Raw genomic sequence first — 204,012 nt, forward strand, 5'->3', positions numbered from 1 at the left:
CCAGCACCACCTAGCTGCCTCAACAACCTTGAGAGGTAGGTGTTATTGTTATCCCTGTTTTACAGGTGAAGAAACTAAGGCAGAGGATAAGTGACTTGCCCAGAATCACATAGCTAGAGTCTGAGATGAATTTAAATTCAAGTCTTTTCATGTCCAGGCCTAGTGCTCTATCCACAATATGTACCTCTTGTCTCCCTTGGATAGGTTGCAATATCCTTGTATTTTTGGTGCCTAGTCGTGTCTGGCACATAGCAGGCACCCAATAAATGCTTCCTAATTGACTGATGGATGGGTCTGTGGGGATCCAGTCTTCAATGGTGTAAATTTCAACACATCCTCCCTATCACATCCTGAACATTCTGTTCTCAAATCCTTTGGCTCCTTTCCCCATGACTAGTCTTTCCTTGCAAACCCTGGACTAATCCCTATACATCCCTCCTCCTCTGCTCTTATTTGAGTTGTTGAACAGAGCTGGAGGAAGTCCTGCAAACCTATTGACTGAAGCCACTAAGGAAGGATTTTATCTAATCTCCACTGGACCCTCACTACGGTAAGGAAATCCCTTTACTCCTCCCTAATTGATGTTCTATCTTCAGTTCAAGTCAGTACTTCCCCTTTTTCTATCCCCTCCGCTGAGGACTTTGCCTCATACTTTAATGAGAAAATTAAGGTCTTCTCTGGGGGCTTTTTATCATCGACATCTCATAACCTCTTGACATCATCAGTCTATTCTATCCTTGCTGCCTGGTGGAGGTGGTCCTTCTCCTCACCAAGCCAGCCTATATATGCATGATTCAATCTCCTCTTATCTTCTCTAGCAGAATGCCTCATTCTTTCTCTAATCTTCAATCTCTCCCTATCTACTGGTTCCTTCCCCAGTGCAGGCAAACATGCCCAAGTCTCCTTATTCTTTTATTTTTTTAACCCTTCCTTACCTTTTGTCTTAGAATTAATAGTGTGTATTGGTTCCAAGGCAGAAGAGTGGCAAGGGTGAGGCAATGTAACACAACTAGTAAGTGTCTGAGGTCAGATTTGAACTCAGGTCCTCCTCTCTCTAGTCTCTCAATCCACTGAGCCACCTAGTTGCTCCCCAGTCTCCAAAAAACTCTTGGCTATCATCCCTTCAAGCTGTCATTCCATATCTTCTGTCTTTCTCAACCAAACTCTTGGGGAAGACCTCTCTACCCTCACTGCCTCACTTCCTCTCTTCTCAGTCCTTTGCAATTTGGTTTCTAATTTCATAACTCAATTGATTCATTTTTTTTTCTAATTTTTTTTTCTAATTTCATAACTCAAATGCTTTCTCCAAAGTTGTCAGTCAGCTCTTAGTTGTAGAATCTGCATTGGATGGCCTTTTCTCAATCCTCATCCTACTTGATTCTCCCATGCATTTGACACTTTTGTCTTGGATATTCTTTCCTTTCGGACCCCAACCTAGCAGAGTTTTCCCAATACTGCTCTCTCTAGATTCTTCCTCTGCTTGTCTGACTACTTCATCTTAGTCTCTTTTGCCAGGATCATGAGTCATATCGCATCCCTTAAATGTGGGTATCCCCTAATGTTCTGTCCTGGATGCTCTTCCTACATTCTCTCTTAGTGATCTCTTCAGCTTCCATGGGCTTAATTATTGTCAATAGGCTGATGACTCACAGATTTATATGTTATTCAGTTGTTTTAGTCATGTCTTACGCTCTGTGCATTTAGGGGAAAGATACTGGAGCGGTTTGCGATTTCCTTCTCCAGCTCATTTGACAGATGAGGAAACTGAGGCAAACAAAATTAAGTGACCTTGCCCAGAGTCACATAGCTGGTAGGTATTTGAGGCCAGATTTGCCATTTCCTTTTCTAGCTCATTTTATAGATGGGGAAATTGAGGCAAACAGGATTAAATGACCTTGCCCAGGATCACACAGCTAGAAAGTGAGTCAGATTGAACTCAGATCTTCCTGGCTACTTCTCTAACTCTCATGTTCTTAAAATTAAAAGGTTGGACTAGAAGACTTCGGAGGTTCCTTTTAGGTCTATAGCTACGATGCAAGGTCTTTGAAGGCAAGGATCATTTTTGCTTTTTCTTTGGATCCCCAGCACTTAACTCAGTATTTGGCACATAGTAAGAGCTTAATGGAAGCTGGGTAGCTCAGTGGATAGAGAGCCAGGCCTAGACATGGGGAGTCTGGGATTCAAATCTGGCCTCAGACACACTTCCCAGCTGTGTGACCCTGGACAAGTCACTCGACCCCCATTGCCTAACCCTTACCTCTCTTCTGCCTTGGAACCAACACACAGTATTAATTATAAGACAAAAGGTAAGGGTTAAAAAAAAACTAAAATAAAAACAAGGGATAAGGGTTTTTTTTTTAAATGCTTATTGGTTGGTTGGTTAATTCATTGAGCCCCTGATCCTATAAGCCCTTCACAGGCAGGCCCTGATCTACTTTTCTTTTTCTTTTTTTAAAGCCCTTACCAAATTTGTCCAAGAATCAATTCTAAGACAGAAGAGTGTTAGGGGCCAGATAATTGGGGTTAAGTGACTTGCCCAGGATCACCCAGATAGTAAATATTTGAGAGCAGATTTGAGCACAGGTTCTCCTGACTCCTGGCCTGGTGCTCTATCTGCTGCACTATCTAGCTGCCCCACCTACTTTTCCATATTATGCCTTTTCATTTACTCAACTGTCCAGCCATATTGGCCTACTATCCTCTTTGCATTCCTTCTTCACCTCTGCTTCTTAGATACCATTGTTTTCTTCAGGACTGAAGTGCCACATTCTACCTTTCTGGATTCCCCAGTTGGTAATGCTGTCATCCTTCCTAACCCCTCCCTCACCCTTGGTAACTTCCTGTTATCTTTGCATATTTTATGGACATCCTCATGTATGTACACATGGTTTCTCCTGGTTAGGTTGCAAACTCCTTGCATCCTTAGCACCTGGTATAGTGCCTGGCACATAGAAGGCACTTAATAAATACTTTCTGATGGATGGATGGGTGGAGCTGTGATTTGATCAGCATGGATACAATTTTCATTGGCATAGTTTGCATCCCATCCATCCTGAACAACTCTTGTTCACATCCTGCCATAAATCCTCCAAAGGTGTCCGTCTTCCCAGTGTAATAGAATTCTTCCTCTAGCTCTCTTGACATTTCGTGGGGACCAGTGGATTGGTGGCTTGTCCACTGGTTATTCCTCTCCTACTACATGACTCTCTACCTCCTTTCTTTAAATTTTTTTATTATTTTTTTTAAACCCTTACCTTCTGTCTTGGAATCAATACTGTGTATTGGTTCCAAGGCAGAAGAGTGGTAAGGGCTAGGCAATGGGGCTCAAGTGACTTGCCTAGGGTCACACAGCTGGGAAGTGTCTGCAGCCAGATTTGAACCCAGGACCTCTGGTCTCTAGGCCTGGCTCTCCATCCACTGAGCTACCTAGCTGCCCTCCTCTACCTCCTTTCTTAGTGTTATATCAAAGGCATATATCTTTTACATCTCTTTGCTGCCATTTTGTTTTGTTTTTAATCGTCTCATCTATGATCATCTTCTGCAACTGATCAGTCTAATTTCTTAAAAAGTAGGCCTTCATCTTCTATATCCTCATATAACCTGGCATAATGCAGGGCACACACAAGGCATCCAACAAACGTTAGTTGGTGGATTGATAAACTGATTGATCTGGAACCATATTGAGAGACACGGTAAAGCTGGGCCCTGAGTGAGTATGGTCCAGCAGAGTGGGTCAGGAAGGTAAGGGGAGCTAGAGATGGGGGGCTTACCTTGCAGCAGGCACAGTACTTCCAGCAGAGCAGAAGCAGCAGGGCCAAGAGCAGCAGGAGGAAGAGGAACAGGGGGATGAGCCACCAGAAGCTTCCAGGACAGTCTAGGACCAGGGGCAGACACAAAAGTTGTAGGATGGGGAGGGGTGGGAAGGAGAAAATCATAAAACAAAAAAATTATAGAATTTCAGTCTGTCAGGACTGTCAGAAACCTTGGGAATCATCTAGTCTAATTATCTCATTTTACAGATTGGCAAATTGAGGAGTAGAGAGGGAAGTAAGTGACGTGCCCAGGTAGATCAACTATGGGGGCTGAGGGTGGGGCTGCAGCTAGGTGGCTCAATGGGTAGGGTGCCAGGCTTGAAGTCAGGAGGTCTCTGGGTTCAAATACGACCTCAGACACTTCCTAGCTGTGTGATGCTGGGCAAGTCACTTAATCCTAATGGTCTAGCCCCTACTGCTCTTCTGCCTTGGAACCAATACTTAGTATTGATTCTAAGACAGAAAGTAAATGTTTGAAGAAAAAGAGTGAATTGGGGGAATTCTTTGGGGAAGAACAGAAGGAAATCAACTTATTTCTAGGTAACTGGATAAACCTTTCCCCCTAGTCCCACTTGGGACTAAGAGCTCCCCCCTTTCTTTTCTCTTAGCCTCAGCTCTAGGTCATTTCTCTCCATGGACCTGAATGCTACTCACCCTTCTTTTTGTGCACAAGGACGGTGCTATTGGCCCCAATAGCTTCATTCCCTTCCACGGTATAGCTGTACGTGCAGTCATCATCCTCATCACGGAAGGAACAGTATTCCATCACCTCTTCAGCTGTATTCAACACCACATACTATTCATTAGGCAGAGTCCTGAGCTATGTATATGGCTCCTGCCTCTCAGTTCCCTCTCCAAGGATGGGAGCGGGACAAGGTAAGGAAGTGCATGCTATGCCAGAGAGCAAGTGGGGCAACGGTCTAAGTCTAGGGGGAATCTGCCTTGGCTAAGTTTTTCTGAGTGGATGGGAAGGGCAAGTGTGGTCTGAGTCCCTAGACACTGCCCAGTGAGGATATATGCTGGGCATGCTTTGAGAAAGACATTCCACTTTAAGGAGGTCCCAAGGCGCTTTGCTGGGTACCCAGCTTTGCCTAGGGCTACTCTGAGAATTTTCCTAGCCCAGAGGGCAGATCTTGCCCATCCCTGGTATTACTGGCCATTCTCCCCTGTCCTCTCCCAACCTCCCTAGGGTTTGCTCACAGCAAAATTATTATTATTAATTCATATTATTATTATTACCTTTCTTCAGCTCCTCCACCATCTTCACTCTAAAGTTACAGCTATCACACTTCTGTCCCTTCTTCACTCCTGTGCCCCAGGCTTGGCATTGAACACAGGAACGCAGGTCCTCGCATACCCCTAGGGGTACCTGAATGGAGAAGCAGGTAGAGATGGGGCTGGATGGGTGAAGAGGCTCCTTAAACCCCAGAACAACCACCTTCAGGAGAGCCTGTTTGATCCTGTCTTGCCTCCCACCCTCTAGCCCTACTCCTGTGTTCCTTCATTCCCCAGCCCCACTCCTTCCCTCTGCCCAGGCCCACTCTGGACTCACTGCGGAGTAGCTGATCTCACAGGTGGTATCGGTATAGAGGGAGACCTGGTCACAGTGGCACCGTCCACACTCACAGTGGCCTCGCCCATTGCAGATGCCCTGCAGGAAGAGGATCCAGTACCCTGACCCTCACTCAGCACGCAGAGAGTCCTAGTTTATCCAGGAGCCAAGGCTCTTCTGGCAAGAAGACTTCACAAGCCTCTGCCCTCCCAATCTCTCTCCAGAGGGTAGCAGAGATGGCTACAGTTCTCTGGTGTTTTGCCCCAACCTCTAAGAGATTCCCAATACCCATTCCCAAGGAATATCTTCTGCTCATCTGATTGATACAGCCATAATGACTGTGTCCATCCAGTTCCCAGTCCTACCCCATTGCTGTCGATGCAGGTGGCGTTGCTGAGGGGACACTCACAGCTCTTCCCTGTCCAGCCCCTTTCACACACACACTGGCCCATGGAGCAGCGGCCCCTGTCTGTAGGGAGGGTGAAGAAAGGAAAAGAGCTCATACTTCCTGTCCAGTCTGCTGCCCAATGGGGAAAACAAGGGGAGTCGAACCTTGCTAGCTATGGGACAGCTAAGGGTTAAGAAGAACGATTATAAATCTAGCCAGGGATAGACTTGGGGTAAGGGTCATCCATCTATTCATCCAATCCCTTAAATATATCTAGTGATCCAGAGAAAGAACTGTGGGAGTGGACACACAGAAGAAAAAACATTTCCTTGATCACATGGGTTGATGGGGATATGATTGGGGATGTAGACTCTAAACAATCACTCTATTGCAAATATTAATAATATGGAAATAGCTCTTCATCAATGACACATATAAGACCCAGTGGAATTGTTCATTAGCTTCAAGAGTGGAGGAGGAGGGAGAAAAGAATATGAGTCATGTAACCATGAAAAAATCTTCTTAAATAATTAATTAAAATTTAAAAATAAACAAAAAATAAATAAATGTATCTAGGACTGGTATATGTCCAGGCATTTCTCTGCTAAAGTTTATGGGGAAGATACAGAAAATGCTTATGCAGAGGCATAATGACAACAGAGTAACTAAGACTTTTTCTTGGGGCACCACAAGGAAGATGAGGAAGTAAGCTTCTTTCCAGGATGGCTGGTCTACTTCTTATTCATAAATGTCTGGAGACAATCTTCCCCATATCTCATGATCCTTTATACCATTCCCAGAGTTCCAGTGCCTCAATATCCCTTCATTCCTTCAGAGGCAACTTCCTTCTCTAACTCCTGTGAATGCATGGGAGCTTATCACTTACACTCTATATTGCTGAAATGCTGTCTTCCCAAGAGCAGAATGTCTATCTTCTTGGCTGCTACCAAATAGTTTCCCTTATTATTTTTGCCCTAGGTAAAATATCTAGTTGCGCTCATAGTTGTCTGCCTTGAAGAGCTTTCAATCTTGGAAAGAAAGTAAAACTTCTATAAAATAATTATGTGTTAAAATACGTGCAAAAAGAATTCAGAGGCAGCTAGGTGGCTTAGAGGATGGAGAGCCAGGCCTAGAGTTGGGAGGACCTGGGTTCAAATCCGACCTCAGATACTTACTAGCTATGTGACCCTGGGCAAGTCCCTTAACCCTGTAGCTTAGCCTTTGCCTATCTGTCTTAATGCTTTTAGGACAGAAAATAAGGTTGTTTTTGTTGAAAAATAATCTGATTCTGTGCAACAAAGCCACCAAAATGGTCACACTGTCTAACCACGTGATCCCATGGCTGAAGGTGAAGTGGTGGTAGTAGAAATAGTACTTTGTATTTTTGTAACTCTGAAGTGACCATGAAGGCTGCCAGAAAGTGTAATTTTCCCAGCAACCCAAATGGCAGATATGGGTTTACATTTTCACACTCCAAGGAACTCTGATTTTCATTAGTGTGGGTGAACCCTAAACTAACACAGATCCCAGTCTTCTTCATGAGTTTCTGTGAATAGAAAAAAAAGACACCCCAAATGGAAACTTTCCATAATAAAAATCTCTAGACTTCACAAGGTTGTTCCTGGGACAACAGGCATAAAGTCTCTTGCCAAGTCTATACTTAAAAGTCTTTTCTGTTTGGTAGAATTTGTCTGTGTACTGCTGGCACAGGCTTTGAGAACCCAAATGTCACTTCAATACCATAATGAGGCCCCAGAAAAAGAGCAAGTAAAAGAAATAAGGCAAAAGAGGGAAAAATTTATTTGTACAAAGAAGTTTATAGCCATCATATCTACAATAATAACAAATGACTAAAAATAAGGTAAAGTCCAGTGACTGAAGAATATCAAAATACTGAGATATATTGATGTATAAAAAATGACAAATATGAAAAATATACAGCTGTGCAAATTGTCTATGAAATAATGTAAAGGTAACAAAAAGGACCCAAAATGATAATTATGTATTGTAACCTTTAAAACTATATATGTTTATGAATATGACCATGTCATCAGCAAGGGCTGCTGAGGAAGTTTAATTTTCCTATCTGGAAGAAGTCTGAACTATTGAGAGATGAGAATCATGCAGGAGAGGCCCTTAGGGAACTTTGGGTCTCTGTGGAGATATGTGGAGAATATGGATGCTGGCCAGCAGTGGGAGTTGATTGAAAGTGATTGGCAGATGGACTGCTAAACTGACTTTAATTGTGAGAAGTCGGAATTTGGTCTGGCTCACTTATTGGCTTAAGGAGAGTTTGCCTGAGTGTGCTCTTCTGAGCTGCTGGGACCTGATGAATTTATCCCTTCTTTATCTCCTTCCCCTCCTGCCCTGCCTCATTACTGCCTGTGAACTAGCATGGCATTATTTACCCTTTGGGAGTTTCCTTTCTTCCTAATGCCTCTTTTATTTGCAGTTTGTAGCTTTATAATGGATTTAATCTAGATAAAGATAAGCTGACTAGCAGCATTCTGAGTGTGTTAGCTACAAAGGAGTGAGTAATAAGAGGAAACACTGTAGCCAGAGGAGATCCCCCCCCCCCCCCAAATGTTCTATAGAACAAACTACTTTCTCCTCAGTGGATATGGAAGGTAAAGATTTCTTTCCTGGTCTGGGATCTTGAGATTACTGAGTTCTAAGAATTTGGGGCATAACAAGTTCCCTGAACTAGCACAGGGAAAGGCACAAAAGTGAACCCCTGACACCAACTGCCCTGGACTTTAACGATAAATATTTAGAGCCAACATTAAGCTTTTTGGTGGTACCAAGAAGAATTTTATATATGTATTAACACACATGTTAATTTATCATTATGATGACTGGAAGAAGTTATAACAATACCTATTAGCTACTATTGATGTCTGTAAGTAAGTTTATTAAGGCAGAAAGGGGAAAAAAATCTGATGATGAGGTGGATCTTATCACCCTTTTACAAGTACCTTTGATCTTCAGTTTCTTCATTTGCAAAATGATGGGGTTACCTTGGATAACAGCTAAGATCCCTTCCAGCTCTATATCTGTATTCTTAGGGTCCAACTCCCTCTCTACCTTCTTCATCAAATTGCTCTTATAATTATCTGGTCTTCAATTTCTTCCTATCTCCTGATTTCTTCTTCACTGCCTATAAACACTCCCGTTTCCCTTATCCTTAAGAAAATAAAAACACTCAAGTTATCATTATATATCTTCTCCCTTTTAAAGCCAAATTCCTAGAAAAAGTTATCAACACTCCTTGCCTCTACTTCCTCTCTTCTCAATCCTTTGTGATTTAGCTTCTAACCTAATTACTCAGCTGAAATTTCATTCTCCAAAGTGGCCACTGATCTCTCTCTTTTTTGAAAACCCTTACCTTCCATCTTAGAACCAATATTATGTATTGTTTCCAAGGCAGAAGAACAGCAAGAGCTAGGCAGTTGGGGTTAAGTGACTTGCCCAGCATTACACCCCTAGGAAGTATCTGAGGTCAAATTTGAATCTAGGACCTCCATAGACCTGGCTCTCAATCCACTGAACTACCCAGTCTCCCAGTCCTTGATTTTTTAATTGCAAAATCTTATTCTTGACCTCTGGACACTTTTGACCACCTCTCTTCTTCACATTCCTCTGGGTTTTCCTGATACTGCTCTCTTTTGTTTCTCCTACCTTTCTGTTCCAAGGCTCCTTTGCTGAATCATCATGGATAGCACATCCCTTAAATGTAAGTGATTTGCCCAGGGACACACAGCTAGGAAGTATCTGAGGCCAGATTTGAATCCAGGAATTTCCATCTCTAGACCTGGCTCTCAATCCACTGAACCTAGCTGCCCCACATCCCTTAAATGTAGATATCCTCTAAGTCTCTGTCCTAAATCCTCTTCTCTCTGGTTCTTGGTGACTTCTTCATCTCTTTGTGAATTTCATTATTATCATTGCTGTTGATTCCCAGATCTAAATATCTAGTCCTAATCTCTCTCCTGAGCTTAGTCCTATATCACTACATCCCTATTGGACATTTTAAACTATATGTTCCTTGCATCTATAGCTCAACATGCCCCAAACAACTCATTATTTTAAAATTTTTATTTGTTTATCCTCAAAGAAACCCTAGGAGGGAGGTGGTATTATTCTCCCTCATTGTTTTTAACTCTCACCTTCCATCTTAGAATCAATATTTTTTAACACAGAGGAGCAGTAACTTAGGCAAAGGGATTAAAGTGACTTGCCCAGGGTTGCACAACTGGGATGAACTCATTATTTCCCCCCCAAAAAAAACTATACCTCTTCTGAGTTTCTCTATTTTTATTGAGTGCTGTAAGGCAATGGTTATAATTATTTATTAAATATCTACTTTGTGCCAGGCACTTTGCTAAATTCTGGGGATACAAAGAAAGTTAAAACACAGTTTTTATCCCCAAAGAGCTTACAGTTTAATGGGGAGACAACATGTACGCAATTATTTACAAACAAGTAATATAAAGGAGAAAAGTAGATAGTCAATAGAGGTAAGGCACTAGCATTGAGGGGGAACAGAAAAGGCTGAGTTGTGGAAGGTGGGATTTTATCTGGGACTTGAGGGATACCTGGAAGAGTCACTGGATCACAGAATTTGTGGTGTATGATGAGGTATAAGAAGATTGGAAGCAGTTGAGTGAGGAGAGAGGTTTTGAAGAGCTTTAAATGCCAAGGAGATGATTTTATATTTCATTTTGGACATGATAGGAAGCCACTGGAGTTTACTGAATAGAGGACTGACATGGTAAAACTTTTACTTTAGGAGAATTAATTTGATAGCTAGGTGGAAGATGGGCTGGAATGGGGAGAGATTCCAGGCAAGACCAACCCTCAGGCTAGGTATGAGGTGATGGGAACCTGCACCAGGGTGGGAGCAGGGTCAGAGGAGAGAAGGGGGCATATATGAGAGATGTTAGGAAAGTAAATTGACAGACCTTGGCCACAGATTGCCAGTGGTGGCTGAGAAAGTGAAGAGTGGAGGATGATGCTTAGATTTTGAGCTTGGGAGACCTCTACATCAGGGATCCCCAAACTTTTTACACAGGGGGCCAGTTCACTGTCCCTCATACTGTTGGAGGGCCGAACTATAAAAAAAAACAAACTATGAACAAATCTGCATATGGCTGTCTGGGATAGTAGAGGCTGCAGTGCTGCAGGCTGTGATGGGCCTGTCACACCTTGCACAGACCCATCACTGCCACCACTATACCGGGCAGCAGTATACACAGTGCAGAATCCCCTTCCTCAGCTCACCATGCTGGCGTCTTCCATTGTGCAGCCACATAATCCTTTGCATGGCGCCTTGTTCTTGTTCAGTTACTCTCAGAACAAGGCGCCATGCAAAAGATTATGTCACCAGAAGTAGTTCTGTATGTGAGTGATGCCACACTTTGTGGTGCTGTCACACACAGTCCTCCTCTCACTGACCAATGAAAGGTGTCTCTTCCGGAAGTGCAGTGGGGGCTGGATAAATGGCCTTAGGGGGCCACATGTGACCACAGTTTGGGGACCTCTGCTCTACAGTAATAAAGAAAGGGCAACTAGGTAACTCAGTCAATAGAAATCCCGGGTTCAGATTTGACATCACACTTCCTACTTGGGCAAGTCATTTAACCCTCATTGCCTAGCTCTTACTACTCTTTTGCCTTAGCATATTAATTAGAAAGTCATAGAAGGCTTGCCTTGCCAGTGAGGACCCAGTTGAACTTAGGTAACATCAATTTGCAACAGACCCTGTCAGCACAATTTTGTGAATTTCTCCCACAGAACTCAAGTATCTAACCTGTATTTGCAACTTCAGGATCAACCTTCCCACTCTACATATTTCCTTCCACTATACATATTAACTCAGTTGCCAAACTTAGGTGATAGGGATTAAATTAATTTAATTCAATTTAATTCAATGCCAACAAACTCATTTTTAATCTTTCCCTATTTTCTGGTTCCTTCCCTACTGCCTATCAATATGCCCATCTCTCCTCCATCTTCAAAAACCCTCACTTCATCTATCCATCTCCATGAGCTATCATCCCCTATTTATTCTCTTTTTAATTGATTTAATTTAATTAAAAATACTTTTCGCATCTGTCTCTTTTTCTCTGCCTCTCACTATCACTTACCATACTAGTTCAGGTCCTTAGCACCTCATGCCTAGAAGACTGAAATAGCCTCCTCAAATCTCTTTATTACAATAATTCATCCTCAGCACAGCTGCTTTTCCTTAAGTCATGGTCATGACTATGTCAGTCAGTCCTCTACTCAACAAACCCCAATGTCTCCCTTTTGCTGCTTGGACAAAATGGATTCTTCTCTCTTTGACTTTTAAGGTCCTTCGTAACCTATCCTGAACTTTATTTTTCCAGTTTTCTTACATGGTACCCCTTTACACACCCTATGGGTCCTGCCAAACTAGCCTTAGCTATTCTTCACACATAACTCTCCTCCTGTCAAGACAATGAACATTTATTAGGCACTAACAATGTGCCAGGCATTGTGCTAAATACTGGGGATTTAAAGAAAGGCAAAAAAATTATCCTTATTCTCATAGAGTGCCCATTCTAAGAGGGAGACAATATATAAACATCTACACAATATTGTACCTATTGACACACACAAACATACTATGCCTATCCATGCCCCTCATGATGTTAAACTGTAAATTCTTTATTTGAAAATCTTTAATTAATTTAGAATGTTTCCATGGTTACATGATTCATATTCTTCCCCCCCCCCCCTTCCCATAGCCAATGCGCAATTCCATTGGGTTTTACATGTGTCATTGATCAAGATCTATTTCCATATTACTGATACTTGCATTAGGGTGATTGCTTAGATTCTACATCCCCAATCATAAATTGTAAATTCTTTAAGGGCTGAGGCGGCTTCACTTTGGACTTTTGTACCTCTAAATCCTAGCATAATACCTGGCACACAGTAGGAACTTAGTTTGTGGATGTATTATTGATTGAAGGAAGGAATGAAGGGAAGGAGAAAAGTCAAAGAAAGAACAGGAAAGGAAGAAACGTAAATGGATCTGGTTATAGATGGGGGAGTTCAGGACACAGAGATATCCTTTTCTCTCATTCTGATCCCCAACCTCACCTTCAATCCCTACCACTTACCATTGCAGAGGAAGCCTGAGGTTCGAGGACACTGGAAATTGTCATACTCGCAGAACTGTCCATCATAGCGGCTATCTCCGTAGCACACGCAGCGCCCACACTGGCATTCTCCTCGCCCTGAGCAAACCTTGTCATCCCCATCCCGTATGCAAGGCTTGGTGTCACTTGTAGAGCCCGTAGAGCAGTTACAAGTCTTGCCACTCCTGGGAAGGGCCAGGGAAAAGCCAACTTTTGGAGGGGGAATCCCTTTCTGCTCTCTCCCAGTCCCTCCATCCATCTTGCCCCACCTTCCCTCCTGCGTCTGGCACACCTTGGTGCTTCGAGCATTGAGACCTGTTGGAGTGCAGACTCCGCTCTCCCTATCTTCTTTCCATCAAGGACAGGGTGACTCCAGCAACCCGGCTCCCCAGTTGCCCCACTCCCTGATACTCACCAGCCCTCTTTGCACATACAATGCCCACATGTGAAGTTCCCATTGAAGTTGCATTTGGCTGACAGAGGCTCGCTTTGCTGTAACGAGATCGGGGTGTCAGTTAGCCTTTCATGGCCCTTGGTGGCGACCAGCCCTCCCCACCTGGCATTATTTCTCCTGAAGGAACCAAGCCTAGAGCCAGGGTGGCAGCAGGCAGTGTTCACATACCCCATGGGAACAGCGGTCACAGAACCACCCCGGCTCCCGGCTTTTAGCTCCACGGGTCCTTTATCCAGATATCACTCTGGTTTGAAAGCGCTCCCTACCTACCCTCTCACAAAGGCACACGTCGCAGATGATGCCGGCATCGATTTTGAGCCCATCGGAGAAAGAAGGCTTCAGGTGGATTTCACCTGTCTGGTCCTCAAGAGGCAGCTCGCACACATGCTTCCCGTCTATGTGCTCCATGGCCCGCAGCTGTATGTGGTAAGTTCCCTGTAAGAACAGAGCCCCATTAGAAAGGTCTTTTTCCTCAAGAAGTCAGCTGGGACAAGTGCTCTGGAGGCCCTGGGGGCATGTGGACATTTGGGGTTTTTTTCTAGAGAAAAAGGAACCCCAGGATACTCTTTTTAAAAAAATTTTCTTTTTTTTAAAATATATTTTATTTGATCATTTCCAAGCATTATTCATTAAAGACATAAATCATTTTCTTTTCCTCCCCCCTACCCCCCATAGCCGAGGCGTAAATCCATTTTTTTTTTTGAACCCCAGGATACTCTTATCCAACAGCCTGGTCTTCTAACGTTTGTGGAATTCTTTAAGGGCTGAGGCGGCTTCACTTTGGACTTTTGTACCTCTAAATCCTAGCATAATACCTGGCACACAGTAGGAACTTAGTTTGTGGATGTATTATTGATTGAAGGAAGGAATGAAGGGAAGGAGAAAAGTCAAAGAAAGAATAGGAAAGGAAGAAACATAAATGAATCTGGTTGTAGATGGGGGAGTTCAGGACACAGAGATATCCTTTTCTCTCATTCTGATCCCCAGCCTCTCCCTCAGTCCATTGCCACTTACCCTTGCAGAGGAAGCCTGAGGTTTGAGGATCTGGAAATGGTCATACTCTCAGAACTGGAGCCTTCTCCTGTCTAAACTCTGCAGCTCATAGTTCTCTGAAGTTTGGGGGCAGTGGGATAGGAAAGGACTACCTGATCTCTCCTCAGTCCTGGAGGATAATTCTATTCCATTCAGGGCAGAAACCCATGAGGGCCAACTCCTTATCAGGGCCTGAACCTAGACTAAGTTCCTGCCCCAACCCTGTGGCCAGTACATCTCTCACTTGCCAATATAGGGGGCAACTAAGTAGCTCAGTGGATTGAGAGCCAGGCCTAGAGATGGGAGGTCTTGAGTTCAAATCTGACCTCAGACATTCCCCAGCTGTGTGACCCTGGGCAAGTCACTTAACTAACCCCCATTGCCTAGCCCTTACCACTCTCAATCAATACACAGTATTGATTCCAAGTAGGAAGGTAAGGGTTTAAAAAAAAATGGAAACATACCACTTCCCCACGTGTGATGTGGAAAGACCCAGTCTTTGTCTTCATATATCTTTCAGAAGTGATTTCAGTCCGCAGGCCCCGGGGAACATTCAGAGTCCTGATGTCCAAGTTGGATTTGATACGCTGGTGGGGAGATAGAGATATAAGGGACTGGAGGAGGAGAAGGAAGTAGATTCTCATCTAGCCTCTCTAATTAGATCTTCATTGTTGAAGAGCAACATATTCTTTGGCCTCTCTATATTTCAAAGATATCCCTATTTCTTTCAAGGGCAGGGGGACTCTGGTGGTCTGGGCCCCCAGTTGCCTCACTCCCCGGCACTTCCCAGCTCTATTTTGCACATACTGTGCCTATACATTTATCTTTATCAATAAATATTCCTAATCCCCCCAATGGAAACAGTAGACTCCATTGCTGATCACAGATGACGTGTTCCATTGGAGCCACCTACATGATGCCTCTGGTGGGTACTAGAGTCTCCCCTGAGGCAAGAGCGATTTCAGGTAAGAGGTGGGAGATGGCTTTCTTTGAAGACCATCTCCAGTTGTACCCTTGGATTCCCAACTTCACTTCATTAAGCAAGAACAAGGCTAGCCCTGGGGAAGGGTCTTCGCTAAGAGCCAGCCCTTCAAAAAAGGATCATCTCAGCACAGGGACTTTTTCTTGGGGCGGATAGCTCAGAATGAGAGTGGGGGGTGAATGACCCCAACTCTGAGCCCCTGGCCCTTTCTCTAGGCATGCCCTCGTCTCAGCCACAGGTCTACCTCTCGGGGCTCAAAGTTCCAAGTTCCACTCCCAGCCCCAAGCCCCTTACACGAAAGGCTTCTTCAAGTAGTTCCACTATGTTGGCTGAGTCCTCATGCAGCAAGCCCAGTGAGGAGACTGGGAAATATGTATGCAGCTTCTGTTTTAAAAAAGGAGAAAAATGAAAAAAGAAAGATGAAGATGAAAAAGACGCAGAATAGTCTCTGCTGATTGTAAGGAGTTTTAGTGGTTCCGTAATTCAACCCAGTAGAAAAAAGATCTGGAGGTACAGCTAAGAGGCTTGGTAGATTGAGAGCCAGACCTAGAGATGGGAGGTCCTGGGTTCAAATCTGACCTCAGACACTATCTAGCTATTTAACCATAGGCAAGTCACTTAACCCAAATTGCCTAGTCCTTACTGCTCTTCTGCCTTGGAATCAATACTAAGTATCTGAGAGTCTTAGTTGATCAGAAACTTAATATTAGTAGGTTTTTTAAAACTTGGGAGCCCAAGAAGAAGAGGTATATGGTGTCCCTAATAAGGGAGGAAGCCATAATAGTCCCTGAAGTTTTTAGGAATGGTTCACCCCCACACACATACCTCATAGTAGCTATAGGAGTGGTTGGTGACAGCAAAGATGGGAATGATGTTGTATTGGCCCAGCAGGCGTACCAACGTGGGGACCGATGGGTAATCCTGCTGATTATATTGGGTATAGGTGCCTGTGGAGTCCAGGTGGCAATCTTCATTATTACGCTTCATGATGCCTGCCAGCACGTTGGCCCCATCTGCCTCATAATGGAAGGCTGACTCTGTGGAGAATACCAGCAGGTGGGTGCTATCTTTTCGCCAGCCAATGTCCTTCTGGAGAGGGGAAAGAGAAGCATACTTAATTATAGGTGTCCTCTTCAGTCTTCCAGAACAGGAGCATGCCCCCCTTGCTTGCTGCCATGTAAATGTGTCCCAGCATCTCCCACACAGTGGGCAACTTCCATCCTTTAGCATGAACCCTGTATGATACTAGTGTTAGGAGACAGGAGAAGCTCTTATAGCCAGTTATCTAGGTAGATGGTGCAGGGCCTGGAGACAAGAAGTTCTGAATTTCAAATTCAGCCTTAGATACTTACCAGTTGTGTGACCCAGGGTGAGCCACTTAAGTTTGCCTCAGTTTCTTGTACTATAAAGTAGAAATAATCATAGTACCTTCCTCTCAGATAGGTGTGAGGATTAAGTGAGAAAATGCTTGTAAAGGCCTTAGAATCATACCTGGAACATAGTAGGCACTTAATAAATGCTTAACTCTTTCTTTCCTGAGGCAAGATTCAAACTCAAGATCAGGAGCTTTCTTCACTGTGCTTTCTAGTCACAAGAACTAATCGTTTTTCTAACTGTCAAGCTCAGCACAAAATTAATGTGGCTTGATTATAGCTCAGGTTGGGCACTATCTGAGACCATCCCCTGCTCATCACCTCCAGAGATCTTCCTGTTAGTGGAGATTCTTCACTTTTTGTGTGTGATGGACTCCTCTGGCAGCCTATTGATGCCCATCATTCTTAGAATAAAATAAAATATATAGGATTACAAAGGAAGCCAGTTCTGTTAAAATACAGTTATCAGAAAGACCTCCCTGAACTGATATGGAGTGAAATAAGCAGAACCAGGAGAACATTATACATAGAAACTGAAACATTGTGGGACAATCAAATGTGATTGTCTTTGGTACTAAAAGCAATGTGATGATCCAGGACAATTCTGAGAGACTTATGAGAAAGAACCGTGGGAGTAGAAATACAGAAGAAAAACATGATTTATCACTTGTTTATATGGGTATAGGATTTGGGATTTTGGTCTTAAAAGATTGCTTTACTGCAAAAATGAATAATATGGAAATAGGTTTTGAGTGATACCATATGTATAATCCAGTGAAATTACTTGTCGACTCCAGGAGGGGAGAGGGAAGAAGGGAGGGAGACAATAAGAATCATGTAACCATGGAAAAAAATTAAAAGATAAAAGAAAATTTAAAAGAAAAAATAAAATAGTTATCAAAATTCTTCAAGCTCCTGATGGAATGTGGTGCTATAATAAATGACAAGTAGATTGATTTTAGAAAAAATATGGGGGAAGCTATGTAATGCAGTGGATAGAGCTCCAGGTTGGGAGTCAGGAAGATCTGAGTTCAAATTTGAACTCGGACACTTCCTAGCTGTGTGACCCCGGTCAAGTTGCTTAATGCAGATTTCCTGGCCCTTGTTGCTCTTCTGTCTTAGAACTGATACAAGAGAGAAAGTAAGAGTTTTTTTTTTTTTAAGAAAAACATGGAAAGACTTGCATGAAATAATACAGAGTGAAAAAAGCAGAGCCAAGAGAATATTGTATGTAGTAACAACAATATTGTTTGAAGAGTAACAGTGAATGACTTAGCTGTTCTGATCTGAGCAATACAATCATGTAAATCAACTATAAAGGATTAATGAAAAAAAGTTATCAATCTCCAAACAAATAACTGATAGATGGATGGATAAATGGATTATACATGATGTAATACCTTTCCCAATTTTATAATTTCTTTTAAAAAATGTTTTAAATCCTTATCTTCAATCACTTCTGTGTATTAGCTCTGAGGCAAGAAAGAGGTAAGGGCTAGGCAATGGGGACTAAGTGACTTGTCCAGAGTCACACAGATAGGAAGCATCAGGGACAAGATTTGAACCCAGGACCTTTTGTCTCTAGGCCTGCTTCTCAATCCACTAAGCCACCTAGCTGCCCTCATGATTTCCTTCTGATCTTGGCTACATTGGTTTTATTTGTATAAAACCTTTTAATTTAATGCAATCAGATGGTGATGGGATACTGGCTGATTTCAGAAAGAGCTGGAAAGATCTACATGAGCTGATAAAGAGTGAGATAAACAGAATCAGGAGAACATTATATACAGTAACAGCAATATTGTGGAATGATCTTAGCTGCTCTCAGCGATGCAATGATCCAGGACAATTCTGAGGACTTATGACAAAGAATGCTCTCCACCTCCAGACAAAGAACTGTGGGAGTCAGAATATAGATGAAAGCATTCAATTTTTCAGTTGCTGATTTGGGTTTATGGTTTGGGGTTTTGGTTTTATAAGATTATACTCACAAAAATGAATAATACAGAAATGTGTTTTGCACGATAATGCATGTATAACCCAGACTGAATTGCTTGCCAGCTCTAGGAGGGGGGAGACAATATGGATCATATAAATTTGAAAAACTGGTATGGAAATCTGTTATTAAAATAAAATACTAATTTCATGCAACCGAAATTATTTATTTTACATCCCACAGTGCTCCTCATCTCTTATTTATTTGTAAATTCTTCTCTTCTCCTTAAATCTGATAGTTAATATGTTCCATGCTTATCTAATTTATTTATGTTATCTCCCTTTCGGTCTAGATTATATATCCATGATCCTGATATATGGAAGTATGCATTATATGGTTCCTCAAATATGTCTATATCAATGCTGGCCTTCTCTAATGTGGGGTTAGGAGGGAGGGAAGAAGGCAATTAGGAACTCAAAATGTAACCATAAATAAATAAATATACATGACCAATTTTTACAAAATGAAACATTCCAAGTTCACAGAGCCCCTTGAAATCTGGGCACCCCAGGTCTTAGAGACTCCAGGCCCCGGCACAATGATGCTCTGTGGTTTTCGTCTTTCCAAAGAGGCCCAGGGGCTAAAAAGAGGGCCTCTCAGCCACTCAGACGGGAGCAGACCAAAAAGAGATCCTCTGTTCTCCAGAGCCGAAGCCACGGCCCCCTAGCAGAGTGGGGGATGGGGCAGGCATGCACAGGCTGGCAGCCCCCATGCGGAGCTTACCGTGCACACGGCTGTCTGCAAGATGGCATCGAAGCCACCCTCAGGAGCGTCCAGGTTGCCCGAGATTCGTTCCCGCTGCAGCTTGTTCCGGAATTCCTCCACATCTTTTGTTAGGCTGATCACATTCTTGAAGGAGAAGGGTGGGTCACTGTTGGGCCAGGGTTCCTTCAGTCTTGGGGGGAGGAGGACACAAACATCAGGGTGGGGAGGTGTCAGACCCTCATGTCTCCTCCCCATGATTCCTCCCACCATTCCACTAATGACATTCCTCCTTTTTCTCTCCAGTGGGGTCCCCGGGAACTGGGAAGCAGGGTACCAGGCTCCCTCGCCCACTCCTTTTCCGGCACAGTCAGTGGGGCCACTGAAGCTGTCTCAAGATGCCACGGTGATAAGGACCCCCCCTCCCCCCCGAGTATTGATATAGGGTTGGGATATGTTAAGAAGATCTCCAGAACTGCCTGAAAGGAATCACTTCTCCAAGCCGGCATCTTGAGGGAGGGAGCTCACCGTTCACCCCCTCCCTCAACTACCTGGGCTGCCAGCCCATGAACATCCTACTGCTGGCAGACTCTCTTCAGCAGAACCCATATATTTTTTTTTTCTTAAAACCCCCACCTTCCATCTTAGAATCAGTACAGTGTATTGGTTCCAAGGCGGAAGAGTGGTAAGGGCTAGGCAATGGGGGTCAAGTGACTTGCCCAGGGTCACACAGCTGGGAAGTGTCTGAGGCCAGATTTGAACCCTTCATCCACTGAGCCACCCAGCTGCCCCCTGGCAGAACCCATATTGATACATCTCTGTGATGGACTTGATTGTGGGGCGAGATGGGTCTGACTATGAACCATCCACTGGGGGAACCTGTGCTACCTTCTAGGGATCAGTGGGGGGATCAGCGAGAGAGACGGATAGCCCCTCGCCCAATCTTAACCGAACTTGGGCCAACTGGTAACAAAAACTTACTTGTCTGGTCGCATGTCTGTTTGTGGGACGCTGACTTTATCCACAAACTTGCCAAAGCCAATAGTGAAGTCATTCGTGAGACTACTCAAGACCTGGGCTGGGGGATACGGGACAGTGAAGAGGGGGCAGGGAAGCCCCTTGAGCAGAACCCCCTCAAACTGCGGCCGGGCAATGGGCCAGCCCCCCAGACAGTGGGCACCAAGAGGACTCTGGGGACCCGCTCAGGGAGGAGGCTCCCTCCAATGCAAGCCTTTGACGGGGAACATGTGCCTAGGCACTGTCTGCTTTTCCAGAGCTGGGAAAAGGAAACATCTGCATGCACTGCCAGCGGCCTGGCTTCCTGGGGATGCGCGTCCCACCCTGCTTCCAGATGCTCCAACATACCCAGGTTTTGGCCCATCTGCTTGAGGTTAGCCAAATCGTCGGACATGGAATAGGAGAAGTCCATGAGGATATAGAGGTCCACGGGGCTCTCGAGGGGCTCAAACACCTGAAACTCAAAACTCTGCTCCTCGCCGGGCCGTAGAAGCAACTGCATGGCTTGGGGCGATACCTGGCTCTTCTTTAAGGTGGTGTCGATCTCAGCATGCTGCCAAATGGGACGTGCATAGAGAGATATAGGTGTATATTGAGGTAGGAATTTGTAACATTGATGCACACACACACCTATGTGACTATTATATCTCTATAGGCAGCGAGGTGGCTCAATGGACCGACTGCTGGCTGGAGTCAGGAATTCTTATCTTCATGAGTTCAAATCTGGCCTCAGACACTTTCAGCTATGTGATCCTGAGCAAGTCACTTAACCCTGTTTGCCCGAGTTTCCTCGACTGTAAAATGAGCTGGAGAAGGAAATCGCAAACCACTTCAGTAACTTGGTCAAGAAAATGTCAAAGATCAATGACACGTGTAAAACTCAGTGGAATTGTGCGTTGGCTATGGGAGGAGGGGAGAGAAAGAACATGAATCTTATAACCATAAAAAAATATTCTAAATAAATAATTTTTAAAAATTTACAGTAAAAAAAAAATCAAAGAGGGCCATGAAGAGTTGGATGCAACTGGAATGGCTAAATAATGTTACTCCCATTTTATAGATGGGGAAACTAATGTTGAATGTTAAATGACTTGTCACCATAGGTAGAAATATTTAAGGCACAATTTGAACTCAGATCTTTAGACTCTGGCATTCTTACCATCTCTGAAGATATGACTCCTTGCTTATGGCACATGACTTCACTTTTAACAGTCATGCTTCACCCTGACCCCTCTTTCCTGGCTCTCACCTGTGTAATCTGGAAGCTGCTTTCCCTGAACATCATGCTTCCAGCCTCACAGCCCAAGGCCAGCAGCTCCTCTCTAGTGTTGCAGCGACGGTCCTTGAATGTCTAGCCAATACAAGAATGGAAAAAGAGAGAGCATAGTTCTCAGTGCCTCTTGCAGCTCTCACCTATTCCTCTATCCATATACCTAGTCTTGGCTTTCAGTTAATAATCTCCTCTAAGTGGGGGCAGCTGGATGGCTCAGTGGCTTGTAGGTCCTGGGTTCAAATCTGGCCTCAGAGGCTTCCTAGCTGTGTGACCCTGGGCAAGTCACTTAACCCCCATTGCCTAGCCCTTACCACTCTTCTGCCTTGGAACAAATACACAGTATTGATTCTAAGATGGAAGGTAAGGGTTAAAAAAAAATCTCCCCTAAGAGAGATACCATGAATCATGTAACCACAGAAAAATATTTTTAAATAAATAAATAGAAATTTTAAAAAGTCTCCCCTATGAGCTAGAACTAGACCCAGATAACCAAGGCTTTGTATTAGGGCACCTGAGTCCAGAGCAAGGGGGCATACATCCCACGATTCAGGCTTTTTGCAAACCCCAACATCAGATCTCTCACATATGAAGAATGATTATCTTTACTCTCCCCACCCATGACTAGTCTTTGCTCTTCTGTAGTCTAAATTATTGTTTCCCTTTCTTTTTTGGGGGGCCTAGGATACTGGGGCCAGTCTGGGACACTTGAGGAAGATTTCCACTTTCATGAGAATTCACATTTCACAAGATTTCCCAGGAGTGAGGGAAATCACTGCTGTGGCACCTTCTTCCACTGTCTCACTTCACCTAATAACTCCCATCCTTGGGGTTCCTCCTAGCCTAGGAAAAGAGGGGTACCAGGTAGGGCAGACCAGACTCTGGCCCTGGGGCAAATCCACCTGACTGGAGAAGATTGAACTCTGCACCTGAACCACAATGAAGGTGAAGCCTGGATTAATGAGGGAGCCTGGGGCCTTTTTTGGACTGAAGGTGGGCTCTCTACTTGCCCTTGGCTCACCCTACACCCTTTTTGGGAAGCATTTTTGCCCATTGGGATATGTCAGAGCCTCTGTCTCCTCTCCTGGGGGACATACTGGGGGTCTCTTCTCCCACAAGACCTTGTTTGTTAAGGAGATCTCTTCTAGGATCTTCTCTACTACTTCCTCTTCCCTGCTTGTCACGGATACCAGAAATGCTAGTGATGCTTACTTCCTTCATGCAATGCAATGTAGGCTTATAGTCTCTCCTTTTCCCAGATTCTATCCAGGATGCCACAACCCTATAGGGGAAGTATGGATCTGGCCATAGGCTTGTGCAAAGGGACATGGGTGAAAGCTGGGGTCCTGCCACAGATTCGAGAAAGGCACGTCCATCTCTGCAGGCCACCATACTGGGAAGTGGGGAGGTCCTCACCTCATCAGTGCAGTAGGCGCAGTCCTTATCTATACGGATGCACTCAGTACAGCTCTTCACCAGGGTCTTCTTGCAACGATTAGCTGGATGGGGAAAAGAAGTCAAAGACAGGGTTGGGGTCAGGCCTGAGTCCCACTCCTGTGGAAGAAGGGGAGCACGTGGAGCGGTTCATGTTCTGACTGACATCTTACGCTCGATTGCAGGTGTTTGCCGTGTGTTCGTTTCCTGCTCACGTATCGGGGCCTCTAGCTGGTGCTTAGAGATATTTGGGAAGGGGGTAATTATTGTGAACGTGATCCATCCCTTCCCCCTCCTTTCTCTGAACTCCCAGAGCACTTTGCTGCTTCCTGTTCTGCACTTATCACATTGGATCCTCTCTTATCTTTATTTGTAGACGTATCTGTATCTTCTTTACTAGACTTCAAACTTCCTGAGAGGAGGCACTTTGTCTATTCATCTTCCTACTTCTCCTGTGCCTAACTGTATGTAGGAGGCGTTTGAGAAATGTCTGTTGGATGGGTGGAAGAATGAATGAATGAAAAGTGGTTTAATAGCGTGTTGGTGGGCCATCTGGTCAGGGCCATAGGAGTGACACCATTCATGATTAAGGGGAAAAAGGTCCAACCAGGATCCTCTGGGGTGTAGCAGGGAAGGCTCCCCTGACTTGCCTGGGCTTCCTTGGAAGCTGACCCAGAGTACTGCCCAGAACAGCAGACCAGCCCATGCCCCTGGCCAGGGCATCCTCTTCCTCCTGAAAAAAAACAAAAACAAAATCAAAGTATTCATGCCATATGCCTGTGTCATGGGATGGAGAGTGATGCAATCCCTGGGAGTTTTTTGAGGTCCCTGTTTTCAGAGAGATTCATTTCTGGACATGTGGAACTGTTGTCTCCCGTGCCCAGGTATGTTTTTCCTGTTGTGACATATGGGTGTGATCTCTCCTCTGATTCTCTTGAATCAGAACTTGGTCTGGGAGACAGTGGGCGGAGGCTGGAATATCTCAGGGATGAGTACCTTTCTAGTTGGTGGCACACGCAGCGGACCTTAGCCTGTGGACCGCCAGGCTTGTGCTATCTGCTCTTCAATGGGAATGGTAGTGCCAGGAGGGCTTTGCTCAAGGGTTTCCTCATGAGATTCAAGGGCCAGGGCAGAGAGGCAAAGAAGAGAAGGGTATTCTTTGGGCACTATCATGAACTGGATGGTTGGCCTAGCCCAGTGGGGTGAAATCTGGAATTTGCTTCATGTCTATGTGCTGGCCCCCAGGTGGAGAGTGGAAGCCCGAGAAGACCTTAGAAAGACAGACAGACAGAGGGATAGAGAGAGAGAGAGACAGAGAGAAGCCTGATTTTTCCTACTCATCAGCTCTTTGAATTTCATCTGCTTCCAGTGGTCATCCCCACTTGGGCTAGCCCTGTGTGGTAACTCTCACTCTTCCATCTTGAAGATTTACCTAGGGGTAGCCAGGTGGCTCAGTGGATAGAGAGGCAGGTCTGGAAATGGGAGGCCCTGGGTTCAGATATGTGGTTTCAGACACTTCCTAGCTGTGTGACTCTGAGCAAGTCACTTAACCCTATTTGCTAATCCTTTTTGCTTTTCTGCCTTGGAACCAATACATGATATTGATTCTATGACAGAAGGTAAAGGTTTTAAATATATATATTTACCTTAAGACACTCAGGGAACTACTGTTTCCTATTTATTTGCTTAAAATACCATAGGAGGGGGCAGCTGGGTGGCTGAGTAGATTGAGAGTCAGGTCCAGAGATGGGAGGTCCTGGGTTCCAATCTGGCCTCAGATACTTCCTAGCTATGTGACCCTGAGCAAGTCACTTAACCCCATGCCTAGCCCTTACCCCTTTTTTGCCTTAGAACTAATACCCAGTATTGATTCTAAGACAGAAGATAAGGGTTTAAAGAAAAAAAAATACCATAGGAAATTCTTTGTAGAGATGGGGGATTATGAGTATGGAACCCTATGTATACCTTTAGAGTCAACTAATATATTAGTTGGTATTACTAATCTGCTGTCTCCTCATTTCCTTTTTATCCTTTGTTATGAGTAATGGCTTGAAGGGGAGGGTGGGGGGGAGAGATATATTTGGAAACAAAAGTGGTGGAAATTAAAAAAAAAAATTTTTTATTTGAAAAAAGAAGAAAAACAAGAAAAGCAAACCAGGGAAACCCAGGACGATGGGGATCCAGTGGAAAGTTGGTCTCTTTGAGACTGTTTCATATATGAAGAGACCTGGGCATGAGCCACGTAGGCCAGTAGAATTAAAAGGGGAAAAAAATCAGAGATCCATTTTCCCAAAACCCCTCTTCATATCCAGACTATAATCTTTGACCTCAAATCATCCCTTCTATCTCTCTCTTGACCCCTTGGAGGACAGATCTCCCCATACAGTAGAGTTATAGTCCCTGCTGTGTCCGGTATGACAATCATGGAATGAATAGGGCTTGCAAGGTACCCAAGATGGCAAGGCAGGGTTGCCACACTAAGTGTTCTTTACACCAGCAAATAGTTGGCTGTGCTGTTACGACCCCATTTCCCTCAAGTGTTTTTCCTTGAAGTGAAAGAATTCCTAGTGACAGCCCTAGTCTGTGGGGTTGAGGTCTTACATGCATAGGATTTAGGACAGGAAGAATTCAAGGGGAATGTTCCCTTCAACTCCTGCCAGTCCTGAGGTTCCAAAGGTCGAGAAGGCTGCAATGACTATATCGGTATGCTGTCCAATCCAGAGGCAGAGCAAACTCCATGGGGCTGGAGACTAGGAAGCAGAAAGAAACCCTTGCCTAAGGGTGGGAAGGGAGCAAATAGTTATGGAATGGGGTAGTCCCCAAACCAGTCAGGGTGTGGACTCTGGGCTGAAATGGCTTCCTAGAAGACATGAAATTGGTGAAATGCCACACCCATACCCACTCTGACTTACAATGAAACAAGTAAGCAGACTATCCCTGGGGTGGCATTACTCAAGGATCACAGGATGTCAGAGCTGGAAGGGGCCTTAGGGCTCCTCTAATTTGACTTCTTTATCAACAATAATAATGGCCCACACTGAGAAGAGTGCTTTAAAGAGGGGAAAACATTTTATATTTTGAAAAATGGACTCTCAAAATGGTAAAATATTTTGTCCAAAGTCGCCCAGCCAGTCAGTCCCAGAGGCAGGACTTTCGACCCTAAGACCATTTCCCTTATGCCAAACATTTTCACGGTAACCCCTCACGAATGTACTGCTCTTTGTGGTCTAGAGAGCTTTTTCCTGGCCATCATCTCATTTGATCTTCACAACAAACCCTGTGAGGTAGACAAACATGCCTACAGGCAGACATACGTTTTCTTCAGGGGACGCATGTGCTGGCTCTGGATGTATATGTGTTAAGGGCTGAAGTTCCTGAGGTTAGGAAGGGTCCTTAGAAGTGGGCCTCTTTTCTTTCCTTCCTTCCTTCCTTCCTTCCTTCCTTCCTTCCTTCCTTCCTTCCTTCCTTCCTTCCTTCCTTCCTTCCTTCCTTCCTTCCTTCCTTCCTTCCTTCCTTCCTTCCTTCCTTCCTTCCTCCCTCCTTCCCTCCCTCCCTCTCTCTCTCTCTCTCTCTCTCTCTCTTTCTTTCTTTCTCTGACCATCTTAGTATCAATTCTATGACAGAAGAGTACCAACGGCTAAACAATCAGTGTTAAGTGACTTGCCCAGGGTCACACAGCTGGGATGTGTCTGAGGCCAAATTTGAACCCAGGTCCACCAGACTCTAGACCTGGTGCTTTATCCACTGTGCTACCTAACTGCCCCTTGGACAGTTTTTCTTTCTTTTTTTTTTTTAAATGTAACCCCTTATCTTCTATCTTAGAATTTATCACACAGTTAGGAAATGTCTGAGGTCAAATTTGAACCCAGGACCATCTCTAGGCCCGGCTTTCAATCCATTAAGACACCTAGCTGCCCCTGAGGTGGGTCTCTTGATGATTAAATCTGCTCCTACCGTCATTCCTCACTTCTGCCCTCTCCACTGCACCCTCTATGAAAAGTTGTTCTGTAGTGCTCTACCTTAGAGGGGCTGGCTCTCACTTGAGATCAGGTGGGCAGTCTGGTTGTCATCCTCCTATCCCTAGGACTGCTACCCCAGCTGGAAGTCTAAATCTGCCTCTGAGACTCCTCGGCCATGGCGCTCTTGGCTGCGTACACTCAGGAAGTGGGGTTTAACAAAAAAGAATGACTAAGGAGACGGACCTTCCATCTTCCCTCCCTTTTCATTTGTGGAGGTTCTTCATGGACCCCCAGATCCCTCTGTTCTTTATTCTAGGCTATCCAGAGTTCATGGACTGAGGTCAGGTCCTCTATACTACTCTCTAGAACCCTTAGACACCCAACCATTATACCCAGCCCCGCCTAGACATAATAACAACCAAACAGGGCAGAAATGGAGCTGGAAAGAGGAGAAATGGTCCTGGCCCAGAGGGCCTGTGGTGAGGTTCAAATCTGTATGGATCAGGGACAGATGCACCCACATAACCCCCCAGGGCATCCTCTTCACCTCAGAAGGGCCTTTGGGGAGGTGGAAGGTTCCCAGAGTGGTGGGAGTCCATGTTGCTATGGTAATGATCAGAGGGATGCTGAGGGCAGGGGCATTCATCTTGGAAAGCTTCAGGAAGCGGGTGAGTCTGGAGCAGACTTTGAAAAAAGGGGAGGTCTGAGGTTTGGCAGAGTGGAGAAAAGGATCAGGGGACACATACCAACTTTAGGTCAGAACAGGAGTGCCCCTCCAACTGCTACCAACCCTTGGGCTTGTCCCATATAGGGCTAGTTGGGCTGGGTAACTGCTTCTCGGGGTGCTAGTTGGCACAGTGGATAGAGTGTGGTCCATAGAGGGAGTCAGGAAGACCTGAGTTCAAATCTATCCTCAGACACTAGTTGTGTATATGATCCTGGGCAAGTCACTTAACCCTGGTGTGCCTAAGTTTCCTCATCTATAAAATAAGCTGGAGAAGGAAATGGCAAATCATTCTAGTATTTCTGCCAAGAAAACCCCAAAAGGGGGCATGAAAAATAGGAAATGACTGAAACGATTGAACAACAAAAACTGCTTCCCATTCTTTTGTTAACATCCCCTCGGTGTACACACACACACATACCCAAAGGAGAACAGTTCCCAATAGCCATTGCATCCTTAATGTCTAAGCTCTATGTTTCCCTTCTAAATGAGCCAATTACATACACCTCTCCCTCCTTTCCTCTTCACCCCCTCTGGGGAGCAATGTGAGAAAATGGAGAGAAACCTGGAATCAGGAAGACCTGGGTTCAAATTCGACTTTTGATGTTTATTAGCTGTATGCCAATAATTAACCTTTCTAAGACTCAGTTTCATCATCTGTAAAATGGGATTAATAGTGCCCAGAGGACCTGCCTCATGAGGCTGTTGTAAGGGTCATAGAATAAATGCAAATCAAAGCACTTGGCAAACTTGAATCTTCAGTGGAACCAAGCCTTTTCCTCCCAGTTCCCTCCTCACCACCTATCGGCTGAGCTCACAGCCCCCTTGAATGTCCAGGTCGTTTAATTCTAGGATCCCTCCCCTACTCCCCCACTACTTCCTGAGGAAAGCCACTGCTCCCCTGGCAGGCTAGCCTTAAGGTGCCAGGGCCACTAAGGACAGGGCGTTGGCAAATGCCAACCTCCATGGAAGGGGAGGAGAGGGAACAAAAGACCCTGTCACGCACCTCCCAACCCCCAGTGGAGTGGAAAAGCTGTTGGGGAGCTGCTCTACTCTTCTCTGGGGGGGTTGGGATGGGTGGTGGTGGTAATTAACAGAGTAGGCGGCTAATTAAATCCACCCACCCACCTTGCATGCATGCCCGGACTCCTAGGCAAAGTTCCCGCAGGAACTCTTCTGGAAGCAGCTGCTGCCAAACCCCGTTGCCCCCCAGCCTCCCCGGTGCCCCTTCTCACCGCAGCCCTTTCTCCTCCTTCCCTGCCTCAGTGTCCGGCTTCTAAGAGAAGCGGGGCAGAAGTTGGCAGCTTTGACATACCTTTGCTGGGGTCTCGTGCCTTCTGCTCTCCCTCTTCCCTGGCTATTGGGAGCTGTTCTCCTGGGTGTGAGTATGTGTGTGAGAGTGTGCGAGCGTGAGTGTGAAAGAGAGAGAGCGCGAGACACTGTCAGAGAGGGAGGGAGGCAGGGAGGGAGCAAAGAAAGGAGGAAGGGAACAGAGACATGGGGTGGACAGGACAGAGGAGAGGCAGCTTTATCCGGCTCAGGTAGGAGGGCGCTGGTGAGTCACTCCGCACGCATTCCTGGGCAATGCACACCTGTTCAGGCAAGAGCTGGGCTCAACTGTCTCCTCCAGGCTGGCCCCCCTTCCCTCCAGGAAAAGGCTTGGTGTTCCAGCGGGGCATCACCCCGCCCGCCCGCCCGCCCGCCCTGTGGGCACTGGGAGGCAGGCAAGGAGGTGGGAGCAGGACTGCTCAAAGGGGCGGGGGAGTGGAAACAGCTTCTAGCCTCTGCTCCCTCCTGAATAGAGAGGAGGAGGAGGAGGAGGATGGGGAGGAAGAAAGAATGTTTTGCTTTCAGAACAGGAGAGGAGGAGTCAGCCTTCCCCGGCCCTTTCCACCAGTTTGGGGGACTCACGCAGCAGAAGCTTCCCTGGAAAACTCGCCTCTCTCAGCTCAGATACCGGGGCTGCTCTGACTTGCTGCCAACTTTTGAAAAACTCGTTTTCTGCCCGCTGTCCCTCTGGCTCCTCCTCACCGCCCTTGGGGCTCTTTCTTCCTCCCAAGATCCCCAAGGCTGGTGCCCAGGAGAAGGAAACGTCTCTTAAAACGAGGCTCCCCACCTCTCAGCTCTCCGAGTTGTTCAGACCTCACTTTCTGTTGGAGAGGGATGCCCACCACCGTGCTCCTTCCCCATCTTGTCAGTCTGCTAAGGGGACTTCGATTTTTCAAGTCTGGGACAAACTCAGAGAGGTTGGGTTCCTCCATGGAGACCTTGGGCAGTGTAGAAAGTACACTGGAGGAGACAGCTGGGTGGCTCAGTGGATTGAGATCCAGACCCAGAGATGGGAGGTCCTGGGTTCAAATATGACTTCAAATATTGCCTAGCTGTGTGACCCTGAGCAAGTCACTTAACCCCCCATGGTCTAGCCCTTACCACTCTTCTGCATTGGAACCAATACACTGTACTGATTCTAAGGTAAAGTTTTTTGTTTTATTTTATTTTTATTGTCATGCAAAACACACTTCCATAGGGGTCATTGTTGTAAGAGTAAACTCATACATAATCAAAACCCCAAAATAAAAGGAGGTAAAGATTAAAAAAAGAAACATACACTGGAGTAAGAAGGCAAAGCACCTTTCTTCTGAAGCCCTTGGACAGGTCATAATCTTTGACTCAGTTCCTTCATCCATAAAATGGGCCAATACCTACCTCTCTGCACTTTATAATGAACACTTTTATCCCTCTTAGAAATGTTTGTTACAAATAATGGCCAAGATAGACCTTTTAATGACTGATGATTTAGGGAACCTTAGCAATGTGAAAATGTCAAAGATTAAACAGATGAAGGGTACAAATTAAAAAAAAAATTTAAAAAGAACTCTTGGTGGGAAATCAAATGAAATGATGTATCTCTGGGCTGTTGCAACTTGAAGACAATCTTCTAACCCCTTTCCTACTCTCCACATACACTATGAACGGAACAAGATAGATACTAACTTTTGCAAATACTTGGTGATTTCCTGCCTCCATGCCTTTGCTAATGATAATCATCCTTATGCATGCAATACTTCTTGCTTGTTGAACTTCTATTTATTCCTCAAAAGCCAATTCAAATGCTATCTTTCCAAGGAGCTTTTTAATACCACCCCCCACCGGCTTTTTGGAATTGATTTTTCTTCCTTGGACCTTATCTAGCATATTGTACCTGTCTTGAACTTAAATAATAATTTGTTTTATAGTTTTCTGTGCAGGTGTCATCTCCTGTATGGAGCATCCTAAGCTCCATGAGGGCAGAGACTGTCTTTACTAAAAAATGTCTCTCTTCCAGTGCCTGGCACAGTGCTCTGATGTAAAAAATAGACTCGAATACAGGACTACAATCCCCATGAGCCTTTGCTCCACTTCCCCAGAATGCCTTGTAATCTCACCTGGGCCGAGATCGAGAAGATATTTAAGCAAAGGCTTTTGAAGGGCTCGGGCCCTTTTGGGACTTCCGTTTTTGGAGCAGAGGCGTCTCTTCCATGATGTGAGGTTATTTTGTCTAGGCCTCTGGCCTAGGCACATGTTTCTTACTTGTATATTCTTAATCTTTAACCTTTAATAAACCTCTAAAAATATATATATTCCTTGCAGAGAGAAACTAATTTCTACCTGCCTCAGTCTCCCCATCTCCCCTAAATTTTAATCTTTACAGTTGGCGACCACGAAGGGATGAGAACTTCTCAAAAAATTTTTAGCCTAGAGAATTTTTTTTTAAAGCCAAGGTTCTCCGAGATGCTCTTTAGAAAACCATCTTGATCAGCTCCTGCCTGCGGCCCTCTCCAGCTCCTGCTTCTGCTCCTGGCCTCTCACCTGGTGCCTGAGCTGTGCTCCAGCTCCCAGCCCGACCCACCCCGGCAGTCTGTCTCTCACCCATCTGGCTTCCGACCCCAGCCGGCTCATCACCCAGATCCTTGGAGCAGATCGCTCAGGACTCATTGCGACCAGCTGGTAACAGTATTGGCCACGTGGGCGGAGGGGAGAGACCAAAGGGAAAGGAGACCGGGCAATTTTCCCTTAGGCTAAGCCTCCACGTGGCTGGGGGTATTGGCCACAGGGGTATCAGAGAGGGGAAAGACAGAAAAGACTAAAGAGAAGAAACAGATCTTTTCAAACAGAAACTTAATAGCAATGGGCTGTTTAAAAGGATTTTTGACTCTTCTGGCAGTTTCATTGATTTTACCTGCCTGTCTGGGAGCAGACTCAGCCCAAAGATTCAACTTTAACTTTGGGGAGGAAAATGGGTGGCCCAGCGAACTGGAAGCCAGGCCCAGAGACGGGAGGTCTCTAGTTAAAATCTGGCCTCCGATGCTTCCCAGCTATGGGGCCCTGGACGGATCCCTTGAACCCTGTAGCCTAGCCTTTACTACTCTACCTTCGGACAATAGACATTTAAATGGATAATTAAAAACAAACAAACAAACAAAAAAAACCAAGGAACTTTGAAGAGACTAAAGGCTATATTCTAAGGCATTTCAGACTCCAATGGTTTATAAAAATCTCTGTATTCTATTGCATTTTTTGTTTAAGGTTTAACTTTGTGATTTTAAGTTCATATATTACTGGATTCAATATTATTCTGCTTGAACTGAAGGTTGATTGAATTTATTTTGAATGTACTGAATTTTGAAATTCTGTTGTTTTTCCCCTATAACTATTGAACAAATATTGTTGTGAATAAGCCCATATATGAAAAAAACAGCTTTTTTCTATTTTGCTGAGGATAGATGGACTTCAGAACTGGTTATAATTGTATTAACAACCTTTGGAATTTTAATGTGCTAAATACCTCAAATGATTTGATTTTAAGGGTTTTTTAAATATGATTTTGGAATTTTTTTTAACAGTCTGGTTATTTTTGCCTGCCCCTGCCACGAGGTAAGGCCCATTCTAGTAGCTGAAGTGAAATGTATTTTATAACCCCCAACCTTCCCACATGTGAATGGAAGTTGGGCAGTTAATTTCAGGGCATTTGTACCCTTGGGAAAAGCCTCCAAAAGGAGCACCCTTTATTTATACTCTTCAGCTCACTACTTTACTTGCACCAGAATGATATCTAGATTTCTTGATTATGTTCTTAACCCAAGATGAGTTTTACTTTGTTTAAAAAAAAAAAAATATATATATATGTTTATTACCGAGGTTTAAAGATTGCTATGTTTGTAAAAATTGTGACAAATGTCCATCAATTCATAGGTTTTTTTAATGTCATACAGCAACTTATGTGAAATATGAAAGTGTGTTTGTTTGCTATTGTAATTAATTGGGCTATTGAGAATTTTGGGGATTTTGATCAATCACCCACAACACGGGGGAATGTAAAAAAATATCATTATTTAAATTGCAAAGTTTAAATTCTTTTTGAGAAGAATTTTAGGTAAAGAAGATGCTACTTCCCTGAATTCAGAAACTGAACTGTTGGAGAAGCCACCATGAAGAAGCCTCCAGACCACAAGTTGCACAAAATTGAACTTTGGGTGTGGTTGATTGAACATTTATTTGTATGTATACTTTTATGCCAAAGGGGACTGCCCCCTAACGGCTTTTTGTCAATGTGTTCAGAAATTATTGGTTTTATTCTTTTTTCTCTTATCCTCACACTATTGTAATCTTTTAAGTTTATTATGTTTTTATGATCCTTTTGGGGAAAAATTAATTTTTCCACAAATGATCACACGGGGGGATGTAAAAAATAGACTCGAATACAGGACTACAATCCCCACAAGCCTTTGCTCCACTTCCCCAGAATGCCTTGTAATCTCACCTGGGCCGAGATCGAGAAGATATTTAAGCAAAGGCTTTTGAAGGGCTCGGGCCCTTTTGGGACTTCCGTTTTTGGAGCAGAGGCGTCTCTTCCATGATGTGAGGTTATTTTGTCTAGGCCTCTGGCCTAGGCACATGTTTCTTACTTGTATATTCTTAATCTTTAACCTTTAATAAACCTCTAAAAATATATATATTCCTTGCAGAGAGAAACTAATTTCTACCTGCCTCAGTCTCCCCATCTCCCCTAAATTTTAATCTTTACACTACATAGCCTAGGAGCTGAATAATTATTTGCTGCATTACATTGAGTTATTTGAAAACTCTTTGAAAATGTTCAATCACTGTAGAAATCTAAGGCAAGATATAAAGCAGGCTCTAATATTCCACAGAGAGCAGCTATATAGGTGGCACGGTGGATAGAGCACTGGACTTAGACTCAAGAAAACTCATAAATCCAGCCTCAGACACTTACTAGCTGTGTGACCTCAGGCAACTCACTTAACCTTGTTTGCCTCAGTTTCTTCATCTGTCAAATGAGCCAGAGAAGTAAATGGCAAACCACTCCAGTATCTTTGCCAAGAAAACCCCAAATGGGGTCAAAAAGAGCTGGAAATGACTGGACAACCACAACAATATTCTATAGGCTACATTCCATGTCTGGAATGCACTCCTTCCTCATCCCTGCTTCACAGAATCTCCTACTTCTTTTAAAGCTTGACTTAGGAGATACCTCTTATAGGAAGTCTTGCCTGAATGCCCCGTATTAGTAGGTCTCTTCCCCCACCAAAATCTCTTCATGTTGCAGTGGATCAAATGCTGGGTCTAGAAGAAACCTGAGTTCAAATCCAGCCTCAGAAACTTCCTGGCTATGTGACTGTGGGCAATTAACCCCATTTGCTTAGCCCTTACTATTCTTCTGCCTTGGAAATGATATTTAGTATCAATTCTAAGACAGAAGTTAAAGATGAGGAGGAGGAGGAGAAAAGAAGAAGGAGGAGGAAGAGGAGGAGAAGAAGGAAGAATAGGAGTTGGAGGAGGAGGAGGAGGAGGAGATGAAGAAGAAGAAGATGATGATGATGATAGCAATGATGGCCGTATTCTAGATGGAAGGTGATAAGAGCCAGCATGGGATGATGGCTATGTGAATGGAGAGAAGGGAATGTATATGAGAGTTGCTATGAGGGGACAGCTGTGTAGCTCAGTGGATTGAGAGCCAGATGGGAGGTCATAGGTACAAATCTGGGCTCAGATACTTCCTAGCTGTGTGACCCTGGGCAAATCACTTATCCCCCATTGCTTAGCCCTTTCAGCTCTTCTGCCTTAAAAACCAATGCACAGTTTTGACTCTAAGACAGAAAGTAAGGGTTAAAAATAATTTAAAAAAAAGAATTGCTATGAATGTGAAAACAAGATTTGTCAAGTGATTGGATATGTAGGGTAATTGAAAATGAGTAATCAAGGAGGGCATCCTGGTTATTTGCCTGGAATAGCTGGCAGATAAGTGGTACCCTCAACTATAATAGGAAAGTTAGGAAGAATCTTTGATGTTTTTAAAAATAATATTTTATTTTTCTGTTGTACATAAAAACAATTTTTGACATTCATTTTAAAAAAGTTTTGAGTTCCAAATTCTCTTCCTTTTTCTGATCCTCCCTTCCTGCCCTCCCCTCTTCCTGAGGCAGTAAGCAATCTGATATAGATTTTACATGTGTAATCATGTAAAACATTCTTCTATATTAGTCATTTTGTGGAAGAGATCTTAAATGAAAAAAAAAAAAGGAAAAATGAATTATAGTATGTTTCAGTCTACATTCAGATTCCAGTTCCAGGGCAGATGGCATTTTTCATCATGAGCCTCTGGGATTGTCTTAGATCACTGAATTGCCAAGAATAACTAGGTCGTTCACAGTTGTTGATCTGGAAATATTGCTGTCACTGTGTACAGTGTTCTGGTTCTTCTAATCTCACTTTTTCTCACTTCATGTAAATCTTTCCAGATTTTTCTGAAATCATCCTGCTTGTCATTCCTTATAGCACAAAAGTATTCCATAACTATCATGTACTACAATTTGTTCAGCCATTCTCCAATTTAAGATGACTACAAGATATCAAATATGGTTTATTATTGAACCCAAGGAAGCTGCTGTGCACTTGCAACTAGGTGGTACAGGAGATAAAGCTCTATGTCTAGAATCAATAAGATCAGAGTTCAAATCTAGTCTCAGATACATACTAGCTGTATGTAACTTTGGAGAAGTTACTTAAAGTTACTGTAAAAGTAACTTAAAGTTACTATAATTAATTAATTTAGAATATTTTTCCATGGTTATAGGATTCATGTTCTCTCCTTCCCTCTTCCCTCCTCACTCTGGGACCTGAAAAGCAATTCCACTGGGCTATATATGCTAAAGGTTACTGTAAAATGGAATAAAATAGCATCTACCGCACTGGTTGTCATGAGGATCAAATGAACTATTTGTAAAGTGCTTAGCACAGTGCCTGGCACATAGTACGCTTAATAGATGTTTATTTCCTTTCTCTTCCCTCTCTTGGGAGAGTACAAAGGAAAAAGAAAGCTTAGGACAAAGCACAGTTGGGACACCACAGTTAGGAGTTATAACAGCAAGAATGACTGAGCAGTCCTAAATAGGAAGAGAACCAAGAGCAAAGGTACAAAAAATCTGGAGAAGAGACAGTATCGAGGTGTTCAATAGCGTAAAATGAGGCAGAGAGGTCAAGTGGAATGAGGATTGAGATAAGACCTTTAAGTTTGCCAGTTAAGAGATCACTGGTAATTTTGGAGAGAACAGTTTGAGTAGGGATTTGTAAGGGAGTGAGAAAAGAGGAAGTGGAGCTCAAATATATTTAGGTGATTTTCTTTTCTTTGCTAGTGGAAATCCCTTGAATAAATATAGAAATATACCTAAACAAACAGAAGGGGAAAAAAATCTTTAAGTTCTGACTTCAACTCCTCACCTTCAATCTGTTTGTGTGAAGTATGATTGTGAAAAATGGAATCTGCAATTTATAAAGTATATGATTATTCTGAAATAAATTATTAATCATATTAAATAATTTGTATGTTTGCATGTTTTCTTTCCTATTAGAGTATAAGCTCCTTGAGAGCAAAGCTCTTATTTTTACCTTTCTATGATGCTTTAGTACATATAATATATGTACTATATATGTATATTACATGTAACATAGTACATATAATAAATGCTGATTGAGTGGGTTTAAAAAAAAAGTTATTTACATGAGGAACCAAGAGTTGATAACTTTTAATAGACTCTGTCCTATTTCCAGGTACCAGAAACAAGCTTATTACAATGAGATTCAAGAAACAACATTAGCTATTAGGACAGTAATAAAAAGAATGTTATTTTCTTTTTCAGATTCTAATACTATCAAGAGCTCCAAGCACTTTCCATACACATTATTATTTCAGTAATTCACATAGGTGCCTTTTTCAAGTTTAGCAAAAAAAAAAAAAAAGAGGGGAGAGATGGCAGGCATATTAAGATTAAGATAAGGTTTTTTTTTTTTTTTTGAGGATGAGGGAGACATGGGTATGTTTGCAAGCAGCAGAGAAATAGGCAGTAAATAGGGAGAGATAGAAGATGAGAGGGGAATGTAGAATGGAGAAGATGGAAGGAAACAGAATCACTTGGCAAAGAGATTGCTTCTTCCCCAGAGACCAGAGTGAAAGGCAAGATAGTGGAGCGTGAGATGAGGAGGATGAGGAGAGAAGAGGGAGCTCTCTGTGAGTCCCCTCAAGTTTTTCTTTTTTTTTTCCTTTTTTAATTTTTATTTGGTCAATTTCAAACATTATTCCTTGGTTACAAAAATCATTTTCTATTCCTCCCTCCTCTCCCCCCACCCCTCCCATAGCTGATGTGCAATTCCACTGGGTATTACATGTGTCCTTGATCAGAACCCATTTCCATGTTGTTGGTGTTTGCATTAGGATGTTCATTTAGAGTCTACATCCCTAGCCATATCCCCTCTACTCATGTATTCAAGCAGTTGTTTTTCTTCTGTGTTTCTGCTCCCACAGTTTTTCCCCTGAATGTGGATAGTGTTCTTTCTCGTAGATCCCTCTGGGTTGTTCAGGAACACTAATGAAGAAGTCCATTACATTCAATTGTACCACAGTGTACCAGTCTCTGTGTACAGTGTTCTCCTGGTTCTGCTCCTCTCACTCTGCATAAATTCCTGGAGGTTGTTCCAGTTCACATGGAATTCTTCCACTTTATTTTTCCTTCGAGCCACAATAGTATTCCATCACTAACATATATCACAATTTGTTCAGCCATTCCCCAATTGAAGGGCATCCCCTCATTTTCCAATTTTTTGCCACCACAATGAGCGCAGCTGTGAATATTCTTGTACAAGTCTCTTCCCTTATTACCTCTTTGGGGTACAAACCCAGCAGTGCTATGGCTGGGTCAAAGGGCAGACAGTCTTTTAGCACCCTTTGGACATAGTTCCAAATTGCCCTCCAAAATGGTTGGATCAATTCACAACTCCACCAGTAATGCATTATGTCCCAACTTTGCCACATCCCCTCCAGCATTCATTACTTTCCATAGCTGTCATGTTAGTCAATGTGTTAGGTGTGAGGTGATACTCCAGAGTTGTTTTGATTTGCATCTCTTGTGATTATCAGAGCTTTAGAACACTTTTTCATGTGCTTAATGGTTTTGATTTCTTTGACTGAAAATTGCCTATTCATGTCCCTTGCCCATTTACCAATTGGAGAATGACTTGATTTTTTGTACAATTGATTTAGCTCTTTGTAAATTTGAGTAATTAGACCTTTGTCAGAGGTTTTTGTTATGAAGATTGTTTTCCAATTTGTTGCTTCCCTTCTAATTTTGGTTACATTGGTTTTGTTTGTACAAAAACTATTTAATTTGATGTAATCAAAATTATTTATTTTACTTTTTGTGACTCTAAGTCTTGCTTGGTTTTAAAATCTTTCCCTTCCCAAAGGTCTGACATGTATACTATTCTGTGTTCACCTAATTTACTTATAGTTTTCTTCTTTATGTTCAAGTCATTCACCCATTCTGAGTTTATCTTGGTGTAGGGTGCGACGTGTTGATCCAAGCCTAATCTCTCCCACACTCTTACAATTTTCCTAGCAGTTTTTATCAAATAGTGGATTTTGGTCCCAAAAGCTGGGATCTTTGGGCTTATCATAGACTGTCTTGCTGAGGTCACTTACCCCAAGTCTATTCCACTGATCCTCCTTTCTGTCTCTTAGCCAGTACCAAATTGTTTTGATGACCACTGCTTTATAGTATACTTTGAAATCTGGTACTGCAAGGCCACCTTCCTTTGCATTTTTTTCATTATTTCCCTGGATATCCTTGATCTTTTATTCTTCCAAATGAACTTTGTTATGGTTTTTTCTAATTCAGTAAAAAAGATTTTTGGAAGTTTGATGGGTTTGGCACTAAATAAATAAATAAGTTTGGGTAGGATAGTCATTTTTATGTTAGCTTGTCCTATCCATGAGCAGTTAATGTTTTTCCAATTAGTCAAATCTAGTTTTAGTTATGTGGAAAGTGTTTTGTAGTTGTGTTCATATAGTTCCTGTGTTTGTCTCGGAAGATAGATTCCTAAGTATTTTATGTTGTCTAGGGTTATTTTAAATGGAATTTCTCTTTCTAATTCTTGCTGCTGAGATGTGTTGGAGATATATAGAAATGTTGATGACTTATATGGGTTTATTTTGCATCCTGCAACTTTGCTAAAGTTGTTGATTATTTCGACTAGCTTTTTAGTTGATTCTCTAGGATTCTTTAAGTAGACCATCATATCATCTGCAAAGAGTGATGCCTTGGTTTCTTCATTGCCAATTTTAATACCTTCAATTTCTTTTTCTTTTCTAATTGCTACTGCTAGTGTTTCTAGTACAATGTGAAATAATAAAGGTGATAATAGGCATCCTTGTTTCACTCTTGATCTTATTGGGAATGCATCTAGTTTATCCCCATTGCAGTTGATATTGGCTGATGGTTTTAGATAGATACTGTTTATTATTTTTAGTACTCTTCTCTTCCCATACTTTCTAGTGTTTTTAATAGGAATGAGTGTTGCATTTTGTCAAAGGCTTTTTCTGTGTCTATTGAGATAATTATGTGATTTTTGTCAGTTTGCTTGTTAATATGGTCAATTATGTGAATGGTTTTTCTAATATTGAACCATTCTTGCATTCCTGGTATAAATCCCACCTGATCATAGTGAATAACCCTCATGATGACTTGCTGGAGTCTTTTTGCTAGTATCCTATTTAAGATTTTTGTATCTATGTTCATTAAGGAGATTGGTCTGTAGTTTTCTTTCTCCATTTTTGACCTGCCTGGCTTTGGAATCAGTACCATGTTTGTCACAAAAGGAATTTGGTAGAACTCCCTCTTTGTTTATTATGTCAAATAGTTTGTATAGTATTGGGATTAGCTATTCTTTGAATGTTTGATAGAATTCACTTGTGAATCCATCAGGCCCTGGGGATTTTTTCTTAGGGAGTTCTTTGATGGCCTGTTCAACTTCTTTTTCTTATATGGGATTATTTAAGAATTCTGTTTCTTCTTCTGTTAATCTAGGCAATTTATATTTTTGTAGATATTCATCCATATCACCTAGATTGCTATATTATTGCCATATAATTGGGCAAAATGGGTTTTTAATGATTACCTTAATTTCCTCTTCCTTGGAGGTGAGCTCTCCCTTTTTATCTATGATACTGGTAATTTGGTTTTCTTCTTTCCTTTTTTTTTAAATTAGATCGACCAGTACTTTGTCTATTTTGTTTGTTTTTTCAAAATACCAGCATCTAGTCATATTTATTAGTTCAGTAGTTTTTTCACTTTCAATTTTATTAATATCTCCCTTAATTTTTGGGATCTCTAATTTAGTTTTCTTCTGGGGGTTTTTAATTTGTTCGCTTTCAAGATTTTTGATTTGTATGTCCAATTCATTGATGTCTTCCCTCTCTAATTTGTTAATATATGAACTCAAGGATATAAATTTTCCCCTGAGTACTGCTTTGGCTGCATCCCATAGATTTTGAAAGGATGTCTCAGCATTGTCATTTTCTTCAATGAAATTATTGTTTCTATGATTTGGTCTCTGATTTTGGAGAAATATTATTTAATTTCCAATTAATTTTTGATTTGGCTCTCCATATACCCTTACTGATCATTATTTTTATTGCATTATGATCTGAAAAGGTTGCATTTATTATTTCTGCTTTTCTGCATTTGTTTGCCATGTTTTTATGACCTAGTACATGGTCAATCTTTGTGAATGTACCATGTGCTGCTGAAAAGGTGCATTCCTTTTTGTCCCTATTTATTTTTCTCTATATATCTATTAACTCTATTTTTTCTAAGATTTCATTCAAATTTTTTACCTCTTTCTTATTTATTTTTATTTGATTCATCTAAATTTGGTAGTGGTAGGTTGAGGTCTCCCACTAGTATAGTTTTACTATTTATTTCCTCCTTTAATTCCACTAGTTTCTCCTTTAGAACTTTGGATGCTATACCATTTGGTGCATACATGTTGATTACGGGTATTTCCTCATTGTCTATACTCCCTTTTATCAGGATGTATTTACCTTCCCTATCCCTTTTGATCAGATCTATTTTTACTTTGGCTTTGTCAGATATCATGATTGTGACTCCTGCCTTCTTTCTATCAGTTGAGGCCCAATAGGTCTTTCTCCAACCTTTATTTCTAATCTTTTGAGTATCTACCCACCTCAGGTGTGTTTCTTGTAGACAGCATATGGTAGGATTTTGGATTCTAATCCACTCTCTTATTCATTTATGTTTTATGGGTGAGTTCTTCCCATTCACGTTCAAAGTTATGATTGTCCCTTGTGAATTCCCTAACATTTTGATATCCTTTCCTAGTTCTGTCCTTTCTTCTTTTGCTTTGTCCTTTTAAACCGGTGGTTTACTTCTAATAAATCTCCCTAATCTCCTCCCTTAATATGCTTCCCTTTCTGGCCCCTCCCTTTTTTGTTCTCTTCTTGTTTTTTTTTAGGGTCTGTTAAGTTCCCTCCCCATTCTTTCCCTCCCTTTTTGTACTCCCTTCCCCCTTCCCCCCCCTTAGTTTTCCCTTCTTACTTACCCTGTAGGATACGATAGAATTCAAGACCCCAATGGATCTAGTTGCTCTTCCCTCTCAGAACTGATTTCACTGAGTAATGTTTAAGTATTACCTATTAGCACTTTCTTCCTCTCCTTCTTATAGGAGCTTTCTTCCCCTCCCCTTCCCATGTGTATCTCTGTGTGATAAAGATTATCATATTTATTTTATTTCTTCAAGTATCTCTTGGTGCCATCTTCAATTCCCCCCTTTTTCTTTTTTTTTTTTGCATATCATCTTATAGCCCTCTTAATATCCCAATCTCTTCCTGTGATTCTTCTAATTACTATAATAATGAATACAATTTTTAAGATACAAATAACATTTCCCCCATATATTATTATATATAATTTAATCTAATTGTAGCCCTTAAAGAAGAGTTTGAATAAAAAAAATTTCCCTTTTCCCCCTCTCTTTCTTATTTACCTTTTCATGTTTCTCTTGATCTCTGTGTTTGGATATTTCCACTTAGTTCTGGTCTTTTCTTTACAAATATTTGGAAATGTTCGTTTGTTGAATGCCCATACTTTCGCCTGGAAATATATAGTCAGTTTTGATGGATAGGTGATTCTTGGTTGAAGACCCAGTTCTCTTGCCCTTCTGAATAGTCATGTTCCAGGTCTTGTGGTCCTTTAGTGTGGAAGCTTCCAGGTCTTGTGTGATCCTGCTTGGTATCTGAATTGTCTCTTTTTGGCTTCTTATAGAATTTTCTCCTTAGCTTGAAAGATCTTGAATTTGGCAATTATATTCCTGGGAGACGTCTTTTGAGGATTTAGTGTAGAGGGTGTTCTATGAAGTCTTTCAATGTCTATTTTGCCCCCTTGTTCAAGAACATCAGGGCACTTTTCTTGGATGATTTCTTGTAGTATGATGTCAAGATTTCTGTTTATTTTTGGATTTTCAGGTAGACCAATGATTCTCAAATTGTCTTTCCTTCCTCTGTTTTCCTAATCTGTCATCTTGTCAGTGAGATATTTTATGTTTTCTTCTATTTTGTCAGTCTTTTGACTTTGCTTTATTAATTCTTGTAGTTTTGCAAGATCATTGGCTTCCAGTTGCCCAATTCTGATCCTAAAGGCAAGGTTTTCTGCTTTGATTTTTTGATTTTCTCTTTGGACTATTTCCCACTTTTCTTGCCAGGAGGCTTCCATCTTTTTGATAAGCTCCAATTTAAATTCTTCCAGAGCTTGTGGACAATTTCCAATTTTTTTTGAAGGTTTTGGCCTCTACTTCCCCTGTAGCCTGGCTTTTTCCTCTGTTAAAACTTTCCAAGGGTCAATGCCTTTTTTTTTTCTTGGAGGGTGTTTGTTGCTCCTGTGTACAATTTGCCATCACTGTGGAGGTTTTTCCTTCCCTTTTTAGTCAGAAATCTGAGTGATATGGGCAGGCCCTCAAGTTTTTCAATGCAGTATGAAGCAATGTTCTCAGTTGAGGAGGAGTTAGCCTTGAAGATAGAGAAGGTTGTGAACAGACACTGTGGAGAGTGGGAGAGAAAATCAAATTGAGGGTAGAAGGAATGTCTTGATGCAGTGAGGATGGATCACAGATTTGTAGCAAATTCAATTCGTTTGGTTTTGTGATTTTCTTCTGCCTGTGATCATATGACTAGAAGTAAAGAATGATAATAGGAGCAAGCTAGGTTCAGGATCAAGGATAGGATCAAGGAACAGAAGAACAAGGAGCAAAGGGAATCTGAGAGGAAACAATAGTATTGAGTTGAATTGGATCATCGAAGGGCATAGATTGGGAAGGGAACAGAGTGTAGTTAGTGCAACTATGATAACTTGGGAAGGAACTGCAGGGTGAAGAGCCCAGAGACCCAGTGAAAATGACGAACAGATTTAAGGATCAGAAGGCAAAAGGAAGAAAGAATGTTAAAAGATTATAACAAGATAAAAGGAATTCCAGAGTTCATGAACACGGAAGAGGCTATGTGGGTGATGCCAAGATCAAGGGTACAACCATCACCAGTAGCTAGCATAGAGTAGAGAACTGGGAGGTAAGGCAATCAGGTCTATTGAGGACCTGAGAGATTAGAGTACAGGGTGGGGGGGTTAGGGGCATAGCACCTCCTTGAGCTGGAAAATTTGTGTAAAATTTTTTGGCTCTCCCTATCAGAGAAGACAGATATCTGAATCTGTTCTTTTTCTTTTATGGGGTGTTTAAAGTAAAATAAATTATGTATATTTATGATATTAAAAGATAAAATAGGTTGATATTATACACATACATATATTTTATATATTTCTGTGTCGTCTGTAGTTTCCACAAGTCCCCCAAATTTCCATTTAATTTTTTTCTTTTCATATTTCCATATTGTTTATTTTTATAAGTGAATAATTTTATGAAACCAAATAAACAAGTGAAAAATTCTATGTTTTCATCTGCGTTCCTACTCCAACAGTTCTTTCTCTGGAGGTGGAGAGCATTCTTTGTCATAAGTCTTTCAGAATTGTTTTGGATCATTGTATTGCTGCTAGTAGCAAAATCTATCACATTTGATTGTTCCACAATATTGCTATTATTCTCCCATTTAACTTTTTTTTTTAAACCCTTACCTTCTGTCTTGGAGTCAATACTGTGTATTGGCTCCAAGGCAGAAGAGTGGTAAGGGCTAGGCAATGGGGGTTAAGTGACTTGCCCAGGGTCACACAGCTGAGAAGTGTCTGAGGCCAGATTTGAACCTAGGACCTCCCGTCTCTAGGGCTCTCAATCCACTGAGCTACCCAGCTGCCCCCTTCCATTTAATTTCTTATGCTGACTTGAGATACATCAGAACCACGATGGAGAAAATTGTGATGTGGAAGGGACAACTGTATTTGAAAGAGCTTCAATATGTATGCTGAAGTCTTCTAGTATGAGGGCCTGAGTTGAGGTGGAAAGACGATCGGCCAGACATTGAACTAGTTCAGAAAGGAGGGAGAATGACTTGGAAGTCTGATATGAATAGGATGATAAATTTGGATAGTACGAATATCAAAAGACACTGAGTGGGTGATTTTGATTCCCCACCAAGACCAGTGATTTGAGGGGATGAAAGAGTAGTCAGTACTATAGAGGGTGGCTAAGAAAGTGGTGTTCTTGCTAGATAGGTTTCAGTGAGTGCCAGAAGATGAGAATAAAAGTTTCAGTTGAAATGAAGTTTGTTAATTATGGATCAGGCATTCCAGAGGGAAAGGAATAAGTATTTATATGGTGCCTACTATGTGTCAAGTATTGTGCTATATGATCTTTAAAATATATTAGCTTATTAGATCCTCACAACAACCCTAGGATGTGGGTGCTATTATTACTGCCATTTTTCAGTTGATGAAACTGAGGCAGAGGTTGTGACTTACCCAAAGTCATACAATTAGTAAGTGTCTGAGGTTGGATTTAGACTCAGGTCTTCCTAATTCCAAGCCCACCACTTTTAACTATTATGCAATGAGTGGTATGGCTCAAGGACCAAAGGTTCAGGCAGTAAAGAGCTATAAAACTGTGCATACCTTCTGATCTTGTCATTTGTTCTTGATTACTGGATCTGTATCCCAAAGAGATAATAGAAAGATCTACATAAACTGATGCAGAGTGAAATAAGTAGAATCAGGAAAATATTGTATACAGTACCAGCAATATGGTAGAATGATCAACTGTGAAAGACTTCGCTACTCTCAGCAATACAATGATCTGGAACAATTCTGAATGATTTCTGACAAAGAATTCTGTACACTCCAGAGAAAGAGCTAGAATGAAGATGAAAGTATATGATTTTTCACATTAGTTTATTTATGGTTTTGAGATTTTGGTTTAATGAGCATTCTCTTACAACAATGACCAATATGGAGGTATATTATGATGATAAAACATGTATAACCCAGATCAAATTGCTTGTCATCTCAGGCAGGGGAGGAAAGGGAGGAAAGGGGACAATTTGGACCATATAATTTCAGAAAACTCATGTTGAAAATTGTTATTGCATGTAATTGGGAAAATAAAATATCTCTGAATTAGGGGGAAAAAAAAGTTCAGATAGACCTAGAAGAAAACATTGGGATTGGGGAATAGTGTTGAAGTGGATGGGAATAGAGGAAAGGTATGTGCTCTTTAGCAGCCAGGTATTGGAAAGGGATAGAATTGGGATATTCCCACCCTTCTTGCAAAAAGCATCCAATGCATATACAACCCAGACACAAAAAAGGAAAGGAGATCCAAAGGAAGAATAAAGACTCAGGGAGGCAGATGATTCAAGATTCAAGGTTCAAGATTGTCTCTCAAGATCTGATTTCATGGAATGTGGTATTATGGTGACATGGGAGGAGGAGGTATAGCACAGGGCATCTGAGTCCAGTTCCAGTATTGGCGCATTGTTGGAATTTGACAGGGAAGCTGACAGGGTGCCTTCAGCTTGAGGGTTCAAAAGTGAAAATAGCACTCCTTAGAAGAATGAGAGGCAGTATGGAGTAATGGAAGTAAAGTCAGGAAGACTTGTTCATAGCCCATCTCTGATGCACTAATGGTATGATCATAGATAAATAGCTTAATCTTTTCAGTGATCTAGACAAATCTCTGAGCTTACAAACATAGGTGTGGGCAGCATATTTTATTAGGGTGTGCACCCAGAGAATTTTCCTTTTTCTTGGAAAAATTTTTTTTTCATTTTGAACTTAATGAATACCTCCACTCCCACCCCCGAGAATATTTTCATATACAGAAAAAGAGGGTTAGTAGATGAAATTATGAATCTCTAGTCCTTGTCATTTGCTTTGTTAAAACAAACTACTTATAAGTATGATACATTCAACACATTCTTTTTCAATTCAATTTTGTATTATTTCCATGTCTAAATTTTTTCCCATTCCTTTCCAAACCCCTTTCCCACCCCTTGAAAATGCAAGAACAATAAAACCCATAACAAATAAGTAGATATGCAAAACAAATTTCTGCATTGGTCATGTTCTAAGAAGAAAAAAGAAATAGAAAATGTTTCTTTCTCTGGAGGTGGATAGCATGGTTCATCAAAAGTCCTTTGGAATTGAGATTGGGCCATTGTGTTGATCAAAGTTCAAAACATATTCTTTTTATATATATTTTTTCCTTTTCTTTTTTTAAACCCTTACCTTCTCTCTTAGAATCAACACTAAGGATCAGTTCCAAGGCAAGAAGGCAATTGGGGTTGTGACCTGTCCAGAGTCACACAGCTAGGAAGTATCTGAAGACAGGATCTCCTGTCTCCAAGACTGACTCTCTATCCACTGAGCTACCTAACTGCCCCATATTACTTTCAAAGCTATTGGGCTTGTTTCCTTCTGAACTTCCTGTTTTCTTCTGTTTATTTAAGAAATGCTTCAGTGATTCTCTTTTCTTTTTCCTGGCAACAATATTATTGATTTCTCTCTCAATCACCCTTCCATCCCAAACCTCCTCAGTTATATTAAACATAATCAAATGGAATAAATTCAGTTTGCTATGTTAAAAAAAAAAGTATTTGAATTCATCTTCTGCTGAAAGTTGAATGTATGTTCCATCAGTCCTCTTGAGTTGTAATTGGTCACACCACTGATCAGAGTTATTAAGGCTTTCAGAGTTGTTTTTTCTTTCCTTTCCTTCCATCTTGGAATCAATATTGTGCAATGGTTCCAAGGCAGAAGAGTGGTAAGGGCGAGGCAATGGGGGTTAAGTGACTTGCCCAGGGTCACACAGCTGGGAAGTGTCTGAGGCCAAATTTGAACCCAGGACTTCTGGTCTCTAGGCCTGGCTCTCAATCCACTGAGCCCGCCAGCTGTTCCCTTTCTTTTGAACTTTAACTAAATTGATTTTTTTTTTGTGTAAAAACTTAATTTTAAATGATCAAAAATTTCCACTGTCTTCTGTGATTCTATGTCATGTGGTTGGTTATGAATTGGTCATAAATGCTATACCTGTTAAAGGTCTTTTCTTTCTTGCTCCTCTGGCTGGGGAGGGAAAGGTAATAAAGAACTTATTAAGCATCTACTATGTACCAAGCACTGTGCTAGATGCTTTACAAACATCTCATTTGATCCTCACAACAATCTTTTGAGGCAGGTGCTATTATCCCCATGTTACAATTGGTGGAATTGCCCAGGTTTATAGAGCTACTTACTAAGTGTCTGAGGCTGGATTTAAACTCCATCTTCCTGATTCTAGGCATGGCACGCACCTAATTGCCTCTACTATTAACAAAATGAAAATAGTATTATGCTCCTTCTAATTTGTTTATATGACCATTGATATCCAAGTCATGAATCCACTTGGAATTTATTAAGGCAGATAGTGGTACAGTGGTAGAGAGCAAAGCCTCGGGTCAGGAAGAGCTCAGTTGGAATCCAGTCTCAGATGCTTACTGTGGACCCTGGGCAAGTCACTTAACTTCTCTAAAACTCAGTTTCCTCATCTGTAAAATGGGGATAATAATAGTGTGTCCTAGTGTCATTTTGAGGATGAAATAAATTAACATATATAAAGTATTTTGCCATGTAAATGCTAGTTACTATTACTGTGGTCCTTAGCCTCTAGCACAATGCTCTGCACATAGTAGGTGAATAATATTGAATTAAATACTCATGTTGATGATACTCTGGTCTCACAATAACTCAATCCCCATAACTCCTAGCTTTGCTCCATAGCCACCCAGCAGCAGAATTCAATCCAATTTAGCAAGCATTTATTTAGAATCAATATTGTGTATGGGTTCTAAGAAAGAGCAATAAGGGCTAGGCAATGGAGGTTAAGTGACTTGTCCAGGGTCACAAAGCTAGGAAAGGTCTGAGCCCAGATTTCAACCCAGGATCTCCTGTCTCTAGGCCTGGCTCTCAATCCACTGAGCCACCCTGCTGCCCCCAAATATACAGTATTGAGTCTAAGATGGAAGATAAAGGTTTAAAAGAAAAAAATACTAAAGAGCAGTGATAAGGGCTTGAACCAAGAGGATGGCTATAAGAGGAGAAAGAATGGGATTTAATGCAAGGGATTTGGAGGGAGAATCAACAGGATTTGGCAACTGATTGGAAAAGGGGAGTGAAGAGAGTGAAGTCATGAATGAATGCAGCAGTGATAGGATGGTGGTGTCCTCACTGGAAATAAGGAAGATATTTTTTGATGATGAGTTTGAGCTGCTTATGGGAACATCCAGTTTGAAATGTTTCAGGAGACAGTTGAAGAGCCAAAACCACACCTCAGAACCCCCCCCCCCCCCCGGGAATTGTTCCATCTCCCAAGATTCCCCTCTTGCCCCAACCTCTCAATAATTCCTCCCACACCCTCATTCTTGCTGCCCCCCAATCCTGACCTATCCTCCCTAGGCCCCTCCCTGTTCCCTCAGATCATCACCCCTCTGGCTTCACTAGCTTCCCTACCCATTCGACCTCCCAATCAATCATTTCAACAATGCACTTTGATCCACCCTTGAAACTCTCATCCTCTGACCCTTCTTTCTTTCCATTCTGCTAACCCCTAACACATCATAAGAAACCTTCTCTTGGCCCACCTCATTTTAACTTCAAATGGGTGCTCAATGCTGCGTTTCCATCCTTAACCTACTACAAACAGTATCAAACTAGACCGCTTCCTCCTCTCTCCAACTCCCCATCTTACATCTGACGTGGACTTCCTCAACACCACTCGAGCCCTACAAAAGCCCATCCTTATTCACTCTGCTCTTATTCCAGTATCTGTTAGAAGTACCCATTTCCCATTCTGACTAGGCTAACTGCTTTACTAGCCCCTTCAGCCTCTTCTTGATTTTTTTCTTTAGCAATTATCTCATGCTATCCTACATCTTCAATTTCCTCCTTCTTCTGAAGATCAGTCCCTGAATTGTTACCTTTAAGCTGTTTGTCATCCCTTTCACTGGCAAACTGCTACAAAGAGAAATCTATTGTTAATAGCTCTGCTTCCATATAATTGTTCAAGGAACCTGTCTCCCCCAATTCATTCCTCAGACCTGGGGTCTAAATCTGTCATACTTAACATTCATTCATCCTCTCATTCAGCTGCTGACATCCAGTTAACCAAGTTGTATATAGTCTAGCCCAATATGTTCTTTCATATTGCTCTCCTCTCCTTTTCCATTGTCGCTGCCCTACATCAGGCTTGATCTTACCTGCCATACCATATAACAATAGGTTTTTAATTGATTTGTCTCCAATCTCCCCTCTCCAGGATGGATGCTAGGTGCTGCTGCCAGCTATCCCTATAGCTTTATTTACTTAACCCTTCTGTTCAAATCCCTCTCATGCATTTAAAATATATCCTAATGTGTTACACTTATTTGACTCTTTTATCTTTCCCATTAGATAATGAATCCCATGAGGGCAGGGCCCCAGGCTTATTTAACTCTCTACCCTCTGCAGACTACTTAATAAATGTCTAGTTTTTGCTGTTCAATCTGTAAAATGAAGGAGTTGGGCTAGATGACCTCTAGAACTGCTCCTACTGAGGCATGGGATGGGGTGGGCAGGACAGCTGTCTCTTCAGAGTTGGACCACTGGCAGGAAGTCCAAGAGAGTGAGAATTATGTATGTGGGGGAAGTTTGGGAAGGGAGGGATACTCCCTTTTTATTCACTGTCTGGTACGTGTATGTGTGTGTGAAGATGTCTGGAGTTCTGGTTCTGATCTGGGTCCTTCCAGGGCATACAGAATACAAGAATGGAGCCAAATGAGCTTGTAAGAGCTTCCAAATTCCCCAGTGAGTGGAGCCTGAGTCAGCTGCTTAAGAAAAGGTATAATCCCTTCATGTCTCAATAATGGACACAGAAAAAACACTGATTCTGTTTTTAAATACCCATGTCACAGGCAACTGCACAAACAAGATGCCTACCCATATCTAACGAATTACCAAGAATGCAAGGTAGGCTAAGACAGTTGGCAAGGTTTCATGCTTATAAATCCTGTGAGTTGACTCTTCAACAAGATGCTAAAAGTGGGCAATATCTTTTTGTATTGCCCCCAAAGCCCACAGATGATAGAGGTCTACACATAAAACTTAACTGAATTGTTGCCAGCTTGGAAGGGAAACTGTCACCACAGTCATTGGCCTCCATACAAAGGCAGCAGCTGAACGATGAGTCAAGTCACACAAGGTGGACTGGGGTGCTGCTCCTCTGGATCGGTTCTTTGGGAGAGATTTCCAGGCCAGGTTGGGACATGCTAAGTGAGCCTGGGGGCCAACTGAATGGGGGAAAGGATGATGCAGAGTTAGAAACCAGAGTCAAGGTGTCAAACAAAGCTCTGGCCCCAAGCACTGCCTATGGCCTGCTTCCTGGAAGTGCCTAGGCCTTCAGGAGGGCTCTCTGCATCATGGAAATGATACTGTTCTTCACAACATAGCTTCCTTCACTTGACACTCTGGCTTCCCTGCCCCAAAGTGGAAAGTTTAGTTACCGGAGAGAAAAATAAAAATAAAAGATTTCCCTCAGGGATTAGGCTGGGAAACCTAGTTTTAAAACAGGGAACAGCTCTAGAGGTTTCTGTGGGGCAGAGATAACAGGAGGAGAGGAAGGGTGGGGTAGGTAGGAATTCTCATATGAGATACTTTCATGTAAACAATGAACAACTAAACTACCCCCACCATAGCGGAGGGTGATTCATCTCCCCAGCTACTTTACAGCCTGCAAAGGTCAGAAGCACACTGGGCACCAAAGGGCTTGGGAAAGCAATATTAGCATTGGAGAGAATGCCTTACTCTTCAACTAGAGCTATGCCATCCTACCAAACCCCTCCCCATAAATGACACAGTAAACAGCCTTGATGGACAATTAGGAAACCTAATTAACTGTGAGCTTTAGCTGTGGCCAAGTGAGGTCTACATGTCTCCCAGGTGGGAAATGGAGAGTGAGAAAGGGGGGAAAGGAGGTTGGGAGAATACTTTGACAAGGTTTCAATATTCAGAGTATTCAGTGGCAGGTTATTTATTTGCACCCACCTCTTCTATACTTTCATCCTTATCCTGGACTCCTCTATGAGAGGGGCAGGAGACAGCCTCAGAATGTGTTCATAGCAACGTTCCTTGGCCACTGGGCTTCCTAGTAGTACCTTGGCCTCTGCCCAGCCCATGCCCCCTCCTGGAGTCATGCTTCATCCTGAGGCCTTACAGGCCCACCCCCCCCACTTCCCCCAAAGAACAAAGGCCTACAAATCCTTATCATCAAAGATTCAAGAGTAAAACTTCACATTTGTTTTAAAGACTGACCCTACAGGACAAGAAACTACCTGGGATGTTGGGCTATATTGATATAGCACTTTTAATAGAGCAATGGATGCCAAATCAACATGGCTACAAGCAGTCTATACTGCCCTGATCAGCAACGAGGGTCCTTCTGGATGGCTGGGCAACAGATTCTCTCAGTAGGCCTAAAAAGAGAATGTTTTGTCAGGGATGGCAAGACAGAAACTCATCCTTGGCTGATAAGTTTCTTTGGAAAGCCTTAGTCCAGTGAGTGCATGAGGTACCATGTCCGAGGGGACATTCCACATCTTGAGGTCATGGTCTTGGCAAGGTCCTGGAGTAGTGGTCCCTGTCCCACAACAAGAGGTATGTCCAACCCTATACCAGGTCTTGTCACTGCTTGGCTTTCTTCACAATGGTGGCCTACAGCTGAGATGACTGTAGTCTTGGAGCCACTTGCACTAGTTGTCACTGTGACGACCGCTGGCAGGGTGGCTGTGGTGGTGAGGATGGTGGGCTGGGCTATCGTTGTCACAGGGATAGCAGAATCCCACTTACTCTTTCTCTTCTGAGCATCTAAATGACAATCCAAGGAGAAAGTGTTTAAACACACAATACATGAAATTCAATACTCCCTTCCTTGGAGGTGACCTTGGGTAATCCAGAAAGACCTGACAGCAGACACACTGTGTACCTCACTGCCACCAACACTGAGAGGCTGAGGGGAGGGAGGGAGGGAGGGAGGGAGGGAGGGAGGGAGGGAGGGAGGGAGGGAGGGGAGAGAGAGAGGGAGAGAGAGAGGGAGAGAGAGAGAGAGAGAGAGAGAGAGAGAGAGAGAGAGAGAGAGAGAGAGAGAGAGAAGGAGAGAGAGGGAGGGAGGGAGGGAGAGAGAGGGAGAGAGAGAGAGAGAGAGAGAGAGAGGAGAGAGAGAGAGAGAGAGAGAGAGAGAGAGAGAGAAGAGAGAGAGAGAGAGAGGAGAGAGAGAGAGAGAGAGAGAGAGAGAGTGAGTGAGTGTGAGTGTATGTGCACACGCACATGGTGACTCTGTGCCCTCAATAAGTCAGTCTCTTCTGATTCACTCTCTGGTGAATCAGAAGAGAGCACCTCAAGGGAAAGACAAGGTCCTGGAAAGTTCTGGGAAAGCTACTTGTTACCTGTAGCTGCGGTGCTGGCTGTGGTGGTCGTGGTGGGCAGCTGCATTGGTTGTGGTGCCCTTCTTGGTACCCTGTCACAAATTCAATCTAGAAAGGGAAAGGGAGGAAAAATGAGAGATGTAGGAAGTTACCTGTTTATCTTGTAATCCATCTGCTCCAGGGGACAAACACTTTGGAAGTATGTAATAAAGGAGACACTGATAATCAGCTCTGGTTTGACTGGCAATGTTTGGCTGGGGGCAGGGGAGAGATTGTCTAAGGATATCAACAGTTTAAGCCCTAAGGGTTTTTAAAATTTTTTATTTTTATAACTAGGTTTAAAAAAACTTCCCCTCTCTATTGTCATGTATTTGCACAAATCCCAGACTTCCCTCCCACACTGCCCCACCTCACATGCCCAGAACCATTTGGCCAGGCCCCTCCTCCTCACACCCAGGAGGAGGTGGTGCCTGCACAGGGGAAGGACAGCTCCGGTCACCTCCCCAGGCGCTGCAGACACGTCCCTGCAATAAGCCTGAGGTTTGAAGGGGGAGGAGGGAGAGAGAGAGAAGGGAAATTCAATCAAGTGTTAAGAAAGAGAAAATCAGATTATTCCCCAACACCAGTCCCCACATGCCTGGCCCAAAACAGTGCCTGCAGAAGTATTTTAGCAAGGCCAAAAGCTATAGGCCCTTGGTCCTAAAGACTGGAAGGAGGCCCACTGGGGCTAGAGGCCTATACTGATAGTATAGGAGGGGTCAGGCCCAATCAAAGGCAAGAGGGGGTGATGACACTCATTGTCCCTCTCTCTTCCTTCAAGACAAAGTGGTCTTATAGGATAACATACTCAGGGATAATAACTGCTCACTCAGCCCTATATGCCCAGCATATGGAGAGCTGCTGAGGGAAGCTGGTCTGTTAAAACAAGGGATCAACTAATCCCATTGGGGAGTAGAAAGGAGTCCTGAAGTGGGAGAGGCCAGAGGACAGGGTTAAGTTCTTTAGGTTTAGCTGACTGGAGACTATAGAAGGCTAAAGGGTCAGAGGTGGTTGGGATCTAAAACTATGGGGGGTGGGGGATGGGTTCTGAGGACAAAGCTGACTAGGCCCTGAAAGTATTATACGTGAAAGAAAGGATAAAGTATCAAGGTAACAAGATGACAGAGAGGGAGGAAAAAAAAAAACACAAAAGAAGGGAAGAAAGGGAGGGAAGAAAGGGAACACAAAGGATGGAAGTTCAGCAAATACTCTTCAGTCTCAGAGAAGAACTAAATATACTAACTACATAGTTAGATGAAAAGAAATGTCTTCTTGGGGGGAGAAACAGTATTCCTCAGACCAAGATCTTGAAGTTGGGGGGAACCTCCTTCCTTAAGCACGAGTACCCCAGGTACTTCAATTATTCACCTTTTCTATCACCAAGTCTCCATGGTTTTTGTCACTTACTTTTGTCCTTTCCTTTTTGGCTTTTTCCAATTTGTCCATTTCAATCTTCTGAGCTTTGGCTATAAATAAAAGCCAAACTGTCAAAAAAGGTGCTCTAATCTCCTGCCCATAAGTTAATAAGCCCACCCTCCACAGGCTCATAAAGCAATAAATGCTTCATCACAAAAGGAGGAAGTCAATCCATTAATGCTCTTATATTTCTCACATTCCCTCCTCCACTAACTAGAGAAAAGTTTCTTCAGTCCAGACACTTGAAATTTCTCCTAGAGGAATTCCCTATTTCACAAGAATTACCAGGAAAAAATGAAGGAATTTTGGCAGGACATGTTCTATACCAAGTATCCCAATGAATACATTCAGACCTTGATTATTAAATTAGGTCATATACCATGACAAAATTAAGAGAAAACCAGATCAGGGAATTCTTAACTAAACAAAGGTCAGTGGCAATCTGGAACAATAAAACAGATAGTAATAAAAAAAAATTGCTAGCATTTGCAAAGCACCTTACAAATTTTATCTCATTTAATGCTCCCAACAATCCTGGGAGGCAAATACTATATATCCCCATTTTATAGATGAGGGAAGTGAGACAGAGAGCAATTTAACTACAATGATCTAAAACTGAAAAGCATTTGCATCAATGTGATCAACATAACTACGAAGAAAAGCAGTCACATGGGAAAAAAAACTTTGTTGAAAAACTTGACAAGAGTCCTATATCTAAGACATATGGAGAATCTAAATAAAACTAAAAGTGATTCTCCAAAGTTAAAGAGATCAAAAAACATGAATATTTGTCAATAGAAGATCACACAGCTAGGAGTGTCTGAGGCCAGATTTGAACCTAGGAACTTCTCGACTCCAGGCCTGATTCTATATAGTTCCCTAGCTGGCCCTGATAGGTGCTACTATGATCCTCATTTTATAGCTGAAGAAACTGAGGCACACAGAGATTAAGTGATTTGCACAGAGTTAGGAAGTAAACCCAGTGCTTATCCACTATCACACTAGTTGCCTCTGTGACTAAAATATCACTACCCTTTGAACCAAAGATCCTACTGCTAGGATACCCCATATACTCTAATGGGGTCAATGATAAAAAGAAAGGCCCCATATAAATTTCCCCAATCCCCCAAACACATCCTCTGAAAATACCTAGTGCCTCGTAGTAGGAGTCTTCAGACCATCCGTGGGGATCAAACATATCCTGAAAAAGAAAGTGTTAAACTTTTAATCAGATCCTTTGCTAAACATATTTTTCACTTGGGAGTATGAATCAGAAACTCAAGTACGTGTCCCTATTGAGTTTGGGCTTTAAGTCCTCTCACTGTTTGTTATTAGCCTCTTGGTCTTTGCATGGGCATTGAGATTCAGCAGGCAAGTCATGACTGTCAGTATAATTCCCTAGGGGATATGATCTCTTATCATGGACAGGATCCTTCAGGAGCCCAATCCTGTAAGTCTGCTGTAATGAAAGAGGATATATTCAGTTCTGACATATTTGGTGCCATGGTGGCTATTCAGGTGGAGTCTTTGTCTTTTTAAAGTCATATTTTAGGTTTGAGCAGTTTACATGGACAGTGAGAAGTAAGGACTGGGATGGAAGACAGCTTTGGGGAGGAGTTCTCCACAGTGCAACATTCTATTTGCAGAGCTTTGCCTCTTACCTTGGGATAATTGGTGCCAAGTTCATCAATTGAGCAAAACTGGATAAGCTTCTCATAGATGCTAGAACAAAGATGTCACAGAAAATTGACCTGAGTACCCATCATGATAAATAAAACTCCAACAGGTCTGTCCCAGAATCAACCTCTTCTAATTCCTGGGCTGTCATGATATCAGCTCTGCAAAACCTAACCAATATGTATGTTTGTTTGTGTGAAATAACCCTTACCTTCTATCTTAGGCTCAATACCAAGAATTAGTTCCTAGGCAGAGGAGTGGTAAGGGCTGGGCAGTTGGGGTTAAATGACTTGCCCAGGTTCACACAGCTAGGAAGTATCTATAGCCAAGGACTTGAAACTTAAGTCCTCTTGTCTCTAGGCCTGGCTCTCTATCCACTGAGCAATCTCACTGTCTCCCAAACCATTATGTTCCTAAAAAGCTTTCTTTCTAAAGAAAAATTTCAACAATGAAATCCACTAGTCTGAAAAATCATCTCGGATCATTTTTATTTATCTCTACTATGAGAGGGATGAGATTGTTGACTGGGAGCAGGTAAGCAATATGAAATAGTACTAAGTTGACAGATTATACTTTCATGTTTTAATCATATGTCTCTGACCTCCAATCTGTGACTGGAAGCACTGTCAGAATGGTTTCAACTTTAGCTGCTACTTATCTGCCATCTTGGCTCCCCAATATGTGTGATTGGGTTGGAGCCATTGTATACTTAAAGGCAGATCTCTGATATTACCCATGCCATGTTTAATCATAGGTGTTAAATTTACATGGCCAGCAAGGCCCAACTACAGCTCTCATACAAAAAAGGCACTACCCATTCATCTGTCCATAGAATCACTTGACCCTGGGAGAGGGTCAAGAGACCTCCAAGAATAGTTAGTGCAACCCTCTCATTTTACAGATGGGGAAACTAAGGTCTAAGAGGGGCAATAATTTGTTCAAGGCCAAGATGCCAAGCTGTAACACAATCAGAACTGGAATCCAGCTCTACTGACTCCTGATTCAATTTTCTTTTTTTCTTTTTGCTGTCAACATACTGGCTTTTGATTGGCAGTACAGTAAGACTGGTTGTAAATCCTGAGAGGATCATGTTGTATCATTCACTGTAGATTTCCTAATGAAGTTATCACATGCATTTTTGTTTTGGTGCTTAGCAAAAGTGACTAATTTGGTGTTAAGCTGGTCTCTGTATAATTTCTTCACCATTAATAATAATAGGAGTGCATTAAGTCATGTCTTGACTCATTCCCCTCCTAGGCCAGAAGCAAAAACTTGAGCTGATTCTCCAGCTTACCTAGGATTCCGAAATTCCTTCTTCCTCTGTATAATGTAGTTCATATCCATCCCTTCCTTTATCTTCCGCTCATACAGTTTCTGTATTTTGTCCTACAGAAAAGGTACAAAAACTGTCATGATATAATTATACCATACTTTCAATTATGTCTATGGTCAAGGAGGCAGGGGGAAGGAAAAGCTATGAAAATTTTTTTAAAAATTAAAAAAAGTTTCATTTAAGTCATAATTTTAACCTATATTCCAACAAATCTTTGGCCAGAGGTTCTTGCAAGAAAGGGGCTAGACTGGTTTGATTACAATCAAACTTCTTTTAATTTTTAAAAAAATTTCTTTAATTTTTCCAGATGGCTTCTACTAATAAAGTGCAATGAAATAGTCAAAGCCAGAAAAACTCATGGGAAGGCCTGGAAAACCTGCAAACTGGTTAACTACTTCCTGAACTACCCATAGAACATCAAAGCTTTTTATAAAGATAAAATTCAGGTCTTGGTTGAAAGAACAGGTCCAAGTCCTCAGTGAATGGTTGAAGTGTGAGCTATAGATATTGGAGAGGGCCTGAACATTTCCCACTGGAGAAGGGATATTCCTACAGCTTTTAGCTTGGGCTCCAGACACTTTGAAAATGATTTGTTGGAGGGTTCTCAGGAGTGGCAGATTAATTTTCAGATGAGCATCATTCAAAACTTTCCTACTTTACACTGGCTGGCTAGGGCCTTTGTTAGAGTAATTAAAGGACAATATAGCAGGGAGCCTGGCTGGCACGATGCTATCACCTGAAATGTTTTCTTTGGGGAAAGCATATCCAGCACATTCCCATACAGATTACATTATCAGTCAATGTATCAGTCTTGTCCAGTGCCAGGAGAGAGACCTAGGAAATCTGATTCTGGGGTATGGGTCACAAGGTGAAGAACCTACTAACTTCCAAAACGTAAAGCCCAAGTTGCCTCAGAGAGAAACTAAACAGAATTAAGTCCTTATTAGGGTGAAGACTTAATTTCTGAATTTGTACTCTTCAAAGTTATAAATCTGTAAAGTAAGATATTTGGTTCCAGGCCCAATGGAAACAACTTTACACAGGTTCTGGAGAATGAAAACATTAGGGCGACATTCCACCTTTCAGAAAGAAGCAGTGGGTTAAGATAAAGAATGATCAAGCAAGATTCCCTTTTTGGGGGGTGTAGTGGCAGAGAGAAGTCTATTAAAATATTGGAGGAAATACAATGATAGGGGGTAGCTGGGCAGTTTAGTGGATTCGGAGCCAGGCCTAGAGATGGGAAGTCCTGGGTTAAAATGTGGCCTTAGACAATTTCCTAGCTGTGTGACCCTGGGCAAGTCACTTAACTCCCATTGCCTAGCCCTTACCATTCTGTTGGTAAGGGTTTAAGTAAAAGAAAAAAGGAATACAATGATCCAGGACAATTCTGAGGAACTTATGACAAAGAATGCTATCTATCCACCTCCAGAGAGTGAATTATTGGGGTTGGCTTGCAGATCAAAGCATGCAATTTTTTACTTTAGTTTATTTATTTATTTTTTGGGTGGTGGTAATTTATATAATTATTCTTACTAAAATTAACAATATGGAAATGTTTTATATAACACATGTTTAACCCAGAAAAAAAAAATATCAGCAGAGAGAAGCTAAGAGTGATAGACTTATCTAAATCTGCTTTCTCAAAGAGTCAGTTTCACCTCAAAGAGAAATCTCTACAATCTCATTAAAGGTAAACCTATTGCTCAAAGAGGACATCTCTGCCTTGGGTCACCAAGATTGTGCCAGTTCAGCTGAAATAAAATATTCTCAGGGCCACAGATTTTACTATTAAGACCTTCTGGAAAGAAAAAAAGGAAATTACTACCTAGAAGAGTCAAGCTGCTTGGTGTTTTCTCTGCCTAAGAAACTGCTGGAGTTGCTAACTACATGTTGTAGCTTGTCTGGCTTGCTGGGATAGAAGAAGCCTTCATCCTGTGGGATGGTGGGTGGGAGGCCTACTCAGCATGGGGTGGAGACTTCAGGGAAAGGGGAAAAAATCCTGTTTTCTGAGTGCCCAGTTCTGGCCCCCCACTCCCCCCAATCAGCCTGCTGCATTCCCTAGCCCCAGGCCCCATAAGTCCCCTTTTGTTAGGATAGTATAAGTTTTCAGTTCAAATATGGCTAGAAGTGCCTAGTGGAAGCTATGGATTACAGCCCACCTTTGGTTCTAAGGCTAGCCACCAATTTACTAAATGTTAGATCACAAATTGGAGCTGCTAGGGGACCTCAGGTGCCATCAAGTCCAACTCTCTCATTTATAAGATGAAGAAATTGAGGCAGAGAGGTTAGGTGAGTTGCCCAGGTTCACCCAATTAGTGAGTGTCCAAGAACAGAATTTGAACCCAGGTTTCCCTGAAGAATGTGTGTGTGTGAGTGTGTGTGTGTGTGAGAGAGAGCCTGTATGACACAGCCCTTCCTTTAAATAAGCAGAAAAGTGAGTAAGAGAGACAGAGAGAAAAGAAAGACCATGTATACCATCATGGCAACTAAACACTGACTGCTCCTACCTGGAGGTGATTTGAGCATCTGCCAGGTGGTTCTGGGGGGATTGTAATCTCATCCGGGGACATGTTCCTGACTCTCTCAGAGAAGGAAGCTATGGAGAAAACAAAAAGGCAACATCAGAGTCTGATTCCTTGCTCCCAAAGGCAGCATTCAAATGCCTAGAATGATGCTGATGCTAGAAGGTGAAACTCCTCTAGACCACATATCATCACCACAGCCCAGGCCAGTTTTCCAGGGAACTTGCACATGTCAAATTGAGTTTCAGCAACCCCCAAAAAAATCCTCCAAAAAACTTGATGCCAAAGTTCCCACTTTATCTTCTAGAAAATAGAAGGTTGACCATAGTGGGAGAAAAAACCTAAAGATTAAAAAAATAAAAGGACAATTGCTCCCCAGGGGTTGTAAGCTCCCCCACAGTCATTAAGCACTGCAGTGATTTCAGTCCTGCTCTGAATGCCTTGGACAATGGGGTATTTGTAACAACTTCTGTTTGTGTTGTTCAAAAACACCCCCTTATGAAAAGATCATAGACTGTTCAAATAACAGGCAGAGGAGAGTGGGAAAAGGAGAAGGAAGGCAAACCAGGACCGTTATTTGCTTTGAGAATATCTGTGCAGAAACAGCACATCTGGGGTAGGAGGTGGGGAAGCTGGCTGGTCTGCTTGCCTGTTGCTAACCTTGAACCAAACCCTGGGGCTCAGATTGCTTCTCTGACCCAAGTTGAGTTAATATTTTCTTAGGAGATAAGGTGCTTTGATCTCCCTCTCTCTCTACTTACAGTTCAACTATTACACCAAAGAACACATTGTTAAAACTCATGAACTTGGAGTTTGGGACTTCTGTGGTCTAATTCCAACCTATCTTTCAGAGGACGCTGCTCTCCATTTATTACAGTCACGATGACCAAGCTAGGCCCAAACCGTACTACATTTCATGCTGGGATCCATGCATTTGTACAAGCCATCAATTGCCCTATTGAGAATGCACTTTTCTTTTCATCTCAGTCTATCAGAATTTGGACTTTTTTCTTTGAAGCTCAATTGCCTTCCCTGATTCTCCCAGATCTTAATGCTATTTTCATCTTGAAAGACTTTGTATTTACTTCTCTTTGCATATTTTGTAATCCCCAGAGTAGAAACTTTTGATTTCATAGTGGTGGGTTTGCTGAATTGAAACAAATCTAAGTCTTAAAAACAATCATTACCACATTATTGAATGGAGCTCAGAGGAGGGCCACAGTCAAACTTACCTTTGCAGCTGGCTGCTAATAAAGAATGATGTCCAAAGAACACATGATGAGAGTCACACTCTACCAAATACTAAATAGGGCTATAAAACAACTCAATGTCACTCAATTTTCATGGTCATCAGTCACATTCACTAGAGCTCCTCCAAGAATGGGATAACACAATAGTCACAGTACAATCTCCAACCAGAAAGAGCTTATTCTCTACTAAGCTAATGTGCACATCAAGAGGATTTTGACATCATGGCAGTTTTTAAATATTAGCATGCCTATTCTAAGCACACAGGGTTGGGGCCTCCCTCCCCCCTACACTATTCTATCTTTTTACTATCACGGGCAACAGCAAGGCCCAGCAGAGTTAAAGGACATTTTTAGGAACACTAAAGAAGACAGAAGAAATACAGTCTGAGAATGTGAGCTAGCATTGAATTTTACAACATCAGCAACAAAAGCAAAGGCCAGACACGAATGACATTAACTCGTAACTTTTAGTCACTAAACCCCATTGGTGACACCATTACAAGTCCTAAAAGAGAAAAGGACCCATACAGACACAAAACCATTTCCAGCAGTATTAAAAAAAAACAAAAAAACACTTAACCCTTTGTTTTAGAACCGTGACCATGACTAAGTATTGGTTCCAAGGCATAAGAGTGGAAAGGGCTGGGTAATGGAGGTTAAATGACTTGCCTAGGGTCACACATTTAGGAAGGGTCTGAATCCAAATTTGAATCCAAGACCTCCCAAGTCTTCAGGTCTGGCTCTTTATTATTGAGTCACCAAGCTGCCTCTGCAGCATTTTTTATAACAACAGAGATGTAGAAAGTGATACCCATTGATCGGGGAATGACTGAACAAATGGAATTATTACCTCACCATAAGAACTGATGAACATGAAGAGTTCAGAGAAACTCACAATAACTGGTATAGAGTGAACCAAGAAGAACCAGATGTACAGAGTACAGGAGTAAGACTTTTTAGTATAAACATGTACTAAGTGTCAAGCACTATGCTAAGCACTTTAGAACTATTACTTCATTTGGGGGAACTAGAGTCAGGCCTAGAGATAGGAGGTCCAGAATTCAAATGTGGTCTTGGACCCTTCCAAGCTGTGTGACCCTAGGCAAGTCATTTAACCTCCACTGCCTAGTCCTTACTGCTCTTCTGCCATGGAACAATATTCATTGGTTCTAAGACAAAAGGTAAGGGTTTAAAAAACAACAATTATTTCATTTGATCCTTAAACAATCCTGTGAAGTAGGCATTATTATTATTATTTCCATTTTACAGTTGAAAAAACTGAGGCAGACAGATCAAGTAACTTGCTGAGGGTCATATAACTAGGAAGTACCTGAGGCTGAATTTGAACTCAGGTCTTCTTGTCTCCAAGCCAGCGCTCTATCCATAGTGCTACCTTGGTGATAACCACATTATTGTAAAGGAAAACATCATTAAGCCTTTAGCACTCTGACAATGAACCCTTGAAGCCTGTCTCCAGCATTTCTATGCCTTAAGGCAGAGATAGTTGGCAATGAGTGTAAAGGAGGTATGTTTTCAAATATGGCCATCTTATTTTCTTCCTCACTGCATTTGTTATAAGGAAAAGTTCTCTAGGGGTTGAAGAGTTCCCTGAGAGGTGACAATAAATAATGTTAAAGGGAAAAAATAAAGGAAAAAGCACAACAAAAATATTTTTTAAAGTAAATTTTCTGATCCATCTCCCCAAAAGAGAAGTGTTAAGTTGTAGAGGCAGAAAGAGGCACCACTTGAAAAGGAGAAAAAGATATTTTTAATGGAAATGAGTGTGGTCTGTGTCCTCTTTACTCCAGCCCTCTTCCTCTCCAGTGCCCACTGTAGAGCTTTGCACACAAAAAGAATTCAAAGATAAAGTACGTGTTCTGGGCTGTAGTATGTATAGTCCATGTTAAGAGGGTAACACTGGGACAGTTACTTAGTCCTATACCTCTCTGTGTGAACATGAGAGGAAGGCTCCATTTTACTTGCTGTCCGGTAGATTTTGAGAATATGAAGAACTACTGTGCCAATAACTACTGCTTATCAGCTGGGCATTTCATCAAACATGTCAACTGTCTTGTCTGGATTGTTGAATTAGTGTCTAGGCCACCAAAAAATACAGGATTGCTTTTCAATCCTAGATGAGTAGCTTTAGTATGTGATCTGAAATATTTAAGAGTTGGGTAAAGTGGTAAAAAGGGATGACAGTCAGGATACTTAGCAACATGAGAAGATTTAGAAGTTCTTCCCTCTTTTCTCAAGACCATGATGAACTGTTTGTCACAGGCGAAGTGGATATTGCTCTGGCCCTATTCCATTGGGTAAGGGGATGGGAAGTTGATGATGAAGAATGAGAAGCCCCAAATCATTGTGTTTGTTCTCTCCCTCCCTTCCTTTTTCCTGCTCTCTCTCCCTTTCCTAAAGGCCACTGGTTTCTTAGCTGGTTCTTACTCTGCATTTCCCCTGCCCACAATGTCAAAAATTGTGTCTCTTATCATGTTGTTTTCTATCAACAGAATCTAGGGTTTGGTGAACACTGGCCTTTATAAGGATTTGAATAAATCAGAACTTTTGGAGCAGGGATGCACAAAAATTAGGGGTAGGTAGAAACATAGAACCCTTTCTGAAACTACTTTCCTAATTCTGTGGGTCTAAGCTATTCAAAGCTACTCTGAGGTTGCCATTTTTGTTCTTGTAAATTGATTTTGTAGAGGGCTTTGTTTTAGAGAGAAAAGAGATTTAAGAGCCCACATAGGAAAGTTGGTTTAATGAAATCCTTAATTCTAAAGCCTAAATGAATTAACTATGAACCCATGACCAGAAAACATATAATAACATAGCAATTCCATTGGGAGTAGGAGTTTGCTTTTATATAGATTACTAAGACAGGTGACTGCAAAAGCCAGTAACAGTTAAATAAGGATTAGGCAGGAGCAGTATTTGCCAGTTCCCTCCCTGTGGTTAGGCTAAGACCTGATCCCCTGCACCTCCAACTCTCTTTCCCCACAAGGCAAGTTACCTTGAAACCTGATTGATTTAGGAGCTTAATATTCAAATCACTGAAAAATCTTCCAGGTCAAATAAGAGCATAAAAGCAGTATACTCACAAGGAATTAGTGACCCTTAGACATGCTGGATGCCATGTATGTCAGCATAGCCTACTAGCCAGAGAGATGCATTTCTGCACAAACATGAGATGAGTTGTATTTACCAGAACTAGTGCTATTTTTTTCTGAGTATCCTTTTTATGTTAGGCCTAAGTATACCTCCTTTTATCAGCTGTAATCCAAAAACTGCTTCACTTAGTTCTAGTTTTGAACCTGAACTACCAAATTGGTTTCAGTCAAGCCCAGCCCACAACATTTTGGTAAAGGCAGATTTGGGGCAAAACATCATCATGGTTATAGTGGGGAAAAGATTATATGGATGTAGAGAATTGGAGTGACTGGATGGCCAGATACCAGTGTGGGACCCTGTGGCAAGGATACTTTTGGTGGTATGTGGAGAGTCTTCCCAACAGAACAGAGAGAAAAAGCTTCCAATGATCTGAAGCAATTAGCTCAGTAGAAACTAAAGAAAACATCAGGCTGAACATTCCCTGGTTATTGTTGACGGTCTTGGAGAAGCTGGATTTCTGAGAGAAGGAAAATTAAAGTAATGCATTTAGCAACTAGGGATAGAGAGCTTGCTTTAAAAACCAAAACCCAAAAATCTTTATCTTCTGTCTTGGAATCAATAGTAAGTATTGCTTCCAAGGGAGAGGAGTGGTAAGGGCTAGCAACAGGGGTTAAGTGACAGGGTAAGACAGCTATCTAAGGCCAAGTTTGAATCCAGGACCTCCAGTCTCTTAATCCACTGAGCTACCTCCCTGCTACAGAGAGCTTGCTTTTTAAGGACTGTGTCCTGAAGGCAGAGACAGCACAAGTGAAAGAGGGGTAGGGTGGTGGTGAAGGATCAAGAGAGACTAGTGGACAGAAAATAAAGTCTATATTCACAGGTTTCACCAGAAAATTAATCTCAATGAGATCAGGGCTCTAAGGGAAGAGAATGGGAACAGAAATTAAGATAAAAGAACTGGGAATCTGCCCCTGTAGAAAGACAGTCTTGGATTTACCTTATTGCTATGTTCAAAGGAAAAGCTGAAAAAGTAGGTCTTCTTTTACCACCAAAGAACTGGGGAAACTGCAAGAGAACTTTAAACACCTGGAATAATGGTTGTCAGGGTATGATCCAATAGAGTAAAACTGGAGACCTTTTTTGTGTAAAAGCCCTATGGTTTGGGGATGAGGCAGTTGTTTCTACCCAATAGGACTTCTCATGCCAACTAGAACACCTACCTACCAAATAGTCTTCAAAATATCCCCAGCTGGCAGAGTGGATCGTATGCCCATCTCAGGGGAAGAGGTTCAGTCCTCTTTAACAATAACTTTGTCACTATGACAAAGTCATACCAGTCCACCAGTACCAGATGTCTCACTTCCCAGAAGCTGTATCTGCTATGAATCAAAGCCATTTTAGGAAGGAAGAAGGCTTTTCAGTCCCGTAATTTATCAGATTCAGACTCCAGAAGTACCTATCTGATAAGGACAAACAACTTTTGGACATAGTTCCAAATAACCTTTGACTCTTCTTTTTTCATTGCAAATGCAATTATTAAAGTCTTTGTCCAGACTAATACCCCACACACTATGGTTATTAGTTCAGTTATTGTTCAATTTGCAGATCTTTGCCTTCTCCCCTCTCCCACGGATAGTTAAGACTCACTCCTTCCCAGAAAGGGCTTGAGGGACCAAGGAGGAAGAGGAGGAGGGAGAGACCTGGGAAAGGTAAAACTATGCATAACTATGGTACATGTATTTCCATGGAAGAAATAGGATCCTCTAGCTGATGGCCATTCCAAGTTCCTGGATGAAGGTGGGAGACTCTAGCTTCCTTGTAAAAAACGGAGCAGCCATTTGGTAGAGGCTTCTTCTTTTTAAATCCTTCTGTCTTACAACTGTATCTAATTATTGGTTGCAAGACAGAAGAGTGGTGGGGGGCTAAGCATTTAGGGTTAAGAGACTTGTCTGGGGTCACACAGCTAGGAGATGTTGGGCCAAATTTGAACTCAGGACCTAACTCTCTATCCAATGAGTCATCAAACTGCCTCCTCCAGAGGTTTCTAAAAAGGCATTACCATCCCTTCTCTCACCCACACCCCTTCATCTAAGGGAGGGAGATTTCCTGGCTCAAGAAGAAATGGAGAATATTGACCCGAGGTACAGGAAAAACCTCTTTATCAACACTGGCACCTTACACACACACACACACACACACACACACACACACACACACACACACACACACACACACACACACACGCTATGATTGATGTTCCTGGTGCAGCTCTTGCTAACTGTCACAACTTTACACTGGCACTCACTATGAGCAAAAAAGATCTGGCATCACTTGTAAGGATAGAGGGATAAGGGAAAATGCAAAAGGTGTCTCTAAAAGGGAGAGAGAAGAATTTAGCTATGAACCCTGGGAAAAGATTCTAGAAGGAGAAGACATTGCAAAGAAGGGTTTGGGGAGTTAACCGAGTTAACTGACACTACACAACTGTCCTTTTCCCTTGGTTGGAAGGGAGAATGGCTGCTCTATCAGTTCCTGTAACCTGACTAGTTTTGTGGAGGAACTTACGAGAATTTGGGCTTGGAAAATACCTAGGAGGAAATCTGGGTTTCCCTACTGTGCTGTGGACAATTTGGCTGTGGCAATTTGGCTAAGGTAAACCAAAGGGTTTAACATCTGGGACTTTGGGTTTTTTACCTAAGAAGTCAACCCCAGGCTTGGGGAAGGACTCAGTCCACTTGTGAGTCCATTCTCACTAAGCCCTTTTAGAGACAATTAAGTTAGTTGATTAACAATCTAAGATATTTAGTATAGATAGTCAGATGGTTTTGGGGGTTAGATAAGATTAGGGAGCTGGTAAGAAGGATTTTAGAAGATCAGAAGAGCTTTTTTGTGAGAGGAGCATAGAAAGCAGGTGGAGATAGAGCTGTAGAGTTAGGGACATTGTATCTTAACTATCAGTTCTCTAACCTTAATAAGCAAAATAAACGTGTGTTTTTATATAGTCTCAAGGGGTTTTTGCTTCACTAGCCCTGGGAAGGTCCCTAGATGGGTTTTTCATCACCAATCCATCTGGGTCCTTCTCTATCTACATATCTTCTTTTGGAGGTACATTTCTTTTTCACACTTATCACATTAATCAAATTTAGAACTTGGTCCCTCTGAAGGGAGAAGGAAGAGCCTAGAATTTCTAGGCTTTGTTCCTCTATATTCATTCACTCCTTCATGGTGTTGTTATATTGCTTTTTGTATTTTTTTAAACTTGAACTAAGTTCCTCTTCTATGCTGCTTCCACTAGACTTCCTGTATTTCTAAGATTAGAGTTGTCCAGAAATGGCCCTTAAAACCATTTATATGGCAGAAAGTCCTTTAGGACCTTACCACAAAGGGATGGGATGTAGTAGGAACAGCAAATATGAAGGTTCCCAACTAGGCCAGTTTTTTCCCCCTAAAAAGCGAGGCAAGGAAGCTGTTCTCAAAATTAGTTTAAGGGCTTAAGGTTCAAGTCCATTGATATTTTCCAGATACCTAAAGGCATAAATGAACTTAGCCCACATAAGGAGTCAGTGTCCCTTATTTATAGCAGATTATCCAAAACTGTGCAAATTACTATATCTCCAAACTCTTGACCAGATGTGTTTCTGTATGGAGATGAAATGGGATGCATCTACCTGAATCAGTGCTGTATTTCTATGGAGTACCCTTTCCATAGTATGGCTAGGTAAATCTTCTTTTGTTAACTGCTAGATGGTCTAAAAGTGTCTCATTTAATTCTGGCCTTGAACCTGAACTGCCAAACCTGCCGAACAGTGGTTTCAAGGTAGGTTTTGATGGGACATCAGCATCTTCCTTTGTAGAAAGATGGATTCTTACCTGGGAAAACCTAGATTTAATATAGCTCTTGGAAGGTTTATGGATAAAATAGTGTCTCAAGTATCTTACAAGGTCCTAAGAAACCAAATACTTGGGACACAAACTACAGTGTGGGCCTAGTACACTCCTACATAATGGCACTCTGGTACTCTGAACATCCAATAACATGTTGCCTCCACTCACAATGGGATTTCTGACTCCAAGGCTGCCTGACATTTCCCCATCTTAGTGATATGGGTGGTGCAAGAAGAGGCCACATATTTACCCTTTGAGCAATTTCCAGTACATAAGGCTAGAGAGGAGGAGAAAGGCAGTAAGAAGGGTCTAAGACAGGGATTTTGGCCCAAGACACAAGGGGAATTGAAGCAAAGAGGAAGAAAAATCTTTTGGTTAAATGGGGCTCTGCTCCACTCCGGACAGAACTGGCAACTAACCAAAGGCTGACAAGCTGTTCCATGAATACAACATAAAAAGAAGAATTGTTCCTTTTATGTCTCACCCATCCTATAAAATGCCAAGTGGAAGGAAAGTATCAAGAGGCTGAATACAAAACTTATCTCAGAGCAGCTGCTTAAGATAGAGCAGGAAATATTTATATCAAGCAGAGGTTTATCCTGGATGACTAAAACCTAGTATACTCCTTTCTCTAAGCTATTTTCTGCTCATCCCCAATATAAAATTCCTTGTACCACAGAATGTATATAATATATATATATATATAAAAATACATACCAACCAACTCCTGGGGATCTCTCTTTTCCAGTTCTGAAAACTCCTGCAAGAGAGAAACAAAAACAAGGAAAGATAAGATTTGGGACTTGGATACACACTGCTATCTGCCAGATATTTTCTCTTAATACCTGCATTAGTGTTCATTGCTATAGTGCAACACTTTCCAAGGAAGGAAAGGGAAATGAGAACTATTACATGGAACACAGTGAAAAACCAAGCTTCTTGGTTTGTCAAGACTTGTGCCCTAATAACTACTCCAATTCTCCAACATCATCTAAGTTTGGATGACAAACCATTGTTCTGAACTGTTTAACTCCATTTTTCCAGCAATGACAGACACAAAGAAGAAACAACTCAGGTAAGTCTTTCATGACCAATGAAATCAATTTCACTCTAGCCAGTTTTCTCTTCCCCTGGGCTCTTGGGATAGTCACCTGCCTGGGCTTTCACCACACTGTACAAGGCACATCACTTCAATGCAACTAGAGGATGATGAGCTTGTTTAAGGCAACCATTACAGTTACTATAGGCATCAGGATATTGGGGATACCAAAAAGACCACATCTGTATCAAGAAAAGAGCCAAACAAAAACAAAACTGCTCCTAAAAGTTTTTGTTTTTTTAATTAATAAAATATTTTCTGGTCTCACTTTACAAGTATCAAAGTGAATTCTCTATCCCAAAGAAGTTTTGAGGGAGAAGAACAGTCCTAGCCCTAAGCTGTGTTATCAAGTTCTGGCATGTTTCTGGTGGTAAAAGGTTCATTCCAAAACCAAGTCCTTTTTTTCATTGGTACGGTCCCTCATCTGATGAAGATGACAAATCTGACCTTTGTATCTGGGCTGCTGCAGCACATCTACCTAGGAACAATAACTGTGGAGATACCAAGTATACCCCTCAACTGCTAAAAGAATGGTGGAAACTGACCCCACAGAAAACTACTGGTCCTCTTTTTTTTCCGCCTTCCTCTTGTTGAGGTAGGGTTGTGATGGGAAAAGTTATACAAAAGCTATGGACATGAGGCTTTCAGGAGGAATTTGCACAAAGAGAGATCAATTAGATTCAAGTTTGGTGGAACAGCAGTAAGTCAGTGTGTGTTTTGAATATCAGGCAGGCCACCAAAATCCCTCCCCAAATCAGGGCGTTATGTACTGAGACAACACCATCTGTATCTTACTCCTTTTCTCCAATCAACTCCCATCCCCCTCACTCAGGATTCTAAGACAGTCCAAAATTCCTGAGGTCCTCAGAACACTGCCACTATTCATCCAACCTGAACAAGACACAATCTTCATGCCTAGTTGCTTAGCAACAAGACCCTCACAGCCATATTCCCATTGCTAGTCAGGTGGGCAAATAAAGGACTCTTACTGGCCTGAGATAGAGAAGGGCTGGAAAGCTGATGTGCCAAGTTCAGGCTGGCATCATAAACCAGGCTGCTTCACCAAATGTACCAGTCTCTCTGGGGATCTAACAACAATCTCTTTGTAGCAGTGAATGATGAAGTTAATGTTAAATAGCTAAGAAATTTCCTTATAAATTATTCTAGAAGACAGTTTTCTTGGTGTTAAATGTGGGAAAACACAAGTTAAGTGTATTTCCCTGAATTCATATCATCTCTCCTAGTTACCTATTTGGGAACAGGCCTTGCCCTGGTAGGACAACCATAGGATAGACTGGCCAATTGCAATTTCCTAAATAGCTCCTACCCACATCTTTCCCAAGGTATTCAACTGTCCTGGCAACCTATTGGATGAACTAAAAAAGACAATTACAAAAGTAAAATACCTTTGGCAAGATAACAATACTGGTTAAAAATGCTTATCTACCCTAGAATCACAAGTTAATCATTTATAGAACATAAAACATTTATAGAAACATTTATAGTGCACTTTAGGATTAGAACAAAACCAAACCAAAAAATCCTCCTACCTTCCAGCTTAGAATCCATACGTGTATAGATTCCAAGGCAGAAGAGCATTAAGAACTACTAGGTAAATGGGGGTTAAGTGACTTACCCAGAGTCACATAGCTAGCTAGCACTTGAGGATTTAAAAAATGTTATATACTTTATCTCATTTACTTCTCCTAACAATCTTGAATTATTACTCCCGTCTCACAGACACGGAAAATGAAGTTATAAGAGAGTAAATAACTAGTATCCACAACTAGTATCTGAGGCATGGCTCACCTAGGTTTCTCCTGAATTCCAAGTCCATCAAACCATTTTCCTTTTTGTACACAGAACATCTCCCCAAAGAAGTCTTCTTTTGGACAGGAACAATGGGCAATTTAGCCAGTCTTGTACCCAATACAAAACTTGTCAGGATTGCTACTTTAATGGCTATTTATTTCTGTGGATCTTTTGTCAGGAGGGTTGAAGGGGAAGTACCACCTTCTGTTTTCTTAAGAGTTTCTGAACCTGACAGTCCCTCCTCTCAGGGAGCTCTATTCTAATTCTAATTATTTAAACACTCTGTTTCAAGTCATGAACCTGCTGGGGCCTATTCCAAAGAAATAAAGTTTTACATCTGACTTCTACAATCTATAAGATTACTGAGTTGGGCTGCCCTTCCCATTTTGATTCCTATCACTGTACCTGAGTATAAGGAAGTCCAGAACAAACAGTATCATGAGTTGAACAGTCTAATTATGTGGTATCCATGGGATCAGCCCATGAGTTCCATTTTGCTGAGGCTGGATCTGTCCTTAAAATACTATTCACTAAGATAAAGGCACAAAAAGTTTTCTGGATACCTAAGAAGCTAACTCTTTTGGCATCGACACTAAATTATAACTGTCTTAGAAAAACCCCACAGACATCAATGGATTGAATGTATGTAATGAAAGGTTTGGGATGGGGGAGGTATCAAAACACCAGTTTCTAAAACAGAGGTGGTTCTGTGACTTTAAAAAGCAGTGATGCAAAATGAGCTGCAGGAATAAAAGTGAAGCAGAAACTCTTTCATAACCTGCTTACACTCAAATGTCCACAAAATGACAAAAAGCTGTTCTCACTGAGGCAAGGTCTTATTTAATGAGAATGGCTTCTGTTCAGATTTCCCCACATAGCTCTCAAAAACCAGCCACAAATATGATTTTTTGGGGAAGGGATAGAGATAAGCAGGAAAAGAGGGACAGAAACCAAGCAATAAGTGTATTTGGAGGCTCTAGGAATTAAATGTCTGCTGAATTCTTGTACTCTCTGGACTCTGGTACCAAAAATTAATTCACAAGAATCCTCTTGGAAACAAGGATGCCATCATCCTTACAAAACTTCGAAACAAGGATGCCATCATCCTTACAAAACTTCTTATGGAGAGAGATTTTCACTCATTTGTTAAAGAACTAGGTAAAGGAGAACAAAGTTACATAGAAAAGTTGGTATGTCATCATTCTAGCCTTTTCTCCCCACCCTCACCCAGAGCAATTTTTTGGAATGTATTGCATGTGACTGTCTCAACTTGTACAAATCCATCCACTTCCAGGTGGATAGAATCTGTTGGTCAAAGTAATAAACTTAACCTAAAGATCAAGTCCTCTACTCACCATACTACTGTACTGTCTACATAAAGTTCTTTCTGTGTCAGCTGTGAGGAATAGAATCTACTACCTAAAGACACTAGATTGTTATCAATAGGAACTTTAGCATCTGTGTCCTCCAGACAGGAAAGTTCAAGGATATAATGCCCTATTTGTTAGGGAAACTTAAAACAAGGTCCTCAGGCTGCAAAAGGAAAGGAATGGTTAAAGAATGTTAAGTTCTTTAAAAGAAAAGAGAATGTTTTATTGATTTTTTTTTTGGCTTTACACCAGTCATTTCTTTCCTGTCCCACTCAAGATGAAATCTCCTTTGTGACAAAGAACAGTAAGCAAACACACTGAATATGGTAACCCCACAGACAAAATATTCAGTCTCAGCGGGGCCCTTACATCCCTACCCTGGGGAGGAGAAGCTGGGTATCACTCTGTTCTTCCAAGTTCTTCCTTGGTTTCTTAGTTATTTGAAGTTTACTCCCTTTTAGTTGATTTTTCATTCACATCATTGTAGCTCTTGGGCTTACTGTTTTTCTCTTGGTTCTGTTTATTTCACTTTCTATCAGGTCATACAAATCTTTCCATGTCACAGGAGACATTTTGATCTATTAGCTTGCCAGTTTCTCCAGTACTTTCTTAATTGATGGGCACCCATTTTATTTTCATTCATTGGCACCATGAAAAGCACTGTCATGACAATTCTGGTGTATATGGAACCTTTATTTTTATCACCTATCTTTGGTATATTTACCCAGGAATAAAGTATTGAGTCAAAAGGCCCCTTCTCTCAAGAGTTCCAAATTGGCAGTCCCATGTGGCTCCTTTTCCCACAGACCACCTAAAACTACTTTGTGTCTCTTTGTACCTTTGTCAGTCTACATGGTATGAGGGGAACTTTCAAAGAATTTTATTTGCCTTTCAAATAAACTGAGTTGATTTTGTTATGAGACACCTGTGTGTCCCAGTATAGCACTGGGACAAAGTGAGAATGACCTGAGTTCAAATCCAGCCATAGTGACATGTACTTGCTCTACGACTAGGCTAGTCATTGAACCTTTGTGCCTCAGTTTCCTCATCTGTAAAATGGGAATAGCAGCACCCCCCCCATATAAGGATCATCAGTATGTATGGTGTTTACAAATAAGTACTATGTAAATGCTATTATCATTATTGTTACTCCTAAATGAAGAAACTCCTACCAATACAAATCAGCACCTTCTCAACAAGATAATTATAGTCTTAAAAAGAAGTCAAATGATTTGTCTAGGGACACAAAGCTGATATGTCAAAGATGAAACATAACGGCAGGCAATTTGGTTGGTATAGCACTAAACCTATTTATATATTTGGGTCATATTATAGAATTCTTATGTTCAATGTGCCAACCAAGAAGAGCAATTCTCTCTCCAATTTCTTAATTCTTCTATTTGTTATAAGGAATGTTTTATGTTTATGCTACTCTTGCATAAAATATCTGAGTATTAACCTAAAATACATGCATTTGGCAGATATTCTGAAAGGAATTTTTATCTTTTCCCCCCTTGTTTTCTCTAGTGTTATAAAAATGATGATTTCTGTGGATTTATTTTGTATATAGCTTTGTGGAATCTTAATTTTTTAGTTTCTTCGTAGAATAGCTAGGATTTTCTTTACTTAAAACTAAATAACGTTTACATTCTGTCTTAAAATTGATACTAAGTATTGGTTCTAAGGCAAAGAGTGGTAAGAGCTAAGCAATGAGGGTTGTGACTTGTTAGGGTCACATAGTTAGGAGGTTTCTGGAACTAGATTTGAACCCAGGACCTCCTGGTTCTCTAGCCACTGAGCCACCATATTTCTAGGTGATATCAGGTCACCTACCAAAGGGGATAATTTGGTCTCTTTTTTGCTGATTTGCATGTCTAATTTTTTTCTCTTGTCTTACTAAACCGGTTAATATTTCTAGACTTGTATAAAATAATAATGGGCAGAGCAGTTTTTGTTCTTTTTTATTCTTAGGAGAACTCAGATAAAGCTCCAGAGCTCACAAAGCCAAGATCCAATTAAGGCACAAAGGAGGGGAAAAAAAAGCCAACAACAAAACTACCTCCCTTGTGGAGGGCCAGAGCTGGGGTAGATAGAAAAGAGAGTCAAACAATGCTAAACTGTTAAAAGAAACCAAGCTCTGAGGCAATAACCACTCCCTTCTGAGAGTCAGAATTCTCTCTCATCCACCCTTGGCCTCAGTAAGTACTAACAATCACAAAACTGAACATGCAGCTGCGAAGGCAGGGCAGGCATTCTTTCCTCAAGAAAGGGAGGGAACCATCAGACAAGCTCCCAATGAACTAGTGTCCTGTTTCAGGTCCTTGATCAACTGTGGAAGAAAATTCAGTGAACCAAGACAAAGACCTGGGCTGGGGGGGTAGGGAGGATGGGTAGGCAGTCCCAGCTCAAAAGAGACACTGCAAAAACATAGAGTCCTCTAGCAAACAAGCTGAGATCCTTTGCTGAAATTATGACTGGAAAAGAGGAAGGAAGTAGAAATAATACAAATCTGTAAAACTACATGTTAGATAGCTATGTTTGAGCTAAGAAAGATTTCCTCAGAAGTATGTTGAACTGGCTGGGAAGAATAGCCTTTTAAAGAATAGCCTTTTATTTTTACAGCAACAATACCTACTAAATTCTTCTTGGAACAAAGCCCATATAACAAAACAAAACAAAACAAAACTGTAATGCCTCTGGTTCTGCAGTCTGCCAAATTCAAATGTCAATCCCCCCCCCCCACTAGCTTTGGGGGTATCAGGCACAGAAAAAGCATTTCAAACAAAGCATATAAAAGCATAGATAGTCCCTTTCTTACAGGAGGACAGCCATGATTGGTGTTTCTGACAAAAAACAAACAACAAAAACAAAATAAAACAAAACACCAACTGCTTGATCACATGGGTGGATGGGTATATGATTGGGGATGTAGACTCTAAAACGATCACCCTAATGCAAATATCAATAATATGGAAATAGGTCTTGATCAATGACACATGTAAAACCCAGTGGGATTGAATGTTGACTAGGGGGCGGGGAGAGGGGAGGGAAAGAACATGAATCATGTAACCATGGAAAAATATTCTTAAAATGTTTAAGATAAAAAAAAAAATTCATGTTTCTGCTCAATAAGCTCAACTCAGAACTTTAAAAGCCCTACCCTCTAAAGTTCTTCTACCTGAACAGGCCAGTTATATAAAAACAGGACTTATATACACCTTGCAACATATGTAAAGCACTTTGTAAACACTGTTTGGCTTACAATGAATGTTGGCTATTATTGTTATTAGTTATTGACTATTCCTATCACAGTTTTCAGGATCAAATTTAGGACAACATGTACATAGACCTGCAATGACAGGAATTATATAAAAAAATATTCATGTCTGTGCAACTCAATCTAGTTTTTTAAAAATATTTTTAAAATCCTTACCTTCTGTCTTAGAATTAATTCCAAGGCAGAAGACCAGTAAGGGCTGAACAACTGGAGTTAAGTGACTTGCCCAGAGTCACATAGGTTAGAAATGTCAGAGGCCAAATCTAATAGGACCTCCCCTATGTCAAGGCCAAGCTCTACCTGCTGAACCACCTTTAAGCTGGTTTTAAAAGGCATAAATTCTAGCTTTTCAGAAGTTAGAGTATCTGAATGGAAGAATTGAGACCATAAGCTTACAAATAGAATATAATTGTAAATAAAATTGGAATAGCAGTCAGTTGATAAACATTTATTAAATATCTACTATATGCTAGGCACTGTGCTAAGTGATGGGGATACAAAGAAAGACAAGACAGTCCCTGCCCTCAAGGAGCTTATAGACCAGTGATGGTGGGCCTTTTAGAGATGGAGTGCCAGATCCCCTTCCCACCCCTACCCCACAGTGAATGCCAGGTATACCCTGCCAAACCCTTACCCCACACAAGGGGGAGAGAAAGCACTCCCACTGGACTGCTGGGCAGATTGGGGGGATGTGGAAAAAAGTCATCAGGTACAATGGAGAAGGGGAAGGGAGCAGCTCTGTTCAAGTCCCTCTGCCTTTCTAGTAAGGACCTGGGGGGTGGGGGGGTGGGGTGTAGGCGTGACCATGTGCCCACCAAGAACAAATGCTATGTGACATCTTTGGCACTTGTGCCATAGGTTCCCCCCCACTGTTACAGACTATTGGGGATGCCAACAGCTACATAGAAATAAACTACATACAGGCTAAATTGGATATATCAACAGAGCATGGAATAAAGGAGAGAAAGTTACTAACTATGCTACTAAACTCAATTTTTTGCCCTTCCCACAGTACTAGTGCCTATCCACTCATTTGTCACTATATTAGGCACTGATCATTCCCAGAAGCTATTGATATGCAGACCTGATAGGGGATACCCAAATCATGGATACCCATGATCATTTCCATTTTATAGGGATATGACTAAGTATATGTATAATAGGGAATAAACCGATCAGAGAGCTAGAGTATTCAACATAAGATCAGAGAATCCAGTTCAGTCAGTCAAGTTAACAGGGATATATTAAACCCTTACTATATGCCAGGCATGGTGATAGAAAGGCAAAAGACAGTCTCTGTTCTCAAGGAGCTAACTAGTTGAGAGAGACAATATTTAAACAATCATTTACAAATAAGCTATAGAGAAGATAAATTGGTGATAATCAAGAGAAGGGAAGGTTCTAGGATTAAAGGAGATCAGGAAAAACCTCCTGAACAAGGTGGGATTTTATTTGGCACTTCAGGGAAGGCAGGAGACACAGATGAAGAGGAAAAGAATCTCAGCCAAGTTATATGGCCTTAAAAGTTTTTATTACATACAAACATGGACAAAGGAGAGTCTAGGAGAAAGCCCATCACAAACATACTTCCTTCAGTTGTATCCTGTTGGTCAGTGTTGGAACACCGCCTGGGGCAACCTACCATTAAAGAATGGAAACAATCAATTTATCCAAAAAATGGACGGAAGCTGGAGGGGCCATTGTGAATATCATTGAATATACCAGTGCTTTCAGACAGGTTAATCACAGGAAGGTTCCACTCAATCAAGAGTACAACTCTCCAACCAGGGAACGTTTCATAGGAAAGGGTTAACTAGAAAGGTCTGCCAAGACAAATCAAGCAAGTCTTTAGAATTAGCCTGGTATAACAGAAGAAAGGCAAGTAGGGAAAAAGGAAATGATGATTTCTATCTGAAAAAATCTTATTAAAACAAAGCAGACCTCATTAAACACTGTTGTTTCTGCTCTCAGCTACACTAAAGTTGTTATAAAAGCAAGGTTAATTCAGTGTAAATTGAAAACAACCAAAAGAGGATTTCTGCTGTCTGACTAATACAAAGTAATAAAAAACATGACTAGGGAAGATTCAGGAACTGTAGTTCCACAGATTTTGCAAAAAATATAAAGGCCATATCTCTTCCTTCTCTCTGTGTTTTATGGTCATTGACAAAAAGGAGGAGAGGGAAGGAATGGTTTCTTAATGACAAGCATGGGGATTTACTGGTCCCACTCTAAAGATCTAGATCAATATTTAAGTATAAGAAAAAGGCTTCCTTCAAGAATGCAAATTACCTATTTGTGGTTGATAATTTAGGAGGGGCACTTGGAATCAGACAAGGATAAAGCTGATAGCTTTATGAGGATAAGGAAAGGAAAGTCAAGTTTTTGAGAGACAAAACTACTTGCTACACAACTATTGTGAGCTCACCTTGCGGATCAAGGGGCTGGAGAGTGGTACTGAGAAGGCATAGGCACGTCCCAACAGGTGCCCACCAGAGGCTCCCCCAAAATGTTTTCCTACTATTGGGGGTTGCTACTTAATTTGATGCTTTTTATATGGATTTGTGGTGTGGAGGGAATAATGTTGCAGTTGAAGTAGAATCCTTGAGTGGCCTTTGGCAAGTCACTTAATTTTTCTGCTATTTTCTGCCTACATAACATCTCTCATATACACCCTTCCTTTTCTCCTCTGACACTGCCACCCCTGGGGTACAGGTCCACATCACCCTATACCTGGGCCACTACAATAGTCAGTAAGGGGGTCTGCTTGTCTTAAGTCTGCCCCACTCCCATCCACCCTGATCTTTCTTTTTTCTTTTTCTACACAGGTAGGAAGCATTGAGGCCATATTTGAATCCAGGACCTTCCTTTTCCAGGGCTGGCTCTCTTTCCGATGAGCAACTGACCCCAAATTTAGCTTTCTTAAAGGGGAGTTTTGACTGTCATTCTGAATTCAATAAATTCCAGTGACTCTAATCATCTCCAAGATCAAATATAAAAGCTGTTTGGCATTCAAAGTCCTTCATTAATAAATAAGCTGGCCTTTTCCTACCTCTCTAGTCTTCATACACCTCACTCACTTCCATACACCCCAAAGAGCCAGGACTGTTCATAACATTCATTTCATTAGCTGTCTCTCATACCTGGAAATCTCTCTCTTATCACTGTCTCCTTGTATCCATGGCTTCCTTCAAGGGTAAGCTAAAGTCCTACTGTTTTCAAGAAGCCTTTGCTCATTTTCCTTAATTCCTCTGAGAAGATCTCTAATTTATCCTGTATATAACTTTTTGTACATACTTATTTGCATATTATTTTCCCCATTAAGTTCAAAAGGTCTTTTTTTTTTTAAACTCTTACCTTCCATCTTGGAATCAGTATCGATCACAAGGCAGAAGAGTGGTAAGGCCTACGCAATGGGGGTTAAGTGACTTGCCCAGGGTCACACAGCTGGGAAGTGACTGAGGTCAGATTTGAACCTAGGACCTCCCGTCTCTAGGCTTGGCTCTCAATCCACCCAGCTACCCAGCTGCCCCCAAGATCAAGAGGTTTTTGAGGGCAGGAAATATATTTTTTTTACCTTTCTATGTATCACTAACACTTAGCATAGGAGTACTCAATAAATGCTACTGACTGACTGGGTTCCATTTCCTCATCTGTAAGGGGGATGTCCTAGATAATTTAAATTCTGTTAGAATTAAAATTCTCTGGAGACTGTATATTAATTTATAATCATTTATTAGATAATAAAGGTTAAAGTTGGAGATAGAGGAAAGCATCTAGTTGCATAGCCATACCTAACTAATCTGAGCTCGCCATTCATGTCTCCCTTTGCTAGCCAAAGACCAAGGGAGAGCTACCTCACCAGGAAAGTCTCCAGATCAAGAGAGCTCTCTTCCTGCATCCCCACTCTTAAAACCCCCCAGTGATGTCACTCTTTGTGGGTCTCTCTGGTTGGACAGTCTGGGTTAGAGGTCAGTTTTACTGGCCTCTTACAGTCCTGTTCCAGGACAACCAGGGAGTCAGGAGACCTCTGGTGTCCCTCAAGTACACATACTTGCCCAGTCAAAGGGTGGGGCTGAGACGTAAGATTGAAATGGATTTATAAAACTTTTCTTTTAAAAAGGAAAGAGGGGTACAGGTTTACATTAATTTCACAGTTCCTTCTCTAAATCTATGATCATTTACCTGGGAAATGTGTAACTGAGATGTTAGAAAGCTAAAGAAATATAAACGTGAGAAGTATTTGTCGGTTGTCACTAGCACATTAACAGGCTTCCATCAGACTTGCCAGAGGACAAATAAAAGTATCCTTACAGTCCTGATCAAGAGAAATTTACCCAAGTTCAAAGTGAGTAATAGAAGCAAGCACAATGAGTATGCTAAGTCCAGAAATCAAACACTACTGTTTCACCAGACCAGGCCAAAAAAAAGGGGAAGACACCAAAAAGGCAGTACTACTTCAGAACACCTAAAGCTTTTTGCATCATGGAATTCTGGAAAGATAAAGCCCAATAAGGGAAAAGGAGGCCAGGAACACACCCATGTTAGCAATCTGTGGTATCTGACCTGGAAGGAAAGGAAGTATGTTGGGACTTGTCTGTCTGCTGCAGGAAGGATGACTGGGCATGTAACAGCTCTGGCTCCTGTGACAGACACAACCATTTGGGGGATGAGTGTCTTTCCTCAGACCTGTAGCTGTTAAGTTTACTGGCAGAAATTCAAAGCCAGGAGCTGAGGTAAGGATACCTATAGGAGTGAAGTCAGAGGATGGAATGATTCAGGCAGATTCTCCAACTGTGTGAGATTCTCACTTGCCAACATTTCAACCACTATAAAAATGGGACAAGGGGATCTAGAAGACAGTTATATTTCAATCTGTGAAGCAATAAACCCTTATTCTGAAGGGAGTAGAAGAAAAAAAAGGATCTGAATTACATTAAATTACAAAACAGGTAATAGTTGATAGGCTGATTGCCTATCTCATGCCATCAGTCCCCTAACCTTTTCATCCTCGACTCTAGACTTTATCTAAGTTATGACCCAGCCAGATCTTTTGTTTTCTTTTAAACCTTTACCTTCTGTTTTAGAATTATACTAATATATAATATTAGTCCCAAAGCAGAAGAGTGATAAGGACTAGGCTCTGAGGTTAAGTAACTTGCCCAATGGGAAAAGTCAGGAAGTGTCTGGAGTCAAATTTGAACCCACAACCTCCTGTCACCAGGCCTGGCTTTCTATCAACTGAGCCACTTAGTTACCTCTCTGTAAAGATTTATAAAATGCTTGTTCTGAACCAGGTACTGGGACTACAAAGACAAAAGGAAAACAAAAAGCTTATATTTTATCTAGAATAACAACATACACACAAATTAGTCTACAAAACGTATTTTGTGAAACCTGAAGAATCATATATGTACTCAGAATAAATACAAAATAATTACAAGTTGGTTTAGGGAGGGAGGCCACTAGCAAGTGGTGTGATCAAGAAAAGAAATATATTTGCAAGATAATACACATATAACCCAGCTCTAGGAGGGTGGAGGGAGACAATTTGGAAATTTTAACTTTGGAAAACTTATGCAGAAATTTGTTATTACTTGTAATCAATAAATATCTTTACCAAAAAATTCCATATAGAGTATATGATATGGGGGTTTTGGTTTTAAGATTACTCTATTCCCAGTGGAATTGCGAGTCAGCCATGGGAAGCGGTGGGGGGAGGGGAGGGAGGGAAAGAATATGATTCTTGTAACCAAGGAATAATGTTCTAAATTGACTATATAAAATTTTCTAAAATAAAATAAGCTTCTTAAAAAAAAGATTACTCAACTACAAAAATGAATAATATGGAAATAGGTATCAAATGATAACACATGTAATAACCCATTGCAATTGTTTGTCAGCTCCAGGAGGGGGGAGAGAAAAGGGGAGGAAGAAAACATGAATTGTGTAACCATGGAAAAATGTTTTTAAATTAATTAATTTTTTAAAATCTGGAAAAAAATCCCATATAGATAAGTGGTATCAAACTCAAATAGAAAGTGGAGCTACTAATCCTACATAAGGATCTCTGACAGCAGATTGACTTAAAAAACCACAGAGTAACATTATCTATGTTTTCATATCTTTCCTTATTTCTCAATTACATTTTAATTTGGTTCCTGCTGCATGTTTGATGCATCTGATATGGTGCTAGAGCTGAGCCTTGAAGTAAATAAGAGATTCTACAAGGCAGAGGTAAGGAGTGAGTATATTCTATTCATTAGGGTAATCAGTGCAAATGCAGAGATGGATGTGATTAGGAGGCTAATAAGGTTAATTTAGCAAGAACATAGTGTGGAGCATGGAATGATGTATATAATTAAGATTGAAAAGGTAGGCTATAATCATGCCCTGAAGGGCTTTAAACGCCTAACAGAAGAATTTATATTTCTAGAAGTAAAAAGGTTCATTGAGGAGGGGATTGACCTACGCTTAAAGGAAAATCTATGGCAGTTGTATGGAGGATAAATTAAAGAGGGACTAAATGCAGAGAGACCAGTTAGGAGAGAGATAGGAACCTGAACTAGGATAATAGCCATGTAAATGAAGACACAGGGAACAAATTCATCATGATATAGAGGTAGAAGTGGAAAGATTTGACAACTGATTATAGAGATTTGACATAAGGGAAGAATAAGGATTTGAGGATGACCAATATATTGAGAACCTGGGAAAGATGGAAAGGTGAGACCCTGAAAAGAAATAAGAAAGCTCAAACACTGGGTGGGCTAGAAGGAAAAAATAATAAGTTATAATTTTAATATACTGAGGTTGGAATACCCAGTTTAAAATGTCCAAAAAAAAAAAAAGCATTGGTGATTGAAGGCTAGAACTTGGGAGAAAAACTGGGGTGGGATATATAGCTCTAGGAATCATTTGCATAGAAAGGGCAATCAAATGTATGGGAGCTGATGAGGTCACCAAGTTCAAGAGTCTAGAGAGAAAAGGGGTCCAGAACACAGTACAAGGGGTATACCCACAGTAAGGCATGGATGAAGATCAAGGTCATAGACAAGTGGAAGGCGAGCCAGGAATCAGTAGTGACATGAAAACCCAAACACAATATTGAGGGGAAGTGTGGTCAGTAGTATAAAACACTATAGATAGGTCAAGTAGTATGGTTTTAGGAAAAGCTTAACCTATCTGGAAATGAAATCATTAATAACTTTGGAGAGAGTCATTTCAAATAAGTGATAAGTTGGACTGCAAAGGCTTAAGATGTTAAGAGGGAGGAGAGAAAAGGGAAACAATAAGCATAGATAGTTTTTCTGAGAGTTTGGTTATGGAAAAGCAAAAGATGATGGCCCAAGTGGACAGTAGGTTCCAATGAAGATTTAAAAAAAAAAATGATTTTAGAAATGTTTGTAGGTAGTTGGGAAGGAACCAATAAAGAAAGTCTAGAGAAAGAATGATATGGATATGTTCTTCTGCCTTGGAATTGATACATGTTTTGATTCGAAGATAGAAGGTAAGGGCTTAAAAAAAAAAAGAGAGATTGATGATTGTGGGGGTCATTGGCTGAAAAAGATGAGAAGAGATAAGATTAAGAATAGATTTGGTTTGGGGTAAATGACCTCAGCAAGCTATAGTGTTTGATAAACCCAAAGATCCCAGCTTTTGGGACAAGAACACACTATTTGACGAAAATTGCAAAACAGTGTGGGAAAAATTAGGTTTAGATGATCACCCTAGTGCAATTATCAACAATGTGAAAATAGGTCTTGATCAATGACACATGTAAAATCCAGTGGAATTGCACATCGGCTGGGAGGGGGGGTAAGGAGGAGAGGGGAGGGCAAGAACATGAATCATGTAACCATGAGAAATATTCTAAATTAATTAAATTTTTTCAATAAAAAAATTAGGTTTAGATCAACATCTCACACCTCATTATACCAACATAAATTCATAATGGGTAAAAGACTTAAATATAAAGAGGGAAATTTTAAGTAAATTAGGTGAACATAGAGTTGTATACCTGTTAGACCTATGGGAAAGGAAAGAATTTAAGACCAAGCAAGAGACAGAGAACACTAAAGGTATAAAATAAATAATTATGATTATATTAAAAAGGTTTTGTACAAATAAAATCAATGCAATCAAAATTAGAAGGGAAGCAACAAACTGGGGGAATTTTTTTAAACAAAGGTCTAATTTCTCAAATATACAAGAAACGAAGACAAATTTATAAGAAATCAAATCATTCTCCAATTGACTAATAGTCAAGGAATATGAATAGGCAGTTTTCAGATGAATAAATAAAAATTATCAATAATCATGATGCCTCCTGACTAGAGAAATGCAGATCAAAACAACTCTGAGGTACCAACTTACAACTGAGTGACCAATATGACAGGAAAGGGAAAAAATAAATGTTGGAGGGGATGTGACAAAGTTGGGACACTAATGCATTGCTGGTGGAGTTGTGAATTGATAGGATCATTCTGGAGGGCAATTTGGAATCATGCCCAAAGGGCTTTAAAAGAAAACATGCCCTTTGATCCAGCAATTACCACTACTGGGTTCAAAGAGATTTTTTTGTTCAAAAACAAAAACAAAACTGGGCAAGGACTTGTTTGTACAAAAATATTTACAGCTGAGCTCTTTGTGGTAGCAAAAAATTTGGAAAACGGGGGTGGGGGTGTCCCTCAATTGGGGAATGGCTGAACAAATTGTGGAATATGACGGTAATGGAATACTGTTGTTCTATAAGGAATGATGAAATAATGAGCTTCTATATGAACTGGAAAGACCTACATGAACTGATGCACAGTTAAAATAAGCAGAATTTTGCTACTAAAAGCAATGCAATTATAGAGATTTGAGATAAGGGCAATTCTGTGGGACTTATGAGAAAGAATGCTATCTGCATTTACAGAAAGAACTGTGGGACTAGAAATCCAGAAGAAAACATGTGATTTTTCACTTGTTTATATGGGTATGTGATTTGGGGTTTTGGTTTTAAAGGATTGTTCTTCTATAAAAATGAATAATATAGAAAGGGGTGGGTTCAAGTGATAATATATATATGTATAACCCAATGTAATTGCTTGTTTAACTCCAGGAGGAGATAAGGAGAGGTAGAAAACATGAATCATGTAAACATGGAAAATTTTTTTAAATTAAAAAATTAATAATAAATTAAAAAAATAGATTTAGGAAGGGCAAGGAAATGGGAGATGAAATGATATGATCAGATAGAGTAATGCCAGATTGATCATTGAAATTGGACATTTGTTGATGTCAATAAAATCCAGGGTGTGGCCATCTCTGTGAGTAGTAGCTGAGATAGAATGAAAAAATCTATCATGAGATTTGTTTGAGGAACATCAACACATATGCAGAAATCACCAAGTACAAAAGCAGGAGTTGGCATTTAGAAGAAGATAGGTACTCAAGGATGGTCTAGAAGCTAGTGTACAATAACTCCACGATGAAAACTGGGTGACAAATTTTAACAGAAAACTTCCAAAGGGAGAGGCTGCTGAATGATGGAAGCAAATGGAGGGTCTCAAAGAGGCAGTAAGTGTAATGAATGGTCTAGGTTGGCGTTGGCAAAGTATTGGCACCTGTCCCCAGCCAGGACAGGGAACTGTTCCATATACCTGAGGATATTTTTTTGCATGCCCTGCCCCTCTGTCAGGGGTAAGGGGGGTGTTACAGTTTGGGCATATGAACTAGAAAACCTTCATCAACTCTGGTCTAGTCAAAAGGATTAATTTTATGCTTCTTTCCTATACTCCATTTCCAAAATAAAGAGCTTTGCTATGGTTCCACCAAGTTGTTGTGAGCAATAATTTAACTGATTTGGAAGGGCTTGACGTGTTAATGGAGTGTTAATTTTCCCCCAATCTTGCTTTAAGAGAGCACCTGGAGAAAGGAACTGTACAAGACTTCAAGGGGTATTCTTTTTAGACTCCCCATCTCTTGTGACTGTGGAAGATAAAGCCAAAGGGCAAAAGAAGACAAACATTCCAAGTTCACAAAAAGCAAATGAATTATTTTCTTACCTCCTCCCACTCTAAAGATGCCTGAAATAAAAAGCTAGATGAACATAATCATATACTGCCTTGGAATAAAAAAACTGGTATTTTCTGATAAAAGTTTCTGTTCATACTGCTCAGCTTCCAAATTGATGTTTATTGCACGGAGGCTCCCACAATGCTTGACAAATACTTTGGAGATTCCTTCCCTACCTAAAGTAATATAAAAAGGGTAAACAGAAGAAAAGCTATGTAATGCTACATACAACTGAAAGGCCTTTCAAAAATCAGCACAAAGTAAAGCTACCAGCAGTTTTACCAGTCTTCAGAGTTTCTGATGACATATTCCAAGTCTGAACCCATATGAGCACAGTAACTTGGAAGATGGTTTTGTTGGGTAAATTTGGAGTTCCAAACTTTGTATTCTGAGAGCCATGGAGGAGCATAGCACCTCCTTCTTAATAAATGTGTAGGAGGTGAGGGCTCATGAGTTTGGAATACTGCACATAACCAACCCCATTTACAACATTTCATGTCCTTCCCCTGGGCTTTGTCTATGTAGTTCTCCCATCTTTGTATTATTCCCTCTAAGCCTCTGCTCGTAGAATCTCTAGTTTCCTCCTACACATCATTTTGTATAACTGGCAGGTACTTTGTTTGTAATTATGCCTCTTCCATAAAATTTAAGCTCATGGAGGAAAGAGACTGGATTATTTGTCTCGACACATGTGGTATGTCTAGCTCAATACCTTGTACATAGGAGTTTAATAATTTTTTCTTGAATTGCATTTAATGTGACCTATTTTCTCCTTTATTTTCTATCTTGAATAAAAAGGAAAGCAGTTAATTCATCAGATTTATATATCAAACCACCCAATTATACTTTTCCTCAGTGCCACAAGCTTTCCCAGAAATCTTATTTTGCCTTTAAAGAAATCTGTTTTGAAATAATAAGTAATATATATCTTAACCAGTGGCAAGTATTATCTGTAGTGGGGATAAGCTAGAACCCATCCCAGTAAGATTAAAAGTGAAGCAAGGATGCCAATTATCACCACTATCATTCAATACTGTATTTGAGATACTAGCTATAGCAATCTGTCAAAGAGAAGAAAAAGAAATGAAAGGAATTAAAAAAGGCAATGAGAAAAAAAACTATCACCCTTTGCAAATGATGGTATACTTAAAGGATCCTAGAGAATCAACTAAAAAACTAATCGAAAAAATGAACTTCAGCAAAGTTGCAGAAACCTACATAAGTCCTTAGCATTTCTATATAATACCAACAAAGTCTAGCAAGGATAGAGAAATTTCATGTAAAATAAATGTAGACATAAAATGCTTGGGAATCTACCTGCCAAGACAAACCCAAGAACTATATGAACACAATTACAAAATAACTTTTTACACACAAATAGTCAGATCAAAACAAATGAAGAAATATTAGTTGCTCATGAGTAGGACAAGCCAATATAATAAAAATGACAATTCTACTGAAGTTAATTTACTTATTCAGTGCAATACCAATCAAACTATCAAAAATTATTTTATAGAGCTAGAAAACAATACTAACAAATTCATTTTCAAGAACAAAAGAATACCAAAGGAATCAATGAAATAAATGTAAAGGAAGGTGGTCTAGCAATACCTGATCTATCATTAAAACAATATGTAATGCCTAAGAAATAGACCACAGGAATAGATTCATGAACATAAACATCCAAGGTTTTGGCACAAGAATTCACTATTTTACAAAAACTGCTAGGAAAAATGAAAACCTGTTTGGCAGAAACTAGATATTGGTCCATCCATACCCAGAAACTAGGTATGGATAGACCAATATCTCACACACTATTTTAAGAGACGGTCAAAATGAGTAAATGATTTAGATACAATGGGTGATACCATGAGCAAATTCTGGGAGCATGGACTATCTTACCTTTTAGATCTATGAATAAAGGAAGAATTTATGACCAAATGAGAGAGAGCACAATGGAAAGTAAAATGGATAGTCTGAATTACATTAAGTTAAAAAAGTTTTGCGCAAATCCAAAAGAGCAAAATTAGAAGGAAAGAAAAAAAAGGGAAAATTTTTATATCAAGTTTCTTTGATAAAGGCCTCATTTTCCAAGAATATAGAAAACCGAGTCAAAGCTATTAAGAAGAAAAGTCACCCCCAATTGATAAATGGTCAAAGGATATGAACAACAGTTTTCAGAAGAAATCAGTGTTAAAGTCACATAAAAAATGCTCTAAATCACTATTGATTAGGAAAATGCAAGTTAAAACTCTGAGGTTGACAGAAAGGAAAATAATAAATATCAGAGGAGATGTGGAAAAATTGGGACACAAATGCACAGTTAGTGGAATTGTGAGCTGATTCAATCTTTCTGAAGAGTAATTTGGAATTATGCTCAAAGGGCTTTAAAACTCTATGTGCATATGCACATACCACTACTAGGTCTCTCTCCCAAAGAGATTAAAAAAAAAAAGAGCAAGTGGAGGAAAAGACCTCTAAATACAAAAATATTTACAGCAGCTCTTTTTATGCTGGCAAAGAATTGGAAATTGAAGGGGTGCCCATCATTTGGAGAATGCCTGAACAAATTATAGTACACAATTGTGATAGAATACTGTTGTGCTATAAGAAATGATGAGTAGGATTATTCTAGAAAGACATATATGAACTGATGTAAAGTAAACAGAATCAGGAGAACATTGTAAAATATTCCTGTTACTGTGTACAATGATCAACTGTGAATGACTTAACTATTCTCAGCAATATCCAAGATAATTTTGAAGGACTTATGATGAAAAATGCTATCTACTTCCAAATAAAGAACTGGTAGAATCTTTTTCTTTTTAAAAATTGATTAATTTAGAGAGCATTTTTCCAGGATTACAAAAAATAATGTTCTCTCCCTCCCCTCCCCCTAACCCCCTCCCATATCTGACGCACAATTCCACTGGGTTTTGCATGTGTCTTTGGTCAAGATCTATTTCCATATTATTGATAATTGCACTAGGGTAATCATTTAGGGTTTATAACCCCAATCATATCCCCATTGACACATGTGATCAAGCAATTGTTTTTCTTCTGTGTTTCTACTTCCACAGATTTTCCTCTGAATGTGGATAGTGTTCTTTCTCATAAGTCCTTCAAAATTGTCCTGGATCATTGCATTGCCACTAATGGAGAAGTCCATTACATTAGATTTTACCACAGTGTTATCAGTCTCTGTGTACAATGTTCTCTTGGTTCTGCTCCTTTTACTCTGCATCAATTCCTGAAGGTTATTCCAGTTCACATAGAATTCCAAGAACTGGTAGAATCTGAATACAGGTCAAAGCATACTTTAAAAAAACACCCTTTTTCTTGTTTGTTTGTTTTTTGGGCTCTGTGTTCTTTGGCAACATGGCTAATATGAAAATCAATTTTCCATGACTAAATATGTATAACCTACATCAAATTGCATGCCTTTTCAAGGAGGGGGGAGAGAAGGGAGAGAATTTGGAACTTGAAAATTATAAAAAACATAAAAAAATAAGATAGAAGCTTGATCTTGGGAAGAGCATTCATTTCTTTTTTTCCTATTTAAAAAACAACAACAAACTGCCTTACCTGCTGTGTTAGAATTGATACTAAGTATAGGTTCCAAAGCAGAAAAGTGCTAAGGAATATGCAATTAGGGTGAAGTGACTTGCCCAGGATCACACAGTTAGGAAGTGTCTAAGGCCAGATTTTAGCCTAGGAATTCCCCTCTCCAAGCCCAGTGCTGTATCCCAAGCAACCTAACTGCTCTTGAAAATGTCAATTTCTTAAGCCAGTGTTTCAAGTATAAAATCTCTCCATTCAAGCCTGATTCTCTCATACTCAGTTGGTAAATGTCTATTCTTTTTTGTTTTCTTCTGGCCATCAATCCATCTATTTGTTTTCTTTTCTTTTCTTTTCTTTTTTAAATTAAAACCCTTACCTTCCGTCTTAGTCAATACTGTGTATTGATTGGCTCCAAGGCAGAAGAGTGGTAAGGGCTAGGCAATGGGGGTCAAGTGACTTGCCCAGAGTCACACAGCTGGGAAGTGTCTGAAGCCAGATTTGAACCTAGGACCTCCCGTCCCTAGACCTGACTCTCAATCCACTGTGCTACCCAGCTGCCCCCATCTATTTGTTTTCAAAGGAAGGGAGTATCGAGGACAATAAATGAATGGAAATATCTTTATCCATAGGAACTGTGGCAATAAAGAAAAAAATAAACATGAGAAAATGTCACAGGTCAACCAAGGTAAAAGATGGATACTGAAAAGGCAGCCCAGAGAGAGGGAACAAACATGGGCTCTGGAGATGGAAACAGAGGACATAAAACAATGTATCAGACCCTCATTTTTTTTTTAAACTGAGGATTAGGAGTTTGAATTTCCATCTTTGATTCTGGGATTCTAGGATGGGCCTATTGTAAGACAGTAGTGTACCCTATTGTTGAGCAAGTCAGGAACATGTATACAGAAAGATACATCCCCAAGAGACATTAATAATAATAACTAAAGGCTGATGCTCTGTTCTGCAGAGCATTTTAACCAAGTAAGTGAATGGGATGGTTTTTCTGAACTCTCAATTCATTAGGAAACATTCAGGTTTTTTTGTGCTTGCACTTTACCTAACAGTCTGGGAACTTCCTTTCAAGTAGAAATCTTGAATTTTTTTCCAGGGTCCACCTTATCCTCCATGGAGTTCCCTGCTGTTATGTGCTATTATCTGTTCTTGTAGCATACCAGGCATGTTAGCATCTTGGCTCCCACCTGACATTCCTAAAATCTCCAATAAAAGTTGGGGAAGAGAGCGAGTCTCCCTCTTGATCCTCTTTTGTTCTTCCGACTGCTCTAAATGCTCTTGCTGTTCTAGCCTATCTTGTTCCTCATGACCACTGTTGCCCCTCATATTTCTCATTAATCCTTTGGCATTCTGGCCCATGATAAGTATTACTGGAGCTTGCGACTCCCCACTTGTTTCAACTTGTTGTCTTTGAGTCTTTATTCTGGCCGTTTCTCCCTCTATCTCTATTATCTATTCATCCATTTTCCTCAAGCCTCCATTCTCCTTCTCAGGTCACCACCCACAAGTAAATTATATAGGAACTGAAGGCAGTTCCTATAGTTCTCTCAGACAAATTTCTAAATGAGAAAGAATTCGGGGGGGTGGGAGGGTGGAGGGAGCAGGTGGGTAGCTCAGTGGATTGAGAGCCAGGCCTAGAGATGGGAGGTCCTAGGTTCAAATCTGGCCTCAGACACTTCCCAGCTGTGTGACCCTGGGCAAGTCACTTGACCCCCATTGCCTAGCCCTTACCACTCTTCTGCCTTGGAGCCAATACTCAGTATTGACTCCAAGACGGAAGTTAAGGGTTTTTGAAAAAAAAAAAAATTCAGGGATGCTTTTAATCTGAACTATAATATAACTATTCTGATGGAAAGAATCAATCAATTGAAAGTGCTAAATACACATATGGACACAAAACTCTTGGCTTTTGCAGTCTTAAAACAGGTTGACTTTATGTACAGTTTTGCTTACTCTACTTTCAATAATTTAAAATTTTTCAAAGTGCTTTAGATTCATAAACTCATATTTTCTTCTCAAAGTAATGTCATGGGGGTAGGAGTAGGAGCTACATGGCTTAGTGGATTGAGAGCTGAGCCTAGAGATAGAAGGTCCTGGGTTCATATTTGACCACAGACACTTCCTAGCTGTGTGACCCTGGGCAAGTCACTTAATTCCCATTGACTAGCCTATACCATTTTTGCCTAGGAACCAAAACAAAGTACTGATTCTAAGACAGAAGGTAAGACAAAAGAAACCCAATGTCATGAAGTGTACAGCACAGGCATTATCATCTCCATTTTACAGATGATGAAAATGTGCAATGAGAGAAATTAACTAATTTGCCCGTGATTTCACATCTCATGTTAGAAGCAAGATTCGAAACCATGTCTTCCTAACTCCCAGGCCAGTAAGAATGTTTTTACAGTTTGAAGTGAACAGTTTAAGTGAAATTGGCAAACTACTAAAAATATTAATTCCTTCAGGCAGATTAGTTCTTGTTACATATTAGGAAAGAGAAGATAGCATGGAAGAATACTTTTTTAGCATATTCTGAAGTCAAAGTAGGAAAGTTACTGCCACCTAGTGGATGGAAAGTGTTAATACTTCTTGATTTACATTTCTTGGGCAGTTCAATAGTCTCAGAAGTAGAAATTGATAGGATATTTAGGTATGGGCTCTAAAACAAAAGAAAAGGGAGGTTATGGTACAAAGAAATAAACATAGGGAAGGGCGTCACTCTTTCTGGATGAGGAAATTTCTTCTATCAGTAACTGCAACTCTGAATGTTAAATAGTTAGAAAATATATGGTTTATGCATGTAGCCTGAGTGGGGTCTGAATCAGATTAAAATATAATATGGGGGGGAAGGGGGGAAAGGCTACAGGGTGGATACTTCCTACCTATGTGACCCTGGGCAAGTCACTTAACCCCAAATGCCCAGCCCTTATTGCTCGTCTGCCTTGAAACCGATACTTAGTATTGATTCTAAGACCAAAGATAAGAGGGTTTTTTTTAAGTAATTAAGAAAGATCTAACAAAATAAATATACAAAACATAGGAAATGTTAATATAGGGCTAAGTTAATATGTGGTCCTCAGAGATACCTATGTATAGTGTAGTGGCTCCCTTTCCATTGAGCTAATGATAGTGTAGAGAGCTGAATCAGTGACTTCAGGGTCATATCACATAGCCAGTATGTGGCTAAAGAAGGTCTTGAACCAAGTTCTTCTGCTTTTGAAGCTGGTTCTTATTTGTTACACTATGCTGTCTCTCCATAGTACAAAACTGACTCTAAATATTAGCTAAAATAACTCCAATTGTATCACTAACAAAAGTATTCATCTGGGAACCAAGGGGTGGAAGACATTATGGTCACACATTTGTCCACCTTGGGGCGTACAATTAGTGGAGGTAAAAATCAACAAGGTTTTCAACAAGAGGATCTTGAACAAGGCCACACTAGAGGTGATTCTGGAACCTAGGTAGTGCTACCCTAGAGTGGCAGAGAAAAGCCAGGGAGCAACTGATCTGGAACAAGTACTCTGGTAGGAAGTCTGTACTAGAGTGTCAATACAATTATGCCATGATTTTATGAGTGTAAAAAAAATATCATTATTTAAATTGCAAAGTTTAAATTCCTTTTGAGAAGAATTTTAGGTAAAGAAGATGCTACCTCTCTGAATCCAGAACTGAACTGTTGGAGAAGCCACCATGAAGAAGCCTCCAGACCACAAGTTGCACAAAATTGAACTTTGGGTGTGGTTGATTGAACATTTATTTGTATGTATACTTTTATGACAAAGGGGACTGCTCCCTAACGGCTTTTTGTCAATGTGTTCAGCAATTATTGGTTTTATTCTTTTTTCTCTTATCCTCACACTATTGTAATCAAAGTTTATTATGTTTTTATGATCCTTTTGGGGAAAAATTAATTTTTCCAAAAATGATCACACGAGGAATGTAAAAAATAGACTCGAATACAGGACTACAACCCCCATGAGCCTTTGCTCCACTTCCCCAGAATGCCTTGTAATCTCACCTGGGCCGAGATCGAGAAGGTATTTAAGCTGATTCAAAGGCTTTTGAGGCTCTTGGCTCTTTTGGACTTCTGTTTTGCAGCAGGCGCGTCTCTTGCGTGATGTGAGGTTATTTTGTCTAGGCACATGTTTCTTACTTGTATATTCTTTAATCTTTAACCTTTAATAAACCTCTAAAAAATATAATACTCCTTGCAGAGAGAAACTAATTTCTACCTGCCTCAGATGTCATAGTCTCTCCCCATCTCCCCTAAATTTTAATCTTTACATGAGCAAGCAGTAGAAGAGCACTTGGGTGACTTTCACCTTCACTCTGGCCAAGGCAGAACAGAAATTGCCATTTAATAATAATATATAATAATAAATTAACACAACCTTTATATGGAAGAACAGAGGAAAAATGTTAGTGATAGCAATATTTTCCTCTTTGATATATTTAACAAGAAAGTGTGCCTAAAGTAATTTTCAAGTATTAAAAAAAAAATCTCCTCAGAAGTTTCCATCTTCTTTTAGCTTGGTTATGTTCTATAAGTACCCTGGAATACCACTTGCAGGTACCCCAACATATTTCGATACCAAGGATAGCCTATGGCTAAATTAATTTGGAAACGTGTGGATTAGCATAAGTGATATTGAAAAGGAAGATGGCTTATCACACAGAGGAGAAATCAGTGCAGAATGGAGAAGCTGGATTGGTCCTAGTCATGTCTAGCAACATGTAAAGAATCAAGGCTTTGAGGTAGTGGGAGGAGGTTTTCTTGGGAACCCTATGGTTTAGCCATGCTGAATAGAAAACACTGCTTTGGGGTGGGGAGAAATGTCTGCCACCCAGGTAGGTGGGAGAAAAAACTAATATAATATAGACCAGAACTGGGCTAGCCCTTTTTCACTATGAAAGGTGAAGTGATCTCCACTGGTTAATATACTTTCTCCTCCTATTCTCTGAATCTGTGTAATTAAGACTCAGGGCTGAAAGCTGCTTTCCCTCTTTCCCTACTAGCACTATTACCTCAGACTCAATCACTTCAGGCACATCCCTCCCTCACCCTTCCATTTCGTTATCTGTAATAAGCTTCTGTTAAGGAACCTCCCTTCTTATTCAATTTCCTCCTTTCATACTTCAATTGATCTTGTACTCAGGAGAACCCAGTTTCTCTCAAGACTGTGACATTCCTGACCACTGTCTTCAGTACCAAGTGTACTTTCTCTCCTGCTTCTCAATATATCCAACAGGAAGATGACAATTCCCTGATCTTCACGGCCATTTCCAGATTTCAGTACCTGAACCTCAGTTTTCTCTTGTGAGGACTTTCTTCATACCTGGAAACCTCTCTACATATGGATGTCCCTCCAACCCATTTCAGCAGCAAGAATTAAAAAGAGAAATTCCATTTAAAATCACCCTAAACAAAATAAAATACTTAGGAATCTATCTGCCGAGACAAACACAGGAACTATACGAACACAACTACAAAAAACTCTCCACACAATTAAAACTAGATCTATAAACAATTGGGAAAACATTGAGTGCTCATGGGTGGGATGAGCTAACAATAAAAATGACAATCCTACCCAAATTAATCTACTTATTTAGTGCCATACCCATTGAACTACCAAAAACTTTTTTACTGAATTAGAAAAAAACATAACAAAGTTCATTTGGAAGAACAAAAGATGAAGGATATCCAGGGAAATCATGAAAAAAATGCAAAGGAATGAGGACTTGCAGTCCCAGATCTCAAACTATACTATAAAGCAGTGGTTATCAAAACAATTTGGTACTGGCTAAGAGACAAAAAAGAGGATCAGTGGAATAGACTTGGGATAAATGACCTCAGCAAGACAGTCTATGATAAAACCCAAAGATCCCAGTTTTGGGGACCAAAATCCACTTTTTGATAAAACTGCTGGGAAAATTGGAAGATAGTATGGATTTGGATGTGTAACAGTTAAAATTTAGGAATATGGGGAGACTGAGGCAGGTAGAAATTAGTTTCTGCAAGGAGTATTATATTTTTTTAGAGGTTTATTAAGGATTAAAGAATATACAAGTAAGAAACATGTGCCTAGGCCACACATCATGGAAGAGACACCTGTGCTCCAAACCGAGAGTCCAAAAAGAGAGAGCTGAAAAGCCTTTGTAATCAGCTTAAGTACCTTCTCGATCTCCGCCCACCTCAGAATTCCGGTGAGATTACAAAGCATTTTGGGGAAGTGGAGCAAAGGCTTGTGGGGATTGTAGTCCTGTATTGGAGTCTATTTTTTACAGATGAACATCTCACACCCTACACCAAGATAAACTCAGAATGGGTGAATGATCTGAATATAAAGAAGGAAACTATAAGCAAATTAGGTGAACACACAATAGTATACTTGTCAGGTCTTTGGGAAAGGAAAGACTTTAAAACCAAGCAAAAGCTAGAAAAAAACCACAAAATGTAAAATCAATAATTTCGATTTCATTAAATTAAAAAGTTTTTGTACAAACAAAACTAATGCATCCAAAATTGGAAGGGAAGCAACAAATTGGGAAACAATGTTCATTACAAAAACCTCTGACAAAGGTCTAATTACTCAAATTTATAAAGAGCTAAACCAGTTGTACAAAAAAATCAAGCCATTCTCCAATTGAAAAATGGGCAAGGGATATGAATAGGCAATTTTCAGTTTAAAAAACCAAAACTAAGCACATGAAAAAGTGTTCTAAATCTCTTATAATCAGGGAGATGCAAATCAAAACAACTCTGAGGTATCACCTCACACCTAGCAGATTGGCTAACATGACAGCAAAGGAAAGTAATGAATGCTGGAGGGGATGTGGCAAAGTGGGGACATTAATTCATTGCTGGTGGAGTTGTGAATTGATCCAACCATTCTGGAGGGCAATCTGGGAACTATGCCCAAAGGGTGATAAAAGACTATCTGCCCTTTGACCCAGCCATAGCACTGCTGGTTTTGTACCCCAAAGAGATAATAAAGAAAAAGACATGTACAAAAATATTCATAGTTGCGCTCTTTGTGGTGGCCAAAAATTGGAAAATGAGGAGATGCCCTTCAATTGGGGAATGGCTGAACAAATGGTGGTACATGTTGGTGATGGAATACTATTGTGCTCAAAGGAATAATAAAGCGGAGGAATTCCATGGGGACTGGAACAACCTCCAGGAATTGATGCAGTGTGAGGAGCAGAACCAGGAAAACATTGTACACAGAGACTGATACACTGTGGTACAATCGAATGTAATGGACTTCTCCATTAGTGGCAATGCAGTGACCCTGAACAACTCAGAGAAACCTGAACAACTAGGAGAAACCTGAACAACTAGGAGAAAAACCACTATCCACATCCAGAGGAAACACAGTGGGAGTAAAAACACCGAAGAAAAACAACCACTTGACTACGTGGGTCGAAGGAATATGGTTGGGGATATAGACTCTAAATGAATATCCTAGTGTAAACAACAACATGGAAATAGTTTCTGATCAAGGAAAAAAAAATCCGGTCCCTTTCTAAAAAAAAAAAAAAGGATTCCCCCTCTCATGATTTACACCTTGACACCATCTCATTTTTAAGTTCTATGGATAGAAGAAGAATGTATGACCAAACAGGGAATAAAAAAGTTCACAAAAGACAAAATGGACAATCTTGATTATATAAAATTGAAACAAAGAAAACAATGCAGCTACAATTATAAGGAAAGATATAACTGGGGGAAAATTGTTGCCAGTTTGACAGTTTGATTGATAAAGATATCATATCCAAGAAATAGGAGAAACTGATTCGAATCTATAAGGAAGCATTTTCCACTTGATAAATGGTTAAAGAACATGAACAGGGAGTTTTTAAAAATTAAGTTTATTTATTTAATTAATTTAGAGTGTTTTCCCATGATTCCTGTTCTTTCCCTCCCCTCCTCCCACCCCCTTCCTGTAGCTAATGAGCAATTCCACTGGATTTTACATGTGTCATTGATCAAGACCTATTTCAGGGAGTTTTTAAAGGAAGAAATCCTTTCAAATCATTAATAATTTGAGAAATACAACTAAAGTAACTCATAAGTTCCTCCTTATCAGATGGATAAAGTTGACAAACAAGGAAAATGACAAATGTGGCAGTTTCAGGAAAATAGGCAAAATGTTTACAGAACTGTGAATTGGTATGGCTATTACAAAAAGCAATTTAGAACTATGCCAAAAAGTTACTAAACTGTTTATACCCTTTGACTTAGTGATACAATTACTAGGCCTACCCTCCAAAGAAGTCTTCTTTGATGTTTAGAGGAAAAAGACCAAAAGCATAAAGATATTTGTGGAATAACAAAGAATCGGAAACTTAAGGGTATACCTCTCAGTTGGGGAATGGGTAAAAAAAATTATAGAATGCAAATGCAATGGAAAACTACCGTGTAATTAGAAATGAAGGAAGATATAGCTTTAGTGAAACTTAAAGACATATGAAATGACAGAGTAAAATGAAGCACAACAAGGAGAACTTACACAATAAGAACATTTTTTTTAAAGTCTTAAGAATTCTAACTGAAGCCCAAACTTCCCATGATTTTACATCACCAATGATGAAGCAAGCTGCCCACACATCCTGGATTCTGGAAAGGGACTGAAAGAGAAGTGTTTTAGACATAGCCAATGCAAGATTTTGTTTTCTAACCTTGTATTTGTTAAGGTTTCATTTTTCTTTCTCAATGGAAAACAAAAGTTTTAAATAAAAAAAAAAAGACTTGACAAATGACACGTTATTTTATCATCACCTACTTAATTCAGACATCAGAAATTCCCCTGACCACAACTTCCTGTTCAGATCTTTCTCTGCACATCACCTCTTCTAAAACCTAATATGTCCAACACAACCCACTAATCCTATTCCACCTATCCTTGCTTTGACCTTACATTCTTCTTGCTTTTTAAAAAAATCCTTACTTTCTGTCAGTATCAATTCTAAGATAGAAGAAAGGTAAGGGCCAGGCAACTGGGGTTTAGTGATGTGCCCTAGGTCATATAGTTGGTCTGAGGACAGATTGGAACCCAGCTCCTCCTGATTCCAGGCCTATCCAATGGTCTATCCACAGTGCTACCTAGGTTCCTCTTTCAATCTCAAAACTTGTTTGTCTTTGTATACTTTTCATCCAGCATACTGTCTGGCATGGAGTAAGCACCAACAAGTACTTATTGATGGAACTCCATTCTAGAATCACCATTTTCTTAGACATTTCTAAACTGATGCCCCATAGGCTTATTTAAACCCGTATTATAAGCTCTGTCAAGCAGAAGACATGACTTATTTACTGTTGCATATTCTTATCACCTAGAATTATATAACTTTCCAAATGGTAGGCAATTAAAAAATTATGTAACTGAATGTAATTATAATTGTCTTCCTTGGGTTTGAACTTTTCTAAAGCCACAATCCAGACTCCTAGTGCCATTTTCTTTACTAAGGCAGAAGAGATGCTGGATTTTTTCTCCTTTATTCTACAAAAATACAGAATAGTCTGGTTTACCATATAGGTCTGCTCAGGAACCATCTTCTTCAGTATCATTTAAAGTGAGTTCAGGAATGTTTCTTGGACCTTAGTGACTCACCGAAAGTGGAAGAAAAGGTGGGATGTTTTAGGGAGGCTCAGTTAGCATAGTTATCCTAAATAGTTAACCTTTTATGTGCCATAGACCTCTCTGGCAATCTGGTGAAGCCTATGGACCCCTCCTCAGAATAGCATTTTTAAATGCATAAAATACATAGCATTACAAAGGAAATAAATTATATTTTGATATAATTCTAAAAGTATTTAAAAAAAAATAAGTCATGAGGGGGCAGCTGGGTGGCTCAGTGGATTGAGAGCCAGGCCCAGAGACGGGAGGGTCCTGGGTTCACTTCCTAGCTGTGTGACCCTGGGCAAGTCACGACCCCCACTGCCTAGCCCTTACCACTCTTCTGCCTTAGAACCAATACACAGTATTGATTCCAAGATGGAAGGTATTTAATTAAAAATTAAATTAAATTAAAATTAAAATGTCATGAGACCCTAAGAATAAGGATTGAGCTACCTTTATAGAAAGTCTTAACTTCTGTTCCCTCTAGGGAGTATTGAAACTAATCTTTTTTTCCTTGAGGGAGAAAAATACATTCCATCTCCATGCTGCTCTTCCAGAATCCTCTCAACTGAGGACTTTGCCTCTTTCTTCACTAAAAAAATTAAGGACAATTGCCAAGAGTTCTTACTTTTTCCTTCCTACCTCATATCATTCAGACATTTTCTTCCATTATCTTCTCCTTCACACCAAAATTGGGTGAAAAAATGGTCTCTTTCCCAAGGCCAATCACTCCATGTGAGTCTTTGATTTCATTCCTTCTCATTTTTTCCAGAAGATCACTGCTCCTACTTTCATGCCCACTAATTATCAACCTCTACCTACTGACTTCTTCCCTAGGGCCCACAGGCATACCTATATCTTCTCTATCTTTAATCTGTGCTTGATTCCATCATCCCCAATAACTATTGTCTTGTTACTCTCATCCCCTTAGTGGTCAAACTCTTTGAGAAAGATATCTATACTAGATGTCTCTGCAATTGGGCTTTCAACCGCATCACAAATGAAACTGCCTAAATTGGAACATTAATGCATTGCTGGTAGAGTTGTAAACTGATCCAACCATTCTGGATGGCAATTTGGAGCTATGCCCAAAGAGTTTTAAAAGACTGTCTGCCCTTTAATCCAGCTATAGCACTGCTGAGTTTGTACCCCAAAGATATAATAAGGGGAAACACTTGTACAAAAATATTTATAGCTGCTCTCTTTGAGGTGGCAAAAAAATGGAAAATTAGGGAATGGATGAAAAAACTGTGGTATCTGTTGGTGATGGAATACTATTGTGCTAAAAGGAATGATGAACTGGAGAAATTCCATGTGAACTGGAAAGACCTCCAGAAATTGATGCAGAGTGAAAGAAGAACCAGTAGAACCTTATACATAGAGACGGATACATTGTGGCACAATCAAATATAATAAAAGACTTCTCTATAGCAGCAATGTAATGATCCAGGACAATTCTAAGGGACTTATGAGAAAGAACATGATCCACATCCAGATAAAGAACTGTGGGAGTAGAGATATAGAAGAAAAACAACTGCTTGATCACATGGGTTGACAGGGATATGATTGGGGCTGTAGAGTCTAAACAATCACCTAGTGCAAATACTAATAATATGGAAATAGGTCTTCATCAATGGCACATGTAAAACCCAGTGGAATTGCTCATTGGCTACAGGAGGGGGTGGAAGGAAGGGAGGGAAAGAACATGATTCATGTAACTATGGAAAAATATTCTAAATTAATTACTTAAACTATAAAAAAATGTTTGGCACTTAAAGCTCTTAAAAACCCGATTCTTATCCACCTTTTCATTTATATTTTTCTATCCTCTATTCACTTTCAAAATAGCAATCTCAAGTCTTCTTGCTGTTCTCTGTATTTGGCTCCACACCTTTTCATTGGTTGTGCCATATTCCTAGTATGTACTCCCTCCAAACCTTTGCATAACTGCCTTTAAGACAAATCTCATGGACCTAGTTATATAGGTAAAACTATGTGCCTAGTTATTTACATTTTATCTCCCACATTTGAATATGAGCTCCCATTAAGGTCAGGGATTGTTTTTGTCTTTCTTTGTACCTTAGCTAAGAGTTCCAGTGCTGGCATTGAGTAAGCACTTAATATATGGATGCTTACTGAATGACAAAAAGAATGTTTCTCCTCACAAGTACCTTCTGGTTAACACAAAGAACATCCTTATCCAAAAAAAAAGTTGATGTATCACAGAAAGAGAATCTGAAGAATTCTAAGGGGAGAAAAGTTTATGGTTCTAGGGATGATTTCAGTGGAAGAAGATAAAGTGTAAAGATACAGTCATGCTTTCAAGAGGATATTATACAAGGTGGAGATTTAAAAGCATTTCATAGCAGTAGCAACAATAAGGTTTATACTTTGCATCTGGTACAAATGCAAACATGCATTTGGTTTGCATAGCCTCTGTTGGTGTTTGGAGAGACATACTATGTGAAGGTTAAGTTATAAACACAACTAAAATCACTTTGCAATGAGTAGATACTTCTAAAGACTGTGTTTGGAACTTGTAAACCAGCCAGCTAACAAGCTAATTAAGAAGCTGATACAAAGTATTGATAAAGGATACCTGGTTTACTCCTTAGTGTAACTAAAGTTTAAAAGCTTTTGTAAGCTCTACTTTCTGCAGGCTTCTTTGGTGCCTAATAATTTTGATTTACAACACTCAGCCAATATCTAGCAGCTGAACACAGGAGGTACAACATAGTGCTCCAAGCTTTATAAGGGATGCTCACTGGCAGATGACTTAAATACCAGATAGCTTTTGCCTGTATCTCCTCTACTTCCACAAACCTCAGGGAGAATATATTTCTGGATGGTTTCTAGATTAAGACTTGGATGGATCTCTCTTTAAGCTCTGTGCTACTCAGCTCTAATAGAAGCCAAGGCCAGAAGTCTAATTTGTCTCAAGGCTTACTCTGGGCTCCTAGGTCGACTAGTGTTCTTATCAAGCAAATTAAACCAATTTTGTCCCAAAATACTTATAAGTTCTCATAGAGCATATATTAGTGGGGCAAAATACTGCTCAGACACTGAGCCATAATGTTAGCTTTATTCATATCCAGCCACCCCACCACAGCAAATACCAAATACCTTTAGATCATCAGCCTCAGGTTTTTCAGTCTCTGAATCGTCATCTTCCTACAAGACAAGAATTTACAGGATTAAGCTTAAAAGAGCGGGCCTAGTGGTTCCCACATGCATTACTAGGGGCTGGAGGTGAGCAGCCCAGTTACCCAGCCTGAGTTTCCCCACCATAACAACCCCTCCCCTACTATATGACCCACAGCTAAATAAAGACAGAGAAAGATGCTCAGAAAATAAGAACATTAGTATCTGAAGACCCACAAGAAGTAGCTCTTTGCTACTATAGAAATATCCAAGAGATTCAAAATCACATACATAAAATGAAGAAAAGTGGAAAGATGCTTTGGAAAGGCACAAGACCTGGCCCACTAAGTAAAAACGATTTGGTTTATCTAGGAAACTTAAATTATTTCTGATTGTCCAAGTGGCTATTTATAATTTTCTTTGTGTCTTAGGTTCTTACAAAAAAATACATTCAACTTGGGCCTACCATAACATCTTTCATTGCAAAATTGTGGGATCCACATGAAATTATAGTCTAACATTTCAATCAACTAAAAGAGCACCAACACAAGGCATGGTAAGTCTGAGGCACAGAATGGCTACATTTACACAATCAAAGACAGAACCCAAAGTTCATGCCTTCTCTTGCCTTCTAGTTCAGTAAGTACTCTCCTCTCTCTATACAGATCCATCACTAATCCAACCTACTTAGCTTTGTTCCTCAAGAGAGGAACCATCCAGAAACAACCACGTGGGCAGGACACTGAGCATGTACTAATAACACACATACAAGGTGATCAGTTGCTGTCAGACATGCGGCCAAGGGCCCAGCCAGTGATGTGGTTTTCAAAGATTAGAGATAAGAACAGACAATACATCTCTCAGGTCAGCACAACCATTGCTTCAGTTACCAAGCAAAAGGAGGATGCGCCCAGCATAGACACACAGCAAAGAATACCAGCTAAACATCTGGACAAAATCCACAAGGCTTCACCTAAACTTGCTTTTTTCTATCAGAGCCACACTTTGTAAAAAATCTTAAGACAAAGACAACAATCCACATGTTGAGACAAATACTGCAGAAGAGGACTTGAACAAACTAAACTGACTCTCACTATTTGCCAATTGTTAAGATGCCCATGTACAAAAGGATTTTAATACAGATACTTAAAAGTCAGGTGGCATAGTACCAATCTCCAGGAGCTTCTTTAAATTAAAAAAAAAATCATGTCTATTGGAAATACACATCCAAATACAATTACTTCTTGTAACGACGGTGTTCAGACTAGAAAATGAAGTGGATTTTACCAGCCAAAACAAAACAAAATCTCAATAGAAACATAATGAAAATTATTAGCAAGTGAATATGACAATGATTCTGTTAAACATTAAGTAGAGAGTAGAAAACAGCATGCAGTACTTGCCAACTCTTGATTATCATGAAAAATAGAAAGAAGCAAGGATTTTGAAGGGGAGAGACAAAAAATAACAGATACTTCAAATTTCCTAATTTTAATACTTGTATTTTGTTTATAATCTAATATTCTAGCAATTCACATTACCATCCAAAATACAATTTTGTGAATATTTAATTTAGAAGCTAGTAAATCTGATCAGTTTCTCTATCCTATTTATAAGTCAATTCTCTCCTCTTTATTTAGCTTTAGGTCACATAATAGAAGAGGGATCTTTTATTGGTGGAGAGACTCAGTCTAGGAACTGAGCTGTTTACTTCCATTCAACAGCTGGCTCTATTACTCTACAATTCTTTTGTTATAGCTGAGTTATAGAGGGAATATAAAACTCCTTTAATTTTCAGTTATTTGTGCTTCAGGTTCAATTAGGAATAAAGATTAAAATGGTACTGTCAACAAAGTTACCAAGCAATTTGTCAAAAGCAGTCATACAGATAAGGCCCTTGAAATAAATCCTTCCTAAACTTTAAGTTAGAGGTTAAAGATTTGATTTGGATGCTAGACAACATGGCATAGTGGAAAGAGTATTGGATTTGGGAATCAAGAGAGACTTGGGTTAAAATACCAATTCCAAAATTTCATAGCTGTGTGATTTGGAGAAGTCAGACCCTCTCCCAGTTTCATTCTCCTCACCTACAAAGCTGGGCAATAATAGTAACTGTTTCACAGATACGTGATGAAAATTACTTTAAGTAATTTTTGCAAACCTTAAAAAATATAAGTCCTCATGGATAGAAAGATAATAAAGAGTTGACTTAAGAGACATATTTTCATGACAGAAACTGAAGTACTATTGGAAATGGAATGGACCATATAAACAGAGAAGAGTAATCCAACACTAAATGCCTCTAGATAGCTGGGCCAAATACAGTGGTCTTTTTCTCCCACTCCCCACCAACATATTGCCTCACAAATTTGACTAAAAGGTGAGTCCAAGTAGATGGAAAAAAATAAAACCAATTCCACCACAGAAATTTAACCCAGTATCTTCATTCTAATGCAAAAAATATATATATAGTTTTATGGAGCAGTTTAACCATTAGAAAGAGGAAGTACTATGGGTTCATCTTAGAAAAGAAGTTTCCAGCAAACAGAAGATGGTAGCTTTGAGCAGATTTGGGTTATAGAACTACTTACTGATTGTCTGCTGTTTTCTTCATCCTCTTCCTCATAACCATCTTCATCTCCTTCAAGTCGAGAAAAATCATCATCTCCATAGGCTTCAGACACTAAGCCACCTTTTTCCTCTAACACCAGAGGAAGAAAGAAAAATGAGCGGAGATGGGGAGAACAGCAGTGATCTGAGTGGCTAGAACCCTCTCAGGTCAGCAAAGGGAAACTCTAGTGTCTAAGCCTCATTCCTAGTCATACCATGGTATTAGAAGAAGAAAAAGGCCCAGAATCCACCCTTAAATTTACAATCTAGATGGGGAAACAAGAATAATAAAGACTAGGTCAAAAATTACCTTCTAAATTCTATGTCCTGACTGATTTTGGTACTAGAATTCTCTAGTCACAGGGGATATGTTTTAGTTAATTATCAGAAGCCCATGCCACTTCTTTTAGGCTCCCATCTTAACATTAGGAGATGGAGACAGAAATGAAATCATAGTGTTCATCATCTTGCCTCCTTTATCCCCAGGGCTTGGCAAAGTTATAGAACCATCCAATGCTGGAATTAGAAAGGGCCTTAGACATCATACTGCTGAACTCCGGCATGGACCAGTTGAGGAAACTGAGGCCCTGGGAGGGTAAGTTAGGGCTACCATAGGCCCCCTAATTTCGCAGGGCTTGAGGAAGAAAAGGGAAATCTTTGGCGTTGGTTTTTAGGGCCGGTTTAGCTGGCTCAGGGGCGAAGATTCCGCCTCCTTCCCTACCAGTCTCCTTCCTTTTATTTACTACCTGGGTGGTGGGCTCGGGTCCGAGCTCCGCAACCCTCCAAGCCTTACCCGCTGCTGTCGCGCTCCCGGACGCTTCCACTCCTGCCTCGCTGTCCGACTCGGGCTCCGAATCCTCCGCGTAAACCGCCAGCGACGACAGAACGTTCTTCTTGCCAGCCATCTTCCTCCCTCCCGGCGCCGGCGCTCCCAAATGACGCTAGGAAGCGACTCTCACTAGTTCAAGGGAGCGCGCTCTCCCTACCGGAAGCACAACGACACCCTTACTTCCTCCCTTCCTGACTTTTTATCCTTGTCAATGAGCCAATCAAAAAAGAGAACGCCTTCCTGATCCCTCCACACCTCCGTCCTACCCTCCCCGCATCCAACTCTTACTTCAGCCCAGTGGCGTCATCTTTGTGCGACGTGGGAACTGTGCGTGGATCAGTCAACCTGCGGAGTGAGCCGGAAGGAGTTTAGCTCGCTCGGAATTTCTGGGGTCTCTGAGCCGCGGGGATCCCGAGGCTTCTAGAATAGCTCCCCAGGTGGTGGGCTCGTGGTCTGCAGCGGGGCACCCCCCTCACGAATATCCTGGGCTGGGGGTACAAAAAATAGGGCCCTAGGGAAAAGATGCCTTTTGAAAGGAGGCAGCAGAGAGAAAAGAGGGACGTTGTATGTGTGTGTTCTGGGAACAGCTGCCTTTAGAAAGGAGGAAAACTAGGTGTATATACTTTAAAGGAAATGCTTTTAGAAAGAATAGGAGGAAACAAAGGTGTGTGTGTGTTGTTGTGGGGAGATGCCTTTAGAAAAGAATGAGTGTATATGCTTGGAAGGAGATGCCTTTGAAAGGAGGGGAGCAGAGAGAGAGAAGGGTGTGTGTGCTGGGGAGAGATGACTTTTAAAAAGGAGGGAAAGTGTGTGTATATGTTTGGAAGGAGATACTTTTAGGAAGGAGAAGAGCAGTGAGAGTAAGAGGGGTATGTGTGTATCCACGTATGTGCTGGAGAGAAAATGCCTTCAGAAAGTAGAGGAGTTGAGGCATGGTAGGCATGAAAAAGGTGTACGTGTGTGCCTGTGTTTTTGGGTATGTGTTTATGTAAGAGGGGTATGGTAAGGTTCCAAGAAGATGAGGGAGAAGTTGGAGGAGAGTGGTCAGGGTGTTGTGGGAAAGAGAAGAAACTAGGGGATGAGAGTTCAGAAGAATGAGAGGTTCCAGAAGTTATCTTGTTACATAGATGAATAGCCTTACAGGCTGTGCTTGTGATTGTTGTCAGCACCCAGTAGGAGCTGGAACTGACCACCTGACCTGCCAGAGAGAACCCTGACCAAACCATCCCAGTCCCCTGGGCTAATCACTAAATATTTGGGTGTCTTACCATGTGCTTAGAGGGATAAATGTGGGTTGAGGTTTTTTTTGTGATTATGAATTTTCATAAGAAGGTGAGGATAGAAGAAATGCTGATTATCCACAAAAGTGTAGTTTGCAGCAGAAAGTGCCATAATGCAGAGGAAAGTAAAATATAACTAGTAGAGAGGTTCTCATACAATCTTCATTTTTGCCTTAACCTTTGGCCACCCATTTCTCTAAGATGAGTGCCTGCCCTTTTTCTTCCTTCTCTTCTGGTCCTGAGCAACGTGTGAGGAGGACACTTAAGAAGATCTTTGGGTTTGATTCATTTAAGACCAACTTGCAAGAGAATGCCACTATGGCAGTAGTTAAAGGTAACACACTATGAGCCTTGATAGAAACCCAGGGACATCATCCTTTGAGATTGTGCTAATAATGCTTCCACCCTGCAATGAACCCTCTTTTCCTTTACAAGATTACCTCTCAAGTCTGGAAAGCAAACCTTTTGTAGACCTGTCCTCTTAGCCCTGTCCCTAGTTAACATAGCATCAAAAGTGACCTGGTTCATGTATCTCATAATGGGGTTACATTCCAACTTGACTCCCAAAGCAGCTGTTCTCCCACTGAGTTGTTTGTTTTTAGTTTTGTGAATTAGGTGCCAGAATGACTAGTTTCAGTTATTAACTTGCTGGGTTACCTCTCAAGAATCATGAGATATTTGTCCATAAAGGGAAAGAAGGAAACAATAGTGCTGACTTCTGAAATGATATAAGATAGATATTGTGAATTAAGTGTGCAAGTAAATGGATCTTGCAAAGTGCAAAGCAGAAGTATTAATATTGATGCATTTAGAAATGAAAGGTGCTATTTCAGAGGAGGCATCACAGTTAGACATTCCCATGCCAATGCTGCCCACTCCTTTCTAGCCTTATTTTTTTGCTTTAATGGATATTCTACCCAATCATCCACAACCCAGCTTATTTGTACTTTTTCTCTGTTTTAGTTCTGCTGGTATCAGAGAGATTTAAAAGGTCACAAGGGCTCTCAGAGCCTGGGCTTCCTTATCTGTAAGTGGGAGGTAGTAATATTTGCTTAATCTTCACAGAGTTCCTGAGACAACTTATTATTACTTCCAAATAAGATATTGGATAGAAAGTACTTTGCAGACCTTTAAAGCAGCTATATAATTGTTAGCTATTACTTTTATTTCTTATGAAAACATTTCAGTGATGGTAGATCATGAGTCCCCTCACCCTGGCCTCAAGGAGTTCTCTTCCCCAAAAGACAAAATGAGTAAAAGACTATTATCTTCACAGGTGAGAAGGATGTGTTTGTGTGCATGCCCACAGGGGCAGGGAAATCCTTGTGTTATCAGCTTCCTGCCCTGCTGGCAGCAGGTATCACCATTGTGATCTCTCCTCTCATTGCCTTGATTCAGGTAAGATTTGGGATAATAGAGGGATGAAAATTTTAAAAAGGGAAGATTTCCGAGGTGGAAGTTTAATTTCCTTTTCTTGTTTTTTCTCTTCTTGCCCTCTCTGATTTGCCTGGCTCACTCTATATTAGTGGTTGTCAGTTTTTACAGACCTAGGATTGAGTATAGTTTGTGGAGCTGGTATGTATCATCATCCTTGATCATGAAGGCTGGTTTTTGGATAGGCAAGTGAGATAGTAGTAATCATGTTAAAGAAAAGGATGGTTGCAGAGGGATAATTGGAGTTAAGGATTATGGGTGGCTAGACAGGAAAAGATCCCTGGTGTTGTCAGGACCCTGGTAAGGTCACAGGTGTGTGACAAAAAAATTGGAAAACTCTTGTCTATATCTGTTTCAGTGTTTTAACTGTTCACAAATAGGTTAATTAGGGCTGTTTAGCTTCAGTTTTCCATCTTGAGGAACTTCTCCTCCTTCCAAAGATAAAACTTCTCACCTCTTGGCAGAGAAGTAATAAACTAGAGGAACAAGAAGAAACATCCATCCCCAGACATGGCCATACCTAGGTTTATTTTGCTTGCTTTTGTTTGTATTTGTCCCCCCCAAAAAAGGAAATATAACTTAGTACACTGATAGTGATAGACATGAAGAAAGAGAACATCAATAAAATATTTTTTAGATGAACAGATTGGGGGTGGGGACAGCAAAAAGGGATACAAATAAAATAATTTTGTAATTACCTTGGTATTTTGTTTTTTAAACCCTTACCTTCAGTCTTGGAGTCAATACTATGTGTTGGCTCCAAGGTGAAAGAGTGGTAAGGGCTAGGCAATGGGGGTCAAGTGACTTACCCAGGGTCACACAGCTGGGAAGTGTCTGAGGCCAGATTTGAACCTAGGACCTCCCATTTCTAGTCCTGGCTCTCAATCCACTGAGCTACCCAGCTGCCCCCTTACCTTGTTTTTTAAAAAGCTACTATTTGCAACAGAAATCTTCCCTGAATTATATGTGTTCATGATTAAGATCACAATAAAAAAGGGGGGGGAAAAAGAACTCTTCCTCTTACTTGAAAGTTCCTATTTTCATGTATAGAGAAAATGTATCATAGAAGAGTGGCATCATGGCATCATACTGAACTCCAGGGAGAAAACTAAGGGTATATCTTTTACTTTTATTTGCCCAAAGCCTTCTCTCAACTCACTTTCTGACTCTTTGAATATGTGGTAGTTGAGATGAGCTGGGATACTCAATTGCTCATTGCTTGGTCTAGGATGATAGAAAGAGGCATTTTAATTAGATCTTGAAAAGACCAAACTTTTTTTGTCTTCTGTTTGTTGGTCATCTTGCCTATCTATAGATGGGATGGGCCCTCTTGGATGGAGACAAATCTTTGTCCATGCGCCTTGGTACTATTCTTTAATTCTGCTCAACCCTTGATATTTTTGATAGCCATATTTCCTGAGTCTTTATTCCATTCTTATCTTGGCCATTTTAGAAAGGCATCAGGGTATTAAGACCATAAAAGAAATGCTTTTTTTCCTTTTATAAAATTTGAGGGTCACAAGTACAGTTAATTAGGTTTGAGCGGTAGGAGAGGAAACATGTATCCTTCAATAAAGTGGAGATGTCTTATAGATTGGAATAGCTCATGAAAGCTGGGGAATGTCCTTGGGAATTTCTATGACTTATTGAGTCCTAAGAGCAGAATTTGCCTTTCTCTTTATCTAGGACCAGGTGGATCACTTGTTGGCCCTGAAGGTACATGTGTGCTCCCTGAACTCGAAATTATCTGCTCAGGAGAGAAAGAAAATTCTAATGGACTTGGAGAAAGAAAAACCACAGACTAAGATCTTATATATCACTCCTGAGATGGCGGCCTCTGCCTCCTTTCAGCCCATTCTGAACTCACTGGTATCCCGACATCTTCTCTCTTACCTGGTGGTAGATGAGGCTCATTGTGTCTCCCAGTGGGGGCATGATTTCCGACCTGATTACCTCAGGCTTGGTGCCCTGAGGAACCGAATACCTGATGCCCCTTGTGTGGCTTTGACAGCCACAGCTACCCAGAAAGTTCAGGAAGATGTGGTCACTGCTCTGAAGTTGAGGCAGCCAGTTGCCATCTTCAAGACATCCTGTTTCCGGGCCAACCTCTTCTATGATGTGCAGTTCAAGGACCTGCTTGGTGATCCCTATGGAAACCTTAAGGATTTCTGCCTGAAGGCACTTGGGCAGAAAAATGACAAAGGGGTAAATGATTGTTAAGAACAGGATACAGGGAAACTACCACATCTTAGATTGATGCCTATAGGGCCTGACCTGTATTCCAGATTATACAGATGAAATTGGCTTCCTAAGGCCATTTCTCTTCTCCAGCTTTATTGGCTGGTAATGTTAATAATTTTTTTTTAACTCTTTTGTCTTAGTAATAACTTAAGACAGAGGGGCAAGGGCTAGGTGATTGGGGTTAATTGACTTACCTAGAGTCACACAGCTAGGAAGTATCTGAGGTTAGATTAGAACCCAGGTTCTTCTAGACCCTATGCCTGGTGTTCTATCCACCTAGCTGCCCCTGTGACAAGAACTTCTTTAAAACTCATGAGTTTTTGTTTTCTAGAATTTTCCTTTATTATGATTCTCTTCATCCAAGATTAAAGGGCAAAACAGTAGACCCTACTGCTTTGTGGGAAGTTTGAAAATCCAAATGATAGGAGGGAATGAATGGTGGGATTAAGACACTTGAGTTGAACTTTTTTTCCTCTGGTTGGATCCTGAATCAGAATGGCTCCTGCTAGCTTTAATTCTTTGCTTGTTCCTGCAGCCCTGCAGAGGTGGACTTTTTGTTCCTTCTGATGCTAATTACATTCTGGTCTCTTTCTCATACAGGCCTTTTCTAGCTGTGGCATCATATACTGCAGGACCCGAGAGGCCTGTGAACAGCTGGCAACAGAACTCAGCTCTAGGGGTGTAAAAGCTAAGGCCTATCATGCAGGTATAAGGGGCCTTGGAGACCAATCCTTTATATCCACAGAACTCCTTTAAAGAAGCCTACCTTAGGGGGCAGCTGGGTAGCTCAATGGATTGAGAGCCAGGGCTAGAGATGGGAGGTCCTAGATTCAAATTTGGCCTTAGACACTTCCCAGCTGTGTGACCCTGGGCAAGTCACTTGACCCCCATTGCCTAGCCCTTACCACTCTTCTGCCTTAGAGCCAATACAAAGTATTGATTCTAAGACGGAAGGTAAGGGTTTTTTAAATAAATAAAATAAAGAAGCCTACCTGGTCCGCCAAGACAGGTGTTATCTTTTTTTGCCTTAAGAAAGAGTCAGAATACTGGGCTTAAAGCTTCATAAGGAAGGAACTGGCCTAAAGTGAAGTTTAAAATGAGATTTGTGGGTCTGACTTTCAGAAACTTCTCTGAGTTCCCATTCACATTGGCTAGTTAATATTTCAAAATCCCTGGGACACTGGTAGGGGAAGGGAATCTTAAAAGAGGGACCACAAGAACTTTATGCCCCTTCTTTCAGATCTGTCACTGTCCTTTGGTTCCTCCACAGGACTCAAGGCTGAAGATAGGATGTTGGTGCAAAATGAGTGGATGGAAGAGAAGGTCCCTGTCATTGTTGCAACCATCAGTTTTGGAATGGGGGTGGACAAGGCAAATGTCAGGTGTGTACTTATCCTAGCTTAAATGGTTAGGGGAGTCCTAAGGGGTGGTCCAAGGGCTAGCTGTGTAGTATCCTACCCAAAGGAGCTTATATTCTCCCTTCAATGTCAGAGAGACAGCTTCCTAGGGCAGTGATGGTAAACTTTCTAGAGACTGAGTGCCCAAACTACACTTTCATGTGGCATGTGAGCCATCCCCTTACCCCAAACAGGAGAGGGAGAAAGTGCTCCCATTGGACTATTAGGTAGAGGGGTGAGTGAAGTGCAAAATGTCCTCAGGGTACACATGGAGAGGGGCTGGGGGGCAACCTCCTCTGGCTCTTGTGCCATAAGTTCACCAACATGGCCCTGGGGAGTTCAGAGCATGCTGCTATTTTCCCCTGGGCTACTTGAAATACTATTATTTTGGTTGAATAAAGAAGGCAGGTCTCTCCCCTTACCAGGGACGAGGTAGAACACTCAACTCAACTAAACATAGAATACTGTGTACCCTTTTAATAACTTTCCTCCACATTCCACCTACCCTTTGCTGATATTTTTTAAATAAATGGCTAGAAATGTAAGCAGTGCATAGATATTGGGGCATTAAGTAATTGAATAAGTACCTTAAAGTTTGTTCAGTTGTTTTTAAGTTGTGTCTGACTCTATCACCCCACTTGAGGCTTTTTTGGCACAGATACTGGAGTGGCTTGCCATTCCCTTCTCCAGCGCATTTTTCAGAGGAGGAAAGTGAGACAGACAGGATTAAGTGATTTGCCCAGGGTAACATAGGTAGTAAAAGTGTCTGAGGCTAGATTAGACCTTAGGAGAATGTATCTTCCTGACTCCAGGCCTGGCACTTTATCCACTGTGCTACCTAGCTGCTACTATACAGGTAGTTGGGAGTAAAGATTTTATTCTCTTTTCTTTATTATTTACTTATGACTCAAATATAACCAAACTTAGCTTTCTTAACCCTACATTTGAAAATAATTCTTAGTAATATTTGACTCCCAGCCATGGACCTTACTATTGGGAGACATTTTGGTCTGATGGCTAAAGGGGATTAATATCTTGACTTATTTTCCCCATATGTATACCAGAGTTCTTTTTTTTTTTAAACCCTTACTTTTCATCTTGGAATCAATACTATGTATTGTCTCCAAGGCAGAAGAGTGGTAAGGGCTAGGCAATGGGGGTCAAGTGACTTCCCTAGGGTCACACAGCTAGGAAGTAGCTGAGGCCAAATTTGAACCCAGGGCCTCCCATCTATGGGCCTGGCTCAATCCACTGAATCACCCAGCTGCCCCCTTTAACCAGAGTTCTTTTTTTTTTTTAATTTCAAACATTGTTCCTTGGTTACAAAAATCATTTTCTTTTCCTCCCTCTCCTTCCCCACCCCTCCCATAGCCGACACGCATGTTTTTGATTAGAACCTCTTTCCATGTTGTTGGTATTTGCAATAGGATGTTCATTTGGAGTCTATTTCCCCATTCATATCCCTTTTGACTCAAGTCATTTAGCAGTTGTTTTTTTCTTTAGTGTTTTTACTCCCACAGTTTTTCCTCTGGATGTGGATAGTGTTTTTTCTCCTGTACTCCTCTGGGTTGCTCAGGATCGATGCATTACCACCAATGGAGGAGTCCATTACCTTCGATTGTACCACAGTGTACCAGTCTCTGTGTACATTGTTCTCCTGGTTCTGCTCCTCTCACTCTGCATCACTTCCTGGAGGTTGTTCCAGTCTCCATGGAATTCCTCCACTTTATTATTCCTTTGAGCACAATAGTATTCCATCACCAACAAATACCACAATTTGTTCAGCCATTCCCCAATTGAAGGGCATCCCCTCATTTTCCAATTTTTTGCCACCACAAAGAGTGCAGCTATGAATATTCTTGTACAAGTCTTTTTCCTTATTATCTCTTTGGGGTACAAACCCAGCAGTGCTATGGCTGGATCAAAGGGCAGATAGTCTTTTATCACCCTTTGGGCATAGTTCCAAATTGCCCTCCAGAATGGTTGGCTTTCACAACTCCACCAGCAATGAATTAATGTCCCCACTTTGCCACATCCCCTCCAGCATTCATTACTTTCCTTTGCTGTCATGTTAGCCAATCTGCTAGGTGTGAGGTGGTACCTCAGAGTTGTTTTGATTTGCATTTCTCTGATTATAAGAGATTTAGAACACTTCTTCATGTGCTTATTAATAGTTTTGATTTTTTTAACTGAAAATTGCCTATTCATGTCCCTTGCCCATTTATCAATTGGAGAATGGCTTGATTTTTTGTACAGCTGGTTTAGTTCTTTATAAATTTGGGTAATTAGACCTTTGTCAGAGGTTTTTGTTATGAAGATTGTTTCCCAGTTTATTTCCCTTCTGATTTTGGTTACATTGGTTTTGCTTATACAGAAACTTTTTAATTTGATGTAGTCAAAATTATTTATTTTACATTTTGTGACTCTTTCTAAGTCTTGCTTGGTTTTGAAATCTTTCCCTTCCCAAAGATCAGACAAGTATACTATTCTGTGTTCACCTAATTTGCTTATAGTTACCTTCTTTATATTCAGGTCATTCACCCATTCTGAGTTTATCTTGGTGTAGGGTGTGAGGTGTTGGTCCAAGCCTAATCTCTCTCTCTCTTTTTTTTTTTAAACCCTTACCTTCTTTCTTGGAGTCAATAAGTATTGGCTCCAAGGCAGAAGAGTGGTAAGGGCTAGGTGATGGGGGTTAAGTGACTTGCTCAGGGTCACACAGCTGGGAAGTGTCTGAGGTCAGATTTAAACCTAGGACCTCCCATCTCTAGACCTGTCTCTCAATTCACTGAGCTACCCAGCTGCCCCCTCAAGCCTAATCTCTCCGACACTGTCTTCCAATTTTCCCAGCAATTTTTATCAAATAGTGGATTTTTGTCCCAAAAGCTAGGGTCTTTAGATTTGTCATAGACTGTTTTGCTGAGGTCCCTTACCCCAAGTCTATTCCACTGATCCTCCTTTCTGTCTCTTAGTCAGTACCAAATCATTTTGATGACCACTGCTTTAGAGTATAGTTTGAGATCTGGGATTGCAAGGCCGCCTTCCTTTGCATTTTTTTTCATTATTTCCCTGGATATCCTTGATCTTTTGTTCTTCCAAATGAACTTTGTTGTGGTTTTTTCTAATTCAGTAAAAAAGTTTTTTGGAAGTTCGATGGGTATGGCACTAAATAGATATATAAGTTTGGGTAGGATGGTCATTTTTATTATGTTAGCTCGTCCCACCCATGAGCAGTTAATGTTTTTCCAATTGCTCAGATTTAGTTTTAGTTGTGTGGAAAGTATTTATACCAGAGTTCTTAAAAGTTCCCTGATGAATAGTTCTTGTTGTAGACTTTCCAAGTAAGATTGCTATGTGGCACTGAAACCTACTGATAGGACATAGGGGCTTATTTTCGCCTTGCCCCAAGACCCTGGTCCTTCTTATTATGTACACCTTCCTATCCTGTCTGCCTCTTTGTTCTAAACATTGAGGAGGGAGATTTACTGTATTGTTAATATCAAGCATTTATTATCCATTTGCTAATCCAGGCACTGTGCTAAACCCTGGGAATACAAAGAAAGAAGCATAGTCCCTGCCCTCAAGGAGCTCCTATTCTAATGGGGGAGACAACATGCAAATAACTATTTACATTCAAGATTGATTGTTTTATTTATTTATTTGTTTGTTTTTTGTAAGAGCTGTTAAGGGCTAGGCAATGGGGGTCAAGGGACTTGCCCACTGGGTCACATAGCTAGGACCTGTGAGATCACATTTGAACCCAAGATCTCCTATCTCTGGGCCTGGCTCTCAATCCACTGAGCCACCCACCTGCCCTCTGCATTCAAGATTTATATAGTGTAAATAGATGGTAGTCACAGAGGGAAGAAATTGGCAGTGGGAAGAACCATTGGGAAAGGGCTCCTGCATAAGGTAAGATTTGAATGGAATCTTCTGAGTCCTGAGAGAAGCCTAGAAGGCTGGGGGTCATAGCTTAGTGTGAAGAGGCAGAAAGAAGAAAGGAATTGTCTAGTTCAGGGAATAGGTGATAGGCCAGTGTAGCTGTATCATAAAGTTTGTAGAGAAAAACAAAGTATAATAGATGGAAAGCTAGAAAGTGTCTTGGTTGTGAATTTTGTATTTTATGCTAGGGATTATGGGGAACCATGTGGTTGGACCTGTGCTTTAGGAAAGTCAGGGAAGCAGCTAACCAATCATGAGATTGTATCACCCTTCTTCTCAGCCCTTCACTCCATTATTTTTGTTCTGGGTCCTGCAGATTTGTTGCTCACTGGAATATTGCCAAGTCAATGGCTGGGTACTACCAAGAGTCTGGACGAGCTGGGAGAGATGGACTACCTTCATGGTGCCGCCTCTATTACTCCAGGAAAGATCGAGATCAAGTCAGCTTTCTGATAAAGAAGGAGATCTCAAAGCTGCAGGTGAGCCTTGGGTAGCAATTGCTCCAATTTTCTCCTCTTTTCTCAGTCTCAGCATTTCTGTCTGTCTGACTCTCTTTCTTTTGTTTTACCACAAGAGTTAGTCATAATTTTTATCAAAATTTATAATTTGAGGGGGCAGCTAGGGTGGCTCTGTGAATTGAGAGCCAGGCCTAGAGACAAGAGGTTCTAAGTTCAAATGTGGCCTCAGATACTTCCTATTTGTGTGACCCTGGGCAAGTCAGTTAACCCCCATTGCCTAGCCCTTACTACTCTTCTGCCTTGGAACCAATACACAGTATTGATTCTAGGACAGAAGATAAAGATTAAAAAAAAAAAATTATAGTCAGGGTGGGAGGGACAGCTAAGTGGCTCAGTGGAGAGAAAGCCAGGCCTGGAGATAGGAGGTCCTGGGTTCAAATTTTGTTTCATACACTCCTTATCTTTGTGACCCTGGGCAAGTCACTTAACTCCCATTGCCTAGCTCTTACTACTCTCTTACCTTAGAATCAGTACGTGGTATTGATTCCAAAATGGAAGGTAGGGGTTTTTAGAAAAAAGAAACTACATCTAATTTTAGTGGTATTGCTTGGTTGGTTATATAGTAATTCTGGCTCAGATTTCCTACAAGGCAAAAACTTGTGATTTTATACTGTTTGACTTTTTGCTTTTTTCTGCTGGTTGGTAGTTTTAAAGAATTTGTTACAATTCAAGAATAGTCAAGGAGTTCCTTTAGTCTTTGATAAAGATTATGTTTCAAAAGCTTTAAAAATTAATTCCTTAGCTCCTTCTATTACAAATTCAAAGAATATTTCAACCTTTGAAATGCTTCTGCTTAAAAAAGAGATTAAGGGGCAGCCAGGTGGCACAGGGGATAGAGTGCCAGGCCTCTGGTATCCAGAAGTCCTGGGTTCAAATTTGAACTCAGACATTTCTTAGCTTTATGACTCTAGACAAATCACTTAACCTTGTTTGACTAGCCCTTACTTTTCTGTCTTAGAGTTATTAGGACAGGAAGTAAAGAGTATTAAAAAAAAAGACTAGAAATTCATAGCACAGATTCAATAGGTCCATCTTTTCATCTTGTGTCCTTCCTTCAGTCCTCTTAAGAGGCAGATAGTCAAGTGTACCTCAGAGTCCTTCTAGATGATGGAGCATTCATTGACTTTCCCAACTCTCCATTAGCTAATTCTCCAGTTTAATATCCAAGTGAGCCACCTTTTCCAAGCGGCAGTATGAGAAGAACTCTTCCAGCAATATGAGCTTTTCTTTTTCTGATCCTTTAGTTTCAGGTTAAAGGAGTGTTCTTATATCTGGGCCTCAAGTTAGTATGGAAGGCCAACAAATATTGATTAAACATTTGTTATGTACCAGGCTTTGTGCTAAGCCCTGAGAATATAAATGCAAGCAAAAATAAAGACTTCCCTACCCTCAAGGAGCTTATGGTTAGACATAACATATGAAAGGAAAGCCAAGAAGCTGAGGGGGAGGGGAAGGAGTGATCAGATTTGGTGGGAAAAGCTCAGGAGAACCATATATGAAGCCCAAAGAGGAACAAAGGCATGAAAATGACTGTCCTAGGCATTTTCCTTAAAATGAAGATTCCAGGTTATACACAAAAGGGACAGAGGAAAGAACTGCAGAGAGAGCATGATCTTTCATGGTGAGATCACAGAATTGAAGGGGATCTCAGAAACCACCTCGTCCAGCCTTTATCTATCCATCTCTTCATTCCTCCCAACAACTGGAGCTTTACCACTACCTCCTGAATCATCCATAATTCTTAGATCAAGACTAAATTTTTCTTTCTGTAACTTCCACCCAATTCTGCTTTCTCTGGAGTCAAAAAGATGTCTAATCCCTTTTCTTTATGGCAATCTTTTAGCTAGTATATATTTATATATAGATAGATTATATTTAGATAATATATATTTAAAGACAGCTACCCTCTTTCTACCATCCCTTGAATTTTATCTTCTGGTCTAATCATTCCCATTTCCGTTTTATGGCATGATCTCTAGGCCCTTTACCATCCTACTGTCCTTTAGGACATTCTATTTTCCAAAATATGGAATGAAAAATTGAACATACTATTCAAGATAGGGCCAGGTATGGTTGTCCTCTCTTAATATACCTCTCATTTGTTTACTCTGTTTCTATTAAATTTCACCTTATTCAATGAGACTTCTTATCCCTTCCATTGATATCTTTTTTTTTGGATCCTGCCTACACCCAGCATATTTTTATTTCTTCTAGTTTTCTTTCATTTTATAAGTATATAATCTCTGCCTTCATTCACGTTATTGATGAACATATAGACTAATGGTGCCTAGGATAATCTCTTGAGACACTTCATTAGAAGAAACCTCCCTCCAGGATTTGACATTAACTTATTAATGACTGCTCTTTGGTCTGGTGATTTAACAAATTCATAACTGTGCTGTCATCTGGCCAATGTCTCTAACTTGTTCACAGGTTAGCATAAGAAATATATTTTCGGGGGCACCTAAGTGGTTCGGTGAATTGAGAGCCAGGGCCTAGAGTCAGGAAGACTTGGGTTCAACTCTGGCCTTGGTAAGTTTTAAATTAATATCAGTAACTCCAAGTATTATATTTTATAAAAGTTTATTAATAATCACTTGAAGTAGAAGAAATAAAAGAACAAAATTAGAAAACCTAAGTAAAAGACACGTTGGTAAAATTCTCCTGCCTGACTCTCACCCAACCTCCACAACTGCCTTCCCAGGAGCAGCAAGAGGCAGGAGCTATACAAAACTTATATTTTCTCTATGTTAGAATGTTAGCATCAATATGCAAATGGGATGCTGGAAAAGAGAGTCCCAAGGAGCAAATTATAATTACACACCTCAGATATTTCCTAGTTGTATGACTCTGGACAAGTCACTTAACCCCACTTGCCCTAGCCTTCACCACTCTTCTGCCTTGGTACTGATACATTGTCAGATATCTTTCCAAAATCCACATTTACAGCATTTCCCTGCTTCTAACAGTCTGATAACCTTTTTTTTTTTAACTCTTACCTTCTGTCTTAGAATCAATACTGTGTATTGGTTCCAAGGCAGAAGAGGGGTAAGTGCTAGGCAATGGGGGTCAAGTGACTTGTCCAGGGTCCCACAGCTAGGAAGTGTCTGAGGTCAGATTTGAACCTAGGACCTCCCATCTCTAAGCCTGGTTCTCAATGCACTGAACTACCCAGCTACCCCCTCTGATAAAGAAGGAAAGATCCTTGAAGTTAGTATAGCATGATTGCTTTTTTTAATTTTTAAATTTAATTTTTCCCTCAATTACATTTAAAAATAGTTCCCAACATTTTCCAAAGAATGAGTCTCAAATTCTCTCTTTCCCTCCCTCTATACCTACCTTCCTTGAGACAGTAAGCAGTCTCATATAGATTTTACATGTGCAATCATGTAAAACATTTTTTCACATTAATCTGTTTATGGAAGGAAACTCAAGTAGAAAAAAAATTAAGAAAGTAAAAAAATGGGCTTTGATCTAAATGCAGGCTCAGTTCTCTTTTTCTGGAAGTAGATGGCATTTTTCTTCTTGAGTCCTTTAGGATAGTTTTGGATCATTGTATTGCTGAAAATAGCTTTTATTTGCAGTTGTTCGTTGTGAACCTGTCATTATAATGATTTCTTGGTTCTGTTTATTGTACTCCTCTTTAATTCATATGAGTTTCTCCTCCTTGTCATTTCTTACAGCATGATAATATTTCATTATAATCATAAACTATAATTTATTTAGCCATTTCCCAGTTGATGGGTCTCCCTCACTTTCCAAATCTTTGGCATGATTGTTTTTGATGAAGCTAAGATTGTTAATGATTGTGGCTTCCCTTTCTAAAAATCCACAGCCTATCCCTCTCATAGGTTATTCTAGAGTTTTGCTAGGAGTCTGTCTATAGTTTGTGGAGTCCATTCTCTTCCCTTTTGAGGAGAGTATAGTACAAAAGTTATGGGAAGATTGTGATCACCTGATGTCAATGAATGTCAGTGATATCAATTTGTTTCATGAAAGCATTAATAAAGTAGGCTAAAACAAACTTGATAATTAAAGGTCAGCTTTGTGAAGAATTTTGAACAATTTTACATCAGGGTGCCTTTCTACTATGGGGAAAGCTTCAGGTCTCCCTTGTCTCATGCTCCTGAATAGGGCAGAACTCTGTGGGAGTAGAGGAAAGATGACAGAACTCGTAATGGACTAGAAAGGATTTTTGTTCTAATAGCCTTTGATTACTTCTAGGAAAAGAGAGGGAACAAGGACTCTGATAAAGCCAGCATGGCAGCCTTCGAGGCCGTGGTGGACTTCTGTGAGAAACTGGGGTAAGTATCGATTCTTGTTTCAAACTGAATGAAGTATTGGCTTGAGTATTTTCCTCCCCTAGAGTAAATACTGTTAAAGCGAAGAGATCAGAAAAAGCAATTCTTCCATCCGGGTGGGCTTTCTGAAGGAAAGTAATAGTTTGACTTTCCCTCACTTTCCCCTCTGGGCAGCTTTTACACTTGTCAGTGGAAGAGAGAATACAATAGGATGGCTTGAGCCCTACAAAACTCAACCTCATGGGAATTGACCTAGCTTGCATTAGGAAAGCCATCTCTTTCTTAGTTCCTTGGCCCAATTCTTTCTGGCTCAGTCCTGGGCAGTGTAATCCTCTCTGAGCCATTGCCATTGTGTTTAGTATTTTTCGCTGAGCCACTTTCTCTGTCTTTATTTAAGGACTTTGGCTACTTTGACTAAGACAGGTAATCCTCATCACCTGACCCAGTTTATCTCTTGAGGTGCTGCTGATTCAGTTTAGGGAAATTGTCTATCATAATAGAGAAGCAGATTAATTTTTTCAATTCAGATTAATTCATAGTCATTCTTTATTGAACACCTTTTTAAAAAAATCCATTATGCTAAGTGCTGGGGGAAGGGAAGTAGAGATGGAAAAAACACATTCTCTTCTACCCTCACAGACCATACAATTTAGTCTGGAAGAAGAGATTGGGAGAGAGATCTCTTCTACCTGGTTGGGTTCTTGGAAGGGGCTTCCTGGAGAATATTTTATTTGAAGTTGTTCGGGAAGGACAGATAGGATTTAAATGGATGGGAATTGGGGGAAAGGCACTTTCTCAAATCAAACAGTGTGGAAGCTAGAAAGTATGGGTTGTATTCTGGAAATATGGAGTAATGTTAGTAAAGGGAATAGTGGAAGATAAGGAATGTTGGAGCCAAATTGTGGAAGGCCTTGAATACACCAGGCAAAAGTAACTAAAAGCTGCTTCTTAGAAGGGTTAATTGAATAGCAGTGTTAGGAAAAGGAGGCACAGAGGGAGGCCAGAGCAAGCAATGACTGCCTGGGTCTAGGAGAGAAATGGGAGTTGACCAAGTGTGGGGCAAAGGGAACAGAAAGGAGGAGAAATACAGTCCGCTCCCCCTTCTGTGGGAAATATGTGAGACTTACCAGGGATGGCTGAAACCATGGGTAACTAAATCAGCAGATTACCAAATCAACAGATATGGGCTGGGGCACAGCTGTAGGTGTAACTGATGTGACTCAGCCACTTATCATTGGGGAAAGAAAGGGAGGAGTTTGAGGGCTGAAGTTTAGGTTGTGTCTAGAGAGAGCCTTGAGATTACTGCTGAGAGAAGGCATGGGCAGGGGTGGCATATCGTAGGACTGCTTCTCTTGTTTGGTACCCTGTTGTGGAAATTAGAGCTATTTCACTGTGGATTGTATGTTTTGGACAATTTTGCTGGCAGCAGTATGTAGGAAAATTGGGGAAAGAAAACCCTGGAAGCAAGGAGGCCAATTAGGGGGCTGCTGCAGTGGTCTTGGAGAGATCATGAGAGCTTGTGGCAGTGGGGATAGAAGGGGAGGATATTTGTAAGTGGTCATTCCAAGGCTCCCAGAGACTCTAACCTTCCCTTCTCCATCCTTGCTCTTGTCCTTGCTCTCTAATCATCTGTAATGAGAAGGTAGCTCCTGGATTTAAGTAATTTCCTTCTCCATAATTTGGCCTGGTCAGATTAGGAGCCACACCCAACACCCAGACTAGTGGGCTGGAGTCAGTGTTGTCCTGTGTCCTTAGAGCCAGAGATGCTAGACTGCTTCCAAACTGGGTCTTTTAAGGTTCTCTGGGAAAGGCTTTCATTTCTTGAGGGATGAAAGAGCCAAATGTTCTTGTTAATTGTCAAACCCTCTTTGGGCTTTGGTCACAGCTTCCTGGAAATAACTCTTGGATGCTTCTTGGGGTGGGGGCGGGGCCAAGTTCTCCATAGGGGTTCCCTGTGATGTCAGTTCCTTGCCACAAATACAGAGGCCCTACAGAAGGGGCAGTCTATAGAGCTTGCAGCTGTGCTTTTGTGGAGTCTGAGACTGCCTTTGGCATATTCCTCTCATTCTTGCCTCAGTGGTCATGTCTGTCTGTGGACCCAGGGAGTTAATTGCCTCCTCCTCCTCCTTCTACACACATCCTCTTTCCCAATTTCATTTTTTAAATTTCCTTTCTGTCTTGTCCCTGGGAGGGGACACTGAGTTTGTCCCAGCACTCCCAGGGAGGGAACTCTTTAAGTCCCCCTGTGTCCTGAGTAACTTTCTCGAGTTCATGGAAAACTTCCTTAGTTAAACAGTGTAGAGTGTAAAGAAGAAAATATTCTATGAACACTTGTATTTCCTAAAACAACCCACACCATTTTTAAGCTGAAGTTGCTTTGGCTGCTTCCTTTAAAGAATCCTTTCAAAAGGAACCTTTAGCAAAGTTGCAGGATACAAAATAAACTCACATAAATCAACAGCATTTCTATGTATTACCAACAAAGTCCAGCAGCAAGAGGTAGAAAAATCCTTTTAAAATAACTAGGTAATGTAAACCAAGACAAATATAGGAAGTATCTGAATATAGGTATAAAAACACGTTTCACCCAAATCAAGTCATATCTAAACAATTGGAAAAATGTTAATTGCTCATGGGTAAGCAGAGTTAATATAATAAAAATGACAATTCTACCTAAATTAATTTTCTTATTCAGTATTTACATTCAATAATACACAGTATTTACTTATACCATTGCAATCAAACGGGGGAGGGGGAGGAAAGGAAGGGAACCTTTGGGGGGGAGAAAGGTATGGTGAGAAAATGAATGGTGCAAGAAGCAGTTAGTTAGGGGGCAACTAGGTGGCTCAGTGGATTGAGAGCCAGGCCTAGAGACAGGAGGTCCTGCATTCAAATTTGACCCCAGATACTTCCTAGCTGTGTGACCCTGAGCAAGTCATTTAACCCCCATTGCCTAGCTCTTACCATTCTTCTGTCTTAGATCCAGTACACGTTATTGATTCTAAGATGGAAGGTTAGGGTTAAAAAAAAGCAACAGCAGCAGCAGCAATTAGCTAGAGCTGGGTATTAACCAGGCATAATTTTTTTGATCTCTCTTGATCAAGAAACAAGTAACTTTTCTTTTTATATGGATATGTTCTTATTGTTTTTATATTACTTTAGATATTGAAATGCATATAGAGTCTAAGTTTATGTTTTTTCTCATATTCAGGAGAAAGTTTCTGATTAGAATTATTGTAATGTGGTGATAGATGAGTATTTGCTTTTAAAATAGTTTTAAGTTTTGAAGAAAAAAAGAAATAATTGAATTCTGGACATCTAGAATCAGGAATCAGTTTATATATTTCATTTTAAAAGGGAGGGGGAGGAAAGTAGGTGCTTCAGTGGATAGAGAGCCATGCCTAGAGATAGGGGATTTTGGGTTCAAATCTAGCCTCAGGTCCTTCTTAACTATGTTACCCTCGACAAATCACTTAACCCCAGTTGCCTAGCCTTTACTACTCTTCTGCTTTGGAACTAATGTTCAATAGTGATTCTAGGACAGAATGTAAGAGGTTTTTTTTTTTGTTTTTTTTTCCTAAAAAGCAATGAGGATCTTTCTGTTATGGTAACCTTCATGGTAGATTAGAATTGCTTAGGGGAAATGGAAATCTGTAAGTGGCAGCTCAAGCCTTAGGGACATGTGGTAAGAGGAGATACTCAGGTTGGAGACTGGGATAGAGACAACTAATGGTTTTCTTCTATCATTTTCTGATTCTAGACTGTAAGCATAGGATGGAAACATTGATTATTCATGATGGGGTTTTTATTTGATATTATTGTAATGAACACTATTTAGTTTCCATTTGAGAAATTGAAGCACTTGGGGGGAAGGAGGAAATGACTGGACTTTCAGCCCTTAATTGAGTTTTGGGCTACTGGAAGTGAGGACCTTATCGTCTTAACCGTGTATCTGAGCGACTCTTGAAGGGTCTTAACCCTGTATCTGAGTGACGCTCGTGGGAATCTATAGGAGGAACATCACAAGTCTGGCTGGCAACACTAGAGGAGTTTTCCAAGTGTTATTTTTCCAGTGGTGGTTCTTCTCTTTCTTCATCCTCATGTTCTTCTATATCTCTGGTGAAGTCTTTGAATTTAACCTGGAGTAGGAGGGTAAAAGGCTATATGATGCAGCTCATGCGACACTGCAAATTTGTCTCAGAATGGTCTCCATTCTCTCCATCTTGTCTCACCCTCCAAAATGATCGCAACTTCTGTTACTCTAGAACAATGATGGTGAACCTATGGCACATGTGCCAGAAGGGCACATAGAGTCCTCTGTGGGCATGCCTGCAGTTCCCCTCCAGAGTTTGTGACTAGAAAGCCAGAAGGATTTAGGGCAGAGTTGCTCCCCTCCCCCTTTCTATGAGCTTGAGGACATTTTTCACTTCCCCACCCCTCTGCCCAGCAGCCCAATGGAAGTGCTTCCTACCTTCCCTGTTGGGTGGGGAGCTCACAGACTGCTGCATGGGTAGGTGGTCCAAACTTAAGCTTATACTTTCTGAGGTGGAGGTGGATCCTGTGGTAGGATTGGAGAGGAGCTAGGTTTGAGGGAAAGATAACTCATAGCATGGCACTCTGGAGAGGAACAGAGCTGGAGGGGGAGCGAAGCACTGGAGCCACTCCCCTCCCCCTCTCCACACGTGCCTTTCATCACCCGCCCCTCTGCCCAGTAGCCCAATGGAAGTGCTTCCTCCCTCCTCTGTCTGGGGTAAGGTGGAGGAAGGGAAGGGCCAGGGGACAAGGTGGGAGGTTGAGGGGCATGGCACTCAGTCTGGAGAAGCTTGGGTGGGGTGCTGTCTCTAAAAGATTTGCCATCACAGCTCTAGAATCTCCCAGGACTTGCAGTGGAGGTCAGTGCCCAGAGGATTTGGTTTTGGGCACAGGTGATAGCTTCATGGCAGGGATGGGTGACCAATTTCCTTTCACATTTCTTCTCATCCAAGTTAAATTACTTAACTGTTAGAATGAGGCCGGGAATTCGTACACTGGCAGCAGTTGAAAAAAAGAGCAAAGAGGATGAGACTAATTATTGTGGTATAAAACAATAACATCACCACCAGGGGCCCATAGGTCCAGGGATCATTTAATAGCTTTTTTCTGGAGATATTTTGCAGTTCCATTATAAAGTCTTCTATTATAGATTCCATTTACCTGAAAGAGAAAGTATAGGTGGGTAAAGGATACTGTGGGGCAGAAAACATGGCTTCTTTACCTCTCCTACTGTGCTTCCTTAATTATTTAGGTGTGCTGTTGATTTATTTGGATCACTGAACATGAAAAACAAACTCTTTCTCTGCCTTTCTTCTAGCTCCATCTCCTTGTGTTCAGTAGACATGAAGTCAACAGAAATGAAAACAGATGCCCAAACCTTACCCCTTCCTTGAGTTCTTCCCACCTAAGTGCCAATGCCCTTCATCCCATATAATTTCCATCCCAATTGCCAGGTCATGGAGAGAACCTTTAGGGAAAGTGCCTGGGAAGACTGGGACAGGATCCTCAGAGGCATCTTCCTAAGACTGAGGACTAAAAGGAGATTCCCAAGAGGTGTCTAGAGGGTCAAGTACCCTTACCATGGAGCTCTTTGGGAGGGGTAGCCACCGCAATGTGACTTGGAAAACTAGCTGATTTTGTGAGTGAAAATGGAGTAATTGTCACCTGATTCTGTTGTCACTGTGTACTCTGTCCCCTCCACTAGAATTAACCTTACAATATGGCAAATTGGAGTGGTTAGTTTATACCCCAAGCCACTGCATAAATAAGGTAGCTGGAGCTGTTCTGAGACCTGAAGAGGCAGAGGACAAAAGCACTGGTCAGTGCTAGAAAGGAGAACCAGATACTTATATAACTACTTCTTCCGCATTGTGATCAAGGCAACAAGGAAAGATGGGACTTGGCTGCCTGGCAACAACTTCCAACCTTCCACATTCACCACTCAGGTTACATGCTACCCTTTTATGACATCTTGATCATTCCCTTTCCATGGTTGTCTTTAATGTTCTTGTTTGTTTGTTTTTTTAACCGGCTAGGCAATAGGGATTGCCCAGGGATTTTTTAACCGGCTAGGCAATAGGGATTGCCCAGGGTCATACTGCTAGGAAGTGTTTGAGATCAAATTTGAATCCAGGACCTCCAGTCTCCAAGTCTGTTTCTCTATCAATTGAGCCACCTAGCTGGCCCCTTGATGTTCATTTTCAACAAATCAATCCTGTATTAAAATATTAGAGGTGAAGGGAGGACCCTGTATAGTAGGATTTTCCCCAGCTCACCTGCCCCTAGGGATAGCCCAGATCCTTACCTGATGATGGCTGTCTAGGTGATACAGTTGACTTGCTCTAGAGGACAGGAAAAGCCTAGGACCAGTTCTGCCCAACCCTTTGAAAATGGCCTTTTAAGTGCTAGGGTGAATGATTAACACTAACTCTGGCCAGTTCCTCCTGGTACTAGTTTCTGGGGGAGGAGAGGATTCTTATCACAACAGAAACCTTTTGCCTCATTTTTCTGGATGAGACTTGACCATTTCCCAAGTTGCTTCTTGCTTTCTGCTTGGGCATAGATGAACCTCTCCAATGATATATGATAGAGAAAATAGAACTAGATGGGTTGACTCCTAGTGCTTGGTATAGATACCTACTCAGGTTAGAATGTAGCCCTCAAGAACATGCTATGTTGATCTCTTCACTAAACATTATCAGTCTCTTGACCAGGATTAGCCTTAATATGTTTGCAGCCTCTTGCTGTTTGCTCTTTGTAGAGAGTAAGTCCTTCAGGTTACTGCCCTGCCCTGTGTCTATCTTTCCTAAAAAAAATCATCCATTTACCTGCTTTCCCAGAATTCAAAGGGAAGCTGCTAGTTTCAGTGACTTGACAGGCTGCTATTATGCAGGCTCAATTGAAACGCACTTTCAAGGCTTTGTGAAATGTCTTAGCCAACCTGGGCAGTGACATCCCGGAAAAACTGAATGAGCAGTCTTCCTTTGCCTTGAGGGTAGAGTGGGAGACATGTGCCTGTTCTCAGGATTCTGTGGGTAGGACCTGCTTCTAGTATTTGGGAAAAGGTGGTCAACAGCCCTACAAGTTAGGCTAGTTTTAGCAGTAGAACTTAATTTGACTACCCTGGCAGGAAAGACTGTCCTGGTGCTGAGGAAGGACTCTTCTATGGCAGTATTTAGGGCAGCAGCAACATTAGAGAAAATCCAAGATGAGATCAGTTCGAAGCTCCTCTCCTGCCCTTGCCACCTTTCTCCTCCAGGTGTTTGTAGAAAATATCTGCCTATCTGGGCGGTTCTTTTTCTGAGAAGGAAGGAGACTTTGGCTGTCAGCCCCACCTTACCCTTTTGAGTCCCACCCATTCACATGGAGATTATTTTGAGAAAGAATTGGGAATGTGTGTGTGTGTTTGGGGTGGGAACTGCTAGACTTTGATGGAGATAATGAAACCAGATCCGAAGCCTGTGTTTCAAGTTGGAGCCCCATATTTGGGAATGAAGTGTGGGGTTTGGGATTAGGAGACTTGCCCTGTCTGTGTATTCAGGTGTGGTGACTTAAACAGACTCAGAAGGTGACTGTGGCCCCCTAACCCTGAAGTATATGGTTGTTTGTAGTATTTATTACTAAACCTCATTGGATTCTTGCACTGCTTTTAAAATATGTATTGGACTGGAGTGAAAGGGAGGGCGGGGAAATATTTGTGTAAAATGGAAATAGTTCCTCCCATTGTCTTTAGCCCCAACCTGTCCAACCAGTGTGTGAAAATCAGGAAGGGAAATGAAACCAGTGAACAATCCCTGCCCTTCCTGGCCTGGTGCTCTGACCAGGTTCCTGGACTAAACAGAGGCGAGCTGTGTGTGTGTGTGTGTGTGTGTGTGTGTTGAAATCTTTGTTTTCAGGTAGCCAGCATAGCAACTAGGAGGCACAGAAAAGGAACAGAACTAGAAATGTTCTCCATTTTTCCATTTGATGGCTCTGGGTAGTTATGAGAAATCACTTTTGGTATCCTGGCCATTTGTGGAAACCTTTTCTTCCTTCTACCTCCACACCTGGGTTTATATCTCTCTCCACTTGAAAGGGGGATGGGGTCAGGAGGATGAAGCAGTGTGCCAACTTAGGCCAGTTCTGAAAATGGCTCCTAGGAGCTTGGGACCAGAGGACTAAGAAGAGAGCAAAACTTTCCTTCATCTCTAAAGTTTGGGGAAGATGTGTTTGTTGCCCCCTTCCTGCATTGTGGTTGAGGGAAAATAGGAGATGAGCAGGAGTTAAATAGAAACCTTGGCTCCAGTTGAGTGTCTTGACACCACAGTTTGGCTCTGATGGACCTTAGCAGTCTGAACCACCCTTTGTCTGGACTCCATCTATAGTGGATTGTTGCTCTAACAGATATTTTGTTACATTGGCACATTTTACTTTGACACAGCAGACAGCCAAACCAATCCCAACAGAGCACATTCTCTTGAAGACATTTGAACAAAATCACTCCATAGAATGGATCGTGACTCTCATTTTGTATGTTTGTATTTACCATTTGCTAACAAAAAGGAAGGCAGTATACTTTAATAATTTGGTGAAAATATCTTCCATTGTATTTGACCTGAGTTTTGCTGCCTTTTTTACTGTTTAGCAGATATCTCCAGATTGATTCATTCCAATCCTCTGGATGTTTCTCCATCAGCTCTTCTCATTACAAGTCATTTCTATCCAGATGATTATCATGGGTATTTGTAGAGGAGAGGGATAGAGAAAGCAGACACCAAATACTCTTAACACCCATTGGCCTTTTTCTTTCTAAGAGACCAGCCCCAAACTCTAGTGTATCTAGAGTATCTTATATTTGGAAAGAAACAAGCACGTTATAGCATAAAACTTCAATGCATTTTTTCATTCACATGGATTTCAGGACATTAATTATTATACAGTCCATCTGTTGTCTTCTTTGGCATGGATCATGTTAGTCCTCTTGTGGCAGCTGTCCTCAAGGGCCTGGGCACAGGCCTACTTCCCTTTTTTTTATGGTAAGGCACAGACCAGAAAAGGAATAGAAACAGTTTGTCTGTGGTGACTGGCACAATTGGCTTATCTTTGGCATCTCTTGTTTGCCAAAAGGTTCTTCTGTGCCTCCTGGCTCCCCAGTTCCCAAGTGTCTAAGCACTTTCTCAAAGCTGGAGATAGGGCTTGTTACCTGTGTGGCTGCAGTTGGGCCTGTTCCAGGCTCTCCCAGCAGAATTGATCCCTCCATCTGTGCCTCATCTTGAGTGTTGTGAACTGCAGGGCCATGACTAGAAGCTTATGGCAGGGTTTGACAGCCACCTGCTCTGGCGTCCCCTCTGTCCTCACCTTGTCTCTCATGACAGAGTCATGGGCTGGACCTGAATTTTCCTGCTTCTCTGGTCAGGGCAGCAGCATTGAGTACAGCAGCAGCTGCAGGCTATTATCAATAGCAACAACACAGTAGCTAGGGTAGAGGGGAAGAGGAGAGGGGTGGGGGGAAAGAAAAAATCTGTTAACTGACTTTCTGAAATGAGAAACCAGAGGGGATTAGCCAAGTGTAGAGTCACCTGGAAGGAAAGAGTCAACACTAGAAAGTTTGACTCTTTCTGGTTCAAGGTCCTTGGAGTCAGGCCAGGCCAGAATCCTCTGGATTCTGAGGAGCATTTCTGTGATATGTTCATTCAGTTCCATTCACAGCTAGAGCTGTAAGGCATAGCTTATGTTCAGTAGGGCAGATAGTCCTCTATTTATTATGAGTTCCCTGCTCCTAGAGGAACTCTCAGGGTGGGTGCTGCCTCTCCTTGAAGGTCTGGATAAGATGGCATATGGGTGCCAGAGGCAGTTAGGTGGTACAGTGGATAGGTTGCTGGGCTAGAGTTCAAATCTGTCTTTAAACTCTCTTAATGGCTCTGTGACTTTGGGTAAATCACTTAATTCTGTTTGCCTCCATTTCTTCAACTATAAACTAGAGATAATAATAGTACATATGTCTAAGAGTTGTGAGAATCAAATAAAATAATATTTGGCAGACATTTAGCCTGGCACACAGCAGGCTCTATATAAATCAGCGGTTCTCAACCTCCCAATTTATAGCAATGAGAATACATAATGCATATCAGGTATTTACATTCCGAATCATAACTGTAGCAAAATTACCGTTTTGAAGTAGCCACCAAAATAATTTTTTGGTTTGAGGTCACTGCAACATGAGGAATTGTATTGTGGGATCACGGCATTAGAAAGGTTGAGAACCACTGCTATAAATGCTTATTTCCTCTCCTTCCTCCTGATTTCTCAGGCATAGGTTAAAGACTCTAATAAAGTTAGTTCCAGCTCTATCCTCTATTAAACCATCCCTACTACCCCCTTTCTTCCTCTCATTTACCTCTGACCAATTTCCTTAGAGCTGCCTTCCCACTCCTGCCTCTTGTCCTAAACTACCTCCTCCGCTGCTGTCAGAGTGACCATACTCAGAGAAGATAGGGAAAGGCCTGCTCTATTGGCTTTTCCAGGCCTGGTTTCTATCCCCTTCATTCTCCTACTACTTAATTACCAAATTTAAGGTTCTCTTTAGCCAATTCCACTCTAGAAGATGTGTGACTTTCACTCTCACATCACCCTTGGTAGAGAATAGAGCCACCCTGTGGCTATCAGTGCTACCCATTTGCTGGCTATCAGCTTCCTGATCCTAGAAGAAGCTCTGGGTCCTGAAAAAACCTGAAGTTCCGTTCCCCAACTTACCAATGAAGAAGACAATGACAGAGAAGGCTACAATCTCAATAGGCTCGGCCTGAGGCAGCTGCTGTAACTTAAGAAGGAACTTCTGGCCCATTGAGTGCATCTCTTGCAGGAAGTTCTGGGTCGCCATACTGTACCACACTTTCCTCTAGCCTGTACTGAGGAAGACAGAGAGGCCAGAGTTAGCTCAGTGCCTTCTCACCAGTCTGGAGCACCAGAGATCCAGCCTTCTACCCACCCTCCACATCAGACTGCCCCATATCTCACTCACAGAACAAGTTTGTCAGGTCTCAGCCATCCTTTCCCTCCTGGGTCACATGGGGAGTTGATGGGGCACTTAACTGCTTGGCTCAGCCCCTCCCTAGCATGGAGATAGATCTAGGTCCTTTCTTTCCCTACATTTGTCCCATGAGTGATGAAATTCAATGATCTGCATATGGGTCTTTAGTCACAAGATGGGGAATATGGAAATATGTATTGGTTGAAAACACTGATACAACCTATCATACCTGGGGGCTAGAGGGAGAGAATCTGAATCATAAAATGTCAGAAACAGTTGTCAAAAATTGTTTCTACATGTAATTGAAAAAAATTAAATTTTTTTAAAAAGGATCTGTGGTGGGGATAGCTGGGTAGCTCAGTGGATTGAGAGCCAGGCCTAGAGGTGGGAGGTCCTAGGTTCAAATCTGACCTCAGACACTTCCCAGCTGTGTGACCTTGGACAAGTCACTTAACCCCCATTGCCTATGTATTGATTCCTAGGTCAAAGGTAAGGGTTAAAAAAAAAAAAGATCTTCAGGAAGAATTCCCTTATCTACTTCCAAAGCTTTTATTCTTTTTTTTTATACTTTTCCATGATTCCATGATTCATGTTTTCTCCCTCTCCTCTCTCCTCCCCTCTCCCAAGAGCTGACAAGCAATTCCACTGAGTTATACATGTGTTATCACTTGATACCTATTTCCAAATTACTCATTTTTGTAATAAGAGTGATCCTTTAAAACCAAAACCCCAAATCCTATACCCATATAAACAAGTGATAAATCATAGGTTTTCCTTCTGCATCTCTACTCCCACAGTTCTTTCTCATAAGTCCCTCAGGATTGTCCTGGATGATTGCATTGCCATTATTAGCAAAACCAATCACATTTGATCTGCCATAATGTTTGTTTTTGTGTACAATGTTCTCCTGGTTCTGCTCCTTTCACTCTTCATCAATTCCTGGAGGTTGTTCCAGTTCACATGGAATTCCTCCAGCTTATTATTCCTTTGGGCACAATAGTATTCCATCACCAAGAGATACCACAATTTGTTCAGCCATTCCCCAATTGAGGGAGACCCCCTCATTTTCCAATTTTTTTTGCCACCACAAAGAGCATGACTATGAATATTTTTGTAGAAACATTTTTTCATTATTATCTCTTTGGGGTACCAACCTAGTAGTGGTATTACTGGATCAAAGGGTATGTGCATTCTTTTAAAGCCCAAAGGTTTACTTCTAGGTGAAGAACTCCACTCTTCTCTAATGGGAGCCCAGAGTGATGGGATCATTTGTTGAGACTAAGCATCAGACTGTGGTGCTGAAGCAACCTGATGGTTGCTGGTCTAAGGTCTAAGTGGACATTGCTGTTACATTCTTTTATCTCTGGACACCAATCTTAAGATCTGCCTTGGAGCTTCAGACTGGCAGGGCCACACTTTAGCATCCTGATATTAGCTGCTCTGGGTGGCTCTTCTCATTAGTATAGAAGGAGTAAAATTCTTTCTACAGAAGCAAACATTATTGGATATAAACAAGGGAATTCCACACATAGATCATTGAATTCTATCACTCAGGGATGGAGTGGGGAGTAGGGAGAAACAGTGGAACAGTGAGGAGAAAGGGGCCCGATCTCCCAAAAACATGTTTTCTTAGGCACTCTGTCAGTGTTGACCTGCCATTTGATTAAACCTTTGGGAAAAACTTAAGGCATACCCAGGACTCTTTGAGTGCCTGTGCCAAAATGTCTCTATCCAGCTCCCCAGAAGCTCTTAACTTCTGTTCTCATTGCTGAGAACCTTTCTGTTATCTTTCCTTATATCCTATGCTCTCACAAGGAGAAAGAAGATAGATGACATCTTGTCCCTCTAGCTGCCACAAAGAGGTCTTCTATCTTAGGATGGAGGTTTGAATTCTAGCCCTTGAAACCTTAATTACAAGGGCTGATTTGACCAGCACCTGTCCTCTCTTGTCTGACACAGAGTAGGACACTTAGATAAAAGCTACTTAGCCTTTCCCAGTCTTTACCAGCTAAGGCTCTGTTTCTATTCATAGTGGTCTCTAGGAGTCAGAGGCATAGTCAGAAAATTGAAGTATGGTCTGTGGAAAGCTATTTTCCTTTGAGAAAGAAGGAGAACTGTGTGTTTGGGCAGAGTTTTGGAGATCAGTGTTACCCTAATGGAAACCTGGGAACAAAGCTCCATCTCAATCCAGTACCAAAGGATATGCTCTAATCCAAAAAGAAAAAGCAGGCCAAGAGCAATTGGCAACAGGAATCAATACCTAGCTATTTCTTTTCTTTTCTTTTTTTAAATCCTTAACTTCTGTCTTGGAATCAATACTGTGTATTAGTTTCAAGGCAGAAGAGTGGTAAGGGCTAGGCAATGGGGGTTAAGTGACTTGCCCAGGTTCACACAGCTGGGAAGTATCTGAAGCCAGATTTGAACCTAAGACCTCCCATCTCTAGGTCTGGTTCTCAATCCACTGAGCCACCCAGCTGCCCCCACCTAGCTACTTCTTTGGCTGTTTTCTTGTTGCTGTTTGGCATGGAGTTGGAGTATCTCTTAGTAGGATTGTGGGTCCTTGGCTACCAATTAGCTAGAGCTTGTAGACTGTGCTAGGTATATTCTGAGTAGGAAACATCCCCATCACTGTTCTCTAAGGTATATCCCCTCTAGCCTTGCTCATGTTTTCATCTCTCTCTTGGTTGCCATTTTCTTTTAATATATCCAAAAATACCTTTAAAAATCTGTATTAATTATGCCAAGAGACCTGCCCAGCCAGCTGCACTTTGGACAATAAGAGGAGATCTGCATGGACAGCAGCCTACTTTGGAGGGCTTCCTATGTGGTGTGCATAGCTCATCAATTTGAGGGGCACCTAGATCACTTACCACAATCTACTTTACTTTCCTCATGAAACCTTCTCTCCTGACCTCCCTCCTTGACATCCAGTTGGTCCCCTTTTTTTCTCTGACAGCATAAGGTAGGAAGCTCCAAGCGTCCATTGACTAGTGCTGATATCTGCTCAGACAACTGACTGGCTCATGGTTAAGTAGAGTAAGTTGCCATGGGAATGCTGAAAACCAGTGAGAAATTTTAGCAGCCATTATTTCCAAGAGAGCTTAAAGAGTCTAACCAGCGATTCTCATTTCGTTCTTGTTTTGAAAGGAAGATAGCCTCCAATAGATATCAAAGAACTAAGCTGAACAACCTTTGTGAGTGTGTGTGTTTGTGTTTCCATCCATCCTTGTGCCCTGTCTTTTTCTAGCAGGCTATTTAAAGAGCACTTATTAAAACTCTTAGCTTCTGGTTGTCCAGTGCAGTGAGTAGCCATCAGGTGACTGTCATCTGTGGAATGCATTCAGTGCTCCTGAGTGAGCCCCTAAGTATTCCCAGCTGCTATAGCACAACTGTCAGAATTAGTTGTTACAGGCCTCTCTGTCTCTGTTTATTTCCTCTGACCCACTTATATCCTGCTGCTTTGGGAGAAAGTAGACCCCAGGGATGCTGCATTTCTCTTAATTTCTTTTGTCTCAGCATCTTCAGACTGTGCTGGTCACAAATACATCTCCTACTTTGGAACTTCATTTTGGAAAATGAAGGAGTAAAAGGGCCAAATGTGAGATAAATCAGTTTCTCCAAAGCTGGCAGTCCAGACTCCTGAGTGCCACTCTGAAAAAGTAGTGAGAGCAGCCTGCCCTCCCCTGGCCTTTCCTGTCCCTTAGGTGTTCCCATTCTACTCAGGTTCCAACAGTCATTCCTATTCCATTGCTTAGTCCTTTCATACAGGAGAAAAGAACCAGTGTTATCCCAGCTGAAATGGAATCCAAGGGAGAGAGATTGCTGAGCTAGGAAGGCAGAGGGACAGCCCCTTTGAGCAGTATCTCTCCTTGCTACATCTCAGCTCTAGCCCACAGCTCCCCTTTTTCTCAGTTTCCTACTCTGCAAACCTGAGAACTCATGGCCAAACCCTCCTTGATGATTATTTTTCAGTAAAGTATAGATTTCTAGCATATACTAGAATAGTCGATCCCCATTAGATCACTTGGGAATAGGAAGCTGGCACAGAAATTCTTAACTATTCCTTCACATTTGGTCAGGATTGGGAAGAGATAAAGTTTCCTTTCAATGCTACTCCTAGAAAATCAGAAGCACCTCCCTTCCCACAGCACTAGAAGCTAAGGAGGCAGCTAGGTGGCTCAGTGGATAGAGAACCAGGTCTAGAGACAGGAGGTTTCTCACCTCAGCTACTTCCAACCCTGAGCAAGTCACTTAATGCCATTTGCCTAGTCCTTTCCTCTTCTCTGTCTTGGAACCAGTACACAGTATTGATGCTAAGAAAAAAGATAAAGGTTAAAAAAAAAAGCAAAGGAGTAAGATGTCTGTTTCAATAGCTATTCTGGAGACAGTGCTGGACCATGTGTCCCAATGGTTCCTCTGGAACAGGTCTGGACAGCTGGGAACTGGTCCTATACAGGCAAGTCAGAACTCCTCAAGGAAGATGTTCAATTAACTTTTTCCCTGTGGCAGTGGTATCTTTGTGGAGAGGAGCTCAGGGTGGAGAAAGATATAATTTTTTTGTCATCAGCACCCCCTGTCCCTTCCTGTCAGGCTTCCTGAAACCCTGACTGGGCGTCTATTTCCCTCAGTTGGCCACTTGGTTCCCCATTGCTGCAGGATTTTTCTTCTCAACTGCTGCTGGAAGAAACCTTGGCTAAATCCCACTCCCTCAGCAGTGCCAAGAATACTTGGCCTTTTCCTTGGCCTCCACTTTTCCCTAGTTATTATTCTAGCCTATTGGAAAACAACTTCATTGCTTTGGAGAAAAATGGAACCAAAAGAGAGATACTTACGGTTATGTTTAAAAGGGTGTGTTTGGGGTGGTATGGGGGTGGGGGGTTCCTTCATTTTTTGGAGCTCAGGGAATCCTTTCCTCATTAGAGCTCATAGCCAAGAGATTTGCTCCCAGGCTAGGATTCCTCTGTGTCTGTGTTGCCTGAGAGTGTTACTTCAAGGCCTGAACAAACTACCACTATGCAGGCACTTGAATCTACCATGTCCAGACTGTTCCCCAGGGCCCTTCCTTCTCTCCCCCAGTGCCAATCATCCTTGCTTGAAAGTGAAGCCCTTAAGTTCCACTGCCAATAGAGATAACCAGGGCTTGCAGTTATCTTCCCAAACTGATGGGGGAGAATGGTGCCCAGGGTGGGGCACCCAAGATAAGAAAGTCACCCTGGCGGTAAACCAGGAAAGGTTGGTTTCTCTCACAAACCTGTACCCTTAAGGCATTTGGGGATGGGGGTGGGGGAGGCTGTATAGTATTCTTATTGCTTGAATGAGAGGAAGAGTAGCAGGTACCAAAAGAAAGTTGGCTTCCTGGTGAGCTTGCTTGGTGAGTTGCCAGCCATTGAGCCCAAGGTAGGAGTCTCCCTGATTGGGGGAGTGAAAGGATAGGCTCTGTTGCAATCAGATCGGTTGTTCCATTGCAGATTTTCTACTTGGAACTGCTAACCACTACTGAGCTCTCCTAAAAGAGAAGCTTAAACTAACTTGTAAACCAAGCACACATTCTTTTAGGGGCTGTCTGCCTGCCCCAGTGCATCCCAACCAAGGTCTGCAGAGGTTGAGGTCATGAGGAACCATCCCCATCTGAAAGCAGTGCTCCACACTTTTTACCTTTTCCCAGGCCAGCACTCAAAATGTTAACCAAAAAGGGGAGAGTTGAAGTTGAAGCCATCAGTGGGAATATAAGATTATGATCTGGAGTGTCCCTGTAGCACTGATCCTCAGCAAACTTGGGCAGTCCCGTCTGCTCTCCCTTTCTAAAGGGCACCTTGTCACACTCCCAGCCACCTTTCTCATGAGGACAGAGAAGCGTTCCCGCCCAGCCTTACCCCAGGAGAGTCCCCAGCTCTTGCCAGGCTCCCTTCCGACGTCTTTCTCTTTACCTCATCCTGCCCTTCTTTGGCTCCTCTCTTCCAGCTCCACTTCCCTCAAATCCACTCTGAAGAGCCCTTCTCTGCCACTGACAACCAGCTGCTGTCTCTGCCTCAGCTTTTTTGTTGTTGGTTGTCCAGGAGATGTGAAGTTTCAGATTACAGGGGAAGGGGGAGGGAAGGAGGCAGAGCCAGCTGGTGGTGGCTACTCCCCCAGCGCAGGCATCTCACACTTGCTGGGAACTTGTTTTATAGCTTGGGAAAAATAATTTGGATTTTTCATTTCATTTACTTGGATCTACAGCACATCTAGGGAAGAGGTGGGGCACAGGAAAGAAAAGGGGAAAAAAAACTCCCTCTCCTCTCCTTCCCTATTTCCCATGCCCATTTTGTGGTGAGCTTTTCTGGGGACTGGCTGGGCCTGCCCATTTCGGGATGTTGACTTAAACTACTTTGCTCTGATTAGATCAAGGCAGTTCCTAGAATTCTCTAGTGAAAGACAACCCAAGGGATTTCACCCAAGACTGGGGGGTGGGGAAAGCAGTGAGCCTAAGACAGCAGGCACAACCTAGGGGATACAGTTTACCTCCTTTCTCCAAACTTACTCCCCTCCCTTTCAAGTTATTCTTTTGGGTAAAAGGGTTGGGAGTAGGCAGATAGCTTGGACCACCCAGGCTGAATCTGTTTTCTTGTCTCTCCAAAGCAATTTAGGCCTCACAGATCCCTGGGAAAGACCTTTTTTTTTTTTCCCCCAGCCCTTCTTATCACTCAGGATTAAAATCTGGATTATATAACTTTCATGTTTTCATCCAACTTTAAGATTATTCATATAGGTAGAGGTATATCATCAGTTCAACAGGTCTCTTCTATAGGAGAGAAATGGGCATTTTCCTTGGAAATTTGACTGGAGGCAGCAGCTTGACATAGTGTGTAACCATTATAGTATAGGGAATAGTGACCAGGGGTGTCCTTTTTATTTGCTTTTATCAGAGCAGGCCTAGAATCCTTAGTGGCTTCTTCAGACTATCGGTGACCTCTCCCTATCCCCAGCCTTGAAAGACAAGGACAGGAAAAATAGGGGGGCAGCTGGGTGGCTCAGTAGATTTGAGAACCAGGTCTAGAGATAGGAGGTCCTGGGTTCAAATGTGGCCTCAGACACTTCCTAGCTGTGTGACCCTGGGCAAGTCATTTGACCCCCATTGCTTAGCCCCTACCACTCTTATGAATTGGAACCAATTGGTTCCAAGACAGAAGGTAAGGGTTAAAAAACAAAACAAAACAGAAAAATAGGTTAGGTTTTTTTATTTTTTCCAGGGTCTAAATGGACTAAGGAAATGTCCATTGTATCTGATGGGGCCCATTGCCCCACATTCCTATCTCCCTGTCTTCCTCACCCACCCCCAATCTCAAGGGTGAAGCCTTTTGAACTGAGTGGATGAAGCCTTTTGACATTTGGCTGTCATGCCACAGTGGCAGGCCAAGCAGTCCCCAGGGCAAAGAGAGGAATTGAACCTGGCTCCACTCTGCCCAGCTGTCAAAGGAGCCCTTTTTCTGAATACAAAACCCCAGTGAGTCAGAGCTCAGTGGTGATGGGAGTGGTGGAGAGAGCTTTCTTTGTGGTTATACTGCTCAGCTACTAGGAGTCTAGGGAGAACAGCACAGTCACCCCACTGTCCAGAAAACTCTCACCTGGACAGGGCAGAGACCCAGAGTATACATTGGTATATATAGCTATAGCCTAGCAGCCCTACCCTTTGTTCTTCCTTTGTTTTCACCAATATATTGCCTAGAAGCAAAGTGATAACCTAGAACTATGTTCCTAAAACCCAACAAAAGCTATTTTTTAATATCTTTTTTTTCAATGAACAAAAATTGGTTTTCTCTCCTCATCTTCCCCTGTTGGGATAGAGGAAAGAAGGAGGTAAGGAAAGGAGGGTAGATTACTACATTGGCCATGTCCAAAAAATAAGTTTTGTTCTTTTCAGAGTCTGTCACCTCTTTGTCAGGAGTAGGTTTCATCATTAGTTCTTTCAAATAATGATTGATTATTGCCTTGATCAGAGTTCTGGAATCTTTTCAAGTTGTTTGTCTTTACAGTATTGTTGTTATTATATAAATTGTTCCCCAGGTTCTGCTCATTTCACTCTGCATCAGTTCTTAATGTCCACAATTCTCTTAAACTATGTTTTTCCTCATTTCTTATGGCATAACAATATTCTATTGCATTCATATGCCATTAGTTCAGTCATTCTTCTGCTGATGTCCCCTTAGTTTCTAGTTTTTTGCTATCACAGAAAGAGCTGATCTGTGAATTCTTTTGTCTGTATATGTCCTCTTCCTCTTTCTTTGATCTCCTTGGGATAGAGACCTAAGAATGTTATTCTTAGATGAAAGGATATGCACAGTTTGCTAACATTTAGAACAAGCATACTTCAATTCCACTAATAGTATGTTAATGTTCCTCTGTAATTACCTTTTTTTTTTAAGTTAGGGTGGGCCACTTTTTTTCTAGGCCTCTGCATGTGTCCTGAAGATTGACTCCCCATCCCAAGTTCAGAATCTAAGGATCCTTTGAGGAAATAGCACCTTAGACCAGGAGCTAAATAAGCCATTATCTATTCCCAATAGGAAAGCCAAGGGATTTAATGTCAAGGCAATAGTCCTTTGGCCTTAGATGGTATAAGGTTTTGGAGAGGGAGGCAGTCCAGGGGTGGGGCTAGAACTGCAGAAGACTCCCTGTTTCCTATCCCTAAAGTTTACTTATGTATTTATAAAGCAACTATTCCGAATCTCTCTCTCTCTCTCTCTCTCTCTCTCTCTCTCTCTCTCTCTCTCTCTCTCTCTCTCTCTCTCTCTCTCTCTCTCTCTCTCTCTGTCTCTCTCTCTCTGTCTCTCTCTGTCTCTCTCTTTCTCTCTCTCTCTCTCTCTGTCTCTCTCTCCCTCCCTCCCTCCCTTCCCCTCTCCTCCCTCCCTTTCTTTTTCTCTTCCTTTTCTCCCTCTTTCCCTCTCTTCTTCTCTTCCTTATCTCCCTCTCCCTTCCTCCTTGTTTCTCTTCTGAGTGGAACTTAATAGAGTGGCATATGCAGACCCTGCCCTAGTGGGGATGACTTCCTAAAAGTGAGCTGTCTGGAATTCAAGCCACTGGACTGAAGCTCTCAGAGCCCACATTCCTGAAAAATACAGATGGAACAGGTTATCCCTAGACATGTAGCCTTGTTCCATATTTCTGGCAAGCCCCCAAGCTGGGTTATTCTGAGTTCAGCAAGTCTCTGCACATTGGCAAAGATACCCACTTTGCTCCCAGCCCTTCCTCCCTGGGCATTCCATTGAAGTGTCTCTTGTATGGTATTTCTTTTTATACATTCTCACATTAGAGCTATTTGTATGCATATCTTATCTGTCCCACAAAATTATAAGCCCTTGTAAGGCAGGAACACTGACTTATTAATCTTTGTTTCCCTCCCCTTCCCCCATAGTAGCTTGTATTTTTGTTGTTGTTGAGTCAGTTAGTTGTGACCCCATTTGAAGTTTTCTTGGCAAAGATGTGGTTTGTCATTTCTGTCTCCAGCTCATTTTATAGATGAAGAAACTGAGGCAAACCAGGTGAAGTGATTTGCCCAGGTTCACATAGCTAGTAAGTGTCTGAGGCCCAATTTTGAACTCAAGAAGAGGAAGACTCCAGGGCCAGTTTCCTATCCACTAAGTCACCTAGTTGTCCCTAGGAACTTGCATATTCAATACATATTTTTTTGAGTGCATAAATGACCCTTTTAAAAAAGGTTTCCTATTAGACATCGTATATATCTTTCACAGCATGACACATGGATCACAAATGGTAGCTCAGATCATCCCCCATCCCTCATCCTTAGCTTTGATACTCATTCCAGGTGCCGCCATGCTGCCATTGCCAAGTACTTTGGGGATGCACCCCCTCCCTGCTTCAAAGGTTGTGACCACTGCAAGAGTCCTGGGGCTATAAAGAAGCAACTGGATGCCTTGGAGTGCAGCAGCAGCTGGAGTAAGACACAAATCAGATGCTCTCGTGGGAATGACTCTGACTCAGAGCTGTATGAGGGTGGACGTAGGGGAAATGACGGCTTTGGCAGGTAAGGGGAGCTTGATAGTCCAAAGGTGGTGGAGGGAGGAGGGGACCATCCTAGGAAGCTTTGCTCATTTTCCTTGCTATTGGTGGCCCAGTTCAGGGTTCTTCCAGTCCTCTAGTTCCTGGGTCCTACTACTGGCCATACTGAACAGTGCATGCAGCTTCATGTTGCTCTGGGTATTCTGGGCCTTGGCCTTCAGGGGAACTTGGGGAAACCCTGCCAGATGACTGCAGTGGTTGGTGTGAGGAGGGTGGAGGAAGCAAGCTTGGGATTCGAGCTCCTCACTCCCAGCCTGAAATTCAGATACGATGAGGACACAGGAAACAATAGAGCTGAGGGCAGTGATGAAGCCCAAAAGCGAGAATGGAACATTTTCTACTGGAATCAGATGAACCTTCGAAAGGTAAAGGGGTGCGGTATGGAAAAGGGTGTCAAATATGTGACTTTTGTCTATCTAAATTATAGTAAAGGGCACTTCCCTGAAATGAAAGAAAGAGCATTTTTACTATGTACCAAGCAATGGGGATATATATGTAAAAAAGATAATTTCTACCTTCAAGGAGTTTACATTCTAATAGAAGAAAGGTGGCTAAAGGGGGACTGTTTTGGTTTGGAAAATTACAGGGATAGTGAATGGAACCATAAATAAATAGAATGATGCACTCTTTCTGAGAGCCATGGTAGTGTTGATTTGATTCTGACCTGTAAGTGGAGGGGGGCCGTGGATGATATCCATGTGGTTAGCAAGATGACTGCCAAGAAGATGGCAAGGAGAGTCAAGTGAAATGTGGCTGGGGCTTGTGAGATGTGGTGAGCCATCCTGTCAATTAGGACTGTGCTTGTCCTCTCTCCCTTCCAGAATTGAAGGTGTTAAGTCACTGAGGCCATCACCGTCAGCCTAGCAGAGAAATATCTTGCCCTTTTGATCTCCCTGTTTCTTCTTCGGTTGCTGGGGTAGGAGCTACCCATTGTGGGCTGAGGGCATAGGAGGGTTTAACGCACTCACTGTGTCTTTCTATAGGGCAAAGAACCCAAGAAAGAGGAGTTCATCCCCCCAGGTGGGTGTAAGAATGGCCCCAGAACTGGGTAAGTAGGGAACACAGGGGAGAAGTTGTGCACAAAGAATGCCTCAGGAGTACTGGGAACCAAAGGACTTGGGTCATGAGGCAATGAATGGAGAAGAGGTTTCCTCCAGATGCATCCATTCCTTCTCCAGATGATGATTGTCCCCTGAAGGAAGCCTCCAGCAGGAAGATTCCCCGGCTTACTGTGAAGGTAAGGTATGCCTGCCCTTTTGTCCTCTAACCCTTTCTGGGCTCCTTCTATATAACCATCCTGGGGACCAGTAGCCACTTGCCTGGGGCTGTCTGACGCCTCCTTTCCCTGATTCTTGGGTATCAGGCTCGGGAACACTGTTTGAAGATGTTGGAGGAGGCCCTAAATAACAACCTACAAGCAGATTGTGCTACGGAGAGGTAGGAATCAAGATAAGGAAAAGAAACATCTGTACTATTTCTTTGGTACTTTATATTCAGCCTGTAGGGGGACTGGGCTAGGAAAGCTAGATGCTCATCAGTTTTAAGTCTGCTGTATATATGACCTACCCTTGTTCTTTCCCCAGTGGGGCCTTCAGGGTCAGATTCCTTAGTGGCTAATGCATCTACCTCCACTGAATTGTGAAGTCCCAAGAAAAGTCTCTTTCCCATTTGCACCACTAGAGGGAGGCCTTGGCTAAAGTTGGAAAGATCCAACCCTATGCTCAAAGAAAGGAAAGGAATAGAGCAGGGGTCCTGACTCCTGGGCTCCTCCCTAGGACCCCTACTATTTATCAGCCCCTGTGGCCTGGACCAGCCACCAGACTCACTTGGCCTTGTCCAGAACACTTGTTTTGTCCTCTGTCCCTCTCCTACTCTGCCCTGGACTTGACAAAAGGAGATTTCACCAGTAGAGACCAAGTGGATGGCAACTCAGCAGTGGCTCTCTATGGAGGAAGTTCAGGGACAAGCTGTTAGCCTCTTCTGTACATAGATATAGAGTATGGCTAGGGGCAGAGGGGACACTGTGAAGACCTCTCCTAGTCACAGAGTTGGGAGCAGGTTGCTGGGGCAGAGAGTGGGGGTTGGGGGGGTGGGGGAGGGTTCCAGCAAGGTTTGTGCAATGAGGGGACTCAGGAGCTAGCCACAACCTTCCCTGATGTATCCACATACATAGGACTAGCCAGCAAGCCCGTGCTGTGGAGATGGAGTATGAGGCGTTCCGAAGTACCAGGATGGCCAATCTGTACAAGGCCAATGTGTTGAAAAAGGTAGGTACTTCAGTGAAAGGAGTGGGCTAGTGGGGAAGGGGAAGAACATCTGATTTGCCTCTGAGTCTGACTTCTGAGTTACTGACCCCAGGACAGAGGGAACCATTTCTCATGAGGAGGCTTCTTTCCTTAGTTTTTCCCAGTTGGCATCATCTCTTCCTCCTGCACCAGAGGTTAGGCAGAGGGCCCATGTAAAACCCTCTCTCCACCAGAGGACATCTTGACAGATCAGTTGGGGGGGGGGGGTTTGCCCCTTTGATTGTAAGAAGAGGCTTGGATTGGTCTGTGGTATCACAAGAACTCTGCTTTCTTGGCCCCAAGGTGGCAGAAATCCACAAAGCCTCCAGTGATGGAAAGCTTTACCCCTCTGGGGATGGTGAGGACCCAAACCACAAGACCCAGGCTATGCTACCCGAGGAAGACATCCAACCAGCATCCCAGGTGTATTCAGTGAGTTAGGAGTGGGGAAGGGAGGACATAGGGTGGGTGCCCTGTCTGGTTTCTATAAGCTTCACAGTGCTGAACCAGAAGCAGGTGTCCATGGGACAACTCAGTATATGCTTTGCTAACAAAGGAAAAATTTCATCCCTTTCTCTTCTCACATGACCTATTTTCAGTTGAAGTATTCTGAGGTACCTCAGTTATCAGCCTCTGAGCTGCCCCTGTCTTCTCCTTGAGGCCTTCTAACCCTAATTCCTTGAGCCCTGCTAAGGAGGAGATTCTATCGCTTCAAGAAGTGCTGCCTCTGCTTTTGAAATAGCATTGTTCCCATTTGCCCTCCTTGCCTTTCCTCCCCTTTTCTATATTACTTTTTCCTCTCTGAGAAGGGTAAAGATCTGATAGGGCCACAGCCGGTGGGGCCAGTTAATAGGCTAGATTACAGCCTGATGGTGAGAACCCTCCATCATCTTTTTTTCTATAGTTCAAATCAAAGCGGATGGGAGCTGGCTTCCAGAGAGCCTCTGACCCCTTCCAGACAGCAGCTGAACTCTTACAGAAGTCATCTTTGGCTAAAGAGCAAATACCACCTGTTAGACCAGAAGGAAGAGAAAGTCCCAGCCCAAAAGATACCTTACAGCATGAAAAGACGACTAAAAGATCCCCTGGGGACCACCTTGTCATCAAGTCTCAGGCCAGCAAGAAACAACAGTTGTTGGCCAAGGCAGCAAAGGACTCTCAGGAGATTACCCGGTTCTTCTCTCAGCAAGCAACAAAGAGTGCTCCCCCACCTGACCCATTGTCCTTGCAAACAGTGGACTCCTGTCCCTCTCTTGAAGGGACTCAGGAACCCAAGTTAGTCCTGGGAAAGAGTATAATGGAAGAGGACAGAGCCCTAAGGCATTTATCTGCCCTGAGCCAGGCAGAGACCACTGGAGGGCTGGAGTTGAGGTGAGGAGCACAACAATAGCACAGGCTGGGATTAGACACTCCAAAATCACTTTAAGAGTAGATTCGATGTCATTTCCTGATCGGGCATGGAGAGTTGGAGGAAACTGTTCACAGGGACTAAGCTTGAGCTACTTGGGAGTGGGTGGAGTGGGAGAGCAACTCTTACCCAGCCCTAAACTAAGGCTGCTAGGGTTTAAGGGGAAATTTATAGAAAGGACTGATACCTAATTTGTCCTCCTCATCTTCCCCACAAAGCAGCAAGGTCAAACCTGAGGTCCAGCCCATCCTCTCAGAGGGCACCCAGCCAAGGAAACGATCCAGATCCCATCAGGTATCATTTTAGGATGATTAGTCTGTCTTGCCTAAAGACTGGTAGGGGAAGGGAAAATGGGAGAGAGTGAATTGCTTCTCCATTCTAAGCTAGAAGTCTACTGGAGGGTCTGGAAGGGTCTTTGGTGGATCTGCTACAACTCTAGAATTAATTTGAGAGGGACAGCTAGGTTGGTCAGTGGATAGAGAGCCATGCCTAGAGAAGAGAAGTCCTGGGTTCAGATCTGGCCTCCAGTATTTCCTAGCTATATGACCCTGGGCAAGTTACTTAACCCCCATTTCCTAGCCCTTACCACTCTTTTGCCTTAGAAGGTAAGGATTTTTTAAAAAAAAGAATAAATTTGAGGCTTCCAAGCTAGTTGTGCTGCTCTAGAGGAATAAGACAGAGGTTAGCTCAGAGCTAATTCTTAGGTGGTAAAGAAGTGGAACCTGGAGTTGACAGGTGTGCCATGGTTATGCCCAGGAGGATCCAGAGGACCAAATTCAGAAAAGGGTCCGATCCACATCTAGGCCCTCCATCTTGACACCACCAGAGGCTACGGTCAGCAGCCTTTCCAAAAAAGAAGTGAGCTTTGATCAGAGCAGAGAAAACCAAAGCCCCAGTCGGTTTCCAGACCCCAGACCAAGGACCCCTCCTGTCTCTCTGAAGGAAGCTGCAGACATCGTAGTGAAATACCTGACGCCCTTTTACAAGAATGGCAGGTTTGCTTCCAAGGTAGGGTGTATAAGCCCCTTTCTATCCCCCAGCACCTTATTCATCATTGCCCTTTAACTCTTAAGTGTTGGGGACAAGAGGCACAGGGAGATGGGGAACAGTTAGCCACTAAGTGTAGGGTAGGTAACTTCCCACTGCTGATAGTTACTATTTATTGTCATCATTGCCAAGAAGACTAAGAGATGCTGTTCTTCCTTGAGGTCTGGCACTCCCTTGTGCCAAGCTAAAAGCAGGGAGCTGCCTGCAGAGGAGATGCTGCTAAGTGGTTTGGGGAGATGACAAAGTCCATCACCTTTCTTGATGTTTTCCTACTTCCCAGGAATTATTTAAGGGGTTTGCCCGCCACCTTTCCCACTTGCTGACCCAGAAGACACCTCTATGTGGGAGTGGTGAGTGCCCTGAGCCTTGCTTTGGGAAATTAAGGGAAAGTACCTTTTGGGACAGGGACAAGACCTTATACTTCCACCTCTTTTCAGTGAAAGAAGAGGCCCAGAAGCTCATCAAACAATTTTTCCAAAGCCGGGCTAGGTGTGAAAGTGAAACTGACTGGCAGAACCTGCCTGTTCCAGGTCAGAGATGACTGATGCTAGAACGGAGGAGATGCCTGGGACAGCATTGGAGAGTCCACAGTGAATGCTGAGGCCCTGGGCCCCTTTGTGGCTGATGCCCTGGGAAGCCCCCAGGGACTTTACCTCAGTCCTGTGCCAGGCCACCTTCATGGAGACTGGCTCTGTGCCAAGGACTCCTGGCTTTGGAGAATTGGGGTGGGAGCAGAATAAGGATGTGAGTCCAGCTACTGTCACTGCTACGAGGGAAGAGCTTCCTCTTCTCTCAGGGTTCTCAGTATCTGTCTATGTAAGAACCCATCAGGGCTGGGGCCAGAGCTCAGCTCATACCTTCCTACCTATAGAGCTAGATGTCTCATCCCCAATTGCTGCTTCCTTATTCTTGATGCTGGGCTTTCTTGGTTGGTTCTGGGGGCAGCCTGGAGAAGAAGGAGGGAATTCAGAGGGTGTACTTTTTAGTGTGGGGGTGGTACAGCTTCTTGGGGTGCCCACACATATCCTCAAGCCCTCTACCTCCCTCTGCAGCCGTATGCCTCCAACTTTGTTGCCAAGGGTGTATGAGACCCTGGGACCCCCTCAAAAGCCATCCTTGTCCTGGAACTGCTAGGGCCAGAATGGCCTATTCATGTTTACAGATTGGAATAAAAGGCTTGATTCTGATCAGGCTCTGTTCCCCAAACCTCAGGCTGCTCTCCTTGGTTCTCCTCCCCTCTCTTATTCACATCAACAAGACATCTTGATTGTTTAAGGTTTTATTTTCTCTGCAGTGGTGCCCTCCACCCTGGGCCTGGGTAAGGATGAGTGGGATCCTGATGGCATAAAGAGTTAGGCAGGATCTGGCTGCTTAACCTTAACCCTGGGCTGCTGAATTCCTGCCTGCAGCTCTGCTCCAGTCTTGGAAGAGGCTTTGACATCCTCACAGCTAGGTCACCCATTCAGGAACACTAGGAAGCTTTAGCTCACCAAGAAGAGATCGATTGAGGAAAGGGATATGGAGGAGGGGGAGGAGAAAACAAGTCTTTGCCTCCCGCCCTACTCCTTTCAACTCAGGATGAACTGAGCCAGGCTAAGTGGAGGTGGTATGGAACTCCATTAAGAAGATGAGGGTGTAACGTAATTCTTGGGCCTGTCGGAACAAAGTGGATGTTAGTGCAGGCTCTCTTCTTCCCCTGTTCTCAGCAATAAGAGGGAGGGGAAACTTGACTCTCTTCTATGGGAATGAGGTCTGGCTCTAGGCAGTGACTTGTTGGTCATCCTCCATGACAGCAGGATGACTATCAGAGGGCACTCACCTGTGGTGACTCAAACCAAATGGTCTTGGGGTTGGCAAAAGACCCATAGTTGAGCTCCATTGCTGGGGCACCATCCAGGGGACTGAGCTGACGTAAATGCTGTATGTCCTTGAGAGCAATGGAATAGCACTGTTCCTGGGGAGGGAGGAGGGCATGACAGAGAGTGACTCACTCTGGGAATGGCACAGCAGACCAGGAAGGACAGTTGTTCTCTAGATCTTTGTGGAATCAGGGAGGAAAGATGGAGGAGGAATAATTTGACAGGCAAGAACCCAGGAGTGAAATTGTGTGGATGAGGTGAGGGGAGACCAGGGAAAAGTTGGGGGTGAGGGGAAAAGAGAATCATACCCACCTGAGTCCTGGGATCCACCAAGATGAGGTGTTGACGGTTGAGGCCCAATAAGCAGGGAGTGGCTATCTCTGGCTCACTCAACCGAAGCACAGTGTATATGGTATAACCAAAGAGGGGCAGGGATTTCACCATCTCTGTGGACAAGTGGCAAAGGGGAGGAGTTAGCCATCATGTCAATGAATTGTCTCATTTGCTCTGCCTACCTTACCTGCATTTGAGCTCGAGGATGAACAGCAAAGAAGGGAAAGTGCTTTGAGTTTGTGAGCCAGGATCTGACTCCTGAGTCTGTGGAGTAGGATGGTAGGGAATGCCCCACTGGGTGAGGGGGAGGTGGCTAGGAACCCAAAGTTTATCCCAGTGAACCTCTAGGCAGGGTGATGGGTAGAGTGTAGGTCAATCAGGCAGGTTCCCCTACAGCTCCCTCAGCCTAATCAATCCCAGCATGGTCCCTCCTTGAAAACCCTTTATTTATTAGCCATCCCCACCCAAAGAAGGCAGTCACCAATGAAGTTGACTTGGGCTTCTCTGCAGCTATATCTCTTCAAAGACTTCAGTTGGTTCTCCATCAGATTCCTCAAGACCCTCAAATTCACCTGCTGCTGTAGTGGGTGTGGGACATATCTCAGCAGATCCTGCCTGGGAGACCATGTGGGTATTGAGATTGGCCCTGCCTGAATACCAGGCCAAGTATGTCCAGATTTAAAAGTATTAGAGGGCATGGGGCAGGCAGAGGAGGGAGACCTAAAGGGAAGTGATGGGCAGATTGGACTTGGAGACTACTAAAGAAGAGACTGGCATAGGATATGGCACCCTGATAGACATAAGCCCACCCTTTGCCCTTTGGGGCTCATACTCAGAAGGCAGATCACTGGTCTTTCTGGTCAGATGCTGCAGGGCTGTCAGGGGAGCTAGCAGAGCTTCAACTTGGGAGTGGGTGCTAACCAGCAGCTTTCCCTGCAAGTAATCTCGATGGAGCTAAAGGAAGAGGATAGATGAGAGTGACCCAGATCCAGGAGCACTTGTTCCTGACCACTCTGGTTCCCAAATACATCCCCTTAACTCTGCTTCCAGCCCTCATCCAGCCCTCACCATCCATTTCTCCCTTGTTCAGAGCCAGAGTTGTGTCACGGCAGCAACTGGCCTAAGGCTGACCTGGCTGTAGTGTGTACTGAGGTAGATTTCATTTTCATAATGCAGGGGTGTGTCCCAGGTAATCCGGCGACTATGTAGCTCCACATTAGGTTCCCGCGTCACATTATTGAGGTACTCATTGGGGTGCAGGGGCCTGACCAGTACACCTGCCCAAAATGATCCAGAGATACAGCTTGGCCTTCCCACCCCAGAGCCTGGTGCCTCTGAGAGCCCTTCATGGCAAATAGTGCAGCCATCCTCTAGAACCGTGGTGGTGAACCCATGGCACGTGTGCTAGAGGGGGCATGCTAACTGTTGCCCCAGTATAGAGTTTGTTACCAGAAAGCCAGAAGCCAGACTGCTCCCCTCCCCCTCTCTTTGCACACTTGACATCACCTGCCTCTCTAAAAGGTTCACCATCATTTATCTAGAAGCTACCACTGCCCTTATTTAAAGCCTGAAAGTCAATTTTCCTAGAATCCACACAGACAGCCTTTTGCTGACCCTTTTATGTCACCTACCTGTCTCTTTTGAGAAGGTACCTAACTGGTCCCAGGCAATGGTCTCTTCTTTCTTGATGAGGAAGATGGCAAACTCCTGTACCTCCAGGGGTTCTCTGATACCCATCTGGCTACACATCTCCTCCAGCACTTCTGCTGTTACCTGATGTGTGGGTGAGGTCATAAGTGAAGAGGGAAAGAGGCTCCCCTCCCCATAATCTCCACTGCTAACCCTCTGGGACTCACCGTAAAGGTCTGAATGATTGTCTTGTATTCTATACCTCCAGGCAGATGGAGCAGCAGGGATCGGACTGTCTGCCCCTTCTACCAAAGAAAATTGCAAGTGAGACTATATGCCAGTAGATTAGAAAACCCTGTAGGGACAGTGACCCCGGGCACCTCCCTTTCTCATGGAGAACACTTGGAGTGACCTCTCTCCCAGACCAATACCAGGAAGGCTTGCATCTCGCCAATGGTGGGCAGGTGCCGGCGACCTCCGTATTTAACTGTCTGTTGTAAATGTCCTTGGCATTTCTGGGCCAGCTCTGTACAGAGATGGGGAGGTCAGGATTGAGATCAAAAACTACTTCTTGCCTTCTCTCTGCCAAGGAAGATCTTGCCCAACACTGGGTTTTTTTTCCACCTTTTCCTTTCCCTTCAAAATACCTTGGTAGAGGGTAGCATCCTTTAGAAACTTGATGACATAGGGCATCAGGGTGGGTGAGGGGAGGAAGTAACCAGTGAGGAGGCTAAGGAGATACCATCCCCGAATACAGTGTTCCCTGAAAGACAGAGATCAAAATAGCCTAGATCATTTCTTAACTTTCCTAAACCCTGCTATTTCCTGTGCTGCTTCTTCAACCTTTCCACAACACTCACTGGTTGGGGTTCTCTGTAACCTGCTTGATGATCTGGCAGTAAATTTCATCTTTCAAGTTGTTGTCTCGGCACAGCTATGTAAATAAGAATTTGGTTTCCAGAGAGAGTTGAGGACTTGGGTCAGGACAAAAAAAGTTGGGAAAAGGAGAGGTTGCAGATTCTGGGGTTGGGGACAGGAAGGTGGAAATCAGAAAATTGGGACAGGGTCATAGGATTCAATTTAAGGTCCAGGACAGGACTTAGGTAGGATTAGGTGCTCAAGGACTCTCCTGTGTCCCTGGACTTCTGGCTCTGATACTCACCTTCATCATCTCATATGGTATATCTAACTCATCTTTCTTCTTAGGCTGATCTCCCATGAATTGCATCACAGCTGCAGAGCAAAGGTGGGAGAAGATAGAGCTAGATGGGTATGCTGGGAGAACCTTGAGTTCTAGGTCTGGATATGAGTGACTAAGAGCCATGGAAACCCCTGCACATGAGCAATACTGTGGTAGGCTGAGTACTCCCAGTGACACAAGGAGAAAAGGAGTGGGGTCCTAGACACCCAAAAGCACAAATCCAAGCATCCCAATATCTGATGCTGCCAACTTGCTCAAGGTATGCCACAACAATCAGATGACTCACCCATGAAGTTTGCCACAGCTAGATTGTTCATATCCTCATCAGTTAAGTTGGTAAGAGATTTCTGTATGGGAATCTTGAGGGTCAGAGTTATTAGGTCAGTAAACATGGGGCAGTAATCCAGAAAGACAACAGACTATATCCTGGATCTGTTGGCCTCATGTCTGAAGTTATCTGAAAGGAGATCACTCAGCTTGGGGTTTGGCTCCCCCCACCCTTGACCCTTTACCTTAGTATGTTGCACTAGGCTTCTGGCACTGTGTTCTGCCATGTCCAGCATCCAGCCCTCCCTAGATTAAGGACAAGGTCTATTTAGATCTTTACAGGGAATATACTGCCTTATGACCAGTCAGAGGCCTTGGGGGGTTGGGAGAAGTTGGGTACCATCTTTTTTTACTTTTTGGGGTTAGGTGAGCAGATGAATTTGGTAAGAGGATTATGACCAACCCTAAAAGAAGGGCACAGAGTACTAACGTGGGAATGGATCCTGCCTAAAATCTGGGCACTCACGAGGTCTGTATCGGCCGGAAGTGGTGTAAGGCATACTCCCACATGGTGTAAGTGCTGATGCTAGCAGCCAAAGTGGAGTCGACATCCAAGAAGACAGAACTGGTTAGCCCAGAGTACTCACTGGGTGCCTGGCTTGGGGGGTGTTCACACTGAAGATACAGGAAACTTAGTGTCAACCCAGTCACTACAGTTGGCCTGTTCTGGATGGCCCTGTGGCTTTGTGTTTCCAAGCACTAGAACCCATGTTTGTGCCCCCATCCTACCCCATGGTGTAGGTCCTACCTAGGCAGGTACATAGTGCAGCTACATAGGGTACAACACCAGAAATCAGTAAAGCCAAAGCTTTTATTGAGCAACTACCTGGCACCGTGCCAGGTTCTCTTCAAGACACAAGAGAAATAAACCAACAATTTTCCCTGCCCTCTAGGAGCATACAGTCTAGTTGTTGAGACGACTAAGAAGCATTTGATAACTGTGGACTTGGCTATATTTATCTTCTGATAAAGTACTTTTGGATCAGGTGCAAAGTGCTTAACTTAACTCCAACCTGCCCTTCATGAGCAGTGACAAATCCCCTATCCCAGTTGTACTGTGGTCATCCTGCTACTTCAGGACAGGGATTGTCTTCAGTGCCTTCCCTATTTCTTGGAAAACCAAGTCCTGATCTCTACACAGTGTAGGTAGAAGCCTAGTCAATCCCAACTGACTTGGATGGTTGTTTTTTTTTTCTTTCATTCTTTCTTGATGGGGCAAAGGCCAAAGGATAGAAGAAAAGATTCCTTTTCCCAGGACTTGATTTTGTGAATTCAAATCAAGATAGTTTCAAGAGAAGAGGGTGGTCACGGCACTGGCAAGTTCTAGAATTGTTAGGCCTCAGCCCAGTCATTTCTTCCAAGCTCCCTCACCTCCATGGCTTGTTTCTGTGGAGACAATCCTGATTCTCTCCTAGAATTCCTGTGTCCTTCAACCTTCCGCTCCATGGGCATGGTGAGGTAGTCAGAGGCAGCAGCAACTTTGACCATGTCGGAAGGAAAGAGCCCAGATCGACCCCCGATGGAGCCAAATTGCCACCCTGCAAGTATTGGATGGAAGCAAATGTCAGGGCTAGAGTGTATCTGATGCCAAGCCTGTGTTCTGGCCCTGAGTGCCACCCAACTCACTTGGTGGCCAGAGGGCTAGTACCACCTCTAATTCCTGTTTTCAGCCTGTCCTCAGCCCACACAGTATAAATATCCTCCCCTTCATTCTAGTAAACAGAATAACCTACCAAAACTATACATTGGGCAGCTTAGTGGTATAGCCTAGAGTCAAGAAGACTTCTTCCCCAATTATATCTGTCCTCAGACTCTAATTGTAGCAATTCATGTAACCCTGTTTGCTTCGATTTTCTCCTTTGACCAATGAACGGGAGAAGGAAATGACAAACCACCAATATCTGCCAAGAGAACCCCAAATTGGGTCATGAAGAGACAGACACAACTGAAACAACTGAATGACAGGATAGGATTTGGCAACTAATAATTTTTTTAAACCCTTACCTTTCATCTTAGAATTGGTATTGGTTTTAAGGCAGAAGAGTGGTCAGGGCTAGACAATGGGGGTGAAGTGACTTGCCCAGGGTCACACATCAAGGAAGTGTCTGAGGCTAGATTTGAACTGAGGACCTCCTGTCTCTGGGCCTGGCTCTCCAACTGCTGAGCCACCTAAATGCCCTGATAACTAATTTTAATAATAGCTGACATATATATATAGTGCTTTAAGGTTTGCAAAGTGCTTTACAGATATCTTATTTAGCCCTTACAACCTCCCTGGGAGATGGATGCTACTACTATACATTCTGAAAGTACTGGTATAAGTTATAGCAGACTATTTCCTGCCTTGGGGAGTCCAGGGGAGGGAGAGGCAGAAATGAAAGAGGGAGGGAGAAAATCTGAATCCTAAAATGTCAGAAAACAATTGTCAAAAATGGATTCTTTATATAACTGAAAATTGAAAAAAGAAAAAATATACTGTGCATCCAGTCAGGACCCACCCATGTATACCTGGCTCCAGGGAAGACATGGGCAGCAACTTAATAATATCCCCATAGTGGAAGCTCAGGAGGCTTGGGTTGTCCGTGACGTAGCTCCGAAGGGCAATGACGTAGCTTGAGTCCTGGACAGAGAGAAGCAGATGAGGCAAAGGAATGAATCTTCTTCATGATTGCCCCCTAAGTCTTGCCCTTTAGATTTCACCTCCAATTCTCCCAATCTCTCATTTCCTTGAAAACTCAGCTCCAGGATCCTACCTGAGGCCCTCCCCTAAGCCTTTGGGGTTACCTTCCTGAAATCTCCTTGTATTTATTTTGAATAATAATTTTGAACATATTTGAATAGGTGCTAATTGTTCCCTGGCCTTTTCTCCCCCTTCCCAATAGAATGGAAGCCCTTTGAGGACACACATTGCTGCCATTTGTTTCCTTTGTATCCTGGGCCTCTAACACAGTACCTTCATAATCAAGTCACTAATTATTTAAGTGCCTACTGTGTGCTATGCTCTAGGGATCCAAATGCAAAAGACAGTCCCTGCTCCCCAAGAGCTCCTAATCTGATGTGGGAGACTACATGTAAGACCCAAGTTCAAACAAGCTGCACACGAGATAAACTAGAAATCGTCAACAGAGGCAAAACTTTACATTCAGAGCAATCAGGAAAGGAGTTTGGTAAAAGGGTGTGTCTTATAATTAATATTTGTTGATTGATTCTCTCTTATGCTCTGACTCTCCCTACCCTCTACTCCTACCATATGCTCTATGCCCAGGATCTACTCACTTAGGTTGCTTCTCCTTTCCTTTTTTCTCCTTGAGGCAGCTAGGTGGCACAATGGCTAGAGTGCCCAACTTATAGTAATGAAGACAAGTTCAAATCTGACCTCAGTCACTAGCTGTATGACCCTGGGCAAGTCACTTAACTCTGCCTCATCTGTCAAATGATAGAGAAGGAAATAGCAAACCATTCCATATCTTTGCCATGGAAATTCTAAGTGGGATCATAAGTCAACAACAACAACCTCTCTTCAGATTGTTGTACCATAGAATCACAATAGTTCTAAATTGGAAGGGCCCTCATGTGGCCATCTAGTTTATCCACTGCCTTAGAAAGAGCCCCAACTTCAACATACCACTCAGGTAATCACCCAGCCTTTGCTTAAAGACCTCCTGTGACAAGGGCACCCACCACTTCTCCAAGCAGCTCACTTCCTTTTGGATTAGTTCTACTTGTTAGGAGGGGCAGATGAGTGATACAGTGGATAGAACACCAAGCCCAGAGTCAGGAAGATCTGAGTCCAAATATGGCCTGGGTGTGGACCCTGGGCAAGTCACTTAATCCCTGTTTGCCTGAATTCCTCATCTTTAAAATGGGAACCTTCTGGAGAAAAAAAAAATGGCAAACTATTCCAACATCTTTGCCAAGGACCTGGAGTCACGTACTGGACACAACTGAACAACAATTTGTTAAGGCGTTTTCCCCCTATCCCAGTGATGGTGAACCTTTTAGAGACTGAGTGCCCAAACTGCAACCTTCACGCTGCATGCAAGTTTCCCACCTTATCCCATATGATTGGGATGCTGGGTAGAGGGATGGGTGATGAGAGAAATGTCCTCAGGCACATGTGGAGAGGGGAAAGGAGCAGCCCCCGCAGGGCACATGTGCCATAGGTTTGCCAACAGCCATATACCATTGCTACTGTGGCATGATACTTTATCTTTTTAATTAGTATTAAGTCCTTGAAGTCTAGGCTCTGGGTGAACTTTAGAACTTTCTTCTTGGAGCCCAGCTTTGATTTCACTACTACCTGAACCCAGACCAATCATGTTCTTTTTTTACCCAACAGTTTTTGCCCTACCACACCCCATACATCTCTAGCTCTGGAACAATAATGTAGCTAACTACCTTAGGTTTTCCTAAGAGTCCACTCACTATCCCGTTTTGTCTTCCCAGATCAAAACACCCTTCCACATCCACCATTCTCCCTCTATATGTTGGAATAAAGCCTTCTCAAGGGAAGAGATTGTCTTCATTTCACATTTTTATCCCTATTTAGAAATGGATCAAAAGCATTTTTTCAAGCCCTTAACTATGCCCACCTGTGTTCTGCTTTCTGGGGTCAGAGAGAGCTGAGTCAAATTCATCTTCCACATATCAGCCGTTAACATATTTCAAGACAGCCAAATAAGGCCCCTGAGTATCTTTACTGTAGGGTCAACAAAGTCTAAAATGGGATTTAGGGACATTCTGATGGACCTTGAGACCTAAACATTGAGAAGGTTGGGCTAGCTCAGGGTTTCTTAACTGAGGATCCTTGAATAGATTTCAGGGGGTCCATGCCCTTAAATGAAAAAAAAAAGTTGCATGTTTATTTTTATTAATTTCCAAGTTAATGGACATTACTGCTTTCATATAAGTATTGGAGGGTAGGATAGAGTGGAGCAGGGTGACTAGATGGTGAAGCAGGAAGATGTGAGTTAAATCCAGCCTCAGACACTTACTAGCTGTGTGACCCTGGGCAAATTTCTTTACCCTATTTGCTGAGGATGTAGAAATTTGATATTTCCTTGAATTATGATTTCTTAAAATATAAAACCCTTACCTTCCATCTTAGAATCAATACTGTGTATTAGTTCTAAGGCAGTAGAGTGATAAGGGCTAGGCAATAGGGGTTAAGTGACTTGTCCGGGGTCACAACTAGGAAATGTCTGAGGTCAGATTTGAACCCAGGACCTCCTGACTCTGGGTCTGATTCTCAATCCACTGAGCCATCTAGCTACCCCTGAATTATGATTTTAAAAAAATGTTTCCTGAGAAGTGGCCCATAAGTTTCACCAGATTGCCAAAAGGATCCATGACAATAACTTTAAGAACTTCTGGATTAGATGATGACTAAGATACCTCTGGGTCAATTGGGTAGCACCACTGGGCTTGAAGTGGAAGATTCATCTTTTCACTCATCTTCACGAGTTCAAATTCAGCCTTATATACTTGCTAGCTCTGTGACCCTGGGCAAGTCACTTAATCTTGTTTGCTTCAGTTTCCTCATCTGTCAAATATGCTAAAGAAGGAAATGGCTAACCACTCCAATGTCTTTGCCAGGAAAACCTCAAGTGGGGTCATAGACTTAACAAAAAGGTTCCTCTATCATTCTTCAAATATCCTATAATTCCATAACTTCCTCTTAAGGATTAGAATATCCAGTTCTGACATGGTATACTATGCCTTTCCCAGGGTGAGACAGCCTATTGTCCCAGTGGCCCCTACAAGCACTGATCTTCCTTCTCTATATCTTTTGGGGAAGTAAATTTTATTTTTTAAAGTTTTGGAAAATTTTAATTAATTTTGAATATTTTTCCATGATTCCATGATTCATGTTCTTTCCCTCCCCTAACCCCACCTCCCCTCCCATAACCAATAAGCAATTCCACTGGGTTTTACATGTGTCATGTATCAAGACCTAGTTCCATATTATTGCTATTTGCACTAGGGTGATCGTTTAGAGTCTACATTCACAATCATATCCCCATCAACCAGGTTCCATATCCTTTGTACAGCCTCCGAATGCCTCCACCATCTACAGCTATTACCTAATCTGCCTCCAATGTCCCCTTGTCCCCTGCTTCAACCCCATCCCTTAATGCCCACTCACTTTTTTTAGCTCATTCAGAAACAGCTCCACCATGGACTTGATGGCCTGGGCTTGAGATGTGTGCAATATTAGTTGTTCATTTCTCAGGGAGAGTTGGAGAACACCATGTTCTTGGGCCTTTACATCCAGAACTTCAGCAAAACTGTGGATAAATCAATCAGTGGGAGATAACTATGTTAAAAGACTCCCAACTCATCCTTAAGGAAAGGGAAAGCTCCTGGTATGCCAGTGTCTACTGCCCCCTCCCACCCCTCCTGACCTGTAGCTGCAGAGGGTCTTGAGGTGGCCTGTGTGGACAGTGGCATCATTCACAACTTTGAGTAGGCGAAGGCCCCGATGAGACACAGCTAGAAGCTGTACATCGCTGCCACTCTCCCCCTGTTGGGAATCCAGGGACACAGTCTTGACAAGGGAATCGGGAAGAGAAAAATCCCCAGGCAGAGTGAGAAGGAGGCCAAGGGAGACCTGGGAGATACGACACTGCTAAATTTATTACTTTTGCTTCTTGGGTGCTGTGGAGGTTCCTGTCCACTTTATCATTGCCATCTCGCTGGAGAGTTCCTTTCTGGTGGCAGGAGCTGTGCCCCAGAATCTCTACAATCCAACTAAGGACTTCTTTCTAAGGGCAAGGACTATGTGTGTTCTGTTAGACTGAGAGGTCCATGAAGGAAGGAATCATGACCCTCTGATTAGACTAGGAGCTCCTGGAGCGAAGAGATTAGATCTCTTCTTTCCATTCCACTGCCCTTCTGTCATACCCAGCCCGCAGAGCTATTCAAGGGCGGTTGATTCCCCAAGACACCGAGAAAGATGCTTGGGCAAACTAGGACTCATAAGGAACACCTCCCCCCAACCCCACCACACTGCACAATTCCAGGTAGGGACCCTGCCAGGGGCCATGTAGGGTTGGTGCTCACCGAGACACGGAAGATACGAGAGAAATAATTGGCCCAGTTGTCCCGGGCAGCTACCACAATTCTCTTCTTGATACTGTCTTCAGTAATGGAACTGGCGTCCATGCCTACCTTCAAGTCCACTGTAGACAAGAGACTCTCTTAACTTGGTCACACACACCGCCCTCTCCTTCCTTGACAATCCCCCTTCCTCTCCAGGTAACTGCTGTATCCCACCCTAACTATCCAGTGCCTCAGACCCAAGGAATACTGCTGGCTGGAAGAGGGAGTCCTTTTCTAGAGGCCCCAATTTTCCTCATCCCCTCCAATATGATTTTGGTTCCCAAAGCTTAGAACCCAAGATTCAACCCCCCCTTTTTAAAAAAAAATCCTTACCTTCGATTACCATACTGTGTATTAGTTCCAAAGCAGAAGAGCGGTAAGGGCTAGGTAATGGGGGTGAAGTGACTTGCCCAGGGTCATACAAATTTGAACCTAGGACCTCCCATTTCTAGCCTGGCTCTCAATTCCCTGAGCCACCCAACTGCCCCCTCCCACCTTTTATGACCAACCCCAAGATTTCCTAGATATACCCAGCATATCTTTCATCTTGCTCCGTTCCTCTGGGGAGATTTGGGTACAGGATTCAGTGAAGGTGTCACGTAGGATCTGAGGATGTAGTAAGATCTCATCACTATGGGGACCTCCAAGATCAGGGCAGCCCTCCCAAGGAATGACCACAGACATAAATACCAATAGACGTAGCCTCTTAAAAGCCAGCCCCGCCATCCTCCCTTCAGTGCATCTGAGCCTGTGGATCTCTTTTGGTCCATGTCCGAGTCCCGGTTTCCCTCTGCCCCTGAGTGCTTGGGTGTCTGTCAGTGTCTTTGGGTCTCACATCTGGGCGAGGCTGTGTCTGTCTTTCAGCATCCCCCCCCCCCATCCAAAATCAACTGTCTGCATAGGTATGTGACATAAGAAATGCCAAGAGAGGCACTATATTACGTGGATTTCATTTAATACCACTGCCTAAAGTATTACCAATCATTGGTTAATGTGAGTTAACATAGCCTCCTTTTTTGGTTATCATAAAATATTGAAGTGTTTGAAATCTTCCATGGGGAGAGAGACACCCCCCCCCATTTTTTATCACAAACTTGCCTCTATTCAAAAATAATTGCAAAAAAAAATGGCCTCCTTTTTAAAAAAAACTAAAATTTTTAAAACCCTTACCTTCTGTCTTAGAACTTAGAATTATGTATTAGTTCCAAGGCAGGAGAGTGGTAAGGGCTAGGCAATGGGGGTTAAGTGACTTGCCCAGGGTCACATAGCTAGGAAGTGTCTGAGGCCAGATTTGAACCCAGGACCTCCCATCTCTAGACCTGGCTCTCCACCTACTGGGCTACCCAACTGCCCCGATGGCCTCCTTTAAAGTGAAAATACTCCTAGGAGATATAACTTGAATTAGTCATATCAGAACAACAACTGTTGTTCAGTGGTTTCATCCAACTCTTTGTGACCCCATTGGGGGTTTTATTGGTAAAAATACTGTAGTGCTTTATCATTTCTTTAGCTCACTCAATGAGGAACTGAAGCAAATAGGGTAAAGTGACTTGCCCAGGGTCATACAGCTAGGATGTGTCTAAGATCAGATTTGAACTCAAGTCTTCCTGATTCCAGGCTGGGCATTCTATCCACGTCACCACCTACCTGCCCTGTTTCACACTCTACCCTACCCCACCAATACCTAAATGCCCATTGACTAGGTATTTTAAGTGGGATCAGGCAAGAGATGGGAAAGGTGGGGTGGAAAGAGTGGAGTGATTCTGTAGGAAGGAGTGAAAGTGAGGCAGAGAGCAGCCCAGGCTCCCAGGCGGAGATGCTGAGCAAGCCTGAGGTGGCAGGAAACCACTGGGGGTGCCATGGAGTGGAGGGTGTCACTGACAGAAGCTGACATATCTCTCCTTGCAGAAAGTGGAGTACAAAGGATCTGGCACAATCCAGCATGTATTTTCCATCCTGACTACTTTTCTAATACCCCGTATAGTCTGTAAGCTCTGGGAGAGCAGAGACGGGCTAGTTTTGTAGTTTAAAACCAAGTTTTCTTCTTACAAAACACCTTCCCTGAATGCTTGGACTATGTCACTCTCAGAAATAGTTTCTGAACGAATTAAAATTTTAAAAAAGAATCGAGCACTCACTTGTTCACACAGAAGTTGCAAACAGTAGGGATGACTGAAGTTTTCCCGGGGATAGAACACCTGTGAGAGGGGCCGGGAGAGACGGCAGGATGCTGAGCAACAGGGGATCCCTTGCTTGGATGGAGATGGGAAGACTCCACTTCTGCTAGCCCCCTGGTCCCATTGACTTCTTCCTTCCTTCCTTCCTTCCTTCCTTCCTTCCTTCCTTCCTTCCTTCCTTCCTTCCTCTCTCTCTCTCCCTTTCTCCCTCTCTTTTTTTCTTCCCTTCCTCCCTCCCTTCCTTCCTTTTTTTACCTTTACTTTCTGTCTTAGAATCAATACTATGTATTGGTTCCAAGGCAGAAGAGTGGTAAAGGCTAGGCAATGGGAGGTTAAGTGACTTGCCCAGGATCACACAGCTGGGAAGTGTCTGAGGCCAGATTTGAACCCAGGACCTCCCAACTATAGCCCCAGCTCTCCATCCACTGAGCCACCCAGCTTACCTCTTTTCTAAGGAACAGTCTCCAGGAGGCACTGGCATAGGAAAAGGAAACACTGCTTGAGGGAGGAAGCAACTGGGTACTGATATATTCATCCCCCATGGATGGAACTGGGCCTAGGGGTCAAAAGAAATAAATCAGACTCTAAAACCCCATGCTTTCTTAAAAGCTTTTAGCAACATCCCAAATTCCATGAAGTAGCTAGGCAGCACAGTGGGTGGAACCTTGAACTTGGAATCAAGGAGACCTCAGTTCAAATCCAACCTCAGTTACCTCCTAGCTTGTGTCTGCCTGAGTTTTCTCTTCTGTAAAATAGGAATAATCAGAGCACCCACCTCCCAAAGAGGTTGTGAGAATTAAATGAGAGAATATCTGTAAAGTGCTCTACAAACCTTTAAGTACTACATAAATGCTAGCTAGCATTATAATTAATTATTCTATCCAATTGGTAGCCAAATTCTATCTGTTCTATTGTTCAGTTATTTCAGTTGTATCTGACTCTCTGTGACCCCATTTGGGTTTTTCTTTATTTTTTTAAACCCTTACCTTCTGTCTTAGAATCAATACTTTGTACTGGTTCTAAGGCAGAAGAGTGGTAAGGGCTAGGCAATGGGGGTCAAGTGATGTGCTCAGGGTCACACAGCTGGGAAGTGTCTGAGGCCACATTTGAACCCAGGACCTCCTGTCTCTAGGCCTGGCTCATCAATCCACTGAGCTACCCAGCCGCCCCCTTCCCCTCTTTTTTCAGGGTTATTTAAAAAAATAGTTAAAATAAACATTTCTTTATCCAGAATACTGAGAGCTACTCAGTTCCAAAGCCCACCTGTTCATTTAAGGATGGAAATAAACCTGATTTAGGGACATCTCGATTCAATTATAAAAGCAGAAGAATCAGGAAATCTCAGAGTGAGAAGGGGCCTAGAGTTCCTCTAATCCCATTGCTCCTACCACCTCAGAGTAGCACAACCTGGAGACTTCTTCTTTTTCCCCAGAAAAAGGTCATCGGGAAACCCAGGATGAAGATAAAAAGCCTGAGAGGCTCAGCTAAAAGGGGCTCCTCGGAGGATGTTGGGGGGGGTTTCCTCACCTGCACTGGGTATCATCGAGCTCTCTGGCAGGGCTGGAGCGGGGGGCGGTGGAGGCTGGGGATTTGGGGTCTTGGGTGGAACTGGGGCAAACAAATCCAGAAGAGGTCTCTGCTTCTCCTGGATGGATCTGGAAGTGCCAGAGGGGGTGGTGGGCTTTGTCCGAGGTAGAACAGGAGGCGGGGTCTTCTGGGGGCCCAGAGCTGATGCCTAGGAGGAGGTGGAGAAGGGTAATGAATGGGCCTGTGCCCACGAGGCACCTTCCTCCTCCCTCAGAGGCCCCCAAGGTGCCAAGTCAGTCAGTCTGAGGCCAGGTGAGGATGAAGTGGCAGGGGGAGAGGCATTGGGGATGGGGGAGAGGCAAGAAAGGGGGTGCGGGACAGACAGAATTCCCCCAGAATGAGAAGGGACAGAAAAGGAGTCAGAATTGTAAAACCCAGGATTTCAGGGTCCCAGTCCTTCAGGTTCACCGAGGGAGGCAGACAGTTGCCACTGAGACCCAGTTTAGCCAGAGCCTCGTCTTTGGGGTCATTCTTCTTCGAGAAAGCTCTTTGGGGTTTCCTGGGGAAGGAACGGGAAGACTGAAGATCAGTCCCAGGGAGGCCTCCCCATCACCCCTTTGGAAAGTCTTCCTCCAGGTCCTGGTAACCTCCATGGCCCTGACCTGGTGGGCTGTATTGGTTCAGGCACTGGCGCTGGGCGGCTCTGGTACATCCGGATGATGTTACGGATTTCTCTACTGGGCTCTGCTCGAGTAGAGACTGGCTTTGAGCTTCTAACCACAGTACCCTGAGGCCTCTCCTTCTCCTTTTGGCTTTTGGCTCCTGGGCTAATGTCAGTTTTAGCTTCATCTCCAACTTTGGCTCCAATGTTGTCTTGGAAGGAGAAAACCATGAAAAGGTTAATAATGGGGAGCAGCTGGGTGGTCCAGTGGATTGAGAGCTGGGTCCTAGGTTCAAGTTTGGCCTCAGATACTTCCTAGCTGGGTGACCCTGGGCAAGTAACTTAATCCCCATTGACTCGCCCTTACCATTCTTCTGTCTTGGAGCCAATACACAGTATTGACTCCAAGACAGAAGGTAAGGGTTTAAAAAAAAAATGCTGGGGTGGAGTGAAGAGGGATGGAGAGAATCCAGTTCCAATTATCTACTCTGTCCCTTTCTTCCTCTTCTTTCCCCTACCTAGTGTAAGAAACTATTTCATCATTCTCATTATCGATTCCAAGACAGAAGGTAAGGTTTTTTTTAATGCAATTATAATTTTTAAAAGGCCTATTTTAGAAATAGAAAACATTATAAGATGTAAAATGGATAATTTTTATTATATTAAATTAAAAAGGTTTTGTACAAACAAAGCCAATGCAACCAAAATGAGAAGGGAAGCAACAAACTGGGGAAAAGTTTTCATAAAAAAAATTTCTGAGAAGGGTCTAATTTCTCAAATTTATAAGGAACTAAGACATATTTCTAAGAAATCAAGCCATTCCTCAATTGACAAGTAGTCAAAGGATATGAATAGGAACTTTTCAGATAAAGAAATCAAAACTATCAATAATCACATAAAAAGGCGCTCTAAATCCCTCCTCATTAAAGAAATGCAAATTAAAACAACTCTGAGGTGTCACCTCAAACCTAAAAGATTGGCCAATAAGGGAAAACAATAAATGTTGGAGGGGATGTGGCAAAGTTGGGATGCTAATGCATTGCTGGTGGAGTTGTGAATTGATTCAACCATTCTGGAGGGCAATTTGGAACTATGCCCAAAAGGCACTAAAAGACTGGTTGCCCTTTGATCCAGCCACAACACTGCTGGGTTTGTACCCCAAAGAGATAATAAGGAAAAAGATTTATAGAAGAATATTCATAGCTGAGCTCTTTGTGGTGGCAAAAAATTAGAAAATTAGGGAATTGGGGAATGGCTGAACAGATTGTAGTATTTGTTGGTGATGGAATACTATTGTGCTAAAAGGAATAATAAAGTGGAGGAATTCCATGGAGACTGGAACAACCTCCAGGAAGTGATGCAGAGCGAAAGGAGCAGAACCAGGAAAACATTGTACACAGAGACTGATACACTGTGGTACAATTAAATGTAATGGACTTCTCCATTAGTGGCAATGCAGTGATCCAAGACAATTCTAAGGGACTTATGAGAAAGAAAACTATCCACATGTAAGGCCAGTAGAACTGACATGACTATGGAATGGAACAGTACAAATGGTTAATAATAAGCAACAGCACAAGACTGATGTAAATACAGAACGGAACAGTTTAAGACTATTACAACTGATTAAGATGATACAACAGTTAAATGCTTAATGATACAGAATTTGCAATTTATGCTTAACTAGTGCTAACTGGTAAGGAATACAAGACTTCAGAACATGGGGTCCTGCTTCTACCACTGCCCACCTCCATCAGAAGGAGGGTTTAAGTCAATTGATTAATTAATCAGGTTAGTGCCAGACACATACTAAGTGCCTAATAAATTCTTGTTGAGCCACTGACAAAGTTGTAATTTTATTTACTCATTAAACAACAACAACAACAACAACTCATCTTCCATCTTAGAATCAATTCTGTGTATTGGTTCCAAGGCAGAAGAGTGATAAGGGCTAGGCAATGGGTGTGAAGTGACTTGCCCAGGGTCACATAGCTAGGAATTGTCTGAGTTTAGATTTGAACCCAGGATCTCCCGTCTCTAGTCTCGCTATCTTTCCACTGATCCATCTAATTGCCTCTGAATTACAATTTTATTAACTAAAAAGAATCCAATATACTCCTGGGTGACTCTAAAGCTTAGGAAGATAAATTTAATTATGAGACTAATGTCACAAGGGTGACATACAGGTAAGTGGGATCATTCTACTCCACCTACCTTAGTATTCTGGCATCACAGAACTATAGAATATCAAAACTAAAGGGGACCTTAGACATTATCATGTCCAACTCTTTTGTTTTATAAAAGAGGAAACCAAGGTTCAAAGTTTTACAATGAGTTAGTCCAATAGCAAGTGCCAATGCCCACGATTTCCACTTCCCAGACCAGGGCTCTTTCTACAAGGTCACTCTCACCTTTGATTTCCTCCTTCTCCTCCTCTTCTTTCTGCTTTATCTCCCCCTGGGGGATGGGCACCTTTGCAGGTGGCTTTACTGTCTTCAGTCGAATAGGTTCTTGCCCTGCAAGATGCCAGAGTTGGGACTGACTGCATATTCTTTGTCCATTGTATGGTTGCCTCCCTCCTTCAAAACCTTCATTACCGCCCCCACTGCCAACATTTGTACTGATGCTTAATCAAATAAGGACCCTACGTGTCCCACTGGGCATAGAAAAAGGACCTGAGGACCTCTGCCCTGGCATGATTGTGCCAGAATGAGAGTTTAGGGAAGTTCGCCCACCCTTCCAAACTTGGGATTGGCTCCGCCATATCTCTCGCCCCATTATCTTTTACCTATCTTCTGGAAAAAATCTCGTTTCTCCTGAAAGGAATTAAGGTAGTTTACTTCCTCCTCAGTCTCATCTGGAGCCTCGACCTGTTGGGAACAAGATATGGAACTTTCTCCCCTTTGCCCAAGCCCTTGCTGTCCTTTGACAGAACCCTGCCACACCATTGCCCATTCCAATCCAGCTGGGTGTTGGGACATGTTAACATCTCCTTCTCTCCTCCTCCTTTTCTCTTTCTTGGCTAATTAATATTTGCCCCCAAATGCTATGACCCTAGAATCCTCTGTGCCCATTTCTATCCTTGGCACTGCCACCTCTCTGGTTTTAGGTTCCATTTGTGATTTGACCCAACCTATTCTAGTTGGAACTCTGACTCGTCTGCTTCGGGCATGTACCGATTCTAGTCTCCTTTGGGGCTCCAGCTTGGAAGCTGATGTGCTTTTTCTGACTTCAGCTGGGGACTCCTTGGGTTTAGGAGCTCTTGGAGCAGGCTGGGATGGAGACATGGAAGCCTGGGCTGGGGGCTGCTGTTGGGTCTGCTGTCCCAGGGAAAGAGCCATGGCCTGTGTGGTCATTTGCTGAGCCTAGATGAGTGAGAAAGGGAAAGAACATGCTTGGTGAGATGGGCATCCCCACCCAATCTGCCAACGAGGCAGAACTCTTTCTCCAACCAACCTGACCCTGACCCCCACCAGCACAGCATCCACAGAGCAAGAAGGGGCTTTGAGGCCATCTACTCCCAGATATCCATTACACAGATGAGGGTGAAGTGACTTGCCCAATATTACTGGGGTAGTTTTTGTGGGAGTCAGACTTGGAAGCAATGTCCTTTAACTCCAGAGCTGGCGCCATCGCCGCTATACCACCAACCGTCCCCATACGTCCCCATGGCAGCCCTCACCAAGATCATGGCCTGCTGGTTGATGAAGCTCTGCTGCTGTGCAGCCAGCTCTCTGGCACTGAGTGCGGGCACCACAGGCTGGGGCTGGGAGGGCATCATCATGGCTGAGAAGCAAGCAGGACACAGCAATAATAACCAAAATGTATCTAGTACTCAAGTTCAGAAACGACTTTACATACCTATCTCATCTGATCCTTGCAGCAATTATAGAACCTGGGCATTATAGGGACCATCATCATACTTTACAGATAAGGAAAGTGAGGCATCAGACAGGTTACATCTCTCACTCTGGGTCACACAGTTAGTATCAGAGGTGAGAGTCCAACCCAGAGATTCAACTGGGCCCAATCTCTATACTTTTTTTTTAACCCTTACCTTGTCTTAGAATCAATACCATGTATTGGTTTCAAAGTATAAGAGCAGTAAGGGCTAGGCAATGAGGGTTAAATGACTTATCCAGGGTTGCATAGTTAGAAAGTGTCTGCGGCCAGATTTGAACCTCACTTTCAATCCACTGGCCCCTCTAACTGCCCCCTCCAATCTCTAGACTCTTACCACTACTATGGCTGTTTTCCTGATAGATATAGGTGATCTGCCATTATCCTCCCCACTCCCAGAGGGAAGCTGTGACTCTCTGGTGCCACTTTCTCTCCTCCCAAAGGCACACTTGAGAGGGAGCCAATAGTTCTTCTACCCACTCTGTGCACTAGGTCTTTCCAGTTCTTTCCACTATACCTGGCATGGCTGGGATCCCACCCACTGCTGGCATAAGCGGTACAGGTGCTGGCATCATTGGCCCAATGGGAGGTTGGTAAGTTGGCATCTGCATCATTCCTGGGTACACTGATTTGGGGAGAGGGAGAGAAGGCATCTTGTTTCTTACTCATGGTCATTTAGGGTGTTGTGTCCACAGCAACTCCCACCCCATGTCTGGGAAGCATTTTCCTGCATTCTGGACAGCCCAGGAAATCTGGAAGGAGGCCCAGCTAGTTCAGGCATTGACTTCTCTACTGACACTCAATTTCTCTAGCAACCGAGTGACCTTCTACCATGTGCCCAAGATTATGAGCAGACATGTCCCACTAGCCTCTGGCCATTCGCAGAGCTCCCACTGGTCCCTGATACTGAAAGCCTCAGAGGAAGACCTAAGCAAAAGGAAGTAGCCAGTCTTAGATTTACTGATAAAGACTGAGGTAGACCCCAGCTCAGGACTCATTGGGATGGCCAGAACCTAAGAAAAAGCCTCCACAGGAGCAGCCTCTGATGAATGAGAACATTTAGCAAGGTGCCAAGACCCTGCAATAACTACCATCACCCCTGTTTTTTCTGGTCCAGGTGAGCACAAGAGGATTGGCACAGGGATGCTAGGATCTGGTGCCATACATACTCATGGGGTAGGCTCCTTGCTGAGTCCCGATACCTCCACCACCTTTCATTCGGCTATTTAGTGCCCTGACTTGTTCCAGATCCTGCTGGGACAAAGAACCAACAGCACATTAGAAGCCAAGGCTCTCGGGACAATGGAATGGGAGCAGTGCAAGAGCTAGGAAAAGAGACGAGAGAGCTGTTTTTTCAGTTATGTTCAACTCTTCATGACCCCATTTGGGGTTTTCTTGGCAAAGACACTGGAGTGGTTTGCCATTTCCTTCTTCATCTTATTGAATGAGGAAACTGAGGCAAAAGGGTGAAGTGACTTGCCCAGGGTGTGAGCATGCCAGAGACTTGCCCTAGTGTCAGAGAACAGATCTCAAATTCAGTGCTCTAGACCTTGCTCCCACCAAGGGAAGATTAGACAGTCACAACTGAGGTTTGAATGGAGGCAGGCAAGAGGAGCCAAGAGAAGACAAAAGGAGTTGGCAGATTCTGGACAAGCATGTAGAACTCACCCTGGGCCCCGGGGAGAGTACAGTCTCAAAGAGATCATCCACGTAACCATCCAAACTCCCAGGGCTCTGGGGTTGCCCTGTTGGGAAGGGAGTTAACAGGTAGGGTGTCAGGAAGTGTGCTGGGGAGGCATCCAAATAACCCTGGGCATGGGGGCATCCCTACCAAAGACTCGCCCCCTTCCTGCTGCTGTTATTGCTTCTGGGGCCAGCATCCCTCACCCTCCCATTACTTCCCAACTTCCTCCTCCATCTCCTGCCCTAGTGATTCCCAATAATCCCTCTCTTGCTCTGCTCAGGAATCTAGTTATAGTCCTCACTTGTAGGGACCTTCTGAGGCAGTGAAGGGGCAGGACCTGGAGGCGGCCCTGGAGCCAAGGGAGGAGCTTGGATACTAGGAGGTGGAGGGATGTCTTTGTAAATCCTGTAGGAAACAGTAGTAATATCACAGGTAGAAATAGAAGAGGAAGTGGACTAACCCTACCCATCCTGGGCAAGATGAGTTAGATGGGGCGAGGGGCAGCACTCACGTGTTCTGCGAGTTGATGGGGTAGCAGTCAGGGGTAGTGGGGTCCCCTAAGTCCTCAGTGCTTCCAATCAGATCCAGAACAAAGTCAGAGCCAACCAAATCCTGCCAGGCATCTCCAGAGAGCAGAGACACTGACCAGCCCCGGATAGGCTGCTCTATGCCCCTGGGATAAAGGGTAGGAATGAAAAAGAAAGAAATCAAGTGAAGGCTGTAGCAAAATTTGGGGGCAGCTCCTGTCCACACATACACACATACACATAGAAGAGCTCATTCTAGCATTTATACAGCACTTTAAAGTTCACAGAGCTTTGTTTCATCCTCACACCAGTCCTGGGAGGTTGGTGCTATTATATCCCCATTTTATAGATGATGAAAATGAGGTTGGGAGAGGTGACATGACTTGCCCAGAATCACACAATCAGTGAGTGAGGTCAGATTTGAACTCAGTTCTTCCTGATTCTAATTCTATCACTCTATCTACCATTCTCCCTGGCTGCCTCTAAGATTCCCTAAGAATCCTCATAAGAGACTGACTAGTGCATATTTGATATACCTTACTATTATTACCATTACCACTATTAAAATTTTCTTAGTGTTGTTGTTCAATTGTTTTTAGTCATGTCCAACTCTTCATAATCCTATTGGGGATTTTTTTTTTTTTTGGCAAAGATCCTGGAATGGTTTGTCATTTCCTTCTCCAGCTCATTTTACAGATGAGGAAACTGAGACAAACAGTGAAAAATGACTTGTCCAGGGTCACACAGCTAGTAGATGTCTAAATTCAGGTCTTCCAGGCCATATTTTAATTCAAGTCTTCCTGACACTGGAGCTTTATCTATTGTGCCACCTAGCTACCCCATATACCCAATACACACACACACACACACACACACACACACACATGCACACAATCACATACATTTACATAGGCATACATATACCCATCTCCTGACAAAGAAGTAAACAATGGGCTCAGAGTAGAGAATGAGATATAGATTTTTGGAAATGGCTTTATGTTCATTCATTATAAAGATATTGGATTTTCTTTTTTCTATGGTAGATGAGAAGAGAGAATAAGTTCTTGTTCATTAAAATGTTTTAAATTAAAATTTGACTCCAAATTCTCAGACAGCAAGTAAGGGTTTATTTAAAAAAAAATAACTCTAGTGAGTCCCTGTTACTCTTGGATCAAATAAAATCCATGTCACTTAAAGTCCTTCCTAATCCAGCTCCAGTCTTTCTTTTGTTTTTGTTTAAAAACACACACACACACACACACACACACACACACACACACACACACACACACACAACCTTTACTTTCCATCTTAGAATCAATGCTATGTATTGATTCCAAGACAGAAGATTTGAACCTAGGACCTCCCATCTCTGAGCATGGCTCTCAGTCCATTGGGACACCTACCTGCTGCCGCCACCTCCTCCAGTCTACTTTTTCTGTCTTATTCTCCAACATGCAGTTTGGATCAACCAGATTGGTCTTCTTACGCTTCCTCACACACAATATTCTATCCCCTGTCTCTGACTTTGCCTGAAATTCCTGCTCTCCATCTACTAGAATCTTTAACATCCTTCAAAGATTATTGAACTGGGACGGTTAGGCAGACACTTTTTAGCTGTGTGCCTCTGAGCATGTCATTTAGCCTCGATTGCCTAGTCCTTACTGGTCTTCTGCTTTAGAACCAATACACATAACTGATTCTAAAATGGAAGGTGAGGGTTTAAAATAAACAAGATGCACATGGAAAATAATTCACATCTGGAAATAGGTTTTCCTTGACTACGGATATTTGAGACAAGAATTTTGTTTTTCTTTTCTTTTTAATGTAGGAGATGGGAAGGGGAGAAGGTAAAAACTTTATTTATTTGCATTGATCAAACACCTAACTTTATTTTATATAGGTACATATATGTACATATACATTGCAGATACTTTCCTCCATACCCAAACAACACACAAGTGCTCAGTCATACATACAAGATAACTCTCATCTATTAAGCATCTTAAAGTTTACAAAATCCCTAAGGTACCTTACTTTGTACATGGATAGACACATTTTAGACACTTTCCCATGTCCCAAAGTGCCTGAAATCACTGGCATTCATGTCCCAGTGGGGGTGAGGCTTGTCTAGTGAGGCCAATTTAAAGGCTCATTCCCAAGACAGAAGGAAGGTAGCCTGAGACAGCTTGGGAGAAGTGGAGAGCAAGAGGAAGAGAGACATTCAGTGCAAATTCAGTGCCCTTGCCTTTCCTGTACCCACCTCCCCAGGGTAGGCTCTTACCTGGTCTGTAGGATCCAGCCAGCGAACTGTTCTCCTGTGGTCCAGGATTTTACTTCTGCTGAGTAGCGTTCTTCTGTAGGAAAAGAACAGCTCAAAGGCTAGAAGGCTGGGGGAGATAGAATGATGGGGGATGCTACCCATATGAGGGAGATCTGCTGTCACCGTTGGGAGTGTGCAGGTGATAGGTAGGGATCATCATGGGGAATCAGGGATTCTCAAGGGAATATTGGGAGGATTGGGGGACCAATACTTGGATAGTAAGGTCAAAGGGCAGGCATGAAGGAAGAGAACCCATTGAGAACAAGCATAATTGGGGCCTGGAAGGGGAATGGGAAAGGGAAGGTCTTGGGAAGTAAATCCCAATTTCCCAGGAGGGTTTGACTATAGAAGTAACTTTTTGGGAGAGGAGTTGAGGAAAGAGGAAGCTCAGTCCCATTTACCACTGAAGGTAAAGACATCAAGGGCCATCCGCCCACAGCGCCACCCTGCAATCCACTCCAGTTGGGTAGGTGGGTAGGCACGGACAGTGTTAGCTACTGTCTGGCACTGTTGCAATGCCTCCAAGAGCTTGTGTTGGCACACAGCTGCAATGCCCTTTGGAGCATGGTCAGACACAAACCTTCAGGGAGAGAGAAGAGTTTAGGGTGGGAGACAGTGGCTCCTGGAGTAGCTTATATAGAAATGACCCCAGGCATAGCAGGAAAGTCTGGCTCAGGAAGCTTTCTTGCCTAGGCTTCATTCCTTTATACAACCTTTCTCCTTGTCCTTGCTCTCTTCCTCATATTCTATAAACCCCTATTCTCTCTGCTTCCTATGTCCCTGTGTACCCTGTATCTCCCGTCCAGCCTCTCAGAGACCACCTCAACTCCAACCTACTTGAGCAGTGGCTTCTGAAGGGTCAGTGATGGGGGGAAGGCACTGAGCAGGATGGCCATGAGTGCCCAGCCTCGATAGGACTGCTGTTCATCAGGGTTGCGCCATAGCTGGGTCACAAGCTGGCAAAAGATCTCATTCCTCAGGGCAGGGTTGCGCTGGCCTAGGCAGGCCAAATATGTGCCCATGGTCTGTTCCTGCCAGGACTCCAGTGATATGTCACCCAGGAGCCTCAACATCTATTGACACAAAAGGGGTTGGGGGACAGAAAGGAAAGTTGACATCAGATCATATAGAGAGCTTGGCCTAGAGTCAGGAAGACCTGAGTTTAAATCCCACCACAGATACTTTCTAGCTGTGTGATCTTGGGCAAATCACTAAACCTCAGTTTACCTCACTTTCCTCAACTGTAAAATGGGAATAATAGAAACACCTACCCCATAGGATTGTTGTGAAGATCCATTGAGATATTCGTAAAAGCCTTTAGCAGAGTGCCTGGCGCATAGTAAGTGCTACATAAAGTGCTTTTGTAGTTAGGAAATGGAGTCAGAGACAGAAACCAGAGGATTTAACAAAGGGTTTGTAAGTCAAAGGACCTTGTTCTGTGGAATGAATGACCTTAGGAAAATTTGTTAACCTCTTTGAACCTCAGTTTGCTCACCTATAAAATGGAGGTGGTGAGGGGCAGTTGGGTAGCTCAGTGGATTGAAAGTCAGGCCTAGAGACTGGAGGTCCTAGGTTCAAATCTAGCCTCAGACACTTCCTAGCTGGGTGACCCTGGGCAAGTCACTTGATCCCCATTGTCTAGCTCTTACTGTTCTTCTGTCTTGGAACAAATACACAATATTGATTCCAAGACAGAAGGTAAGGGTTTATTTTTTTTTTAATGGAGGTGTTGGACTAAATGACTTGTAAGGTTATTTCCAATTCTAAATAGATAATCCTATAAAGATGGAAGGGGAAGACCTAAGGTACTCAGAGGAGGAAACAAGTCATCCTGTGGATGAGGAATGGGCTCTTGGCACCTCTTTCTATTCCACCATGGCTTCTTGTCCCAGGGATACCTTCACTCCCCTAGAAGACCCTCTTCCCTCTTAGCTGCCGTCACTCACTTACCACTTTGTTGACATCCAGAGCAAGCTGAGAACTTGCCCCATCCAGATAAGTCAGCGGTGAAGTCAGTGGCTGTCCTGGAGTGGGCAGGGTTGGTTTCTGGGAAGGAGGATGTATTAGTAGCTAGGTATGGTGGTACTAAAGTGAAAACAATCTGAATCAAAGCAAAGGGGAAGAGTCACACAGCATGAGAAAGGGGCTTATAATTTGATTCAACTTGGCAAACATTTGTGCTATTCGCCAGGCATGTGCCTGTGTGGCACTGGAGATACAAATATAAAAACCAATATAGTCAGGGCAGCTAGGTGGTTAAATGTCAGGCCTGGAGTTGGGAGAAACCTGGGTTCAAGTCCGGCCTCAGACACTTCCCAGCTGTGTGACCCTGGGCAAGTCATCTAACCCCCATTGCATAGCCCTTATCGCTCTTCTGCCTTGGAGCCAATACACAGAATTGATTCTAAATTGAAAGGTAAGGGTTATTTTTAAAAGCATAAAAAGGGGGGAAAGTAAATAAAATGTGATTGAGGGGAAGGTTGGGAAGGAAGCACTAATCATTGAAGGGGACCAGAGCTGGCACTGGAACTGCGTCTGGAAGGGAGCTAGGGGTTAGAGTGTTGGTGAATCAGGGAGATAACCAAAGGCAGGAGAATGTTGGGAGAGCAGCAAGAAACTGGTGTTCTTGGAACGGACAGAAGGTGATAAAGCCATTGAGGCCAATGGACAGGGAAGAGGAGAGGCAAGATGGTAGCAAACAATACCTGAAAGTTTTTGGAGATGAAGCTGGAAAAGGGGAATTTATCAATGTCAGGGGGCAGAGCCAGTGTGTCTTGAGCTGAGACTTCTGGGGGCAAGGTTTCTGTGATGCTCTCGGTCATAACATGCTGACAACCTAGGTACACCCCAGAACTGTTAGGCCAGGCGTGGGAGACCCCTGATAGCTCCCCCTCTCTCCTTCCTGCTTCTTCCTGTTCCCAAGATCTTCCTTCAGCCCTTTACCACCAAAGCAAAGTCATTCATTACAACGACACATCATTGCAATGACAGCTGGGGAAGGCAGGACCACACAAAGCGGGCAGGGGAGGGGGACAGACAGGCACAGGGCAGGTGAGAGCAGTAGCCAAATGGGCTAAGAGGCCCCAGATCCTGCACAGACACCCAGTGAAGAGAAGTGAATACCTCAGACTGTATGAAGTACCAGTTCTCGTTCCCACCCCCTACCCTTTTTAAAAAAGTATTTTTAGAGGCATCTCAGTGACTCATTGGATTGCTAGGATTGGAAACAGGAGGTCCTGGGTTCAAATCTAGTCTCAAACACTTCCTAGCTGTGTGACCCTGGGCAAGTCACTTAGCTCCAGTTGCTTAGCCTTTACTGCTTTTCTGCCTTGGAACCAACACATAAAATCAATTCCAATAAGATAAGGTTTTTAAAAAAAGTATTTAAAATTTTTATTGATGCCTTTTGTTTTTTATATCATAGCTATAGTTATCCCCACCCCATCACCATCAGTGTGTATCTTCTTTTGTAACATTTAAGCAAAACCAACCAACAAAATGACTTTGTCTGACTACAGTGTATGCCATATTCAATATCTAGCAGTCTCCCAGCTTTCCAATGAAAGGAAAGGGTATTTGGGACTCACCTTCAGCTTTCTTCAGCAGAGCAGATAGCTCAGCTGGGATCTCAAGTCGCCCCAACTCCTGTGCGAAAAGGGGAGCAATTTACCCAAGCATTAGGAAGCCGGAGGATGACACACCTTAACCTCTTGCTTCCTGGAATCAACTGAGTCCCCATCAAAATGTAGGAGAGGGATCGTTGAGCTGAGGTTTAATAGGAACACAGAAACTGTAGGAACCAGCAATCCTACAGTCTGAACCCTGCTGTGCCAGCGGGACTGCCTAGAAATCCCTGGCAAAGAGTAAGCAAGGGGGACACTGAAAGGATGAAAAGGGTGCAGTCCTCTGGGTCTCCTCTGCTTGGGCCTTCAGCACTGTCCTTGCCCCAAACTGAACACATCTCAAGAGGCAGAACTCCCTAGATGGGCAGCTCACCACAATGATGTCTGGAGAAGGCAGTGCTTAACTGGGAAGCCTCCCCACCTCCATTTACTCTTTGCCACCTACCATTCTCGAATTGGCTGTCCTTCGCTCTTCACCTGGTAATTGGTTTTTGTGCCAGCCTGACCAGGACCTGAGCTGTGGAGAGAAGAATATGTCCAGGAAGTGGGAGAAGTGTTAGAGAATCCACCAGGGAGGGACCTCATTAGACATTTGAGGATTTCCAGTGGCCCAGAAAAGTGCCCGGTGCTGCCAGCTGCTTCCTGTTCCTGATGTTGGGGATTACTATAAGCCGGGAGAGGAACAAGTATGGCTAAAATGATAGCTACGGGTAACCCTCTTGTTTGGCCACAGTGCCCCTCGTCCCAAGAGTTCCTACCTATTTCCAGCTCTTGTGTGTTGTGTCTTAGCTCCAGAGGTGGAGAAGAAAAATCTACAGGGGACAAAGTCTAGCTAGGGAAGGGTAATGGGCGGAGTGGGGTTAGAGCTGTGGCTCCTGGACTTTGAGATGCTTTATAGCTCTGAAGGCGGTGTCACCAGGTAAGAGATGGGACTAGGAGGAGTCAAGGGCTAGATGTGGGAGAGAGATAAGGGGGTGCTTTGCACCAATACACAGTGGGAGATAAGAAAACTAAGCTTGAGGGGAAATCTCAGCATATGAGTGACAGCTAGCTGAGCTGAAGAGTATTTCCCTAGGAACACAGCAGAAAGATCTGGGCATCAGAGTGTGCCCACCATCTCCCTTCATTTTCTCTAGATCTGGCTTACCTTGTGCCAGCGTACCCTGTTTTGGGAAAGATGTGAAGAGCTGGCAGACAGAGTAGACAGAGAAACAATGTCTTAATGGCTCACACACATGCTCTGGTACCTGATCAGGGTTCACGGGCACTGACAAAGCCTTTACAAACATGAATAACTGAGATCTCTTGAACCCCTGATATGGATCTTCGTTATCATAGGTCATGTCCAGAGCTAGAAGAAACCTTTGAGGCCTTCTAGTCCCATCTCCTCATTATAGAGATGAGGAAACTGGGACCCAGTGAGTTTAAGTGACCTACTGACTTGCTTCAAACTCTTCCCACAACTCTATCTCAAATTCTATTACCTGATATCATAACAGAGTCATGACACCGGGCAACATTGTGCCCAGCCACCTCTAAGACATAATGCTTCCTAGAGGAGAGAGCCAATTATCTTATCTTTCTCATCACTGTGTCCTATCCCTTATCTCTAGAGAATAGGGTTGAAGTGATGCCAAGAGGCACAAGATATCCCAAGTTAAGGGACCTACTTTCCTCTGCATCCATTGCAATGGAGTTCCAAGACCCAGCCCCGGTGAGACCAGATATTCCTGTTGAAGTGAACCTAAAATTCCAAAACTTGGGACAACATTCAGGGCAAGAAATAGAAGTGTCAGTAAGAGATGCAGGCACAAAGACTTTGGTGCCAGGGAAGCAGCATGTATGCCTGCCACTGGGTTCTGCTCTATTCCAGCTGCTACCAACCCCTTACCTGAAGCAATCTCTATAGTTGATGTGGGGGCAGGATGTAAAGGGAGAGAGAGGTCTCAGAGCAGCCGTTCACATCATGGCTCCCCTGCTCTTAGCGCTTTCTCTCCACACCACAGATGATATAATCAGCTTCTTTGATTGACCAAATGATCTGTCTCATGGTTCAACTTTTCGTATACTTTCAGACGCTCCTCTATTTCCCCTATTCCTTCCTTTCTTTCTCTTTTCTCCCTCCCTCCTTCCTTCTCTCTCTCTTCTTCCTTCTTTTCTTCCTACTTTTCTCTTTCTCCTTTCCTCCTTCCTTCCCTCTCTTTCCTTCCTTCCTTCCTTCCTTCCTTCCTTCCTTCCTTCCTTCCTTCCTTCCTTCCTTCCTTCCTTCCTTCCTTCCTTCCTTCCTTCCTTCCTCCCTTCCTTCCTTCCTCCCTTCCTCCCTCCCTTCCTTCCTCCCTTCCTCACTCCCTCCCTTCCTTCCTTCCTTCCTTCCTTCCTTCCTTCCTTCCTTCCTTCCTTCCTTCCTTCCTTCCTTCCTTCCTTCCTTCCTTCCTTCCTTCCTTCCTTCCTTCCTTTCTTCCTTCCTTCCTTCCTTCCTCCCTCCCTCCTTTCCTTCCTTCCTCCCTTCTTTCCTTGCTTCCTTCCTTCCTCTTTTTCTCTTTCTCCTTCCCTCCCTCCCTCCTTCCCTCTCTCTCTTTTCTTTCTTCCTTCCTTCCTGAAATCCTTACCTTCTGTTTTGGAATCAATACTAAGTATTGGCTCCAAGGCAGAAGAGTAGTAAAGGCTAGGCAATTGAGATTAAGTGACTTGCTAAGAGTCACACAGCTAGGAAATATCTGAGGCCAGATTTGGCCCCAGGTTCTCTTAACTGCAGTTCTAGCTCTCTATCCATTGTGCCTCCTAGCTGATCCAATGTGGTCTTTTTCAAACTACCCACCATTCCTATCCAGAAAGTCACTCAGGCTATTCAAACTAGTGACACATGGCACTGGGCAGAGGATGCAGAGAACCTAGACAAAGTCTGGCTCACACTGATATCCCTCTTTTCTTGAGTCCTCCCTAAACCTAGATAGGAAAAGCTAGAAAGAAAGGCAGGTGGGGGAGCTTGCACTACAAGTGTAATAAGCAACCTCCAGGATGCCCTCCTGGCATAGTTGGTGAGCTACATATCCCATTTTAGAGTGCCACATGCCTCATGTAAAAGAATTTGAGGACCTGGTATAGTTGACTGGGTAGAAGAGAGCAGGATTGGAGGAGGTGGTGTATTGAGGTAACAAGGAAAAAGTGAAGAAGACAAAGGGAAACATCATGATAAAAGAATTGTTGTTTAATCATGTTTAGTTGTGTCCAATGCTTCCCTTATGGGGTTTTCTTGATGAAAAGACTAGAGAGGAAATGGAGGCAAACACAGTTAAGTGACTTCCCCAGGGTCACACAGTGTAAACCTTAAAATTTCTTAGACTTATAAATGTTGGAAATTTCACCATTGGGAAATTTCATACTTGAAAAATTTCCTACTGATAGTCTATTGGACTGTGAACCCCTTTGGCATGGGAGGGTCTTTCTCCTCCCTACCTAAGACTACTTTAGGACAGAAACCTTTTGCTGAACAATGGAAAGGGCTTTGACCTATGCTTAAGCATAGAACAGGAAGTTCTTTGAGTCATGATTGATTTTAGAATTGATACAATAGAGATACTTGGAATGACAGAACCAGGTCTTGGAAAATACAATTTCCACCCCACTCAGTCCTAACAGGATTTAGGAAGGGCTGCAGCAAAGGATCAAGATTTAATTATTTGAGAATATGACCTTCAACAGACATGTGCAAAGCCACAGACCTCTGGGCGGTCCTGGGTTAAGCTAGAGCCACCATTGGCACAGGGAAGACATGGACAGTGATTGGTAGATGTGAGAACTGAGGGGAGGGAACTTGGATGGTTTCCTTAAAGATAGCGGGGTCTGAGGACTAGGGAGGTTGGAGAGGTTTTGCTCTGAGAAGTTGTGCTCTGAGAAGCTTGCTCTGAAGGAAGCTGGAGGTGGAGGCCCCTGAGACTGTTTCTCCATTTTGGTCACGTGAGTGATAGGGACTGCTCTCTTTTCTTTGCCTCAGCTATCTAAGGGCTTGGGCCTTTTGGCCCAGCCTAAACAGAGGGGGTATTTAAGCCCTATTCCCTTCTCTCCCCTTTCTCTCTCTCTCTCTCTCTCTCTCTCTCTCTCTCTCTTTCTCTCTCTCTCTAATACCTTTCTTCCTCCTGTTTATAATTAAACTCCATAAAAGGTTGACTGCTGACTTGAGTTTTCATTAAGGAATTACATAGCTGAATTCCTTGGCTACCTTAAATTAATATATATCAGTCTTTTAAGTGATTTCCTTGTCACAACAGATAGGAAGTGTCTGAGGTCAGATTTGAACTCAGGTCTTCCTGACTCCAGGTCCAGCACTCTATCCACTATGCCACCTAGCTGCCCATTTAAAGGGGTTGGGGAAGTCTAATTTCTCCCCTACAAAGGCAGAGGTGGAGGGTAGAGAAAATGATGCCTAGCACTCATCTGAGAATGTGAGGCCTCTAGTGACACCTAGGATTGAGAGGCTTTAGCTGGCGGAGTACCTGTCCCTTAGAATAGGCTGCCTATCAGTGGGCAGCAAAAGAAAAAAAAGATTGGCACCCCATATACAGTATTCCATAATTCTGAGATCTGCTTCCCATGCCTAAACATGGACTTGACCCTTCTCCCTTAGATGCTGCTAGACCTCATGGGATGGTTCCAGAGATTCTTGCCCTATTGGGAATCATTCCTAGAAATGCCAACACCAGCATGATGCTATCCACTGTTCCTAAAGTGCCAGCAGCTCACAAAGAGCATGAGAAGTCTCTCTGTCAGAAATGTGTCCAGGAAGGAAGGAGAGTTGGGAAGAGAAGCAGCAGAAAGTAAGGGATTCTCTTGGTTCTACCATGGTTCAAAGAAAAATGACTGATACAAGGCATGCTGTATCATGAACCTTGAACTGGCTTTGTTTGAACATCTCCACTAGATGGTCACAATTTTTGTTAAAAAAATGTGTGAACTTTATTTATAATTGGTATCATATTGTTTGCCTTCTCAATGGGTGAGGGAGGGTGAGAAGGAGGGAGAGAGAATTCAGAACTCAAAAAACATTTTAATTAATGTTAAACTTGATTCATATTAAATTACCTAGGGGCAATTGGGTGGCTTAGCAGATAAAAAATGCCAGGGCTGGAGAAGGGAAGTCTTGGGTTCAAATCTATCCTCAGATACTTCCTAGCTGTGTGACCCTGGGCAAGTCACTTAACTGCAATTGCCTAGCACCTAATGTTCTTCTGTCTTGGAACAGATACTTGGAATCAATTTTTAAGACAAAAAGTACGGGTTTAAAAAAAATGAATGTTAAACATGACTAATTGCTTAGGGACAGCTAGGCAGCACAATGTATAGAATGGCAGATCTGGAGTCAAGAGAACCTAGACTCAGACTCTTTCTCGCTATGTGATCCTGAGTAAGTCACTTAACCCCAATTGCCTGACCTTTGCTCTTCTGTCTTAGAGTTGTTACCAGGAAAGCAAGTAAGGATTTTTCAAAAAATTGCTTACCATCTCAGGGAGGCAGGAGAGAGAGAATTTAGAACTCAAATGAAAAAGAAATGTTAAAAAATTGTTTTTATATGCAATTCAGGAAAAATATTAAAATGAATGTTAAAATAAATTATCTTTTTTAAAATTGTGAACTTGCAAGAGATATTACAGTGAGGATACAGGGAGGGCATCAATGAATTCTCCACCTCCAACTTTCCTGATCAACCTAGGAGTTAAAAAATCTTTTTTTCATGAAATATATAGATCGAGTGTTAGGACTGGAGTTAGGAGGTCCTGGGTTCAAATCTAATTTTAGACACCTCCTAGGTGACCCTGGGCAAATCACTTAATCCCAGTTGTCTAGCCCTTACAGCTCTTATGCCTTGGAGTAATACTTAGTATTGATTCTAAAATAAAAGCTAAGGATTTAGAAAAGAAAATGTAGAGACTTCCGGGTAAGCATGGCGGCAGTCTAGAAGTGGGACACTTCCTCTCCTCAGCACACACCAACAAAGACCACCTCAAAAGATCTTAAAAATCATTTTCAGAAGAATGGAGGAACTGTACGGTAGGGTGCAGCATTGAAGGTACATGGGATTGGGGCTTATCAAAAAGATGGAAGCCTTCTGGCAAAATAAATGGGAAATGGTTCAAAAAAAATTAAATCAGAAAAACAAATGATTATAACAGAAAACAAGGCCTTAAGGACCAGAATTGAGCAACTGGAAACCAATGATCTTGCAAAACAGCAAGAATTAATAAAGCAAAGTCAAAAGACTGACAAAATAGAAGAAAACATAAAATATCTCACTGACAAGGTGACAGATCAGGAAAACAGAGGAAGGAGAGACAATTTGAGAATCATTGGTCTACCTGAAAAGCCAGAAATAAACAGAAACCTTGATCCCATACTAGAGGAGGTCATCCAAGAAAACTGCCCTGATGTTCTTGAACAAGGGGGCAAAATAGACATTGAAAGAGTTCATAGAACACCCTCTACACTAAATCCCCCCCCCAAAAAAACTCCCAGAAATGTAATTGCCAAATTCCAGAGCTTTCAAGCTAAGGAGAAAATTCTACAAGAATCCAAAAAGAGGAAATTCAGATATCAAAGAACACCAATCAGGATCGCACAGGACCTGGTGGCTTCCACACTAAAGGACCACAAGGCCTAGAACACGATATTCAGAAGGGCAAGAGAACTGGGTCTTCAACCAAGAATCAACTATCCATCAAAACTGACTATATACTTCCAGGGGAAAGTATGGCCATTCAACAAAATAGAAGACTTCCAAGTATTTGTAAAGAAAAGACCAGAACTAAGTGGAAAGTTTGATATTCAAACACAAAGATCAAGAGAAACATGAAAAGGTAAATATGAAAGAGAGGAAAAAGGAGAAAAATGTTTTTTTTTATTCAAACTCTCTTCTTTAAGGGCTACAATCAGATCAAATTATATTTATTAATATATGGGGGAAATGTTATTTGTAACTCTCAAAAATGTTTTCATTATTATAGTAAATAGAAGAATCATTCATAGGAAAAGATTGGGGCATTAAGGGCTATAAAATCATATGCAAAAAAAAGAAAAAAAGAAAAAGGGTGGGGGGATTGATGATGGTACCAAAAGATACTTGAAAAAATAAAATAAATAGAATAATCTTTGTCACACAAAGATATACATGGGAAGGGGTGGGGAAGAATACTCTTATAAGAGGGAGTGGAAGAGAGGGCTAATAGGTAATACATTACTCTCAGTGAAATCAATTCTGAGAGGGAAGAGCATCTAGACCCATTGGGATCTTGAAGTCTATCTTATCTTACAGAGTAAGGAAGAAGGGAAAACTAAGGGAGGTAGGGGGGAGGGAGCATAAAAAAGGGAGGGAAAGAGAGGGTGGAGGGAACTTAACAGACCCTAAAAAAATAAGAATGGAACAAAAAGGGAGGGGCCAGAAAGGAAAGCATATTAAGGGAGGGGAATAGAGGGATTGACTAAAAGTAAACCACTGGGTTAAAAGGATATAGCAAAAGAAGAAAGGACAGAACTAGGAGAGGATATCAAAATGCTAGGGAATTCAAAAGTGACAATCATAACTTTGAAAGTGAATAGGATGAACACACCCATAAAACTTAGATGAATAGGAGAGTGGATTAGAATCCAGAATCCTACCATATGTTGTCTACAAGAAACATACCTCGGGCAGGTAGATACTCACAAGGTTAGAATTAAAGGTTAGAGCAAGACCTATTGGGCCTCAACTGATAGAAAGAAGGCAAGAGTGGCAATCATGATATCTGACAAAGCCAAAGTAAAAATCGATCTGATTAAACGGGATAGGGAAGGTAAATACATCCTGATAAAAGGCAGTATAGACAATGAGGAAATATCACTAATCAACATGTATGCACCAAATGGTATAGCATCCAAATTTCTAATGGAGAAACTAGTAGAATTGAAGGAGGAAATACATAGTAAAACTATACTAGTGGGAGACCTGAACCTACCACTATCAAATTTAGATAAATAAATAAAAAAATAAACAAGAAGGAGGTAAAAGATGTGAATGAAATCTTAGAAAAATTAGAGTTAATAGATATATGGAGGAAAATAAATAGGGACAAAAAGGAATACGCCTTCTTTTCAGCAGCACATGGTACATTCACAAAGATTGACCATGTACTAGGTCATAAAAACATGGCATACAAATGTAGAAAAGGAGAAATAATAAATGCGACCTTCTCAGATCATAAGGCAATAAAAATAATGATCAGTAAGGGTACATGGAGAGCCAAACCAAAAATTAATTGGAAATTAAACAATATGATTCTTCAAAATCAGCTAGTTAGAGAACAAATCATAGAAACAATTAATAATTTCATTGAAGAAAATGGCAATGATGAGACATCCTTTCAAACTCTATGGGATGCAGTCAAAGCAGTAATCAGGGGAAAATTTATATCCTTGAGTTCATATATTAACAAATTAGGGAGGGCAGAGGTCAGTGAATTGGACATGCAAATCAAAAAACTTGAAAGTGAACAAATTAAACCCCCCCAGAAGAAAAACAAATTAGAGATCCTAAAAATTAAGGGAGAAATTAATAAAAAAGTGATAGAACTATTGAACTAATAAATAAGACAAGAAGCTGGCACTTTGAAAAAAACAAACAAAATAGACAAACTATTGGTCAATCTAATAAAAAAGAGGAAAGAAGAAAACCAAATTAACAGTATCATGGATGGAAAGGGAGAACTCACCTCTAATCAAGAGGAAATTAAGGCAATCATTAAAAACTCTTTTGCCCAATTATATGGCAATAAATGTGCCAATCTAGGTGATATGGATGAATATTTACAAAAATATAAATTGCCTAGATTAACAGAAGAAGAAATACAATTCTTAAATAATCCCATATCAGAAAAAGAAATTGAACAGGCCATCAAAGAACTCCCTAAGAAAAAATCCCCAGGGCCTGATGGATTCACAAGTGAATTCTACCAAGCATTCAAAGAACAGCTAATCCCAATATTATACAAACTATTTGACATAATAAGCAAAGAGGGAGTTCTACCAAATTCCTTTTATGACACAAATATGGTACTCATTCCAAAACCAGGCAGGTCAAAAATGGAGAAAGAAAACTACAGACCAATCTCCCTAATGAACACAGGTGCAAAAATCTTAAATAGGATACTAGCAAAAAGACTCCAGCAAGTGATCAAGAGGGTTATTCACTATGATCAGGTAGGATTTATACCAGGAATGCAAAGATGGTTCAATATTAGGAAAACCATCCACATAATTGACCATATCAACAAGCAAACCAACAAAAATCACATGATTATCTCAATAGATGCAGAAAAAGCCTTTGACAAAATACAACACCCATTTCTATTGAAAACACTAGAAAGTATAGGAATAGAAAGGTCTTTCCTAAAAATAATAAACAGTATCTATCTAAAAACATCATCTGCAATGGGGATAAACTAGATGCATTCCCAATAAGATCAGGAGTGAAACAAGGATGCCCATTATCACCTCTATTATTTAACATTGTACTAGAAACACTAGCAGTAGTAATTAGAGAAGAAAAAGAAATTGAAGATATTAAAATTGGCAATGAGGAGACCAAGCTATCACTCTTTGCGGATGATATGATAGTCTACTTAAAGAATCCTAGAGAATCAACTAAAAAGCTAGTCGAAATAATCAACAACTTTAGCAAATTTGCAGGATACAAAATAAACCCACATAAGTCATCAGCATTTCTATATATCTCCCACACATATCAGAAGCAGGAATTAGAAAGAGAAATTCCATTCAAAATCACCTTAGACAATATAAAATACTTAGGAATCTATCTCCCGAGACAAACACAGGAACTATATGAACACAACTATAAAACACTTTCCACACAACTAAAACTAGATTTGAGTAATTGGAAAAACATTAACTGCTCATGGGTAGGATGAGCTAACATAATAAAAATGACCATCCTACCCAAACTTATTTATTTATTTAGTGCTATACCCATCAAACTTCCAAAAAACTTTTTTTACTGAATTAGAAAAAACCATAACAAAGTTCATTTGGAAGAATAAAAGATCAAGGATATCCAGGGAAATAATGAAAAAAATACAAAGGAAGGTGGCCTTGCAGTACCAGATCTCAAACCATACTATAAAGCAGTGGTCATCAAAACAATATGGTACTGGCTAAGAGACAGAAATCAAAATCAGTGGAATAGACTTGGGGTAAATGACCTCAGTAAGATAGTCTATGATAAGCCCAAAGATTCCAGCTTTTGATAAAATTTTTTTGATAAAAATTTTTTATAAAAATATTTGATAAAAACTACTGGGAAAATTAGAAGACAGTGTGGGAGAGATTAGGTTTGGACCAACACCTCACACACTACACCAAGATTAACTCAGAATGGGTGAATGACTTGAATATAAAGAAGGAAACTATATGTAAATTATGTGAACACAGAACAGTGTATATGTCAAACCTTTGGGAAGGGAAAGAATTTAAAACCAAGCAAGACTTAGAGTCACAAAATGTAAAATCAATAATTTCGACTACATCAAATTAAAAAGGTTTTGTACAAACAATACCAATGTAACCAAAATCAGAAGGGAAATAACAAACTGGGAAACAATCTTCATAACAAAAACCTCTGACCAAGGTCTAATTACTCAAATTTACAAGGAGCTAAATCAATTGTACAAAAAATCAAGTCATTCTCCATTTGATAAATGGGCAAGGGACATGAATAGACAATTTTCAGATAAAGAAATCAAAACTATTAATAAGCACATGAAAAAGTGTTCTAAATCTCTTATAATCAGAGAGATGCAAATCAAAACAACTCTGAGGTATCACCTCACACCTAACAGATTGGCTGACATGACAGCTATGGAAAGTAATGAATGCTGGAGGGGATGTGGCAAAGTCTGGACATTAATTCATTGCTGGTGGAGTTGTGAATTGATCCAACTACTCTGGAGGGCAATTTGGAGCTATGCCCAATGGGCGCTAAAAGACTGTCTGCCCTTTGATTCAGCCATAGCACTGCTGGTTTTGTATCCCAAAGAGATAATAAGGAAAAAGACTTGTACAAGAATATTCATAGCTGAGCTCTTTGTGGTGGCAAAAAATTGTAAAATGAGGGGATGCCCTTCAATTGGGGAATGGTTGAACAAATTATGGTATATGTTGGTGATGGAATACTATTGTGCTCAAAGGAATAAGAAAGTGGAGGAATTCCATGGAGACTGGAACAACCTCCAGGAAGTGATGCAGAGCGAAAGGAGCAGAACCAGGACAACATTGTACACAGAGACTGGTACACTGTGGTACAATTGAACGTAATGGACTTCTCCATTAGTGGCAATGCAGTGATCCTGAACAAACTGGAGGGATCTAGGAGATAAAAACAATATACACATGCAGAGGAAAACCTGTGGGAGTAAAAACACCGAAGAAAAGCAACTGCTTGACTACAGGGGTTGAGGGGATATGGTTGGGGATGCATAGTCTAAATGAACATCCTAGTATAAATACCAACAACATGGAAATGGGTTCCGATCAAGGACCCATGCAATACCCAGTGGAATTGTGCGTTAGATATTGGAGGGGTGGTGGGAGGGGAGGGAGGAAAAGAAAATGATTTTTGTATCCAAGGAATAATGTTTGAAATTGACCAAATAAAATAATGTTTAAAATCTTAAAAAAAGAAAGAAAGAAAGAAAGAAAAGGAAAGAAAATGTACTGCACATTCTTTGTCTTCGGTCGTCTATGGGCATGTTGTTTCCTCTCCCTGTAGAATGGAAGTTATTTAAGGACAAAAACTCCTCCATTTCTGTCTTTGAGTCCCCGTGCCTATCACAGTGCTTGTGACAGAATTAATACTTAATATGTTTCTTGAATTAAATTAAAAATGTGTGTGGAGGGAGGAGGGGTGTGTAGAAGCTCCATGGTGGAAGGTCATATGACTGGGAGGCTCCAAGAGTAAGCTGACAACCAACTCTTTTCTAGTAGAACTCCTCGTTGCCCTGTACCATCACCACCATTTCTATCTCTACGTATACGCAGTATCTTCCTTCTGACAACAGTTTTTCTGGGTTGGTAACTATCTCTCTCTAGTTTCTAGGTCCTTTTAGGTCAGACTGAAGGTGGAGACTGTTTGTTCTTCTTATTCTTACTTGCCACTTGTATGGTACTTTACATACATAATCTAATCTGATCCTCATAACAACTCTTTGAAGTAGGTATCAAAGGTATAATATACCCATTTGACAGATAAAGAAACTGAGGTTCAGGGACATTAAATGACGTTCACAATCCCTTAGCAAACAAATGTCAGAGATGAGATTGAGCTTCAACTGCCACTTCAAACAATTACCATTATATCTCACTGCTTCTCTGTCAGAGGGCTCTGCAGAAGACAGCTTCCCGTTACCCTGGGTGGGCCCTTGAGAATGGGGACCCAGTCATCTCCCTCTTTGAACATGAGGTTCCCTGATATTATCAACTGTGTTTTTCCCCCCACTCTCTCCATAACAATCAGCTATTCTCTAGGGTAGGGAACTATCTTCCTCCGTGTCCTATCCCCATTACTGACAGCTAGGTGGTGAAGTGGATAGAGTGCCAGGTGTGGAATTGGGAAGACTCCTTTTCCTGAATTTAAATCCAGCCTCAATTACTTCCTGGTTGGGTGATCCTGAATGAGTCTCTTAATCCCCATTTGCCTCAGTTTCCTCATCTGTAAAATGAGCTGGAGAAGGAAATGGCAAACCACTCCAGTATTTTTGCCAAGAAACCCCCAAATGGAGTCAGTCAACAGTCACCAACAGTCAGATAGTACTAAAAATACTGAACAGCAATAACAACGATCCCCAGAACCCAATTCCATATAGACTTCAGCATGTAGAGGTTACTGAAGTGAGGCAGAGTGTGGCTGATGCCCAGGTCCAAGCCCTGGGAGGAGTCAGGGGAAGGGAAATAGGAGTCCTTCTCTACTCATGTCATCCTATTGGGTTCATTGACACTTCTGTTCCTGGATTCACTTATCTACCAGCACCTGCTCCCTGAATAGGATTACTTTGGGACTGGAAAGACCAGGGCTGGTCTTTAGTATCTGGCAAGTGGCTGGCCCAGCATAATTGTACACAGGAACAACAAAGGACGGGCAGCTAGGACTTGGTGCAGCAAGGGTGATCTCCAAGGGGATCGTCACATCTTCAGAGAAAGTGTGGTCTGTAACTTGAAGATAATAATAATAGCTAAGCTTTATGGAGTTCTTTTAAACTTCCCATTAGGCGATCCTTATTTTACAAATAAGGAAACTGAAGCCAAGAGAGATTGACTTGTTTGGTGCCACAGAGCCGTTATCTGAGGCAGGATTTGAACTTCTAAATTTCAAGTCCAGCACACGACTTCCCAGTTTCTTAAAATAAGACGGAGATATTATGTGGAGATTTGTTATTAAAATAAAAATATATAATTATAAATATATAAATATATATAAATAAAAATAAATCCAGATAAAAATAAAACAAAAAGATATTATTCCCCAGGGAGTGGATTTCATTCATTTAACCAATTGACCAAAAACATTTATAAAGTGCCAACCAAATGAAGAACATTGTGCTGTGGGCAGCAGGAGAGGCACAACATATAAATAGATGGTACCTGCCCCTCCGAGAGCTTACAATCTAGTTAGAAATAAGACATTAATATAAGTGGCTATGATATATATGTCCAGAAAACGTCTGTTGTCATCAGCAGGCGTCTCAGGGCTATACTTGGCCTCAGCATCTGAAAAGTTCTATTACCCATGATTGATGGCTCCAAGAAGCTGCTATCCAGGAAGCCGGGAGGTGGAGAGCCTCCTGCTCTCCTGGACAATCTCAGTCAGGGAAGGCTGGGGCGAACTAGGTATGTCCCATTTGGTCTGTGAAAACTGATTTTAATTTACAGCCATTATATGCTAGGCAGACTGAAGTGGCCAGGATATTCCAAGGCCCAGGGGAGTCTGACTTTCTTCTCCCTGGGTCCTTTGTCTCTGGAACGTTGACTGATCTCCCTCATCTGGGATAATAAGGTCTGAGCATCCCAGATGTGCAGGAAGCTGTGAGTCTGGGCTGGGAGAAGGAGATCCTGACAGTACCCTCCCAGAGACAGGGACTGAGACTGGCTGATTCTACTGCCATTCTTCCTAGAAAGAGTGGTAGGGAAAAGAACAAGTATTCATTAAGCTCCTACTGTATGCCAGACACTGTGTTAAGTGTTAATATTACCTCATTTGATCCTTATAACAATCCTGAAAAGCAGGTACTATTATGGTGTGCATTTTACAGGAAACAAAACCAACATAGGTTAAATGACTTGCCCAGCACACAGCTATCTGAGACTGGATTTAAATTCAGGTCTTCCTTACTCCAGGCCCATTACTCTACTTATTGTATCATCTACCTGCCTGGAGCAGAGTCTGTGGACAACCATTAGTCAACTGATCAATCAATCAACAATTACCTACTATGAGCCAAGCCTTGTGCTAAGTCTTGTAGGATTTTAATAATAATTAAAAGAGAAGGAAAAGAAAAAAAAAGATTCTTTCAGTCAAGTGAGCAGAGACTCACATCTGCAGCACTTTACGTAAAGTACAAGCTCCCAAAAAAGAGCCCCACAGTGTGGGTCTCAGCCAAATTTATCTCCCAAGCCTCCATACATAAAATGAGGAAGTAACTTAAAAGGATGCTGGAAATGTAGCTCAGGTGTGACAAATTTTCCACCTGAACATTCTGGGGATGCATATATAATGGATGAAATAATCCCTACTCACAAGGAGTTTACATTCTAATGGGGGACATAAAAAAAGCAAAGAGAATAAATATAAAGAGAATTAATGAAAACACATGCAAATTAGTTAACCATGAGGCATTTAAGGAGGGATTGTAGTTCAAGGTAGAAAGGTTTTTACAGAGGTTATTCTTGAGGTGTGTCTTTTTTTCTTTTCTTTTTAAAAAATATTATTTATTTATTTTAAAAATATTTTTCCAAGTTTACATGATTCCTTTTCTTTCCCTTCCCTCTTTCCTCCCCCCTCCCAGAGCCCACAAGCAATTCCACCGGGTTGTATAAATATTATCATCACTTAATATCATATTATTCATTTTTGCAGTAGAGTAATCTTTTAAAGCCAAAACCCTAAATCACATACCCATATGTACATGTGATAAGTGATGTCATATGTTTTTCTTTTGCATTTCTACTCCCATAATTCTTTCTCTCAATGTGGATTTCATTCTTTCTCATAAATCCTTCAGGAATATCCTGGATTATTGTGTAATTAGAATCTGTTACCCTAAAAACTTCAATTCCCAGCACCCTACTCTCCTCACTTTACATGCTGACATAGAGAGTATATAAATCTGGTGTAGCCCCATCTCTCACTCTCTTGTCTTCCTGTCAGGGCTTTGGTGGAATGGACTTTTTAAACAGGCAAGGAGAACTTAGTCACGTTATTTTGTTAAATAATTAGTTTTTTTTACTTCTATTTGCTTTTTATATCTTCTAATTCAAGTGATTATTAATAAACTTCATAAAATATAATTCTTGGAGCATTGGAAATATCAGTTTAAATCCTAGCATTGCTGCTAGTAAGAAAACCATTACATTGGATAGTTCCATAATGTTTCACTTTATGTGTACAATGTTCTCTTGGTTCTGCTCATTTCGCAATGCATCAGTTCATTGAGGTTCTTCCAGTTCATATAGAAATCCTCCAGATCATCATTCCTTCCAGTACAAAAGTATTCCATCGACATCATATACCACAATTTGTTCAGCCATTCCCCAGCCGAGGGGCATCCCTTCATTTTTCAATTTTTTGCCACCACAGAGAGCACAGCTATGAATATTTTTGTACAAATATTTTCAGTATTATCTCTTTGGGGTACAAACCCAGGAGTGGTATTGCTGGGTCAAAGGACATGTAATTTTTTAAAGCCCTTTGGGCATAGTTCCAAATTGTCCTCCAGAATGGTTGGATCAGTTCATAGCTCCACCAGCAATGCATTAATGTTCCTATTTTGCCTCATCCCCTCCAATCTTTACTATTTTACTTTACTGTCATATTGACCAATCTACTAGGCAGTACTTTGAGGCAGTACCTCAGAGTTGTTTTGATTTGCATTTTGGAGGTGTGTCTTGAAGGAACAGAGGGATTCTATAAGGCAATCAGTATATTCCAGGCATGGAGATAGCTAGTATAAACTCAGAAAATGGGAAGATGCCAGCTTTATGTCCCAGCATTTGCCCAGATCACACCTAGCTCAGGGAGAGAGTAAAAGTCACAAGCTTAATCCAGCAATACTAAGGTAGGCTGTTCCAGGGCACCTACCCTACCTCCTTTGGGGTAGGATGATGTTGAAGGAAGAAGAGCTGGAGCCAACCATTGAGGAGGCTGATGCAGGACTCATTTGGCCTGTTCCTCCTCAGGGTTTGTGAGGTCAAGATAGCAGCAATCATTAACCTACACTGATACAGTACTTCTAAGTTTAGAAGATACTTTCTGCAAATGAGAATAGTATCTTTCTTCCTTGGCATAGCAGAGGACTGGCTATCCTTTTCTTACCCTCCAAGAAAAGGGCTGGGGACTGATCCTCTCTCCCTAGGCTTCAAGGAAAGGAAGACCCTTTCCTCTCTATATTATTGGTACATGAGTTACTCACAAGTTCTTCCATAGAGCACTTCACTAAACCTTAAAGTGCAATATAAATGACAGTTATTTTTGGTTGGTTGTCCTTCATTTTGAAGAAGCCAATAACATCAAGAGGTGATTTCTTGACTTGAGTATGAGTTGGATATAAGTACGGAAGAGTTGCACCATCATCAACCTCACTCTCTTCAGTCATCCAAGTCCAGTGGCAAGACAAAAGTCAAGACAACTGGTGATAACTCAGGATGCAGTGGATGATCTGGGCATTTTCTATGTCTGATCAAATTCTAAGTGATCCACAATGCCTACTAGTTGCCTTCATAATCTTTAGAACAAAATTTTTCTTGTCTATTTCATCTTCACAAGCTTGGGATAGATAATCCCCTAACTCACTGACAGTTTGAGATCTGTCAGTTACCCTCAACTTGGTTTAGCTTGTCTGCCAGAGATAGTTTTACAAGGGCATGACCAATGCCCATGCTACAGCTTCTTGGAATCACATTTGAGAGTTGGGTGAAAGGTGGACACCAAAGGAGGATGAGCAGCTGTGAAAAGGGCTTCTCCCTACACCTAAAATATTACTATTATAGTTAACAATTAAGAATGGCCACAGCCCTTATGTTTTATCAGGCAACAGACCACACCTTTCTTTAAAGAGTCACTATTACCATGGAAGCAATCCCTAATACAACAATTCATCCAGACATCTATTTGGTAGCCCTTGAGCAGATTCCTCCATCTCTGCTCCTAGTCCTGCCACTGATTTCCAAGGTATGTAACCACAAAGCCACAATCAGTGTTATCCATTGTGCTGCCCATTTTCCATGGGACCAACTTCTACAACCAGTTAAAGAGTCAGGAGTACAGGGAGCTGGCCATGACAACTCTGCCAGAAAAAAAAAAGGTAAAAACAGTAGAGTTTAGCCCTAGGCTCCCTGCCCAGATTCTCCCTGGTGGCATAGGGTTACCAGGTATCAATGGCATCCCCCACATGCAGAGTCTGGGTAACTCAGTCATAAATGTCTCCTAGAGAGAAGAGGGAGGGAACATTGATGAGTCATACACATTGGCACTCATAGGAGGCACAAGATCCATATCAATGCCAACTTCCTTATGCCCACACCTACCTCCACCTTCTGTCATCCAAATATTCACTATAATTCTCTGAGTAATCTTTCCAGCTCTCTTCACTCTTATAGATATTCTCAGCAACCTGGCTATGGTGTAGATCTCTGTCCTCCTGGCCATGGCTCCTGATGGTATTCCATCTTATACAATGGTTTCTGACCTTTTCTGTAACACGGACCCCTTTTGGCAGCCCAAGGAAGCCAATGAACCCCTTCTCAAATAATGTTTTTGGATTCAGTTCCCTCTACAGCCAAGATGGCAGAGTAGAAATAGTGAAGCTCAAAACCACCATGAGAATCCTTTCCAACCAATCTTAAAATAATGCCACAAAATGAAGACAGGAGTAAAAGAACCAACAAGGAGAGAGAATGAAACAACTTTCAAAAAAAGAAAAACCTAAAAGGTATTCAGAGAACATCTGGGGCACTGGGGTGAGAGGAGAGCATAGTCAGCAGGAGACTATAGCAAGGAGTAAAGAGCAAGCCAGGAATCCTCACATCCCCTCACTCCACATCTGCTGTACCAGGTTCTGAACCTGAACCTAAGCCGACATCTAAATCATGAGACCCTGCCTGGGCAAATAGAGGTCCAAGCTATTACACACCTCTTGAAATTCCAAGCAAAACCTGCAGTGAAGTCCAGAATTCCAGGACAGTCTGTACTGAAGCAGCCTGATCTGTGTGGGCCCAGAGCTAAGCCTGGAGCCCCAATCTAGGCCTGTGGTAAGGACATAGATCCCACTTTGGGTTAGTTGGTAGACCCAAAGAGGTGAGGGGGCCCTGATCCTTTGCCAAAAACTCAAGGCAGAGCCCCAGGGCAGGACAATCTACTGTGTGCCTGATCAGATAAAGTCCAGAGTGAGACCAACAACTTACACTTAAGCCTAAGGCTATAATTTGAGCAGTGCCTGACCTGATCAAGCCCACAGTGAGACCAAAAACTTCACCAAAGCCTGAGGCTAGAATTTCAGCTATCAGTAGTCTCAAGGGTTAATTGAATCAGAAGTGGGAGGTGGCTCTCAGAGCTCCCAGGCCTCAGGCCATCATACCATCTTGGAAGAACTGAAACTGGCAGAAATCCAGAAGTAAAGCTAAGGGTAGCATTAAGGAAGGACTGAAGTTTAAGACTGTACCCTAACCTCTCAGAAAACGGAGCCTACCTATAAAAAAGGTTGGAAAAATGAGCAGACAACAATAAAAGCATCTAACTATAGAGAATTTTTATGGAGACATAGAACAAGGTACAGACACAGAAGGGGAAAGTGAAAGCAAAGCAAACACGCAAAGACCAAAAGAAAAATATGAATGGACATAGATTCTGGAAGAGCTCAAAAAGGACTTAAAAAGCCAATTAAGAGAGGCAGAGGAAAAACAGGAAAGAGAAATGAAAGCAATGCAAGAAGAAAGGAAAAAAGAGGCTCAAAAGTTGAAGGAGGAAAATCAGGCCTTAAAAATTAGAATTAAGCAACTAGAAGCTAATGATTTCATGAGACATCAAGAAACAATAAAACAAAATCAAAAGAATCAAATAATGTTTTTGAATACATAAAATAGATAGCATTACAAAGGAAACCACTTATATTGTAACATTTTAATTAAGAAAAATCTATCTTATCTCCCACCACCTACTCCATTTAAAAGGAAAGAAAACCAACCACCATGTTAGCAGATGGCCATATTCAAGCAAAAGAAATTCTTGCATTGACCGTGTCCAAAAAAATATATGTCTCAGTTTGTGCCCTGAGTCCAGAAGCTGGGTAATGTTTTATCATGGGTCTTTTGGAATAATGGTTGGACTTTGCATTAATCAGAATTCCTAAGTCTTTCAAAGTTATTTATCTTTACAAAATTGCTGTTATAATTATAAATTATATAATATAATATTCTTCTGGTTGACTCTAGCCTGATTAAGCTCTTCCTATCTGTCTGACCATTCCTTCTCAGTCTCCTTTGCTGAATCTTTGACCAGGTCTTATGTGTTAATGGTAGATACCCTTGGGTTTTGTCTTCTCCCTCTCCTTTCTCTTTTCTGTCTATACCATTTTTGCTTGGTGATCTCATAAACTTGTGTGGATTAGATGATCAACACGATGCTGATGGTTCTCAGATCTTCTTATCCAGTCCTAACTTTTCTTCTAACTTCCAGAATGTTGTCACCCAACTGTTTTCTGGACATCCTGAACTTGATGTCCCATAGATATCTTGATCTCAACATGTCTGAACCTAAAGTCATTATCTTTCTCCCCTAAACCTTTTCCCTTCTGAATTTCCTTATTTCATTAATGTTGAGTCTTCCAGGGTTACAACCTAGGTGTGATGTCTTCAGCTCCTCACTCTCTCACCCCCCCCACATCAAATTTCTTGCCAAATTTTGACTATTTTACCTTCTTAATATTGTCAGTCCATCTGACAGGGTTTTCACCCAAAAGACAATGATTCTGGGGAAGGTAAGCTTTTTGGATTAACTTCATTGGCTATCCCTGAGAGGAGTGGGAAATTTCAGTCTCTGGTGATATTGGAAAGTCCCAAAGTTGCAGGATATTGGCAGCTATTTTGTTGCCTTTTTGTTGCTTAGCTGGGATTTATTGGTTTCCTGTTGCCTAGCTGGGGTTTCTTAGTTTCAAGGTTTATCAAATATTTTTTGTATATGTCCCCTTCTCTCCTCCACTATTATAAAGACAAACATCTCTGAAGGACTTAGGAACTCTAATCAAGATACAATGACCTATCACAGTTTCAGAAGTATGATGCTAAGTATCAGGGATACAAATGGCCTATCTCAGAACCAAGCCTGCTACATCAGCCCTTCAGTATTCTAGGGGTACCTTTAAGGGTTTCTTAGTGTTTCTTCTCTAATGTCACCTACTTGAGATCCCAAAAGCTTTATCTTTCCACATTTAGTTGCCAGTAAAAAGTGTCCTTGGTCCATTTAACCACTTGACATCAATTAATTTCTACAAATAGATATTTACTTCAAAGACATAGCAAGAACAAAAGTACAAAGATTTCATCCAACCTCTTGGAGACATACTCATCTATCCTACCTCAGTCTCTAGGGAGAGGAGATTTACTCTTAGACAGTTTCTATGCTATATTGGATCCACCAAGTTCATTTCCAAATGTGACATAACTGGTAGTAGATGAGTCCTAATTCAGATACTGCTAGACTGTTCCAAAAGTCACTCCAGGAGGTCACTCATTTTTTCCCAAGGCATCATTACTGAATTGGCTGCAAAACTTGGCATATACTTGAACTCTCAGAGTCCTGGAGGCTCATTCGCCAAACCTTTTCAAACTCTGTCTCTAGAAACAGAAAAGAAATAAAGCTAAGATAGTCCTATTTTCACAGCATCACATGGCTCAAAGGGGAGATGGTTCCAGGCTTCTTTCTCTCTTATCAAAGAAGTTAAAGAGATTCTCCAAGATTCACTAGCCAAACAGAATGTAGCCCAAGAGAAAATGGTGGAGACCCACGAAGGTCTTTTGGAAGGCAATCTGAGTTATGTCTATGAAGTCAATCAGAAGTCTTCTAACCATTTGATTAGCATATTGGAACAAGTTACAAAGGGTCTATATATATGTACTCAAGGTTCTCCAATGTGCTTTTGCTATATATTGACCACATATCATCACGACTCTGAATGTATCAGTCTGCATTATCCTATTCTAACAGGAACTGACAAAGCATACAGGGTAAAATGAGGATTATAATAAAGGGGAGCTAGAAATTTGTGGGACTGAGGATGGTATTCGGGGACAAGGTTGATGGTTGGGATGTGGAACAGTCCTACCAGTGAGTTGATCTGGCAGTGAAATGAGTATTTCTGGGGCCCCTCAGAATCCTGGCAATTCACTATGACTCTACTCCCCTGCCAGGTCCACCCAACCAGAAATTTGGATTCCACTCTGAGTCCGATGACTTTGATAAGGAAGTTTTACTTTATTTTGCTGGGGCCCAGACCTCTACAACACTTCTCAGATGACTCTAACATATCTTCTGTGTGTACCCCACCCTTTCACTCCTACCTTCTAGCACCCTTTTATAGATATTGTTTTCCCCTGTTAGAAAGTTACTACCTACACATATCAGATTGGCCAAGATGACAATAAAGTAATTAAAGTTGGAGGGGATGTAGCTCTTCAAATCAATCACTTCCCCTTTTGGAAGTTGGCCATTGACCTCATATTAGTGTTCTTTTCTTGACTTTTTCCAGGAATCAAAATTAAACTTAGTGGCTTGGAGTTTATAGATTCTGTTCTCTTCATTTTTTTGAAAACAGGGACCACATTTACCATTCTCCAGTTTTGGGTCACTTATCCCTCCCATCTTCCATGAACTTTCTGATGTCACTGATGGTGGCTCGGCGATCACATCTGCCAGTTCTTTTTGGACCTACGGTGACTTGGATTTGTCAAGGGAAGTCAGATGCTCTCTTACTCATATTGGGTTTGGCTGCCTCTTACATCATTTGTATTCTGTCACTTCCAGGGTAAAAGTCAAACTCCTTGGCAAAGAAGGCAGAAACAAAGTTCAGATTTGAACAGCTTTACCTTCTCTCTGTTATCAGTTACCATCTACTGAAAACTTGAGTCCCAGAGGCAGCCAGTTGGATCAGTAGATAGAAGGCTTGCTTGACTTAGAGTCCAAGAAAATGTTGTTGTTCAACTGTTTAAGTCATGTCTAGTTCTTCATGATTGGGGTTTTCTTGACAAAAATGCTAGAGTGATTTGCCATTTCCTTTTCCAGCTCATTCTACAAATGGGTAAACTGAGGCAAACAGGGTTAAGGGGCCTTGTCCAGGATCACACATCTAGGAAATGTCTGAGATCAGATCTGAACCCAGGACCTCCTCACTTTAGGCCTGGTGCTCCAACCACTGAGGTGCCTACCTCCAATATAATTTTTACCAGGCAATTTATAATCTCATATAAATAATGTCCTGATCTAGGACACAGTTAGGGGTATGTGTGTGTGTAAGCAAAGGTCTTCCTTCTCTCAAAGGCATGGAAGTAGTGAAGTACCAGATACATTATAGTTTATAGCAGGAACTCATTATATGTGGAAGGAATATAATAATTGTAATAATAACAATAGCAAAAAAACCCCACATTTTTTAAACCCTTACTTTTGATCTTAGAATCAACAGTAAGTATCAATTCCAAGGCAGAAAAGCAGTAAAGGCTAAGCAATGGGGGTTAAGTGACTTGCCCAGGGTCACACAACTAGGAAGTGTCTGATTTCATATTTGAACCCAGGACTTCCCTTCTCTAGACCTGACTCTATATCCTCTGAGCTACCTAGCTGCCCCAGTAACAAAATATATAGAACTATGTAAGTTTTGAGGATATCCTCAACATCTACTTTTATAGATGAGTCTTGGGTCCCCGGAACTTGGTAATCAAATTGGTTCTAGGGGTACCCCTGAGGAGTTGAAATGCCATCAGCTCAATCTCTTTGAAGGCCTTTTAGGACTTCATCGAAGGCCTAGGATTGATGATTGATTGATTGAAATGTCTTCTCAGGTAGCTACAGGACTAAGGCTAAAATGAGGGGTTCTTGGGTGGAGAGTGGTGGTCTCAACCAATTCCTCATACTCTCCCCAGTACAATATAATAAGCAAAACTAGAGTTTGTTTAATTAAAGTCAAATCCTAGATAGCTCTTTATTGAAATAGGGAGGCATTACATTTCCTTTTTCAATGCCTTGATATCAGTGCCTTGAAGGTTCAGGAAAAAGTTTATAATTAAACCCAGCATTTTACACTCTTCCATATACTTAGTGGCACAACTTCAACAGATAAGCCTCTTTTTTTATAAAGTCCTGATAGATTATTGCTTGTCCTACTGCTTGCAAAAAGGGACTTCCCCAACCTAAAAACTATAAAAGCATCTTTTGGGGGAGGGAAATCCATGTCCCCTACAGAATCCCTGAGCAGGTGGGGCTCCCCACACAGGGACTGACAACTTGGGGCCGACTGGAAATTGCCCTCTCAGCCTCCAGATGAGAAAACTTGGTTCTTGAGTAGTAATACTGGCCCATCAACTCTAGGGGACTGAAGTCCTTGTCCCTTCCCTCTCCCATGCAGGGGCCCCTCTACTTTGGACTTAGTGAGTGCTACATTAAAACAATCACGAGATCCAAGGAGACTGGGGTACTTTGCCCTCTCCCTTTGTCTAAGGAGGAAAAGGGACATCTCTACTCTGGAACCATACATACAGGCCAGGTTTAATCATTGATTAACTAAAAAGGAAAAGAATCTTCCTCTCTTAAAAGGAAAGCTTAGTCCCTATAGAACTTCTCAACCTATGTGGAGCCTCTCCCTTTCACCTTCTTTCAATGCATTCCTCTTTCTCACCCCTTAATTTTATTCTTTTAGGTATTAGCCCATCATATTCAACTCAGCTTTGCACTCCTTCTAACTGTGCCACTAATAACATTCTTTTTTTAATTAAAAAAGATTTTTTACCTTTAATTTTTTTCATTAGATATATTTCAATTGGTATTTTCCATGGTTACATGATTCGTGTTCTTTCCCTCTCCCCTCCCAGAGCCAACAAAGCAATTCCACTGGGTTATACATGTATATTATCACTCAATATCTATTTCCATATTATTCATTTTGGTAATAGAGTAATCTTTTAAAAAACAAAACCCCTCATCCTATACCCATATGAACAAGTGATAAATCATAGATTTTCTTCTGTGTTTCTACTCCCACAGTTCTTTCTCTGGAGGTGTATAGTGTTCTTTCTCGTAAGTCCCTCAGAATTGTCCTGGATCATTGCATTGCCAATAATATTCTTCACAGTTGTAGTAACATCTTTACATCTATAGATATAAACAGTTTAGCCTTATTCAATCTCTTATGATTTTTCTCATTTACCTTTTTATGCTTCTTTTGAGTCTTGTACTTGAGAGTCAAACTATCCTTTCAGATCTGGTCTTTTCATCAGGAATGCTTATAAGTCCTCTATTTCATTGAATACACATTTTTTCCCTGGAAGGATTATATGATACTCATTTTTGCTAGGTAAAATGGGTCATATAGTGCTGGGAGCCATCAGACCATGATGCCTTGACAGAGTCACGTGTGGTAGCTGGGGAGACCACAGAGTGATCCTTGGTGAGATGTGATTGCCCACCCAACCCCCTTTTACATGACTTCTTTCATCAATGTCCCTTACCTATGAATTGACATGATTATTATTCCCCCTAGTCTCAAAAGAAATAATGCAAGAGCAAAACACCTGTACCCTAATTCTCCAAAACATCACCAAAAGATCAGACCCTTAAACCCAATCCCAAAAAGACTACCATGGGTTAACTTTTACTTAGGTACATAATTCCCAGCAAAACTGCAGCTACAGGCCAAGCCCAAAACTTTCTCATGAAGCCAGCACACAAATCAATCATAGAGATCCATTCAATACATACAGGTCTACAGGTACTCTAAGCTTCAATATGCCTCAGTGACTCAATTACACAAATCAGTAACTCAAACTCCCTAGTAAGTCACCTGTGACAAAATCATTTATCTTGTGTGCAACCTTTATTCTGTCTGTAATCACAATACAAAAATATAGAATGTTAATCAAGTGATTTGTTAAAAGTTAATGTATCACTTTTCCAATTATCTCTCTTTGATTTTGTATACCTGCATGCCAAGAATATGGATATAAAAATAAATCCCAAGCCTGGGAATGTCGGAGCAGCTCGGAGATGCAAAGCAATCCCATGGCCATTATGATTAAGCTGTCTTCCGTTTGTTATTTATTTTATTTTATTTATTTTGACTGATCATTCTCCACCTGTCAGGAACCCTAGAGTCTCGAGGGAGGCTGGACCCTGACCGTGGCAATGTAGTTATGTCCTAAGCCTCAAAGTCAAGAAGGGGTGAACTGTCCAGCTTAGGGAATAATCAGATATCTGGGATATAAAACAGATGCTCATCAGAAACATACTGGACAGTGTCTATCTGTGCTCATCAAGAATAAGGAGAGAGGCCAGGAGATATTCCTCACAGCTCAAAGTTACCTTCACTCAGCACTATTGAAACTCAAGGGAAAATAAATTCTTTATGTACTCTTTGACCTGGAACACTTTCTGGGGTTTTGGGGTATCTAGGGGAAACTCATACCCCCATATCAGAAAGAACATTCATTGGTTTAAGATTCTGACAACTTGCATCTGGATATTGGCTCTCTACCACTTCATGGCTGGATGATCATTGATTGGCAAGCCTTATCACCTCTCTCCGTTACTATTTTCTCATTTCCTAATTGAGGAAAACCATATATGCTTATCAACTTCTGACAGTTACTGAAGAATCTAAATGATATTATAAATAATTATTGCAGGAGCAGATAGGTGGTACAGCGAATTTAGAGCCAGACCTAGAGACAAGAGATCCTGCCTTCAAATCTGACCTCAGACACTTCCTTGTTTTGTGACTCTGGGTAAGTCACTTAACCCTCATTGGCTAACCCTTACCACTATTCTGCCTTGGAACCAATACTAAGTAATGATTCTAAGACACAAGTAAGAGTTCAAATAATAACAATTGTTATTGCAAAGGACTATGTAAATATAAACTATCATTTTTGACATTTATAGTACAGATTTAGCTATTGTTAACCCATTTCCCTCCTGGATGGGGGTTTGTGTCAGGAATCTATCTGTACCCATGCTTTGGACATTGCGAACAAGGGTGCGAACCCTTCTCAAGAGAAAGATTAGACTGTTAGGGGTAAAATTTATGGTTGGAGTGAATATATATTTTAGTTGGGCGTCAGGGATTTAAATTCTAAATCCCAATGAAATACTCAAGTCAGAATGGAATTTTATGGTGGCTTATTTACAGTAGAATGAAGAATATTAATGAAGAAAGAAAGAGAGGAAAAAGAGATACCAGGCAGGAGTTCAGATGCCCCAGCCAAGGTGGGGGTGTGTATGCAGAGGATTAAATCTAGCACTGCTTCCAGTCATGAGGCCTCCTCCAAAATGAGAGGCCTCTCCAGAGACTGGTGTCTCCAGAAAAGCCAAGGAAAAGGGGAGTAAGTCTTGCACTCACCACATGACAGTCTAAGGGAAACAGTCTGAGGTCTCATGATCAAGCTCTTCCATGGTCAAGTTCCACTGCCAAGTCCCTCTCACAGGAAGTGACATGAAATATAAAGGCAGTTCTTTATGTCACTTCCTGTGTCTCACATGTACTAATGGTGGCTTAAACTTGGCTTTGGATGGCCCAGGGGGTCAGTCAGTTGTTTCTGATTTGTCACTTGCTAGCACATGAGGGTCATAGACCTTCCTCCCCCATACTTAACCCTTAAGTGGTGTATACATTCCTGGTTGCAAAAATTCTAAAGATTAAGCAGAGTGGAATAAATCTAAAATTCACAAAACCTTGCTTCAGTTCACTTAAATGGTCTCTATTTCTTTAAGCTGTATTGTCTCATACAGAGTGACATGGGCATTGTACCCCCAGAAACTTGGGCAACAGTGAAATTCCTTTGCTCCCTTACATCCTCATGACTCTTAGCCTAAAACATCCGATGACCCCCATAGGACCCTGAGATGATTGTCCTCCTTTGATCCTCCTTTAGATTTAAGATGAACAGAGAGATGCACCTCCAGGCTACATCTCAATTCTATCAGGCTACATCTCAGACATTTGTCTATTCCCAAAATCTAAGGAATCTTTATGAGGGTCATTCCCTATGTCTCCAGGCAGACCCCAGTCAGATGACCACCCCACCCCACCAAATACCTGAGTGACTACCACTATAGAGTCATGTCCACACTATGACACAGCATTTGTTGCAAGAGTATAAAATCCCCAGAGTTGATGGGTTCTGGGAGCAGCCTTCCATCTTGCTGTTCCACTCTGTTATCCTCCTGACCATTCTCAACATTACTCTCTAAATTAAAATTTTTCTCTTTTTGTTGTTAAGCTAAGTTTTGGAGTCTTTCATTCTTGCAAAAGGTATCCTTCTTGAACCCCAGGGGTGCACCTCTTCACCCCCACAACACAGAGAATAATACAGAGCAATCATAATGGTGCAAAAATTGTTTTACAAGTCTTTATAATAAAGCCCTCATTTCTCAAATACATAGAGAAATGAGTCAAATGTATAAGAACATAAGCCATTCCCCAATTGGTAAATGGTCAATGGATATCAACAGATAGTTCTCAGATAAAATAATTAAATCTCTCATTAGTCATGCAAAAATATTAATTAGAGAAATGCAAATTAAAGCAATTGATGGGTATCCAAATCTTTGCTCCCCTAAAAAGAGCTGCTTTAAATATTTTTGTGTATATAAATCCTATTCCTTTTTGTTTTTGTTTTTTATCTTTTTTGGGATACAAACCTAGTAATGGTATTGCACCCTTTAATTCCCATTCCACCTAATTCTTGGAAGACCCAAGAGGTAGGGACCAAGTGGAAAACAAGGAGAAGATTGTGGGGAAAACCCAATTATCTATCCTGTCATAGGGGGATAATCTACTCAACATTGAAGAAGTGATTCCTGGGGCTAAAGTGACAGTGGTTGAGGGCTGAAGGCTTCTATAACTCTTCAATCCCTACCTTGATCATCA

At 41.9% G+C, this 204,012-nt stretch overlaps 5 protein-coding genes across 20 annotated transcripts in view; 1 reads left to right on the forward strand and 4 right to left on the reverse strand.

The window, feature by feature from the left end:
* Window positions 1-29,606, reverse strand: part of ITGB4 (integrin subunit beta 4) — a 50,845-nt gene extending 21,239 nt beyond the window's left edge. For 2 of the 6 annotated variants that reach the window (XM_056817130.1, XM_007482639.2), the window contains exons 1-18: window positions 29,177-29,606; window positions 23,829-23,911; window positions 23,161-23,243; window positions 21,724-21,825; window positions 20,823-21,027; window positions 20,439-20,535; window positions 19,479-19,650; window positions 16,212-16,475; window positions 15,681-15,770; window positions 14,869-14,991; window positions 13,643-13,807; window positions 13,334-13,410; window positions 12,901-13,103; window positions 5,730-5,833; window positions 5,365-5,463; window positions 5,052-5,181; window positions 4,467-4,589; window positions 3,771-3,874 (exon numbers count right to left, since the gene is read on the reverse strand). In XM_056817130.1, the coding sequence (XP_056673108.1) occupies window positions 3,771-3,874; window positions 4,467-4,589; window positions 5,052-5,181; window positions 5,365-5,463; window positions 5,730-5,833; window positions 12,901-13,103; window positions 13,334-13,410; window positions 13,643-13,807; window positions 14,869-14,991; window positions 15,681-15,770; window positions 16,212-16,475; window positions 19,479-19,650; window positions 20,439-20,535; window positions 20,823-21,027; window positions 21,724-21,825; window positions 23,161-23,243; window positions 23,829-23,901 (2,214 nt within the window). In that variant the 5' untranslated portion in view covers window positions 23,902-23,911; window positions 29,177-29,606. The remainder of the gene's footprint in view (window positions 1-3,770; window positions 3,875-4,466; window positions 4,590-5,051; window positions 5,182-5,364; window positions 5,464-5,729; window positions 5,834-12,900; window positions 13,104-13,333; window positions 13,411-13,642; window positions 13,808-14,868; window positions 14,992-15,680; window positions 15,771-16,211; window positions 16,476-19,478; window positions 19,651-20,438; window positions 20,536-20,822; window positions 21,028-21,723; window positions 21,826-23,160; window positions 23,244-23,828; window positions 23,912-29,176) is intronic. The other 4 variants (XM_056817132.1, XM_056817131.1, XM_056817133.1 and 1 more) reach the window with 3 other exon arrangements.
* A 22,107-nt stretch (window positions 29,607-51,713) lies between these two features.
* SAP30BP (SAP30 binding protein) lies at window positions 51,714-105,959 on the reverse strand. Its single transcript, XM_001369381.5, is given in 14 exon segments — window positions 51,714-52,415; window positions 52,417-52,571; window positions 53,150-53,183; window positions 53,185-53,220; window positions 53,222-53,236; window positions 54,575-54,633; window positions 55,733-55,784; window positions 56,245-56,305; window positions 57,555-57,646; window positions 60,101-60,189; window positions 69,079-69,121; window positions 102,304-102,351; window positions 104,913-105,022; window positions 105,725-105,959. Coding segments are annotated over 14 exon segments (933 nt in total). The 5' UTR covers window positions 105,837-105,959; the 3' UTR covers window positions 51,714-52,388.
* Window positions 105,960-106,043: 84 nt separating this feature from the next.
* On the forward strand, window positions 106,044-147,913 carry RECQL5 (RecQ like helicase 5). 7 transcript variants are annotated; one of them, XM_007482649.3, is made up of 20 exons: window positions 106,044-106,238; window positions 107,229-107,374; window positions 108,317-108,438; window positions 110,161-110,679; window positions 111,316-111,421; window positions 111,986-112,097; window positions 116,368-116,530; window positions 120,794-120,873; window positions 141,714-141,932; window positions 142,233-142,332; window positions 142,951-142,987; window positions 143,146-143,204; window positions 143,331-143,404; window positions 144,141-144,234; window positions 144,556-144,684; window positions 145,157-145,623; window positions 145,879-145,954; window positions 146,417-146,668; window positions 146,988-147,057; window positions 147,145-147,913. In XM_007482649.3, the coding sequence occupies exons 2-20, from the start codon at window positions 107,242-107,244 to the stop codon at window positions 147,246-147,248; spliced, it is 2,916 nt and encodes a 971-aa protein (XP_007482711.2). In that variant the 5' UTR covers window positions 106,044-106,238; window positions 107,229-107,241; the 3' UTR covers window positions 147,249-147,913. The 7 variants fall into 7 exon arrangements, 4 of the variants coding, with proteins under 4 accessions (XP_007482711.2, XP_007482712.2, XP_056673113.1 ...); XM_007482650.2 differs by having other exon boundaries at window positions 145,882-145,954; XM_056817135.1 differs by lacking the exons at window positions 146,988-147,057; window positions 147,145-147,913 and adding an exon at window positions 146,869-146,987.
* Window positions 124,658-138,012, reverse strand: SMIM5 (small integral membrane protein 5). Of its 5 annotated transcripts, none has more exons than XR_008916411.1 (4): window positions 126,483-130,251; window positions 125,870-126,063; window positions 125,342-125,428; window positions 124,658-125,009 (listed from the first exon to the last, which is right to left on the reverse strand). XR_008916411.1 is itself a non-coding variant. In XM_056817137.1 (4 exons), exons 2-3 carry the CDS (start codon window positions 131,759-131,761, stop codon window positions 130,248-130,250), a joined length of 237 nt encoding a protein of 78 aa, XP_056673115.1. In that variant the 5' UTR covers window positions 131,762-131,784; window positions 137,839-138,012; the 3' UTR covers window positions 125,977-126,063; window positions 126,568-130,247. The 5 variants fall into 5 exon arrangements, 4 of the variants coding, with proteins under 4 accessions (XP_056673115.1, XP_007482710.1, XP_007482709.1 ...); XM_056817137.1 differs by lacking the exons at window positions 124,658-125,009; window positions 125,342-125,428 and adding exons at window positions 131,635-131,784; window positions 137,839-138,012 and having other exon boundaries at window positions 125,977-126,063; window positions 126,568-130,357; XM_007482648.3 differs by lacking the exons at window positions 124,658-125,009; window positions 125,342-125,428 and adding exons at window positions 131,635-131,784; window positions 137,785-138,012 and having other exon boundaries at window positions 125,977-126,063; window positions 126,568-130,357.
* Window positions 147,914-147,976: 63 nt separating the features above from the next.
* On the reverse strand, window positions 147,977-176,922 carry MYO15B (myosin XVB). Its single transcript, XM_056814672.1, is given in 41 exon segments — window positions 147,977-148,360; window positions 148,527-148,661; window positions 148,879-149,012; window positions 149,381-149,654; window positions 149,716-149,853; window positions 150,031-150,176; window positions 150,531-150,672; window positions 150,756-150,833; window positions 150,960-151,054; window positions 151,176-151,291; window positions 151,389-151,462; window positions 151,691-151,761; window positions 152,016-152,302; window positions 152,523-152,755; window positions 153,395-153,594; window positions 154,565-154,676; window positions 158,202-158,343; window positions 158,461-158,579; window positions 159,119-159,237; window positions 159,688-159,763; window positions 161,296-161,355; window positions 161,778-161,890; window positions 162,862-163,069; window positions 163,171-163,420; window positions 163,524-163,734; window positions 165,934-166,038; window positions 166,311-166,392; window positions 166,699-166,887; window positions 167,205-167,308; window positions 167,940-168,047; window positions 168,592-168,673; window positions 169,091-169,167; window positions 169,408-169,511; window positions 169,618-169,779; window positions 171,918-171,990; window positions 172,358-172,536; window positions 172,794-173,029; window positions 173,907-174,002; window positions 174,662-174,792; window positions 175,544-175,601; window positions 176,827-176,922. Coding segments are annotated over 41 exon segments (5,475 nt in total). The 3' UTR covers window positions 147,977-148,300.
* Between the last annotated feature and the right edge of the window lie 27,090 nt (window positions 176,923-204,012).

This window comes from Monodelphis domestica, chromosome 2 (genome assembly GCF_027887165.1).
Source record: "Monodelphis domestica isolate mMonDom1 chromosome 2, mMonDom1.pri, whole genome shotgun sequence".
Lineage (NCBI taxonomy): Eukaryota > Metazoa > Chordata > Mammalia > Didelphimorphia > Didelphidae > Monodelphis > Monodelphis domestica.

Coding starts and splice junctions, on each gene's coding strand:
- SMIM5 (XM_056817137.1), bottom strand. CDS start 131,761: ATGGCGACCCAGAACTTCCTGCAAGAGATGCACTCAATGGGCCAGAAG. Junction 130,358..131,634: donor TGTCATTGTCTTCTTCATTG/GTAAGTTGGGGA, acceptor CCTCTACCCTAG/CTACTGTGTTGTTGCTATTG.
- RECQL5 (XM_007482649.3), top strand. CDS start 107,242: ATGAGTGCCTGCCCTTTTTCTTCCTTCTCTTCTGGTCCTGAGCAACGT. Junction 116,531..120,793: donor AGGAGATCTCAAAGCTGCAG/GTGAGCCTTGGG, acceptor GATTACTTCTAG/GAAAAGAGAGGGAACAAGGA. Junction 146,669..146,987: donor ATGGCAGGTTTGCTTCCAAG/GTAGGGTGTATA, acceptor CCTACTTCCCAG/GAATTATTTAAGGGGTTTGC.